This window comes from Eucyclogobius newberryi, unplaced genomic scaffold (genome assembly GCF_026437365.1).
Source record: "Eucyclogobius newberryi isolate DKJ021-1_F unplaced genomic scaffold, fEucNew1.0.hap1 SCAF_16, whole genome shotgun sequence".
Lineage (NCBI taxonomy): Eukaryota > Metazoa > Chordata > Actinopteri > Gobiiformes > Gobiidae > Eucyclogobius > Eucyclogobius newberryi.
The window spans coordinates 25359378-25647735 of record NW_027315790.1 but is presented as its reverse complement, the minus strand read 5'-3'; the positions used below and the strand labels follow the sequence as shown (position 1 = coordinate 25647735).

At 40.0% G+C, this 288358-nt stretch overlaps 12 protein-coding genes and 1 pseudogene across 14 annotated transcripts; 5 read left to right on the top strand and 8 right to left on the bottom strand.

The window, feature by feature from the left end:
* Nucleotides 1–1446: 1446 nt before the first annotated feature.
* Nucleotides 1447–6500, top strand: LOC140362077 (uncharacterized). Its single transcript, XM_072448109.1, has 6 exons — nucleotides 1447–1637; nucleotides 2491–2744; nucleotides 4281–4387; nucleotides 4947–5155; nucleotides 5347–5424; nucleotides 5658–6500. Exons 1-6 carry the CDS (start codon nucleotides 1531–1533, stop codon nucleotides 6169–6171), a joined length of 1269 nt encoding a protein of 422 aa, XP_072304210.1. The 5' UTR covers nucleotides 1447–1530; the 3' UTR covers nucleotides 6172–6500.
* A 625-nt stretch (nucleotides 6501–7125) lies between these two features.
* msto1 (misato mitochondrial distribution and morphology regulator 1) lies at nucleotides 7126–15288 on the bottom strand. 3 transcript variants are annotated; one of them, XM_072448105.1, is made up of 14 exons: nucleotides 15038–15288; nucleotides 14071–14200; nucleotides 13907–13976; nucleotides 13751–13826; nucleotides 13613–13667; nucleotides 12574–12733; nucleotides 12241–12355; nucleotides 11745–11879; nucleotides 11285–11437; nucleotides 11071–11202; nucleotides 9416–9600; nucleotides 8814–8918; nucleotides 8628–8740; nucleotides 7126–7772 (listed from the first exon to the last, which is right to left on the bottom strand). In XM_072448105.1, exons 1-14 carry the CDS (start codon nucleotides 15119–15121, stop codon nucleotides 7513–7515), a joined length of 1773 nt encoding a protein of 590 aa, XP_072304206.1. In that variant the 5' UTR covers nucleotides 15122–15288; the 3' UTR covers nucleotides 7126–7512. The 3 variants fall into 3 exon arrangements, with proteins under 3 accessions (XP_072304206.1, XP_072304207.1, XP_072304208.1); XM_072448106.1 differs by having other exon boundaries at nucleotides 12574–12730; XM_072448107.1 differs by having other exon boundaries at nucleotides 12574–12727.
* Nucleotides 15289–22814: 7526 nt separating this feature from the next.
* Nucleotides 22815–33476, top strand: LOC140361520 (T-cell differentiation antigen CD6-like). The gene is made up of 13 exons (XM_072447232.1): nucleotides 22815–22923; nucleotides 23542–23631; nucleotides 25699–25772; nucleotides 26454–26661; nucleotides 27462–27773; nucleotides 28561–28875; nucleotides 29699–29770; nucleotides 29842–29979; nucleotides 30957–31073; nucleotides 31240–31332; nucleotides 32541–32615; nucleotides 33090–33248; nucleotides 33325–33476. The coding sequence occupies exons 1-13, from the start codon at nucleotides 22872–22874 to the stop codon at nucleotides 33459–33461; spliced, it is 1842 nt and encodes a 613-aa protein (XP_072303333.1). The 5' UTR covers nucleotides 22815–22871; the 3' UTR covers nucleotides 33462–33476.
* Nucleotides 33477–64866: 31390 nt separating this feature from the next.
* Nucleotides 64867–67904, bottom strand: gdf6b (growth differentiation factor 6b). The gene is made up of 2 exons (XM_072447178.1): nucleotides 67389–67904; nucleotides 64867–65816 (listed from the first exon to the last, which is right to left on the bottom strand). The coding sequence occupies exons 1-2, from the start codon at nucleotides 67837–67839 to the stop codon at nucleotides 64927–64929; spliced, it is 1341 nt and encodes a 446-aa protein (XP_072303279.1). The 5' UTR covers nucleotides 67840–67904; the 3' UTR covers nucleotides 64867–64926.
* A 1750-nt stretch (nucleotides 67905–69654) lies between these two features.
* LOC140362075 (fibrocystin-L-like) lies at nucleotides 69655–136847 on the bottom strand. The gene is made up of 77 exons (XM_072448104.1): nucleotides 136675–136847; nucleotides 118402–118479; nucleotides 118163–118307; nucleotides 117667–117775; nucleotides 117539–117596; nucleotides 117362–117458; nucleotides 116703–116756; nucleotides 116562–116635; nucleotides 116427–116469; nucleotides 116152–116222; nucleotides 115962–116075; nucleotides 114445–114537; nucleotides 112902–113167; nucleotides 112175–112263; nucleotides 111950–112109; nucleotides 110534–110648; nucleotides 110313–110456; nucleotides 110068–110222; nucleotides 109602–109715; nucleotides 109402–109539; nucleotides 109194–109318; nucleotides 108960–109114; nucleotides 108734–108894; nucleotides 108302–108434; nucleotides 107803–107957; nucleotides 107576–107698; nucleotides 107187–107292; nucleotides 106208–106315; nucleotides 105967–106131; nucleotides 105554–105675; nucleotides 105330–105462; nucleotides 104087–104279; nucleotides 103706–103848; nucleotides 103335–103436; nucleotides 100933–101115; nucleotides 99609–99782; nucleotides 98916–99133; nucleotides 97146–98118; nucleotides 96041–96289; nucleotides 95638–95787; nucleotides 94701–94875; nucleotides 93947–94103; nucleotides 93346–93502; nucleotides 92995–93204; nucleotides 92548–92677; nucleotides 91602–91843; nucleotides 90905–91041; nucleotides 87730–88759; nucleotides 86942–87133; nucleotides 85955–86106; nucleotides 85396–85555; nucleotides 85060–85231; nucleotides 84382–84470; nucleotides 84143–84300; nucleotides 83542–83671; nucleotides 83261–83379; nucleotides 80924–81053; nucleotides 80661–80834; nucleotides 80460–80563; nucleotides 79474–79594; nucleotides 79272–79393; nucleotides 78838–78928; nucleotides 78582–78730; nucleotides 78354–78476; nucleotides 78140–78251; nucleotides 77369–77485; nucleotides 77129–77294; nucleotides 76274–76506; nucleotides 75809–75973; nucleotides 75399–75556; nucleotides 72819–72954; nucleotides 71870–72214; nucleotides 71449–71600; nucleotides 71012–71158; nucleotides 70343–70496; nucleotides 70115–70216; nucleotides 69655–69785 (listed from the first exon to the last, which is right to left on the bottom strand). Exons 1-77 carry the CDS (start codon nucleotides 136739–136741, stop codon nucleotides 69664–69666), a joined length of 12588 nt encoding a protein of 4195 aa, XP_072304205.1. The 5' UTR covers nucleotides 136742–136847; the 3' UTR covers nucleotides 69655–69663.
* On the bottom strand, nucleotides 120793–123197 carry LOC140362073 (transcription and mRNA export factor ENY2-2-like). The gene is made up of 6 exons (XM_072448103.1): nucleotides 123115–123197; nucleotides 122957–123031; nucleotides 122765–122835; nucleotides 122460–122534; nucleotides 121965–122061; nucleotides 120793–120850 (listed from the first exon to the last, which is right to left on the bottom strand). The coding sequence occupies exons 1-5, from the start codon at nucleotides 123177–123179 to the stop codon at nucleotides 121985–121987; spliced, it is 363 nt and encodes a 120-aa protein (XP_072304204.1). The 5' UTR covers nucleotides 123180–123197; the 3' UTR covers nucleotides 120793–120850; nucleotides 121965–121984.
* On the bottom strand, nucleotides 125001–136530 carry LOC140362294 (fibrocystin-L-like). The gene is made up of 27 exons (XM_072448405.1): nucleotides 136509–136530; nucleotides 136274–136415; nucleotides 135773–135860; nucleotides 135649–135706; nucleotides 135492–135588; nucleotides 134865–134918; nucleotides 134725–134798; nucleotides 134593–134635; nucleotides 134340–134410; nucleotides 134150–134263; nucleotides 132715–132807; nucleotides 131407–131672; nucleotides 130745–130833; nucleotides 130520–130679; nucleotides 128590–128704; nucleotides 128369–128512; nucleotides 128130–128284; nucleotides 127612–127725; nucleotides 127398–127535; nucleotides 127179–127303; nucleotides 126945–127099; nucleotides 126723–126883; nucleotides 126292–126424; nucleotides 125794–125948; nucleotides 125597–125719; nucleotides 125273–125336; nucleotides 125001–125101 (listed from the first exon to the last, which is right to left on the bottom strand). Exons 1-27 carry the CDS (start codon nucleotides 136528–136530, stop codon nucleotides 125001–125003), a joined length of 3054 nt encoding a protein of 1017 aa, XP_072304506.1.
* Nucleotides 136848–152708: 15861 nt separating the features above from the next.
* Nucleotides 152709–209499, bottom strand: LOC140361519 (fibrocystin-L-like). Its single transcript, XM_072447231.1, has 73 exons — nucleotides 209440–209499; nucleotides 209206–209336; nucleotides 208726–208816; nucleotides 208599–208656; nucleotides 208425–208518; nucleotides 207175–207245; nucleotides 206985–207098; nucleotides 204156–204248; nucleotides 201002–201267; nucleotides 200361–200449; nucleotides 200136–200295; nucleotides 199367–199481; nucleotides 199146–199289; nucleotides 198902–199056; nucleotides 198384–198497; nucleotides 197541–197678; nucleotides 197322–197446; nucleotides 197087–197241; nucleotides 196857–197017; nucleotides 196418–196550; nucleotides 194810–194964; nucleotides 194613–194735; nucleotides 194242–194347; nucleotides 193409–193516; nucleotides 193168–193332; nucleotides 192696–192817; nucleotides 192472–192604; nucleotides 191631–191823; nucleotides 191228–191370; nucleotides 190785–190886; nucleotides 188921–189103; nucleotides 187686–187859; nucleotides 187002–187207; nucleotides 185181–186153; nucleotides 184416–184664; nucleotides 184000–184149; nucleotides 182696–182870; nucleotides 182007–182163; nucleotides 178005–178188; nucleotides 177654–177860; nucleotides 177344–177473; nucleotides 176648–176889; nucleotides 175987–176123; nucleotides 174704–175733; nucleotides 173926–174117; nucleotides 173284–173435; nucleotides 171602–171761; nucleotides 171278–171449; nucleotides 169879–169967; nucleotides 169667–169797; nucleotides 169188–169317; nucleotides 168907–169025; nucleotides 168311–168440; nucleotides 168048–168221; nucleotides 167847–167950; nucleotides 166024–166144; nucleotides 165825–165943; nucleotides 163401–163491; nucleotides 163124–163272; nucleotides 162888–163010; nucleotides 162673–162784; nucleotides 162093–162209; nucleotides 161853–162018; nucleotides 161001–161233; nucleotides 160536–160700; nucleotides 160126–160283; nucleotides 159520–159655; nucleotides 158365–158700; nucleotides 155135–155286; nucleotides 153958–154104; nucleotides 153304–153457; nucleotides 153082–153177; nucleotides 152709–152788 (listed from the first exon to the last, which is right to left on the bottom strand). The coding sequence occupies exons 1-73, from the start codon at nucleotides 209497–209499 to the stop codon at nucleotides 152709–152711; spliced, it is 12222 nt and encodes a 4073-aa protein (XP_072303332.1).
* Nucleotides 209500–211552: 2053 nt separating this feature from the next.
* LOC140361518 (uncharacterized) lies at nucleotides 211553–213370 on the top strand. Its single transcript, XM_072447230.1, has 3 exons — nucleotides 211553–211586; nucleotides 212102–212243; nucleotides 212803–213370. The coding sequence occupies exons 1-3, from the start codon at nucleotides 211553–211555 to the stop codon at nucleotides 213368–213370; spliced, it is 744 nt and encodes a 247-aa protein (XP_072303331.1).
* A 3646-nt stretch (nucleotides 213371–217016) lies between these two features.
* Nucleotides 217017–218737, bottom strand: LOC140361466 (transcription and mRNA export factor ENY2-2). The gene is made up of 5 exons (XM_072447177.1): nucleotides 218686–218737; nucleotides 218528–218602; nucleotides 218336–218406; nucleotides 218019–218093; nucleotides 217017–217263 (listed from the first exon to the last, which is right to left on the bottom strand). Exons 2-5 carry the CDS (start codon nucleotides 218593–218595, stop codon nucleotides 217187–217189), a joined length of 291 nt encoding a protein of 96 aa, XP_072303278.1. The 5' UTR covers nucleotides 218596–218602; nucleotides 218686–218737; the 3' UTR covers nucleotides 217017–217186.
* A 222-nt stretch (nucleotides 218738–218959) lies between these two features.
* On the top strand, nucleotides 218960–267298 carry nudcd1 (NudC domain containing 1). The gene is made up of 10 exons (XM_072448102.1): nucleotides 218960–219162; nucleotides 219789–219943; nucleotides 227481–227666; nucleotides 230587–230770; nucleotides 234329–234517; nucleotides 243247–243454; nucleotides 251151–251295; nucleotides 252199–252324; nucleotides 263561–263720; nucleotides 266603–267298. The coding sequence occupies exons 1-10, from the start codon at nucleotides 219048–219050 to the stop codon at nucleotides 266890–266892; spliced, it is 1758 nt and encodes a 585-aa protein (XP_072304203.1). The 5' UTR covers nucleotides 218960–219047; the 3' UTR covers nucleotides 266893–267298.
* LOC140362293 (polycomb protein eed pseudogene) lies at nucleotides 264367–265300 on the top strand (annotated as a pseudogene).
* A 10807-nt stretch (nucleotides 267299–278105) lies between the features above and the next one.
* On the bottom strand, nucleotides 278106–281422 carry trhrb (thyrotropin-releasing hormone receptor b). The gene is made up of 2 exons (XM_072448101.1): nucleotides 280622–281422; nucleotides 278106–278795 (listed from the first exon to the last, which is right to left on the bottom strand). Exons 1-2 carry the CDS (start codon nucleotides 281420–281422, stop codon nucleotides 278358–278360), a joined length of 1239 nt encoding a protein of 412 aa, XP_072304202.1. The 3' UTR covers nucleotides 278106–278357.
* Nucleotides 281423–288358: the final 6936 nt, after the last annotated feature.

The following is a 288358-nucleotide window of genomic DNA, read 5'->3' as shown; positions in this document are numbered from 1 at the left end:
CATCTGAGCTCCTGGACTGTCTTCATCTCTGTCGGTGTAAGGATCAGTGGGTTCCTCTCTGTCTGACTTGTGTTTGGGAAAGAGTAGACTTGTGATGCAGCTACGCGTCTGTCAGGGATTCGAACATAGTTGTGATCCTTCTCTGCATCCACCTGAGCTCCTGGACCTTATTCGTCTCTGTCAGTGTCAGAGGAGGGATTACTGAGTTCCTCTGTGCCTGACTTGTATTTGGGCAACGATAGACTTGAGTTTGGTGCAGCCGAGTGCGTCTTTCTGTTCTGAACGTGGCTGCTGCCGTTGCCATCTTCATCCGCCTTCATCTGAGCTCCTGAACTGTACGATCCATCGCAGTCTGTGTCAGAAGAGAGGGCCGTGGTTTCCTCTGTGTCTGACTTTAATTTGGAGAAGACTGGACGTAAAGAGTTGGAGCTGTGCGTGTCCCTGATTGTTGACATCTTCACCTGAGCTCCTGGACAGTCTCCATCGTAGTCAGCGGAGTGATCAGTGGGTTCCTCTGTGTCTGTGTCTCAATGTGAGCTGATATCCAATCCACATGTTTCCTCTCTGTGCCCAGTTGAAGCGGTGAGGATGGCTCTTCTGTCTTCACACAGACGGTGGACTCTAGGAGGAACATCTGCAGATGCTCTTCCTCCTCTTGTTTGATGGTCAGTTTCTCAGGCTCCTCTTCTTTAATCCGCGGAGTGATTTTCTGGTCCAGACTCGGGCCAGGACTCTGAGCCTCTCGGGTTCAGAGCAGAGTCCAGAAGAAGTTCGCGCTTCTTCAGTTTCTCCGCTTAAGAGCGAGACAGTTCTTCCTCGTGCTCGGCAAATATTCTTTCAAATATCTTATCTGCAGCCGCACTCAGCCGCTCATTCACCAACGCTCTCAACATTTGGCTTTTTGACATTTTTGCTTCTAAGTGACCGCCACCAGATCAATGTGATAACCACGCGGGCTCTCCAGAACCACGCCCCCTTTACCCACGCCCGTTTCTTTTTAGCGACTTGATCGATTAATCGTAACTTGTTGGATTCGTGGATCGATTCCATGCTTGCTGGCCCAAAAGTAAATATATTTATAATCGTAATCATTGCCATGACTCTAAACACAGACTGTTATTAATAATTTCTGATTTATGTAATTTATTCATAGATATTCTCCATCTAGAAGCGTACAGTCACCATATTTTAATCTTTATTTGGTTGCAATATACAACAGATATAATCGTTGGACTAGTCAAGTAACTGAAAAATAACATAAACATAGTGACCACATTTTAACATGATTTTGTGATATTCAAATTCAGTAATCCACATTGCTATGATATTCTGCTATCTCTATTTTAATGTAGTATCACATTTAGCACACCCCTGGTCCTGTTTTGAGGGGCTGGTGTTGCTTGTTTAGAGCTGTTTTCAAACGCTTTACCGCTTCCCTTCTTTTTCCTCTGCAAATCTGGCAACCCTGTCTGCAGCCGTGTTTTAACAGCGGAGCTGCCGTGTGTTTCTGTCCGCACCGAAAAAAGCATCATGTCCCGGGTTTACGTGGGCAGGCTGAGCTACAGGGCCAGGGAGAAGGACGTGGAAAGGTTTTTCAAAGGTTATGGGAAGATTCTGGAAGTTGATTTGAAAAATGGGTAAGATACGGTTGTTTTTCCTCAAGCGGAGGCTCATCAGGCCTAGCGGCTAATGCTAATAATGCTAACAATGTTAGCTTTGCTAACTAACGCCTCAGCTACAGATTTTGAAATGGTTCCAGGCTTATGTGTGACGTTGCAGTTATGTTTTCTTAATGTCTCAGTGGGTGCTCAGGTAATATGCAAGGTGATGCTTAAAATATAACTATTGATCCCTCTGAGCGTCCATTGTGCAGCATGGTCGTGTAGCGTTAGCAGCTAACAAGACGTGGCAATGCCAGGAATGATTGAAAGCGTTTAGGTTTTGAGTGTCTCTGAAATTGAAAAATTGCGATGTATCTGCAAAGGGGATTGGATTTATTTTTCTTACTAATCTTTTATTTATTTATATTGCATTGATTGTAAAGTGCAGTACACACATTTGACAATCATCAGAGAAATTAACATAAACGTCACAACTTAATTATCAATTCACTGGCTGTTAACATGCACACACAAACATATGATTTGATTTCTGGAGTAGGTGATTGAAATATGTAAACGATTATATTTGATGTGAGTAATCTGATTTCCTTTTGACTGTTCACACTTGTGCATATTTGGACAAGGAGAATTATGCAACAATGTGCAAACTAAAGTGGAAAAGCCATAGAGGAAATGGAAAATGTTAAACATTAAAAAAGTGTATGCTTTGTCTTCCAAATGAAACTGTTATTCTTAAAATCCACGAATTAACATGGTTGTTTTTGACATCAGATTTCTGTCCAGCATATACACACAGATATCAGATCTAAATGTGTTACGTCTAAATGGACAGACAGTAATTCCTCTAATTCCCTTCTTTGTGTTTTAGCTACGGTTTTGTTGAGTTTGATGACCCCCGGGATGCGGATGATGCTGTGTACGACCTGAACGGGAAGGAGCTGTGTGGGGAGCGGGTTATAGTGGAGCACACCAAAGGCCCTCGCCGTGACGGAGGCGGCGGCGGTGGAGGAGGAGGCGGTGGAGGTGGCGGCGGCGGAGAAAGAGGAGGCGGCGGAGGGGGTTACGGGGGTGGAGGAGGCGGTGGAGGCGGTGGAGGTAGAGGTGGAGAAGGCGGACGCAGCAGTAAGTATTTGGGACACGTTTTGCCTCTTATGATATGTAATATGAATTTGAAGCTACATTTTCTCAAGGGACTTTGGTGGCAATTGTGAAGGCAACTTGGTTATTACGTACCCAAAAAATAAACCACATTGAAATCACCTTTGTACTTATATTCAATCAACTTTCAAGGTAACTACTCTAGAGATCGGGATTGAAGGCCAACATGGGATCGTTATTGAGAAAAACGTGTTTTCGGCAGCAGTGCAGAACTTCCATAAATGTACATTAGCTAAAACTAATGTAAGTAAACAAAAGCACAGTGTAAATTTATTATCATTTTAGGATATCAGTTGGTTTATCATTAGACTTATTCCGATGTGTGGTGAGCTCTATTGCGTTAGAGATGGGAGACTTAAAAATATATTGTCTATACAAGAGCAAATATGCAGTGCGAAATTCCAAACTGTACTTTTGGTGTTCATTTTACTGTCTGTTTACATTTTTGTGATGCTTGATTCTAGAATATTGTCTGGTTATTGTCATTGGGATAAACTAAGATTGTTCGTTTGCACCGCCTGCCACTGTTTACTATATTTAACTCCTTCCCTTCAGTGGGTGGTCAGTACTTTGAGAGGAACGCAACAGGTGTTGTGCCCGTTAATGGTTTTAGAAGTTGGGAATATATATGTTGTGAGGCCGCCTTTCGAGAACAGAATGTACCGTGCTGTTCCTTACACATTACAATCCTATGTTTTGCTGATCCAAATTGGCATTTCGTCAGTCAAATAAGTTGCCTGCACCAGAGTCACCATTGAACCTGTAAAGATGTGGTGTTGAATATTCAGAATTGCATTTAAATTGGGGATGTGGCTTACTAAGAAAACTGTGTAACAAAATGTAAAGTAACACTGCTAAATATATAATGTAATGTAATGTTGCTGTAAATATTTATAAATGATTGTGAATTTTAAGGCTAAAGATTTAACAAAGCACCTCAATGTTTTAATTGAAAGAGTCCTTGGCTGACTGCCTGCCCCAATTGCTGGCCATGGTGTCCCCCCTTTCCAAGAGTGTGGTTTGACCATTGTGGGCCCCTGGGCAGAGCCAAAAAAGCCAGAGCCATTGTGAATGAAGACCGCTTTGCCACTAGGCCAGGCCGGGTGGTGAGGATGCCAAGGGGTTAGGATCAGACGTGGGTTCAGCCTGAAGCACTACATGTTTTGTAATAGTTAATCATATTTAAATGTAGTTATTGTAATTTTAGTTCAACGTAAGTACTTCCTCAATCAGTTATGCTTTGTTTTCTTTGTTATTCTTTTTTAAATTAGTTATAAATCTAGTCATACGCTAGACACAAAACCAGCTAATAACATTTAGGTACATAATCACTTTTTTATATATATATATATAATTTTTCCCCTTGTTTGTAACTTTTTTTCAAAATGATATTGTAGAACATAATAGTATTGAGTTGAACATGTAGCATTAGTTCAGCATTAATATTCCAAGTGTTGCTTTCCTGTCCTTATTTGCTGTGTGCTTTCCTTCCATTAAAAGGTGGATATGGCCGCTGGGGCAGAGACAGGTATGGACCTCCGATCAGGACGGATTATCGACTCATTGTGGAAAATCTTTCGAGCCGCTGCAGTTGGCAGGACCTCAAGGTGAGAAGTTGTATTTTAAATGTGTGTTTGGCGAGAGGCAGTAAATGGCTCCATTGGCGGCTGAAATATGGACAAGCATTAAGGAAAAATGAATTCAACAATTTGACACTAGAGAAAATGGTTGAGGCCAATAGCTTTTTCATTTTGCGTCCCATTAGGTGTGCCGTCTTCAAAATATATTTTTTTCTTAATTGGATTTACTTTATTTGAGAAAAACACAAATCAGATCGAGCTCTAGGCCATTAGTTAAGTTGATGAATGGGTTGTTGGAGTTCATATTTAATTGGATTATAAATAATTATTTTGACCAGAGCAGAAGGTAGACTTGGCGTGAGTTAGATTAATATTTGGTAGTGAATTGAGAGTTAAATCTGACGTTTTACAGTTAAATACTATATATTAGGACACGTAATACTAATACAGTGTACTTTGGGTCAGCTATGTGGTCTGATCATCGCGATAGCCCTGTTAGTTTATTTAATCTATGCACAGGGCATGTCCTGGTCAACTACAGCCTTAAAAGTGCTGAGCTATTCTAACCCCATTGTCTGTTCTTCAGGACTACATGCGGCAGGCCGGAGAAGTGACCTATGCTGACACGCACAAGGGCCGCAAGAACGAGGGCGTGATCGAGTTCAGGCTTTACGCCGACATGAAGAGGGCCCTGGAGAAACTGGACGGGACCGAAGTGAACGGCCGAAAGATCCGCCTCATCGAAGACCGTCCCGGGGCGAGACGGCGCCGCTCGTACTCTCGCAGCCGCTCCAGGTTAGAGATACAGATTTATGACGTTGCTGAGGTGGCATCACTACCTGGCTCATGTTGAGAATATAGATGCAATCTCGGTGCAGTCCTTTTGTATTACCGGTACTCTTACTTAAAACATTGCATAGTAATAAATGAGCCCAGTATTATCTTGAAAGTCTTTGAGTTGATGAGTGAAGTTAACTTTTGTTCAGGTCTCGTTCCAGGAGCCGCAGGTCCCGCAAAAGCAGAAGCCGCAGCATGAGCAGCAGCCGCAGCCGCTCTCGATCCAGGTAAATAAATCATGTCACCAATACTTAAGACACTAAAGCTATAAGCCTTTTGGAGCGGTCGATACAACTTTAACAACCAATTTTGCATAATGTGGTTATTAAATGGCTAAGTAGCTTTATAACTGAATCCAGGCCGGTCACAAAATCGCACATTTTGAGTCGCTGCAGAAAATGTCACGATAAACAATAATGCCATGCCAATGATGCGATAATAATGTTGTTAATCCTTGTAGGGCGGGATCTCACTCACGGAGCCGCTCTCGTAGCAACAAAAAGACGAAAGCTAAAGGAAAGAAGGAGGACGAGGATCGCGATCTGAAGGAGCTGAGCCGGAGCCACAGCCCCAAGCCCAAGAAGATCAAAAAAGAGATCAAGGAGGCCAAGAAGGGCAAGAGGGACGTCTCCAGGTCCAGATCCCGGTCCCGATCCAAATCCCGATCCAAGTCCCGATCCAAGTCCAGGTCTAAATCTGGACCCAAAGATCGCTCCAGAAAGTCCGTGTCTAAGGACGGGGGTGACGGAGGCCGAATGTCCCGCTCTAGATCACACTCTCCGGTAGAGTCCAGAGCCAAGTCCAGGTCTAAATCTCGCTCCAAGTCTCGCTCTAAATCCCGCTCTAAGTCTCGTTCCAAATCCCGTTCTCCGACTCCTGCAAACGGCAACAAGCGCTCGGTCTCTCATTCTCCCTCTCGCTCAGTGTCACGGTCTAAGTCCAGGTCTCTGTCCAGGTCTCGTTCCCGCTCTTAGACCCAATTTGGGACCTGTGCCCTGGTGCACCCTCGTCCCGAAGCCCGCCCCTCGTTTTTTTTGATAAATAGTCGTAGATAATTTCATGTCTTTTATGCACCTGCCATAACTCAACAACATTGACTGTATTTTTACATTGTCAGTCTTCATAGTTTTTGTATAGAAAGTGCAATCTCTGTTTTATAAGTTAAACTATTGTGTTTTAGCCTTTTTTATGTGACATGGAAGTTTCATTAATCAAATTGATGGGAACAAATTCAGTTTCTCCCCCCTATCTGTGAAAGTCCTTGTAACATTTAGTTTGATATTAAAATGCCTGTTGAGGATTTGTGCCTGACTTGTTATTTTCCATATTATACACTGCAAAGATACAAATGGATTATGGACGTAAGAAGCGGTGTTTGATTAAACTGTAGCGTGAGTAACATTCCAGACAAAGCGATAAACTTCCACTGAGACAAGCAGCAAAGTGCACCTTTCAGTCAGAACATAACCCAAAATGACCGTAAGCAGTACTAGTAAAAACTAATACAAATCGACAGATAAAAGGACACTAAATGTTTGAGAACGCAAGTCTGAATAAAGGCCTGGTGGCTCAGTCTAATGTGCACATTTAATTTATTCCTTTATCAAACAGTTTATGGAACTCAATTGAACTTTGCTTCATCTGAATAGCCCTGATTTAAAGTAAAATTACTCCGCTATTTTGTGTTCACTTACTGTGTAGATTTGTCACGCTTTATGGCATTCAATTTAACCTTTTGGTAAATCTTTTTGCATTAACAGGAGGTTACACAAAAAATTAGACGGTACAATGATAGAAAAACTCATTTAATGAGATCAAAAAGTAGAAGAAACATTACTAGCGCTAATGTGGCAAAAGCTCTCATGAGGAGTCATGTAATTCAACAGAACATTAGCGTAACTGACACCAACAACAGAAGGGTCATTGTTGCCATTCGAAAGCAAAAGTGTTAACAGTTTCTAATTTGCTTGGTCGTTTGGACATACTTCTTTCTGACCAATGGAACGGTTTCATTGCTTCTTTTTCTGACTTTCTGTTCGTAAATTCAACAATTTTGTAAAGCCTTGTGAGGCAACTACAAACATTGAACTGAATTTAAACATGCTACCTCAAGAAGTGTAAAGTTCTTCACTGTTTTACTGGATTTCATGCCTTTTTAAGCTTAGTCCAGTTCAATTGCATAATGTAAGGAACCATTTTTACATTGAACTAAGAGATCTATTACAGTAACTTGATTGTCCCTCGAGGTCAAACCAGATGCACACTTTGAGCCGCAGTTTGCAGTTCTCATCTCAAAAGCCTGACTTAAAACCACCTCAATCGTCGTCGTCATCCTCGGATGAAGAGCGTGCGGTCCCTCCGCTGTCGTCGCGGTACAGGTGGGACATGAGCTTCAGCTGCTCCAGGGCCTCGTGGTAGTCGCCCTCCTCCAGGCCCTGCGTGAGGAAACTCGGGGCTGCGCGCCGAATGTCGAAGGAGCTGACGGCGCGGTGCAGGTCCGAGAGCCAGAAGCCCTGAGCCGGACTGGACTGGAGCGACGTGAGGACCGGAGCGGACGACACACATGGGACGGCGGCTGAGGAGGGGTTTGGAATGAAGACTTTATTCAAGAGGAACAAATACTTTATTAAGAGTCATTCGGGCTTATTAAATGCATAATTAAAGGGGTTGAGGTATTAATTAAGCAGTTACTGAGCTAGAATCATTTTTAGAATATTGGTTCATTATGAGTCAAGTCTTTGTTTACGCCTTATTCATTTTGATGTGGTTCATTTATTCATCTGCACAGACTGAGACACAATGTAAACTTAAATGAAATAATTAAAATTAGATGTTGGGACTATTCCTCGGTCGATGTTAAAATCAGAAAGGCGAGTCCCAGATAAAATAGTACTTTTTACAAAACAGAGGTCAAAGGTCTGGCTTTAAATCTATGTATGGTAAATAAATAATTAGGTTTACCAGGGCAATTTGCCAAGATCAAAGATAATTTATGTAATAGGACTGACATTTTGAATTTTTTTCTCTTTCTACTATAGACAAAAGTCAAGAAAAAGTATTTAGTTACAGAATATTGAATACCAGCATTAAAATGTACTTTGAGCAGATGCGAGTAATCTAATAGAATACGTTAGACTGAGTATTGTATCCTGAATACTATATATTACACATTTACATTATATTATAGAGTAATATACACAGTTTGTGATGCATTTATTTATCCCTGTTTAAAGTACATCATACATTTGCTCACCACACTAATACTTCGCAGTTCAAACCTAAATTGTGTGATCAAATGCAGAGATATATTCCTTTTGATTTAAGAAAGTATAACTATTCTGACCCACCACCGAATGAAAGCACCATTACCAGAACACAAAATGTCTACTCTGAATATGTGGTTTAGTTTGAGTGAATAAAAATAGCTTACATCCTGCCGGAGGAGTCCGACTTTGTAAAAATCCATTCGTATCGAGCGTCGGGTCGAACATCTGAGGAAATGGAGCGGTGAGTTTACTGGGAGTGGACACCAGCTGCAGAGCACTGGGGAGAGAATACAGAGGAACGGTTTAGACTGTTGTGTTGCCATAGCTGTGTGTTCATTGTAGATACTCACAGAGGAGAATCGTGGTAGAAGGAGCTGAGGTACGAGCCCAGGACGTCTTCTCCTCTGTGAAGGGAGTGCAGAGGTGAGGGAGGCGGCGTCCCAGCAGCATGAGAACTGTGAGAGAGAGAACACAATGTTAGGATTAATACGCAGCTAATTCAACAGACAATAATAATCAATATTTCTATGACAATTATTCAGATTAATTGTGACCAGTCGACTATTGAAATTGTGATTTGGATTATATAGACTCTAAAAACATGCCAAGAACTTTTTATAATAAAGACGGCTATAATTAATAACAAACGATGATTTTTAAATGTTCTCTATCAGTCACTATATTTCAAACTTAAATTTTAGTTGATAATGTATTTAAAAGTCTAAATATACAATAGAAATAATCCCTCAATAAAGAGTTTTCCATTAAATAATCAATCCCAAATTTGGATCAAAGTGAGGAGTTGCCACAGGTGTTTGTTTTCTCAAACCTTTGCACCATTATGATATTACAGTAGTTTAATTTAATTTACAATTTTACACCATTACATTTTTTTTTTAACGCAAATCACTTTGCAAAGAGTAAAGTCTAGGACAAATGGAGATGCCCCGACCTGACGAGTCTCTGTCCCTCAAAACCCCTCAGCGTCGTCCATTGTCCAAAGCACCGGCCGTCTCCAAGCTCCGAACACGATGACAGAGGTTTCCACGGCAACGCACTGGAGAAGGGGCTCAGGGCATCGGGCAGAGAGTCGCCGTGCATCATGGGAAATGGGACCGCACCGTAGGCAGAGACCACCTGAAGATCAGCACAAAAGGACTTGGTTGTGTGGGGAGATTAAAAGGGGAAAACCCACCCAGACGCAAGGAAAACTTGCAAACTCCACCAAAAAACAAAAATACTGTGGATAAGTGGTAGGATCAGTTTACCTATTTATTATTTAAAGTTGTAACTATTTAAACATGTGTCACAACTGAACAAATGCTGATGAGATGTGCATATTGAATCCCAATAAAGGCTTTAAAATGTTAATTAACTGTAATTTCAGTCATTACTGGTCCTACTATTGTGAAAGAGGCCTGCAAAAAGTAGCTCAGGATAAAGTCTGTCAACTTTTCTAAAAACGAAGCCCAAAGTCTCCATGAGGAAGCAAACCTGGTAACCGTTTTATTATACTTTGATATTGCTCTAATGCTGTCACCGACCCACTACTACACAGGGATGGGGGGAGGAAATGTAAAAAAAACAAAAAACAATAATGCTTTAACTGTTGAAGTATCACGAAAAGTCTGAGGAATAAAGTCTGGCGGTAATGCAACAATTGGATGCCAACCGCCATAAAACAACAACAACAACATATGATGCACAATCCACAATGAAACCATGTTATAATCCACTTATAACATGGTTCCACAAACAAGCGCAAGCGCCAATTGGTGGATATAAAACCCATTTGCTGTAAATGTTCTGTTTTGAGGGATCAGTAATCTCAGTTTTAGTTGAAGCCAGTCGCTTTTAACAGTAGCTCATTTGTTTACCTGTTGCTATGGTGATGGCCACAGTGTAGTGATATAGAATGTGATTAACTGCTGCCAGAACAACCAGTGCAGTTATTAAAAAACAACGCACTGCAGTTAGCTTCAGACTTCTCAATGACCATGGTATAATATAATAATAATAATAATAATAATAATAATAACGGTTTAATCTGTGAATCTAAAATATTCATGAAAAGATGTGACTGATCTAAGGACAGTTAGCCAATTTGTTAACATCTAGTTTGCCAGAAGATAATTTGTCTAGAATACCTGCTGTAATATACTGGTACTCAGTAAATCGTTTTATGCAAACAATATATACAGTTTTCCAGGATAAAATATATTCTATGGAATAAAAACACTATAACCACAAGTTTTATTTTGTATAGCACCAGGGCTTAAATATGGTTGTCACTCAGTTTCTGTACAGCACTTATCTCTATAAATAATACTAAACTCTATAAATAAACTGGATTGGATCATTTGCTGGAACACATTTTATTTCTCTAGTTTTTTGAGGGTTTGACCCTTTGGTCAGACCTGACAAATCTAACGAACGAATGAATGAATGAATGAATAAATAAATAAATAAATAAATAAATAAATAAATAAATAAATAAATAAATAAATAAATGTGTTGTATTAGTTCATCACACCAGTCCCATAGTCATCATTTACATTATTATGCACAAACTACTAACCCTTACCCCCAATACAACCGATCGTTTACCTTTCTCCCTGAAACAGCCAGCGTGTCCGACACCTGCCACATGTGGACGCTGTTGTTCCTGACTCTGTACGGCACAGTGAGGGCATCCAGGGCTAAGGCCAGGACTGCGCTGGAGTGATACCACAAAGACGGCTGCAAGACGGAGACAAATCAAGTCCATTTAAGATCAAAACACTACTGAATTACTCTATTTAAGACAAAATACTCTACTTACATCGTAGTTCAGGTGGGGAAAGGAGACAGGCGCGGTGGGCCTTAATCCCAGTCCACCTCGCAGCGTCATGGGGCAAAACAACGAGCTGTTACTGGACAAGTGCACTGTGCCTAAAGTGCAGTTCAACAGGTGGTAGATGTCCTTCATTGTGGTCTACAAGAACAGGGATAATGGATTCATAATTTTATTATTTCTTACCAGGAAGAGACGATGAAATGACACAACAAAATGCTTTAGAAAATAACAAAGGAGAGGTAGTAAACCAAGACTAGAGCCAAAGTATTTCTACATCAGGGCTAAACTGGGCTCAAAACAGAACCAAATCAAGTGTTATCTTTAATCATGATGCGAAAACAGTTACTCAGTACTTAGGTCATATGTTTTACTTCATACTATTTCAGTCATTCAGGTAATTACATGCTTGAGTATAGTTTTTGGCTTCGGCACAGCGGTGACTTACTGAGTTTGGGTGATTGACAGGCGCCAGTCCCCACGTCAGGACGCCCTTCCCACTGTAGGAGTCATGGAGCATCTCTGTGACCTTTGAACCCAGGCCTGAAAACCCATTGGCCAAATCACAAAACACCTGGAAACCCTGCAGGACAAACCAGAACAGAAATTGCATTGAAATAATGTATTCCCTCGAACATAATTATTCATGTTCGAGGGAATATATATTTCAGATTTGGACTTCAAAGATCAAACAACAAAGAAAACAAATCATGACAACTAGACTAGTCCCTCCATTTAATATGAATAAAAGCTTTGCCTATAAGCATCCTATTTAAATGTTACCGATGTAAATGTTACAGAAATTCATTATAATTCTTTCTACTGCATAATTTATCCTATGTAATATGGCATTTAAACGTGGATAAAGAATGACTCTATGCTACAATTTATTATACTCTCCAAATTGTAAAACTATACAAATCAAGGCTCATAAACAAAATCACCTGCAGATTATCACACTCTTCGACAAAGAAGTGCAGTCTGTCCTCCAGGTCCTCGAGCACCGAGCCATCCAGCAGAGTCGTTCCTTGACCAAACGCCTCCAAACGATGGGCATCTCTGCGAAATCAAAACTACTTTTTAATCTTAAAAATCAACATTTATGTTTTTTTTATGTAGAAAGAAAAAACATAGCAGTAAATACATAATGCTGGCATAAGAAAGATACATAGGAGAGGACAGAGAAAACATTTACACCCCAATTCAATCCAAAAAAGAAGCATTCTTTGCATGGCTGTTTTTTTAATCGATCACGATGCTGATGCAGTTGAACTCACCCATCGTGGTTGTACTGGTGAATCACAGAGATAGTTCGTGGATGAAGGTGAATCCGGAGGAAATCGGACCAGACCTTGACGCTGCCCTCGAGTCTGTAACCTTTCTGAAGTCGGGAGAGTTGACTGTTCACTGTGTCCACACTCAAAGCTGCTGCTGCTGCTGGAGGAAGACAGGCAGAGAATAAGTCTACCTCCCCGTAGCAAGAAGAATTCAAATTTGTGTAAGTTCCATAAATGCCGTGGTTAAGTCAAGTTTTATCTAGACTCAAATCGGTTTTATGTTTTAGTGACCTGGAGCGGGTGATCCATGCTTTTATCTCTACACGTCTTGACTTCTGTAATGCACTGTACACTGGGATCAGCCAATCTAATCTGTCACACTTACAGTTAGTTAAAAATTCCGCAGCACGTCTTTAAACTGGCACACGTCGTAGAGAACATATTACCCCCATTTTATCCTCACTGCACTGGTTCCTGATTCATTGAGTTGATTTTAAAATGTAATTGTTTGTTTTTAAAGCGCTTCACGGACTGGCCCCCGCGTACATTTCAGACCTCATTGTTCCCTACACTCCTGTGCGCGAGGTCTGAGAGCCAGTCCCAACTTCCCAAACGAGACTAAAAAGCCGAGGCGACCGGGCCTTTTCTGTAGTTAGCCCCAAACTTTGGAACACTCTTCCTCTCCACATAAAGACTGAACACACTTTAATTCACTGGCATTTAGCCCGGCATGAGAATTGTGTGGTCTTCGCACGGTCTTTTATTATTTTATATATTTTATGTTGTTTTTAATTAGTTTTATATATTGTATGTTGTTTTTAATTCGTTTTATATATTCTATGTTGTTTTTAATCAGTTTTTATTTGGTTTGTACGTATTTATTGATTTGTATGTATTTATTGATTTGTATGTATTTATTTATTTTTTAACGTTTTACTTGTGCTTGTTTTGTACTCTGTGCAGCACTTTGGAGACTTTGTGTTGGTAAAAATGTGCAATACAAATAAAGTTAAATTAGATTGGATAAACATTTTCCTACCAGAGCACTGAGGTCGAGAAGTGGAAAATTCTGCTTTGGCTAAAATGTCCCCGTTCTGCAAATGAAACAAATTAGGTTTTGTTATTTTGTTATGTAATCAATGTGGCTAAATTCTTGTGTCACCTGAAAGATACTTACCTCTAACTTGTCCAGATCCTTGAGAAAAGAGTTCTTTTGTGGAGGACTTTCCTTGTGCATCATGAGAGCTCCATCCCTGAAAATAAAAAAATGTGTTGGGAGAGCTTTGTGCCATAGGCACTTTTAAATAAATCTTCTTAAAAATTCCCTACTCACCATGTGACTGCCGATACGTCTTTACCGGGGTCATATAGATTTCCCTCCTGACGCAAAGACCGAAGACTCCCTTTTGAAATTAACATAATGACAAACATAAAATATATCTGTAAGTTAGGATTGTTCTTTACGCAAGCACAGATGTTCACTCGGACTGGCCTTACCTTTGAGGTCCATTGCGATGAGACGTGGGGTGTAGGTGACGTGGCCCCCAGCGGTCTGTCCTTCTCGAAATACGACATCACTTTGAATCTCGCCCAGTGGATCGTCAGCGTCATAGGACAGAGAGGCATCCTGTGAAAAGGACAATGAAATGCGCATATAATCACATTATGACTGTATTGTGACCTGAATAATCAAAATGATCGATTAACCCATAATCATCTTGACAGCCCTAAATGAAAAAAGATTAAATTAGGATGTGACTGAAAATTTTAGAAGGCAAAAGTAAACTTAATTGATATAAACAGCCAAATAAAAAGCATGATACATTTGGGTTTACTTTTGTGCAGTACAGAGTGAACTGATACACTTAATCCTGCTTCTAAACTTATCACGCTTATTTTGTTTAGTTGATATGATTATATTGTTACCTGAATAATCAAGGTTATCAATTAACTGAATAATCTTGACATCCCTAATTGGTATTGTGTTTATATTTACCATAATCCAAATTATTAGGCAAGGCAAGCTTATTAGTGGAGCACAGAATAAGAAAAGATGCACTTAAACAACACAACCAAATAACACATAAATGATCATTATAAGATTGACTTTAAAAGAGAAGAGTTCAGATAAAATCCTTTCAGTAAAACTGAAATGTTTTAGGCTAGATTTGAAAAATGTATGCATGTATGAGAAAATAAATTATATTATTCACTAAAAGACTACTTCCACTAAATCAATGCCAAATAAAATCAGTAGCATTAGAACTAAGTAGACAGTACTTGATAAACAATAACATGACTATATTTTGCATCTGACACATGCTGTTATCAATTTGTTTGCATTGAATGTAAAATAGATGAAGCAAATGACCATGCCACACTTTTGATTTGATTAAATTATATACTTTAAACAGCTTGCAATAGCCACTTTACGTTAGCTTTAGCTGCTCTACATCACACAAACCTGTAAATTCCACCAGTGAGTCCCGACAAAGTTTGAATAATGTCCTAACTGCAGCGTGATCACTTCTCCGCATAGTCCGCTCATCGTGGATTAACAAGAATCACATACAATAACAAAAACGATGTTATAAAAGCGTTTTCTTCCTTCAAAAAGCATGATGAGGGGCATTTTGGAGAATGACAACAACAATGGCGAACAAACCGATGTGGTTAAATATGGATGTTCTCATTGGTTAGAGTCAGAGTAAGGAGGAAGCTGATTGGCTGAAGGAGTAACAGGGCTGTAGTTTGGTGCCGCAGCCGCACGTGTTTGGTCCATGAAGCCATCCGGTTTCGTCCACGGATGTTGGATTTGGTACTAGTAGGTATTTTGTGTTAGACATTTCACTAATCCTGTAGTTTAGACAAGAATCATACAGTATCAGAGCGAGCAGATATTATTATTATGTATTAACTGAAAAAAGGCAAGTAATAAACATAAGAGCCTGGGGTTTTCACAAGTAAAGTAAATACAAATAAAATAAATTCAGGAAATACCTTCACGTTTTGTACAATGATAACAATGATAATAATTAATAGTGCCCTATTCTTGTGGATTCAAGCGGCCGTTATGAGTTATGATGAGAATGAGAATGCTCAGTCAGACAAGAGGAGCTTGGACTAGAGGTGCTGCTCCTCCTTGTCGAGAGGAGCCTGTTGAGGTGGCTCGGGCATCTAATCTGAATGCCTCCTGGTCCTGGATGCCTCCCTGGTGTGGCGTTACCCGATAATATAATAGATCCATGGGCGTTACAGGCATGTCCCCCCCACGTGGAGCTCCCGGGGGAAGACTGTGATAAAATGTGAATATATGAGTATATTTCTGTGATGTATTTTATCTGCATAATAGTGATATTTTATCTGCATCATTAGTCTAAGAGAAGAACGGGTGTGTGACAGCATTTGTTTGTGAAGGGGTCGTAAAGATGGGCCAAAGGATGTTTACCCTAGGGGGGGTGATAACCCAGAGGAGTCTGGGTAATGTTTACCCAAGGCTTGATCTCTACGGAAAAATACCAAGTGCCTTGATGTGAGGCTGACCAATGAGAAATGTGACCCGCCTATTCCAGAATATCTAATAAAACCAACCAGCATGGGAAAAAACAGTGTGAGACGCGGGGGTGAGACGCAGGAGGGTCAGCCAGGCTCCTTACAACGGCCTGGCTGACACAGTCCCCGCGTTTTCTCCCATGCATGCCACACAAATGTCTGATGTTTCTGTGTCGTTTCATATTCTAAGTTGAACTGTGTTCTCAATGTGTTAAGGAATAGCATCGGGTGTATGTCTAATTCCATGACATTTTCTGGTCCTATCGAGCCGGACGACAAGCAGCCCCTTCGCGGAGATTGACGGGTGAATCGGTGAAGTCTGTGCACAGCTGAAAGAAGTCCACTTTTCCCGTGGCCGCCCATCGCACCTCAGTCTCCGCGAGGAGAGCGCGTCGTTTCGAAGCAGCAGGAGAACACAGGCGACAAAGAAGGTCAGACAAAAACTTTGTGTGTGAAAAAGAGTTAGCCATAAAACGTTTTATGCATTAGTTTGATATTTACTGGAAAAATATTGTAGACTTATGGACGAGATAAGTTTCTCACATAAGCAAGGCAGTTAGGTATTACTGAGGAAATACCCAGTTTCATATTACTGAGGAAATACGCAGTTTAGGTATTACTGAGGAAATACCCAGTTTAGGTATTACTGAGGAAATACCCAGTTTAATATTACTGAGGAAATATGTGTGAATGTAAGCGCTGCGCACGAGCGAAGTAAGTAAGAGAGAAGTGTGAATGTGTGAATGAGGATTAATAAGTGATTAACTAACACTAAGTGAGAATCACAATTAATCATACAAGGGTCACAAGGCGTTATTCTGAGAGATCTAAAATTTGCAGTCACGGGTGAATCTTAAACACCACGTTTATGTCCGGAGGAATCTAATAAGGAATTTTCTCTAGAAGCTTGACATTAACCGTGACTGTAAAGCAAGTAGCATTTCTCTCAGACGACCGAGACCAAATAATGCCAGAATTATCACCCCAAACTGTAAAAAGACAAAGGAAAAGTCATAAGAGGATTTTGGAGGGAGACTTCCAGCATGCTCAGATGACGTGGCAGAGGGGGAGATAAGGGGGGTCAACAAGGCAGGAGAATTGGGGGAAAGCAGCTCAGAGGACGCTCTGAACTGATGAAATAAGAAAAACTAAACTCAGCTGGTTTTAAATTTTAGTATTTCAACAAATTTAGGGTTTTGTTTGATTGACAACAATCAATTATAAATATTTTATTAAACTTGATAAGAGATGAAGATGAATTCAGATTTTTATAGATGGCCAATATTTTGGGGAATGTGATCACAGACAAGACAGGATACTTCCTGTCCCCGACATAGAATACAAAAGTTGTGTTTTTACGGTATCGTGTTTTTTGTGTGCACCAAACAAAGCCACGTTTTGTTTTGTTTTATTTTTGGACTTGACAAAATTATCTTTTGGACTTATTATGTAACCATAATGCATGACTAGATGAAATTACAGGACGAAAAGACAGAAGTGTTTTTAAATTTAGAATCAAATGCAGGCACAGGCCTGGGAAGTGATAATATGGGTAAATGGGTGACTACTGATGTTTTTGGACATAGGAGTAGAATGAGTAGTAAGTCAAGTGATAGTAAAAGTTATATCAGTAACTTATTTATTTGTATTATCATGAGGAAACCTCGTATTGCATGTAGACGTAAGTGAGGGAATAAGTTAAATAGTGACGTCCAATGCCCTCCCAGGAAAGACATGAATGGGTCATTAACTAGGGCAATTGACGCAGAAGTGGGGGGACATGGGACATACATGTGTTTATTAACTAAAGACAACAGGAAACAAGTCATAAAGATAGCCAGAGATAACAGGGGCTATTGACTGGCAAAGAATCTGGAGGACTCAGGATGGAGCAGATGTCCGTTAACTTTACGGATCACAGGGACACCAAGAGGTTACACCTCAGGGGGGGTTGATTGATGGGTAATAGGAAAAGTTAAAATTAACAGGGAAAGAATTTGACATTCTAAAGTAAATACCTGAAGGATTGTGGAGATTCAATCAAGAATTGAATAGATTTAAATAAGACAATATCATCTAAATTTAGACGTTATAGAAGTTATGAAAACCAGTGATAACAGGACTTAAACATTATAGGACTCAGGACGGAGGCAAGAGATGATTAGACTGATAAAATGATGTGCCTTATAACCAAGGGGAAGGTTTAGGATCGTTTTGATTGTTATACACATATAGACTTGCTAGAACAAACTAATACACAATGTTTGTAAAGCACCACATGAGCAGGTGTGAGAGATTGAGTTTGAATCTCACCTGAAGCACATATAAAAGATTAGCACATATTACATTAGATGTGTGACTTTATGCAGGCCACACAAACAGAGGAGATGTGAAATTATTAATTATGTGAAGAATTCTAAGTTGTGAACTGACCCTTATGGCCAGCTCAACGGGGGAATTATTGAGATAATTATTATTGTTTGATGTATTTGAATCACACACACACACACACATACATACACACACACACACACACACACACACATACATACGCGCGCACACGTGGAGACCAAACATTTAGAGTTTGAGACATTTAGAGTTTGAGACATTTAGAGTTTGAAACTTTTAGAGTTTGAAACATTTAGAGTTTGAAACATTTGGAGTTTGAAACAAATGGTGGTAAAACAGATAGGTTAGGGCAGTGTCGGATAACAGACACATAGACGGATTACAGACACACAGGGTGGGGGCCCAGCGCCGTGGAAGGGGGGGCTCAGCCAGGGATGTGACCACTGAACTGTGAAAGGTCAAGAGGTGACATTGCGGAGTGTAAGACAGACGCAATTCCATCTCTTCCTTGATTACATCCTGGATTAGTGAACGTTGTAAACTATGTGGATTATTGAATTTTGTTTAAATGTAGAATTGTGTAGAAGTTTGAGAAATGGGCAAAGCCATTTATCAAATGGAGGGATATACGTGTAAACAAATATTCCGAATCAATAATTACAAAAAAAAAATTCAAAAAAAAAATTGTAAAGAAAACTGTTTGTAATACACTGAATTGTCGAAAAGACTTTGTTTATCACCACAGCAGAACGTGTTGGAGATGTGGTGTTTACAGAGACGGAGCCAAGTGGACAGCCAGTGGACGGAGCCACACCGTGTCGTCCTCACACCGACCATTGGAGGGACGAGAACATGGGTGCTCTCATGGGAAAGTGAGAGAAATGTCTGGACAACACAGCGGCAGATCCATAACATCGCAGACGCAGGACTTCGTTTGTATGAGTTTTGTCCAGAGTCTACGGTAGAGTACGATACTCTGCTACAATGGACGGGAGACAGATTCTACAGTACGCAAAGTACTATACTCTGCTATGCTGAACGAGAGCCAGAGGCTACGGTGCGCAGAGTACCATACTCTGCGAAAAAGAATCAACAGTTATCATCATCACAGCGATGACGGTAATATGGGTGCTGAACACCTGTATTATACAATCGGGACAATCAGGACAATCGATCAACATACACAGACATGGAATAGAGGGAAGAAAATAAGTGATCAACTTGAAGAAAGGTTATGAAATGTGTAATGTATAATGTACAATTGACATGACAGTAGCTGAAGAAACACAATGGCATATTACACCACAGCCACAGTTGTTTGCACTAACTAAGAGAGTTTTTTTTATCTGCTACAACATAACTACATGTAATGTTAATGAGATTATGAATTGAGATGGGAAATGTACCAGTTCATATGTGTCATAGGTGTGACCGAAGCGAGCAGCGGGAGGAGGTCTCTTAAGGAACCAAGCGAGGACGTATGGTGGTGTGGGGACACTTGTGGGACGTTGTGCCTATGTCTCTTTTGTGATCAGCATCACCCAGAACCATACCGCAGGGTCAAGGTCGAGAGGTTAGTGGACAGTCTGGTCCCAGTAGCACCTGATACTACGTATTTGATTCTATTGGGGTGTCCAGAGAGGTCCCTGACGAGTCAAAGTGACTGACCAGAGAGCAGTGGGTTTAAGGGCTTTCCGCTTGTACTTCTATATTTCCCATCACACCGCACCAAATTATAGACAAGATAAATTGTCTGTTTGTCAAATTACAGAGATTAACCAATCTGACTCAAAATTTAGGACAGTAATGCTGTAGAAATGTTGTGGGCCGAGAGAAAAGAAGTGTGTTCAATGTTTGAGAAATGTGCATAATTTTTTAAGTGTAAAAGTGTCATTTTAACACCAATATGAAAGACATGTTGAAAACTGAAAAGAATAATATGTTTGGCATATGAGACAGTAGACTAATGCTTTGATAAACAGGAGGGAAATGTGATAAAATGTGAATATATGAGTATATTTCTGTGATGTATTTTATCTGCATAATAGTGATATTTTATCTGCATCATTAGTCTAAGAGAAGAACGGGTGTGTGACAGCATTTGTTTGTGAAGGGGTCGTAAAGATGGGCCAAAGGATGTTTACCCTAGGGGGGTGATAACCCAGAGGAGTCTGGGTAATGTTTACCCAAGGCTTGATCTCTACGGAAAAATACCAAGTGCCTTGATGTGAGGCTGACCAATGAGAAATGTGACCCGCCTATTCCAGAATATCTAATAAAACCAACCAGCATGGGAAAAAACAGAGTGAGACGCGGGGGTGAGACGCAGGAGGGTCAGCCAGGCTCCTTACAACGGCCTGGCTGACACAGTCCCCGCGTTTTCTCCCATGCATGCCACACAAATGTCTGATGTTTCTGTGTCGTTTCATATTCTAAGTTGAACTGTGTTCTCAATGTGTTAAGGAATAGCATCGGGTGTATGTCTAATTCCATGACAAAGACCGAGGACACGCTGGAGGGGCTATAATGATAACCTTCCTCTTTTCCTAAAAATGTGAACTACAAGGACATTTTTTTTGAAACAGAAAAGATTTATTGCCATTGTCATTGAACACAGTTTGCAAACATTGCAACTTGCAACAATAATAATAACAACAGCAATGTCTATAAAGTCAAATATGGCGTTCATAAATTAAGAATTTACTAATAAAAAAATAAAGCATGAAGAAAGAGGAAAAGCTTCCTGCCTGAGGGGAGTGGCCTCCTGCCTGAGGGGAGTGGCTCAAATAGTCCGTGTCCAGGGTGAGAAGGGTCGGCTGCGAAAGGTTGATCCGACCTGCACGTCCTAGAGCCCTGGAGACGTACAGGTCTGCAGCCGATCACCTTCTCAGCAGAGCGCACAATGTGCTGTAGTCTCTAAATGGAAATGCTTTATTGAAATAATAAAAGTCCTTCTTTTAAAATGTCAAACCAGTTCTAGTTCCCCTTAAGTACTTCCATGCCTCCAGGTGTAACACTGGTATTGTCACCTACATTTTGATGGAAGTGTGGCTTTTATTGTGCTACTGAAAACCCAAGCAGGCCTAATGGAAGTAAAAGCCAAAATAGTCTAGAGTCAAACTCTTTTGGTGGAATTGCAGTAAATATTTATTTACAGACCAATCTTCAGGTAGACTATATACTTCTAATTTAAAAAAATCGAAATCGCATCAGTGCACGTACATCCTTTTAAATGAGTAAATTAATCTGTACCATTTTATAATAACTACTATGTGCCAACTGCTCACTATACTTTGTGGAGGTGGAATCTCCACCAGGCCTGATGAGAGTCCTTTTGAACAAAATCATCAAACTAAAAAAACACATTATTTTATTTTGTTGTCTTTTATTTTATTGGCTTATCAGAGTGGTATGTATTCATTCATTCATTTTCTACCGCTTGTTCCCTTTCGGGGTCGTAGGTGACTGGAGCCTATCCCAGTGACTTTGGGCCTTAGGCGGGGTACATCCTGGACAGTGGCCCACTCGTCTCAGGGCCAACACAGAGACATAGACATTACAGACATTCACTCTCACATTCATTCACTAGGGCCAATTTTAGAGTTGTCAATTATGCCTAACACGTGCATGTCTTTGGACGGTGGGAGGAAGCCGGAGTACCCGGAGAGAACCCGCGGTAACACGGTAATACAGACTCCACCCAGAGAGATCATGTGATGTTAATCTCGGTCTGCTTCATGAATACCCTCTTAAAACAAATAGACAAGTACAAAGTATATTCGTCCAAGAAATTACTCAAGTAAGTGTATAAAAGTGTTAGAGGAAACTATTATTCAATCTGGGTGTAGCCTCTGATTTATAATTTCAAGTTGATGTAATTGCAGTGACAAAACTATAAATAAAGCACACAATCTGGTATTTTCAAAGGATATATCCAAAAATTAGAGAATCATATCTAAAGGAAATGTAGAAAAATATTCAGTTGTTGTCTTGTTTTTGAAAAAAAGTCTTGTTTTAAAAAAATAAGACGTTTCGACTTTCTGTTTCAAAGGGCCTTGAGGTTCAATGTTAGTGAGACGTTTAGTAAGAGAAACTTGTTTAACAGCAAAAAATATCTGACCATTTGTAGTTTCAGGTTGTGTTGAAACAAAGCTCAAATTAAAGTATACATTGAGTAACAGAGCTTCAGACTGAACAGACATCACGTGAAAAGTATGAATATATATTGTTTGGACTGACTTTAAAATATATTCCGGATCCGTGACAGGCAGCATACTTCCACTGAGCCACTCATTATCAGTGTCAAAGCCTTGAATTTCACTTCCTGTTGAGAGCTGTCAACAAAAGAACCTACAGCCACTTTCTGCTCAGACTGTTTTTACTCGGTCCAAGCCATCATGAAGTTTGTTAAAGGGATTTTACTTCTTCACCTCAGCTCTATCTGTCAAGGTAATGAGCCAGAACATTTAGGCTATACTTATATTTACACTATTATGCTTTTTATTTATAATATTTTGAATGATATCCTTATATTTTTGTCACTTGCCTGCACTGCGCTAACATTGAAGTAGCCTATATATAGTATTTACTAATTAAAATTTGTTATTCAAAATTAATATTTGCACAGGTTTCAGAGTAATATAAATTTTGCGTCATAGCAATTTCAAAAAATAAAAAACAAAACAAAAGCTATTATTTGAATTTACTAAAACCTTGGCAATATTCATTTATTTGATTTACATTTTTCTTTCATACAATGTTTATTTTTAAGTTTTCTATAGCTATAAACTAATGTTGGTTTGGATCATTCTTATTATTAGGTTATTATTATTATATTATTAACACTTTTACTCACAGAAAACTCACTGGAAATAAATATTAGTGTATGTAATTATATAGAATATACATTTAATGTCTATCGTTACAAACCTTTCTTGGGTTCACACATGGTCAAGTATTTGTCTCTACGTTAAACCAAATCACTCTCAAGTGTTTAGCACTTTGATTGCATAACTTTAAGTGGTTTGTAGTTTTGTATGAAATTTGTTTTGTTTCTGTTTCTTTCAGCTTTGTTTAATTCAACGACACAAGTTCCTCTAACAAGCTCTTCAGTGTCACCAGATGAAAGCTTTACACAACTGGAAGATGACTTAAATGGTAAATTTGACATTTAGTTTAAAAGAGTTTTGAAAATTTCCCAAAATAAAACACAAAGATGTTCTAGACTTGCCAGGGAAATCCAACCTCACCGTTGTATCAGCGATATCATTTATGGTTGATGAGTTGGACTGCAAAAACATTTACTCTGATTTAAATTCAGAATTTCAATCTTAATTAGTGTAATTTTGACTATATTTACGTGATTGCCCATATGTAGCGTGAAATGGGGATGAGAGAGGGAAGGACATGCAGAAAATGCTCTCTGACACCGCAGCTTGCTGACACGGAGCACATGTGTGTTATCCACTTAGCCAAAGAGTAGCACACATATCAGAAGACTGACATGTTTGTGGAAGTTTAAACTACAAGAGTAGCAGATGTTAAATAATATATGTTTTATTGTTTGCAGATGTCTGCACTGCCTCCATAGTTTGTGAGGCTGTTGCACTGTCAGATTACAGATTTATTGTCCTGGTTTACGGTTCCTATCATAAAAACAAGTCTTCTCTGTCATCATAAATAAACAAAAAGGAAATACTGTTTTGCCCTCAGAAAATGGTGCCATTATTTGACCAAAATGACGTGATTGTAGTCAGTTGAAAGGACCTCAAGATTCATGGAGCAAATCCCAAAAAAATAATGTGAAAGTTCAACATTTGTGGATTTTCTGTTTGGATATTTCTTATTAGCAGTGAATTAGAGTTTAATGTACGCCCATCCAAAATGATTGGCTGAATTGTAGCTATTATTTTGAAACTGGTCAGAAATGACATGAAACCAGTTCAAAAATCTTCTGCTACTGTTAGTATTCTGAACTGCACTCATGTGCCAGATATTCCTCTCTATAGTTACGTCTCTTTCACTGCAGGAAATGAATCGACTTTGTCAGGAAACAGCAGGTGCAAAAGACCCTGAAAAGTTTTGCCCCTCGTGCTTCTGCTGCTTCTGCAAATGAACCCGCTCTGTGCAAATGTGTTGTCAGACCACAAAAACAAGCAAAAATAGAGCTGCTAGAAGCCTAAAATATTACAATTAAGATTATTTGGGTCATAAATTAAATCACGATGATTTCAAACTGCTTCTAAATTAACCTGTAATAAGTTAAATCCTTATATAATTTAGTTTACAATTCAAGAGCCACTAGAGATGATTAGACTAGGTTCTGCAGGGTAATGAGTGCAAACAATGTAATTCTGAGCAAAAGTTAGATACATTTTCAATTAAAATAGTTTTACAAAGTATACATCTAAAATGTATTGTTTTAATAATATTTAATACTATAATAAATCTACATGTATGTCCCCAATATTAGACGTTGAAATTAAAAGTATTGGATTTTGGATTCTATATTTGAGAGAAGACTGAAATTCTAAATTATAAGAAAAAATACTGTTGAGAAATCCCTCTATTATTCTTTGACCCAAATTCTCTCCTACGCAACAACAAAAATCCCTGAAATCATAAAATGTACATAACATGCTAACCCACTGTAAAAATTCCCAGTTTATCTTTAAATTTATTTATAAATGTTTCCTATTACCAGTAGTCTAAATGTTTTTGTGACTTGTGCGCTTTGCCTCAGGTCACCCTTGAAAAGAGGTCTCGATCTCAATGTGTTCTTATCTGGTTAATAAAATAAATAAATAAAATAAATAATACAGTGGGCCCCAAAATCGGGTCCGCAACCCAGTCAGTTGAAACACATTAATGAAAGATTATTTAATCATCATTTCTTAGCAATTAAATGCAACATCAAATTAAGTTTTGCCCTCGGCATGCTAATATTCATTTGGACAGAGGAAAAAAATATAAAGATTTTCCTGAAATTTCAGTTTTAATACATTTAAGCAAGTTTTGATCAAATGAGCAAGTACAGAGCAAGTACGGGAAGTACTAATCTTTACGTAAGTAAAAGAACGCATTTTGGACAAAGTATACTTTTTATATTTTGGAAAAATTGCATTCAAAAAACAGTAGGCAAGGATATGTGAATATGTGGTCCTTATAAGATAGAGGTATATATTTACTGTTTTGAATGATTATCGTGTTATTTTTTTCCTTTAGATAACCCATTTGTTGAGTATATTTCTGGAAAATGCCACTGGACTCTGAAGATGCCTGAAAACTCCTTGAAAAAGGTTGTTTACCAACAGCTCACTGATTTCTTCTTAATAAACAACTCATTTGATGTTTCCAGTCAGGTTTTAGACCTCATCACAGCTCTGAGACTGCTCTTGGCATCCATCTAAACACAGACACGGGCAAAGTCTCAGTCTTAATTCTGTTAGAGCTGAGTCTCATACAGAGACTAAAGGACTGGGTGGGCATCACTGCCACTACCCTAAATTGGTTGAGGTCCTATCTGGAAGACAGGAAGTACTTTGTTGAAATTGGTAACTGTCTCTCCATGGCCTAGCACCAAAGCACATCTTGGATATGTTAGTGCCATATGAACCATCTCGGACTCTGAGGACCTCAGGGACAGGCCTCCTGCTGGTGCCCAGAGTCAGGACTAAACATGGGGAATCTGCGTTTCAGTTTTATGCAGCTAAAATCTAGAACATTCTTCCTGAAGATATGAGACAGGTTCTACTCTGATAATGTTCAAATCTAAGCTAAAAACTGTTTTGTTTGGCTCTGCATGTGACTGAAAGGATTGTCTTAACCCGTTTCTCTTTTATGTCTTAAAATGTCTTGTGATTTCTGTCATGTCTTTATGATTTGAATACATTTTTTTCCTGTTGTGTAAAGCACTTTGAATTGCCTTGTCTGCGAATTATGCTCCACAAATAATAACCTGCCTTGCCTTGTCTTTGGAGGATGTAGCTGTTGATGCAGAGTTGGTGGACAGACTGGCTCTGCAGATCTGCCAGGAGCTCGGCTGTGGAGAAGTTTACGACGTGAAGAAAATAAAACATCCCACAAACTCCAGCTGCTTCTCTGACTGTCACTATAAAACAGGAAATCTCCAAAACTGTTCCCTTCGAGAGGCCCAGGACTGTGTGGTGATCTCTGAAGCTGAGTGTGGTATGGTACTGCTTTAGTATTTTACATTTTATCTATTGAGTTGTATGGGTGTTAGTTCAATATTTGGTGAATACATTTTACACACAATGTTGCTTCTTTCTGTGTTTATTACTTGTGAATATTACTTTTTCTCTCAATTTTGACCCAGATGAAGCTGAAGTAAAAGGTTCTGGAGAACATTTTAACTGGTGTAATTACTCGACATTCTTTCTGGGCTTTGTAAACCAGCTGGATTCCCGATTCCAGTTTATAGGTTTATACAGTTTATCTTGCACCAAAAATAAATATGTAGATTAGTTGTAATTTCTTGTATTCAGGATATTTATCATAATTTCTATCTACTTAATGGACGTGGATTAGTTTTAGAGATGTTTAACCTATTTTCAACACATTACTCCTCATTTCAAGACCAAATTATTTGGCAGTGGTGTTATACATTTCAACTAATCTCATTGGCAAGTTTATTTTTAATGATCTTAAAAAAAATAGCAGAAATATTTTACGTTCCAAAAGCAATTATCTAATACTGTTTAAGACACAACCACTCAAATTATGATAAATATTCTGACCACAAGACTCTTAACTAAAACAAGATTTGTACTTTTGCTTTTGCTCTTTTAATAAATGGACAAATTAGAATGTGGCAAAAATGGAATGTCTAATGATTCATTTCTTATGTTACTTAGATTAATTTCTTATGTGACTTGGAATATTTCTTCAGTTCAAGACATTTTAGGTTTTCATCACCTTGCAGACCATGGCTACTTCTTCAGTAATTCTCTTCTCCTTTTCCACCTCAGGGGCCCGCATGGTGCGTTTGTCCGGGGGCTGGGATCGCTGTGCCGGGCGGGTGGAGCTGTGGAGAGGGGGGCATTGGGGCTCCGTGTGTGACGACGAGTTCGACCTGGCAGAGGCGGAGGTGGTGTGCCGTCAGATGGGCTGCGGTTACGCCCTGAATGTGAGCGGACAGGGCGGGCTGTTCCCCCCTGGCAGAGGGCCGGTGCTCCTGGACAATCTGAACTGCACCGGGACCGAGCCAAACCTGTGGGACTGTCCCGCCACAGAGGAGACGGACTGTGGGCACAAGGAGGATGCAGGGGTCGTGTGCTCAGGTATTAGAAACAATATGTTGACACTGGATTGATCCCAGTTTAGTCCTGATGTAGGCCTGGTTTGGTCCTGTTCTTGTCCTAGGGGCTGTTTACATCTCACATTCACCTCATCAAAGTTGGAACTAAACCTGGGCTAGATCAGGAGGAGTAACAAAGACTAAAACCAAGTCTACACAGGACTTGATTTGGTCCTGTAGCCTATTTAGGACCAAATAACTAAGAATAAACATGTGTTTGATTAAACACCTTTAAACTTCCTCTAGTTCAGGTTTTGTGTCTCGTACTAGTTTAATTTAAATGTGGTGTGCCTGTAAGTGTGAATTAAGGACTATACGTAAATAAGAAACAACAAATAAGCGCTTGCATGTGTGTTCCCCATGCTATCTTCGGGTCTGGATGACCCACAGGCGTGTGTAGTACAACACCTCCACAACATGAAAAGTGCCCAGTGCCAACACAGGGTTCATCTCTAAATACAAGAGAAGAGTGGGTCAGCCTTCCTCTGTGCCCTTCACACATGTTTGCCCTGGGTGTGGGCGCTGTGGTGGGGCGCGGATACTTTTTTATTTCCCAAGGGGGGGCGTGTCAGAAAAAGTTTGAGAAGCTCTGCCATAGGGCATCAACTGCTCTGAAGGGTGGCACTGGGAGACGCCTGTGGGTCATCGAGACCAGAGGATGGCACAAGGGCCATATAAATGAATACTCCTTTATTTTGTATCAATTGCTGTTGAGATTTCAACATTTAGCTAAACTGATTTCTTGATTTGCACTGTTCCCACTTGGTCAGAGATGAGAGATGTGCGTCTGTCTGGAGGGCTGGACCGCTGCTCGGGGAAAGTGGAGATCCATCGTAACGGGACCTGGGGAACAGTGTGTGACAACTGCTGGAACATAGACATCGCCTCCATGATTTGCTCCATGCTTCAGTGCAGCCCTTTTGCCCAAAGCTTCACCCAGTTCAAGCCACCTCTGAGCCACAATCCTGGGCCGCTGTACTACTACCACTGCCCCCTCAGCTCGACTGGACTGTGGGACTGCTCAGAGTTAGTCAACAATGCAATACTCTGCAAATCTTCCCATGCGGCTGGGATCATATGCAACGGTAAAGCAAAGGGCTCGGGCTGGGCGGTGTAGACAAAAACATAAAGTGTACATGTTTATGGATTTTCTTACTGCTCATACACAGGATTACACTACAAATAATCTTCAACATAAGCATTCCATTTGACTTTAAAACCATTTATCTGACATAGAGCCCCTACAATGGAAAAAATAGATGGATACCTCTGTATTACACTTTTGGCAGCATCAAAAAAGGTATCACTAAAAGGTGGAGGACTGAGCCAGCTGTCATGGATAAGACAGAACATATGTCAGGCATTTTTATAATTATAATTCATATCAGCTACTTGTGTTTTATTTTCTTGTTTTTATTTTGCGTTTACATTTTTTATTCTTTTGAAATAAAGAAAATATAAATAGCTGCAAAAACAGTCTTTGAATTAGAAGCTTCTATCCTTAAGTCGTTTTAAATCAAACCTGCACTTTACAATGAACACAATGTAAAATAAAGATCTACCGATGTGATATTTTGTTATTAAATACCAATCTAAAATGAGCCAGTAAATACATCTTGGCACGTTGCATAAAAATAATAAGTGTCACTATAAAATTATACTATAAAACAATGTAAAAGGGAAAATGTGTATACCTTTGTTTAGAAGATTCTTTTATGTAATCTATTTGCATTTTTTGATTTTAGAATTTTCATGAGAATTTAAAGTTGGATGTCATGAATACCAACTACACTATGTAATGCAGGCAATATATTGATCATTATATTAAACTTGTAGCCGTGTGTTTTAAACTCAGCAGGTCATAAATGTATTGAGTTTGAGTGACGTGATGATGACTTTATACTTCAGGTTCCCTCGGCTTTCGACACGCGACCACGGCCAAACCAAGTGTGAGCGCTGACACAACTGAGACGGTTACAGGTAAATCATAATGACAAATATGAGTTAAACCTTATTGACCTATGAACGTTACTCTTGTATATTGTCTGTAGAAGTGAGCACGCTGAATCCGGCCGACTCCTCGCTTCTGCCGTCTCTGCCGCTGCTCACTCTCGTCTCTGTGTCCACGCTGCTGTTGGTTTTCCTCATCGTGACCACGGTGCTGTGCTGCCACTACAAGAGCAAGCACGGTATTCGGGAATAACTTCATTAATTTGACCTTTTCACACATCACTTCAGAACACAGAGACACATTTTTAGAATGAATTGCATTTGTCGTGTTAGGATTTAAAAATGTGGATGGAATCTGGCAGAGATGCGCTTTTAAAGGTGCACTTTTCTGGTGCTTGTCTCCATGGAGATGTTACTTTGCATAACATGTTCCAGAGTGTGGCATTAAACTCATGAGCTTACTGTGAGCTGCTTGTCTTTTCATGGACAGAAGCAGCTCACAGTTAGAATACACTTTGATGATGATGATGATAACAATAATAACAACTACTACTATTACTACTACTACCACTACTACTACTACTACTACTACTAATAATAATGGATAATTTCATGCCAAACTGTGGAACATTCCAGCCAAAGCAATGGCATCTCCATGGTGACAAGCATGTGGCGGATCCCCACATGTGACTTTGACAATGACACACATCTTTCTTCATGGTCAAATTGTATAACGTCGTTTCTTAGGATTGTAGTCTGTTCCACGTTTTATTTCATTGATAACTTATTTGCTTTGTCTATTTGTCAGTTACCTGTTAACCACCTGTATTGAACTTATTTTAGATTATACAATATAATACACTACTTAAACCTAATCATTTCAAGAATACTCAGGTAGTTGTAGTATTTGAGTTTATTTATTTCTTTTTTCATTCATTTCATTTCATCTTTCTTAAAGACAAGTCAACTCAAACAAAAAATTGCATTTTAAGAATACTGTAAATATAGTTACAATTATATTTACAGTGAAAAAAAAGGTCAAACTCAATGAGACGATCTTAGGACAAACGTTCAGTACATTTGTAGCAACTGTATTTTCACATGGCTTAATAACTTACAATAAGATGGAATAATACAGATGTACCATAGCTTACATGTTTAAATATTTGTCCAACAGAGAAGTAATATATTTGTCATTTAAACATCATCTCCACAGCTTTGTTGATTCAGCAGTCGCTCGTGAGTCATTCCAGTAAAACAAAACAACGACGCAACAGCTACGAGGACTCTGTGAACCTCACCAAAGTCTCCTCTCAACCTGCACAGGCCCACGGTGAATAACTTTGTCTATTACGTTTTTTTGTAACACCGACAAACATAAACCTATTGATTTATGTACGTTGGAGTTGTTACTTTCTGTTAACGTTCGAACGTCCTTTATGTGCCTTTAAACGTTGCAGCTTTAGTGATCTGATAAAGTGTTTTTTGTGTGTCTCAAGTCTCCACAAGACCTCTTTGGATGCAGCTTAGTAATGTTGACAGCACTTCAGTACAAACAGACTCATTTCAACCATCTTTTTCCACATTTCACAGTGAGCCATGTTCATTTATTCATTCCCTTTTCATTATTCATCACATATTTAAGTAAAATATGAAAAATAAGGTTCAACTTTGTCAACTGGACAAAGTTTTTGAAGCTTTTCAGTTGTGACACATTTGTCTTTTGACAGAATTGACTCGTGGACAAAGATGAGTCACCCTCAGATGAAAAGCAACCGTCTTATGTAAAATCGTCTGTAAACCCTGTAGTTTAAACCTTTACAAACATGTTTTTTGTAGTGCTGTACTTATGTCAAATATTTAAGTATTTGTCAGGGCTGCATCAAATCACAATTTTGATATTCGCAATTAGCAAAAGGCTGCAATTTTTATGAACCATCATTTTCATTCTGCATAAAAGCTGCTAACCTTATTGTTTGAATCTATGCAAATATGTTCCTTAATACATAATTTGTCAGTTCGTAGTATTTTTTCTGGACAGATTTAAAACGTGTATTTTGAACAGAATCCAATTATCACAACACAAATCGTAACGTTTGACAGAAAAATTGCAATCAGATATTTTTGCCAAATGGTTCAGCTCCAGTATCTGTACTGGTCATTTTTACATGCGAAGCCTTTTACTTTTACTACAATTGAGAATACGTGTCAGTACTTTCTGCTCCACTACATTGTTGAAGTGGACGGAGAAGTAAAGCACTTTACTGTAGGATTTGAGAGCACCTGAAGTAACCATGGGGACATTCTGATTAAAGATTTTGAGTCAAATGTTTTGAAGTAAAAACAACTGCATTAATAAAGTCATCGATTCACCCGCCTCCTGAAGATCAGCATATTTCTTTATCAAGCTCATGACATTTGACGCTCTAATAATTGTCAAAATCTGTGCAAAATACTTTTATGTTTATACTCTGAAAGTGCATTTTCAACTAATACTTCAAAACCTTTACTTAAGTAGATTTATTTTTGTGACACTTGTACTTTTACTCGAGCAACATTGTCTCTTTCCTTCTTCCACTGCTGTTCTTTCATCAGTTTAGCTCTTACTTTCTCAAGCCCCAGTTAAATGCTGAAATCATTGTACAAATGACTCTCGATCTTGTTCTGAATCTCAGAAATGCATCGCTCCTCTCCGTTGCAGTGCATTGTGGTCGTAGTTTGCAGCGTTTTGCAAATTGCTGCTCCTGTCCTGGTTTTGCAGTGTGCACGACGGGTTTGAGTTCATTCATTTTCTTTGCAGATTCTCAGAGGCACCGAGCTGACAGGAATCCTTTGATGAGGCCCCCGGGTGCAGACGCCCTCCATGTAGAAATAGGTGCGGCAAAATGTCACCAAAAACGCCAAATGTGGAGTCAAAAATAGAAAATTATGTTTGTATTTCAAATCTAAATATTTGTAAAAACTTCCTCGAATGTTTGGTACAGAATTTGATCCCAGAAAAGTTTGAGTCTCATGTTTAAAGATACTTTTAAACCATAAAAACTGAAAAGATATATACGATTTATGTGTAATTTTCCAGCAATGCAATAACATCTCCATGGCGAAAAAGTTACATGGCGCACTTTTGATATCTTAGGCAAGTTTATAGACCACAATTCTTACACAAAACGATTCAAAGTGCTTTACATAACAGGAGAATCTGCCTTAAAATCTCAATACAAACAGATAAAAACATAAATAATCATTCTAAATTCAAGAGTGCAGATAAAATCCTTTCAGTCATTGCAATGTCTGTTAGAATTCTCACTCATTTGATGTATTTCTTGAGTATTTCTTACATATTTCACAGAGTCTGAACCTGCACATGGAGCGCTGGGGGCGTTTTTGAGCTGTAACAGAGCAAACCCACCGCCAAAGTCAAAAATTGCCAACGACTCCTTTGACACGTCCAGCACCTCGTCCGAAGAATCCTACAAGAACATAACCTGCCGCAGCGAAGAACAGCCCTGTCAGTCACTGTTTTTGCACTTTTAAATGTGACAATAAGATGATCCATACGTTACAAATGTTTCATGTGTTTCCAGATAATGTGGAGGATGAGGAGGACGAGGAGGACGAGGAGCCGTTGTACAGCCCAGTGAGTCCAGAGACAGACACTTCCAGTGGGGACGACTACGACGATGTGGACGGCCCCGGAGATCCAGCAACACCAGGACTGTGATCCAGCAACACCAGGGCTGTGATCCAGCAACACCAGGACTGTGATCACACCAGGACTGTGATCCAGCAACACCAGGACTGTGATCCAGCAACACCAGGACTGTGATCCAGCAACACCAGGACTGTGATCCAGCAACACCAGGACTGTGATCCAGCAACACCAGGACTGTGATCACACCAGGACTGTGATCCAGCAACACCAGGACTGTGATCCAGCAACACCAGGACTGTGATCCAGCAACACCAGGACTGTGATCACACCAGGACTGTGATCCAGCAACACCAGGACTGTGATCCAGCAACACCAGGACTGTGATCCAGCAAAACCAGGACAAAACAAAGACTCTGATCCGGCAAAACCAGGACTGTGATCCGGCAACACCAGGACTGTGATCCAGCAACACCAGGACTGTGATCCAGCAACACCAGGACTGTGATCCAGCAACACCAGGACTGTGATCCAGCAACACCAGGACTGTGATCCAGCAACACCAGGACTGTGATCACACCAGGACTGTGATCCAGCAACACCAGGACTGTGATCCAGCAACACTAGGACTGTGATCCAGCAACACCAGGACTGTGATCCAGCAAAACCAGGACAAAACAAAGACTCTGATCCGGCAAAACCAGGACTGTGATCCGGCAAAACCAGGACAAAACCAAGACTCTGATCCGGTAAAACCAGGACTCTGATCCAGCAAAATCAGGACAAAGCTAAGACTCTGATCCGGTAAAACCAGGACTCTGATGGAGAATGAAACTCAGCCTGACCCTGACACTGTGGATAGAAATAAGTAATGAGATTTAATGATGAATGTATACTTTTCTACAACATGAGTTATTGTTTCTGTTTATTCATGCAACATTCACTTTTTGTTTTTGACTAAACAATATTTCTGTGTTTTAAAACTGCAAATGACAGCAAATGACAGCAAATGACTGCAATGACTCTCACCACAAGGGGACACTCCAAGCTTTTAATGGTCAAAGAAGCCATTTCAATGCCACCTTCAACTGTGGGTTTGAAGTGACTTAATTGAAAATATTCCTTTATCTGTAAAACTGCATGTAATACATGCACATTTATGTATAATAGCATATATATATATATATATATATATATATATATATATATATATATATATATATATACATTTTTACATGATACAGTTTTATGGCAAAAAAATAAATGATTCTTATTTTGTCGTTCCATCAGTTGTCGACAACAAAAACATTTGAAAGTTTATCATTTTTCACCTATGTTTTAACTTTCACTCCACATTAAACAGACTTTTCAGGAGTTTTTTTTTTTCTTTTTCTTTTTTTTGACGGACGCTTAAACAGAATTCCAACTTTGCTCTCGGTAAAAGTGCAAAAGATGATGCATTTTACACAGATGAGCTGCAGAACCAGGAAAGTATTTAACTAAAGGAGGATAAAAAGAGGCGAGGAGCTTAGCAGAGATAAAAACTGTCTCACTGAATCATATATTTCCCCCAGATTCAGTCCAGAGCTCTGTATCGAGATAAACATGAGAATTAACAGCAGATCTCCTTATGAAACTCAATCTCTTTCACATGTTGAGCTCACTGGCCTGTACAGACTCCCCTTTAAAAAACACACTGCAAAAATAAACATCTCCATCTCTTGATTCAAATATTTATTTTTACCTAGGTGAGTTTTAACTTTAACTTAAGAGAATGCATTCATTTCAACTCTAATTTCTTTCTCAGCCAATTATCAGTTATAAGAGCACGTATTATGAAAAATCGATTGATGAACTTTTTACCAGATAATACCGGTTTGCCATCATACCCATCTTACTCATAGTTGTATTTTTAATTTCATAATTTAACCTTTATTTAACCATAAAAGTCCCATTGAAATGACTAAAAGTATCAAATCAGCAGCACAGTCAGAACATCAACAGACCTTAACAAAATCATAAGAATAATTGACACATTTCCAAACCTTTCAGCATTATTTTAAACTGACCTGCTGGAATCCTTTTGATTGATTCTGTTTTCACCTACCCCATATCTCCGCCCCCTGTACTGAGTTGTAATTATTTGAAAAACTAAGACTCTGGGTCAAACATGTAGAGTAGAAAAATAAATAAAAATCACATTGCCATTTTTCAACATTGAAACCAGGTAAATAATGAAAAGCCACTGCTACAGTAACAGTTGTTTTAGATCAATATTGTGGTGTACAATGAACAAAATGTAAAATTATTTTAAAAAAAGAAAAAAAAGAAAGAGGAGAACTAATAATCATAATCATAATCTGTGATATGTCTTCTTTAACTTTAAAAAGACGTGAAAATAGTGCTTTTAGTTTAAACGTGGGAATATTTTTATATTTGTGTGCTGCATGTTTGGCCCGGCTTACCCTTGAGAAAAAAAGTTTTATCTGGTTTTATAAAGCTTAATTAATGAATAAATAAATAGAGACAGGCCATTTTATTTGCATTATATTATCTGTACCTGTATATAATCATTTGTGACCATTCAGTTTGCGTTTTCGATTGTGAATAATCTTTTAGCCCTGTATTCAACATGAATGGGGGAGAATGTGTTTTGGGGATTAGAAGATCAACAGTGTTTATACTTCGTTCATTAAATCGGTTACACACAGAAAGATTACTGCAGCCTAAGTCCGTAAGTCGCTTAAAGTCTCCCGCTAACAAAGGACTGGCCCGAGTTTAAACTTTTGAACTTTTCCAGACGTGTTCAGGGGCTCCGGAGAACTCGGTGCCAATTTGTAGAGCTTACGTCAAACTGTTCACTTTATTGGCAAAAACGTCGCCTACGAAATGAAGTGAAGTTTGTTAAATGACTGTTTCTGTCGCTAAAGCAATATAAACCTGGCATTTACACTTATAACAAAAGCAATGTAAACCTAGAATTTACACTTATAACTGTAACTTATGTCCGTCATCCACTGTCTGTCCAACACAAACTAAATAAATGATAATGAGGATAACAAAGACTTTCTAATGAGATGCTATTTAAAATGGTAATTAAGTTGGTGAAGTGGGAGATTAATTGAAACATTTTAATATTGTGTGTATCATTTGATAAAACTATTAAAAATTTAATCTCCCAAACAATTCTATAAAGGAGAATGTTTGCCTTTTAGTGGTGAATTTTACAGTTAATTCACATTTTGCCTAATACTTCATACCTAATTTTAAGACATTTACCGGCATGTTTAACACATTCCTTATGCATAGTTAAAATATTGCCTAAAATATTGTCTAAATATCGTCCAAATACTCCAAACTAACCTGTAAAATTGACCTTTTTGACCTTTTTTGAAGCCCCACTGCTTAACTTTTCAGTAAAAAACATACATGTCTTTGCTTTGTCTGTAAAGTCCCACAGAATGGCTTTAAACTGATTTATCTCCGTGGTAAACATTTCAAAGTCTGGGTTCACCTTTCTATTCTCGTTGAAGAAATGACATGTGATGCTGCTTTAAGTGGAAGTTGCACATTGTTGTGGCAGATTATTGGTTTGTCTGATTGATCAAAGCTTCTTCAAACCCGTTGCTTAGTTGGAAGAGACGTGCTGGAGTCAGTGATGGTGCTGGTAACTCTTGTGTCATTAGCTCGTTTTCTGCTCTGAGCCGCTGCAGGGTTTGGTTTGGGTTCAGTGAAGCGTCTGGATGGAGGTCAGAGCTCTGTGGGACGCTGTAACACACTGTACAGCTCAATGCAGTTTATCTGTTTCACTCATGTGCGTTTATGATCGTGTCAGTTCTAATGCTGCGAATGCCTGACAGACACTGAGAGAAGTTCAGCTCATTTCAGTTCTGACTTGGGTTGGTCCTGTTTAGTTTAGGTGTAGTTTTGGGTGTAGTCCTGGTTTAGTCCTGTTTAGCCCTGGTTTAGTCCTGGTTTAGTCCTGGTTTAGTCCTGGTTTAGTCCTGTTTAGCCCTAGTTTAGTCCTGATTTAGTCCTGGTTTAGTCCTGGTTTAGTCCTTGTTTAGCCCTGGTTTAGTTCTGGTTAAGCAATGGTTTAGTCCTGGTTTAGCCCTGGTTTAGTCCTGGTTTAGCCCTAGTTAAGTCCTGGTTTAGTCCTATTTAGTCCTGGTTTAGTCCTGGTTTAGCCCTGGTTTAGCCCTGGTTAAGTCCTGGTTTAGCCCTGGTTTTGTCCTGGTTTAGCCCTAGTTTAGTCCTGGTTTAGCCCTAGTTTAGTCCTGGTTTAGCCCTGGTTTAGTTCTGGTTTAGGCTGAGTTAAGTGTTGGTTTAGTCCTGGTTTAGTCCTGGTTTAGGCCTGGTTTAGTTCTGGTTTAGCCCTGGTTTAGGCCTGGTTTTGTCCTGGTTTAGGCCTGGTTTAGGCCTGGTTTAGGCCTGGTTTAGGTGCTGGTTTTAGCATGAATATTTTGTCTTGCCCAGAACGGTTTGGAAAAATACTGAATTGCAATTTTCAAGTAATGCAATTGGAAATAGAATTACGGTTTATTTTTTACAATCAAGATTAACGTCACACATAAAGAAAGCTCATAAATGATAAGAAGTTTTGCATTCGTCGTAATAATTTGATCCTTTGTAATTATTTGCGCCTTCTTAAACCTTTCCAGGGGGAGGAATTAGACATTTGTATAATTTAAAATATCAGTGGCATTAATGGATTTAAACTTGTCTTGAACTGCTGTAAAACCATAAAAATGCTAAACCGGTTTGGGAGCCGATCCAAACTAAAAGCGTTAGAGTGAAGTTTGTTGAAGGGCCAATAATCCTGGCCAACTCTTTTCAGGGGCTGTAAATCGGGTCATGTTCCTTTCACTAAACGTGACCACAGCCGGGAGGAGATGGATGGGAACACACATAGATACATATAAATATCTACAGTACATGTCATACTAGTACCACATCCTTCAACATGTCTTCTATAAACTGTTGTCGGATTCTCTTGTTATGGTTATGTTCACCTCAAATTACGCATGAACAATTTATTTTATATTTCTCATACATTTTGCATATGACATGACATGATTATAAAAAATATGTGACCTGCTCATTTTGGATCATCGCCATTAAAATATGGGTCAAATACAGAGAGCTCAAGGTCCCATGTAATCTTAAATGTGTTCTCTCTTTTGCAACATCCAATCAATGTAATAGCTTGAATTATCTAAAAGAAACAAAAAGTTTAACGGGTACATGTTATGATGAAGAAGAAAATTGTTTAAATAATAGTCAAATAAGAATACTGTTACTTCAGATGTTATTACTCAAGTATTTGTGGAAACTATAAGGAGTAAGAGCAATTGAATGACTGTGTGGACGTAATATATGATTTATATTTTAAGTTAATGTAATTGGAACGGCTTAATATTGTCAATATGTTTAAGCAAAAGTTGGATTATGTTTTTGGAAATATTATTACTGAAGTAGGAGTAAAACTACACAATTTACAGTCTCAAAAAAGCATGAAAAAATACTTACTTAATCAACAATAAACACATCAATTGCTAAGAATGATTCAGTCTTGATGAAGTAGTTAATGTGTGAATTGAAACTTTGTTTATGCTTTATAAAGATGTAGTTATTAGAAAGTGGTGCCAAATATGCTGCTTGAGAAATACTGACATATGTACAATTGTATTAAAAGTTATTGAGCTTGAGTAAACACAAACACATAAACCAGCATTACTCGTGAACACGCACCACACACAGTCCCATCACACAAATGCATCCGACACTCAGCCCAATTACCCGCTTTAAACGTGCTCAGTGGAGCTCGCCGGCCCTAAAAATACTTCCCTCGGAGAGAGAATGGGACGGCGTGGCGGAGTTAACGCTGCGTTTACGACAGAAAACACTGTCTGGTGGTTAATGTAAGTCGTCTGGTGCAGAGGTCGAGAGGGCAGCGGCTAACAAGACCCCAAACTATTTCACTGCGGACATTTTCTGCATTTCTGGGCGCAGGACAAATTTGTGGACACTTTTCCTTGTTGGGCAGCAAACATACGCAATTCCAGTGTAGGCCGGTATGTTCAACGGTTTCTGTGGTGTAAAACTAAAGTTACAGACACTCTCGGTACAAAGCAGTTCTAAAAATATACTATTCTTTTCCAGACAATGTGAAATAACACTTGATTTGAACACTTTTCCTCCAGGTTAAGTTCACTGCTTGAATGACATTTTTGAATTTATAACATTTAACTTGTTTCATGATTAGGGCTGTAACAGTTAATTGGAAAAATCAAGACAATTCAACTATAACAATTATTGTATTTTGATAATTGTACTTGATAACTGGACTATACAGACCAAAAAGAAGAAAAAAAAGAAACACTTTTTTATGAAAAACAAAACAATATTATTAAATCAAAAATGTCAAAAACAAAATGTTTATAATAATACACTTTATTGGTAAATATTCTGTATTTAGAAGCATTCAGTCACCTTATTTCAACCTTTATTTTGTTAAAATGTATTCAAAACGTCTCAATGTCCAACAGAAATAATAGTTTATTTGACTAATGAAAAAATTAATTGCTTACTATTCGACTAACAAAATGATTGTTCTAAGATAATTTGGCTTGAAAAATAATGGACTGGACCAACATTATAACTGGCTTATGGAAAATGGACAAACGGACACTGGACAAAATGGGACTTTGTGTTCCTTATTCTATTTTTTTACATATTTTGTTTCTCTCAGGTTTTAAAATTCCTTTAATGAAAAGAATATATTAAAAGTGAAAAAAATCATGTGTGTGTAAACATTAAAGGAGCATTATGTAACTTTTCGTGTGCACCACCTGCTTGTCTCCATTATTACTTCGCCTTGAGAGCTCCACCGTTTTGCACTAAACATACAATTACAGATGTCATTATTGCTTTAAACATACATTTATTGTGAGTGGGCTCGCCTCTCCACAGATCTGACCTGTCACTTGGCCTGGTGGCCTCTCCTGCTTGTCTCCATGGAGATGGATACGTTTAAGGCCATGCTGTGAACAATTAGGGCAAAGCAAAAATATCTCCATGGAGACCAGGTGATGGCTCAAACAGTTACACAGTGCAGCTTCTATGATTCTGTTTTAGTGTGTGGCTCTGATGTATTCCAATGTTCACACAGTTATGTTCGTTGTTGTTTATCCTTAGTTTTGCTTAACATGATTTCATCCTTAAAAAAATGTGGTCTTGTTTTAGCTATTATTTTATTTGATCAATGATTTAAGCTGTGAATGCAATAAAATGCCAACAATATTTTCCTCTTGCCATTTTTGCACGTTTCCCGAGACATTTGTTTATCTCATTCATAAAGATATAAAAGCCATTATCATTGACATACAGCTAAACAAAGAGTGAGTGAAAAGCAGCAGAACGAAGGGCACTCTTACCTTTTCTGCCCCTTGTTCAAATTTGCGGACACTTTCCTCGTTGGCTTTGACCACACAGACCTCGGGACAGACACCATCATCGCTCTGTTTGAATGGGAGATTGGGCGTCATAAAACTGTTTCCAAGCCGGTTTTGGACGCTCAAAATGAAACAAAGTAAGTTCACAGCTGCTCTTACATATTTGACATTCTTGACAAACGTTGGTCCAGAAAGTAAAAAGTTTTAAAAATGGGACGTGAACATAAAGCTTATATGTGGGGAAACACAGTGTAGGTTTTAAGCTAGCAATTGGCACACTATTAAAACTAAAAACAACAAAAAAAAACACCTGTATTTGAATGAATGCAAAGTAAGGTCAGTTTAATGCCATACTGTGGAACATTACAGGCAAAGAAATGGGCGACTCACTACCTGAAAATTACAAAGTTGTACCTGACATGATCATTCATAACATTCTTTACATCTCAAATCAAATGTAGTCACTGTAAAAGTCAAACTGAATCAGAGTATTGAATTGAATTGAATTGAATCTGATTGAATTAGATTAAATTTCACTGAATCCACTTTCATCCATAGATTTCTTTGGAGCATTGTAAATTCAAAGGCTGTTTTCTTTTATCTTGTATGAACATAACGCTCAGCCCACAAAGTATTACCTACAAACACCAAACTTTACAATATTGGACTTGTTGACTGAACAAAATGACTTGATGTCTAATTCTTGGCCTGATAAGTCTGAAAAATTAGCCTAAACTTTAATTGTTGGGTCAATCTCCAGTCAGATCTAGTTAACTCAAAAACTAAATATTTTGTCACTAATATTCCAACAAAATAAACAAAATAAAAATTGTACCTGGTTCTGTCCAAATATGTGCAATTTGGTCAGTTTTTACACATAAAATGCCTTCATTCTGTACAAAAACTTGACATGACAGAAAACTTGTAATACATTTGTTTCTTACATTTATGTGAATGGACTGCAGGAGAAGTTTCAAATTGATATCTTTAAGTTTAAGATTTTTTTCCTATTCATTTTTTCCTAGCAAATGTGTTTTTGTTATTTTTATTTTTCTATCAAAATGTGCACAGAATGAAAAGAATCAAACAAAGTCATATGTGAAGAAAGAAACAAGTCACATCTAATGATTCATCTCCAACTGACTCTCTCTGTCAGTTTAATCAAGATTCATTCATCTCTATAATATTCAATGATCAGTTTGGGTCTGTTTTAATAGTGAAATCCACAGCTAATATAATCTATTTAAAATTGTTAGTGGTAATTATAAAAGTAAGTCTTGTTCATTTTCAGAAAAGTAATTTTCATTGAAAGCTGTTTTTATTTGTCTATAATAAGACACAATCTACTTGAATACAAATTGTGATCAATGACTGTGAGGCAAGAAAATACTGGTTAATTCACTTTAATTAAAAAAACTTATCTTCGAAATAATATCTCAACTAAAAGTAAAATGCATTTGGTAAAAAAAAAAAAAAAAAAGAGTAATTTATCTGACAGGCATTTTTTCAATTTTTTCTTTTTTTCACTTCCAAAAAGAGCCCCAAAAAATATGATTTATATTGTATTTTTTCTTTATTTCTTAACCAAAACCTTACACACTGAACACAAACTCCATCTTTAAATCATCACGAGAAAATAAAACTGTCTTGACTTTTCTAAATGCTTAGTATTTTCTACCCCAGCGAAAAAACAGAACAGGAAGTCCATGGTTCATAAACATGCATTTCACACATTCGTTTGTTTCTGGGCGAAATCCTGGCCCAGACTGTGGACCACCAGCCGCCGCTGCAGTTCAGGGGGATTTTCCCAGTAATTCCTCTGAGTGAGAGTTTATTTTCTTTATTCAACTTACGGGTTTATGTGATTTAAAAGCCTGTTAAGCGTTTCTGTGAATGTACTGTACGCAGACGTGTTCAGCTGCGTTTGGGACAGAAAGGATGGATTAAAACAGGCATAAATGTACAGTTTACCACGAGGATACAATGAACTCTGTGAGCAGGTGCAAAAGCAGAGTGTTTTTCATGTTAGAATCTGACACAAGAAATGTCCAACTCACTTAAAAGTATTAATGACGTTAAGGTTAAACTACACAATCCACTAAAACATGGTGAAAACAATTATATTTCAGATTTTACTAAACATTTTTGCCCATTTGTCCCCAGTTTGACCATTTTTGTATATAATTGTACTTCCTGGTTGGACATGGGCAGTAAATATGACAGAAGTAGAGATAATTTCACAACTGTTACCTAGCAACCATACTGAAAACAAGAGCCAAAACCCATTTAAATACACAATAGTTATGATTTGATAAACAATAATACCATGTAACACCTTTAGTTTGTCGAATAATAGTTTAAAATGTCAGAAAAGTCTCAGTTAAGTGTAAATTGTCTGTGTCCATGGCACGACGCACATTGATGACATCACAGAGGGATTCAGCTCTACTTCCTGTCATTTTTAACTCTTATTTTATCAAAATTTCTTCACAAACTGCAACTTACCTGGTTGATATTGTTGAGTCCTTGGGCAAGACACTGTATGAGAAATAAAGATCTTACATTTTTATGAGTTCAAATGGTTTCGAACGTCCATGGAAAGCCTCTGGAGAGAGTAAAAAAGTATTTAGTCAAAGTATTTATTGATCAACTCATCTCTGCCTGATATTGACAAAAAACGTTGTTTCAGGATTGTGCTAAAATGTGTCTGTAAATGTCTTATACTTGTCGCGCAAAAACGTGAATGGAACATAAAATGAACCATGAAAGTGAAAAAATTATCGATTCATATCATTCTTTGAGATAACACTATGTTTCTGTCTCTTTCCATTCATCATCTCTTTCTCCTCTCTCCTCTCTCCCTTCTCCCTCGCTCCCCTCTCTCCCTCTCTGACCTCTTCCTCTCTGACCTCTCCCTTCTCTCCCTCTCTCCCTTCCCCCTTCTCTCCTTCTCTTCTCTCTCCCTCCCTTCCCCCTTCTCTCCCTCCCTCCCTCCCTCCCTCCCTCCCTCCCTCTCTCTCTCCCCCTTCTCTCCCTTCCGCTCTCCCTCCCCCTTCTCTCCTGCTCTCCTTCTCTCTCCCTCCCCCTTCTCTCCTTCTCTCCCCCTCTCCCTCCCCCTTCTCTCCTCCTTCTCTCCTTCTCTCTCCCTCCCCCTTCTCTCCTCCTTCTTTCCTTCTCTCCCCCTCTCCCTCTTTCTCATCCCCCTTCTCTCCTTCTCTTTCCCTCCCCCTTCTCTCCCTCTCCCCCTCCCTCTCTCTCTCCTTCTCTCCCTCCCCCTTCTCTCCCTCCCTCTCTCCCTCCCCCTTCTCTCTTCCTTCTCTCCCTCTCTCCCTCCCTCCCTCCCTCCCTCTCTACCTACCCTTCTCTCCCTCTCTCCCTACCCTTCTCTCCCTCTCTCCCAACCTCCCTCCCTCCCCCTTCTCTCCCCCTTCTCTCCCTCTCTCCCTCTCTCTCTCTCCCTCCTTCTACACTTTTATCTGAGGCTGTGTCAGCGCTCGCCGCTTCAGCTTATCCTCAGATTCTCCACATTCCTCCTTGAGTCCGAGGCACAAGTTGCGGCGCTCGTCCGTTTAAAATGACTGACGTTATTTGCTTCCATTAGGCACTACTCTGTAATTGACCCTTGACCCCACGGCGACCCGTTGAAACGACTCTAAACCGGAGCTAAGCCTCATGGGAAAAGCCTCGGTTTGGACTTAGGCTCCACAAGCAATCAACACCTTAAGGTGAAGGAGGGAGCCCGGGTCAGCAGCGCCCGGCTCTGATGTGGACGCCACTTTGTTCTGATCCAGTCGACTGCAACAATCTGCAAAAACAAGCTCCCAAAGGTCACAAACAACACAGAGTCCAGAGGTGCTCCACTCTTTACATCAAAAACACCTTCAATATTACAATAATCTTAACTATAGCTGGACAATAAAAGTGTTCTTCAAACGTTCAGTTGATGCTTTTTAGGCACAATCGCCGCACATATTATAAATGTTTCTGTTTGCAATTTGTTGGGTTCAAACACAATTTTTGAAAAGAACAAAAGGACAAAAATATATATATATATATATATATATATATATATATATATATATATATATATATATATATATATATATATTCTGATACCAATTTCAATATCACAAGGCTAGTTTATTTATAGAGCACAATTCATCCACAAAGCGCTTTACAAAACAGGAAAATATGCATTAAGATGACAATACAAAAAGATAAAAACATAGGTAATCCTAAGTTACTATAAAATAAGAGAGTTAAGACGACACAATTTTCATACAACACAAAATAATCTCAGGTTCTTTAACATTATAACACAGTCTTTATACTAAATACTCACTTCAGACTTTAAGTTGCAAATGTATGTAAAGAAAATAAATCTGTACAGGGATCAAGTCAATTATGTCTCACATTATAATAGAAAAAGATTATATGACGACTAACAAAGATGCAAACGGACTGAATGTGTTTTGTAGACAAAAAGAAAGTCTAACAACAGCTGCAAGTTATGAAGCTTTTAATATTAACAAACCAACGATCCATCAGGAAATGATCACAGTGAAAAGTATCGTAAATCTGATACTAACTGACACTAAAATATGGTATCAAAAGTAGACACTCATTTGAGCACATAATAGTTAATAAAACCACATTAACGGGCCAGAATGTGATCTTTGCTGAACAGTTTTAGAATGAGCTTGAGCTTCATCGAATCGTTTTATCGTTTTAAGACAGAGCTTTTTGTTTATTCATTTATCATTGTGGTATCGAAATTGGTATCGACAGTATCAACACCTACAGTAATCATTATATAACAGACATCAGTTTTAATGTACACGCAAATCAACACGATATGACAATTCTTTATGAATGGAAATTTTAAAAACGAGCTGGATTTTTTTGAAAACATACACCTTAAACCTGGTCAAGACTGGACAGATTTATTTATTTTATTTATTTTATTTATTTTATTTATTTTATTTATTTTATTTATTTTATTTATTTTATTTATTTTATTTATTTTATTTATTTTATTTATTTTATTTATTTTAATTATCAATCTATTTATTTATCTATCTATTTATTTATCTATTTATTTATTTATCTATCTATTTATTTATCAATCTATTTATTTATCAATCTATTTATTTATCAATCTATTTATTTATCTATCTATCTATCTATCTATCTATTTATTTATTTATTTATTTATTTATCTATTTATCCATCTATCTATCTGGCAGGGACAATGCAATCATACATAGTTACAAATCAAAGCTTGTAGCCGATGTGATGCATACAAAGTTTATAGCCAGTGCTAATTTTCAATATTATATTCTGCGTTTCTGTAGAATAAACCCACGATACGACAGCCTGGTGTAAATAAATAACAGTGACAAACCTGTAAATACAGATAAGATGGAGAGGCATAAATGGGCAGGTGGACAAACAGTGATAAGAGGAGCTTTCCTGACTGAGAAAACCTGTTGAATGAACGACGTCTTTATCAGAGCGTGAAGCTGATTTATGATCTCTGTGGGAGGTCCGAATGTAGCGCTCGAATGTAACGACCGGAGGAATCCAAGGCCATCTTTACTTCTTAACGGTAGTACTCCCGTTGGCAGCGATGTAATGATGCAGGGGAAGTTGCCCTCTGTATCATACCAACCTCTCAGAAGCAGTGGGTGACAACGGAGCAAAGGATTATGGGGGAAACCGGGGCATCCAGAGGAAACCCGCCCAGACCAGAGGCGAACACAACACTTAGAAAAACCTGGGATTCTCTGTGAGGCAAAAATACGTACTAGCAGGCCAAACACAGTATTTATGTTTTATTTTCAAAGACATTTTTTAATTGAATGTTACTACTTGACTTTGTTGTTTGTTTCTGCACGTGCTGAATCAGAAGAATTGAAGTCGATCTGAGTAATACTTATAATCTGCCGACTGAATCAGACTGTCGCTGTTTGAATGTGCGATAAACCCCGGGCTCTGTCACAGTCAGCTCCTCTGTCCGCGACACGAGCAGATTTCCTCGTGAAGTTCCTCGTTTCCTCAAAGTTTCTCCCGTAATCAGAAACAGACTCATGTTGAACTGAGACAGGAAGCAGAAACATGCAGATTTATGTCATTCATTCAAGGCAGAACGTACACCAAAGTCTTGCTTCATCTGAGCTTTTATTTTGAACATGAACAGTCAGTATTTGTTAAACTACATCGAGCATATTCATAACACTACTAACAACACTATTAAGGCTAAGGAATGGCTCTATTATTTCTAGTAGTATTTGAATAATAATACAGCTGATTATGGAGGAAAAACACAGCATAAGTTTGTATTTCAAACATTTTCAGGGTCACAACAGTAAGTCTCTGTGTTACCGTAACTGTTCACTGAAAGATCATATCAAAGCTCATGAATATATTGTATGTATGTAGAAATGTATGTAGAAATGAATTAACCCATGTTGGCTATTTCCATTCCTGTAGACAACAGCGCACACTAAAAACCAGTGCTGTTTTAACTCGTTAGAAAACATAACCAAGTGTAGAAGTGTTTAAAGTATTGATTTAGCAACCTGCGCCAACATTTGTCTAAATCCTTTTGACCACGTAATAAACATTTCATAAATATAACATGAATAAAATAAAATGAAAATAATGCATCAATTACTTTTGATTTTCATAGCTGAAAATTGACCAGTATTACTCGTTTGTGATTATGAGGAACATATAAACAACACCCGTTTGTCTGTGTAAGCCACTAAATTAATGTTTTTAGTTCGCCGTTGCATTAAAATGAATGTGATGAACACGTCACTGCTGCAGGATCGAAACTTTAAACACACGGGTTCGTCTCGTGTGTGTGTGTGTGTGTGTGTGGACTTTTCCTTCTCTTCAGTGGAAAACATGAGTGTGTTGCCCCCCTTCTGGTCCCAGGACCCCCCCACAGGCCTCTTTTCCCCTTTGTTTAATTCAGTCCATCAACACTTCCTCCTTGGCCTGTTAGTGTCAGCCTGCATTTCCTCTGCCGACTCACACGCCACGTTCAGCTCGGGCTAAAGTTTCCCCCGAACGGTAAAGGGCTTCAAAGTCAATCACTGCAGCTCTGAGTCTGATCGAGCCCAAAACCTCACCCTCCTCCTTCTTTCTCTCTCTTTCTCTCTCTTTTTCTGCCATTTTTCTCTCCGCAAACCAATTTTATATCCACATATTAGAGGTCGTAAGTTTTGATGTAAAGAGGAACTGCTCGATTATATTTAAATCCTAATTGACATCATGATTATTGAAATTATTATTTGATGAGAAAGAAAATGTAAGAAGAACGAACAGATGAAATGAAAGGATTTGTAGACGTACAATGAGAAAAGTACAATCCGGGAGCAACGTTTCTACTCAAAGAAACAACAATGCACTTTGAACGCACTTCAGAGTTCAGGTCAAGGATCTAAATGACAGGAATCATCTTAATTGTCGTTGAAATTTTATTCATTTTGTCACTCGTCTCCATGGCGATGTCATTGCTTTGCCTGGAATGTTCCACAGTATGACATTAAACATATCTACCATTAGAGAGATGAGCAGGAGGTGCCACAGAGAAAGATACAGGTCAGGTCTGTGGAGAGGTGAAAAGAAACATGTTTTTCCAGGTATTTTTGAGCAATAAAAATGTTATGGATGATATAGATGTGATTAATGCCATACTGTGGGACATACAGTATATTTGTGTGGAAACAAGCACCTTTAAACCTGCAGGATTCATTCATGGTTTGGTGTTCTATTTTGGTCATTTTGCATTTATCATTATCCTGTGTTTCTATTAATTACGTTTAATCAATACTGAAACCCAGTTAAATACTGATGAGAGTAATAATAAATAAATCTCGTGTCGCAAGATTTTTCAAAATAAAATGTTTACAGTTGGCTCGGACAAAAGAGAAACGTTGGTTCAAAAGAGCAGAGCTATTATGACAGAAAAAGTGAAAAATGAAATAACTTAAATATTGCAAGACCAACTATGTCAACAGAACAGACCATGTGTCTATTATAAATTGTGTAACATCCCATTCCTGATAAATTATATATTTATATCATTATAATAAATTATGACATAATTCTATAGGTCTTCAGGGTTTGCTGAATTTAAGTTGCAAGTGAGCAGAAAAAGGTTTGGCACCTCATCTTAGCTTTTGGAGTTTGATCCGTGGCTGAATGTCTCTCCCCTTTCTTTACCCTCATTTCATTGCTTATCGTCTATGCCTCTCGACCAAAATGTGAAGATTAATGATTTTGTACATGGTCCCTGACAAATAAAGACTAAACTAAATCAAAACAACAACAAAAATAACACTGTAAATATTCTCTATCTGGGAGTGATCACATTTTTTCTTACATTAATCTGGTTAAAAATGCATTAAAACCTGAATTTACAATAGAAATGATCAAGTAACTATATTGACAAAACTAATAATAATCGCTGAACCCTAAAATAATGGTTGGTTGCAGAGCTAATAATGTGTAAACTTATTGTAGCCCAAAGCTTGTCACATTTTCCCCTCCGCTCTTGTAAATATCACATGTGCGTCCTGAGCCAGAACACATCTCCTCTTTGCGCTGCTTTGATACTTGAGCTCGTCGCAGCGCTCACACTTTTAATTCAGCGTTTGTGTTTGTGTAACTGTTTCCACTTTGGCCCCGCGCCGGTGACACCGCGCTGCTCTGACCACACGGCTAATATAAATGCAGCGAAAACCTCATTATGACGCTTCAGTTTAGGCCCCGCTCTGATCCGGGGGCCGCGCCGTCCAGGAAACTGCTAATGTTCGACGACACAGACACGGCTTCACACGGGACACTGTTGAAATCTATTATCGCTCAGAGACGCATGATTACAGATGTTATTTGTGCTGTTGCTTCTGATTAAGATGAGCTGCATTTTGGGGGGATTTTTGAGGCTTTAAAAAGAGTTTGAGTTTTGAACTTTAACTCAACAACAAAGTTTCCGGTTTGACTCTCTTTGTGTGGAGCACAGACTTAAAGAGCCCGTACAATTTATTTTGCTCCACTGCAGCAGGTCTTAGGGTTAAAATGAGACCGTTGTGTGCTGCATGCGTCTCTGAAAACCAGTTAGCATATGCCAGTTGTTGTCAGCGTGAGCACAAAGCAGTAAAAAGCGCTTACAAACTCATCATAATAAGGCTGTTCAGAACATACGTGAGAAAGTGAGGAATACTATACGTTTGGACTGCTGCAAGTTTTACATCAAGACATGAACATATTTGTTTTAATTAACTTAAATTATGGTGTTAAGAAGTATATTTTAACATCACAATAATATTGCAATGGCGTAATTGACCGCTGGACTTGTCAAAAACTAACATGGCTAAAGTAGCACAGGAAACATGGATGACTTCTATTGACTCAATAAATGATCACTATAATCACTATAATGACGTTAAATGATTAATAGTTTTGAATCATAATTTTTGGGGCTCAATATTTATTGTGTGGGAAAAACATTGGATTTCTTTTTCTTCTTGTTCAACAATATTTGAGCTTTTGAGGGTTGAACGAGTAACGTCTATGACTAATGGATGCGCAGTGTTTCATTCTGCTATTTATTCACTGCAGCGTTCTAGGAGAAAAAGTGATGAAAGTGAGGCCAGAACCGCTTGTGGCCCCCTTCGGACCCCTCAAACAGGCCGGTGCGGCTCACTCACGGCAGTGGAGACACTTTTGGACATTCCAGACCCACTCCAAAGTGAGCCGATGGAAACGTGGCTAAGGTCTGTGGAGAAGAGAACCAGTCTGGAGCCCAGCTTACAACATGTACAGCACTCTGCTCTCCCAAAACAAACCTAAAGTGGATGTTACCTATTATGTATTCTACCTAATGTCAAATCCAACTTGAACTGCGGTGATTTTATGTCAATCAAAACTCCTATGACGCATTCAAGTTACATGCTTGACCTTGTCCTGCTTCGATTGTCCCGATAAAGACAATCTGATTCCAGTCCGGCCCCCTGTGGCTCGCCTCTGATCTCCGAGCCTAAATGCTGTCGCTAATGGCCTGCCGTACGTCGCCTGTCAAGCCCCTTTTGATGTGAACGTCCCGTGATGATCTGTGCGCGGTAAAAACCTTGGACCAGGCATTTTTAATTACCCAAAAGGGGGTGAGCCCGGCCCCGTATGGTTCCTATTTGTACTCGCAGACGGACTGTAAACCAACCCGAGCAGCCTTGTCACACAATACCAAAGAGAGAGAGTCATTATCATTTTGTGAGCGACATTTTCTGTTTTTAGTTTGCAAACCGCCTGCCTCTTTTCCTTTGAGTATCTCTGTGCAGGATTGGTTTCAACTTCTTTTCTTTTTTTGTACTTATTCAAACCTTATGCCTCAATATTTTTACACGGAGGTCGACACAGTGAAAAGAAGTGCTTGGATCACGCTGATGATTTATTGAGATCAAAATTTGGTTTGTTCTAAATAGCCTTGGAGTTTGTTCCTGGTGACCCTCCAGGGCCTCTGTAGCCTGTCGTCTAGCATCTGTTTGAACGCAGGAGGGTCTGTTAGGCTCACACAGAAAATAAAAGTCTACGTTTGAACCTTTAGAGGGTCGCTTGTCACTCGGGCTGCAGCGGTGGAAGAAAGAGTTTTGAAAGTACAGAAACATGAGCAGAAAAATACTAACCAAAGTAAAAGTGTAATTAACATAATAAAAATCTGCTTAAGAAAAAGTTTTAGAGTCAAATTTAAAGCATTTCACAGAATTTGAGACCTGTTCAAGCATTAAATTGGGTGATTTGGTCAAATAATTGTGCTGATATTTGGTCAAGGTCAATTTGAAAACATTTATTAATTTTTCTACTGAATTTTAAGTGTACTTTTCTTTGCTCAAAGTTGGGATTGGAACTCATTGCTGGATGTCATTAGGAATGTGCTGAACAATAATCCGTTTGAAAACTATGTAAACTATGTACTCACTATAAAATGACTTAAATAAAGATACCTAAAATGTTTTGCAGTACCCTCAAAAGTCCACATTTTACACCTGAAATATATGTACCCAGATGTCTGCCTTATTTCTCAGTCCTTTTGTTCCCTCAAAAGTCTGGCTGGTAGGGCTGTACTCAGCAGAATATTGATACTGCAAAAGGCTGTACTGTGAGTGACTTCTTGGCAAAGTACGTATGGATACAGGGAAACCATTCTAATCATATTTAAAGCTGGGGCACCTGATTTTCACACTGCAAATCCACAAGTACATTTTCTAACCTGTGTAACGCCTTATCACTCACAAAGCCTTCAGAAAATAGTTAATAATCAAAAGCATTCATTTTCAGGCTTTAAAACAGCTTACACAGCTCTTGCTTCTGGGTGACAGGACATGAAATACATTGTCATCAGATGCAGACAGCGCACAGTGGTCTCATTTTGTCACAAAGTGCTGCGTTAAAAACTAAATTAACAAATTTACTGAAAAACAGTTGTGAACCTCAGCATTAATTACCGGTTGACTTCTGTGTTAAAGCTCATGCTGCAGAGCTGACGATGTGAGTTATTCATTAATCAGTTGTGTTCTGATATTAAAGGCATGGTGGACGCAGAATTAAAATGCATTTTGCTGTTCATTATAAGAAAAACATAAATATGGTGAACTTCTAAGACCTCATGTACGTATTGTCAAGTGCGGTTCCTGGTGAACGGGCCGTGCGTTTCTCTAATTGGTTGATCTTCCTGTCAATCACGCCCGACGGAGCTCTCAAGACCCGGTCCAGGACGTGTAGTCTTTGTAAACAATAGGAAAAGGGCCAGACTGGGCTTCTTCTGCAGAGGGTAACAACATGCAGCCATCGCGATTGCAGTTTGCAGTGTGATTCTTGGCTTCTGAAAATGGGCCGGTGCCATAACAAACAAAAAACAAGCTGAATTCATTTTATTTGGTCATGCTTTTATTCAGATTTTAAACGTTTTCTCCGAACCTTGACAATATCAACGTTGCTGCTTGGATACAGTACAATTTCAGCGCGTCGCACTAGGCAGGTAATGTGTAAAGTGAAGGGATTTAGACTTATTTGCATCATTTGCGCGAGCTACATTTTCTGCTTTTCGTTTGCAAACAGCCCTGCTCCCCCTCTACTCCTTTAAGTATCTTTGGACATAAAAACGACATGTCAAGTGCACACGCTACAGTCCGTATCTGGGCCCAAACCAGGTCCAGGTGCGGTCCGGATTTTGGGAGGGATTGCAAACATCTGTGAGCGGTGCGTGTCCTCATCATTCAGATCCCCGTGTGACAGTAAAAGGCCGTTTAAAGAAGGGGAAAACCGACTCAAAAGTAACTCTGGCTTAGCTGGGGTTTGTTGTGCTGCCAGGGCCCTGATGGATGAGTCTCCGAGGCAGGACCGGGTCTGAGTCTGGTCTAGTCCTGGTCGGGATCCTTGCGTTCTCGCTGTGGGGCCAAAACGCTGCCGGCCATAGCAACACGAGGGGATACATAGTGAATATTTTATCTGCCGTTTTGGTTACTCCCTTTTACGACAGGGGTTACACTGGATGCCCTTCCTATTGCAGCCTGTCCAACTAAACTCTGGACATTATATTGAGTTTTGTCTGTTTGGTTGTATAATTGCGGGTGGACCTGATTTTAAAACCACGAAAAGAGGAATTATACATTTGAATCCATCTACTCATGACTCTCTTTATTAATATTCACATTAGGGAGAACGCGCAGTCAGTCCTGGCGTTGCTAACGGCTCTAACTTCCAGGTTTATGACAGATGAAATCCTTTATTATGTGATGACAGCGCACAGTGGTCTCATTTTGTCACAGAGTGCTGCTTTTACAATCAACTTCCAGGGAGAAAAAACACATTTGACCTTCCACAAGAATAAAGTCCTGTACCCAGCTTTAAAGAAGCACTTTGTGCTGGAGTGTCCGCCCAATTGCTTGTCTCCATGGTGATGTCATTGCTTTATTTATTTACTAACCTTTATTTAACCAGGTAAGAACCGATTGCTATTCATGTCCTACATCAAACTACATCTTCATTTATTGAATTACAAATGTTCTTATTGCTTAAACATAATAACATATTGCTTAAGAAATGTGCTTTCTTACTGTGCGTTCTCACCCCTCCACAGATCTGACCTGTAGACGGAGAAAGAGTAGTTTAATGCCATACAGTGCCACACAAAATTTGGAATCGCTGCACAGTAAGTAAGAAAGTCACACTGGTAGATTTTTTTTACGTACAGTATACTTTGGTTGATTTTGTTCCATCTTTTATTTTATTAAATCACTTTTCGTTGTACTAAAGTAATCTGTCTCCCACAGTCTGAATCACTACAATTAATACAACTTATTAGATGAAAACAGCTGCATTATGATAAAACCAAGGAATGACTCAACAAATTATAGAAAACTGTGGGCATTTGGTTACACTGAACATGATTACAAACACAAATACAGCCTCTCTTGATCCTTTTCTCTAGTGTTTAATCATTGTTTCATATATTTTTACTCTGAATTGGTCATTATTTGCACACTTTGATCCAATGAGCACCTCTGTTCTGTCCCTTAAACATGTCAAAAGCCCTGGGATGAGGCTAATCCCGCAGAGATGAATATGTATATCTGTAAAAGAAAAGAACACTATCCACATGTAGCTTTCACAGACTATAAAACGCTGTCCATTATGACATGTTGTGGCCGTGAATATAAAATGTGAATCCAGGCATCTGTCCTTTTATGACGCTTTTGCCTGAAGCGAGAAAGAACTAAAAAGATCAAGAAAATGATGTGAGGATCCAGTTCAAAGTCTTTTTTTGTACTTATTCAAACAGTATGCCTCAAATGCCTCGATGTGTAAAAGACACAGGGACAGTCGTGGGAGCAAATGTGAAGACCTCATGTTTGATCATACGTCGTTTTGCATCTGAAATATGAGATGAAAAGTGCGAAAATGAAGCGCTAGAATCTAACAAAAGTAAATAAATAATTAGGCTGATTCATAATGTCTCTTGAAATGATTTATCGGGTGCAGAACAGGAGCGAACTGTATAACTATTGACAGAGCTACTTACTGCATTTAATACTTTTGTAGCCTTATGTTGCGTTACAGTTAAGTCTACTTTTATTCTCCTGCTGTTCCTGAACTTTGCGTTGCAACCGAGGAATTTCTTCACGTAGCACAAAATACGCTTTTCTTATCATGCAGAAGAAAAAAGAAGTTTAGAAAATGTATGTTGAAATGGAACAGTTGTGAGTCATAAATACTTACTATTAAACTTATCTAGCTTTTAAAACTATGACCCAACTGCTCTTTTTACAGTACATTTCACTACTATCATTACATATTTTCTAATAATATTTAGTCTTTAAATTTGACACGTTGTACACTACAGTAAACTTCGCCTAATTGTAAATAGTCCTTATGAGGCCCAGACAAGAGCGGGACAGGTCAATATTTGTGCATGTATCTCTATTTGACTCTATAGTAAAATACACATTTGTTAGCTTAAGGTGAGTTTGTTTTCTTTGACAACAGCACTGGAATTTTTCGACTCTGATTTTGTCCGTCCTCAAAGAAATGCAAAATAGGCAAATGTCCTGATCAAAACCCTGGTTCAAGAGCTGCCGAGTATCTCCAGATCTTGAATCAGGATCTTGCTCAAGAAAACAAATAACCCCCTGAGCTTTTTAGTCTGTACACGTGACAACATTTGCTGAGAAGGTCCTTATTGCCAGGAGAGATACTGCGGTAATGAATGGCAACGAGTCGGACGTTTCGCTTTCGGAGTTTGATCTTTGTCATTGAACGTAAGTAACAATACATCTTAAAGTTTAGAGCTTAGATTGCACCAGAAATCTGCTCTCTCCAAACATCTGATTCAGCTTCTTAACTTCTAATTGAATCAAAACGCATCTATTGTTCTTTTTTTAGTTTGATGCACGGTACAAAGAACATTGAGAAAACTCATGCAGATACAGGGAGAACTTGTAAACTTCAAAGTCCAGGAATCAAACCCAACAGACAAAAACACATTTCTAGGTGACTTTTGACTCGTTAAGATCTATTAGTTTGGTAGACCTAGATTATTATACTTCTTGGAGTAACCTTCTGCTACTATACTTTTACTTGAGTAATATTTTAGTTTAAAGCAACAGTCTCTTTTTTTAAAGGAATATTAGAGGATTTTTAGCCGATTTGAGAACTCAAGCTACTTTTAGTCCCTTTTTGAAAAGTGAGGGAAGCACGCTACAGCCTCACTGCTACACCTGCGTCTGTTTATTAGCAGAACGGATTGCATTGCATCTCTCGTCTCAGCAGATTTCCGTCTTCTGAGCTCGAACACAGTCTTTCTCTGTCGTCCTTTTGTCCTGTACACTGGAGGATCTCGCTAAACACACACCGGCATATCAACCACGCATGCGCAGCCAGGGAAACGTGCTGCTCTCCTGGGGACGAGCCAGAACGAGGCTGCAGGTGTGCAGTTGGTGCGTCCTATGATTGACATGTGGAAGAACTACTCAGGTGTCAACGCCACGAGGAAATGAGACTCAGAGTTGGCAAAAAAATATTATTATTACTATTATTCCTAGTTTTGGTTCCACTTCCTACTGTGATGAAACCTTCAAGTGACAAAAGCTTTATGTTTAAAGATGATTTAGTTTTTCTAATTGTTTTGTCTATTCTTTGAAAACACCAGATTTTGCGCTTTATTTAATAAATGTTTTATCTTTCCAATTAAATCAACTTGGTCCAGATAGTTACTCTTACTTGAGTATTAGTTTCCCCCAACTTTACCGTTACTTGAGTAAATTCCTGGACCTCTGCTTTGTACTTTTACTTACTTTAACTTGAGTACAATTTTTCTTTTGAATACATAACTTATTACTTCAAGACACATTATTTTTGTTAATACGTTAATATCCTTTACCCTTTTGGCAAATGGGTCCTTTTTTACTTTAAGCCCAATTGTCAGAAAGGCCAGTGAAATATTCTACTTGAAATAAGCAATTAAATCTCATCTTATCAAAACTACTCAAATCCAGGTTCAAATTCTGAATTCAGCCAGATATTATTTTTCTGCAGTGAACAACAATCTACCTCAAAACCAGCTTCTGACAATGCTTCAAACAGGAGTCACAGCTCTTTTTAAAAACAAAATATCGACAAACTAACTTTTCCTTACATCGTCTATGTTTGAGATGTACTTTGTTCATTGCACTGAGCATTTCATAAATCTAAATGGACGTTTATTGTTTGTACTCCGGTCTCACACGCGCTGCAGCGACAGGGCGAGTATTTGCCTGACTCCTTTCTGCTGTAATAAGTGACAGTAAAAGTCCTCGGATCTTGTTTTTCTGTGAAGTTAAATGCTTCACACATGTTCACACAATGACATCCAGAAGGGTTTGTAATCACGACTCAAATATTTAGTCCAAACTGAGCCAGAGTTTTTTAAGCCCGACTTGGACGAACAGTAAAGTGACTGAGGAAGCGGTAATGGTCTTCACACTGATGAAACCAAACGGTCCATAAGTCTGTGGAGATTTAGGAGACTATAAAGACACAAGCAGGATCAGATGTGATAAATGTATTGAGTAAAACACTTTATTGTCCAGTGGCTTTCATCTTTTAAGCACGACTCAAGTTCTTGTACGCAGACGTTTGTGTTTTGGGGATGTTCAAGTCCTGGTTAAGTTCAATTTAGAATCTATTCAAAACAAGTAATAGATCGACGCTTAGTCCGGGTTTAATGTATGTAACTTTTCTAGTTGAGGGTCCGCCACCTTTTTCAGAGCTACAACACTTAAGGAACTAATGGTAACGGTATTTTCATTTTGTATTTGTTATCTGGCCCAAACAGACCGTAAAATACCCGATACATTTTTACAATAATGAACTTTATTCATAAACATTCTTTATCTCAAAGCCTTAATCACCATGTAGACTCTTAAAATGCTCGTTAGTTGCGGCCCTATAGTGAAGATGTTCCACAGTAGAGCTTTAAATGTCTGCATCTCCATGGAGGCAAGCACCAGGCTACATTACAGGTCTGATCTGTGGAGAGGTGAGTTGTGCACTGCTAGTTTGCACTGTTGTTCTGCTCTTGCTGTATATTTACATTGTACTCAAGCCCATCTTTTTACCCTTAAACATACTTTAAGTTGTTTGCTCTTATTCAAGCATAGCATGTATTTATTTACTATTATCATTATTCATTGTTTTATTTTGCTTATTTTCTTTTTGTTTTGTTCCCTGACAATGGCGATACGACGTTTATGATTCTGTATTATTACCTAGAGAGAATACATTTAGATTATTTATTGAGTTTCAGTTTTTGTCATTTGAACGCTTCATTCAGTTGATGATTTTGTGGAAGTGACTCTTTCCTGTGTCTCCGGAGTTCACTTGGCCCCTCCTGGACACAAAGGAGTGACACTTTTGTCCTGAGGTATATTACTCACCTCAAGCTGCCATGACACACAATCTGATAACTCTACCTGACAAATCCTCCCGTTCAAGTGCATTGAGACTTTGGGTTAAGCTTTTCTATTATTATTTATCTTCTCAAAGTGCTTGAATTGCCCCTAAGAGATAAATACAATTATATTGATCAATTTATATTATTGTTATTTTGTTATAATGTCAAAAAGCGGTTATGTTATTGAATATCATGAAGGTAGGGCATGTAGCTAGATGGATAGATAGATGGATAGAAATATTGATAGATGGATAGAAATATTCCTCCAAACGTTTCTATTCGTGTTTCGAACGTAGACTGGAGCATAAATGAGCCTCAGAACAGGCCCGTCCCTCCTCCAGACATCATTAAATTGTGGAGCAGGAATGCGTCCCTTTCAGCCTGATTTAAACAGTATTCAGCCCGGTTTACCAATCGTCCTCGCCAGGAATTTGTCACCGGAAGGCCATGATTTTCATTTGACTGGTTCCTCTGTGGATTTACACTCAGTCTTTGTTGCTCCCTGTAAATATTTCCCTCGTCTCACTTTAAATCTGCCACAGGACTGTCCCGTTTGGGTCCGTCCACCCCCCCCCGCGCCCCTATACTCTCCCTGCATTCCTGCCTTTTCACTCCTCACCGTGGCATCTGCTTTAAAACCCCGCCCCTTTTTTATATCTGGCCTTCTTGTTGTTGTTCCGCTGCATTCCTCTCGGCAGCGGAGGGCTTTGATTGCGGGACGTAGTTTAATGTCCACAGTTACAGAAGACAATAGGGCACTTGACTTTTGACCCCGAGGAGGAAAAGGCCTGGCTCAAAATTGTGTCTCGACCCTCCAGAGCCATTGTGCTGAGACCTGGTGGTGCTGGCTCCGCCCTCTGCCCCCTCGGCCCACCCACAGAAACATGGCTGCCCTCCTAACTCTTGTCTGCTGACCCCAAGTTCACCCCGAGTCAACAACAGGATTCTTTCTTATCAGTTTTACACACACTGCACAACATGGGGTTAAATTAGGCTCCATCAGCTGTGAAAATGAAGCTTAATGTAACTGTGTTAAAACACACGCAGCACATTGTGGACAATAACAAGAACAACATAGAATAACATACATTCTCTTCTTTTCTTTGTCACAAACAACCTAAACTCACTTCGACTTTCTGAGGACACATAAAGTTCAACAGTCCCCTGGTTTTGAGCTTTTAACCAAGTAATAATATTGCTCCCACATTAAAAATACCTGGAGTTGTGATTAGCTTAATTAACGCTTGTTTCATTCATCCTGTTTCCTGAATTTTCCCTGTATAAATCACAGGTTAAAATCCAGACTTCTCCCGTGCAGTTTTTAAGTCCATAAACCATCACCAAGTAAGAGGTCCAATCTGTAGAGAGGCGACCTCGCTCGTATGAAAATGTTTTTCAAGGTATTTTCTAGCAATAAAAACACCAGTAATTGATCATTTAAGAAACTGAAATGCCCTACAATGGAACATTCCAGGCAACGCAATAACTACAAAATAACCAAGCAGGTGGTGAAACCCCACCAGAAACGTTGCATAGTATACCTTTAAGCCAAGTGGAAATTAAACGGTGATGAAGTAGCTTTTGACTGCGGCAACAATGACCCGCCCAGTGTGCAACAAGGGAAGGATTTCAAATAATAATCACTAGCTCTAGACCAGCTCCTGACAGTTTACCTGTGGTATTAAAGATGGGTCAAATGCAGAGGACAATAAAGTGCCTTAACCTTAATATTAAGAGTCACCAAAGAATTTCCCATTGATTACACACTATTCTCACAAGATGTTCAACCTGATCTTTTCTACTGTGACTAGACCCTAACTCGCTCTATTACAACTGAATCTGCCCTCCTCTGTATTATATAATGTCCTGCAAATGTGATCAGCTGAAACCCAACCAGGGGCATTATAGGACAAAGCCACTACACATACATTATTTTCAATTCACTAATATGGTCATTGTTAACTTCTTACATGGTCATTGTACACAAAGGTCGTACAATGAGATTACGTACATAGCAAATATGATCTCAAATCTGATTCTCAACTCAATAGCAATGCTAAAGAAAGCGATTATATTCTATTCAAATTATTATAATTACTTTTATCATCATCATAAAACACTCTTTTTAGACAAAAGTGTGTACATTTTCTTTAATATCAATACTTAAAGTCACCAAAAACTACCCAAAGTTACCAACTTCTTCTCATGTTTTTGTGAGTTTGTAAGTAACTTATAATGTGCTGTTGTGGGTTTGGAAACAAGATTCCTTCTCTGTCAAAGGTGAGTCAAGCGTGTTAGAAAAGTGTAACTAACCTCTTATGTAACACTGCACTTTTGTTAAAGCTAAATGTTGCACTTCATTGACAACAGCTGGATCCAGTTTTAGACAGATTTGGGCAAAACTCCCTCTCACACTCAACATAGAGGTGTAAATTACACAACATCAATGCATCCGCGACCATCAGTCTGGAAAGTTGTAAATAAATATACCGTACATTTATAATTATTATTTTTTCTATTTTTATTAACGTTTAACGTAACACAAAAAACTATTCTTTTCCCATTATTTTAAGACAGTGCTCTTTTGCAACTGGTTTACTATAAGACACTCCCTAAATTGTGCAACTTTGCCATGGAAACAAGCAGGAGGAGGCTCTTCCTGGCCAAGTATGAGTCAGGTTTGTGGAGATGCAAGCCCGCTCACAATCAGGACACATGTTTTGTGGCTTGTGCTGTTTTTCAATGTAATAAAAACATGCTTTTATTTCAGTCTTTTTAAGTTTAGTTCATAGTTTGATTTAAAGGTGCATCATGTAACTTTTCTGGTAACTGTTGATCTACTTGGAATGTTCCAGGGTACGGCATTAAACACAGAACTTTGTCAATTACAGGTGCTTTTATTGGACTAAAATGTCTCGAAAAACATGTATTCTTTCAGTGAGCAGGCTCGCCTCGCCACAGATCTGACCTGTAATGTGACCTGGCGCCATCCTGACTGCTGGTCTCCATGGAGATAGACGAGTTCGATGCCATATTGCGGAGCATCCCTGGCAGATCCTCCACCAGAAAAGTGAGAGCACCTTAAAGTAAATATAAAGTAAACACAAACAAAACAGACAATCAGGGCAATTTTAAAAGAAAGAAGACATTTTATTTGTTACTCTACATATAAGAATACGTTAATTTGGTTAAGACTGATTAATTTGCTGTAAAAAGGTTGCACAGTCGGTATAATATATTATCTTACATTTCAGAAACACACAATGAACAAAAAGCCTATTGACTAAATCGTATCCACTCGACATTATTTCCTTATTTCTATGTACAACAGCCCGACGTTTCACAGTCCAAATCGCCACAGATGTGAGGCCCACGCGGACGTCGGGGGCGGACAATAAAATGCAATAACTTATCGAACGTCATAAATTATAATCTTCAAATATGTACACACGTCGTATTCAGTGCTTCTTATGGAGGAGGAGGATGAGTCCCTGAGTCTTGGAGGAAAAGGCACAATATGTCGCTTGAAATGCATTTGACAGGTTTAAACAACACGTTTCACACAGATATTGATAAGACTCTTGCTTAGTTTTCCCTGCTTTGACAATTTTATGTGAGGTTTATCATTTTACTTGGCAACCACACTGCTAAAAGCCAAAACACTTCAATTTCGGACACTAACTAACTGTGATTTTACAAATAAAACAACAAGATAATAACTAACAGAAAAATGTGTCCTTTGATTTAAATGTTGTTGAACTTTTATTGATAAATGACTGTTTCATTGTTTGAATTTCTAACTTTCTGTTGGTTGAATTTGTTATGATTTTGGATACATTAAAGTTGAAGTTGAAATTGATGTCGTCCTTGTATTTTGGATGAAGGGATTTCTTTTCACCTTTTTTCGTAAATATTTTCTTCACAAACTGGCACTTAACTCATGTAAATTCAAATAGCTCATGGTCAGGTTGGGAACAGAAATAAAACAGTTTCTTAGCTACGCAGCAAGAGTAACTATGAGCCTCTTCTTCCTCCGTCTTTCCCTGTCCCCTACAATCATTAAAGGTTGAATGGACGATTTTTTTGGCCCAAATTTTAGTCTTATTTCCTCGTGGCGTGGACGGCCGATTAGTCCTGTAACGTATCAATCATGAAACGCACCTACCGCTCACCTGCAGCCGCGTCTGGCTCGTCTCCATGAGCAGCACGTTTCTGCGTGTTTAAGCGCATTGATCTATCATAATATAGTTCCCTCAGTGTACGGGACAAAATGAAGACGGAGAAAGACAGTTCGAGCTGACGCAGAAGAAGACTGAACTCTATGGGAGACGAGAGATGTGACCCGTTGCGCTAATAAACAAACGCACGTGTTGTATCGGTCCGCACGGGGGAGTGGCATGCGCACTTCCGCCTGAGTTCTCAAATCGCCGAAAAAACGTCCATCGCGCCTTTTATATTATATGTCACGTGCGTCTGAAGCTGAAGCTGAAGCTGAAGCTGCCCCATCTCTCGACTCAGTGCACTGCCCCTCATCTGCCTGGATGAACTCTCCTAAGGGGTTTTACTTCCTGCAGAGAAGGAGGGTCTAAGGATGAGCTGCTGGGACAATTATCCATTTGCTAAATTCTGGGAACGATGTTTAATCAGCTTTTGATGGTTTCATTGTTTGATTCTCTAACCTTCTGTTGATTGAATACACTATTCTGGAATGTCACCGAGGCAACTGCTTTTATGACTTTTGTTTCAAAAATAGATTCAATTGAATTAAAAACGTAAAACTATATGAAACATATTCATCACAGGTGCTATCAAACCCGATGAAGAAATATAAAAACTTGAAAGCCTGTCATATGCACTTTAAGCATTATTGGTTACATATGTATAGTGGGAACACATTTAAAAGAGGAATTATAAAGACAATACTGTTTAAAAACATTAAAAACATACATATATCGTCAGGCATCTCCATGTCAAGACCCTGGAATCTGGCCCACTGCTCTTGACGGTGTTGAATGACAGGTCAAATACTGAGCACATATTTTACCCATAAAGACATTAACATTCTGTTGTTTGACTCATTATCTAGAAATCTATAGTTTTTTAGTACCACAATAGAACTGACATATTTCTTCTGTTCATGTGTAACATTTTAAGACCCCACATATCTAAACTTTTATTGTTTAAAGGCGCATTATGTAACTTTTCTAGTAGAGGGTACGCAAACGTAACCATGGAGAAGTTGTTGCTTTTCCTGGAATGTTACACAATGTGGCGTTAAATGTATTTTTTTCTGTCTGTCAAGGTGTTTTCTGAACAATAAAAGCACCTGTAATTTCATAAATGCAATACAGTGTAATGTCAAACTGTGGAAAATTAAAAGCAGTAGCCTCTCCATAGATGTGACTTGGTACAATTTTGACCTTTATTAAAACTGAACGTAATTGTCTGCGCCAAAAAGTCTAGTTTGTTAATGTTGTTCACTTACAATGGCAATAACACTTGTTTTGTTCCGTTTTGATTTCTGTTCATTCCAGCACTAACATCTCCATGGAGACAAGAAGGTGACAGACCAGAAAAGTTACACAGTGCACCTTTAGGTTTGGATGTGTAAAGTAAAGCAGTTCACAAGGCAAAGAAAGAAAGTCAGCGGTCAACTCGAACTGTTGATTTACCAGATTAATTCATGCATTTTGGTAAGTTTTTTTTTAAATTTAATACCATAGTTTTTGCATGCCTTTTTCATGCATCACAGTTTCTATTTTGCTGTTGCTACTCATTGTTTTACGTTATACGTCACATCGCTGAAGCAAATTCCTAGTTTGTGAACTGCCAATGGCAATACAACTTTTTTGATTTCTGAAAATAAATTTGATCAGTAAATCCTTAATTGTTCATGCATTTTAGAGACCAAACTGTTCCTGTAGCTCTGCCTTTTGTTCACACTGGAAAAAATGCACTCTTAAATCAGATAGTGTGTCAGATAAGTGAATAAGTGCTCGAATGAAGTAGCATTTATCTTGATTTTAGTGTACCAGTAATTTGACTTCCAATGGAACAAGCACAAAATGACTTGTTTACTCACTTGAAATCAATTTAAGGTGAGACACTACAGGAAAAAACTCATTTTGCCCCCCAACTTTTAGTTTTTTTGGTCCTTTTGCTGTCTCAATAACACTGTCTCATCTACACGTAAAGCTGTTTTATTGTTTCATCTAATCAACTTAAGCTGTTTTCTCCAAATGCACATAGAGACATAAAGACACGTAGGATTTTGACAAATTATACGGAAGGATTTGTTTTTATATCTAATTCCAAGCCTGATTTATAAAAGTTTTAACAAAATGGCAAAAAAAACCTGAAATGCCTAATTTTTATACGAAAACATGTTGAAAACTTGTAATCAATTTTTTCTGCTAATAAACTACACAAGAAGTTTAAAATGAATATCTTTAAAGATGAGATTTTTTCCTATTCACCTGCAGTGCCTCGCCTTAAGATAACTGACTTAATTCAAGCACTTATTCAGTCATGATCTTATTGGATTTTTTCACCAGTGCAGTATTTTCCCACACTTTTGCACACGTCTCTATCTGCAGCCACACGACTCCACCACCATGTCTTCATATTGTTTGTAGACCACGTTGTTCCCGGAGTCTATGTACAGAATGCTGATAGGACTCAGCCTGTAGGGGGCGCAGCAGCTCGGGGGCATGTTACTGGGATTCATCGAGTTCATGAGCGTCTGTATAATCGCGTGATTGGTCGGCTCCAGGTGCGACCGCAGCGGGAAATCGCACACGCCTTCGCAGTGGAACGCCTCGTAATCCAGCGGCGCGATGATCCAGTCGTCCCAGCCCAGGTCACGGAAATTCACGTGCAGCGGTTTCTTGCTGCACCGCGATTTCGACTTCTTGCCGTGGCGCTTCCCGTGGCGCGTTTTCGAGTTCGCCGTCCGCCTCTTCCGGCTCAGTTTGGCGCTCCGTTCCTTGGCTTTGCGGATCGCTCCCATCAACGCCCGTCCCTCCTTCCTCTCGCTGAACAAAGTCTGCCGTTTTTTCGATCTCGTGAAGACGACCAAGATGGCCTTCTTCTGTTGCGGCTTTCCCTGGCGGTGCAAGCCCAAGATGTTCAAATCGACTTCCTTTTCAGAGTTATCCAAGATGGCCGTTAGCTCCAAGCAAAAAACCTTTCCAGGGCTTGAGCTTTGCCAGTCTCGAAAAACCTCCCACACGTCAAGAACCTCCCATTTCGGTCGATGTCCTGAATCCTGAAGGTCTAAGGTTTTGGAGTAAAGTAGCTGCTGGTCAAGACAGGAATATAACTGGATTTCAACTGGATCGGACTCTGAAATTCTTGAATTCCCATTGGTTTTGGTGAAAATTCGAAGTTCTGCTCCCAACACCTCGGCTTTGTCCGGAACGGTCGACACGTCGAACACGTAGCGCTGTCTTCTGAGTGGGGAGAGAGGAAGATCATCTGTGGAAAAGATTACGCATTAAAAACAGTTTAAACGAATCCTCGCGGGACAGAATTGAGCGGGTCCAAAGATGAGACACCGTCCGGGAAAGATCGTTTTATTGTCTGGACTTCAAGTGTGAAAAATAACTGTCGAAATCAATTTGCAAAATCGCGTGGAACTAAAACTGGATTAATGTTTGCAGAGGACGTCTGCACTAAATCAAATCAACAAAGGGAAAATCCATGTAATCGATCATGTGTGAATGCTTATTGCAGTAATAAAAACACATTTGTCCAAGTTGTAAAAACTTAAGGGCAATTTGGGAGACTTACATTTGAGCTTCTTGCTGATTTATGTATGTTATTACACTCTCCATATTACAATTACAGGCTGTTTTCATTTAATTATGTCTAGCAACACAAATCTTACAATTGGCACAAGTACAGAATGAAACTTTTCACATTTTTAATTCATTATTATTTCTAAATATTCAAATATCAAATCACAAATCTGTCACAGAATAAAACAAATAAGACGCATGATAATCAATCCTGGGGCAGTTGTAATCAAGACACAAAAATGACTGATTTGGAATATTTGAAAGGGCAAAGCAAAATTTAGAAGAAAGTCCAGTTTTCAACGGGGAAAAGGACTTTTAGTTATAGACGTCCGGTTGTCCAAACAGTGAACGGCCCGTGAGAGAGAAAGACTCATTTTACATATCAGCCAACGTTGTAAAAAAATATATGCATGAGTTGTAAAACATAACTCTGTAGACTCTATTTTTACAATTTAGATTTGTCTCTAGAATATTAGACTTAGTAAAATGTTGCCTTTATAGAAACGATAGCCACATTATTGAATTTGTCTTCTTCTTGGGCCTAATACACAGGCTCTCGAACTTTTTCAGTCGAGACCCCCAAACACAAAGGCAGATGACCCGCACAGTAGTAAAGTATAACCTTTTGTCTGACGTTTGATTCTATTTTCAGGATAGTTCAAGATAAATTAATTTGTTTGGACAACAGATAGGAATCTACTTTCACCACAGCATTTAAACTGTGTCCATGCTTAATTGATTAAGACTATCACATACATTTTACATTCTTCCCCATTTTCACCTCCACTGTTTGAGACCTTGCCAAATTAATACATCACCATTTTAATTCAAAGCACTAATGCATATTGACCAAACTTTCAGAAATCTTGTGCTTCATACAGTGACAGTGATGTTTTCCACAGGACATATAAATAAACATAATTTATACGCCTAGTCAGATTACAACAATCCTCAATTTAATATGGAGATATGGTGAACTATATGGACCAACAGCTCGTGACACAAAAAGCTGTTATATTTTCACATAAAGCAGACATTTGGTGGTATAAGGCCTTAGATTGAATTACTTTATGAAGCTTTGGAAGAAACAAATCACATCCAAGTCTCTTATTATGAAATACAATGCAATTGCATATATAGACCAATAACATGTTCGGTTATGTGTAAAGTATTGTGCGTAAAGTGTTGCGCGTAAAGTATTGTGCGTAAAGTGTTGTGCGTAAAGTGTTGTGCGTAAAGTGTGTCATACCTTGCCCCATGTCCACGAAACTCGCGATGGTGTTTGCCGCCTTTGACGCGCGGAAAAAGCTCGCGTTTAGTCCCAGTTTCTCCGCGGTCGAAAAGGTCTTGTAGATGGACAGCATGTAATCATGAGGCTCCACCAGATCCGTCGCCTTGTTGTTTGAACCCGAAGGTGCGTAAAAGTCTTTAAAATACTTCGACGCGTCTTGGCCGTCAAAAATACTCGCCACTTTGGTCGTCTTTGGCGCGGACTGTGGAGGGAAAATTGACAGGGTTTGGACGCAAATATTGTCCCGTAAAAGCAGAAGAGCCCCGCAGAGAAGAGCCAGGTGGTGGAGATCCATCCTCCGTGCGGGTGAACTCTGCATCCCACCCGCAACAAGTGGCAGAAGCTCCGCAAAGAACAGCACAGGAGGCGCAAAGTTAAAAAGCCCCCACACCGTGCACGCCCACCACATTGTGCGATTATCGCCACGGTTTAATGGCCTTCACAAATTAAGGTTGTAAAACTAATTGTTCCCCTGTCAGCGCCGATGACAGATGTCCGCGCTGCAAAGATGCGCAGTGTGGATTTGCGCAAACACCACTGCACTAATGAGGAGACATAAAACGTGACCTCAAACTGGTGCTGTGTCCGCGCACTGTCTGGGTTTAATGTCAGCCAGAGCCAACTTTCCCATGTTTGTAATGTCGATGAGAGCATAATCTACAGTGGAGTTTGGCGCCATCGTGTGGATATAAACAGTCATTACATGTTTCAATCAGACATTCAGGACCATGGAGAGGGACAGTGGTAACACACGTGCACTTATATATATATATATATATATATATATATATATATATATATATATATATATATATATATATATATATATATATATATATATATATATATATATATATATATATATATATATACATACATACACACACACACACACACACACCGGAGTGCACGGTGGCAAAGGCGGTTAATGCTCTTGCCTCCCAAGAAGGAGATCATGGGTTCGATTCCCAGACCAACATCACATGATCTCTCTGGGTGGAGTCTGCATGTCCTCCCTGTGTTACTGTGGGTTCCGGGTTCTCCGGCTTGCTCCCACCGTCCAAAGACATGCATGTGTTAGGTAAAATTGGTGACTCTAAATTGGCCCTAGTGAATGAATGTGAGTGTGAACTGTCTGTGTTGGCCCTGCGACAAGTTGGCCACTGTCCAGGGTGTACCCCGCCTAAGGCCCGAAGTCACTGGGATAGGCTCCAGTCACCCGCGACCCCCAAAGGGACCAAGCGGTAGAAAATGGATATATATATACACACATATATGTATGATTTGGGATAAGAAAATATCAACAATGTTATTGTTTTTTTTTTTGGCCGTGGCTGGAGAGCCATGGCGCGGTCAAATGGCCGTGCAGTTTCAGGGACTGCTGCATTTCCTTTATAACCTCATAGCTACCCCTACCCTTACCCTTAACCCTAACCCTTACCCTAACCTTAACCCTAAACTTAACCCTAATCTTAACCCGAGCCCTAACCTTAACCCGGCGCTAAAACGCGGTCAAATAGCGCAGTAGTTTCAGGAGCCGCGGCGCTCGGCCGGCACAAAAATAACATGGCGCCGCGGCTCTGTAGACACTCCCTTTTTTTTTTACAGTATCAGATAAATTGTAGTAATTGAGTAATACCGGTTTATGCAATACTACAGGTAATGTATATAATGTATGTCGTGTAAGTGAAGTTGTTAATCCTCACTCAAAGACACCAGAGTACACAATAAAATAGACTTTATTTAGTATACATTTTACAGACAACCAGAAGTTCTTCATGTATTTAGTTTACAATGATAAAATATTGCAACAAGTTAACCCCTGATATAGTTAAATGGCACTGTTTTTGGTTTATACTTCAATTAATTTGGTCAATAAAGACTTGACATAAACTTCATATATCTAATTAACTTTTACACAGATATGCACATGTCAAATAAAACGAACCCACCAAACCAATCTCAATAGAAGAGAATTAGATGCATATTGCCAGTTAATTGTTCATTCATTGTTTATATTGCACTTTCCAGGATCAATAAAATGGGAAGAAATAATAACAAAAAAATTATTCAAGTAAAAGTCTGTTGCATTTATAGACAAAAAGTCTGTTACATTTATAGAATTTAAAGTTAAACTTCATAGAAATAGTCAGGTTTGTGATATATGTAAGATTCCTTCACCAAAAGCTCTTATGGCATTTGTAGTTTTTAACCACATTCTGTCGTTTCAGTGTCAGAAGACAGTGAGCGTCTCAGAGCAGTAAGCCACAGCATAGATGACACTGACCGCACACAGGCTGGAGGGGCCCAGGGTCGAGCTGGAGCCAAAAATGCTGCCGTCTGTGGTGGTCTCCCCTGTGAGAATGACACAAAGTCACATTTTGGAACAACACAACTGAAATCCTTTAGACATCATGCTGTCTCTTATCTTATTTAGGTATCATTGTTTACTTATTTGAAATTATAACCATTTACACTTCATTTTATGCTTAGCTTAGTCAATGTGTTTACGGAAATTTTAAAGCATTAACCAGACTATATCCCTCTTTTCAGCACTGTAAAGGGAGAGTTAAAATCTGCTTCAATTGTAGTTCTACTTGATCAGTCCTAGAATGCAGTAATACCCTCGTCTCGTTTCCCACCTGTGCTTCCAGAGTCTGTGGTGGTAGACGAGGTGCTGTTGCCGCTGGTGGTCGGCGGGTCGGTTGTGGGCAGAGCTTGAACCGAGAAGGAGCGAGACTGAGCGCCCCAGTCCTTCAGCGTGAACACCATGGTCAAGTTCTCTCCTGCAACAAACCCAACAATAAGATAAAACCAATATACATCAATAATGTGTAGGAATATAATCAGTGATATAAAAAAGTCTGCACCTGGATCAAACCAATCACATAAACATATAAAAACAGTTGTACCGCTGTTGGAAAGGCCGAGGTTCGTGAAGTTGGCCCAGCAGGTCTTGAACTTGATGGTGGCGTTTCCTAGGAGACCGTTCACTGCGTTTCCTTTGGAGTCCTTTAAACTGGCAGTGACTGTGAGGGTCGTCACTCCTACGGAAACGCAGTCGCCCTGGCAACCACAAGATGTACAAGGTTATAAATACTGGAAAATACTTTATCTTATTTAGATGTAAAAATGAAAAAGCTTTAAAAAAAAGTAAAGTCAAGATAATAAAGATTATTACAAAATTACTATATGATTTGAATCATTTATATGATTTGATTTTTGTGTTTTCAAAAGGAAAATTCAATTCAATGTATATTTGTCACGCCCAAAATCACAAAATAAATGAATTAATTAAAATCCATAAATAAATGTATAACCAGTGAACATCCACATTAAAGTGGAGTTAAACTTGCATATTATAAATATAATAATAATAACATAATATTGAGCAGGACCTTTATAAAACAGTTATAGGGCAGTTGATGTGCAGATCGATACCACAGTAACGATACATGATCACTGACTTCTGTTATATTTGTATTTATCTGCACATATGATGTACAGTAGAGTCATTACTTGGTATGAATCCCTTCTATCGCACATCACTAATGACAAAGTCTTGTTGATGTGGGGCTTACGTTTTGGTCGACGGCCTTCAGACTGGGCTGCTGGGACAGAGGGCCCACATAAACCCCTGACACTGGCTCCTCCATCAGCAGCAGCTGCGACACACTGGACACAAAACTCACTGAGGTCTCCTCCCTCGTCTCTTCCTCTGTCGCCACCTGCAGGAAAAACATGGAAATGTGTGTATTTAGGATCAATAAACAGTTTAATAAGAATGATTCAGGTGTACTTAATTAGGAGTTAGGGTATTACTAATGTTACTAAGCCTGAATAATCTCTCTTTGTACTTTAATAAGGCTAATTAAGGTGTTACCCAAATTTCCTTCATGGACCCTGAATCTTAAAAATATGACAGAGCTTTCTTTCACATGTGTCTTTGCAAAGAGATGGATACAAATGATGATCAATATGTCAACAAAGAATCTAAAAATATGATCTGGTTGCGTACCTCGTTCCAGTCGGGGTCGGAGGCGGGGGGCGGTGGAGGGATGATGCCCATCGACGTCACGTTAAACCCAATGGACTGACTCAGGTTCCCGGAGACTGCGGCCTGGCCCAGATCGTTAGCGATGTTCTTCAGTACCGCAAAGTCCTCTTCATCTGAAAAGTGGACACAAGTATCACATGTGGAAGAGACTGGATTAGACCTGATCCTTTAGGACAGAGAAAGTGAAAGTGACAGAAAGAACTGCTCATTCGCTTGAGGCATTTTTTCATTTAGTTTTTTGGACAGTTTGCTGCCTCAACATTGTCCAATCTGCACATAAAGATCTCTGTATTTGTATGTATTTGCTGACAGAGAAATCATCGAAATACCCACCCCAGACCTGTCGTCCAGCTTAAACTGAACTCTTCCGTTTCTCTCTTACCGTTGGTATCGTCGGTGACCTCCTGCACCGGGGGCTTCTTGATCTCCACCTCCACCGTGAGTCCGGACGACCTCTTCCTCCTGCGCGCTCCTCCGTCGGCGCGGACAATCTTTGTGACCCGGATCATGTTGGCCGGCACTTTCAGGAACAGGGCCAGGTTGTTGACCAAGTTGTCGCCGAAGAACTCTTCCTCGGTCATGGCGGGCAGGTTGAAGGCGAGCACCAGCACCGGGGAAGACCTGATCTCCACGGGCTGGGAACCCCTCACAAGCACTTTGAGCATCTTGTAGTCCTGGTCGAAGAAGTTGGATCCGGCAGAAGCGTTCATCTGAGGGACGTATTGACCTAAAACGTGATGAAGAAGCGATTGGAGGTGGGTGATGTCGACGAAAATGTATACCTCAGTAAGTTTTTTCACGATCTCGATAACGATATTTTCACAAAGCGTAAGGAATGTGCTAAAATGTGCGTGTAGATGTCATATATATATGAGATATTATATATACATAAAATATCTGATCTAAACAAACACTTTCCTACTAAGTCAAATAAACCAAGTCTGACCTGGTCTTCCAAGAAATTAAGTGGGATACAAAATAAAACTACTTCATCTTGACGCCAGCGAAACTCTAAGATGTACTCAGCCGCAAGTGAGTATTTTGGTGATTTTCAGGAGATTGGAGTTTGTCTTAGTCGAATAATTATTTTAATAAGAATTGAAGTATTTACGAGTTAAGAGTGTGACTGGACAGTGACTGTTTAATCTGCAGTACATAGTTTTAATAATTCTGAGAGCTTTTGCCAATACCACAACACACTCCCTTTTGTCAATGAATCAAAGGAAAGGGCAATTCTTCAGGTGACCAAGAATGCCTTTAGTGAAGAGTGAAGGCTGAAGCTGACACTGAATGAGGCGTTTTAGATGCGTTTTGGATTGTTTTATCCGTACCTTGTGTCATTGGCTTCAACAGGGTGTAGTCCGTGTTGTCCTTGTTCCATTCTGCGTTGGTCGGAGCGATGAGTTTGTTGTTGACATAAACGTCTAAACGTTGAGGCTTGGAGTAGAACACGGACACCAACACACTCTGTAACGCGAAACATGAATAAGTGACACGTCCAAAATGAAAGCACACCTATTTTGCATTATCCATCCATCCATCTTCTTCTGCTTATCCGGGGCCGGGTTGCGGGGGCAGCAGTCTAAGCAGGGACTCCCATACCTCCTCCTCCCCAGACACTTCATCCAACTCCACAAGGGGGGATCCCGAGGCGTTCCCAGGACAGCCGAGAGACATAGTCCCTCCAGCGTGTCCTGGGTCATCCCCGGGGCCTCTTCCCGGTGGGACATGCCCGGAACACCTCTCCAGGAAGGCGCCCAGGAGGCATCCGGAACAGATGCCCGAGCCACCTCAGCTGGCTCCTCTCGACGTGGCGGAGCAGCGGCTCTACTCCGAGCTCCCCCCGTGTGGCCGAGCTCCTCACCCTATTTCTAAGGGAGCGCTCAGCCACAGGGCGGAGGAAACTCATTTCGACCGCTTGTATCTGCGATCTTGTCCTTTCAGTCATTACCCAAAGCTCATGACCATAAGTGAGGGTAGGAACGTAGACCGACCGGTAAATCGAGAGCTTTGCCTTTCGACTCAGCGCCTTCTTCACCACAACGGTCCGATGTAGCGACTGCATCACTGCAGCCGCTGCACCGATCCGCCTGTCAATCTCACGCTCCATCCTTCCCTCAGTCGTGAACAAGACCCTGAGATACTTGAACTCCTCCACTTGGGGCAAGGACTCCCCACCCACCTGAAGAGGGCAAGCCACCTTTTTCCGGTCGAGAACCATGGCCTCGGATTTTGAGGTGCTGATTCTCATGCCAGCCGATTCACACTCGGCTGCAAACCGTCCCAGTGCATGTTGCAGGTCCGGGTTTGATGGAGCCATCAGGACAACATCGTCTGCAAACAGCAGAGATGGAATCCTGTGGTCCCCAAACCGGACACCCTCCGACCCCTGACTGCGCCTAGAAATTCTGTCCATAAAACTATGAACAGAACCGGTGACAAAGGGCAGCCCTGGCGGAGTCCAACATGCACTGGGAACAGGTCTGACTTACTGCCGGCAATGCGAACACAGCTCCTGCATACAGGGACCGGACAGCCCTGAGCAAAGGGCCCGGACCCCGTACTCCCGGTGCACTTCCCAAAGGACACTCCGAGGGACACGGACGAAAGCCTTCTCCAGATCCACAAAGCACATGTGGACTGGTTGGGCAAACTCCCATGAACCCTCGAGCACCCGATGGAGAGTATAGAGCTGGTCCAGTGTTCCACGTTCGGGACGAAAACCACTCTGCTCCTCCTGAATCCGAGGTTCAACTATCGGTCGGATTCTCCTCTCCAGTACCCTGGAATAGACCTCACCGGGGAGGCAGAGGGACCACCACCCCGGTCTGCCAGTCCAGAGGCACGGTCCCTGACCGCCACGCAATGTTGCAGAGATGTTGATGATCTCCGGCCTAGGGTGTCCTGGTGCTGTTGGACTGATGGACACCCTTGTGCTTGAACATGGTGTTCATTATGGAAAATCCGTGACTAGCACAGAAAAAACTGAACACCACTTGGGTTCAGATCAGGGAAGCCGTTCTTCCCGATCACCCCTCTCCAGGTGTCACTGTCATTGCCCACGTGGGCGTTTAAGTCCCCCACGCCTTCGGGTGGGGAACAGGTCTCGTCCACTGGGGTGAACTCCAACACATGGTGGCTGAGCTGAGGGGCTATAAGCAAGCCCACACCAGCCCGCCGCCGCCTCTCCCCGCGGGCAACACCAGAGAAGTGGAGCGTCCAGCCCCTCTCGAGGAGATGGGTTCCAGAGCTCGACCTCCCGCACAAGCTCTAGCTTATGTGTCCGGAGATCTGGTCGTCGAGGCCCCTGCCGTCGACTGCCGCCCAGATCACTCTGCACCTGCCCCTTATGGACCCTCCTGTGGGTGGATGAGGCCCCGGTGACGCCAATCCGGGCGACATAACTGGCCTTGTTGTTATATCCATCAAAATGGGCTTCTGAACCGCTCTTTGTCCGACCCGTCACCTAGGACCTGTTTGCCTTGGGAGACCCTACCAGGGGCTTAAAGCCCCAACAACATAGCTGCTTATTGGACTTTAAAGATGCTCTTGAGTGTCTTTACTTTGGCATTGCATGTTTTAGAACTTCGAATAATGCCTAAGTATAGAAGACACACATCAATTTCCAGCAGTGGGAATGAACCTTGAAATTAAAATAAATCAGCTTCTAGTCTCAGCACAGTTGCAATTGATGCAAAGTGATGGTAGAAATGATTTAGATTTATGAATTTAAAACTACTCTGGCTTTTAAAGAATTTGGAGGAAATAAACTCTTTTATGAGGCTCAGAACACAATTCCAGATGAAGAAGCAATGTGTTAAAACATGGTTAAAAGCTCAAAAAAAAGTAAATTTAGCATAATGTGTGTGTTTCTAATTAAACTGGATTATTTGCTGTAATGTGGCACTGACTTCAACGGAGGCAGCGTTGATCATCATGAGGCGGAGTTTCTGTGGACTGACGCTGCTGAAGAAGACGTCGAAGGCGTGGCCTGTGGCAACGATGCCGTGGAACAGGGACAGTCTCTTCTGACAGGTGTAACCCGCACACCAGCCGTGATCCTGAGGGCCTAAAGAGAAACAAGAGTCACATTGGTCAAAGTTTAGAGTGGATTAGACGGTTCCTTTAGCTTTGGTTTGTAACATGCAGTTTTAGAATGGACTATTTCAGATAAAAGAAATCATTAATCATTAAAATTTGTGAAGAACTCAGAACACAAGTTGAGTAGATAAAATTAAATACTTTATACTCTACTCAAAATCATAACAAAAACAACACATTTATTACAATATGAACATAATTTGAGCACAAAGAGCTGCACCGTTGATGAGGTCTAAGTATCCGTCTCCGAGCAGAGCGACCGGGGAAAGGCGCCTGGTCTCTGTGTCGGCGTCCAAACTCTCTATGGCCAGAAGTCTGTAGTTCAGACCTTTGCAGTTATAACTCTGCCACGATTCCATGTACGTGCAATCCTTCCTGATCACACCTGCCACGACACAACAGAGAACAGGGTCCACTTTACTTCTGTACTCCACTGTACATCGGTGAACTGTAATACATCTAAATAACTGACATCCACAATGTTCAATAAAACATAATCGATATCTATATTAAGATACTGTATATATCACTGAAATTTATAGTATAATCCAATGAGCCTGATAAAATATACAAAACCTTGTACCTCTGCAAATAATCAACTTTTTTTTATTTTTTTTTTCAAATGACCATCTCAACATACTTAATCATCAGTGACTTTGTTTGAATAAAAACATGACTATCAAACCTTTGTTGGGTGCGACCTGATTCACAGGGATGCGGCTGCCGTTGGGGTGAGTGAGCAGGATTTTGGGGATCCTGTAGTCGCCCAGGCCTCTTCTGGCATCTCCGCCCCATGCGAATTCAGACTGAGGCACCACCGCCCCGACTGCTCCCAGGAACGAGCCGTCCTCGTCCCGCAGCAGTGTCTTTTTTTTGGCGTCGCACTCCATGTCCACGCAGTCCGACGGGTTCACTTTACTGAGGAACAGAAACACGAGGCAAGTTTTACTCCCCACAAAGTAATAAGGCAGTATATAGGCTAGGAAAAGTTTTTTTTACATTGTCCCCTCTGTGTGTCTAATGTGTTTATGTGTTAACTTATGACGTGTGATTATTTACCAATCACAATCATCACCACTGATTTAACCATTGATTTGAGGGGATCTGAGCGTTGTGATAATCATGAAAAGAATAATTGTGACCATTTAATCAGCAAAATTAGGTATTTTTCGTTCAATAAACAGTCCAAACAATATACCTAAATGTAAATAACTTGTTTTTCACATGGCTGTTATTGTCGTATTTAACTTTGTTTTGTCTTTTAGAAAGTTCAGTTTGGTAAAGCCGATCACAAACTTGAGGAACAGTAACAAATAAAAAGAGTCAAAAGAGCATTTTAGATGAAAGTAAGCAACAAAACTGGAGGTTTGTTGAAAGACATGTAAGTAAGTGTGGTATACATTAAGCCCATTCATTTTTTATTGTATTATTATGATATTGTATGAATATATGTATTGTTTTGACTGAAGAGGTAAAGCCACACGCACCATGACAGATGAAGACGGTGAATATAACCATTAGCTGACATATTGACATTTACCCGAGGCTGGCTCTGTGGATGAAGACCTTGTTGTCCTCAGAACTGTCCACGATCTTGATCTTGGACACTTGGACCGGGTGCTGCAGGTCCTCGTTCATGGTGTTTGTGATGAACATGTAGTTTTCCTCCCCAGAACACACGGCTTTGAATCCGACAAACGTGGTGTCTGGAAGGAACGGACTGGTGACGTTTGGAGCAACGCAAAAACAACAAATCAACCTAAACAAAATGTAAACTCACCAGTGACGGTCATTAACCCTTTGATGGCGTTGTAGTTCATGTTGTTGGGGAATGGTTTTTCTGGAGCATTATTGTGTCCAGAGTTAAAACTGGGCCAGCACAAACCGGACCTCCCGCCTGAACACAAATGAGATTATAATAGGTCACTTTTGCATATACCGTATTTTCTGGACTATAAGTCGCACCGTTTTTCATAGTTTTGGCCAGGGTTAAACTCATACTTATATTTATACTTATATACTTATACTCCGGAGCGACTTACATGTGATATTATTTTTTATTTTCACAGTTGCAAGCTTATTTCATACTCCAGTGCTTATCAACTTATATAAGTTTTTTCTTCTTCTCTATTATGTATTTTTTGGCTTGTGCAACTTATTCTCTGGTGCGACTTATAGTCCGGAAAATACGGTAATTGTTTCAAGATTAATTCAGAGGAAAAATAATATCCAATCTATTTAAACGGCTTGTTATCTGTAAATTTTCCAGATGTATTGGGTCAAATCTTTTCTATTTCTGATGGAATTACAAGAGCCATGATGATCAAATAAAGTAAGCAAATTATGTCAGAGAAAAAACATTTTGACGTTTGGTTTTATTTCTTTACTTTAATTTGCGGGCCTTGCCATCAAATTAGAAAATTAAAATATCATCAAATTTCTATACTGGGCCATCTGTATTTGCGAGCGCAGTGCGACCTCTAGTTTGACCAAGTAATTTCCCTTGTGTGAAGATGAACTGTCAGTCTAAATGAGAGAAATGGCCTTGTACCTGTGGGCGGTCTTCCAATGCGGTGGGTTTCAGAGTTTATTATATTATAGTCTCCACTGGGAACCGTCTCTGAACAGTTAAAGTTTGGACTGCTCCCAACGATCAGTGACGACTGAGGGGGGGGAAAGGGACATACATTTTAAACATTTGACTGGATTGTATCTATTTTTCATTTTATTTTTGCAGAAAAGATCAAAATGAAAAGTCTTCTCACCTCGATTGTAACTTTTTTATCCTCAAAACGGTGAGTCAGAGAGGGAGGCGCATAGATGAGAGGCAGCAGACCCAAACCGTTGTCCACCAAAGTTACATTAGTGATATACATGCTCTGAGTCACCTATAGAAGAAAAAAAATTCTGTCATTTTACTGTTTTATTTGCACACCAAAATTGAGCATTTGACTCTGAACTAAAGTGAGATAACTAAAGCAACACAATGTCACCTGGAAGCAGATGGCAAAGTCGTAGCTTTTCCAAATAAAAAAGTCCCTTATGAGAGAGCAGTCGGGGAGGCCATCTTGGTTCAAATACACTCCGTAGAGACCGCCGTGAGCCTCGTTCTGACGCCACATCTCGCTTTCGTTGGGAGTTCCTGCGCGACAATTCAGAGCAAAGGAAACGTTACACTTATTTCATTAAACATCACATTAATACTTATACACATTAATATTAATACTAAAACAAACAAAAAAGCGGTACCTGGACATGGCTCTCCATTGATGCGATAAGCAACTCTCTCAAAACCTGCCACGATGTTGTTCTGCAGGACCACGTCTGTTCCCTTGTTCACCTGAAACCACAACAAACATCTCTTACAATGCGCTTATGCCATTTTCAATGTGTTTAAACTTACACTGGATTTCTATGAGCAAAACATGGCTTAACTTTTTATATTTGAGCATTTCAAGTACGAGGTTAGCCAAACAAACAATTCAACTGAAAGATTAAACTTCAACATGAATTTGACATGCAGTTTGCATTAAAAACATATTTTTAATCAAAACACAGGAAAAGTGAGTGAAAATGTTTGAAGGAATAAAAACATCTATGAGTGTCCAAAAAGCACTATATAAATCAACTGCAGTATTATGCTTAGTATGATTATTACTAATATTGCCATTATTATTACAGACCTCTATGGCGGCGTTCCACTCAAAGTTGAAGGTCTCCTCTCGGTCCTGGTACGATCCAGGCCAAAGCGTCATCATCACCAGGTTTCTCCTCACTGTGACGTTGTGGCCCCAAATCCTGATTCCTGAAAAAAATGTATAAAATCATCAGTGTATAAAAGTAAACTTTACCCGTCTGTTTTCTACTTTTGGCAACAGCGTGTACCTTCTCCCACAGTGTGGTGGATCACATTGTCCTCAATGAAGAGTCCCTCTGTGTTAAACACGCCGATGGCCGGAGAAAAGCCGTCGTGGAAAGAGCAGCCCTGAAGATAGGTGTCCTCCACCTGTGAACATCAGTATTAACAGAAACATATACGTGTCCTCCACCTGTGAACATCAGCATTAACAGAAACATATACGTGTCCTCCACCTGTGAACATCAGTATTAACAGAAACATATACGTGTCCTCCACCTGTGAACATCAGTATTAACAGAAACGTATACGTGTCCTCCACCTGTGAACATCAGTATTAACAGAAACATATACGTGTCCTCCACCTGTGAACATCAGTATTAACAGAAACGTATACGTGTCCTCCACCTGTGAACATCAGTATTAACAGAAACATATACGTGTCCTCCACCTGTGAACATCAGTATTAACAGAAACATATACGTGTCCTCCACCTGTGAACATCAGTATTAACAGAAACGTATACGTGTCCTCCACCTGTGAACATCAGTATTAACAGAAACATATACGTGTCCTCCACCTGTGAACATCAGTATTAACAGAAACATATATGTGTTCTCCACCTGTAAACATCATTAACAGAAACATATATGTGTATTTTTAACATACAGTAAGCTCCCTGACATAATTGAATGTACAAAAGGGCTGTAAGGACTAATATATATATACTATAAAAAATAATTGTATTTGTATTTTGATCATTTTAATTGTTATCTGGACTGTAGAGACATTTATATTTAACAAAGGCAGTGACATTTTTAAATCAAAATGTCAATTCTGTCAATTTCATCCGTAATTTATTTAACACTTAATTTATACATATTCTCTATCTAAAGGCCTTCAGTTACTATATTTCAACATTTATTTGTTCATTTTTGCATCTAAAATAATAGAAAAACATAATTGCTGACTAGTCGACTGCTAAAATAATTGTCAGTGTCAAGTCTTTTTGTACCTCTTCCAAATCGAGGAAAGCCACAGAGTATCGAGGGTCATAGTCATCGGTCCAGCCTTCTTGACCAGTGCGATGAAACTCCACATTTTTTATCTGAGCTTTGCCTTTTGGAGATAAATACATTATTATTTTAGTCAAAAGCCACAACAGCACAACAGAAAAGTAGATATTAAAGTCCACGTAAATTGTAAAAGCGTGCACCTTTATAGTCTATTCCCCCAAAGGAGAAGGTGCCCACCAGCACTCTGGCCCCAAACGACTCTTTGGTCATGTCTGGATACTCTTCACCTATGATCTTAATATTTCTGGTCAGAAGAGCCACGTCAGCGGCCAGCGTGTAGCGGTACGCTGTCCCAGGGACCGTGTAGGTTTCACCTGCAGGAAAACGCGTCACATTTCAAAACGTCTACTCATTTAAGTCAAGTCTTTCTTTGTGCAAATTTGTTGTTAAATGTGACCCTGACCGATGTGCGTGTGAGTCAGAGGTTTATCCAGAGTCAGAACCAGCCCGTCCTGGGACACCGCAGAGATGACGCCTTTCTCTGTCTCCCAGACGTCGTAGCTGCTGGTGGAGATCGCTACTTCATCACCGACCTGCGCAAACACAAACAAAATCATCAGCTTTATAATTTTTTATGCAAATTACTTTCTTTATGTAGTTTTATTTATTGACAAAATTTTGCAATAGGTCTCAAACGGGGCTGCAACAATTAATCAGAACAATTGACCCTTGACCATTTATATAGTAATTGATGAAATCTGGACGATACTGACACTAAATAAACAACATAATAAATACTTAATTTAAAAACAAGAATCCAGTTTTTGTGATTTTTATCAATAAAGACATTTTATTTATTAAGAAGCTTTCACACATCATATTTATTTTTACCTTGAGGCCAGGCTCAGTGTACGGGACAAAATTAGGACGGAGTGTTCGGGCTGACTCATAAGAGACGGAAATCTACGGGAGACGAGAGATGCGATGCGATCCGTCGCGCTAATAAACAAACGCATGTGTGTGTTGTATCAGTCCGCAGGGGGGAGTGCTCACGCGCACTTCCGCCTGTTCTCAAATCGCCGAAAAATCGTCCATTGCGCCTTTAATATAATGATTCAAGGAAATACAGCGACAGGCAGGAAAAATATAAATGTCAATTTAACAGCGTCCACTTTGGAGGAGTCCAGAGACTGTCATCGCTGCTGCTACAGGTGATTTCCATGACATTGCGGTCACATATTTGTCGGGCAGGTGTCTGTTTAGTATATCTCCAACTGTATCATCCCGATCACCACGCATATGTTTTCAAGACGATATGGTCTCCACCAGATAGTCCGGTTATGCGAAACCACACTGGCCCACGGAGCGCCATGCTGGCCAATGTGGTGTTGCCACTTTAAATACCCATCACAGTGTCTCCCAGGATTTCAGAAGGGCGTAGTGGGATTTAAAAAAAAAGGGCAAACCTCCCTCCTTAAAAGACAAGCACACAAACAAATAAAGAATAATATAACTTTATCAACAACAATGTATTTATTTACATGCTATATTTGTGGTGGGTAGTGCGACAAGTCCATAAAAGGTATTTATATTTCAATTATTGATAAGTGCTGTGAATTTGGTGACCCTACATCCAATAATAAAAAAGTTATTGAAGATTTATATCCATAATTAATCATATTTCATCATAAAAACATCTAGTATGCTTCTGATGGGTAAATAAAGGTTGTAGTAGATCAACCATGTAGTATATCAACCATTATTGATAAGTGGTGTAAATTCGGTGACCCTACATCAAATATTTAAAAAGCTATTCAAGATCAATTTTCATATTACATCAATTCCATAAATAAAACACAAATAAAGCTTCATATGGAAAAATAAAGGTTGCTGTGGTGTCCATCATGGTGTATTTATTGTGTTATTCAAATTGTATAGTTCTATTTGATGTTCCATCCCAGCCAAAAAACGTTTCCATTTTTGGTTTTGCTATTTGATGACGGTCCCTAAGCACTCGTCTCGACTCCGGCTGTACATTTGATGACGGTCCCCAAGTACTCATCTCGGCTCCGTCTGCACATTCGGAAAAGTGTATAAATTGCTGCGCCCAAAATACTTGGCAGCTTGGCAGTGTAAATATGAGTATTTTTGGCAGTGTATGATCTGTAAAGACTTGAATATGATTAACTTTATCAAACAATCAGCCGCTATGCACAGCTGATGCATTAAGGGCAGCGTCGCGGCTTTTGATTGATTCAGGATAAGGGCGTATCGGCCCACTACTTTAAATAGGGCTGGGGGAAACACTGCATCATACGTTGCGCATACGCGCATAGCGTCAGTACAATGCTTTCCAAAATAAATGATTACTGCAGGATTTTGGCAAAAAATGGTTTCACGCGCTCTTATCTTTTGACTTAATACTGCTTTTTATATTTCATTTAATGCTATTTTGCATTGTCGAAAGTACTTTATAAACATTTTTTGACAAAAATTAATTGTATTTATAAATTAGAAATGAATCATCAAAGTGCGGCGGATCCGTAAACCAAGTAATAAAATAACCGCGGCCGAATCTGGTGACAAATATTTTAAAAATATATTTCGCAAAATAAATAATTGTTTCATTGGTGGATTTATCAACAAAAATAATCTACTATAGATACATAATCCTCATTTGAAGCTCTTTTCACAAATTATACACTGGACACAGACATTTATAGATAGAAGGCGTGTCAGGTTCATGCGTGGATCAAAATGCAACTAAATTGTCAAAATGATTTAAAAGAAAGGAGCTAACCTGCCAGTCCACAGCCGTGGCGAGAGTCAGAGTCTTGGTTCCGGCTGCAGACAAGGCGGACAGTTTGGTGTGGTAAACATTGGGTGCTTTTCCGTAGAGATCCAGAATCCCGAACACACCTGAAGACAAACATCAGTTATGCTTTTTGATTAACTAAACACATATGAAACAAAACACAGCTCCGAGCATGTTTGGATCAAGCTTGTAACACGATTAAAAGCTCCAACACAAGTTAAAATGAATATAAAACATTGAGAGAGAGAGATGTATAAAATGTTTACCCAGGGCTTTGGATCCGAGGTTGGGTCCATTGGGTAGAGGCCAGTCTGGAGTGCGGTGGTTTCCTCTCAGTTTGATGTGCAGCTCTCCTTGAAACGGAGACTCGGGTGAACCAGCGAGCAACCAACCTCCCTGAAAAAAGAAATATACAATAAAATATAATGTGCTATTCATTTACTTTTTTTTATCTTAGTTTTAGTCTCAAGTGTGACTGGATCAGAGATCTCTGGGTTAAACAACATGACACTTACTCATGATTATACGTCTCACAGAAAGGTTTTCAGGGTGTTTGTCTTCATAAAAGTGATCATCTATTGTTCATGGGTTTCAACATTTTCAAAAGTTATTCAGTATTTCCATGGCAACAGGGCTCGTTTTTAATAACCTTGAAACCCAGGTATAGCTACGGCATTGTATTTGACATTTTTTAATAGCAAAAATGTCAATTCTATCAAATTTTGACAGAATTAATGAACTTTTCGAGTTAAATGAATCTCTTTGGATTAGAACGAATGAACATGTTTGTTTTGTTTGTTCTGTGTCAATAATCCTTCATGTTTAGTCTTAATAAACAATCATTTGAGATCCCTTGATTGAACAGACCTCAATCAAAATGTGAATGGCGTCGATGACCACGGGGCTGGAAATGGACCGCCTCCTTCTGCTGCTGGTTGTGTTCAGGTCGTCAGGAATCTCCAGTACTCCGTTCACAGTGAGTTTGTTCAGAGCAGGAGTGCTGGTGTCCAGAACCACCCACTGACCTGAGGAGGAAGAGTAAGAATTGAACGTACAGTAAATATGGATTTAAATGTCATTTGTATATATTATGCAGTGAGTGTTACCTGCCGGGATGACCACTTCAGCGCCCTCTCCTGGTACAGTGTTGTTATTCTCAGGAGACTTGCTCCAAAAAGAGGCATCAGACCAACGACTGGACAAAATAATTATGTTGTATTTTATACATAAAGTATGTACTTATTTTAATTCAGATCATATTTTATTGTGACATGTTACGAGCCACATCGGAGATATGTTTAGTTGTTACTTTTAATAAACATCAAAACAATTAAATCTAGCCTTGGGTAAGATGAATTGAATTCGGAATTTCAATCTGGATTTGAGGAGCATTTATTAATATACATTTAATTGCTTATTTGACATGGAATATTTAACTGGTTTCAAGACCTTTTGTTTTAAATTATACAATAATTTAGCTTAAAGTACAGTTAAAATATATATAACATTTGCCCATAAGGTAAGGGTTATTTTCTTAACCTCATGGGAAATAATTTGGCGTGAAGTAAGAAATAATGTACTCAAAAAAGTCAGAAACACAAAAGTAAAGTAATGTAGATTAATCAACCAAATATATCCTAAGTGTTCAAAACATCTGAAATTAAGATTAATATCCTGAAATCAAGAATCTTTAACTCACTCAGAATTTTGATTTGATTATAAAGAATATACTGCTGTCCTTTTTAACCCTGCCTAAAAAAAAGGGGAAAAAAATCAAATCTTACGTGAAGTTGTCGGGCCTCTTCTCTGGCAGCGGGGGCAGCGTGGCTGGAGGAGGAGGAGTGGGCTCAATGCAATTTGGGTAAAAGCATCTGTAAACCTTTAACTTGACATCAACATCAGAGAGAGACGGGTCTGCGCTGGCTTTGGACACAGGGTTACTCGTCTTACCAGACACTGAAAGAAAGAAAGAAAGAAAGAAAGAAAGAAAAAAAGTAAAACAAAGTAAACAGGTGAAATTCAAGAATAATGCCACCATTGAAACTATAATTGTCAGTGCTAAAGTTTTACACCTTTAACCAAAACCCTTTTCAGTAGAAGAGTAACGCATCTATACAAACCTAAGTAGTAGAGTGTGTTGTCGCTCTTGTCAAAGTACCAGTCTCCGTGTTCATTTTTACTGAAGCTCAGAGGCGTCGCGGAGCCGTTTCTCTCGTCCACGATCTGGAACCTGTCTGGACTCTGGGTGAAGTTGTGTGCCATGATCACAAACTGGTCCGGCTGTAATTCAAAGTCACATTTTACACATTTATAATATCTTTATAGAGGGCGTTCTTAGTTTGTTTGTATTGTTAATACATTGAACACCAATATCAATATATAATATTAATAATTATTAACCCAAATACTATACTTATTGTATACATTTTCAAATATTTTGAGGAATATACTATAAATATCCGTGGCAAATTCAATGCAATTATTTTATCTTAAATATATTTATCTCGAATATGTCTATTTTTGCTATTATTACTTTCAATATTTCAAAGATTATTTTGTAAATGAAAAACAGACTGACTGAACAAAATCTAATGTGTCAAAAAATATTATCTTTTTTACATATTCGTTCTAGTTGACTATATGTGACAAGTGTAGTGTAGACTTGATATTTTTGCGCACCTGGAATCCGTAGTAGGTGGAGCTGTAGGAGATGTTTGTGATTTGTTCTCCATCGATGAAGCTCCACATAAAAGTGTCCTTTGAAGGTAACAAGGCCATCCAGCCCAGTTTGTGGGTCATTCTTTTCTTCATATAGGGGACCACGCTGCTGCCTGTGGGACACGTTTGGAAATATTGAACGACTATTTGACAAGAACTTCAGTTGAATATTGTTGTCCCTGCATCTTGTCACCTTGTCACTGTCAAACACTCACTATCTGTCTTGGTTTTCAGAAAAGTTTAAAGTTTTGCAGCCAAAAAAGCTAACCTCAGTCTGCGACAATAAGCTCGGAGTAAAGAGCATTTGTAGCTGAATGGTACTTCGGGCAGAACAAGGACAGTAAACACAAACGTTGGGAGCAGCGTAACTTTTCGTGCATTTGGGAGAAGTCAGATGGCGCCGTTTTCCTACAAATGCAGCAGACACGGAAATTACACCAAGACCTGCGTAAATCTGCTGCAAAATTACTGCGAGCATCATCATGTCACTCTGAGGAAAGATGCAGATCAGAGGTGTGTGAAGGTCAAAAAATAAATAAAAATACTTTGTATATGAGTTTTATAATTTGGACATAACTGGGGGGATGGTTAATTTAATGTGGTGATTTGATAGTAACAATATCAAAATAAATCAGGTTTAAAATATTTAATGTTGTCAAAATCCTGTATAATTTGATCAAACTTAAATCCAAAAGATAATTAAACGTTTTATTGTTACTCTACAAACATTGTTAACCTCTGTACTTTACAATTTGCTTATTAACCTTGCAATCTTTTCTAAATTTGGTTCAATATCACAAGTATCCTATTGAAACATACATTTCTAAGCGCCGCAGTCCTATGTAATGATCATTTCTGTTTTTTTACCTGTTTCTATTGTGATTTTAATGCATCATTTTCTGTTCTTTAGTTTGTGTATGATGTTCTTTGGTTGGATTACGTGCATACCATGTTTGTTGGCCATGAGCACGTCGTGTCCTGCCAGAGAAGTGGGCGATGGGTTGTTAAATGCCAGACGATGGAAGTTCACAGTGTCGTCGCAAACGGATCCGTTGAATGCAGCGCTCCACTCTTTGCTCTGAGTGCAGTGGGCGGGGTCCAGGAGGCCGCTGGTTGGTACCACTTTGTAATTTCTATTTCCTGAAAGACATAATAAAGATAAAAGGATGCAAGATAAGTTATTTGATTTTTTTTTTTTTTATGTGAATATGTCTTTTATGAAATCTCAAATCTTTCAAATCCATAGTTTTCTAACTTCCCCACACAAAATCGCAGCTGCAATAATGACTTTTGTATTATTATTAGTTATTTTTTTCTTCTTACATTTTATATAAACCAATGCCTCACTTCCAGGCGTAATAAGGATATGGAAGTGATTACTAAAGGTACACTCTAAGACTTTTCTGGTGGGAGGTCTGCTATATCCTTGTCTCCATGGAGATGTTATTGCTTTGCCAGGAATATTCCACAGCATGGCTATAAATATATCCTTGCTAGCATTTTCAAACTGTCTTTATTGCTCAAAAATGCATTGAAAAACATGCATTCTTCTTGTGAGCAAAGTCCGCAGATCTGACCTGTAACTTGGCTTGGTCGTGTAGCATGCTTGTTTAATGAAATACTGTGGAACATTCAAGGCAAAACAATACCATCAGCAGGTGGTGGACACTCCAATAAAGTTACAAAGTGCACCTTGAAGTATTAATTATATATTTCCCAATGTTTTGCAGCTTTACCTGTGAGACTTCCATCCATGTCCACCAGCTGCACTTCATGCTCCCACCTGAATCCAGCTTTATTTGGGGTATTGAAGTACGTTATGCCTGAACACCGCACAGCCCAGCCTCCGCAATTGTCCAGGCAGGTCCCGTCTATTCTGGCCACTCCAAACGCTGCACACGAATCACGATCAAAGTTCATGAATTTGGTATTGATGACGCTGAGTCCGTCGTCCAGAGGCGCGATGATTCCTCTGCCCGTGCAGTATTCTGGTCCCAGGCCCAGTTCGTCCACATGTCCCACAATTTTACTGTTTGACACCACAGCGCCGCCTTCTGGGCTGAAAGAGTTCACAGAGTTTGGCAGGATGCGCTTGCTCTCGGTTCCCGCTTTCTCGTTGTTGACCATGACAAAACCGTCGAAATGCACAGCGCCAACGTTGACCCACTCGGCGCCCTTCTCGCAGTTCCAAGTGGTGAGCGATTTGAAGATTGCTGGTTCTGGACTCCTCGAATTGCAATTTCCATTCTTCATCGGGAAGTAGTCTTGGAAGATCCACAAGCCAAACCAGCCTTGAGAGTGGACCGTGTTGTTCTCAAACACGCCAAGAGGAACTTTCTTTTGACAGATATTCGGGTCGTAGGACGGGCCGTCTGGGTGCGTGTGCATTCGGTACCAGAAACCAAAATGAGTACCTCCGGCCGCTGTGTTGTGGCGAATGATGTTGTTTGGATTGGTGACCCAATAAGCGGCGGGAGTGACGTCGTCGTTCAAGAGGCTAGTGCTCTGTTTGACAAACACGGCTAAATTGTACTGCAAGATATTCTCGGTTTCGATGCCGTCTTCGATGAAAAGGGCACCTCCCATGACGTTGTAGACGACGTTGTGCTCCACCAGTAAACGGTGAGTGTTGTGGATGGTCACGGCTCGGTTGAACGTGTGGTGAATCGAGCAGCCCCTCACGTAGGACTTGTAATCGATGTTTCCCATCAAATGCCAGTGGATGGGGTAACGGCCAAGTCTGAAGGCCTGGCCGGCGTTGTAGATCTTTGGGGGAAATTAAAATATATAATTAGAGTAAAGCTAAATCTAGGAAGAACCAATAAACGTCTACATTCTAGACTAATCAGAGAATCAGAATCAGATTTATTATTTTCTAGATTAGTGTGGTATACGTGTGAATTTCATACTAATGTGTCTGATAATTGTTATTTTGATTTATTTCATTGTTGGGAAAAATCCACCGGAACTATGCATTCAGAATATAATTAAAGGTCCCATAACATGCAAAATCGACTTTTCAGAGATTTTAACCTTCTTACATTGCTTTTTGTGCTTCATATATGTACCCAGAGTGTTTTTTTGATTGATTCCCGCAGTGTTTAGCTATATTACAGACTATCTCCTTTCCTCTAATCTCCAAACTGACAGGGGTGTTCACAGGACCGCGTCATAATCACAGGCACGCGTCATCATCCCCCCTCCCACCTCTTCACCCCCCTCCCGCCTCCTGCCTGCCGCCTCCTTCCCCCTTCCCCCCGGCTCCGCGCTGCTGCAGGCTTTGTCTCCCAATACAAGCCCCGGAGTTTTTCTGCTTCGATTTACGACGAAACACGGCTCAAAGAGGCCCAAAACTTCATTAATGATCTCGCACTCTTTACTATTATCACAATGGTGAAGGTTTATGTGGCACTTGATGCAGCAACCGGGAAAATAAACGGAGAGAAGTTCTATCCGATACCGAAAAACAAGGAAATAAGAGCGTGTATAAGACATAAGACTTATATATATATATATATATATATATATATATATATATATATATATATATAGATCTATAGATATATCTGTTCTGCGTACGTTAGGCTCAAAGTAGTGTTGATCTGAAGTTCTATCGTTTCTCACTCACTCGCACGGCAGGAGCGGCGCAGCGCGGAGCAGACAGCTGTGGGGCTACGTCACGGGTGGGTGGGGCACAAACGCGCTCTGAGACTACGTCACGGGTGGGCGGGGCACACACGCGCTCTGAGACTACGTCACGGGTTGGGCGGGGGAGCCAGATCGCTCTTCGCAAGGGTGGGGGCGAATATCAAACCAAGCCGTCTGCATTTCCGGGTTGGTGAGGGGGTCCAAGGTCTGGGTGATATTTCTTAACTATTATGTTATGGGTGTTGCACAACCCTTATTATTATCAATTATACACTTAGGATAGACTACGAAACGTGAAAAAAAGCATGTTATGGCACCTTTAAGAGAAACTTTCAGGTATTCTTTCATTTGATGGTGTTCTAAAATCAAATACTACATGGGGGTATCATGTAATTTAGGCTCCCAACTGCATAGTATTTGTGAGATAAAAAGAAAATATTGCTCGTGTGTGTGATTTTTCCTTCTCTATTAGTGATTAAATAAATGCAGAACAAGCGGTTCAACTTCAGTACTCTATCCCAACACAGTTTACAAATACAGAAGAATTTGTTTATTTCATTTACTTGATGTTGTGTCCTTGATAAACAAATCCTCAACATGTGACAGGAAACGGCCTCCAAATTTAAGTTTAGATCATATAATTTTTAAACTAGCAGGAGCCCAAACAGCAGATGCTACCTTATGTTTATTCTGGTCACAGTTATATACCCTTTATACTAATAACGGTGAAACCATTCGTAATTCACAAAAAGCAAAAGGGAAGTGCTCAATTGTCACAAACTAAGACTTAGAATTCATGAATCGTCTGAGAGTTATACATTTAAACTTATTTTTTAAAGTGAGTGGGACGTGATTTAAGTTAATCTGTGCAACTGTTCCAGAGATATTCAAAATGTCATAGTATTTGTTCTAAATTTGTTTTGTATAAACATCTCTGTTCCTCTGTGTTTGTATTGTCTTATTTTGAAAATGTTCTGTAATGGTGTTGACAGACTTAACATGACGTTCAGTGCATTTAGCTCGGCTAAATAATATAATTCAGTGTTTGAAGGTTTACAAATAGTACATTGGTTGGTTGATTAAAACTTGTGGAAAATATGATTGCTCTAATTGTCTCTTGGAACTATACGATACAACTTTGGAATCAGATTTGATGAATACAACCACAGATTTAAATAAACAATTACTGCTACTAATGATACTATTCAAGAAGTAGTTTAAATCATTTCAGAGGATATGAAATATGAAATAAAAAATACTTACCTCAACATTTTCAAATCTGCCTATTGCCAGATTCTTATTAGGTTCAGCAGCGTGGAACATTATGCAACCACCAAACTGATCACTGCCAGTTTCTTCTCCAAAACGGCCTTGGAAACAGGTTTGTGTGGAAAATTCACCTATAAAAACAGAAAAGGTAAAAGTTCAAACATTTGCACTTCAGTCCTTTTGGACAAATCTAATGACGGATTTTTGTTTGTCTGTATTGTGTTTCCTATTCAAACTCCTTAGTTTTTCCACTAGACCTGCTTGATTATGGTTATAATTATTGTAATTATTTCCCAAAAATTCTTGTCCAAAAATAAACTTCAAAGTATACTTATTAAATTTTAATGGATACACTTGTTTCTAAAGCCAATGTAGATTAAGTGACTTCACTCCAGGTTTTAAGTGAGTTAAGAGAAGTTAATCTGTTGTATTTTTGATTACAATACTTTTTAGTTATGATTATTAATGTAATAGCTCTAATTTAAAAAATGCCAGCAGGCAGAGGGCGCTAGGACAGCATCTGCTAGTATTTTCAGCTTTGGAGAGTAAATATAAATCAGTACTTAATTTTGGGCAAATTAAAAGTGTGTTTGGTGATGATAAAACATGGTTAAAAGCAACAACAAAAAATAAAATTGGTAAATAAATGAATACAAACTAAATAAAGATAGAAATAGATTATAGCTTGTACCTGTGTTGAAACCCTCAGGACATGCTTCGATCTTGTCTGCCCACTCCATCTGTGTGGACCCTCGGACTCGGATGTTTCGGGTGAGCAGTCCCACCTCTGCGCGGCCCTCAAATGTGGTCCCGTCGGGCAGCGTGACCTGGACCCCGAGATGACTGTAGTCCAGGGGCTCGGTCAGAGTCAGGGTCTTACCGTCCTGAGACACCGAGGCAATAGTCCGCACCTCGTTCTCTTTCTGGCTGTGTCTGAAATGTGATTGATTGGGGATAACACACAGTTCTGAGGCATAGGTTCATAAACTGTTTTGACAATGTATGTTTTTAGACTGTACTTGACCCTTAACATTTTGAACATTGTTTAATCTGTTTATCACTGTTGCCCCTTGAGGCAACTACTGTTGTGATTTCGGGCATTACAAAAATAAATTGAAATTAAAATATGGATTCACTGAGTAGCCTTTACGACAGTACGACACCCATGAACAGAAATATTTCTCAATAGTAAATGCTTTTGTTATTTTTGTTTTTTGCTTTGTTAAAAGATATATTGACATTTGTGGATGTAATGTGTTTCCCCATTTTCCCCCTCAAGGCCTGAGCTTAATGCAGTTTTAGTTCTCATTACACAGGATACATCTTTCAGGATTCAGTTACTTTACAGGATTAAGTTTAAGATTAAGATTAAGGTCTGATATAATCCTGACATTGTCCTTAAGGCAGTTTCAGCCAAAGTTATGAATCTTTGACAATATCATTTAAAAAACTGCATCTGCATCTGCATCTGATGATGCATTGAAAAGGGAAACAGATGGTATGAAGCTAAAAACAATGGTGTATGCAGCTACTATACTATACTATAATATACAAATATATTCAGTTTACTGTAAGTTGTACCAGTGAATAACATTGTATTATTATATACGTCTTAACATGACATTTCTAAGTTGTACCGATGTCCAGTGGAAGCGATGACGATTTCGTCATCCTTTTTCCAGGTCACTGCGTCCATCAGCTTCAGTGTACTGGAGCCATTGTTGACGGTCTCGGCCAAACGGGTCCAGGGGACAGGAATAGGGATACCTGGACAAACAGGTTGTGGTGAATACAGTGCCTCGAGGTGGAGGAGCTGATGTGCAGTGATTATGACCCACTCCCAGCCCAAAGGACATCAGCTCCACTGTTGCACCACAAACAAACACGGACACGCACAATACAAATTCAGGGTGTAACGCATCTGTGTCAAACTGCATTCCTGCAACAAAATCTTCCTGATACATTTTATTGATTTATTATCTAGAAACCTGAACTTGAGATTGGTCCTGAATTGAACTCAATGTGTTAATTTACTTCCTTTAATCTTCCTGACAATGTTATTCTATTAAAGTGGTTTTTTTTACCATGCATGTCGAGTGTTCCCTCTCGGACCCCCAAGGTCTTGGCTCCGTACACTGGGATTTCGGGGGAGCGCAAGTTTCCATGGAGAGTGATGGTGGCTTTGTGCTGAAACGGCTGCTCCTCCGTCCCGATCTGAAGCGCCCCTCCCTCTGTGATCAAGATGTTCTCAGCCTGAAGCTCAATGTCCGCTTCATCAAACACCAGAGTCCCTCCTGAAGACAATAAAACATATAATGGTTTAACATAAGCCACAAATGTACTGTAGATGTCTCTGTAATAAAGGAGATATTAATTTGATAAACATCAATAGATATAACTGATAGATGTAAAAGAGAATAGTGTCTTTGTTTCACCTTGAATAAGCAGCATCTTCAGCACCGGAGTGCTGATGTCCAGCAAGATCATCTGGTTTTTCGAGATGACTGCGAAAGTGCCTTTCTCTGGAGGAGGCAAACCGCCCCAGGTGAACCTGGACGACCACACGTCGATATAGAAGAAGTCTGCGTTATCCTGCAGAAAAAGAAGAGGACAATATTATAATAATTTAATACATATATTTATACTGAAATCACAAATACTGATTGTGAAAATGCTCATTAATACTATTTTTTTTGTAAAATAAAGAAATAAATAGAGCTATTTACTAGCATTAACAATTCACAAAACACTTTAGATAAAAATAAAACAAACTCATATTATAATATAGGATAAATAAAACAATGGCTTTACCATAACATAACTGATATTAAGAAAGTAAACAATTACAGCATTTGTTTCCCTATCAAAGTGAAAACAATGATTTGAGTACAAAGTAAGAAAATAATCAAAGACTATAAAGTTTTATGCTTTTTGCTAGAAAACTATCTGCTCTAGATTATGTGATAACTTATGATATTGTGCAATTTCTCAGGAATATTGTGAGATTAACAGAATAATAAGTTTTGCAGATCTTACCAATGGGGCCATTCCCTGGTCTTTGACGTTGACGTGGACCTTGGTTTTCTGGGACTGTGGCTGTGCGTTGGTGACACAGAGAATGTGTGTGGTGTTTGTGGACTGGACGTTACACACAACTCTGGCGATGGTCACATTGACTTCATTCATATTTGTACTGTACAGAAAATACAGGAGAAAAAGTTGTTTGAATAGACAGAGGAAAAGCAACAGTCTGAGCTCAAACACCCTCATGTAAAGCCATTTTGTACCGATTGTATTTGTATTAGAAAAAACTTTCAGTCTTAAATGTATTAACATAAAGTGCAACATTGCTTGTATTTCACACTTTTTTTTAAATATAAATTTGTATTATACTTTTAATCATTCTGTGTGGATGGAAATTTATTATGGTAAATTAATTTACAATAATGATAAAAATAATCTTGGTATATTGGTAAATGTCTATTCAATTAAAACAGACAATAACTGACATGACTTATTCAGACAAAAAGCAACATATATATATTTTTATACGTAATTGTATAGTTAGCCATTTGAATCTAATCTAATCTAATCTTGATGTATAATAAAGTACACTTCCATCCACACAATAAGAATGAAATGCCATACATTTTATCAACACAGATCAAAGTGTGTCTGAGGTCATAAATCGCTGTTGACAAAAGGGATTGTGTCTTGGAAACCGAGCGCTTAATTCACGTCCAGTGTCCCATAAACAGGGCGTGGTTGTCTCATTGTGTCTTCACTGCACCTGAAACCGGAGCCAATGATGGTGAGCAGGACGCCCCCGGCCGTCCCCCCGCGTCGGGGCGAGACATCGGCGATCGCAGGGGTCAGCGCGGACTTGTACGTGTAACCGTCGGCGAGGGTGAGGGTTTTAGTTGGGTTTGAGACGGACACCACGCAGCGGATCTCGGACCCAGTGGCTACGAGACATAGTAACACGCCATAAATGTCAAGATACTGTTTCGACACACATTCCGGTCAATTGAGCTAACGGCAAAACAGCATTCCTCAAATACAGACTTTTCCATCCTGATGTGCAGATTAAAGGCTATTCTTAACTGTCGGTGTAATCCCTCATTCGTCCAGGCGTGTTCCATGGTAGAAAAAGCTTCAGTTGTAGTCATCTGGACTCAGTTTGAGTCCAGATGACTACAACTGAAGCTGTTCTTAACTGTCGCAAACCTGTAAATGTCATCTCTCAAACAAACAGAAGACGTTTCAATTTACAGCCGTTTTGATTTCGAAAACAGTGTCCAGAAAACTACCTTTAAACATGTTCTACCATATTTGACTTATACGTTATTAATTAATTCCAAAATGTTAAATAAGTTATTTCCAGCTCTAAACTCACCTATTTTGAAAAACATATGCCACGCCGTCATATTGACCAGACACACGTTTAAAAGGTTTGACTGGATCTCTATTTCTGCACATTTTCAAATAGTATTCTTTTGCTACATTGGATTGTAATTGATATTGCCCTATGCTGACCTTGGGCATCTTGAGTAGCACCTTAGACTTAAATGTACTATTACTGTAAAAGTTTATCCCAGTAACAAACAATCATTCAATGAAACATTTAGAATCCCTTATCACTTAGCAACATTGAGTTTCACGTTTAAAAGTATAACCATTACATACATAGCATAATTATCCAAATCTAAAAGAGTAAGTTTGTTCACCATTATTGTGCGGAGAGTAACAGGACAGTTTGGAGGAAGTTGAAGATTCTCTGTCCACTTTACAGTCGTGGCCACAGATCTGGACCTCAGCGCTTTCTGGGTCAAATCCTGAACCCTGAATGGAGAGCAGGGCACCACCACCAAAACTACCTGAAAACAACATTTAAAATGTTTAAATGACCACTGAAAAGCTTGACTACAAAATTCTGAGAGCCATTTTGATAGAAATTAGTAAAAAGGTGTAGAAACGAAACGTTTTTACTTTGTCGTCTTTTATGTATTTTACTTGTATTTTACTTTCTAATTGAATCTAGAAAAAACATTAGTAAAAATAATTTGCCTTTAGCGTACATGTTATTAAAAGTTTAATTCTACTTAGGAGGAAATGAGCTTCTTTACTTACCTTCGCTGGGCTGGACACTACTCAGAGTCAGTTCGTAGTTGAAGGTGACGGCGGATCGGGCGTGACCTTTGCCCTGGTGCTGAAGCATGATGGGATGCGGCCCTCCGGGGTTGTTCCCGACAGTGCACTGGACCTGAGTCTCGGTGACAGAGGAGACGGAGCAGGGAACGTGGTTTAGACTGACGGACACGAGCTGCTGGTCTGAGCCAAAGCCTGAACCAGTCAACGTGATGAGAGTGCCACTCGGGCCTGAGGAACAAACAGGAACCAAACACATGAGAATCACACATTGTACATTGTATTTGAATGACAATAAGACTGTACAAAAAAGCCTCTCATTTTAATAAGTTTGGGTTGAATATGAAGAAACCAGTAGCAACAAATTCTACCCTTAATTGTCATGATTTGATAACAACTATTCACATTGGCATATTTAAGAAGAGTAATTTTAGTTTTTTTCCACACTCATGAAATTATTACACATTTTGAATGGATTTCTTGTTCATCACATTAAATTGTTCAAAATCATTTCAAAACACCCAGCCAACCTTTAAGTACTTTCACTGCATAATTGAATTTAATTTATTTTTACTAGCTGTTGGTGTGTTTTGTTTTAAGATATATATAAACTATTTATATGCTTCACTTAGAGCCAGGGTCTCACAAAGACAAAGAGGATTCTAATAGCCCATTAAAATTCTGAATAGGCTAGCTCGGTAGATACAAGGGGGGAGTTTCTGTTGAAATAAACAACTCTTTCTACTTCAGGAAGGCTCCGCCCAATGGGCTGGACTTACCACAGAAGAGTATAAATATCGGAGTTCCCGACCTAAATTCTGTTATTGACAATGACTCTTGGATGAGAGTCGAAACGTCTATTTTTTTCTAACTGAGTCCAGATGACTACAACTGAAGCTTTTTCTACTATTCACTTAAATTTACTATTTGTTTTTCCAATTTTAAAAGGACAATTCTCTGCCAATTTGTACTTTAATTTGATTCTAGAGATATGCATTAAATAATGAACCATTAATTTAATGACATGAATACTCTCTTTTTTGACAGTGGGTGTAGCTGTATATTCAAAACAATCATGTTCATTTACCGGTGTCGGGGCTGACAGAGCTGACGACTGGAGTGTAGGTTGAAGAATAGTTGAACGTCAGCACTGGATACGTCATAGAAAACACCAAGATCTCGACCTGCGCGGCGCTCTCGTCGTTCGGGGGCGACAGACAGCGCACTTCACTCGGTATCGTGCTTTGAATGACGCACGGTTTACTGCCGATAGTCACGTTGGTATTGCCCGCCGCAAAACCATTTCCCGTGAAGACCAGCGGGGTTCCTCCTTCTAAACTGCCCACCTCTGGAGACAGGGACGCCTTCGCTTCACTCGTCAATGAGAACTGGCGATGTGCGAGACCTTTGCTTCTTATGATCACTTTTACTCTATGTGCTGCAGCCGGCAATGCGCCCACTGCTATTGTGATGTTGTCATCCTCCACAGCAAGGACTTTTGCCTCCTCAGCACCAACGGTAACATAGACGTCTTCAGTTTTGTCACCAAATCCAACGCCTAAAATCTCAACATTGCTCGGTCCGCTTACGGTGTAAGTCGAAAGCTTACTGACAGAAGGAGTGATGGCAGTGGAATATTCAAAAGAGCAATTTGAAGTACAAGTACTGCGAATTTGTCCGTCTTGGTAAACGACTTCCCCAGAGTTGACCTGTGATTCTGAAGTATCGCAGGTGATGTGGGTGTAATTCACAGACACGACATTACAGCTTCTACCGGCTGCGGTAACGGCCCCGTCTGAGAAGCCCGAACCGTGAAGCGCGAGGCGAGTGAAGCCGTTGGTGCTGCCGACGTGAGGCCAGACCTTGTCGACGACGGGGAGGAGGACAAAGCGGCGCTGCATCTCCTCCTTCACCGTGACGATGGCGCTGCCCAGGTTGTCGACCCGCAGGGCGAGCGGATGGGCGATGCCGATGGGGAGTTCACTGTCTGCTCCGAGCCGGCAGAAGAGGTCTGTGTTTGAGCTGTTGATCACATGACAAGGCTCGTCTCCCACGGTCACCTAAAACACACACATTATTTTTATTTTAAGTAATAGATTTGTTTTTATGTCAAACTGTTTTAGTCTATGGGCTAACATACTGTATAGCATGGTTTTGCATATAGGTGATATCTGGAGGACTTTTGCCCATTTAAAAGATATAATAGTTTGTCTTAATTGCTATGGCAACGGTAGATGCTATTTGGAGGACATTTCACCATTCAAAAGATGTATTTGTGAATGAAATTGGCAATTGCATTGAAAAAGCAGCAAATTTTTTACTATTTTAAAGAATTGAAGGACTTGAGTACATAATATTTGTCTTGTGTGGAGTACATATCAATTATGCCAAAGAAGATATAATAGTTCTATTTCAAGCTAAATTATTTGGAAAACAATAATATTGTCATATATGCTGTTTTTTGGACACATATCGGTTTATCTACAAAAATACAAAAAAAGAGAAAAAACTCGATATTGGCAAACATTGGCAATAGATTGTATATTGAAACGTATCTGTCGACATACTTAGTAGACACTCACTAAAGTTATTGTCACTAGAGTTCTAGGTCCAAGTAAGTTGAAACCAAGTATATTTTGTAAATATAATGGTGTAATTTTGCACAAATTTACCCAAAGAGCCAATTGCAATAATACATTTCTCCAACTATGTCAACAAAGTGTAAAGATTTCAACTAATTGATTAAATAGGACACGGGGACTTCCCATCGTATCGCTCGCATTCCCATAGCGATAACACTAGTTAAGGTGAGTGTTTGCTGTGGACCAGGGGCCTGTAGATATGGGTCATTCTTCACCTTGATGGCGCAGGAGACGTTGCCGGAGACGTTGCCGAAGCCGTTGCCCGTGACGTGGATGGCCTGGTGGTACGTGCCCTGGTTTGGGGAGATGGACTGCACTGTGGGCGTGGAGCAGGGCGCCGCTGTGAAGGAGACTCCGGAGGACGACTGGTTAGTCTCAGGGCACAGAGGGGAGGCCACACAGTCCTGGGACGACCTGCGATCGCGAGAGGAACCTAGAAGAGCGGAGAGTGAAAACAAATGTCTTTATACAAATTTGTTTAGTTTTTACTTTGGCCTAATCTAGATGAAACCTAAACGTCTGTTTATTATTGATTAAAAAAAAATATATATATGTATCTGTAATGTATCCTGTTACGCTAACTTTGACTAAAATCTAATACTATAGACTTGAAGTACGACCATAAGTGTTCATATACTTATGCAGACTTCTTTTTGGTCATGTTCTAGTCCTGGTTAAGCCCTGGTCTAGTCTTGATTTAGTTCCAGGTTTAGTCCCTCTCTTACTCTTAATTTTTTAAGTTTTTTTTTTGTTTTTGAATAAAGAAAACAAAAGCACACTGATTCCCCCATTCATATTTTTATATCTGTGTGGACATAGTTTGTCTGAGTTAAACTATATATAAAGACAACAAGACATCATAAAGCATGTTGATAATTACACTATCTGACAATATGAAGATAAATTACCAGCTGGCACATGTTTAGCTTCAATTCCTGCCATTTTAAGGACCAGTCTGCTGTTCTTCTGAGGACGAGGAAGGACTTTCACTGTTCCCTGCAGAAACCTTGACTTCCCGGGGTCCACCAAACCACTACTGTAGTAATAGACACCGGGCACAGAGAAAACATAGGAGAAGTGGCCTGAGGAGGGAAGAGGAGACACAGAGAGACAATGAGTAAAAGATAACATGTGAGCCGTTTTTGGGCTGTCCATCATGTATGCAGAGAATAAGCGACAAAAAGACACTGACAAGGAAATCCCTGTCAGTATTTTGACCATTTTGTATCAGTGTCAAAAACAATACTATTTTCAAATTTTATTTTTTAATCAATGCAGTTTCAGGCAAGTTAACAAATCAACACGAGCTTTTGTTTATTTCACACCTTAACAGCTTGTCTTCATAGGATCTGGTACATTTTTGTTGAGAATGCATCTTCTTACCATTTGCAGAAAAAAACATTTGTTCAGTGGTCTCTAATGATATCAGATTGCATTCACAGATTGCATTTCATAGGGATGTATAATTACCATTGCTGCCATTGCAGTTAATTCAAACTAATAGATTATATTAATCATCCTAAAAATGTCACCTATATTCAGGAAGCTGGAACCCATGAAAATTGTAAAGTTGAAATGGAGGATATTTGAGGATTTAATTATGAATTAGCTTTAATATTGAAGATATTTAAACTTGATTGATGATTAATACCGCTGTAATAACTGGCTCAACAAACATAAAACAACGAAAAACTAGTGCTGAGAAATGTCTTCTTAGTCAACAAGACCTGTCTTTTCACGATAAGCAAAATATCAATCAATTGATATAAAACTATAAGCATGGAATCTTGTAATCTAAAAAACCTTGCCTTGGATCCAGAATATGATATTCTATACAGTCTAGTCACGCCCTTTGTCGCCGATCATTGGTCATCTATGATTTGGCATTTTATGCTTAGCTCATTGATTCTGCAGAAATAAGTCCCTGTGATATTTGGTTCCTTTCTTTTTTCCTTGTAACAAGCCATGTTTGTTTTGATAGAGCTAATCCACCCGCCAATCACACCCATCTGACCTGAGATAAATCTGTATAAAAATACAAATCATCATTCTGGATTTTCCAGGCAACTTCTTCCCTACCCGTGTGTCCTGAAGAGGACACTGCATCCATGTTACAATACTTGCCCTGGTTCTTGAAGAGCACCTGTCCACAATGTTTGACATACCTCTGATGTACTATGCCTTATGTATCATGGTGCTTGGTAAATACTCAATTCAAACTCCTCATTTTACCATTTGCAGTAGCTGCGCCGCTGTTGAATGGTCCTCCTTCGTATGCCTGACCGCTCGGTGTGGGGACACTAAAGACTCTGTACTTGACCCGGAGGAAAGTCGGAGTGGTCCAACGCCAAACAACTTTATCTCCCTCATGGATCGTCAGCGAGGCCGGTTTCCAAGCATAGCCCTCTCCAAACTCTGTTAAAGAACACACATTGTTTTTAAGATAAGATAAGATATTCCTTTATTGTCCCACATGGGGAAATTTCATTGGTGCAACGCAGGTAGATACAGAGGTAGATACAGAAGAAAAGAACAGATCACTTATAGGAAGTCTGAAAAACACTTTCAGTAGAAGATCTCCTATAAATAAATAAAAACTCCCATAGACAAATAAATAAATAAATAAATACCATTGCATGTGATCACGACAGTAATTGCACATGAATATGTGTCACGACAGCACATAGATTGCACATGAATTTCACAGTAATTGCACAGTAATTGCACATGAATTCCAACAGCAATTGCACATATGACAGAATTGCCCATCAGTATTAGGTTAGGTCAGTATTGCGAGTGTTCAGTACTAACAGTTTTTGTTATAAAGTCTGACAGCAGCAGGAAGGAAAGACCTACGGAACCTTTCCTTCACACAGCGAGGGTGGATCAGTCTCTCACTGAAGCTGCTCTCCAGAGCGGAGAGAGTGTCCTGCAGGGGGTGGCACTCATGGTCCAGCATAGATGTGAATCTAGCCAGGACCCTCCTGTCCCCCACCTCCTGCACCGAGTCCAGAGCACAGCCCAGGACGGAGCTGGACTTCTTGATGACTCTGTCCAGCCTCTTCCTCTCCCTCTCTGTGATGCTGCTGCTCCAGCAGGCCACACCATACAGGAGGGCTGATGCCACCACAGAGTCGTAGAAGGTCTTCAGGAGTGGCCCTGTCACTCCAAAAGACTTGAGTCTCCTCAGGAGGTAGAGCCGACTCTGGCTCTTCCTGTACAGTGCGTCTGTGTTATGAGTCCAGTCCAGTTGGTGGTTCAGATGAACACCCAGGTACTTGTATGAGTCCACTCTCTCAATGTCCCGTCCCTGGATGTTCACTGGCGAGGGGGCAGTGGGGTGGCGTCTGCGGAAATCCACCACCATCTCCTTGGTCTTCCCCGCGTTGATGAGGAGGTGGTTCCGCTGACACCAGTCCACAAAGTCCTGCGCCAGTCCTCTGTACTCCTCGTCATCGTCGTCCGTGATGAGTCCGATGATGGCAGAGTCGTCAGAGAACTTCTGCAGGACACAGCTGTCCGTGTCATGTCTGAAGTCTGCAGTGTAAAGGGTGAAGAGAAAGGGCGCGAGGACAGTGCCCTGGGGCGCCCCCACACTGCAGGTCCGAGTGTCAGACACACAGTTCCGGGCTCTCACAAACTGGGGTCGGTCTGTGAGGTAGTCCAGGATCCACTCTGCCAGGTCATACTCCACACCAGCCGTCTCCAGCTTGTCCCTCAGGAGCAGCGGCTGGATGGTGTTGAAGGCGCTGGAAAGATCGAAGAACAGAATCCTCACAGAGCTGCCAGGCTTTTCCAGGTGAGAGAGAGAGAGCGGTGCAGCAGGGAGATGACAGCGTCCTCCACTCCGATGCCAGACCGATATGCAAACTGCAGCGGGTCCATGGCTGAGCTCACGGTGGAGCGGAGGTGGTCCAGGACCAGCCGCTCCAGTGTCTTCATCAGGTGGGACGTGAGAGCCACTGGCCTGAAGCTGTTGAGGTCTTTGGGGCGCGGTGTCTTAGGCACAGGTACCAGACAGGAGGTCTTCCAGACCTGTGGTACCACCCTCAGCTTCAGGCTCATGTTGAAGACATGCTCCATAAACATTTTTGATAAACATTTTTCATAAACATCATGAAGACATGCTCCATAAACATGCTCCATTTTGCCAAGAAACATGCAGAATTGTGTACTGCTTGTAATATTATGGCATAGTTAATAAGATAAAAAAGCAAAAATAATAAAAGTATGTACATTTTAATGGAATTGTAAAATTGTGGATGATTCAAAAATCTCAGGAAGAGGTTTTGGCTCTGCTAGAATGATCTCTCTTTTGCCACAATAAACAAAAGAAGTCACATTTAGCCTGAAAAGAGGATTAACTAAACAATGTACATCTTGCATTACTTTTGCATAACTAGTCTTAACATGTCAACAAAAACCTGCTTGAAATACTGCTAATTTTAGAAAACCCAGACCTGAACCAGTTTCTTTGTGTCTGTTTTAGGTGGTGTCAGATTTGAGCTACAGGTGACAGCCACAATGCTCATAGTGGTTATCTGTAAGTTAATCCTTTTTCTCTTTTGTGTTCGATTTAACGTGAGGACATTCAATTTGACATTTGAACAAAAGGAGAGAAATGTAAAACGCACTCTGGTGGATCCCTTGGTTCGTCACCGTGGTGGTGTTTTGGCTCGATTGTAAAACACACTCCAGTTTGTCGTCGGCGATGGTCGTCACTTCACACTCGACTCCTGTCACAGAACACAGGGTGAAGTCATGCATGAAACAGAAGTTACATCACCACAGGGCGAGCACAGTATACAAAATATACATCTGAGAAGTGGGGAAATAGCATTGAGGCAAACATGGCGTCATTGAATCTTTACAGAACAAACACAGTTCATGCATCTAACTTTTCTTAAACAAATGTGTAGTAAAAGTAAATTTTTTATGGATATGTTTATCCATTCAGTTTATTTGCAATTTCTGATTTGATTCTTCAGACATGAAAACGACTTACCAATGGAAACTTCGATGTCGGAGGTGTTTTGGCCGAACCCAGCGCCCGTAACAGTGAGTTTAGTTCCTCCCATCAAAGAGCCGACCAGCGGGGAGACGCTATGGACCTCCAGGATGTATTCAATGCTGGCGTTCTCACCATTACTTTAAGAAAAAAAATTATGTATCTATAATCAATGCCAAACAAGCTTTATTTTATGATACGTTGATAAATAGGATGTTTAAATGCTTTCAAATACAAAACTAATATCCACTGGTATTCCAAGACATTGGTTGAGCCAAAATCCTGGTTGGGATGTAAATTCAAATTATTCATACTCATACTTTGTTTGCGTGAGACGTATTTGTGTATATGAAACAGTAGAAATGCCTTCAGCTGTACCTCATCCGTGCATTCCCGTTGTTCTGGACCTGAACGTTGATGTGGTGCAGGCGCGGGGGAAGCACAGGCAGGAGGCAGGTGATGTTCGTCTGCGTCCACGTCAGCACAACACAAGCCTCTCCACCGACCAACACCGCGCTGCCGTCGTCACGCGCTCCCAGGTTTGATCCTTCAATAGTGAGAACCCTGCGTCCTGTAGAAAAACAAAAACATGAATAAGACGTGTTCGGTTGAAGAATAATCTGTCAATCAAGTGTCAAAATAATTAACGCCTATGTCTAATCCTAGTTCAGTGAGCACCGTTCCGGTTTGGTTGTCTGACAGCTTTTCTATTGTTGGAAGCAAGTTAAAAGCCCATGTTTTCTCAGCAGAAAGGATTCCCACAGAAAACCAGCAGGTCAACAGGTTAAACAAAAGAATACACAGCTAATGAGGTATTTGGTAATGATCCTTGACACTCTTAATTATATAAATATGTCAGTGTCATGTCAAACAATGGCTAAAGGTGACAATGATAACTAAAAAAAACATAGTATTATATATAACAATAGCAAATGTGTCAAAATGCAGACAGGAAGAATTCTGACTAGTTATGTAGACTATTATCACAGTGGAATGGAAAATGTGAGCGTTACGTGAACAAAGACTGTAGGTCAGCTTTGAAATATTTAAGTGCAGAAAAACAACAAAATCTTGATACTTGCTGAGCCTAAATTTAGCTGTTCTCAGCCCCCAAATAATATTAATTATACTCGGTAGACAAACCTAGCTGGCAAAAAATACCCCAAAATACTATTAAATATATACGCACACATTTACATGGGATAGACAGGCATAAACATTTAGAATGATATTTATGATAATGCAATTGAGTTTAGTTTGGCTGCAACTAATGATTATTTCAGTAATTGTTGTCTTGTCAGCAATTATTTGTATTGTACATATGAGACTTTTAAATATATGATCGAACAAATAGTGACTCAAGGCTTCAGGATAAAGAATAAATCTGAAATAGTGACATAAAGTTAATTTTGCATGAGTATTGTGCAGTAACGATTATGATGATCAAATGGTTATGATTATTCTGGGCTCATAGTGTGTCTTAAGATATATAACAAAACTAATTTCAGTATTAAGACAGTTGAGCCCATCTTAATATGAAATGAAAACAACATGCTCTTGAAATCTGGTTTTAAAATGCTTAAAAATGTTTGAATAAAGAATATAAAGTGTCTCCACTCACCGCTGACAGAGGTGGTTTTGGGGCTGATGGATGAGATTTGTGCCGTCAGATTGTTATCGTACGAGAACGAGTCCGACGCGGTCTCAGAGATGTCTCCCACGCTCACGGACACGGCTGCGGATCCGGCGACTCCCTGCGACAACGCGTGAATAAATGAACAAATACTGCTGTGTTGTTGAAATTATGATACATTTTATAGATTATATAGAGTGATATTGACTTACTGGAGGCGTCTTGCATTTCAGTTCAGTTTCAGAGGCATCTACGACCACGCAAGGGTTGTTTCCGACGGTTACAGTGGCGTTCAAGCCGAATCCAAAGCCTTTGATCGTCAGCGGAGTTCCTCCTGGAAGAAAAATGGAGTAGGTTAAGAGCATTGCAGTTTAGTGAGAATGACGCTCTGTTAAAAGTAAGTGATTAATAAATGATTAACAATAATCCTGGACTGATACAGGTCTAAAGGATGATTTATAATTGTACCAGGACTAAACCACGTGGACTAAATCAACAAGGACGACCAGAGAACAGATTAAACCAGATCTTAACCGAAGCTGCTATCAATTTATATTAAATAAGTCTTAAAATGTTCGATAAATGGTTAAATCTTGAATTTTATGTTCTTTATGTGTAAATTTACCAGCCAAACTTCCAGACACTGGGGAGAAGGATGAGATGATGAGTTGATAGGTGAAGTAGAGAATGTTGTCTCCAGAGTGTTTTGCGTTTCCGAGCGAGGGGAAAGTCACCGTCACGGGGAAAGTACCAGCAACGGATCGGCTGAGACTGCAAACCTGACTGACAGCTGCGCAAACACATTACACATTCAGTTTACTTTTATTTCTATACATTTATGCAAAATAAAGTTGCTATTCACGTACATGTGGTCGTTGTAACGTTGCACTTTGCGTCCCCAACCGTGATTACAGCATTTTCATTTGCAAATCCAGTTCCAGTGACAGTCAAGAGAGTCCCAAGGCTGACGGATCCTGGAAAAGAGTTGTTTGTGAGACCATTAAATGACAACACAATTTGTACAAGTAAAAAAGAAGGACAACATACATACATACACACACACACACACACACACACACACACACACACACACACACACACATATATATACACATATACATATACATATATATATATATATATACGTATATGTATATATATATATATATATATACATATATATATGTATGTATATATATATATATATATACGTATATATATATATATATATATATATATATATATATATATATATATATCTATACATATATATATATATATATATATATATATATATATATATCTATACATATATATATATATATATATATATATATATATATATATATATATATATATATATATATATATATATATATATATATATATATATATATATATATATATATATATATATATATATATATATATATATATATATATATATATATATATATATATATATATATATATATATATATATATATATATATATACATACATACATACATACATACATACATACATATATATATATATATATATATATATATATATATATATATATATATACATACATATATATATGTATATATATATATATATATATACATATAACAAATAAGAAGGAAATAACATGGTTTATACGCACATGACAATTATTTTTGTAATGGAAGACTTCTTTCCCCCTTTTTTCCCCTCATTTGTGCATATTACAATTATATCATCAAACATCCCAGGTACATCTTGATTAGTAGGCGCAAATATATAAGCGTTATTAGATGGTTTTGCCATAAAACGTTGGCTCAAATGGCGCTATGGTTTCCGTGTTTACAGAAGGCAGACCTTGTGATGGGCTGATTCCGGTCAGGACGGGGGTCTTCTCCGGGGACCATTCGAAGCTGCAGTCTCCAGAGCACCAGGACGGGATGTTGTTGATGAAAACCTGGGCCTGGAAAAACCGAGCGTGAGAAAAAAATATTAAAACCGTCAAAATGCGGCTGATTGTTGGAGGACGGCAATTATCTCTTCAAGTTAATCCTGTCTCAGTAAACAAAATACCAGACGTCTATTTCTGTCTCGCCGCAAAATATCAAAAAGCAATTTAGCAACACGCAACATTTAAATCTGTACAAAAGCATAAGATAAAATCACATCAGATAAAGACGGGCTTTCATCATTGGAAAAGTAAACGCTTGTGATGAGTTCAAACTGGGCAGAGCAGGTGTTTCTACCTGTGGCTTGGCCTCCATCACACGGAAATGATCTCCCATTATTCTAGGATGCAACATTCCTCCCTCTTTGTTCTCCTGTGAGAAGAAATGGACGTTTGGGCCAACGATGTTCGAGCTGTCGATCTGCAAACAAAAATAAATGTAATTGAATAAAAAGGTTTATAATTGGCAATATATGAATTCACTGTAATCGCATTATGGGAGGCTAAACACAACATATAATTTACTTTTATTTCTGGCTGGTTTCCTGGTTTTGAGACCCACTCGACTCTCCATTTGGGCTTGCGACATGTTCCGACATATTCGACTTCCACTTCACCCATCTCCGAAATCCCCTCAAGAGCGTATTTCAAGTCCTCTTCGTTAATATCAATAGAGAGACCTAAAATGAAACCAATATCCTTGTTATTTAAGCTTGATATTAATTATAACATACACATATATTCATCGGTGTAAGTAACATATTGTACAGATATGGGTTATATATTAAGTTACATAAAAGAAAAACAAGAAATATTTCTTAAATCATCAATAATCAAGCAGATTACACTTTACTTTGCATGGTACTAGGATGAAGTAACTAAACGTCATTACAGCCGTTCTTCTAACCAAAAGAGCACAAACATGGTAAATGATCAGAAAATGTTTGCTGTATTCTTGGTAAAATGGAAACAAGGCTGCACATTTATTTATTGTTATTAAAATAACAAAAATCTCCATCTGTACCTTCGACGCGGTCCTCGTAAATCTCCACATCGAAGGTTCCGTTCAGGGGGGGCGTGGCTTTGTGCGTGCGGGTCACCGTGACGACGGCTGCTCCTTCTGTGAAATTGCCCATGTCCTCATCATCCTTCGACTTCTGTAAGAGCACAATGCAGACAAAATATATATATACATTTGAAAAAGCTTGACATTAATACCAATTTTTATTCCACAATGAAAAAAATAAAAACAATAACACCATTTTTACTTACCAAATATAGAGACAGAAGTCCAGGTTTTAGAGTTTAGGCAGCTAGTTTAAGATAAGGAATCCTACTATTTTGTATTCACACAAGAGGAACTTGACTCATTAATCACTTTTCCAACACCAAAGTGACTGAATTGAGCTGTCATTTATTATAAATACATTTAAAGCGATGCCAGAGTTTCCGTTACCTGCATAAATCCCACTTCGATCATGGGAAAGCCAAAAGCGCAGTCCATTGTCTTGGCGCTGATCTGGTACGACAAGGCGGAACCATCTTTGCTGACGGAGATCGACTCGAAGGCACGACCGGAGCTCTCGAAGGGCGGCGGCCTCCTCTTCATCGCAACGGCTGAATAAAAATAACTTTTAACATGTTTGCTCATTCGACGAGACAATGGCGCCATTGCGGTTTACCATTCTCGTCGTATGTGGTGGGCGACCTTCCAATGTGAACGGCATCGATATAAAAATCACCGTCCGAGCCCACACTCAGATGGGTCATTTGGTAGAGACTTCCGGCAAATTCTCCTTGCAAAGAGCTGAGCAGGTTGATGCATTTGTAGCACCAACTGCAAACGATGGACACAATATGACAATAAGAGACAATATGTGGCAAAATGTAATACGGTAATACAAAATGTCACAGACTTGGGGCCTTTGTGGAAAAGGACAGAGATGCTGGTCGTCCCTGAAACGGTTCGGCCCTCGGAGTTGCGGTAAGTGAACGACAGCGTGACCTTGTCGTTCAAATGCCCCTTGTAAGCGAAGCACAGCTGGGAATGAAGGTTACACACGATGAAATAAACTGTCCTTCGTAACAACCATGCCATCGAAATAAACTGTAGAAGTATTTTACCCAAGGAAATTTGTTGAGCAGTATTGGTCCATATTCTTTGCCTGACCCTTGGGGGTAAGTGTTTTTGAAAATGGTTTTGGAGTTCATCATTGACCATAAACCGCAGAAGGCCACATTTTTGACAGGTGTGCCATCAAACTAATGCAAAGAATAGTAATGCATTGTATAGATAGCGTGTGTTTGTTATATTTGGACTTTACCTTAGAGTTGTCATCGTCTTCAAACTCTTTAAAATATTTCACATCGGAGCCCTCAAAAGTCAAAATCTCTGCTGGGCATTTGGCCGTGAACAACTCCTCCAGAGCGGACTGCATCTGTAAATAATCAATGTGAGCGTTTAGCCTCGGAGTTGTGTCTCGCCAGATCGGTATTTGCAGACATTTGATAAAGGTGTGTTTCTCGTAAAGTCGTAATATTGTATAAAGCCTATACTGTCAAAATGCATGTTGTGTAGTTGTTTTATGGTTTATCTTGGTAATTATTGAGCCCACGTGACAAAAACTGGCACAAATTCTCTGTCAGCAACTACTAAAGAACTAACACAACTCAACTTTTGTATATTTTCCATTATATCCTTATATTCTTTCCAAATGTGTGAATTGCAAACAAAGAACTAAAGGCAGCAGCTCTCCTTCAGAAAATGTTAAAGTTTAGTTTGTTGCAGACCTCTTCCTCAGTTGCATTGTATGCGATGGGGCTGGTGGGTACATTCTCCCATGTGAGTGTAAACGTCTCCATGTTGCTTTGTCCTTTAGTGACCTCCACAACTGTGATATTGATGTCAGCGCCAAAGTTGTTGAAGGTCAGGGGAGCAAAATCACCTGGAAATAAAATAGATGCTGTGTAAGTTTGGTGAGACTAAAGTGGTCTGAATTTAAAAAATACATAAAAAAATAGGCTTCTTCTGTTACCTCTGTCTGAGTTGAACGTAATGGTAAAATGGGTGCTGCCACCGTCTTCCGCTTTAGACACTTTCACTGTATCAGGTTTGATTGACCAAAGATCATTCAGAGCGGCCTCCACCACAGACGCAGAAGCGCTGACAGCCAAAGGAGCTGAAGATCGGGTGGAAACAATGCATAAAAAAGATAAATAATATGCTTTTATTTGACAGATATTGCAGTGTTTATACCAGTCAGCGCAGGCCCGTATCCCAGGCTGAAGAGGTCATTCCCACCGCTGACAATAGTAACCTTCTGGACCTCTTTAACGGCAACCTTACTGGTCCACGCCTCAAACGCCACCACCTACACGTAACAAAACAGAGGTTAAACTGTGCTTTTCCAATTAAATATCTCTCTAAGTGAATGTAATCTACTCTGAAGTGGTAAAGATGCCTTTTTACAGAAGATTTCATCCAGTCAGGAAGCAAATTAGCTCAACAACTATTAAACCCTAAAGATCTCTCTATGATTTGGTGTGTTTTCACCAAAGTCAGATAATGCCCTTGGTTCAGTCGTATTTTGCATTGCATTTTACAGCTGCAACATTTAAAGTGCGCATGATTACTTAGTGAGATAATACCCTAAATCATAAATATACAGGGGTCTCGCTACGTACATTTTTCTAACATGATAAATCAAAATGCAAAATGGCACGCCATCCGTTTTGACAAGGGGGAAAATAAACCGGCCCTAAAACCCGACGCGAGCCAGCGCAGAAAAAATAAGGGAAAAACTTGCGGCTAAGCACTACTCGGAAAAAGGCTCAAAACAAACCACCGCAACAATGAAAAATAAAAATAAAAAAAATCCTAAAGACTGGATCAAATAAAGATATTCACTAAACTCTGCTCACCTTTGAAGTATCTGACTATGATCTTCTATGATCCTGACTATGATGCTGCCTGTGTCCAATGGATGAAAAGGCCAAGAAGAGTTGATGTGACTAAATTATTATATTACTGCCTTCATCCAGTAGCTAAAACTGTACCAATGTACATTACATACCGAAATTGTGAATACAATTGTGTATTATGATGGAGAGCTCACTGGTAAAACATTTAAATGACTATGTCGTTATGTTTATTTATCATTTCCATGATTCCATTAAGTTTTGGGAAGCCAATATTCAAATTTCTTGATGTTGAATAGGCCTATACACCATGTAATAGTATGTTTAGGGTGCATGTACCTTTGGAAATAATGAAAGTACATTAAAACATCCATGGAGAAAAATGCGACCCCATATGAGGAATATTTACCATCCCTTAAAAAAATTCTGGGGAGAGCACTGATATAAATGATCGAAATTTATTTAAGCCGCTTGTGAAGACATTTAGAAAAATATGTTGTTGGAAGTAGAGCTAGCTAAAACATAGTGAGGAAGACTCAGAAATGAATTTATACATTTCCCCAACTTTTTAAACATTAATTCAAAACATTGTTCTCATATATTTTTATTTGTCAAATCATAATTTTAGTTTGTGTTGTTTACAACATGATTGCTAGGTAATGGATACAATTTGTAATATTTTTTGCAATCTTAAATATTCATCTTAACTGCGTTTTAGTAAAATGACTTAATGATGCAATCTGAAGTGACTGACCTGAGTCTCATCATGAACATCGTACTCTGCAATAAGTATCTGGACTTCGTTTTGAGCGTTGGACGTCTGTTTTTCTGTGTACGAGCTCTTCTCTGAGAACATGGCCAGCGTGACAGAAGCTTTGCCCCAGAATTCTTGCTGAATAATTTCAATGTAGTACCTGAGAAATGTAACATTGTATGAATAATATTTGTTATAATGTATATATGGGGTTTTTGAACTAACGGTTTTCCTTCCTCCAGAAATAGATCTTTGGATTGCTGTGAAGTCCTTGAAAAAGCCTTTGTATAACTTGTCTGGAAAGCAAGTTTCTCCTGCAAATAAAAGACAGATTTTAATAGATTTAGAGATCAAATATAAACTCACTTTAATCAGGAGATCACTACAAAAAGGAGTGGAATATAGTTTATACTTTGTAATAAAATAAATGATTTAACAGTTTTTCTAGACTGGCAGTTATTCAGTCACAGAAATGTGTTAAAACAGGTTTTTAAATGTAAACGTTGAGGTTTAATTATCAGACAGATGTAATATGCCAGAAAAAAAAAAAAACACAAAATACCACCTTTTGCCCTTATTTCAATGTTTACAAAATAACCTTTCAACTTTTTAATTTTAATCAGAATTTTGCAGCATTTTTCACTCTAAACTATAAACTTGATATTATTATGATTCATATATGATTATTGTGATTTGATACGATTCATTTTGCAAATCTTCAAAATAACATTCATGATATTACCTAAATTCCGATAACTCCGATGGTAGTAAATTATGAGTGATGTAAAAAAAAATAATGATTTAGATTAGAAGTCATTTTAACTAATCACAAATCCCAATTTTGCATTATTGTCTTAATATTTAATTTCCTGGTCAGCTGGCGGTGAGTAAATAGTCAAATGAGAGAAAGTATTCGAGTCCTTCTCTTGAGTCTTTATTGTCTTGGTTGTACCTTGTGCTCTGGTCGGCTGGAGTTGCTCATGTACAGCTCACAGCGGTCGTCACACTGCAGGTGCAGGATGAACTTCCCTGTGGATGGAGGAACTAGGAACCCCCTGGTCCTGGTTGTGAAGTAATCGTGTTCATCTGCGAACAGATGAGGTGTGGAGTCTATCCACTGAGTCCAGTATCCTTTGGCGTTCTCGTTGTATGTCCAGATCTCTTCAAGGGTTCCTGGTCTGGTATCGTTCCAAATCTCCATCTTCAGACCTCTGCCGCCTGAGTGTGATGATCATTTAAACAAGAAATTAGTTTGCCTATAATTTAAAAATGTCAAAACACTTTTGTCAAGGTTTCTCAGGCTTTTCACAACACATCCAATTGAGAAAATATTTGAGACCCAAATAACAATCGGAAAAGAGCATTAAACTTCTAGATTAAACATGGGCTAAATTTGAATGATCAAGTTCTAAACCCGGATCAAACCAACTTTGACCAAAAACAGAACAAAATCAGGACTTATGAGTTTATTTGTAGAGCACATTTCATACACAAGGCAATTCAAAGCGCTTCACACAGCAGGAAAAAAAGCATTCAAATAACAAAGAAATGACAGAAACAGAAATACAATAAAAGTAACTTATCAAAAAATAAAAATAAAAAACACCTAGCCAAATCCAAATTTATCTGACCACATTGGCAGGCATTCCAGACACTCCTTCCCATATTTATTTGACATTGCAGCATGACAGGTGTCTCCGGGATGGACACATCACTTTTAGATTGATTTATTCCCATATCTGCGCGCTTTCTGCAAACTGCACACGTTTGAATAGAAGTTGTCTGGATATAAAATTTTAGAGGCTATAATGTTGATTTTTTAAAAAAAATTACAGTTAAAAAAAAATTCCAGTTTTGTGACCTGCTATATATTTTTTTCTCAGTATCAATACTTACTATACTTTTAATTCTACCTTTAGTATAGATTAATACTATAATACTATAATACTTGACTCAGGGGAAGTACCTGCATTCATTTTCAGAACTGCTGGTCTTGCCTGTGACTTCAATTAGTGTGATCTTCTATTCAACACCAAAGCGTAAATAGTGATTACACCAGATTCTTTTGATGCTTTGACGTGCTTCCTGTCTAACCTTTTGTACACGGATTAAACTCTGGACGACATGCCGTGTTACAGAGTCGAGACTATTATCTTGTCACAACGTGAAATCCATCAAAGCAATGGTTCTTTACGCTCTGTGACAAGGTGATCTACTGCTTTGTTGTACAAAGTTCAAAGATGTGATGTGTGCTAAGATAAACGCAGCGCAGATGTATTTATTTTTCAGCGTGACGATTTACTGGGAGTTTTCTTACTTTGACCACAGTGTTAAAATGTGCCACCAACTATGAGACGGAGACAGGACACGTATTATTATCACACTGATTGATAAGTCTAGATCATCTTAATAACATTTTCCCAACACAAACTATTTCAGGTCAAGTTTTGTTCTCATTTTGAGCTAAACAATTAAAGAAAATGTGTTTTTCTCACCAACTCCGAACTCTGCAAATTCATTTGGTTTCCACTCGGATGTTTTGCACAATATTTTGTCATCTGCAACATCCAGGACTTCACAAGGCAGACCTGTGCAAACAAACAGACTAAATAAGCATAATAAATAAAATAAACACTTAATGATTAACTAAACATTTGTACACATGTTATTTTAGTATTGAATACTATCACAAAGAGACAAATCATTGCCTAACACAAGTAATAACAGGCAATTATTTTTCATTTAAAAATGATTGCACTCGATTCCACGCTGTAAAAACAAGTAAGCAAACAAGAAAAACCTTGCAGCAGTTATCAGTAAAAGTACTAATCTGTTTTAAAGGTGGACTGTGTAACTTTTCTAGTGGGGGTCTCCCACCGTCTTGTCTCCATGGAAATGTAGTTTTGCTGGTAATGTTCTACAATATGGCATTAAACCTTTTTATCTTGCATTTATTCAATTGCAGCTCAAAAAATAAAACACTAAACAATTACATATCCATAGAGACAAGCAGGTGGCAGAGCATCATCAGAAAAAGTTACATAGTGCACCTTTAACTTTAAAAAAGGCCTTTCTATTGCATTCATTCACACCATAACAAACAAACAAACATTGCTTTAACTTGAAACACTCATGATCTGATTCCACCTTATCTGTTCTTAGAAATGTATTGCACCAGTTCAACAATGTGATTATGTCAATGTCATTGTTTACGCTCTGTCACTATTAAGACATTTTTTTGTGCGAGGTAAAACAACACGAGAGGATGTTCTTTTGTTTAAACGTGCTAAGTACAAAATGTCCTGACAGAGATAATGTTGCGTGACTTTCGACAGCCGAACAATCCACTGTGGACAATGATGCACCAGTCTGTGAGAGGTTGCTATGTTACAAAGTGTTGGTACAAATGGACAAAAACATATCAAAAAATGAATAACACAAAAACGACATGCCGAAGGCCTTTACTATTGACATTATATAGCTCGAAATCACTGTTCTAGGATGTGACTAATTATTTGAAAGTGGACAATGAGGAAAATGTAACAATGTAATAATGAAGTATTTAAAAGCCCACCTAACTATAATTTAAGTCTAGTCACATGTTTAAGGTAAATGTACACCAAACAACAGGTTTAGTGAGTTCAAGACCCTTAATAACAGTAACTGTGATGACAGATGTAGATTAGATGATGAGTAATTAAACTATTTTGATGTATTAAGTTAAACTGCAGCTCTGGCCAATTAGACCTGGCAAAGCAGTTTCATGAAGTGTTTTTGCAGGTTTAGAGAGGAGCAGATGCAGCCGTGAAACAACCGTGTCCTGGGACAATTAAAACTTTACTCATTAACTCCAAGAATTTAAAACATCACATGGCTAGAATTATTCTCAGTTACTTTCCACCCCTGAGTGCATGACCCACGCCAACTCCAACTGTAAAGCAAATCTGTCAACAGGGAGATACAGCTCCCTCAACCTGACAAACAAAGAATACGGAATTTAACAATTCCTCACCTCCAACGACAACCCGAGCAGGATAGTCGGTCTGGTCACCCAAGTGTCGCCCGTGGATGGTCAGTGTGGTGCCTCCTTTGATGCTGCCCTGGGATGGGGAGACTCCTGTCACCTCTGAATGATACAACAAATAATGATAATCTCATACTTCATGTAGAAAGTAAAACAGCAGTTTTGTACAGGCACATACCAGCAAACGTCTGAAACATCCCCAACTTATTCAAGGAGGAAACCTGGTACAAGTGTGACTCCGGCGTACTCCTAAAAAGAGCAGTTTGTGAGTGGGACATCTCAAAGGAACCTTTTAAAGTAATTCAGAAATGTAATATTATTGCAACAACTGTTATTCTCAGGATTTATTTGTATCCTATTTGCTGCTTTTATTCCAGAACAAGCTTTTCTAGTGTATCTAAGTCTAAACAAATCTACAAATTTGAGTTGGTAACACTTTACAAAATGCTTTACCTTCCATAATAACCATCCGTAATGAAACTCAGGTTATGGTGTCCTGTTTTACAAAGAAATAATAAAATAGTGAAGACTTAAACAACAAAGTCTTCACTGACGACTTCTTAAGATGTGTGACATAAACAATCTTACCAATGTATGATCCCGTCATTTTGCAGCTCATGTGCCCCCACCAAGAGTTTTCACTGTCCAACTCCAAACGATACCTTCAAATATATATTACCATTAAATATTTATTTATTCATTCTTTATTGACATTTCAGAAACACTTACAGTTCATCTGAATCTGGTTTAAGCAGCTCACACGGCATTCCTCCGATGTAGGCTCTGGAAAGATAAATCAATTTTAAAAAAAATTATATTTGGGCATTTCTAACGTTATAAGCATTATCATGGAATTATAATGAATACTAGGAATGGAAACGTAATGCTAAACAGAAATTGTGATCTTATTTTGGTGAAATTGTCATATCGTTTCAAGCTCAAACAAAGACACACAGAAAGTAGCTATTAAGATATTACGTGTACATTAATTTTAATCCAATCTAAATGCGTTCAGTGCTCTACAAATGTGATACTATTTTGCATAGTACTAGATACTATAGATAGATACTATTTTGTTAAGTTTCCCATTGATTTCAAGATTACGGTGGTCCTCTCCATAGTCTAATTTTAGCCCCCCAGAGTCTAAAAACAATCTGGTATTGGCACAACAAATCACACTTCGACTTGTAGCCTGAAAATAAATGTATAGAACTAACTATATTGAATCTGTAATAAGTACTTTTCTATCTTCAGAAGCAATAAGAGACAAGTTATTCTTCATAAATTGTATTAAATACAGTAAATATGGATTGCACGTGCCACCACAGTCTCACTTTGCATTCAGGACTTTCACACAGAAATTGATCAAACATAAATGATAATTTTACCTGAGAATTCTGCTGTCGATACCAGTATTTGTGTTTGTCCGGTTGCTACTTCCAAAAGCATCAGTGAAGATCATGCCTCTGATGGTCAGTAAACTCCCTTGAGAAATGCAAGTGTTTGTTAGATATATACACAAAGGATTATATTGTTTAGTTTTGTGTATAAGAGTTAGCACTTACCTGGCAAACCGCTCAGAAGGTCCAGAGTTCTTATAAGTGGACTGTGAGGCCATTGAACCTGAAGAAAAGCAGCAAGAAAATAAGACATGAAAGAAGTATGTGATCGGTACAATTGTAAATGCACTTACCGAGAAAAGGCAATCGGAGTACCACCATCGGCCATTACAGATGTTACTGTCAGGAATGGGAACGCCGTCCACTGTGACTTTGACATAGTAAGTTGCATAAGGCATTGCTCTGAAACGAACAGGACAAATCCTTTTATCAGCACACAATTCTGAGTTAGGTCTTTTAAAACAGAATCAGAAACTAGCAACACTAGAAATTTGTTACAAATTGTTCAAAGATCAACATTTCAAAAAGATAAAGACGTTCCACTAGACTTACTGAATATTTGTAAACGTGTGTAAATGTGTGGTTTACGTCATTTGGACCGTCAAGCATAGATAAGTAAAAGCTTTGTGCATGTGTTGTGGCCCAAAGACAACATCAGAGCCTGTAGTGTGAGAGAAACCGAGCTTCTCCTTCTAAACTTATATTTGATTTACAATTAAACTACAGCCCTTTTAATAAAGCATGGAGACAGTATTCTTCATTGCTAAATTACAGATGTGAAATACATACCTGGTGTAACACATGATCTGGTCTCCGTGTGTTGAGTCTCTCTCCACGTCACACACAAACGACATTGTGTCTGACACCAGAGTCACACGGTTTCCAAAGTCACTGTTGCCCGGGTTCAGCTGAAACTGGGATCCCTGAGCAAAACCTACAGATGCAAAAATGATCATAAGTCATTCCTTGGGTTTGTGAATGGAAACATAAGTTAAGGATTTTACTAATAATAATTAGTAATTGTATACCTTCGCCTGAAATGGTGAGCCTTGTGGCTCCACCAAGACTTCCCTTGGATGGACTGACATTAGAGATTTTTTGTGGATCTGAAAAAATGCACAATGTATTTTATTGCAACTTGAAATTTTACTATAGTTGGTTTCCATCTTAGTTTTAACTCGACTTACTGCAGGGGATTAAAAGTGCAAAGAACAGGGTCATGAAAGAAAGCCGATTTTTGGACGCAGGCTGCATCCTGTAGGTGTCGGGATCCCCCACTGTCCCACCTAGTCACTGTTAACTGGTGAAGAAATGGTGTTATGTTTCAGGGAGACGCAGGGGAAATATGAGCGATCAGGAAAAATGGCATTCAATAGGTCCAAGTAAATAGGTACATTTGGATAAATGTGCGCACATCAAACGTGACAGACGTGTTTTGAACATCAGAAAAATGCCCAGCGCCAACAAGGGGTTAATCTCTAATGAGAGAGCAACTTAGTCATAGTGGAAATAGAAATATTTTCCCATTTATTGTTAAAAGTATTATACAGTGCAGGTCGGCCCAATTAATAACATATACTAAATTTGGTTTTATTCATGTCAAAACGCCTATGACAAGCTTGGGTCTTTTACAGACCCAATACTACAGATGGAAAATTGCCTTTTGGCCAATTCTGGCACATTTACAGAAATGTTAATTGATATTTATTGTCCCTGTAATAAATAAATTAATACAATATAATACAATACATACATTTTAAAAAGAAGAGACATTTACAGCCAATTCTTGTAACAGTATGTGAGCATCTGAGCAGAGTTCAGATATTAGAGAAAGAAATTTGACAAGGTTTATGTTTTAAAAGGCAATTTTTCAAATTTGTTTTTACAGACAAAATCATATCAAATAGAAAATTGTCATTGATCAGTTGAGGAAAAAAGTTTGCACAGCCCCAGAGTGGTATGATCAAGCTATTTCCTAATGACAATTTCACAAACAAACTATTAGGCAAATATTTTGGGCATTGCTCAATTAAGCTGCTACACCAACACTTTGGCTGAAGAGTATGTGAAGTAGTAGTAGGAGTAGTTTACCTGTTAGAGCTGGTCTGTGAAGTTTTCCAGTCACTCTGCCTCCAACACGAGGCAGGTGCACTGCTTTTATGCATCTTAACAGTTGGGGCGGTTCCTATTCCCTGCGTCACCTTTCCTCTGCCTCACCTCTCCTGTCTCACTTGCCTCACCTTTTCTGTCTCACCTCTCCCTCCCCTGTCTCATATATTTCACCAGTATCCCCCGTCCCCTGTGTCACCTGATCTCTGTCTTACCTGTCTCACCTGTCCTCAGTCTCCCCTGCCCCACCTGTCTCCCCTGCCTGTTCCACAAGTTAATTATATATATTATTATTAGTCAAGGTCGTCTACTACGGTCTAAATTACTACTAGACACTACATATGTATATATGTACAACTGCAAATGTGTGTACATATTAAGCATATTTTGTATTCATTTTATTTTTTATCTGATAGCTTATTGTTATGACTTATTCATTGTTCATTATTTTATTGTTTTGTGTTGCATTAAACACCGAAACACGTTTCTATGTTTTAGAATTTTGTTCATTGACAATGACAATAAACCTGATCTGATTCTGATTCAATAAGCAACGGGAAATCTCTCTCCACAGTACTTCTTGCCATCTAAAGCTACAGACCTGATATGAGATGTATTGTGCATATTTTATGAACTGTTACATATGTGTTTGGGGCGTGTGGTGATAAGTTTAAGTTGTGACTTCGTCAGTGTTTGTTTTGCTCTTAGTGCTTGTTGCATTTTCACAATTATGGTGCAATTAAAAAACATACAAAAATACAACTGGAATACAGGCCACTTCAAGAGTATTGAGATAAATGTTTTTCAGCAAACTCTAAAAAGATTAACTAATTTAACAAATACAAAATGTTCCATCAAATTATAAATATATATGTATAACAAATTAAGTAATTAAACGGTAATACCACATAATTTAGTGTCTTTTCACCTGACAAATAAATGGTATTCTGTAAGTACATGAGAATATCTGTGTTGTCCCAAGTAATAGTGACAGCATTTCACAAATTTGACACTTCATCAAGTGTTAACCTATAATTAGATATAAAAATAAATGCAGCGTTGACATACTGTTTCGACTCCATTGTAAAAAATAAAGAATAGTCCTGAAGTAAAGAATGCAGCAGCCATTATTAAGCTTGACAAAAGCAGGTTCAGTTGAAGATAATAATCCTCCAAAATATTTGAGTGTTAAACGATAGATGAGATAAGCGTGAGACAAAATAGGTCACCAAAAATAGTCATGATTTTATTCAATCCTCAACTGCAGCATCGCAAACTCAAGTTATTATGAAAACACACAATAAAAATAACACTTCATAGATCAACAATGGGACTGTAATTGTGACTTTAAAAATGAATAGAAAATGTCTACACCAGAGGCGGCGCCAGACATTCTAAACATCTGGGGTTTGGCCCAAAAAGAAAGGGAGGGCGTTCATTCAGGCCAATATGATGTGGTTTTAGTGCCCTCAATAATGTATTTTCTGTACATAGAGTAACCCTCCAAAGGAAAAAAAAGACCATGGCTTTTTTACCTTCAGAGAGAGCTTCTTCCTCCAAAAATGTTGGAGGGAGCAGAGGTGGTAGCATTTAGTTACTTTTATTTTTCATTAGTGTTCTGATTTAAAAACAAACAATGACAAAACCAACATGAAAAACACTTTGCTCCCGACGAGGCTCGCACTCACGACCCTGAAATCCAGAGTCTCATGCTCTACTGACTGAGTTAGCCAGACTTCACTGTTTAATTGTGTTGACACAAAATTTACATTTTTGGAGTTTGACGTGACAGGCTCTTACTTTATAACTGATAAATGATTTGAACATCTGTGCTTTTTGCACTGCTCCTTCTGATATGATTTTGTTTAATTTTTGTAGAAAGTAAAAGTCTTACCTTTTGCAGACACTTGCCTCAATGAGCTGTTTGTGCTGTAGTTTCTCTGCTTTAACTTTGTAGATGAATAAAACCTTTGAGCCACTGCTACAACCACAATGAATTAATCTTTTGAACGATCATGTGCTGTTGTTGTTTATTATACATTAGATAAACTTTTCAGCACATGTTCTGAATGCCGCTCTGCACAAATGACACGTTTCACGTTTGAAAAATTGAAATATGAAAAGAGCAATATGAATAAAGTGAAGTCACTGCAGGATTCAAACTCAAGTCCTCTGCACCTGCTGAGCTAAACTCTTGAGGTGTGAATGATACTTTTTTTAAGGCTTTTGGAAAAGGCCGTGGCTACCCTAAATAGCCCAGCAGTTTCAGGAGCCGCGGCACGGCCATATAGCCACATGGCTAACTCTAACCATAACCCTGACCCTAACCCGGCGTGGTCTAACTCGGCGCGGTCAAATAGCCCAGCAGTTTCAGGAGCCGCGGCACAAAATAGCCTAGCAGTTTCGGCCTCACGGCGCGGCTCTGTAGACACTCCCTTTGGAAAAACATCCGGGGCTCATGATCCAAAGCCAGACGGTCTACACAGAAACTTCTTCTTGTCTTCACAATGTGGCGTGTTGAGCCAAAAACGCTCTGATTCTCTGAAGGAGTTCTTTCTTCACACTGTCGGGAACCAGTGCTGTGGGGAAAAAGGACCAGAAAGTCATCACTCACATGACCATATCATTAACCGAAGGAAATACTCAAGTATTCCCAAGGGACTTCTTTGATACAAGCATAATCAAAGACACGTTTCACATTTCTGTACAGACGCCCGATTTAAGGTTTGGGGAATATATGTGATTAGGAGTATTGCAATTGTAATTCAATACAAAATAAAAATCACTGTGAAGCCTCATTGCTTCACTGAGTCAGTCAAAGCCAGGGCAGCTGTGGCTACAGGAGTAACTTACCAGTACCAAGTATGGAATGAATTAATATTGAACAACATTAAACATATGAAAACAAGCAATACAACATTATTATTGACCACATCTTTCTTGTACAGACCTATATAATAATTGTGAGGATTATTACCTCTGCCTTTTGGTGTGACTTCTGTTACCAAATCTTCCACTGTGACATGCTCCAGTCCTTTTTCTCTGATCACATCTGAGCAGAACATAAACAAGTTAAATTGGACAAAATCAAACAAATTTATATGGCAAGATCATTAAAATATTGTCACTGTTGTTTTGAAGATATGCACATTTTCATTAGAGTATATAATTTATCATTTAAAAAAGTACGGTATTATGTAAGTAATATCGTCTGAGTATAAGTTCAGTAATAACAGAATAACTTTTCTCAATATTTTCCCAAATCTTATGCTCAACATTTACCTTTACAGTGCGCTTTCAGCTGATCCTTCCACCCACACTCCACCAGCTTCGCCCTGAGCAACTCTTTCAACCTGGACAACATTTAAAAAGGTTTCACTGCATGTCCATGTTATATTTTGCGTATTTTCACATTATTGTTGTGTAAGGAATGAGCTGTGATTGATTTGCCGCAAAAGAAGAGGGACCACTCACCGGTCCCGCTCCCCCATTTCTATCAACTTGTGGTTAATGGCAGCCCTCATCTGTGAGTCTTTGCTCATTATCTGTCTGCAAACACAAGGAGACGGATACAGTGACATAGAGAAACAATAATTTAATCAGAATACCAAATATAACAAAGGAAACGTTACCTTTGTGGAAGCGGATCAGCTGGGGAGCATTCGGTCCCTTTAGTAAATAGATTCCGCGTTCTCATAAACTAAGAAGCGAAGGTTCCGCGTGTAAGATTAATGTTGACAAATCCGTAATAAAATAATTAGACACAAAATTATGACAAACATATTCATTCCGTTGAGCAAAATGTATCTTTTTACGACGGTTTTCATTGCAGGTCGGTAAGATACTACGTTTCCCATGGTCACCCGCTGCTCTTCGGTCCGCCGTAAAATGTTTCCGTGTTGAACTTCAACATGGAAGCGTGTATCTTAGGCCATGTCCACGAAACTCGCGATGGTGTTTGCCGCCTTTGACGCGCGGAAAAAGCTCGCGTTTAGTCCCAGTTTCTCCGCGGTCGAAAAGGTCTTGTAGATGGACAGCATGTAATCATGAGGCTCCACCAGATCCGTCGCCTTGTTGTTTGAACCCGAAGGTGCATAAAATACTTTAAAATACTTCGACGCGTCTTGGCCGTCAAAAATACTCGCCACTTTGGTCGTCTTTGGCGCGGACTGTGGAGGGAAAATTGACAGGGTTTGGACGCAAATATTGTCCCGTAAAAGCAGAAGAGCCCCGCAGAGAAGAGCCAGGTGGTGGAGATCCATCCTCCGTGCGGGTGAACTCTGCATCCCACCCGCAACAAGTGGCAGAAGCTCCGCAAAGAACAGCACAGGAGGCGCAAAGTTAAAAAGCCCCCACACCGTGCACGCCCACCACATTGTGCGATTATCGCCACGGTTTAATGGCCTTCACAAATTAAGGTTGTAAAACTAATTGTTCCCCTGTCAGCGCCGATGACAGATGTCCGCGCTGCAAAGATGCGCAGTGTGGATTTGCGCAAACACCACTGCACTAATGAGGAGACATAAAACGTGACCTCAAACTGGTGCTGTGTCCACGCACTGTCTGGGTTTAATGTCAGCCAGAGCCAACTTTCCCATGTTTGTAATGTCGATGAGAGCATAATCTACAGTGGAGTTTGGCGCCATCGTGTGGATATCAACAGTCATTACATGTTTCAATCAGACATTCAGGACCATGGAGAGGGACAGTGGTAACACACGTGCACTTAGAGCAGACTTTTGAAGAAAAGTCTGCATATATATACATGTATATATACATATACATAATATATATAATAAAAGGCGGCCAAATAGCGCAGCAGTTTCAGGAGCCGGGGCGTGCGGCCGGCACAAAAATAACATGGCAGTTTCGGCCGCGCGCCGCAGCTCTGTAGACACTCCCTTTTTTTTTACAGTATCAGATAAATTGTAGTAATTGAATAATACCGGTTTATGCAATACTACAGGTAATGTATATAATGTATGTCGCGTAAGTGAAGTTGTTAATTCTCACTCAAAGTAAGACACCAGAGTACACAATAAAATACTTTATTTAGTATACATTTTGCAGACAACCAGAAGTTCTTCATGTATTTAGTTTACAATGATAAAATATTGCAACAAGTTAACCCCTGATATAGTTAAATGGCACTGTTTTTGGTTTATACTTCAATTCATTTGGTCAATAAAGACTTGACATAAACTTCATATATCTAATTAACTTTTACACAGATATGCACATGTCAAATAAAACGAACCCACCAAACCAATCTCAATAGAAGAGAATTAGATGCATATTGCCAGTTAATTGTTCATTCATTGTTTATATTGCACTTTCCAGGATCAATAAAATGGAAAGAAATAATAACCAAAAAATCCTTCAAGTAAAAGTCTGTTGCATTTATAGAATTTATAGTTAAACTTCATAGAAATAGTCAGGTTTGTGATATATGTAAGATTCCTTCACCAAAAGCTCTTATGGCATTTGTAGTTTTTAACCACATTCTGTCGTTTCAGTGTCAGAAGACAGTGAGCGTCTCAGAGCAGTAAGCCACAGCGTAGATGACACTGACCGCAGACAGGCTGGAGGGGCCCAGGGTCGAGCCAGAATTGCTGCCGTCTGTGAGAATGACACATATTCACATTTTAGAACAACACAACTGAAATCCTTTAGACACCATGCCGTCTAATCATACTTAAGTATCATTGTTTACTTTTATTTGGAATTATAACCATTTACCCTTCATTTTATGCTTCGTTTAGTCAATGTGTTTAAAAAAAACGTTCAGACCTTTTAGACTGAAGCTGCAGTCTCCAGAGCACCAGGATGGGATGTTGTTGATGAAAACCTGGACCTGGAAAAACCAAGCGTGAGGAAAAAAAAACCTTCATCACATCGCGATGTGATGAAGGATGATGGGTGCGCGGCCGTCAAAATGTGGCTGATTGTTGTCGTTAAGTTAATATTGTCTCAGTAAAGAAAATACCAGACAACTATTTGTCTCACCACAAAATATCAAAAAGCAATTTAGCAACACGCAACATTTAAATACAAAAGCATAAGATTAAATCACATGAGAGATGAGTTCAAACTGGGCAGAGCAGGTGTTTCTACCTGTGGCTTGGCCTCCATCACACGGAAATGATCTCCCATTATTCTAGGATGCAACATTCCTCCCTCTTTGTTCTCCTGTGAGAAGAAATGGACGTTTGGGCCAACTATGTTCGAGCTGTCGATCTGCAAACAAAAATATAAATATATGAATTCACTGTTATCGCATTATGGGAGGCTAAACACATCATATCATTTACTTTTATCTCTGGCTGGTTTCCTGGTTTTGAGACCCACTCGACTCTCCACTGTGGCTTGCGACATGTTCCGACATATTTGACTTCCACTTCACCCATCTCCGAAATCCTCTGAAGATCGCGTTCCAAGTCCTCTTCGTTGATATCAATAGAGAGACCTAAAATTAAAGCAATAGCCTTGTTATTTAAACTCCATCTTACAACAAACACATATATTCATCGGTGTAAGAAACACAATGTGCACATTTGAGTTATGTTACATTAAAGAAAAACAAGAAATATTTATTAAATCATCAATAATCAAGCAGATTACACTTTGCATGGTACTAGGATGAAGTAAGTAAACTATAGTAATAGGTAATTATGGTCATTACAGTGTTATTTCTAACCAAAAGCAGCAAAAAACATGGTAAATGATCAGAATGATGTATTCTTGGTAAAATGGAAACAAGGCTGCACATTTAATTATTGTTATTAAAATAATAAAATCTCCATCTGTACCTTTGACGTGGTCCTCGTAAATCTCCACATCGAAGGTTCCGTTCAGGGGGGGCGTGGCTTTGTGCGTGCGGGTCACCGTGACGACGGCTGCTCCTTCTGTGAACTTGCCCATGTCCTCATCATCTTTCGACTTCTGAAAGAGCACAATGCAGACAAAATATATATATACATATGAAAAAGCTTGACATTAATACCAATTTTTATTCCACAATGAAAAAAATAAAAACAATAACACCATTTTTACTTACCAAATATACAGACAGAAGTCCAGGTTTTAGAGTTTAGGCAGCTAGTTTAAGATTAGGAATCCTACTATTTTGTATTCACACAAGAGGAACTTGACTCATTAATCACTTTTCCAACACCAAAGTGACTGAATTGAGCTGTCATTTAAATAAATGCATTTAAAGTGATGCCAGAGTTTCCGTTACCTGCATAAATCCCACTTCGATCATGGGAAAGCCAAAAGTGCAGTCCATTGTCTTGGCGCTGATCTGGTACGACAAGGCGGAACCATCTTTGCTGACGGAGATCGACTCGAAGGCACGACCGGAGCTCTCAAAGGGCGACGGCATCCTCTTCATCGCAACGGCTGAATAAAAATACATTTTACACCACATGTTTGCTCATTCGACGAGACAATTGCGGTTTACCATTCTCGTCGTTCGTTGTGGGCAACCTTCCAATGTGAACGGCATCGATATAAAAATCACCGTCCGAGCCCACACTCAGATGGGTCATTTGGTAGAGACTTCCGGCAAATTCTCCTTGCAAAGAGCTGAGCAGGTTGATGCATTTGTAGCTCCAACTGCAAACGATAGACAGAATACGACAATAAGAGACAATATGTGGCAAAATGTAATACGTTAATACAAAATGATACAGACGTGGGGCCTTTGTGGAAAAGGACAGAGATGCTGGTCGTCCCTGAAACGGTCTGGCGCTGGAAGTTGCGGTAAGTGAACGACAGCGTGACCTCGTCGTTCAAAAGCCCCTTGTAAGCGAAGCACAGCTGGGAATGAAGGTTACACACGATGAAATAAACTGTCTACCATAAAAACCATGTCACCGAAATAACAACAAAATAAACTGTAGAAGTATTTTACCCAAGGAAATGTGTTGAGCGGTATTGGTCCATATTCTTTGCCTGACCCTTGGAGGTAGGTGTCTTTGAAAATGGTTTTGGAGTTCTTCACTGACCATAAGCCGCAGAACGCCACATTTTTGACAGGTTTTCCATCAAACTAATGCAAAAAAAAAATTATGTATTGTTGTATAATTATAAATGTGTAGCGTCAGTCTGTAATGTTTGGGCTTTACCGTAGAGTTGTCATCGTCTTCAAAGTCTTTAAAATATTTCACATCGGGGCCCACAGAAGTCACAATCTCTGCCGGGCATTTGGGCGTGAACAACTCCTCCAGAGCGGACTGCATCTGTAAATAATCAATGTGAGCGTTTAGCCGCAGAGTTGTGTCTTGCAAACATTTAATAAAAAGCGGGTTTCTCGTAGCGACGTAATATTGTATAAACCATAGTTTAAAATTTGTCTGAGAATTCATTGGTAGAATTTGAGGTCAAACTTTCAAAATGGATGTTGTTTTGTTGTTTTATGGTTTATCTTGGTAATTATTGAGCCTTTCCACGTGACAAAAACTGGCACAAATTCTGTCAGCAACAGAAGTAAATTTATCATCCGACACTATTACCACAACTCAACCTTTGTATATTTTCCATTCGCTTATATTCTTTCCAAATGTGTGAATTGCTAACAAAGACCTAAAGGCAGCGGCTCTCCTTCTGAAAATGTTAAATAACTTGATTTTAATTTGTTGCAGACCTCTTCCTCAGTTGCATTGTATGCGATGGGCCTGGTGGGTACGTTCTCCCATGTGAGTGTAAACGTCTCCATGTTGCTTTGTCCTTTAGTGGCCTCCACAACTGTGATATTGATGTCAGCGCCAAAGTCGTTGAAGGTCAGGGGAGCAAAATCGCCTGGAAATAAAATAGATGCTGTGTAAGTTTGGTGAGACTAAAGTGGTCTGAATTTTTAAAAAAAACATTAAAATCTTCAGTTACCTCTGTCTGAGTTGAACGTAATGGTAAAATGGGTGCTGCCGCCGTCTTCCGCTTTAGACACTTTCACTGTATCAGGTTTGATTGACCAAAGATCATTCAGAGCGGCCTCCACCACAGACGCAGAAGCGCTGACAGCCAAAGGAGCTGAAGATCGGGTGGAAACAATGCATCAAAAAGATAAATAATATGCTTTCATTTGACAGATATTGCAGTGTTTATACCAGTCAGCGCAGGCCCGTATCCCAGGCTGAAGAGGTCATTCCCACCGCTGACAATAGTAACCTTCTGGACCTCTTTAACGGCAACCTTACTGGTCCACGCCTCAAACGCCACCACCTACACGTAACAAAACAGGTTAAACTGTGCTTTTCCAATTAAATATCTCTCTAAGTGAATGTAATCTACTCTGAAGTGGTAAAGATGCATTTTTACAGATTTCATCCAGTCAGGAAGTGAATTAGCTCAAAATCTATTGTGCAATAAATCCTAAAGATCTCTATGATTTAGTGTGTCTTCACCAAAGTCAGATAATGCCCTTGGTTCAGTCGTATTTTGCATTGCAGTTTACAGCTGCAACATTTAAAGTGCACATGATTACTTAGTGAGATAATACCTGTCATAAATATAAATGATCGATTTACACAAATCAAGTAGCTGCTTTTATTATTTAATTATGAAAAATATGTAAATGACAGGAAGTCGAGCTAGCTAAAACATATTGAGGGAGACATTTTTGCAACTTTTTAAACATGAATTAGGCCCGAGCGCCACAAGCTGGCGAGAGGCCTATTAATCTCGTAAGGCCGTGCGAAGCACGGCTGCGAAAGTGCGCACGTAGTGCGCACGAAATCGAGAGCGAAGCGCTCGCCCACTTCCAAACACTCACTAACGCACTCCTTCACTGAAGCACGCCCCGTGCATACTAATTAGTAGTAGGAAAATGGAACATTACCGTTGTAAACGGGCGAAGCCCGTGCAAAAGTGCGCACTAAACGAGCACTTTACATACACTCTCTAAAAAATATTATTACGGCAACGCCGTCCGCCCAACCAAATGTCGGCCATATTGCTTCAAAAATGGCTAAACATGACTTCGGAGTTTTTCCAAACGTCGTACTTTTACGAACTCCTCCCAGGGCGTTGGCCCTAAAAAGCTGAAATTTGGTGAAAATGCTACTGAGGAGTGGGACATCAAAAGTTATCCAAATTACATTGATACCTGTCACGGTCTCTGTGCGGCGAAGCCGCAAACTGTAGCAAGAATTTCAGAAATCTCCCAAATTTTACATTTCTGCCGTTTGCGCAGATAAAGTCCGAATTGCGTCAAATTAGAATCAGTTGTTAAACTCTTTGCCCTAAACCTACTTGAAGTGAAATAAATTAATTTGGAGCCACAGCGCCCCCTACAGATTTTATATGGAGGTTAAATGTTTAGTTTTGCGAAATTATATGAAATTTGACACACAACTCAATTTTAGAATCCCCATCAAAAAAGTCAATGAGACCCATGTCATAATTGTTATGGCGTTGCCGTAACGATGACCGAAACCTTCCATGTTATTCCAATGGGGAAATCGCCAGAACATGTTCACACTTTAGACTTTCACAAACTCCTCCCAGGGCGTCAGCCCTATTAACCTGAAATTTGGTGAGACTCATCTTCAGGGGTGGACCATCAAAAGTTATCCACATTTTTATTCAAAGATTCACGGTGTCTGTGCGGCAAAGCCGCACATTTTGCCAAGAATTCAAAATAAAATTGCTTTTTGATGGTAAAACAAAGGGGAGAAGATGTGACAGCGTCACAGATTCAGCAGTAGGCGTAATAAAAGGACAATTGGGGCGCGTTAGCGCCCCCTCCTCTTGCGGCGTGGCGGCGGCGTAGCGAGGGCCGATCATTGCCGCTTGCGGCTATATTTCAACATTGTTCTGATATATTTCTATTTGTCAAATAATAATTTCTGTTTTTGTTTATTGCTAGGTTACAGTTTCCTAGTGTCATGGTTTACAATCAGGAAGTAAAACTAATCAAACTAATTCAAATTAATCTAAAAATGGCCAAACTGAGATATAATTTGTAATATTTTTCAAATATTCATCTTAACTGCGTTTTAGTAAAATGACTTAATGATGCAATCTGAAGTGACTGACCTGAGTCTCATCATGAACATCGTACTCTGCAATAAGTATCTGGACTTCGTTTTGAGCGTTGGACGTCTGTTTTTCTGTGTACGAGCTCTTCTCTGAGAACATGGCCAGCGTGACAGAAGCTTTGCCCCGGGATTCTTGCTGAATAATTTCAATGTAGTACCTGAGAAATGTAACATTGTATGAATAATACTTGTTATAATGTATATATGGAGTTTTTGAACTTACGGTTTTCCTTCCTCCAGAAATAGATCTTTAGATTGCTGTGAAGTCCTTGAAAAAGCCTTTGCATTACTTGTCTGGAAAGCAAGTTTCTCCTGCAAATAAAAGACAGATTTTTATAGTTTTAGAGATAAAAAAAAACTATTTTTAATCAGAAACACTACAAAAAGGAGTGGAATAAAGTTTATACTGGGTAATAAAAGTGATGAGATAAGACTGGTCATTATTCAGTCACAGAAATGTGTTGAAACATTTTTATGTTCAGGTTTAATTATCAGTCAAATGTAATGTCACAAAAAAAAAATCACCTTTTGCCCTTATTTCAACGCTTACAACAAACATTTTCCACAGCATTTTGGAACAATTTTCACTATAAACCTAATATTGTTATGATTTATGTATGATTATAGTGATTTGATACGATTCATTTTTCAAATCTTCAAAACAACATTCATGATATTATCTAAATTCTGATATTTGCCCGTAATAAATTAAGAGTGATTAGATTAGAAGTAATTTTAACTAATCACAAATCACAATTTTGCATTATTGAACTGATTGTCTTAATATTTAATTTCCTGGTCAGCTGGCGGTGAGTAAATAGTTACTACTCAAATGAGAGAAAGTATTCGAGTCCTTCTCTTGAGTCTTTATTGTCTTGGTTGTACCTTGTGCTCTGGTCGGCTGGAGTTGCTCATGTACAGCTCACAGCGGTCGTCACACTGCAGGTGCAGGATGAACTTCCCTGTGGATGGAGGAACTAGGAACCCCCTGGTCCTGGTTGTGAAGTAATCGTGTTCATCTGCGAACAGATGAGGTGTGGAGTCTATCCACTGAGTCCAGTATCCTGTCGCGTTCTCGTTGTATGTCCAGATCTCTTCAAGGGTTCCTGGTCTGGTATCGTTCCAAATCTCCATCTTCAGACCTCTGCCGCCTGAGTGTGATGATCATTTAAACAAGAAATTAGTTTGCCTATAATTTAAAAATGTCAAAACAATTTTGTCATTGTTTCTCAGGCTTTTCACAACACATCCAATTGAGAAAATATTTGAGACCCAAATAACAAAGAAAGAAAGAAAGCATTAAACATCAGACAACAAAGAAAAGAGCATTAAACATCTAGATTAAACATGGGCTAAACTTGAATGATCAAGTTCTAAACAAGCATCAAACCAACTTTAACCAAAAACAGAACAAAATCAGGATTTATGAGTTTGAATAAAAGTTATCATGATATAAAATTTTAGAAGCTATAATGTTAATTTCAACTACAATTAATGGTAGAAAAAGTCAAGTTCTGTCACCTGCTTATATCATTTTTCACAGTGTCAATGCGTACTATACTTTTAATTCTACCTTTAGTATAGATTAATAGTATAATACTATAATACTTGACTCAGGGGAAGTACCTACATTTATTTTCAGAACTGCGGTCTTACCTGTGACTTCAATTAGCGTGATTTTCCATTAACACCAAAGCGTAAATAGTGATTACACCAGATTCTTTTGATGCTTTGACGTGCTTCCTGTCTAACCTTTTGTACACGGATTAAACTCTGGACGACATGCCGTGTTACAGAGTCGAGACTATTATCTTGTCACAACGTGAAGTCTATCAAAGCAATGGTTCTTTACGCTCTGTGACAAGGTGATCGCACAAGACCGACTGCTTTGTTGTACAAAGTACAAAGATGTGATGTGTGCTAAGCGTGGCGATTTACTGAGTTTTCTTACTTTGACCACAGTGTTAAAATGTACCACCAACTATGAGACGGAGACAAGACACATATTATGATCACACTGATTGATAAGTCGTAATTTCATTATCCCACTTTCTTCATCTCACACAACTAGATCATCATAATGACACAACTAGATCATCATAATAGCACAACATTTTCCCAACACAAACTATTTCAGGTCAAGTTTTGTTCTCATTTTGAGCTAAACAATTAAAGAAAATGTGTTTTTCTCACCAACTCCGAACTCTGCAAATTCATTTGGTTTCCACTCGGATGTTTTGCACAATATTTTGTCATCTGCAACATGCAGGACTTCACAAGGCAGACCTGTGCAAAAAAAACAGACTAAATAAGCATAATAACATTTGTACACATGTTATTTTAGTATTGAATACTGTATAGGGAATAGGGAAAATCATTGTCTAACACAAGTAATAACAGGTCATTAGTTTTCATTAAAAACATGATTGCATTGATTCCACGCTGTAAAAACAAGCTAAGAAAAACCTTGCAGCAGTTATCAGTAAAAGTACTAATCTGTTTTAAAGGTGGACTGTGTAACTTTTCTGGTGGGGGTCTCCCACCGTCTTGTTTCCATGGAAATGTAGTTTTGCTGGTAATGTTCTACAATATTGCATTTATCAATTGCAGCTTAAAAAATAAAACAAAAACAAAACACTAAACAATTACATCTCCATAGAGATAAGCAGGTGGCAGAGCCTCCATCAGAAAAGTTACATAGTGCACCTTTAACTTTAAAAAAGGCCTTTCTATTGCATTCATTCACACCATAACAAACAAACAAACATTGCTTTAACTTGAAACACTCATGATCTGATTCCACCTTATCTGTTCTTAGAAATGTATTGCACCAGTTCAACAATGTGATTATGTCAATGTCATTGTTTACGCTCTGTCACTATTAAGACATTTTTGTGTGCGAGGTAAAACAACACGAGAGGATGTTCTTTTGTTTAAACGTGCTAAGTACAAAATGTTTCAACAGCCGAACAATCCACTGTGGACAATGATGCACGAGTCTGTGTTCCAAAGTGTTGGTACAAAAGGACAAAAATATGTCAAAAAATGAATAACACAAAAACAACATGCCGAAGGCCTTTACTATTGACATTATATAGCTCGAAATCACTGTTCTAAGATGTGACTAATTATTTGAAAGTGGACAATGAGGAAAATGTAACAATGTAATAATGAAGTATTTAAAAGCCCACCTAACTATAATTTAAGTCTAGTCACATGTTTAAGGTAAATGTACACCAAACAACAGGTTTAGTGAGTTCAAGACCCTTAATAACAGTAACTGTCTCTGGTGATGACAGATGTAGATTAGATGATGAGTAATTAAACTATTTTGCTGTATTAACTTAAACTGCAGCTCTGGCCAATTAGACCTGGCAAAGCAGTTTCATGAAGTGTTTTTGCAGGTTTAGAGAGGAGCAGATGCAGCCGTGAGACAACCGTGTCCTGGGACAATTAAAACTTTACTCAATTAATCAAATCACTTCAAAAAAGTACAATTACTTAAAAGAATCTACTCAATGACAGCAGCGAGAGTATCCAAATCCAACTGTAAAGCAAATCTGTCAACAGGGAGATACAGCTCCCTCAACCTGACAAACACAGAATACGAAATTTAACAATTCCTCACCTCCAACGACAACCCGAGCAGGATAGTCGGTCTGGTCACCCAAGTGTCGCCCGTGGATGGTCAGTGTGGTGCCTCCTTTGATGCTGCCCTGGGATGGGGAGACTCCTGTCACCTCTGAATGATACAACAAATAATGATAATCTCATACTTCATGTAGAAAGTAAAATGGCAGTTTTATACAGGCACATACCAGCAAACGTCTGAAACATCCCCAACTTATTCAAGGAGGAAACCTGGTACAAGTGTGACTCCGGCGTACTCCTAAAAAGAGCAGTTTGTGAGTGGGACATCTCAAAGGAACCTTTTAAAGTAATTCAGAAATGTAATATTATTGCAACAACTGTTATTCTCAGGATTTATTTGTATCCTATTTGCTGCTTTTATTCCAGAACAAGCTTTTCTAGTGTATCTAAGTCTAAAAATTTGAGTGAAAAATGCTTTACCTTCCATAACCACCATCCGTAATGAAACTCAGGTTATGGTGTCCTGTTTTACAAGGAAATAATAAAATAGTGAAGACTTAAACAACAAAGTCACTGACGACTTCTTAAGATGTGTGACATAAACAATCTTACCAATGTATGATCCCGTCATTTTGCAGCTCATGTGCCCCCACCAAGATCCGCCATACTTCAACTCCAAACGATACCTTCAAATATATATTACCATTAGTATTGATTTATTAATTCTTTATTGACATTTCAGAAACACTTACGGTTCATCTGAATCTGGTTTAAGTAGCTCACACGGCATTCCTCCGATGTAGGCTCTGGAAAGATAAATAAATAGATAAAATAATTATATCTGGGCACTTCTGAAGTTATAAGCATTATCACAGAATTATAATGAATACTAGGATTGGAAACGTGATGCTAAACACAAATTGTGATCTGATTTAGGTGAAATTGTCATATTGTTTTAAGCTCAAACAAAGACACAGAAATTAGCTATTAAGATATTACATGAATATGAATTATGATCAAATCTTAATGTGTTCAGTGCTCTAAAAATGTGATATTCATTTGCATTTTGTTCAGCATTCTCAGAGTTGCCCATTAATTTCAAGATTACGGTGGTCCTCTCCAGTCTAATTTGAGCCCCCCAGAGTCTAAAAACAATCTGGTATTGGTACAACAAATCATACTTCGACTTGTGGCCTGAAAATAAATGTATAGAACTAACTATATTGAATCTGTAATAAGTACTTTTCTATCTTCAGAAGCAATAAGTTATTCTTCATAAATTGTATAAAAGTAAATATGGATTGCACGTGCCACCACAGTCTCACTTTGCATTCAGGAGTTTCACACTGAAATTGATCAAACATAATTGACAATTTTACCTGACAATTCTGGTGTCGAAATTAGGGTTTGAGTTGTTCCTGTTGCTACTTGCCAATGCATCAGTGAAGATCCTTCCATGGATAGTCAGTAAACTCCCTTGAGAAGTGCAAGTGTTTGTTATAAATATAAAAAGGGATTATGTAGTCGAGCACGTACCTGGCAAACCGCTCAGAAGGTCCAGAGATCTTATAGTTGGAGTGCGATACTCACGAGCCTGAAGAAAAACAGCAAGAAAATAAGACATAAAAGTATGTGATCAGTACAATGTAAATGCACTTACCTCGTAACATTCCTTACAGATGTCACTGTTAGGAATGGGAACGCCGTCCACTGTGACTTTGACATCATACGTTCCATCAGGCATCGCTCTGAAACGAACAGGACAAATCCTTTTATCAGCACACAATTCTGATTTGGGTCTTTTAAAACAGAATCATAAACAAGCAACACTAGATATTTGTCTCAAATTTGTTCATAGATCAACATTTCAAAAATACAAAGACGTTTTATGAGACTTGTACTACATTGTGTTCATTTGTAAACCAATATAAACTTATTGAATATTTGTAAATGTGTGGTTTACGTCATTTGGACCGTCGAGCATAGATAAGTAAAAGCTTCGTGCATGTGTTGTCGCCCAAAGACAACATCAGAGCCTGTAGTGTGAGAGAATTCAAGCTTCTCTTTCTAAACTATTTGATTTACAATTAAACTACAGCCCTTTTAATAAAGCATGGAGGCAGTATTCTTCATTGCTAAATTACAGATGTGAAATACATACCTGGTGTAACACATGATCTGGTTTCCGTGTGTTGAGTCTCTCTCCACGTCACACACAAACGACATTGTGTCTGACACCAGAGTCACACGGTTTCCATCACCGTTGCCCGGTTTCAGCTGAAACTGGGATGCCTGAGCAAAACCTGCAGATGCAAAATGATCATAAGTCACTCCTTGGGTTTGTGAATGGAAACATATGTTTAGGATTTTACTAATGATAATTAGTAATTGTATACCTTCGCCTGAAATGGTGAGCATTGTGGCTCCACAAATACTTCCTTTGGATGGACTGACATTAGAGATTTTTACTGCATCTGGGGAAAAAAGCGTTTCAAACTGTAATTTAATGCAACTTGAAATTTTACTATAGTTGGTTTCCATCTTAGTTTTAACTCGACTTACTGCAGGGGATTAAAAGTGCAAAGAACAGGGTCATGAAAGAAAGTCGATTTTTGGACGCAGGCTGCATCCTGTAGGTGTCGGGATCCCCCACTGTCCCACCTAGTCACTGTTAACTGGAGAAGAAATGGTGTTATGTTTCAGGGAGACGCAGGGGAAATATGAGCGATCAGGAAAAATGGCCCTCTCCTTGAACCGACACCTTAACGTGGTGGAGGGGTTTGAGTGCCCGAATGATCCCGGGAGCTATGTTGTCGGGGGCTTCATGCCCCTGGTAGGGTCTCCCAAGGCAAACAGGTCCAAGGTGACGGGTCAGACAAAGATCGGTTCAGAAGCCCTCTATGATGACAACACGAACAAGGCAGTTTACGTCGCCCGGATCGGCGTCACCGGGGCCCCATCCTGGAGCCAGGCCTGGGATGGGTGCTCCATGGCGAGCGCCTGGTGGCCGGGTCTTACCCCACGGGGCCCGGCCGGGCACAGCCCGAAAGAGCGACGTGGGGCCGCCCTCCCATGGGCCCACCACCCGCAGGAGGATCCATAAGGGGCCGGTGCAGAGAGATCTGAGCGGCAGTCGACGGCAGGGGCCTCGGCGACCAGATCTCCAGACACAGAGACTAACTCTGGGGACATGGAATGTCACCTCGCTGGGGGGGAAAGAGCCTGAGCTTGTGCGGCAGGTTGAGCGATACCAACTAGATATAGTCGGCCTCACCTCCACGCACAGTTTGGGCTCTGGAACCCATCTCCTCGAGAGGGGCTGGACGCTCCACTTCTCTGGTGTTGCCCGCGGGGAGAGGCGGCGGGCTGGTGTGGGCTTGCTGATAGCCCCTCAGCTCAGCCGCCACGTGTTGGAGTTCACCCCGGTGGACGAGAGGGTCGCGTCCCTCCGCCTTCGGGTGGGGGACAGGTTTCTCACTGTTGTGGCGGCCTACGGGCCGAACAGCAGTGCAGAGTACCCGGCCTTCTTGGAGTCCTTGGGAGGGGTACTAGACAGTGCACCGACCGGGGACTCCGTTGTTCTACTGGGGGACTTCAACGCCCACGTGGGCAATGACAGTGACACCTGGAGAGGGGTGATTGGGAAGAACGGCTTCCCTGAACTGAACCCGAGCGGTGTTCAGTTATTGGACTTCTGTGCTAGCCACGGATTGTCCATAACGAACACCATGTTCAAGCACAAGGGTGTCCATCAGTGCACATGGCACCAGGACACCCTAGGCCGGAGGTCAATGATCGACTTTGTTGTCGTGTCATCAGACCTCCGGCCGCGTGTCTTGGACATTCGGGTGAAGAGAGGGGCAGAGTTGTCAACCGATCACCACCTGGTGGTGAGTTGGATCCGCTGGCGGAGGAGGAAGCCGGACAGACTTGGCAGACCCAAGCGCATTGTGAGGGTCTGTTGGGAACGTCTAGTGGAGCCCTCTGTCAGTAGGGTATTCAACTCGCACCTCCGGGAGAGCTTCTCCCAAGTCCCGGGGGAGGCTGGGGACATTGAGTCCGAGTGGACCATGTTCTCCGCCTCCATTGTTGATGTGGCTGCTCGGAGTTGTGGTCGCAAGGTCTCCGGTGCCTGTCGTGGCGGCAACCCCCGAACCCGGTGGTGGGGTCCGGGGCCCTTTGCTCAGGGCTGTCCGGTCCCTGTATGACCGGAGCAGGAGCTGTGTTCGCATTGCCGGCAGTAAGTCAGACCTGTTCCCAGTGCATGTTGGACTCCGCCAGGGCTGCCCTTTGTCACCGGTTCTGTTCATAGTTTTATGGACAGAATTTCTAGGCGTAGTCAGGGGTCGGAGGGTGTCCGGTTTGGGGACCACAGGATCTCATCTCTGCTGTTTGCAGACGATGTTGTCCTGATGGCTCCATCAAACCCGGACCTGCAACATGCACTGGGACGGTTTGCAGCCAAGTGTGAAGCGGCTGGGATGAGAATAAGCACCTCCAAATCCGAGGCCATGGTTCTCGACCGGAAAAAGGTGGCTTGCCCTCTTCAGGTGGGTGGGGAGTCCCTGCCCCAAGTGGAGGAGTTCAAGTATCTCGGGGTCTTGTTCACGAGTGAGGGAAGGATGGAGCGTGAGATCGACAGGTGGATCGGTGCAGCGGCTGCAGTGATGCAGTCGCTGCATCGGACCGTTGTGGTGAAGAGGGAGCTGAGCCGAAAGGCAAAGCTCTCAATTTACCGGTCGGTCTACGTTCCTACCCTCACCTATGGTCATGAGCTTTGGGTAGTGACCGAAAGAACAAGATCGCGGATACAAGCGGTCGAAATGAGTTTCCTCCACCGTGTGGCTGGGCGCTCCCTTAGAGATAAGGTGAGGAGCTCGGCCACACAGGGGGAGCTCGGAGTAGAGCCGCTGCTCCTCCACGTCGAGAGGAGCCAGCTGAGGTGGCTCGGGCATCTGTTCCGGATGCCTCCTGGGCGCCTCCCTCGGGAGGTGTTTCAGGCATGTCCCACCGGGAAGAGGCCCCGGGGAAGACCCAGGACACGCTGGAGAGACTATGTCTCTCGGCTGGCCTGGGAACGCCTCGGGATCCCCCCGGAGGAGTTAGAGGAAGTGTCTCGGGAGAAGGAAGTCTGGAAGTCCCTGCTCAGACTGCTGCCCCCGCGACCCGGCCCCGGATAAAGCGGCAGAAGATGGATGGATGGATGGAGGAAAAATGGCATTCAATAGGTCCAAGTAAATAGGTACATTTGGATAAATGTGCGCACATCAAACGTGACAGACGTGTTTTGAACATCAGAAAAATGCCCAGCGCCAACAAGGGGTTAATCTCTAATGAGAGAGAGCAGTCAATACTACAGATGAAAAATAGCCTTTTGGCCAATTCTGGCACATTTTCAGAATGTTGTATTAATATGCACTGTCCCTGTAATAAATAAATACATTAATACAATACATACATTTTAACTGAGACATCTACAGCTGATTCTTGTAAAAGTATGTGAGCATCTGAGGAGTGGTCAGTGTCTCTCCTCTGTCCCGCCGCACACGCTTCTCCACACGAATCTCAAGCTCAAGAAGAGTGCACACGCTTTTTCGCTCGCTCCGCTTGCTATCGCTGCTTTCCTCATTTATTTTGCTTTTTAATCAGTTTTTGTCTTCCAAACATTTTTGCTTTAGACTTTTTCAAGTAAACCAAGGATTTTCAGAACATTTTTCCAGTTTTAACGACATATCTGACGCCAGCGACATGTCCGGGAGAAGAAGTGAGAAAGACTGTGAACGCTGTCGGAAATATCAACAAGAAATTAATGAGCTGAAAACACGGATATTTGTTTTGGAATCTGAAAAAGTTCTTCACGATACCATTCCTGTGTCAACCGACGGTAAGAAGAGCACACTTTTTACAAGAAAAACTGCTACTTTCAACCTAAACCGCAGTGACTCTGTGTCGTTTCCAAAACTGTCTAAAAACCAGAAAGACCAGGCTGTTTCTTGGAACAAACTTGGAGCAAAGCCTAAACGATACAAAGATAAGGTGAAGTCACCTAAAATACAGCTCACCAACAGATTTTTACCACTTTCAGAGATGGAATTAAATGAAAAAAGGAAAGATGACGTGGCTAAAATACAGCGAGAAGGATCTGTGCCAGGAGCCAAGGTCATTGTTTTAGTTGGGGACGGCGCGATAAGTCACGTGACGCATGAAAAGATAAACACACATTCTTTTCCAAGCGCCACTGTTTCTGAGATAACGTCACTCCTTCCAAATATTATGGCTAAGCATGGAGGAGCTAAACAGCTGATTGTGCACGTGGGTGCAGTGGACATGCGGCGGGAACAGACTGAAGTTTTGAAAAAAGACTTCTTGAAGTTATTCGACGTGCTTGATAAAATGGAAATCAAAACATTCATAAGTGGACCTCTTCCAAACATCGACAGGAGGATAAACAAGTTTAGCCGGCTTCTTCAGCTGAACACATGGCTGTCCAAAGAGTGTCCCCCGAGAGGACTACACTACATTGAGAACTTCTATCTATTCTGGAAACGAGAGGACCTGTTTAAGAGAAATGGCCCCCACCTATGCAGAGGTGGAGTGAGGGTGCTGACAGAGAACCTGCTCCACGCTCTGAGGCATTGGACTGGGCCTGGACAGGGTCCTGAGCAGATAGTTAGAGAAGAGAGGAATGAGAGAAGAATTCCTGCTCCATCAGCCAGAGACCGAGCCAATGTTTCAACATCAAAAGCACCACAACCTCAGCCTCCACCAAAGGATTCATCAGCAGCTGCTCCACCACCACCAGCAAAGGATTCAGCTCCAGCTGCTCCACATTCACCTCCACCGCCTCCAGCAAAGGAACAATCTTCAAAGGCCTTGGACCCATCTGTGACAAGCCCAACAACATCCCTGTCATCGCCCCTGCCTTCACACCAGCCCTGGGTTCCCCCTGCAACATCTACTCCCACTAAAGATTCTTCATTCTCCTTCTCATCTCCACTCTCACCCATGGGCCTTCCCAGCCATTTTGAAAGTCTGATCAAATCAGGCATTAAGATGGCTCCACTCACGCCCAATATAGCAAGGGCTATGTCAATACTTATCAACTCTTCCCTGCACAAGCCGACTACACCAACAAAAGCCCCACCACCCATCCCCCCTTGTCTCTCACCTGGTATCTCCCATAGCTAGGATGCACTGGGTCTCAGCGTTGCCGGGACTTATTGTCACATTAAAAATCAAACCAACCCGGGGCCCTATGTAAAAAGAGCCCCCCCTAGTGCTATTTCTGTAGTCACATCATCACAGAGATGGAAAAACAAAATGCGAGTCAGGCCCAATCTGAGAAATGTGATTCATATTCCCTGTGAAAAGATAAAGCCCAGTCTCACTGAAACTAGTCTGAAACTTGCTGTGCTAAATGTCAGATCCTTATGTAACAAATCTCTCTTAATTAATAATTTTATTTCTTCTTATAATCTTGAAACATGGCTTGACAAAAACACAGGAAATGTAGTTCTGATAGAATCTGCTCCACCCAACTTTAAGTTTGAATCTGAAACACGAGAAAACAAAAAAGGGGGTGGAGTCTGTGCTGTCTTTAGAGATGAAATAATTACCCGCAGGTTGTCTTTTGGGGTGTTTTCATCATTTGAGTATGTATCCTTTAAAATGGAGCTAAAACGGTCTCCATCCATTCTCTTCATTGTTTTATACAAGCCTCCCCAGCACTGCCAAAGTTTTATTGATGATTTTACTGAGATGCTTTCAGTCATATGCACAGACTTTGATGGTTTGGTCATTACAGGTGATTTCAATGTGCATGTTGATAATATTTGTGACAGAAACGCTAAAGAGCTTGATGCTGTCCTTGAAACCTTCAGTCTTACTCAGCATGTGAGAGGCCCCACCCACAGCAAAGGACACACTCTAGATCTCATAATTACAAAGGAGGTAAATATTTCAAATGTTAACGTGATCGATGTTGCTCTGTCTGATCATTTCTGTGTCTTCTTTGACCTGTCTGTTTCTCCCAAACCTCCGGTTGGTCCTGCAGTTGTTCAGAGGAGACACATAAGTGATGGCACAGGTGCACTGTTTATGGAAATGATAAACTTCGAAAATGTCTCATGTTCTAATGTAAATGATTTGTTGAACTCTGTTACATCTAGTGTTTTGAATGTTCTGGACACCATCGCCCCTATAAAGGCTAAAATGGTTAAAAATAAGCAGAAGGCGCCGTGGAGAAATGATGATTCGGTCAGGGCACAGAAAAGGGAGTGCCGCAGGGCCGAACGGAAATGGCGCAAGTCAAAGCTCCAGGTTCAAAAAGAGATTTACAAAGAAAAGCTGAATATGTACAACCTAATCTTATGTAGAACTAGGGAAAGATATTTTTCTGAAATAATTGGAAGCTGCAGTAACAACTCGCGTGTCCTGTTTGCCACAGTAAACAGATTAACAAACCCTCCAGCTCAGCTGCCGTTAGAACTCATTTCCACATCCAAGTGTAATGAGTTTGCATTATTCTTTAATGACAAAGTTCAGGGCATTAAAAATGCTATAAATCCCACAATGCAAAAAATTACCCTAGAACCACCAAGACACTTAGAGCTGACTCACTTTGCACCAGTAACTGACAAAACTGTCCATGAGATCATCACCAGTCTGAGTTCATCTACATGCTGCCTTGATGTGTTACCCACCAAATTTCTAAAGTCTGTGCTGAACAGTTTGTTAGCACCACTCACTCACATAGTTAACATGTCGCTTCAATCTGGAACATTCCCAATGTCTTTGAAAACTGCGGTCATAAAGCCTCTCCTAAAGAAGAGCAGTCTTGATGCCGCAGTACTGAGTCATTACCGGCCCATCTCTAATCTGCCATTTTGGGGCAAAGTCCTTGAAAAGGTTGTTTACCAACAGCTCACAGATTTCCTCTTAATAAACAACTCATTTGATGTTTTTCAGTCAGGTTTTAGACCTCATCACAGCACTGAGACTGCTCTTGTCAAGGTGACAAATGACATCCGCCTGAACACTGACACGGGCAAAGCCTCAGTCTTAATTCTGTTAGATCTGAGTGCTGCTTTTGACACTGTCGATCATGGGATCCTCTTACAGAGACTAGAGGACTGGGTGGGCATCACTGGCACTGCCCTAAACTGGTTAAGGTCCTATCTGGAAGACAGGAAGTACTTTGTTGAAATTGGTAGCTGTGTCTCAGACCACATGACCCTGACCTGTGGAGTGCCCCAAGGGTCAGTCCTGGGTCCCCTTCTGTTCAACCTCTACATGCTGCCGTTGGGTCAGTTGATACGCAGTGAAAATGTGTCCTATCACAATCATGCAGACGACACTCAGATCTATGTTTCACTATCGGCAGGTGACTATGGACCAGTAGATTCACTCTGTCACTGCATCCAACAGATCAGTTTGTGGATGCAAAACAACTTTCTCCAGCTGAACTCAGACAAGACTGAAATAATCGTTTTTGGCCCACAGAAACAAAGAGAAAGTGTTAGCGGTCACCTCCAGAGTCTCGCTCTAAAACCTACAAACCAAATTAGAAATCTGGGGGTAATAATGGACTCAGACTTGAACTTTAATAGCCACGTCAAATCAATAACATCAGCAGCTTTTTACCATCTAAAAAACATTGCCAAAATCAAAAATATACTGTCAAAACCAGATTTAGAGAGACTTATCCACGCGTTTGTCTCCAGTAGATTAGACTACTGTAACGGCCTGCTCACTGGTCTCTCCAAACGAGCTGTAAAACAGCTGCAGTACATCCAGAACGCTGCTGCTCGGGTCCTGACTAGAACCAGGAAGTACCATCACATTAGTCCTGTTCTCAGGTCTCTGCACTGGCTCCTGTGGCTCAGAGAATAGACTTTAAAGCAGCTCTGCTTGTGTACAAGTCTCTCCATGGCCTAGCACCAAAGTACATCTTGGATATGTTAGTGCCATATGAACCATCTCGGACTCTGAGGACCTCAGGGACCGGCCTCCTGCTGGTGCCAGAGTCAGGACAAAACATGGGGAATCTGCGTTTCAGTTTTATGCAGCTAAAATCTGGAACAGTCTTCCTGAAGATGTGAGACAGGCTTCTACTCTGACAATGTTCAAATCTAAGCTAAAAACTGTTTTGTTTAGCTGCGCATATGACTGAAAGGATTTTTTCTTTGCACTCTTCTCTTTTGTTTGTGATTTTATTAGTTTAGAAAATCAGTTGGATTGATAATTTTTAATTTAGTTAATTTTATTGTAGTTAATTTTTATCTTTGCACTCTTCTCTTTTGTTTGTGATTTTATTAGTTTAGAAAATCAGTTGGATTGATAATTTTTAATTTAGTTAATTTTATTGTATTTCTGTAATTTCTTTGTGATTTGAATGCATTTTTCCTGCTGTGAAGCACTTTGAATTGCCTTGTGTATGAAATGTGCTCTACAAATAAACTTGCCTTGCCTTGCCTTCTGTAGTAGTAGTAGTAGTAGTTGTTGTTGTTGTTGTAGTTGTAGTAGTTGTAGTTGTTGTAGTTGTTGTAGTTGTAGTTGTTGTTGTTACTTTTAATGATGGTTGGCGGCATTTACCGCACCTACTGTAGTTGTAGTATTCAAAGTATGTGTTTTGCGCTATATCATATTTCAAGTGTTCCCTTGCACTCGTCTCTCTCCCATTTGAGACTCTAACAGTTGAACTTGCTCTGCTTCCACTCATGTGACGATATCAAGCAGATGCATAAAGTAAGTGTGCATTCGATTCCATTCCGCTTTAATGGTCTGTGTGTGACGGTCGTGGACCCTCGTGGTAAAAGTGACGAAAAATCACGCGAGTGCGTCTTCTTTGAAACGCTGTGTTTTACCGCAGCAGCCAATTCTGCGCTGTTCCAGAGGCTGACTTGTGAGTACTTGGCACATTTTGATTTAGGCTTAGTCATAGTGGAAATATAAATATTTTCCCAAGATTTTAAGTATACAAATATTATACAGGCTGTGCAGTTAATAACATTATATACTAAATTAGGTTTTATTCATGACAAAACGCCTATGACAAGCTTGGGTCTTTTACAGACCCAATACTACAGATGAAAAATAGCCTTTTGGCCAATTCTTGAGGAGTCAAAGTAACAAAAATTCAATTGCACGTTGTGTGGTGTAAAACCGCAATCATTGAAAGTAAATGTGTTAATAATGTTGTTGTGAATCGTTTGACTTGGTTAATTCTGATGTACTAATCATGTAATCGCAATCAAATGTAATCGTTTTTATCATTTAATATTCGCGTCTACACCATTCAACAGTCCGGAGCTTTCGCGTCTGATCCTGTGAATTTTTGTTACTTCCGGTTGCTCGAATACGGCAGGGGCAGATTTACGACAATTCCCGCTGTAGTCCAAAACCATGGATGTATTTTATATATATATATATATATATATATATATATATATATATATATATATATATATATATATATATATATATATATATATATATATATATATATATATATATATATATATACACACATACACACACACACACACACACACACACACATACACACACACACACACACTTTCTGGACTTGAAATTACAATGGTGATTGTTTTTATTTAATTGAATCATTGTGGAGTAAAACATTAATATATACTACCCTTAAGATAAAATATATTTAAATACACTTTGTAATAGGTGTAGTAATTGTAGTATGCAAAGATGTTTTATGTCTAAACTTGTGTTGTGGCTTTGGTTTTAACATGTTTTTTTTCTTTCTCTTGGTTCAGTCTGGTGACTAATGTCCTGACCCGCCGTTGGACTGGGAGATCCGGACTGGGAGATCCGGACTGGGAGATCTGGACTGGGAGATGCCTTCAACAGCAACGCACCCGTTTCAAACGAAGATTGTGTGGATCTGTGTCAGGGAACAAGGACTATGACTTGAATGATGAGATTATACAGCCAAAGGAAGATGAACCGTATGAACACGTTAGTCACCAGTATTGTGTAGTTGAATAAATGGAAGCTTGGGAAAATGTGTAGCTTCTTGTGTTTGGTGTGGTATGTCACTCTAAAGACACAAAGAGCGTGTTACCCCTAAATGGACAAATTAGTAACATTGGCTAAAGGTACATTTTTGTTCCCTGGGGTACAATCTTCTCTCATATGGTACAAAATGTACGTGCTCGGTGGAGGAGCTTAAAGGTTGGCTGCAGGTGTCTGGGCCTGTGCAATGGGCCATGTGCAGAGTATAGGCTGCAGAGAGAGGGGCTTTCACACCAGGACTTAAATATTATCTTTATCTCTTTAATTATTTCTGTTTTGGTAGTTTATAATTTTGCATGATTTAATGTATAGGAGCCAAATTTGTAATAGTTTTGTTTATTGTTACATGTAATTGTACTCTTCTGACAAAGTCGTTAGCATTGGGGAATATGAAAGCTGAGAATAAGACCAGCCTGACCGAGGATATATCAGATTAAAAAAAGTATTCAACATCAAAAGAGGGTACACAAGTTTAATACATGCTGCTGCAATGTACCCTTTCTCACCCCTCTAGACCCAGACAGGGAGAATTTAAACACTTTCACTCCCAAAGAACAACTTTAGAACTTCTAGTCCATGGTCGTCCTCTTTGTGTATAGATGTTGCTGTCTAGTCCTCAGCTCACATTTCGCCCTCTAGGTTCAGGTTCAGGTCCACTTAACCTTATATATATATATTATATATATATATATATATATATATTAGATAATTAATGTAAGCAGTAAACACAAATCATAATCCATTGACAAATACCTCACCATCACTGACATGCGTCCACCCTTGCTGGAGTGCGGAGTGCATTTGGAGACCTTTTCATCTCTGAAGAGAGTGGATGGCTCTTCCAAGCTGCAGAAAACCCAAAGCAATAATGCTCCAGCAATAATACATTATATGTATGTGCATAGGATCGGATACCTATCCTATGCCTGTCCTTATTTTATAAAGCAAATAAGGACAGGCTATTATCAGATCACTCCGAGTAAGATAAATATCCGAGTTCTAAGACTAGATCCACAGATTGAGAATGACTCTTGGATGAGAGTCCAAACGTCTTGTTTTTCTAAAACAGTCCAGATGATAACTGAAATCTTTTTCTACAATGGAACACTCCTGGACGAATGAGGGATTACACTGATTTATTCTTTAAATGATAGTATTTATAATGTCATATCCATTTTTTGCTTTTCTGTTTGTTATTAGTAAAATCACAACTGGATTTGAACATGTTTACTTCATATCTGGGGACGCAGATAAAGAAATGTTTAAAATATAAAATATGGTATGAAGGATTTTCTTTTAAGGTAGAACATAAACTATCCGTGTCCCCCACATGTTCATATCCAATACTGATTTTACACAAACTAGACATTTTTTATGGTTTTATATTTTATTTGCGATAAACCACAAAACACTGAATAATAACACTAAAATAGTGAGCCATGATAGATTTTGGTAAATACATATACAAAATGTACAGTTTAGCACTATGTGTATAATATAATTAAATCGACGTATGAAAATAAAATTGCCTTAATGAGCAAATATTCTGATATATTGTAAAAGTAAAGAAGCAGCACTATGTATATAATATAATTAAATTTATGTATAGAAATACAATTGTATTAATGAGCAAATATTCTGATATATTGTAAAAGTAAAGAAGCAGCACACCAGCATTAGACCATGAGCTGGAATTTATTTTTAATAGATCCATGAGTGAAAACGGCTTGATTTTATGATGTCGCAGTGGCAGCTGCTCTCTGCTCTCTCCTCGTCTTGTGCTCCGGTCATTTACTTTTTTCCGGTTAAAAATCCTTTTAATATTTCGCTTTATCTCACACTGGGCTCTGCGCTGCTCTAGTAACTCTCTCTGATTGGTCAGCACAATCACATGGTACGCAAACCTGACGCAAACCTACATAACTTCCAGGCTTGGCTGCTTGGGGCTTGCACGAAACTTACGATGGTGTTTGCCGCCTTTGACGTGCGGAAAAAGCTCGCATCTTGTAGATGGACAGCATGTAGTCGTGAGGCTCCACCAGATCTGTTGCCTTGTTGTTTGAACCCGAAGGTGCATAAAACTCTTTAAAATACATCAACGCATCTTGGCCGTCAAAAATATTTGCCACTTTGCTTGTTTTTGCCGCAGACTGTGGAGGGAAAATCGAAAATATTGTCCCGTAAAAGCAGAAGAGCCCCGCAGAGAAGAGCCAAGTGGTGGAGATTCATCCTCCGTGGGGGTGAACTCTGCATTCCACGCCGCAAAGAGCAGCACAGGAGGCGCAAAGTTAAAAAGCCCACACCGCTTAACGCCACGGTTTAATGGCCTTCACAAATTAAGGTTGTAAAACTAATTGTTCCCCTGTCAGCGCCGATGACAGATGTCCGCGCTGCAAAGATGCGCAGTGTGGATTTGCGCAAACACCACTGCACTAATGAGGAGACATAAAACGTGACCTCAAACTGGTGCTATGTCCGCGCACTGTCTGGGTTTAATGTCAGCCAGAGCCAACTTTCCCATGTTTGTAATGTCGATGAGAGCATAATCTACAGTGGAGTTTGGCGCCATCGTGTGGATATAAACAGTCATTACATTTTTCAATCAGACATTCAGGACCATGGAGAGGGACAGTGGTAACACACGTGCACTTTTGGTTCCAGAACAGGCTTTTAAAAAACAAACACACATATATAAATATATACACACACACACACACACACATATATATATATATATATATATATATATATATATATATATATATATATATATATATATATATATATATACATGTTTTACTCAGGTTTTCTGTCTCTGCTCCTCCTCGTTTCCCCCCCTCCCTTCTTGTTCTCCTCTCTGGTTACTGCCCCCGTCTCTCAGCTCATCACAGGCTTTCCACACCTGTGAGTGGGTTCACAGCTGTATCTGCTTGTTAATCACTGGGTGTGGCGTATTAGATGTGTTTTCTCTGCCTCAGGGCGAGATTGTCTGCGTTACCCGGTCGGCCCCAGCTATCGAGCGCTTAGCGAGGTTTTGATATGTTGATTATTGTTTTTGGACCCTGACTGTGTATTTTGCCTACTCCTCGTGATTCCTGTTTGCCGTCGTCGACCCTGGACCGTCCTGAGATTACCCTTTCGGCTATCCTCTGACAATGCCATTTTTGCCTATGTACCGAACCTGGAACAGACCTGACTACGCTTTTGTTTGCCCCTGACATCGCAGTTGCTGGCGCTGCCCAACACTGGAAGGATGTTTGTTTTTGGTCACTCTTAACCAAGCCTTTGTATTTTTCTGTTCTGTGCCATTAAAGACCGTTCATTCTTCGCCTGTTTCCAGCCTGTAATTGGCTCCGTTCTGCCATTCACTGGTAATGTATTAGAGTAAGTCAAGTTGTTAATTGTCACTCAAAGACACCAGAGTACACCATAAAACATGCTTTATTTAGTATACATTTTACAGACAACCAGAAGCCATCATGTATTTAGTTTACAATGATAAAATATTGCAACAAGTAAAGCCCTGATATAGTTAAATGGCAGATTTTGGTTTGAACTTTAAAGATGGGCTGCAAAGTTAATTATAATTGTGCTATCACACCTTTTTACATTTTAAGTATAACCCTTTTATAGGGGTGTATTCTTCAAAAATCAAGGATTCTTTTTAATAGCTCCCAAGTCAGGTAACCTAGAAAGTCAACGCCAAGTGACTTACGGTCAGGCCAGTTGGGAAAAGAAATATAAAACCTAGTTTCAGCTACGCTGCCCTAGGAGCAACTATGCTGGGGGAAGTATGGCAGCTTGAGCACTATCCTCTGCTTCTGACTACCTATTCTATCAAACAATATTTAATATTTAATTCCATTTGCAATCTGTTCAATGTCTTTTCTTTTTCTCTGGGTCCAGAAGAGCATCTGGGTCCACAAGTCATCGATGCGCATCTGACTTGTGGACCCAGATGCTCCTCTCCTGGTGAAGAGGTCTCTACCCCATATGGACGTCCATCTGCAAGAACTGGTCCTCCTGAACTGGTTCTCCTGAGTGGGTCCAGCTCCAATGTCTACCTCTGTCAGTGAGTCAGATCCCCCCCTTCACTCTGGAACTCCAGGTTTCTACTTTTTACCAAGGAGGTTTTTTGTAGATTTTCCTAGCAGAGAAGGAGGGTCTAAGGACAGAGGACTCTGGAACATCGCCCCTCGTCCCCACGGACATTGTTTAATCCATTTTAAACAATGTTTGTTTTAATTTAACAGGCAACTGTTGTTGTGATTTTGGGTAAATACATTGAATTGCATTGAATTATAGTAGTGCACACCTTTTTACTTTTCCAATCTAATCCTTTGTAAATTTGTAAGGAATAGTTTGTTAGAAATCTAACATTTTTTTCAATAGCTCCTGTCAGGTAACTTGGAAAGTCAACGACAGCGGCTGACGACGACTTTCAAGTCATCGTCGGCCGTTAGTGTCCAAGTCTTAAAATATTTAGATACTATGGATAAAAAAATAAACTATTTTTGAAAAGAATTATGCTCTTTTTCTGCTGCTGTCTTTTTGCCTTCAAATAACCTGGAAGTGTGACGTCACTCCGGGACACAGCTAGCAATCACGGAGGATATTTACACTGAAGTGGACAGCAATAGCGACCAAAATACGAGTGAATCCTCGTCAAGGATACCAGATAAGAATGTTGTTGTTTTATGGCGGTTGGCATCCGAGTGTTGCATTACCGCCAGACTTTATTCCTTAGACTGTTGTTGCTGCTGCCACCGTTTTATGGCAGTCGACAGCCGAGTGTTGCACCACCGCCAGACCCCACTCCCCAGACTTTGCCGCGGTCCCAAAAGTTGCTCCTCCAGTGCCCCGACCTCCAGCGCTCCGACAAAGCCCAAGAGTCCATGAGATGCCTCCGTCATTGTATCCTACAGAAGTTTCTCCCCTCCTCAGACCCCGCCGCAGTCCCCAGAAATTCCCATTCCATTGCTTTGGAAGCACAAAGCCCATGAGGTCACGGGACGTCCCTGCCGCTCCACAAAGCCCACGAGGTCATGGATGAGACAAGAATGAGATGGAGACTGGACAATCGACAGACTTTCTGAATGGTGCGTGTTAAACTGGAATAATTCCCATGAAATTATGTGAAATACAATGACAAGGTTCCTTACTGTGTTAGTTCGAAACTGCAAATTACTTGTCAAACTGACCTGAAAACGAGGCTCGAAAACGTGCCGGTGGCTCTATTCAATTTCACTTCAAATCCATTCAACTTCCTGGTATAATTATTACAACCAGTAATATGCATAAAGTGAGCACTCTTGCCGTAAACGACAACAAAACGCCATCATGCACACGGCGTCAGTAAGACAGCCGCACACGGCGCCTATGAAAGCAGACAACTGCCTTGATGTGAAAATACCTTGCAACTTTTTTGAATTTCCAAGTCGATATTTTACGAGCCTTTTCTTATCTTGCTATGCTACAGACATTTCACGGAAGACAATTTCCTGTCTGTCCCACAATGGCAAAATTCCAATATTGCAACATTAGAATTTCGCCATTGTGGGACAACACATGTTGCAACACAAAGTAGGAACAGAAGTAAATAATGGAGGCGTTGCAACAAGCAGCCAGCTCTCACCAGCGCTGGAAGTTACAGTATGGTTAGCATTGAACCAGACTTGCCATACACCGCCGATTTGGGATTCCAAAACAGTCTCTTGGTAACTTGCGGTTAGCGACAAGGTGTCATCACCATTCTGGAGCCCAGACACTACATTTCCTGTGTCGCAAAATGGTGATGACCGTACTAAGAAACGTGCGGTTAGAGACAGGGACTGCACGTCTCTTAGTACGGACAAATCGTGTCCAAAGACATTCTCTAGCCTTGGGCCACTCAGAGCGCTTCCCTCTTGAGAGCAGTGCATTGCTACACATCTCCGTTGCATTGCAGATAACGGCAAGATTCGTCGTATACAACACAAAATTCTGCTCGGTTTAGCGCATGTCAGACGAGAACAGTGTACTTCCATCTACTGCAATCTCCCGGTGTAACGTCACTGATTTTGCGACCGCATTCGGTTACCAAGGCGGTTGCTACGGCACGTTCTCAGGTTTGGCGGAATTAACTTTTTTTTGTCATTGGTTAAAAATAACCATTGTGAAAAAATTAAAGCTATATTCCACTTATTAACCGACATTGCGGCCCATCTTTAAAATTAAAACTTTTTCTGTAAACAGATATGCATTACATGTAAAATAAAACGAACCTACCAAACAAATCTCAATAGCAGAGAATAAGATGCATATTGCCAGTTAACTGTTCATTAATTGTTTATATTAAAAAAAAAAAAAAAATAATAATTTAGAAACAACAGCAAAAATCCTTCAAGTAACCCTTTTACTTGAAAGATTCAAGTAAAGGATTTCATTCTATGAATGTAACAAATTCTATGTTACATTCATAGAAACAGTCAGGTTTGTGATATATGTAAGATTCCTTCACCAAAAGCTGTCATGGCGTTTGTAGTTTTTAACCACATTCTGTCGTTTCAGTGTCAGAAGACAGTGAGCAGAGAGCAATAAGCCAAAGCGTAGATGACACTGACCACACACAGGCTGGAGCCAGAATTGCAGTCTGTGAGAATGACACAAAGTCACATTTTAGAATAACACAACTGAAATCCTTTAGACATCATGCTGTCTAATCGTATTTAGGTATCATTTTTTACTTTTATTTGGAATTACAACCATTTACCCTTCATTTTATGCTTAGTTTAGTCAATGTGTGTACGAAAACTTTAAAGCGTTAACCAGACTATGTCCAACTTTTCAGCACTGTAAAGGGAGTTAAACATCTGCTTCAATTGTAGTTCTACTTGATCAGTCCTAGAATGCAGTAATAGACTCTTCAGTTGTCTCGTTCCTCACCTGAGCCTGTGGTGGTCGTGGGCAGAGCTTGAACCGAGAAGGAGCGAGACTGAGCGCCCCAGTCCTTCAGCGTGAACACCATGGTCAAGTCCTCTCCTGCAAAAAACACAACATTAAGATAAAACCAATATACATCAATAATGTGTAGGAATATAATCAGTGATATAAAAAAGTCTGCACCTGGATCAAACCAATCACATAAACATATAAAAACAGTTGTACCGCTGTTGGAAAGGCCGAGGTTCGTGAAGTTGGCCCAGCAGGTCTTGAACTTGATGGTGGCGTTTCCTAGGAGACCGTTCACTGCGTTTCCTTTGGAGTCCTTTAAACTGGCGGTGACTTTGAGGGTCGTCACTCCTACGGAAACGCAGTCGCCCTGGCAACCACAAGATGTACAAGGTTATAAATACTGGAAAATACTTCATCTTATTTAGATGTAAAAATAAAAAAAAATCTTAAAGAAAGATTAAAGAAAGATTATTGCAAAATGACTGTATATTTAAATCAAGATTTTTGTGTTTTCAAAAGGAAAATTCAATTCAATGTATATTTATCACACCCAAAATCACAACAGCAGTCGCCTCGAATGAAAACAATTAAATTAAATTAAAATCCACTGATTCATTTATGACCAGTGAACATCCACATTAAAGTGGAGTTAAACTTACATATAATAAATATAATAATATAGTATTAAGCAGGACTGTTATGGGACACTTGATGTGCAGATCGATACCAAAGTAACGATACATGATCACTGACTTCTGTTATATTTGTATTTATCTGCACATATGATGTACAGTAGAGTCATTACTTGGTATGAATCCCTTCTATCGCACATCACTAATGACAAAGTCTTGTTGATGTGGGGCTTACGTTTTGGTCGACGGCCTTCAGACTGGGCTGCTGGGACAGAGGGCCCACATAAACCCCTGACACTGGCTCCACCATCAGCAGCAGCTGCGACACACTGGACACAAAATTCGGTAAGGTCTCCTCTCTCGTCTCTTCCTCTGTCGCCACCTGCAGGAAAAACATGGAAATGTGTTTATTTGGATCAATGAGGCAGGAAATTAAAGGCGCAATGGACGATTTTTCGGCGATTTGAGAACACAGGAACACAGTGCGCATGCCACTCCCCTGTGCGGACTGATACAACACACACGTGCGTTTGTTTATTAGCGCGACGGATCGCATCGCATCTCTCGTCTCCCGTAGATTTCCGTCTTCTTCTGAGTCAGCTCGAACAGTCCATCGTCTTTATTTTGTCCCGTACACTGAGGGAACTATATTATGATAGATCAATGCGCTTAGACACGCGGAAACGTGGGGACGAGCCACACGCGGTTGCAGGTGAGCGGTAGGTGCGTTTTATGATTGATACGTGACAAAACAAAATCGGCAGTCCACGCCACGAGGAAATAAGACTCAGATTTGGGCCAAAAAAAATTGTCCATTCAACCTTTAAGTGAAAGAGTTAATTATATCATCCATTCAATGCTATTTAACGAATGGATGAAACAATATTTTCAAGATAGACATAATAAACAGATACCAAATTATTTGTGGGTTTCAGCTTTCTCTTATATGTAACATTTTAGGACTTCTTCACAATTCAAAAGAAGCAACATTTTGTTTTTAAAATGTTAATTGCTATGGTAATGGTCCTAATGAAGGTTTTCAGAGAGTCTCTTGTGAGGACATGCAACAGGAAGAAATGTGGATTGATTATTATGAAAGAAAGTTTGGTAACACAAAGACTTAACACTTACTCATGACAAAGATTCATCATGAACAACCAGTTTAATAATGATTCAGGCATACTTAATTAGGAGTTAGGGTATTACCAATGTTACTAAGCCTGAATCTTAAAAATTATGAAATCTCTCTTCGTGCTTTATTAAGGCTAATTACGTGTTACCTAAATTTCCTTTATGGAGCTGACTCTTAAAAATATGACAGAGCTTTCTTTCACATGTGTCTTTGCAAAGAGATGGATACAAATGATGATCGATCGTCAACAAAGAATCTAAAATATGATCTGGTTGCGTACCTCGTTCCAGTCGGGGTCGGAGGCGGGGGGCGGTGGAGGGATGATGTCCATCGACGCCACGTTATACCCAATGGACTTACTCAGGTCCCCGGAGACTGCGGCCTGGCCCAGATTGTCAGAGATGTTTCTCAGCATCACAAAGTCCTCTTCATCTGAAAAGTGGACACAAGTATCACATGTTGAAGAGGCTGGATTAGACCTGATCCTTTAGGACAGTGAAAGTGAAAGTGAAGAAAGAACTGCTCATTCTCAAATTCACAGGCAAGTTAGAGACTCTACATGTAATTTTTCATTTCGCTTTTTGGACAGTTTGCACTCTCAATTGTAGGATATGCAGATGTCCTCCCCCTGTTGCCATGGTGACAGGAATGCGGGCTAAAGGTGTTATCAGCTGTCCGTGTGGAGTTTTACGGCCCTCGAGGGCAGAAAACGTAATAGCGACAACAGAGACGCTCTGAACTTTGAAAATAACTTTTCATCAAATGACTCCTTTTGGATTACAGAGAGTAACGATCTCTCCAAGACAAACGCTAAAATGCTGAAAGACTATGCGGCTTTAGTGGTTTTAATAGACAATCATTAGATCATCATGTTTTACATGTCATTTTAACTGTTTCATAACTTGTTGTGTGGCAATTTTACCTGACGTGTAACTCTTGTGGCTAAAGCCAGAACTCGTCCCTTTATCAGCTCTGACCCCAGCGTGCATGCTGATTGGCTGAAGCCACGGCGCCAAAACCCGCGCGGGGAAAGACAAAGGAAAGAGCAGAGTTACAGCAGTTCCATCAGAGCTCCAGAGAGAGTTCCATCCGAGTTTCCTTGGAAGCTCGACCCTCCATTCAGGGTCCCAGCAGCAAAGTCCATGACACCGGGCCTTGGGAGCAGGCCTCGGGCCTAGCTAGCGTGAGCAATGCTACGCTACGGAACAAAGACTTTTCCAAGAGAAGCTAATATTCCCTCCCGGAACTAAGAAACCTGTCCAGTTTTTTTAAAACGTGATTGATACTGCATCGTGCAAAATCAAGCAAGGACCTTTTGCAACTTTTCAAGTCCATAGCCTTTTAGACCAGCCACATCGGTGGAGCAGATGGCCTTTTCATTTGGAACGCCTCAGAGCCAAGGAGAACGCAGATTGCAGAACCTGATCCAGTCCTTTGGCCAGACAACGTCAGAGCTGGCCAGAGCAGCCCTGCTCTGGCCAGCGTGTGGACTGAGCTGCAGCGTGACCCTTGAGTGAAGTCTGGAGGCGACACGAACGACACGCAGGCCCTTGGACTAGCTGACGCTATTTGGTCAGTATTCTCAAACAGTTATTTTCATGGGAGTTTTCTCGCCAAGTTGGCTCAGGCATCATTTTGGTTGTTTTGTTATTTATTTGTTTATTTATTAAAGTTAATATTTACCGGTGTAAGTCATCATGTGACCACGGGCGTAAATAGAGACCGGGAAAGAGATAGAGAGAGATAAGCCGTGAAACAGAATGGTAAAAGAAAAGACTGGCTAGAGGAAAGAAAAAGACAAACGTCTGCCAGAAAACCACTTAACTACCAATGGTCACATGTTGGCGAACACGATAAATCTACTTATGTTTGTTTATCTCATACTGTTTTGTAATTCATTATTGCTGATGCATTTTCTGTTTTTGTTTAGTTTTCACGGTGTCATGGTGTCAAAGTGTCAAAGTTTCAAATCTACAATTAAACCTGACTGGACACAAACATCAGCGTGATGTCCTTTTTTAGACCGAGAAAAACCACGGTAGTTACATGGCGCCGCGGCTCTGTAAACACTCCCTTTATCAAATCACATTTTTCTTACATCGGGAAGATCATCACCCCTTAAAGTAGCTCCTAAATTAGACTTTTTTATGGTTTGTACGAAAGTTGTTGTTTTTACATTTAATTCTAAGCCAGATTCATGAAAGTTTTAGCTCCAGAAACAAGGTCCGTTTACTCAAATACAAAATCCCCTGTAATTATTTTGTATTCACGTATTGTACATCCACGTCTGCTTTTGTGACTGAATAATATAGTGGCGGCTGGTGGTGCAAAATATAGGGGGGGCTATTTGTCCAAAATTTAATATTTTCCTTTGACTGTATAAATATTTTAAATACACATTTCCAACTGAATGAATTAAGTAAACACATTTTATTTCTACTTTTGGTATTGATAACTTAGAATAAATAAATAATAAAGACTTAGAGCAGACCTGGTCAGTTATGGCCCCAGGGCCAGATGTGACATTGTAAGGAGAGGTCGTCTGACGCCGACACTGGCAGCCTGTCACGGGTTCGTTCGCCACTTTCAAAGTTCCAACTACTGGTGGATATGCCTATTAGCAAGTGATCCATTTGGTCAACGAGACTCCAGAGTACAGCTGGACACTTACAAGCAATGGTGCTTTGTAAAACCTTTTGGGACGAGTGGATCTACAGCTAATCGAACAAACGCGCAGGGCAACAGTGCGGACCACAGTGTGGGGCCGCAACAGAGCAGTCATAAGTAAACTTTTTTTAAAAGTTGTCTGCTAATGGCTCTTTTCCTGTGGTTGGACTAGTATAGATGTAGAGAACTATTTTATTCAATATCTGCATGCCAATAAAGCTACTTCAATGTGAAGAACTCACTTCTGAGAAAAGAAAACTGTCTGCAAAACCTGTGCAAAGATTTTAAAATATATATATATTTTTTAAAAGAAAATCCGTCCTACCTACCTGGATTTTTTTTTCAGTGTTACAGGCAACACACAATTTATTTTATTTGGCCTTATTCGGAGTCTCCTGATTCGGGTCCCGTCTCCCGATTAACCCGATTAACCCGATCAGGAGACTTGATCTCCCGATTTGAAGATATTTCAATTGAAAAATAAAAAATCTACCTTTTCTACACCGTTATCCTTAATTTTGGTAGCGAAGGCGAGCGTGGGAAACGCCTGACATGGACGCCGCTATGTTTGTTGTGATCGCGCTATGAACTGTACTACTACTACTACTGTATTTATGAAATCACCATGGCCGACGTGAGTGATGCCGAAACTGGCGTCAATATTAACAAACCGTCGAAAAAAAGGAAATAAAGGACTTTTTATCTCTTAATTCTGTTCTGAATGTTAGAAAATCTCCCTCTTAGGGGGGCAATCTCCCGCTTTTTAATGTGTTGTCTCCCTCCTGGGATGATAGATAAGTTGGGAAGTCTAATTTAAACTGAACTCTTCTGTTTCTCTCTTACCGTTGGTATCGTCGGTGGTCTCCTGCACCGGGGGCTTCTTGATCTCCACCTCCACCCTGAGCATGGACGACCTCTTCCTCCTGCGCGCTCCTCCTCCAACATTAGTGATCCGGATCATGTGGAGCGGCACATTCAGGAGCTTGGCGAGGTTGTTGATCAGGTTCGGCCCGAAGAACTCTTTCACGGTCATGGCGGGCAGGTTGAAGGCGAGCACCAGCACCGGGGAAGACCTGATCTCCACGGGCTGGGAACCCCTCACAAGCACTTTGAGCATCTTGTCCTCCCGGTCGAAGAAGTTGGATCCCATAGGAGCGTTCATCTGAGGGACGTATTGACCTAAAACGTGATGCGGAAGGACAAGAAGCGATTGGAGGTGGGTGATTGACGAAAATGAATATCTCTGTATGTTTTTTCACGATCTCAAGGATTTTCAGGCGACATTTTCACAAAGCGTAAGGAATGTGCTAAAATGTGCTTGTAGATGTCTCTGTTCGTTTGAAGTATCACATAAAACGCAAATGGACCATAAAATAAACCCTTGTTTAGGAAAGTACTCCAGATGTTTCTGCTCTTTTCGAAGCCATTGTCAATAGACAATATACTCGTCATTCTAGTTTCAAATATTTTCCAACTAAGTCAAATAAACCTAGTGATTGGTCTTCCAAGAAATTAAGTCGGACCCAAAATAAAACCACTTCATCTTGACGCCGGCGAAACTCTAAGATGTATTCGGCTGCGAGTGAACATTTTGCTCTCATAGAGTTAGAAGCTGGAAAAATGGGTAAAAATTTGAGTGATTTTGAGGAGAAAGCTGCCGGGCTGGAGTTTGTCTTAGTTGACTAATTATTTTTTTAGGGATAGAAGTATTTACGAGTTAAGAGTGAGTGAGGGATCTGGAATTTAGGTTTATGGACAGTTTAATCTGCAGCGTCACTATCAAGATACTGGTTACTAGAATTCGTCATAGTTTTAATAATTCTAAGCGCTTTTGCAAGTACCACAACACACCAATGAATCAAAGGACAGGACAATTCTTCAGGTGACCAAGAAGGCCTTTAGTCGACTACAGAGCTGAATGTGCCACGTGGAGAGTGAAGGCTGAAGCTGACACTGAATGATGCGTTTCAGATGTGTTTTGGATTCTTTTATCTGTACCTTGTGTCATTGGCTTCAACAGGGTGTAGTCCGTGTTGTCGTCGTTCCATTCTACGTTGGTCGGAGCGATGAGTTTTTTGTTGACATAAACGTCTAAACGCTGAAGCTTGGAGTAGAACACGGACACCAACACACTCTGTAACGCGAAACATGAATAAGTGACACGTCTAAAATGAAAGGACACGTTTGACGCATTATTTGTATTCCTATTGGCCTTTAAACATGCTCTTGAGTGTCTTTACATTGGCATTGCATGTTTTAGAACTTAAATGAATGCCTATTATAGAAAAGTATGGAAAACACACATCAATTTCCAGCAGTGGGAATGAATAATAAAATAGCGATTCAGCTTTTAGTCTCAGCAGTTGCAATTGATGCAAAGTGATGGTAGAAATGATCAGAACGAGTCTGGAGATTTATGAATTTAAAACTGCACGGCTTTTAACCTTTGAAGAATTTGGAGGAAATTGAAACTAACTCTTTTATGGGGCTCAGAACACAATTCCAGATGAAGAAACAATGTGTTAAAACATGGTTAAAAGCTAAAAAAAAAAAAAAAAAAGCAAATTCAGCGTAGTATTTTTTAATGGTTAATGTGGCACTGACTTCAGCGGAGGCAGCGTTGATCATCATGAGGCGGAGTTTCTGTGGACTGACGCTGCTGAAGAAGACGTCGAAGGCGTGGCCTGTGGCAACGATGCCGTGGAACAGGGACAGTCTCTTCTGACAGGTGTAACCCGCACACCAGCCGTGATCCTGAGGGCCTAAAGAGAAACAAGAGTCACATTGGTCAAAGTTTAGAGTGGATTAGACGGTTCCTTTAGCTTTGGTTTGTAACATGCAGTTTTAGAATGGACTATTTCAGATAAAAGAAATCATTAATCATTAAAATTTGTGAAGAACTCAGAACACAAGTTGAGTAGATAAAATTAAATACTTTATACTCTACTCAAAATCATAACAAAAACAACACATTTATTACAATATGAACATAATTTGAGCACAAAGAGCTGCACCGTTGATGAGGTCTAAGTATCCGTCTCCGAGCAGAGCGACCGGGGAAAGGCGCCTGGTCTCTGTGTCGGCGTCCAAACTCTCTATGGCCAGAAGTCTGTAGTTCAGACCTTTGCAGTTATAACTCTGCCACGATTCCATGTACGTGCAATCCTTCCTGATCACACCTGCCACGACACAACAGAGAACAGGGTCCACTTTACTTCTGTACTCCACTGTACATCGGTGAACTGTAATACATCTAAATAACTGACATCCACAATGTTCAATAAAACATAATCGATATCTATATTAAGATACTGTATATATCACTGACATTTATAGTATAATCCAATGAGCCTGATAAAATATACAAAACCTTGTACCTCTGCAAATAATCAACTTTTTTTTTTTTTTTTTTTCAAATGACCATCTCAACATACTTAATCATCAGTGACTTTGTTTGAATAAAAACATGACTATCAAACCTTTGTTGGGTGCGACCTGATTCACAGGGATGCGGCTGCCGTTGGGGTGAGTGAGCAGGATTTTGGGGATCCTGTAGTCGCCCAGGCCTCTTCTGGCATCTCCGCCCCATGCGAATTCAGACTGAGGCACCACCGCCCCGACTGCTCCCAGGAATGAGCCGTCCTCGTCCCGCAGCAGTGTCTTTTTTTTGGCGTCGCACTCCATGTCCACGCAGTCCGACGGGTTCACTTTACTGAGGAACAGAAACACGAGGCAAGTTTTACTCCCCACAAAGTAATAAGGCAGTATATAGGCTAGGAAACGTTTTTTTACATTGTCCCCTCTGTGTGTCTAATGTGTTTATGTGTTAACTTATGACGTGTGATTATTTACCAATCACAATCATCACCACTGATTTAACCATTGATTCAAGGGGATCTGAGCGTTGTGAGTAAAAATTATTAAGTTCATTGATAATCGTGATTTTTCAGGTCACAAAATAATCAAAAGAACCAAAAATAATAATAATTGTGACCATTTTAGAAGCAAAATTGGGTATTTTTTGTTCAATCAATAGTTTCACAGACTTATCATGAATAATCATGTTTTTGTATCACAATAATTGTATCATTAAAATAAGCCTGGAGGATTAGTCAAAAGAGCAGTTTTTAGATGAGAGTAAGCAACAAAACTGGAGGTTTGTTGAAAGACATGTAAGTAAGTGTGGTATACATTAAGCCCATTCATTTTTTATTGTATTATTATGATATTGTATGAATATATGTATTGTTTTGACTGAAGAGGTAAAGCCACACGCACCATGACAGATGAAGACGGTGAATATAACCATTAGCTGACATATTGACATTTACCCGAGGCTGGCTCTGTGGATGAAGACCTTGTTGTCCTCAGAACTGTCCACGATCTTGATCTTGGACACTTGGACCGGGTGCTGCAGGTCCTCGTTCATGGTGTTTGTGATGAACATGTAGTTTTCCTCCCCAGAACACACGGCTTTGAATCCGACAAACGTGGTGTCTGGAAGGAACGGACTGGTGACGTTTGGAGCAACGCAAAAACAACAAATCAACCTAAACAAAATGTAAACTCACCAGTGACGGTCATTAACCCTTTGATGGCGTTGTAGTTCATGTTGTTGGGGAATGGTTTTTCTGGAGCATTATTGTGTCCAGAGTTAAAACTGGGCCAGCACAAACCGGACCTCCCGCCTGAACACAAATGAGATTATAATGTCATGTTTGCTTATAATTGTTTCAAGATTAACTCAAGGAAAAATAATACCTAATCCATTTAAACTGCTGCACTGCATCTTAAATCTACTGATATGTGAATTTACTATTGTAACTAGGGATGTCGGAGGTTTTTAGAGATTGTTATCTGTAAATTTTCCAGATATATTCGGTCAAACTTTTTCTATCTCTAATGGATACTAGAGCAATTATGCATAAGTTTACACGATTATCCAAAAAGTTAAGCAAATTATGTCAGAGAAAAAATATTTTGTGGTTTTGTTTTATTTAATTACTTTAATTTGCGGGCCTTGCCATAGATTTAGAAAGTTAAAATATCAGCAAATTTCTATTTTGGGCCATGTGTAGTGTAACCATGACCAAGTAATTTCCCTTGTGTGAAGATGAACTGTCAGTCTAAATGAGAGAAATGGCCTTGTACCTGTGGGCGGTCTTCCAATGCGGTGGGTTTCAGAGTTTATTATATTATAGTCTCCACTGGGAACCGTCTCTGAACAGTTAAAGTTTGGACTGCTCCCAACGATCAGTGACGACTGAGGGGGGGAAAAGGGACATACATTTTTAAACATTTGACTGGATTGTATCTATTTTTCATTTTATTTTTGCAGAAAAGATTAAAATGAAAAGTCTTCTCACCTCGACTGTAACTTTTTTATCCTCAAAACGGTGAGTCAGAGAGGGAGGCGCATAGATGAGAGGCAGCAGACCCAAACCGTTGTCCACCAAAGTTACATTAGTGATATACATGCTCTGAGTCACCTATAGAAGAAAAACATTTCATAATTTCTGTCATTTTACTGTTTTATTTGCACACCAAAATTGAGCATTTGACTCTGAACTAAAGTGAGATAACTAAAGCAACACAATGTCACCTGGAAGCAGATGGCAAAGTCGTAGCTTTTCCAAATAAAAAAGTCCCTGATGAGAGAGCAGTCGGGGAGGCCATCTTGGTTCAAATACACTCCGTAGAGACCGCCGTGAGCCTCGTTCTGACGCCACATCTCGCTTTCGTTGGGAGTTCCTGCGCGACAATTCAGAGCAAAGGAAACGTCACACTTATTTCATTAAACATCACATTAATACTTATACACATCACATTAATACTTATACACATTAATATTAATACTAAAACAAACAAAAAAGCGGTACCTGGACATGGCTCTCCATTGATGCGATAAGCAACTCTCTCAAAACCTGCCACAATGTTGTTCTGCAGGACCACGTCTGTTCCCTTGTTCACCTGAAACCACAACAAACATCTCTTACAATGCGCTTATGCCATTTTCAATGTGTTTAAACTTACACTGGATTTCTATGAGCAAAACATGGCTTAACTTTTTATATTTGGGCATTTCAAGTACGAGGTTAGCCAAACAAACAATTCAACAGAGAGATTAAAATTTCAACATGAATTTCAGACGTAGTTTGCATTAAAAACTTTTTTTTAATCAAAACACATGAATGCATCGGAGGGTATTTTTGGCAAAAAATGTAAAACAGATGCTCATCAAGGACTAAAGGACAAGGCTCAATGGCAAACAGTGAAAATTACTGTAAAACATACGTACGGCCAAAGTTAAGAACAGGGTGGAGGCACTAAAGGGGTGATAAAGTAAAAGGCCTTTATTTGTTACATATTACAAGCATATTCAGGTCTTTTTCACTGTTTTCTTGTCTATTAGAATTTAATAAACAAGAAAATGTTGTCGAAAATGTTATTGTTATAGTGGCAGAATAGAATGAATGAATACAGTAATGCAAAGTGAAGAGTCTTTGAGTGTCCAAAAAGCACTATATAAATCAAATGCAGTGTCATGCTTAGTATGATGAGTATGATTATTACTATTATTGCATTATTAGGCCCGAGCGCCACAAGCTGGCGAGAGGCCTATTAGTTCCGTAAGGCCGTGCAAAGCACGGCTGCAAAAACGAAATCGAGCGTGAAGCGCTCGTCCACTTCCAAACACTCACTAACGCACTCCTCCACTCATGCACGCCCCATGCATACTAATTAGTAGTAGAAAAAGGGAACATTACCGTTGTAAACGGGCAAAGCCCGTGCAAAAGTAAACGAGTGCTTTACATGGGGATGACGACCCATATAAAGCTCTCATTTGCGCTAAGTAGCTCACGAATACGTTCCCCATCTCTTGCATGTTCTTTGCATATAAGCATGTAATTTAACATTATTACTGTATAGAGGGCCAAAAACACAAAGTGGGCGGAGCCCACTCAAATTTAACAAAAGTACCCATCAGTGACCAGGGACCCACACCATGAGGTAGGAAGTGCGAGCGCTTTCCGAAAATGTATAGTTTATGATATTTGACAAATGGGAAACATTGTTTTCGCATTGGAATATTCTTCTTCTTTCTTTCTTTCTCTTTCTTTCTTTCTTTCTTTCTTCTCAGGACCAACCCCCCTATTTTTCACCCAGTGAACATTGAGGAAAAGTCACAAAAAATTGCACACCTCAAAAAATCGTGCCTCTCTACATTCTGGCTATCTCCCTTTTCTAAAATTAAAGAAATTGGCGCGTCAGCGCCCCCAAATGTACCAAAAATGCATTGAGAGATAGGAAATGACCCAAAAAAATCTGATCGTAGAATCATGAAATTTGGCACAGAGGTAAATGGTGACAAGAAAAGTAAAAAATACTATTACGGCAACGCCGTCAGCCCAAACAAATGTCGGCCATATTGGTTCAAAACAGGCTAAGCATGACTCAGGAGTTTTTCCAAACGTTGTACTTTTACGAACAACAACTACAAACTCCCAGGGCGTTGGCTCTAAAAAGCTGAAATTTGGTGAAAATGGTACTGAGGTGGGACATCAAAAGTTATTAAAATTACATTGATCCCTGCCACGGTCTCTCTGCGGCGAAGCCGCAAACTGTAGCTAGAATTTGAGAAATCTCCCAAATTTAAAATTTGCTGCCGTTTGCGCAGATAACGTCCGAATTGCGTCAAATTAGAATGAGTTGTTAAACTTTTTGCCCTAAACCTACTTGAAGTGAAATTAATTAATTTGGCGCCACAGCGCCCCCTACAGATTTTATATGGAGGTTAAATGTTTAGTTTTGCGAAATTAAATGAAATTTGACACACAACTCAATTTTGGCATCCCCATCAAAAAAGTCAATGAGACCCATGTCATAATTGTTACGACTTTGCCAACAATGACCGAAACCTCCCATATTATTCCAATGGGGAAATTGCCAGTACATGCTTATACTTTATACTTTCACGAACTCCTCTTAGGGCGTTAGCCCTATTAACCTGAAATTTGGTGAGACTCATTTTCAGGGGTAAAAGTTATACACATTTTTATTCAAAGAGTCGTGGTCTCTGTGCGGCAAAGCCGCACATTTTGCCAAGAATTCAAAATAAAATTGTTTTTTGAATGGTAAAACAAAGCGTGGAAGATGTGACAGCGTCACAGATTCAGCAGTAGATGTAATAAAAGGACAATAGGGGCGCGTTAGCGCCCCCTCCTCTTGCGGCGTGGCGGCGGTGTGGCGAATGCCGATCATTGCCGCTTGCGGCTATATTTATTACTACTACTACTACAGACCTCTATGGCGGCGTTCCACTCAAAGTTGGTCTCCTCTCGGTCCTGGTACGATCCAGGCCAAAGCGTCATCATCACCAGGTTTCTCCTCACTGTGATGTCGTAGCCCCAAATCCTGATTCCTGAAATAAATGTATAAAATCATCAGTGTATAAAAGTAAACGTTACCTTTCTGTTTTCTACTGTCGGCAACAGCGTGTACCTTCTCCCACAGTGTGGTGGATCACATTGTCCTCAATGAAGAGTCCCTCTGTGTTAAACACGCCGATGGCCGGAGAAAAGCCATCGTGGAAAGAGCAGCCCTGAAGATAGGTGTCCTCCACCTGTGAACATCAGTATTAACAGAAACATATACGTGTCCTCCACCTGTGAACATCAGTATTAACAGAAACGTATACGTGTCCTCCACCTGTGAACATCAGTATTAACAGAAACATATACGTGTCCTCCACCTGTGAACATCAGTATTAACAGAAACATATACGTGTCCTCCACCTGTAAACATCATTAACAGAAACATATATGTGTATTTTTAACATATAGTAAGGCAAGGCAAGTTTATTTGTATAGCACATTTCATACACAAGGCAATTCAAAGTGCTTCACACAGCAGGAAAAATGCATTCAAATCACAAAGAAATTACAGAAACAGAAATACAATAAAATTAACTAAATAAAAAATTATCAATCCAACTGATTTTCTAAACTAATAAAATCACAAACAAAAGAGAAGAGTGCAAAGAAAAAATCGTTTCAGTCATATGCGCAGCTAAACAAATCTGTTTTTAGCTTAGATTTGAACATTGTCAGAGTAGAAGCCTGTCTCACATCTTCAGGAAGACTGTTCCAGATTTTAGCTGCATAAAACTGAAACGCAGATTCCCCATGTTTAGTCCTGACTCTGGGCACCAGCAGGAGGCCGGTCCATGTTTAGTCCTGACTCTGGGCACCAGCAGGAGGCCGGTCCCTGAGGTCCTCAGAGTCCGAGATGGTTCATATGGCACTAACATATCCAAGATGTACTTTGGTGCTAGGCCATGGAGAGACTTGTACACAAGCAGAGCTGCTTTAAAGTCTATTCTCTGAGCCACAGGGAGCCAGTGCAGAGACCTGAGAACAGGACTAATGTGATCATACTTCCTGGTTCTGGTCAGGACCCGAGCAGCAGCGTTCTGGATGTACTGCAGCTGTTTTACAACTCGTTTGGAGAGACCAGTGAGCAGGCCGTTACAGTAGTCTAATCTACTGGAGACAAACGCATGGATAAGCCTCTCTAAATCTGGTTTTGACACTATTTTTGATTTTGGCTATGTTTTTTAGATGGTAAAAAGCAGCTGATGTTATTGATTTGACGTGGCTATTAAAGTTCAAGTCTGAGTCCATTATTACCCCCAGATTTCTAATTTGGTTTGTAGGTTTTAGAGCGAGACTCTGGAGGTGACCGCTAAAACTTTCTCTTTGTTTCTGTGGGCCAAAAACGATTATTTCAGTCTTGTCTGAGTTCAGCTGGAGAAAGTTGTTTTGCATCCACACACTGATCTGTTGGATGCAGTGACAGAGTGAATCTACTGGTCCATAGTCACCTGCCGATAGTGAAACATAGATCTGAGTGTCGTCTGCATGATTGTGATAGGACACATTTTCACTGCGTATCAACTGACCTAACGGCAGCATGTAGAGGTTGAACAGTATAGTAAGCTCCCTGACATAATTGAATGTACAAAAGGGCTGTAAGGACCAATATATATACTATAAAAAATAATTGTATTTGTATTTTGATAATTTTAATTGTCATCTGGACTGTAGAGACATTTATATTTAACATTTTTTAAATCAAAATGTCAATTCTGTCAATTTCACCCGTAATTTATTTAACACTTAATTTATACATATTCTCTATCTAAAGGCCTTCAGTTACTATATTTCAACATTTATTTGTTCATTTTTGCATCTAAAATAATAGAAAAACATAATTGCTGACTAGTCGACTGCTAAAATAATTGTCAGTGTCAAGTCTTTTTGTACCTCTTCCAAATCGAGGAAAGCCACAGAGTATCGAGGGTCATAGTCGTCGGTCCAGCCTTCTTGACCAGTGCGATGAAACTCCACATTTTTTATCTGAGCTTTGCCTTTTGGAGATAAATACATTATTATTTTAGTCAAAAGCCACAACAGCACAACAGAAAAGTAGATATTAAAGTCCACGTAAATTGTAAAAGCGTGCACCTTTATAGTCTATTCCCCCAAAGGAGAAGGTGCCCACCAGCACTCTGGCCCCAAACGACTCTTTGGTCATGTCTGGATACTCTTCACCTATGATCTTAATATTTCTGGTCAGAAGAGCCACGTCAGCGGCCAGCGTGTAGCGGTACGCTGTCCCAGGGACCGTGTAGGTTTCACCTGCAGGAAAACGCATCACATTTCAAAACGTCTACTCATTTAAGTCAAGTCTTTCTTTGTGCAAATTTGTTGTTAAATGTGACACTGACCGATGTGCGTGTGAGTCAGAGGTTTATCCAGAGTCAGAACCAGCCCGTCCTGGGACACCGCAGAGATGACGCCTTTCTCTGTCTCCCAGACGTCGTAGCTGCTGGTGGAGATCGCTACTTCATCACCGACCTGCGCAAACACAAACAAAATCATCAGCTTTATAATTAAATGATCCAATTACTTTATTTATGTAGTTTTCTTTATTGTCTAAACTTTGCATCAAGTCTCAAACGGGGCTGCAACAATTAATCAGATCAATCGACCCTTAACCATTTATATAATAACTGAAATCTGGCCAATACTGACACTAAATAAACAACATAATAAATACTTTTTGTGATTTTTATCAGTAAAGAAATTATTATTTTTTCTAAGAAGCTTTCACGCAGCATATTTATTTTTACCTTAATCTGGAGACAAATATTTATAAAATCTTCCTTCACATGGTATGTATCTACTACAAAAATAATTCTTTTCACAAATTATACACTGGACACAGACATTTATAGATAAAAGGCGTGTCAGGTTCATGCGTGGATCAAAATGCAACACTTTGAACTAAATTGTCAAAATGATTTAAAAGAAAGGAGCTAACCTGCCAGTCCACAGCCGTGGCGAGAGTCAGAGTCTTGGTTCCGGCTGCAGACGAGGCGGACAGTTTGGTGTGGTAAACATTGGGTGCTTTTCCGTAGAGATCCAGAATCCCGAACACACCTGAAAACAAACATCAGTTATGCTTTTTGATTAACTAAACACATATGAAACAAAACACAGCTCCGAGCATGTTTGGATCAAGCTTGTAACACGATTAAAAGCTCCAACACAAGTTAAAATGAATATAAAACATTGAGAGAGAGAGATGTATAAAATGTTTACCCAGGGCTTTGGATCCGAGGTTGGGTCCATTGGGCAGAGGCCAGTCTGGAGTGCGGTGGTTTCCTCTCAGTTTGATGTGCAGCTCTCCTTGAAACGGAGACTCGGGTGAACCAGCGAGCAACCAACCTCCCTCAAAAAAGAAATGAAATATAATGTACTATTCATTTACTTTTTATCAAGTGTGACTGGACAAGAGATCTCTGCGTTAATCAATATGACACTTACTCGTGATTATACGTCTCACAGAAAGTTGTACAAATTTAGTTGAAATCTCATTTAAACAAATACGATTAATAGAAAAAATGTCAATTTGATTACATTTTGACAGAATGAATGAACTTTTCAAGGGGTAGAGTTAAATTAATATCTTTGGATTAGAACGAATGAAAGTGTTTGTTTTGTTTGTTCTGTCTTTTAATAACTAATCTAACTAATTTTAATCCTAACATAATCATTTGAGATCCCTTGACTGAACAGACCTTAATCAAAATGTGAATGGCGTCGATGACCACAGGGCGGGGTGTGTTCAGGTCGTCAGGAATCTCCAGTACTCCGTTCACAGTGAGTTTGTTCAGAGCAGGAGTGCTGGTGTCCAGAACCACCCACTGACCTGAGGAGGAAGAGTAAGAATTGAACGTACAGTAAATATGGATTTAAATGTCATTTGTAGAGATTATGCAGTGAGTGTTACCTGCCGGGATGACCACTTCAGCGCCCTCTCCTGGTACAGTGTATTTATTCTCAGGAGACTTGCTCCAAAAATAGGCATCAGACCAACGACTGGACAAAATAAATATTATATAGATCCATATTGATCCATATTGTATTTTACATAAAGTATGTACTTATTTTAATTCAGATCATATTTTATTGTGACATGTTACGAGCCACATCTGAGATATGTTTAGTTGTTACTTTTAATACACAGCAAAACTATTATATCTAGCCTTGGTTCAAATTAATTTTATTCAGAATTTTAATCTGGATTTAAGTAGCATTTATTAGTATATATTTCATTCCTCTTTGACATAGAGTATTTAAATGGTTTCAAGGCTTTTAGTTTCCAATTAAACAATCATTTAGCTTAAAGTACAGTTAAAAATATATATAACATTTGCCAATAGGGTAAGGGACATTTTTTTAACCTCATGGGAAATAATTTGGCTTGAAGTAAGAAATAATGTATTCAAAAAAGTCAGAAACATTTTTAAACAAGTAAAGTAATGTAGATTAATCAAACAAATATCCCAACTGTTCAAAACATCTGAAATCAAGATTAAAGGTGCCATAACATGCTTTTTTTCACGTTTCGTAGTCTATCCTAAGTGTATAATTGATAATAATAAGGGTTGTGCAACACCCTTAACATAATAGTTTAGAAATATCACCCAGACCTTGGACCCCCTCACCAACCCGGAAATGCAAACGGCTTGGTTTGATATTCGCCCCCACCTTTGCGATCTGGCTCCCCCGCCCAACCCGTGACGTAGTCTCAGAGCGCGTGTGTGCCCCGCCCACCCGTGACGTAGTGTGTCCCCCACAGCTGTCTGCTCCGCGATGCGCAGCTCCACTTTCCAACACCCTTAACATAATAGTTTAGAAATATCACCCAGACCTTGGACCCCCTCACCAACCCGGAAATGCAAACGGCTTGGTTTGATATTCGCCCCCACCCTTGCGAAGAGCGATCTGGCTCCCCCGCCCAACCCGTGAGGGGGGGATGATGACGCGTATCTGTGGGTATGACGCGGTCTTGTAGACACCCCCCGTCAGTTTGGAGATTCGAGGAAAGGAGATAGTCTGTAATATAGCTAAACATTGCGGGAATCAATCAAAAAACACTCTGGGTACATATATGAAGCACAAATAGCAATGTAAGAAGGTTAAAAGCTCTGAAAAGTCGATTTTGCATGTTATGGGACCTTTAATATCCTAAAATCAAGAATGTTTAACTCATCTAGAAATTCTTATTTTTTTGCTGTGAATGATTTAAATGGTTTCAAGGCTTTTAGTTATATACTGCTGTAAAGAATATACTGCTGTCCTTTTTAACCCTGCCTAAAAAAAAGAAAAGATCAATCAAATCTTACATGAAGTTGTCGGGCCTCTTCTCTGGCAGCGGGGGCAGCGTGGCTGGAGGAGGAGGAGTGGGCTCAATGCAATTTGGGTAAAAGCATCTGTAAACCTTTAACTTGACATCAACATCAGAGAGAGACGGGTCTGCGCTGGCTTTGGACACAGGGTTACTCGTCTTACCAGACACTGAAAGAAAGAAAGAAAGAAAAAAAGTAAAACAAAGTAAACAGGTGAAATTCAAGAATAATGCCACCATTGAAACTATAATTGTCAGTGCTAAAGTTTTACACCTTTAACCAAAACCCTTTTCAGTAGAAGAGTAATGCATCTATACAAACCTAAGTAGTAGAGTGTGTTGTCGCTCTTGTCAAAGTACCAGTCTCCGTGTTCATTTTTACTGAAGCTCAGAGGCGTCGCGGAGCCGTTTCTCTCGTCCACGATTTGGAACCTGTCTGGACTCTGAGATAAGCTGTGGGCCATGATCACAAACTGATCCGGCTGTAATTCACAAAGTCACATTTTATACATGCATAATATCTTTGTGGAGGGCGTTCTTAGTTTGTTTGTATGGTTAATACATTGAACAGTAATTATTAACCCAAATACTACACTTATTGGATACATTAACTTATTTAAAACATTTTGAGGGATTACCACATATCAGTTCTGTTTTAGTTAGTTTAGGTAAATTGAATGCAATTATTTTATTTTATCTATTTATCTTGAATTTATCTATTTTTACTGTTATTACTTTTAATATCCATCCATCCATTTTCTTCTGCTTATCCGGGGCCGGGTCGCGGGGGCAGCAGTCTAAGCAAGGACACCCAGACTTCCCCTCCCCAGACACTTCCTCTAACTCCTCCGGGGGGATCCCGAGGCGTTCCCAGGCCAGCCGAGAGACATAGTCCCTCCAGCGTGTCCTGGGTCTTCCCCGGGGCCTCTTCCCGGTGGGACATGCCCGGAACACCTCCCCAGGGAGGCGCCCAGGAGACATCCGGAACAGATGCCCGAGCCACCTCAGCTGGCTCCTCTCGACGTGGAGTAGCAGCAGGCCCCACTTGGGGCAAGGACACCCCACCCACCTGGAGAGGGCAAGCCACCTTTTTCCAGTCGAGAACCATGGCCTCGGATTTTGAGGTGCTGATTCTCATGCCAGCCGATTCACACTCGGCTGCAAACCGTCCCAGTGCATGTTGCAGGTCCGGGTTTGATGGAGCCATCAGGACAACATCGTCTGCAAACAGCAGAGATGGAATCCTGTGGTCCCCAAACCGGACACCCTCCGACCCCTGACTGCGCCTAGAAATTCTGTCCATAAAACTATTAACAGGACCGTTGACAAAGGGCAGCCCTGGCGGAGTCCAACATGCACTGGGAACAGGTCTGACTTACTGCCGGCAATGCGAACACAGCTCCTGCTCGGGTCATACAGGGACAGGACAGCCCTGAGCAAAGGGCCCCGGACCCCGTACTCCCGGTGCACCCCCCAAAGGACACCCTGAGGGAAGCCTTCTCCAGATCCACAAAGCACATGTGGACTGGTTGGGCAAACTCCCATGAACCCTCGAGCACCGATGGAGGGTATAGAGCTGGTCCAGTGTTCCACGACCGGGACGAAAACCCTCACGAAAAAGCTCCTCCTGAATCCGAGGTTCAACTATCGGTCGGATTCTCCTCTCCAGTACCTTGGAATAGACCTTACCGGGGAGGCAGAGGAGTGTGATCCCTCTGTAGTTGGAACACACCCTCCGGTCCCCCTTCTTGAACAGAGGGACCACCACCCCGGTCTGCCAGTCCAGAGGCACTGTCCCCGACCGCCACGCGATGTTTCAGAGACGTACTTTTAATATTTCAAAGATTATTTTGCAAATGAAAAACAAACAGTCTGACAGAACATGTGTGTCAATAAATCATAAACCTTAACAATTTTTATCATTTTTACCTTAGTCATAATTATTCATATGTTCTAGTTGACTATATGTCACAAGTGTAGTGTAGACTTGATATTTTTGCGCACCTTGAATCCGTAGTAGGTGGAGCTGTAGGAGATGTTTGTGATTTGTTCTCCATCGATGAAGCTCCACATAAAAGTGTCCTTTGAAGGTAACAAAGCCATCCAGCCCAGTTTGTGGGTCATTCTTTTCTTCATATAGGGGACCACGCTGCTGCCTGTGGGACACGTTTGGAAATATTGAACAACCATTTGACAAGAACTTAGGCACTAATTGAGTTATTTAAAACTTTGTCCCAGTATCTTGACAAAAAAAAGTTTGTACATGGGTTTTATAATTTGAAAATAACTGGGGGGGGGGGGGAAATGGTTCAATTAATGTGGTGATTTAATAGTAGCAATATCAAAAATAAATCAGGTTTAAAATATCTATATTGTCTACATAATTTGATCAAACTTAAATTCCAAAGATAATTTAACTTTTTTTGGTTAACATTGTTAACCTTGGTGCTTTACGATTAGCTTATTAACCATAGGATCAGTATCAGAAGTATCGTGTATTTTTAAGCGTCGCAGTCCTATGTAATGATCGTTTATTTTGTTTACCTGTTTCTATTGGAATTTCAATGCATCATTTTCTGCTCTTTAGTTTGTGCATGAAACATTCCTATTTATATTACATGTTCTTTGGTTGGATTACGTGTATACCATGTTTGTTGGCCATGAGCACGTCGTGTCCTGCCAGAGAAGTGGGCGATGGGTTGTTAAATGCCAGACGATGGAAGTTCACAGTGTCGTCGCAAACGGATCCGTTGAATGCAGCGCTCCACTCTTTGCTCTGAGTGCAGTGGGCGGGGTCCAGGAGGCCGCTGGTTGGTACCACTTTGTAATTTATATTTCCTGAAAGACATAGTAGAGATAAAAGGCGCAAGATAAGTTATTTATTTATTATTTTTTAAACATGAATACATTGTTTACGAAATTTCAAATCCATAGTTTTCTAACTTCCCCACACAAAATTACAGCTGCAATAATGTCTTTTGTATTATTATTATTAGTTATTTTTTTCTTTTACATTTTATATAAACCAATTCCTCACTTCCAGACGCAATAAGGATAATAAAGTGATTATTAAAGGTACACTCTAAGACTTTTCTGGTGAGAGGTCTGCTATATCCTTGTCTCCATGGAGATGTTATTGCTTTGCCAGGAATATTCCACAGCATGGCTATAAATATATTGAGCTAGCATTGTCTTTATTGATCAAAATATATATTGAAAAACATGCATTCTTCTTGTGAGCAAAATCCGCAGATCTGACCTGTAACTTGGCTTGGTCGTGTAGCATGCTTGTTTAATGAAATACTGTGGAACATTCAAGGCAAAGCAATAACATCTACATGAAGAAAATCAGGTGGTGGACACTCATTTACAAAGTGCACCTTGAAGTATTAAGTATATATTTCCCAATGTTCTGCAGCTTTACCTGTGAGACTTCCATCCATGTCCACCAGCTGCACTTCATGCTCCCACCTGAATCCAGCTTTATTTGGGGTATTGAAGTACGTTATGCCTGAACACCGCACAGCCCAGCCTCCGCACTTGACTATGCACGTCCCGTCTATTCTGGCCACTCCAAACGCTGCACACGAATCACGATCAAAGTTCATGAATTTGGTATTGATGACGCTGAGTCCGTCGTCCAGAGGCGCGATGATTCCTCTGCCCGTGCAGTATTCTGGTCCCAGGCCCAGTTCGTCCACATGTCCCACAATTTTACTGTTTGACACCACAGCGCCGCCTTCTGGGCTGAAAGAGTTCACAGAGTTTGGCAGGATGCGCTTGCTCTCGGTTCCCGCTTTCTCGTTGTTGACCATGACAAAACCGTCGAAATGCACAGCGCCAACGTTGACCCACTCGGCGCCCTTCTCGCAGTTCCAAGTGGTGAGCGATTTGAAGATTGCTGGTTCTGGACTCCTCGAATTGCAATTTCCATTCTTCATCGGGAAGTAGTCTTGGAAGATCCACAAGCCAAACCAGCCTTGAGAGTGGACCGTGTTGTTCTCAAACACGCCAAGAGGAACTTTCTTTTGACAGATATTCGGGTCGTAGGACGGGCCGTCTGGGTGCGTGTGCATTCGGTACCAGAAACCAAAATGAGTACCTCCGGCCGCTGTGTTGTGGCGAATGATGTTGTTTGGATTGGTGACCCAATAAGCGGCGGGAGTGACGTCGTCGTTCAAGAGGCTAGTGCTCTGTTTGACAAACACGGCTAAATTGTACTGCAAGATATTCTCGGTTTCGATGCCGTCTTCGATGAAAAGGGCACCTCCCATGACGTTGTAGACGACGTTGTGCTCCACCAGTAAACGGTGAGTGTTGTGGATGGTCACGGCTCGGTTGAACGTGTGGTGAATCGAGCAGCCCCTCACGTAGGACTTGTAATCGATGTTTCCCATCAAATGCCAGTGGATGGGGTAACGGCCAAGTCTGAAGGCCTGGCCGGCGTTGTAGATCTTTGGGGAAAACAAAAAGATAAAATTACAGTCAAGTTAAATCAAGGAAGAACCAATACACTTCTACATTCTAGATTAATCAGAGAATCTATACAACTCTGGAATCAGATCTGGGACAAGACTAATTAAAAATACTAATTAAGAAGTAATTTAAATCATTTCAGAGAATAAAATAATGTTAAAGAAAACACGTGATAAAAACATATTTAGACACAGTATTTTGAATAATGAAAGCAAAATTAAAAATACTTACCTCAACATATTCAATTCTGCCTATTGCCAGATTCTTATTAGGTTCAGGAGCGTGCAACATTATACAAGCACCAAACTGAAGACTGCCAGTTTCTTCTCCAAAACGGCCTTGGAAACAGGTTTGTGTGGAAAATTCACCTATAAAAACGTAAAGGTAAAAGTTCAAACATTTGCACTTCAGTTCTTTTGGGGAAATCTAAGGATTTTTGTCTGTCTGTTTGAACTCCTTAGTATTTCCTCTAGACCTGATTGATCATGGTTATGACTATTGTAATTATTTCCCAAAGATTCTTGTCCAAAAAAAAACTTCAAAGTGTAGACTTATATTTTAGTAGATACACTTGTTTCACAATATTTTTTTAGTCAAAAAGAACAATAAATTAAGTTATGATCATTAATTAATTAATGTGATAGCTCTAATTTTAAAAATGCCAGCAGAGGGCGCTAGGGCAGCATCTGCTAGTGTTTTCATCTTTGGAGAGTAAATAGAAATTACAGAATTTTGGGCAAATTAAAGTGTGTTTGGTGAGGATAAAACATGATAAAAAGCAACAACAAAAGTGAATGCGGAAAAGACGCAATTTAATAAAATTTACCAAATACAATTGGTAAATACAATAATACAAACTAAATAAAGATAGAAATAGATAATAGACTGTTACCTGAGTTGAAACCCTCAGGACATGCTTCGATCTTGTCTGCCCACTCCATCTGTGTGGACCCTCGGACTCGGATGTTTCGGGTGAGCAGTCCCACCTCTGCGCGGCCCTCAAATGTGGTCCCGTCGGGCAGCGTGACCTGGACCCCGAGATGACTGTAGTCCAGGGGCTCGGTCAGAGTCAGGGTCTTACCGTCCTGGGACACCGAGGCAATAGTCCGCATCTCGTTCTCTTTCTGGCTATGTCTGAAATGTGATTGATTGGGGGATAACACACAGATCTGAGGCATAGGTTCATAAACTGTTTTGACAATGTATATTTTTAGACTGTACTTAATATTTCCTCATTTCCCCCCTTGAGGCCTGATCTCAATGGAGTTTTAGCTCTCATAACACTGGATATATCGTTCAGGATTCAGTTACTTTACAGGATTAAGTTGGTCTGATATAATCCTGACATTGTCCTCAGGCAGTTTCAGCCAAAGTTGTGAATCTTTGACAATATAATTTAAAAAACCAGCAGATGGCGCTGGACTTCGTCTGATGATGCATTGAAAGGGAAACAGATGGTATGAAGCTAAAAGCAATGGCGTACACAGCTACGGTATAAAAATCTAATTTGTTTACGCTACTGTAAATCGTACTAGGGAATAACATTGTAATGATATATACGTCTTAATATGAAATTTCTAAGTTGTACCGATGTCCAGTGGAAGCGATGACGATTTCGTCATCCTTTTTCCAGGTCACTGCGTCCATCAGCTTCAGTGTACTGGAGCCAATGTTGGCGGTCTCGGCCAAACGGGTCCAGGGGACAGGAATGGGGATACCTGGACAAACAGGTTGTGGTGAAGTGCCTTGAGGTGGAGGAGCTGATTAGTGCAGTGATTAGATAAGATTGATTATGGCCCACTCCCAGCCATAAGGACATTTATTTTTAATCTAAAAAACTGAATCTTCTTGACAACGTTATAAGTGTTTTAGTTGATTAAAATGACATGTGTTTGTACCATGCATGTCGAGTGTTCCCTCTCGGACCCCCAAGGTCTTGGCTCCGTACATTGGGATTTCGGGGGAGCGCGGCATTCCATGGAGAGTGATGGTGGCTTTGTGCTGAAACGGCTGCTCCTCCGTCCCGATCTGAAGCGCCCCTCCCTCTGTGATCAAGATGTTCTCAGCCTGAAGCTCAATGTCCGCTTCATCAAACACCAGAGTCCCTTTTGAAGACAATACAACATATAATGGTTTAACATAAGCCACAAATGTACTGTAGATGTCTCTGTAATAAAGGAGGTATTAATTTTATAAACATCAATAGATATAACTGATAGATGTAAAAGAGAATAGTGTCTTTGTTTCACCTTGAATGAGCAGCATCTTCAGCACCGGAGTGCTGATGTCCAGCAAGATCGTCTGGTTTTTGGCGATGACTACGAAAGTGCCTTTCTCTGGAGGAAGATCTTCTTTCTTTGGAGGAAGATTCGGGTCTTTTTGCCAGGTGAAACTGGACGACCACACGTCGATATAGAAGAAGTCTGCTTTTTCCTGCAGAAAAAGAAGAGAATGATATAATAATAATATTTAGTTTCAGCATATTTTTATACTGAAATCACAAATACTGATCCTGAAAATGAGAATAAAAAGAAAAGAAAAAAAAAGATCAAAATAAAACAAACTCATATTGTACAATAGGATACATAAAACAGCTGGAGAAACAATGGCTTTAACATTGTATAACCTACGACGGAGTATAAGAGCCAACCCAAAAAAATAATAATGTGACGCACTACGAGAATAAAGTAATTCATTCATGAGATTATTCTTCTTATTTAACGAGAATACTCTTGTTAATTAAGGAGAATAATCTAATGAATTAATGACTTTATTCTCGTTCAATAACGAGAATATACTCATAATTTAAAGAGAATAAAGGCCAATACGAATTTCACGTTCAGCACCACTGCCAGGACGTAAATGGCGCTTGACTTGGATGGGTTAAAAGTTGGACCGTGGCTGCAGAGCGGTCAAATGGCCCAGCAGTTTCAGGAGGCGCGGCACGGCCATTTAGCCTCATGGCTAACCCTAACCTTAACCCTAACCTTAACCCTAACCTTAACCCTAACCTTAACCCTAACCTTAACCCTAACCTTAACCCTAACCTTAACCCTAACCCGGCGTGGTTTAAAACGGCGCGGTCAAATAGCGCAGCAGTTTCGGGAGCCGCGGCACAAAATAACATAGCAGTTTCGGCTCTGTAGACACTCCCTAAAAGTTAATACAAAAGCAGGTCATGGACACTGGGCAGGACACTGACCACGCTCAGAGCCACAGCCGCAGCAGGTGAGGGAGTCTCGGACAATTTTCACCAATAATCTGCTCCCTCGACTTCTGCCTCCTTATCCTTCTAAACTTTATACAAAGTCACTGTTCATATGAGTTTTTTGTGTGCATAGGTTTTACATCAGAGCACTACGGGCTTGTGGAGCTGCAGTGCCTCACAGTTAGATATATGTTTAAAATGACATACTCCGATCCTGGTTGCACGTGTGTTGGCGCTGCGCTCATGCCATGATGTATGGATGATGGCTTGTGCGTAAAACATGTCGCTTTTTGACTGGGCCAAACACAATCCAGGCGTCAGTAAAACACACGGAACACAAAACAGCGGTTTGCTGAGTTTGTCCAAGGGATGACAAAAAGACTAGAATCGGTGCATAAAACGGTGCACACAATGAGCAGGTAAGAACAGCGATTGTGCCCACGTAGAAAATCCACTTAGAGGAGCAGAGAATGTGTGAATATAACACTGAGGCTGCTCCTCCTGTCTGCGGGCGGCTGTGGCACGGAGCACGGCTGGTGTTTGAGACAATGGTGCACTAAGGGTACACCATGGAGAACGTAAAGGGTTTATCCAATAGTTTGTGACAGAAAAGGTGCTGCTAAACGGCAGTGTCTTTTCTTGTAATCAACACACACATAATTGTAGGTTTGGACAATTTTCATCTGCTGCGGGCGGACAGAACGAGAGACTGCGGGAAGAAAAGAGGTGGAGGTCTGGCGGTGTATGTGAACACGAGCTGGTCCAAACCCGAACACTGCACAGTGAGCAGCTATGTAACAAGGATATTGAACTATTGGCTATTGGCATGAGGCCATATTATCTGCCCCGGGAGTTCTCACATGTGATTTTGATCGCAGTCTATGTGGCCCCGTCTGCCAATGCTGAAAATGCTTGTGAAGCACTGCTCTCCTGCACTTGTAGGCTGCAAACACAGCATCCACAGACTCTCTTCCTCATCTCTGGTGACTTTAACCACGCTTCTCCCTCTTCTGTTCTACCAACATACACCCAGTATGTTACCTGCCCCACCAGAGAGAATAGAACATTGGACTTGTTTTTTGCCAACACCAAGGAGGCTTATTCCTCTTCCCCCCTCCCTCCCCTGGGCAGCTCGGACCACAACCTTGTACATCTGAGGCCTGTGTATGAACCCATCGTGCGCAGGCAGCCTGTGGTGTCCCGTGAGGTGAGGATGTGGTCTGCTGAGAGCGAGGAGGCTCTGAGGGACTGCTTCAGCACCACTGTCTGGACTGAGCTTTATGACCCACATGGGGAGGACATCAACACCATCACAGAGTGCATCACGGACTACATCAACTTCTGTTTTGAGAACATTGTTCCCTCCCGGACGGTGCGGTGTTTTCCAAACAACAAGCCATGGATTAACCGTGAACTGAAGGCTCTGCTGAAGGAGAAGAAGAGAGCCTTCAGGTCAGGGAACAAGGAGGAGCTGAGGACTGTGCAGAAGGAGCTGAGGAGGAAGATCAGGCAGGCTGAGGCCGGCTACAAGAGGAGGATGGAGGAGCAGCTGCAGCAAAAGAACATTCAGGGAGTGTGGAGGAGCCTGAAAACCATCTCGGGCTTCAAAATCCCCCCTGCCCAGACAGAGGGGGATCTACAGTGGGTGAATGATTTAAATGCTCACTTCTTGAGGTTTGATCGGTCACCCGCCCCTCCCCCTGCACAGCTGCATGCTCCCTCTTCCACAGCTGGACAATGCCCTGCATCTGTTCCTCTTCGCTTATCTGCCCCGGACCATCAGCTCCCCACTTCGCCTGGACTCACCCATCCCCCCAGCACACGGTCCCCCTGCCAACCACTGACTGTCACAGCAGCACAGGTGGTGGATTTCCGCAGACGCCACCCCACTGCCCCCTCGCCAGTGAACATCCAGGGACGGGACATTGAGAGAGTGGACTCATACAAGTACCTGGGTGTTCATCTGAACCACAAACTGGACTGGACTCATAACACAGACGCACTGTACAGGAAGAGCCAGAGTCGGCTCTACCTCCTGAGGAGACTCAGGTCTTTTGGAGTGACAGGGCCACTCCTGAAGACCTTCTACGACTCTGTGGTGGCATCAGCCCTCCTGTGCGGTGTGGCCTGCTGGAGCAGCAGCATCACAGAGAGGGAGAGGAAGAGGCTGGACAGAGTCATCAAGAAGTCCAGCTCCTTCCTGGGCTGTGCTCTGGACTCGGTGCAGGAGGTGGGGGACAGGAGGGTCCTGGCTAGATTCACATCTATGTTGGACCATGAGTGCCACCCCCTGCAGGACACTCTCTCCGCTCTGGAGAGCAGCTTCAGTGAGAGACTGATCCACCCTCGCTGTGTGAAGGAAAGGTTCCGTAGGTCTTTCCTTCCTGCTGCTGTCAGACTTTATAACAAAAACTGTTAGTACTGAACACTCGCAATACTGACCTAACCTAATACTGATGTGCAATTCTGTCATATGTGCAATTGCTGTTGGAATTCATGTGCAATTCATGTGCAATTACTGTGAAATTCATGTGCAATCTATGTGCTGTCGTGACACATATTCATGTGCAATTACTGTCGTGATCGAGCAATGGTATTTATGTATTTATTTATTTATTTATTTATTTGTCTATGGGAGTTTTTATTTATTTATAGGAGATCTTCTACTGAAAGTGTTTTTCAGACTTCCTATAAGTGATCTGTTCTTTTCTTCTGTATCTACCTCTGTATCTACCTGCGTTGCACCAATGAAATTTCCCCATGTGGGACAATAAAGGAATATCTTATCTTATCTTATAAGACATCGTCACTTTGAATCAGAATATTAACACCGGCCCCTAAACTACGACTTTATTCTCGCTAAATTCTCAGTTTATTCTCGTTAATTTATGACTTTTTTATGCTTTATTCTGCAGATACAAAATTATCTGCCCTAAATCATGTGATAACATGATATTGTCCAAGTTCACAGCAATATTATGAGATTAACACAATAACAACATCCGCATTTTGTTACATATTGACCGGTCCGAGCAGATCTTACCAATGGGGCCATTCCCTGGTCTTTGATGTTGACGTGGACCTTGGTTTTCTGGGACTGTGGCTGTGCGGTGGTGACACAGAGGATGTGTGTTGGGTTTGTGGACTGGACGTTACACACAACTCCGGCGATGGTCACATTGACTTCATTCATATTCGTACTGTACAGAAAAAACAGGAGAAAAAAAGTTGTTTGAACATTCCGAGCTCAAACGCCCTCATGTAAAGCCATTTTGTACTGATTCACTTGTATATGTATTAGAAAAAACTTCCAGTCTTAAATGCATAAACATAAAGTGCAACATTGCTTGTAATTCACACTTTTTTTCATATATAAATTTGTATTATACTTTTGTGTGGATGGAAATGTATTGATGATGCTGTGATTTACAATAATGATAAAAATAATCTTGGTATATTGATAAATGTCTATACAATTAAAACAGACAATAACTGACGTGACTTATTCTAACAGAAGGCAACATATATATATATATATCTTTTACAATAAAGTACACTTCCATCCACACAATAAAAATGAAATGCCATACATTTTATCAACACAGATCAAAGTGTGTCTGAGGTCATAAATCGCTGTTGACAAAAGGGATTGTGTTTTGGAAACCGAGCGCTTAAATCACGTCCAGTGTCCCATAAACAGGGCGTGGTTGTCTCATTGTGTCTTCACCGCACCTGAAACCGGAGCCAGTGATGGTGAGCAGGACGCCCCCGGCTGTCCGCCCGCGTCGGGGCGAGACATCGGTGATCGCAGGGGTCAGCGCGGACTTGTACGTGTAGCCGTCGGCGAGGGTGAGGGTTTGAGTCGGGTTTGAGACGAACACCACGCAGCGGATCTCGGACCCAGTGGCTACGAGACATAGTAACACGCCATAAATGTCAAGATACTGTTTCGACACACATTCCGGTCAATTGAGCTAACGGCAAAACAGCATTCCTCAAATACTGACTTTTCCATGAGTGTTTTAGACCAGTTTGTCTATTCACACTATTTATTCCTCTAAGCAGCAGAAAACCTTAAAACACATTCTTAGACTTTACTTCAAAACCAGGAAGATTTACACCATAATTATCTCAGTAATCTGCACAACACTGAAGCTGATGCGCAGATTACAGGGTATTTTTAACTGTCGCAAACCTGTAAATGTCATCTCTCAAACAAACAGAAGACGTTTCAATTTACAGCCGTTTTGATTTCGAAAGCAGTGTCCAGAAAACTACCTTTAAAAGATGTTCTACCATATTTGATTTACACGTTATTAATTAATTCCAAAATGTTAATTTTGGAATTAACATTTTGTGTGTCTGGTCATATTGACCAGACACATTTTAACAGGTTTGACTGGATCTCTATTTTTGCACATGTTCAATTGTATTCTTTTCTACATTGGATGGTTATATATTATTTTAATATATTTTTCCCTATGTTGACCTTGAGCATCTTGAGTGACACTTTACAATTAAATCACTTAGCAACATTGAGTTTCACATTTAAAAGTATAACCATTACATACGTAGCATAACAACTTCTAATTAGATAAAGTGAATAAAAGTACTGTGTGTAAGAGTACTACATGTGTGTAAGTAGTACTGGTTAAGATAAAGTCAGATTTAATTGATAACAAATTACATTAAAGCCGCGCTAGCGGCGATGATGGCTCTCGCTTTCCCGCGCGACCCCCTTCCCACCCGTCCATGTTTTCTGCTGCGTTTTGCGGCATACCAACGACGCTCAGTAATTCAGTGATTCAAATAGTTGTTTGTCTTGACAAATTGCAAGATTGTGCTGAACGCAGACCTGAGCAGGCAGGAAGGGAGAGAGAGCCTCGCTGACACTAACGCTAATAAGCGTTAGTGTTAGCATTAGCAATTTACTTTTGGAAATACTGAAAAAAGTACAAGATGTACAAATGTCAAAAGCAACAGCAGCAATAAGACGGTGGAAGCGATCGTAAAGAGGTATAACTTGTTGAAATCACCATTATTGTGCGGAGAGTAACAGGACAGTTTGGAGGAAGTTGAAGATTCTCTGTCCACTTTACAGTCGTGGCCACAGATCTGGACCTCAGCGCTTTCTGGGTCAAATCCTGAACCTTGAATGGAGAGCAGGGCACCACCACCAAAACTACCTGAAAACAACATTTAAAATGTTTAAATGACCACTGAAGCTTGACTAATAGAAATTAGTAAAAAGATGTAGAAAAGAAACGTTTTCACTTTGTCATGTGAATGTCTTTTTATGTATTTTACTTGAAATAATTCAATTATTATTGAATTATTTTTTCTAATTGAAAAAATAATTCAATAATAATTTGCCTTTAAAATAATTTGCCTTTAGCGTACATGTTATTAAAAGTTTAATTCTACTTAGGAGGAAATGAGCTTCTTTACTTACCTTCGCTGGGCTGGACACTACTCAGAGTCAGTTCGTAGTTGAAGGTGACGGCGGATCGGGCGTGACCTTTGCCCTGGTGCTGAAGCATGATGGGATGCGGCCCTCCGGGGTTGTTCCCGACAGTGCACTGGACCTGAGTCTCGGTGACAGAGGAGACGGAGCAGGGAACGTGGTTTAGACTGACGGACACGAGCTGCTGGTCCGAGCCAAAGCCTGAACCAGTCAACGTGATGAGAGTGCCACTCGGGCCTGAGGAACAAACAGGAACCAAACACATGAGAATCACACATTGTACATTGTATTTGAATGACAATAAGACTGTACAAAAAAGCCTCTCATTTTAACAAGTTTGGGTTGAATATGAGGAAACCAGTAGCAACAAATTCTACCCTTAATTATCATGATTTGAACAACTATTCACATTGGCATATTTTAAGAAGAACATTTTTACATTAAATTGCGATTATCTCGAAACACCCAGCCAACTTTTAAGTACTATCACTGCATATTTTAATTTAAAATGACTGTATTACAGTTTTCATTTTGACTCACTGTTGGTTTGTTTGTTTCAAGACATTCACAAACTAGTTTATAAATTCTTTACTTAAATTTACTATTTCCCATTTTAAAGGACAATTCTCGGCCAATTTGTACTTTAATTTGAACCTAGAGATGAGATTTCTTAACCATTAATTTAATGACATGAATACTCTCTTTTTTGACAGTGGGTGTAGCTGTATATTCAAAACAATCATGTTCATTTACCGGTGTCGGGGCTGACAGAGCTGACGACTGGAGTGTAGGTTGAAGAATAGTTGAACGTCAGCACTGGATACGTCATAGAAAACACCAAGATCTCGACCTGCGCGGCGCTCTCGTCGTTCGGAGGCGACAGACAGCGCACTTCACTCGGTATCGTGCTTTGAATGACGCACGGTTTACTGCCGATAGTCACGTTGGTATTGCCCGGCGCAAAACCATTTCCCGTGAAGACCAGCGGGGTTCCTCCTTCTAAACTGCCCACCTCTGGAGACAGGGACGCCTTCGCTTCACTCGTCAATGAGAACTGGCAATGTGCAAGACCTTTGCTTCTTATGATCACTTTTACTCTATGTGCTGCAGCCGGCAATGCGCCCACTGCTATTGTGATGTTGTCATCCTCCACAGCAAGGACTTTTGCCTCCTCAGCACCAACGGTAACATAGACGTCTTCAGTTTTGTCACCAAATCCAACGCCTAAAATCTCAACATTGCTCGGTCCGCTTACGGTGTAAGTCGAAAGCTTACTGACAGAAGGAGTGATGGCAGTGGAATATTCAAAAGAGCAATTTGAAGTACAAGTACTGCGAATTTGTCCGTCTTGGTAAACGACTTCCCCAGAGTTGACCTGTGATTCTGAAGTATCGCAGGTGATGTGGGTGTAATTCACAGACACGACATTACAGCTTCTACCGGCTGCGGTAACGGCCCCGTCTGAGAAGCCCGAACCGTGAAGCGCGAGGCGAGTGAAGCCGTTGGTGCTGCCGACGTGAGGCCAGACCTTGTCGACGACGGGGAGGAGGACAAAGCGGCGCTGCATCTCCTCCTTCACCGTGACGATGGCGCTGCCCAGGTTGTCGACCCGCAGGGCGAGCGGATGGGCGATGCCGATGGGGAGTTCACTGTCTGCTCCGAGCCGGCAGAAGAGGTCTGTGTTTGAGCTGTTGATCACATGACAAGGCTCGTCTCCCACGGTCACCTAAAACACACACATTATTTTTATTTTAAGTAATAGATTTGTTTTTATGTCAAACTGTTTTAGTCTATGGGCTAACATACTGTATAGCATGGTTTTGCATATAGGTGATATCTGGAGGACTTTTGCCCATTTAAAAGATATAATAGTTTGTCTTAATTGCTATGGAAACGGTAGGTGCTATTTGGAGGACATTACACCATTCAAGAGATGTACATCTTTTGATGTATTTAAATACATCAAAAGATGTATTTGTGAATTGGAAATTGCAATGAAAAAGGTCTTGAGTACATAATATTTGTCTTGTGTGGAATACATATTAATTATTCCAAAGATCTAATTATTGATTCTATTTCAAGCAAAATTATTTGGAAAACAATAATGATATTGTCTTATATAGTGTTTTTGGACACTATATCAGTTTATATACAAAAATAGACAAAAAACTCTCAATACTGGAAAAGTATTGAGCGAATTGGCAAATAGATTGTATATTGAAATGTATCTGTCGACCTTAAAGACATATTAGACACTCACTAAGTTATAATCCTACTGGTGAAAATAAATTGCGTAACATTTCAGAGTTCTAGGTCCAAGTAAGTTGAAACCAAATATATTTTGTAAATATAATGGTGTAATTTTGCACAAATTTACCCAAAGAGCCAATGGCAATAATACTTTTCTTCAACTATGTCAACAAAGTGTAAAGATTTCAACTAATTGTGACTAAAAATGATTAAATAGGACACAGGGACTTCCCATCGTATCGCTCGCGTTCCCATAGCGATAACACTAGTTAAGGTGAGTGTTTGCTGTGGACCAGGGGCCTGTAGATATGGGTCATTCTTCACCTTGATGGCGCAGGAGACGTTGCCGAAGCCGTTGCCCGTGACGTGGATGGCCTGGTGGTACGTGCCCTGGTTTGGGGAGATGGACTGCACTGTGGGCGTGGAGCAGGGCGCCGCTGTGAAGGAGACTCCGGAGGACGACTGGTTAGTCTCAGGGCACAGAGGGGAGGCCACACAGTCCTGGGACGACCTGCGATCGCGAGAGGAACCTAGAAGAGCGGAGAGTGAAAACAAATGTCTTTATACAAATTTGTTTAGTTTTTACTTTGGCCTAATCTAGATGAAACCTAACGTCTGTTTATTATTGATTAAAAAAAAAAAAATGTATCTGTAATGTATCCTGTTACGCTAACTTTGACTAAAATCTAATACTATAGACTTGAAGTACGACCATAAGTGTTCATATACTTATGCAGACTTCTTTTTGGTCATGTTCTAGTCCTGGTTAAGCCCTGGTCTAGTCTTGATTTAGTTCCAGGTTTAGTCCCTCTCTTACTCTTAATTTGTGTATCCATTTAGTTTTTTTTTCATGTTTTTGAATAAAGAAAATAAAAGCACACTGATTCACCCATTCATATTTTCATATCTGTGTGGACATAGTTTGTTTGAGTTAAACTATATATAAAGACAATAAGACATCATAAAGCATGTTGATAATTACAATCTGACAATATGATTATAAATTACCAGCTGGCACATGTTTAGCTTCAATTCCTGCCATTTTAAGGACCAGTCTGCTGTTCTTCTGAGGACGAGAAAGGACTTCCACTGTTCCCTGCAGAAACCTTAAGTTCCCGGGGTCCACAAAACCACTACTGTAGTAATAGACACCGGGCACAGAGAAAACATAGGAGAAGCTGCCTGAGGAGGGAAGAGGAGACACAGAGACACAGAGACAATGAGTGCTTTAGACATGTGAGCTGTTTTTTGGGCTGTCCATCAGGCAGCCGATAATGACATGCAATTAAATCCCTTTAAGCATATTGACCATTTTGTATCAGTGTCAATTTTATTATTATTTTTTTTTTAATCAATGCAATTTCAGGCAAGTTTACCACTCAGGCAATCTTTTGTTTATTCCACACCCGAACAATTTGTCTTAGTAGGATCTAGAACATTTTTGTCCAGAATGCATCTTCTTCCCTCTTTGTTTTTTGCCATTGCAATTAACTCAAACTATTAGATTTTTTTCATCATCCTCAAAATGTCACCTATAAACAGGAAGCTGGAACCCATGAACATTTTAGTTGAAATGGAGGACATTTAAGAATTGAATTGTGCATTTCCTTTAATATTGAAGATATTTAAACTTGAATTATAATTACTGACGCTGTAATAACTGGCTCTATCAACAAAAAACTAAAAAAAAAAAAAAAAACTGGTGCAGAGAAATTTCTTCTTTAAGCAAAATATCAATCAATTAATGTAAAACTATAAGCATGGAATATTGGAATATTGGAATCTAAAAATGCCTGGGCTCCAGAATATGCAATTCTATACAGTCTAGTCACGACGCCCTTCGTCGCCGCTCATTGGTCATCTATAATTTGGAACAAAATCTAACTTCTAACAGGATTTATGCTTAGCTCATTGATTCTACAGAAATCTGTGTTTTTCAGTCCCTGTGATATTTGGTTACTTTCGTTTTTCCTTCCTATTTGTTTTGATAGAGATGGACCATGCGTGTCTCTGAATGGCTAATCCACCCGTCAATCACGCCCATTTGAACAAATCATCATTCTGGATTTTCCAGGTAACTTCTTCCCTACCCGTGTGTCCTGAAGAGGACACTGCATCCATGTTACAATACTTGCCCTGGTTCTTGAAGAGCACCTGTCCACAATGTTTGACATACCTCTGATGTACTATGCCTTATGTATCATGGTGCTTGGTAAATACTCAATTCAAACTCCTCATTTTACCATTTGCAGTAGCTGCGCCGCTGTTGAATGGTCCTCCTTTGTCCGTGTGACTGCTCGCTGTGGGGACACTAAAGACTCTGTACTTGACCTGGAGGAAAGTCAGAGTGATCCAATGCCAAACGACTTCATCTCCCTCATGGATCTTCAGCGAGGCTGGTTTCCAAGCATAGCCCTCTCCAAACTCTGTTAAAGAACAAACATTGTTTTTGCCAAGAAACATGCAGAATTGTGTTAGTACTATTATGGCATATAAAAACCAATATATGTATTTACTAGTCAATAAAACTGACCTTAGAACTAGAACATGATTAAATAAAGTAAAAATAATAAATGTATGTACATTTGAATGGAATTGTAGGTAAGAGGTTTTGGCTCTTTGCTAGAATGATCTCTCTTTTACCACAATAAACAAAAGAAGTCACCAGTGTTGGGAAAGTTCACTTTCTACATGAACTAGTTCAGTTCATAGTCCACACATTTTAAAATGAACTAGTTCAGTTCATAGTCCATACATTTTAAAATTAACTAGTTCAGTTCATAGTTCATATTTCAAAAAATTGAACTAAGTTCACAGCTCCAAAGGCGGTTAGCGCTCTTGCCTCCCATGAAGGAGCTCATGGGTTCGATTCCCGGACCAGACCAACATCACATGATCTCTGGGTGGAGTCTGCATGTCCTCCGTGGGTTCTCTGGCTTCCTCCCACCGTCCAAAGACACGCATGTCTTAGGAAAAATTGGTGACTCTAAATTGGCCCTAGTGAATGAATGTGAGAGTGAATGGTTGTCTGTAATGTCCATGTCTCTGTGTTAACCCTGCAGCAAGTTGGCCACTGTCCAGGGTGTGCCCTGCCTAAGGCCCGAAGTCACTGGGATAGGCTCCAGTCACCCGCGACCCCGAAAGGGAACAAGCGGTAGAAAATGGATGGATGGAAGTTAAAAAAAACAGCTCCAAAAAATAGTTCAGTTACTTTTTTAAATATGCTTTTTAAATATGCTATGTTTTAAAATTATTTCCACTTAACATAAATTATTTTATTAGTTTAATGCTGAATCTAACTATGTGTCAGATTTCATCTTCATATCCAATTTTGAATCCTTACCCAGGATTTACATTCACATTGAAGGGACAAACTTCCCCAGAGGCAAAGTGCACAGAAATGCAGATTGTTCCCATCCTCACCGACCTTATCATAAAACTCACGTAAATGGTCGTAGCAGGGCGACTCCTGCTGTTCTGTTGCTGTCGTGTCCATGCTGCTTTTTGTTTTGATGCGTATGCGCAGTGCGGTGCGACACGCGAAATCTCTGCGCTATCGGCCTCTACAACTTCAGAGCTCTCACACTTGCCAGGCTCTGGTCGGGCTACTTAACGGTGGTTTTTTTGCCTGGAAGTCTCTAAAAATCTGACACCTTATTGAACAAAATTAAAAAGAACAAACTTGCCGTTCACAGATACCAGAATGAACGCGTTCACATTATCGTTCGTCTGCAGTAAGATAGTGAGTTCAGTTCACGTTCACCAAAATTATGAACGCGTTCATGAACGAAAGGCACAACACTGGAAGTTAAATTTGGCCTGAAAAGAGGATTAACTAAACAATGTAAATCTTGCATTACTTTTGCATAACCCTAGTTTTAACAAGTCAACAAAAAACTGCTTGAAATACTGCTGATTTTAGAAAACCCAGACCTGAACCAGTTTCTTTGTGTCTGTTTTAGGTGGTGTCAGATTTGAGCTACAGGTGACAGCCACAATGCTCATAGTGGTTATCTGTAAGTTAATCCTTTTTCTCTTTTGTGTTCGATTTAATGTGAGTACATCCGATTTGCCTTTTGAACAAAAGGAGAGAAATGTAAAACGCACCCTTGTGGATCCCTTTGTTCGTCACCGTGGTGGTGTTTTGGCTCGATTGTAAAACACACTCCAGTTTGTCGTCGGCGATGGTCGTCACTTCACACTCGACTCCTGTCACAGAACACAGGGTGAAGTCATGAAACATGAAACAGAAGTTACATCACCACAGGGCGAGCACAGTATACAAAATATACATCTGAGAAGTGGTAAGTTTTAGCTGAAAAATATGAAAAAATTGTTTATCCACTTGCAATTTCTGACTAGACACCGACAAAACTTATTCCAATATTCTGGCTAGTGCCGAGGAGAGCTCAAAAGACTGTGCATTTCTGACTAGACACCGACAAAACTTATTCCAATATTCTGGCTAGTGCCGAGGAGAGCTCAAAAGACTGTGCACAATGTCACTTCAGCACCACTTTGATTCTCACTCCGGACATGAAACAACTTACCAATGGAAACTTCGATGTCGGAGGCGTTTTGGCCGAACCCAGCGCCCGTAACAGTGAGTTTAGTTCCTCCCATCAAAGAGCCGACCAGCGGGGAGACGCTATGGACCTCCAGGATGTATTCAATGCTGGCGTTCTCACCATCGCTTTAAGAAAAAAGATGAATGTGCTTTAAAGTATCTATAACCAATGGGAAACAATGGCAAACAAGCTTTATCTTATGATACGTTGATAGATAGGATGTTTAAATGCTTTCAAGTATAAATAGAACAAAACTAATATCCACTGGTATTCTAAGACACTGGTTGATTTGGTAAATTCAAACGGCTCACACTATAAAAAACAAATTTTGTTTGCGTGAGACGTATTTGTTTAAATGAAACAGTAGAAATGCCTTCAGCTGTACCTCATCCGTGCATTCCCGTTGTTCTGGACCTGAACGTTGATGTGGTGCAGGCGCGGGGGAAGCACAGGCAGGAGGCAGGTGATGTTCGTCTGCGTCCACGTCAGCACAACACAAGCCTCTCCACCGACCAACACCGCGCTGCCATCGTCACGCGCTCCCAGGTTTGATCCTTCAATAGTGAGAACCCTGTGTCCTGTAGAAAAACAAAAACATGAATAAGACGTGTTCGGTTGAAGAATAATCTGTCAATCAAGTGTCAAAATAATTAACGCCTATGTCTAATCCTAGTTCAGTGAGCACCGTTCCGGTTTGGTTGTCTGACAGCTTTTCTATTGTTGGAAGTTAAAAGCCCATGTTTTCTCAGCAGAAAGGATTCCCACAGAAAACCAGCAGGTCAACAGGTTAAACAAAAGAATACACAGCTATTGAGGTATTTGGTAATGCTCTTTGACACTCTTAATTATATAAATATGTCAATGTCATGTCAACTTTTGACATAAGCAAAGGTGTCAAAATGCAGACTGTAAGAGTTTGACTAGACTACTACACAGTGGAATGGAAAATGTGAGCGTTACGTGAACAAAGTCAGTCAGCTTTGAAATATTTGAGTGCAGAAAAACAAAAAAATCTTGAAATTCATGCAATTACTGAACCTAAATTTAGCGGTTTAGCTGATGATTATTCTGGGCTCATAGTGTGTCTTAAGATATATAACAAAAAATATTCAGTATTAAGACAGTTGAGCCCATCTTAATATGAAATGAAAACAACATGCTCTTGAAATTTGGTTTTAAAATGCTTAAAAATGTTTGAATAAAGAATATAAAGTGTCTCCACTCACCGCTGACAGAGGTGATTTTGGGGCTGATGGATGAGATTTGTGCCGTCAGATTGTTATCGTACGAGAACGAGTCCGACGCGGTCTCAGAGATGTCTCCCACGCTCACGGACACGGCTGCGGATCCGGCGACTCCCTGCGACAACGCGTGAATAAATGAACAAATACTGCTGTGTTGTTGAAATTATGATACATTTTATAGATTATATAGAGTGATATTGACTTACTGGAGGCGTCTTGCATTTCAGTTCAGTTTCAGAGGCATCTACGACCACGCAAGGGTTGTTTCCGACGGTTACAGTGGCGTTCAAGCCGAATCCAAAGCCTTTGATCGTCAGCGGAGTTCCTCCTGGAAGAAACATGGAGTAGGTTAAGAGCATTGCAGTTTAGTAAGGACAGGTTTGATATGACGCTCTTTTAAAACTAAGTGATTAATAAAAGACAAACACAAATCCTGGACTAATAAAGGATGATTTATAATTGTACCAGGACTAAAGCAAGTGGACTAAATCGACAAGGACGACCAGAGAACAGATTAAACCAGATCTTAACCATAACTGTGTAAACATTGTCACTGTTATCAACAAAGCTGCTATCAATTTATATTAAATAAAAACAGTAGTTAGACAGTGGACAGTAATTAAAATTCTCAATGAATGGTTAAATCTTGAATTTTATGTTCTTTATGTGTAAATTTACCAGCCAAACTCCCAGACACTGGGGAGAAGGATGAGATGATGAGTTGATAGGTGAAGTAGAGGATGTTGTCTCCAGAGTGTTTTGCGTTTCCGAGCGAGGGGAAAGTCACCGTCACGGGGAAAGTACCAGCAACGGACCGGCTGAGACTGCAAACCTGACTGACAGCTGCGCAAACACATTACACATACAGTTTACTTTTATTTCTATACATTTATGCAAAATAAAGTTACTATTCACGTACATGTGGTCGTTGTAACGTTGCACTTTGCGTCCCCAACCGTGATTACAGCATTTTCATTTGCAAATCCAGTTCCAGTGACAGTCAAGAGAGTCCCAAGGCTGACGGATCCTGGAAAAGAGACCATTAAATGACCACACACTTATCAATTTGTTCAAGAGAAAAAAAGAGGTAAAAAGTAAACAAAACATATCTTAAAGGCGTAATGGACAATTTTTCACTGATTTGAGAACTCAAGCGGAAGTGCACAGCATGCGCACTCGTCCGAGCGGACTGATACAACACACGTGCGTTTGTTTAATAGCGCGATGGATCGCATCGCATCTCTCGTCTCCCGTAGATTTCCGTCTCTTCTGAACCAGCTCGAACAGTCTTTCTCCGTCCTAATTTTGTCCCGTATACTGAGGGAAATATATTATGATAGATCAATGCGCTTAGACACGCGGAAACGTGCTCCTCACCTGGAGACGAGCAGACGCGGCTGCAGGTATATTATGATTGATACGTGGCAGGACTAATCGGCTGTCCACGCCACGAGGAAATGGGACTCAGATTTGGGCCAAAAAATCGTCCATTAGGCCTTTAACTGAACAAATATTTAGGAAATAACATGGCAACACAACACATGACAATTATTTTTGTAATGTAACACAATAGAAGCAATATTGACTTCTTTCCCCCTTTTTCCCCTCATTTGTGCATATTACAATTATATCATCAAACATCCCAGGTACATCTTGATTAGTAGGCGCAAATATATAAGCGTTATTAGATGGTTTTGCCATAAAAGGTTGGCTCAAATGGCGTTATGGTTTCCGTGTTTACAGAAGGCAGACCTTGTGATGGGCTGATTCCGGTCAGGACGGGGGTCTTCTCCGGGGACCATTCGAAGCTGCAGTCTCCAGAGCACCAGGACGGGATGTTGTTGATGAAAACCTGGGCCTGGAAAAAACGAGCATGAAAAAAAAAAAAAAACCTTCATCACATTGCGATCACGTTGGGTGCGTGGCCGTCAAAATGCAGCTGATTGTTGTGGGACGGCGATTATCTTCTCAAGTTAATCCTGTCTCAGTCAAGAAAATACCAGACGACTATTTCTGTCTCACCGCAAAATATCAAAAAGCAATTTAGCAACAGGCAACCACAAAAGCATAAGATTAAATCACATGAGAGATGAGTTCAAACTGGGCAGAGCAGGTGTTTCTACCTGTGGCTTGGCCTCCATCACACGGAAATGATCTCCCATTATTCTAGGATGCAACATTCCTCCCTCTTTGTTCTCCTGTGAGAAGAAATGGACGTTTGGGCCAACTATGTTCGAGCTGTCGATCTGCAAACAAAAATAGCAATATATGAATTCACTATAATCGCATTATGGGAGGCTAAACACATCATATAATTTACTTTTATCTCTGGCTGGTTTCCTGGTTTTGAGACCCACTCGACTCTCCACTGTGGCTTGCGACATGTTCCGACATATTTGACTTCCACTTCACCCATCTCCGAAATCCTCTGAAGATCGCGTTCCAAGTCCTCTTCGTTGATATCAATAGAGAGACCTAAAATGAAACAAATATCTTTGTTATTTAAACTCCATCTTAATTATAACATACACATATTCATCTGTGTAAGTAACACATTGATATGAGTTCTATATTAAGTTACATAAAAGAAAATAAGAAATATTTATTAAATCATCAATAATCAAGCAGATTACACTTTACTTTGGATGATTCAAGGATGAATAAGTAAAGTAACCGGTAATTATGGTCATTACAGAGTTCCTCTTACCAAAAGCAGCACAAACATGGTAAATGAGGCTACCCCAAATAAATTGTCTGTTTGCTGTAACCCGACCCACCATTTTTCAAGTGGGTGGGCAAGTAGGTAAATTCTTTTTTTTTTTTTTTACTTTGAAGGCAAAAAAAGATCCAAAATGAATTGTATGTTTGGTGTAACCCTACCATTTTTTTCAAGTGGGTAGGTAGAAAGGTAAATTATTTTTTATTTTTTTACTTTAAAGCATAAAACATTCCAAATTTGTATATAAAATTTAATGATAATTTGCCTATGAAATTAAGTTAATACTATCATTCATCAAAAGAGATTCTACCGTAAATGTACAAAACAAAAAATGAATAAGTCCACCCAATAAACTATTTTTGTAAAGGACAAATTATTTTATTTTTTTGGCCATTTTCATGTCGTAGAATCGTCGACGTCTTGGTCATCATATATGACAAATTCTGCATATATTTCAGACACTGTCAAATCCCGTTTTTTCTATTCTGCCAGTGACACGCAGTGACACGCAGTAACCGCCAGGGGTCAGGCTTCAACAGACAATGACTTGAACGTTCTCTGCTAGTGTTAAAGGTCCCATAACATGCAAAATCGACTTTTCAGAGCTTTTAACCTTCCACCATTGCTATTTGTGCTTCATATATGTACCCAGAGTGTTTTTTTGATTGATTCTCGCAGTTTTCAGCTATATTACAGACTATCTCCTTTCCTCGAATCTCCAAACTGACGGGCGGTGGGGCAAGACCGCGTCATAAGGGCAAGCACGCGTCACCATCCCCCGTCTGGGTGATATTTCTTAACTATTATGTTAAGGGTGTTGCACAACCCTTATTATTATCAATTATACACTTAGGATAGACAACGAAACGTGAAAAAAGCATGTTATGGCACCTTTAAGTTTCATTTTCATTTATTTTTCGGCTTCGTAATATTTTAGCGAGTTCCAGTGATACAAAATTATTCAACACGGCGCTTTTTGGTGAGTCGGCAAAATATAAGAAAAATAAAAGAATTTGGCATAATTTTGACAAAATGCTGATATTTTTTTTTTCAGTCGGCTATAATTTTGACGACTCGGTGGTGTTACGGCAAACAGACATATTATTTTGCTCTGCCTGATCAGAAAATGTTTGCTGTAATCTTGGTAAAATGGAAACAAGGCTGCACATTTAATTATTGTTATTAAAATAATAAAATCTCCATCTGTACCTTTGACGTGGTCCTCGTAAATCTCCACATCGAAGGTTCCGTTCAGGGGGGGCGTGGCTTTGTGCGTGCGGGTCACCGTGACGACGGCTGCTCCTTCTGTGAAATTGCCCATGTCCTCATCATCCTTCGACTTCTGTAAGAGCACAATGCAGACAAAATATATATATACATTTGAAAAAGCTTGACATTAAGACCAATTTTTATTCTACAATGAAAAAAATAAAAACAATAACACATTTTTTTAATTACCACAAATATACAGACAAAAGTCCAGGTTTTAGAGTTTAGGCAGCTAGTTTAAGATTAGGAATCCTACTTTATTTTGTATTCACATAAATTTGAGGAACTTGACTCATTAATCACTTTTCCAACACCAAAGTGACTGAATTGAGCTGTCATTTATTATAAATGCATTTAAAGCGATGACAGTTTCCGTTACCTGCATAAATCCCACTTCGATCATGGGAAAGCCAAAAGCGCAGTCCATTGTCTTGGCGCTGATCTGGTACGACATGGCTGAACTATTTTTGCTGACAGAGATCGACTCGAAGGCACGACCGGAGCTCTCGAAGGGCGGCGGCCTCCTCTTCATCGCAACGGCTGAATAAAAATACATTTTACACCACATGTTTGCTCATTCGACGGGACAAATGCGCCATTGCGGTTTACCATTCTCGTCGTATGTGGTGGGCGACCTTCCAATGTGAACGGCATCGATATAAAAATCACCGTCCGAGCCCACACTCAGATGGGTCATTTGGTAGAGACTTCCGGCAAATTCTCCTTGCAAAGAGCTGAGCAGGTTGATGCATTTGTAGCTCCAACTGCGAACGATAGACAGAATACGACAATAAGGGACAAATGTGTGGCAAAATGTAATACGGTAATACAAAATGATACAGACGTGGGGCCTTTTTGGAAAAGGACAGAGATGCTGGTCGTCCCTGAAACGGTCTGGCGCTGGAAGTTGCGGTAAGTGAACGACAGCGTGACCTCGCCGTTCAAAAGCCCCTTGTAAGCGAAGCACAGCTGGAAATGAAGGTTACACACGATTAAATAAACTGTCCTTCGTAACAACCATGTCACCAAAATAACAACAAAATAAACTGTAGAAGTATTTTACCCAAGGAAATGTCTTGAGCGGTATTGGTCCATATTCTTTGCCTGACCCTTGGAGGTAGGTGTCTTTGAAAATGGTTTTGGAGTTCTTCACTGACCATAAGCCGCAGAACGCCAAATTTTTGACAGGTTTTCCATCAAACTGATGCAAAGAGAGAAGAATAGTAATGTATTATTGAGTGTCAGCGACATAAGCAGACACTATATGTTCTTGTATTCGCATTTATTTTTCCATATCAGGATTTTGATGTGTTTCAACTCCTTAACACGTCCACCGATTTCAACAAGTTATACCTCTTTACGGTCACTTTCACCATCTTAGGGGGGCTATTGCTTTTGAAATTTGTACATCTTGTACTTTTATCAGTATTTGCAAAAGTAAATTGCTAATGCTACTACTAGAGCTAATTAGCGTTAGCATTAGCGTCTCTGTTGCTAGGTGACGGAGGTACAGGGAGGAGGGGGTGCAGCCGGGTCACCGAGGCTCTCGTTCAGCACGATCTTGCAATTTGTCAGGACAAACAACTATTTGAGTCGTAAACTACGCAATAATCAACTGTGAACTACTGAGCGTCGTTGGTATGCCGCAAAACGCAGCAGAAAACATGGACGGGCGGGAAGGGGGTCGCGCGAGAAGGCGTGAGCCATCATCGCCGTTAGCGCGGCTTTAATGTAATTTGTTATCAATTAAATCAATCGGACTTTTGATCTTATTATGTAGTACTCTTACACACATGTTGTACCTTTACGCAAGAATGCAGACACTCGCAATGGCTTCAGCCATTGCACATTATCTAGTTGTATAATTATAAATGTGAAGCGTCAGTCTGTAATGTTTGGGCTTTACCGTAGAGTTGTCATCGTCTTCAAAGTCTTTAAAATATTTCACATCGGGGCCCTCAGAAGTCACAATCTCTGCCGGGCATTTGGGCGTGAACAACTCCTCCAGAGCGGACTGCATCTGTAAATAATCAATGTGAGCGTTTAGCCGCAGAGTTGTGTCTTGCAAACATTTAATAAAAAGCGGGTTTCTCGTAGCGACGTAATATTGTATAAACCATAGTTTAAAATTTATCTGAGAATTCATTGGTAGAATTTGAGGTCAAACTTTCAAAATGGATGTTGTTTTGTTGTTTTATGGTTTATCTTGGTAATTATTGAGCCTTTCCACGTGACAAAAGTTGGCACAAATTCTGTCAGCAACAGAAGTAAATTTATCATCCGACACTATTACCACAACTCAACCTTTATATATTTTCCATTCGCTTATATTCTTTCCAAATGTGTGAATTGCTAACAAAGACCTAAAGGCAGCGGCTCTCCTTCTGAAAATGTTAAATAACTTGATTTTAATTTGTTGCAGACCTCTTCCTCAGTTGCATTGTATGCGATGGGCCTGGTGGGTACGTTCTCCCATGTGAGTGTAAACGTCTCCATGTTGCTTTGTCCTTTAGTGGCCTCCACAACTGTGATATTGATGTCAGCGCCAAAGTCGTTGAAGGTCAGGGGAGCAAAATCGCCTGGAAATAAAATAGATGCTGTGAAAGTTTGGTGAAACAAAAGTGATCTGAATTTTAAAAAAACATTAAAAATAGGCTTCTTCTGTTACCTCTGTCTGAGTTGAACGTAATGGTAAAATGGGTGCTGCCGCCGTCTTCCGCTTTAGACACTTTCACTGTATCAGGTTTGATTGACCAAAGATCATTCAGAGCGGCCTCCACCACAGACGCAGAAGCGCTGACAGCCAAAGGAGCTGAAGATCGGGTGGAAACAATGCATAAAAAAGATAAATAATATGCTTTTATTTGACAGATATTGCAGTGTTTATACCAGTCAGCGCAGGCCCGTATCCCAGGCTGAAGAGGTAATTCCCACCGCTGACAATAGTAACCTTCTGGACCTCTTTAACGGCAACCTTACTGGTCCACGCCTCAAACGCCACCACCTACACGTAACAAAACAGGTTAAACTGTGCTTTTCCAATTAAATATCTCTCTAAGTGAATGTAATCTACTCTGAAGTGGTAAAGATGCCTTTTTACAGATTTCATCCAGTCAGGAAGCAAATTAGCTAAAAAAAAACTATTGTGCAATAAATCCTAAAGATCTCTATGATTTAGTGTGTCTTCACCAAAGTCAGATAATGCCCTTGGTTCAGTCGTATTTTGGCATTGCATTTTACAGCTGCTACATTTAAAGTGCACATGATTACTTAGTGAGATAATACCTGTCATAAATATAAATGATCGATTTACACAAATCAAGTAGCTGCTTTTATTATTTAATTATGAAAAATATGTAAATGACAGGAAGTCGAGCTAGCTAAAACATATTGAGGGAGACATTTTTGCAACTTTTTAAACATTAATTCAACATTGTTCTCATATATTTCTATTTGTCAAATAATAATTTCTGTTTTTGTTTATTGCTAGGTTACAGTTTCCTAGTGTCATGGTTTACAATCAGGAAGTAAAACTAATCAAACTAATTCAAATGAATCTAAAAATGGCCAAACTGAGATATAATTTGTCATATTTCAAATATTCATCTTAACTGCGTTTTAGTAAAATGACTTAATGATGCAATCTGAAGTGACTGACCTGAGTCTCATCATGAACATCGTACTCTGCAATAAGTATCTGGACTTCGTTTTGAGCGTTGGACGTCTGTTTTTCTGTGTACGAGCTCTTCTCTGAGAACATGGCCAGCGTGACAGAAGCTTTGCCCCGGGATTCTTGCTGAAGAATTTCAATGTAGTACCTGAGAAATGTAACATTGTATGAATAATATTTGTTATAATGTATATATGGGGTTTTTGAACTTACGGTTTTCCTTCCTCCAGAAATAGATCTTTGGATTGCTGTGAAGTCCATGAAAAAGCCTTTGTATAACTTGTCTGGAAAGCAAGTTTCTCCTGCAAATAAAAGGCAGATTTTAATAGATTTAGAGATTAAATACAAACTAATTTTAATCAGAACACTACAAAAAGGAATGATGAGATAGGACTGGTCATTATTCAGTCAGAGAAATGTGTTGAAAATATTGTTTTAATGTATGTCGAGGTTTAATTATCAGTCAAATGTAAAGTAAAAAATCACCTTTTGCCCTTATTTCAATGCTTACAACAAACATTTTCCACAGCATTTTGGAACATTTTTCACTATAAACCTGATGTTATGATTTATGTATGATTATAGTGATTTGATACGATTCATTTTGCAAATCTTCAAAACAACATTCATGATATTATCTAAATTCTGATAATTATCCACCTCTAAGTGGTAATAAATTAAGAGTAATTAGATTAGAAGTCATTTTAACTAATCACAAATCTCAATTTTGCATTATTGAACTGATTGTCTTAATATTTAATTTCCTGGTCAGCTGGCGGTGAGTAAATAGTTACTACTCAAATGAGAGAAAGTATTCGAGTCCTTCTCTTGAGTCTTTATTGTCTTGGTTGTACCTTGTGCTCTGGTCGGCTGGAGTTGCTCATGTACAGCTCACAGCGGTCGTCACACTGCAGGTGCAGGATGAACTTCCCTGTGGACGGAGGAACTAGGAACCCCCTGGTCCTGGTTGTGAAGTAATCGTGTTCATCTGCGAACAGATGAGGTGTGGAGTCTATCCACTGAGTCCAGTATCCTGTCGCGTTCTCGTTGTATGTCCAGATCTCTTCAAGGGTTCCTGGACTGGTATCGTTCCAAATCTCCATCTTCAGACCTCTGCCGCCTGAGTGTGATGATCATTTAAACAAGAAATTAGTTAGCCTATAATTTAAAAATGTCAAAACACTTTGGTCAAGGTTTCCCAATGATCGCGGGCCGGCCCTTCACTACTTGCCTAGATTTGTATTTGGCCCTCGGAGGAAAATAATTGCCCACCCCTGATCTAGATTATACTTGGGCTGAACTTGAATGATCGAGTTCTAAACCAGGATCAAACCAACTTTGACCAAAAACAGAACAAAATCAGGACTTATGAGTTTTAATAAAAGTAAAACATTTTAGAGGCTATAATGTTAATTTCAACTAAAATTAATGGTAAGTTTTGTCACCTGTTTATATCATTTTTCTCAGAAGAAATACTTACTATACTTTTTATTCTACCTTTAGTATAGATTAATACCATAATGCTATAATAATTGACTCTGGGGAAGTACCTGCATTCATTTTCAGAACTGCTGGTCTTACCTATGACTTCAATTAGCGTGATCTTCTATTCAACACCAAAGCGTAACTGAAGATATATTTGTTATCTTAAGTTGGGGAGCAGGACCACGCCCTTCCTGCGGCTACACTATTTAAGCATCCAGATCATACACCTGTGTTCATGACGTCGTGCCCCTCCCTCTCACTCTTTTTAATTGTTCTATTTATTCTAATTTATCTCCTAGATGGGGAGCCTTCAACCTTCAGCCCTCATCGCATGAAGCCCCAAAACGGCATCAACTTTGGTACATTTGTGTTGTTCATGTTTCTCGCCTGCCAATAAACACTTTGCATCATAGCATTGTGGTCCTTGCTAGTGTAGGGGAATGGAGATGGACATTCCACGGCCAGATAACAGAAAATCTCTCTTTGAACATTGGGGGGTTTTCGTTCTCCCTCTCTCCCTCACCGCAGGGAGCCGCTGTGACTTTTGTGATAACAGACCTTCTCCCCAGTGACTTTCAGGAGGATGCCCCGATGAAAACCATGTTTTATGTGATTATGCCATGAATGTTCGTCTGAATCAACTCCATACACCACATGTTTCACCTTGTGTTACATATTTTTCCACTGTTTAAAGTTTATATTCCCAATGCTTTAACTCAAGTGCCCATCACAGGTGAAAGAAGATGTAAAATGTGTCTACCTCAAGAAATAATGTGCACAAACTGCCAAAAGTGTTTAACGTGTAAGTGTCAAAACAGGGTTCAATGTTTTTGCCATTATTATTTACGTTACTCCAGTTTTATTTTCTCGGCCAGGAAAAATGTTAAACAGGAAGTCTTCGCAGTAGCACCCGCCCCTTTTGCTCCCAGCATGCCCTGCGGGCAAGGTAACAAGAGGATGCCCCAAGCTAGAAACTCTTCTCTTCTCTTCTCATCCCCTTTGTGTTAAAGCCTTTGTCTTTTTCTCTTGGAAGCCGTCTCCACGGACGAGCCTTTCACTTTTTCCTTTGTCTCAACAAAAATCCGTCCGTCACGTGGTCGACAAGGCCATGCCAGCCCTGGACTCTGAATCCACCTGAAACCACCTGGAACCACCTGGAACTAAGCTCAAGCGCTAAACTGGACAGAGACTTTCTTTGCTACTTCGTTTCTCTTCTTTTTGAAGTAATCTACGCCGTTTACGTGGATCAGCGCTACGTTCTCATCTGAGTAAAGGCCGCGTAAGGAGCTAACACGCCGCTAAAGCGTTCTATCGCTAAGGAACTCTCGGATATCGCCTCCGTTGCCACCGGCGCCGAGGACCTCGCAGCACGCCGCTGCCTTCGCCGCCACACCGCTCCACGCGACGCCTCGCTCCACGGCCGCCGCCCGCTTCACGAACCTGGCTGCACGCCACTGCCTTCGCCGCCACACCGCTCCACGCGACGCCTCGCTACGGATCTCGTCCGCGAACAAGGACCAGCCGGACCGAGTCTCTACAAAATCGTAAGCCGAGTTCAGTGTGCGGTTCTTTGTGGCGTGATTTGGGTAGAGCTCAGCTGTTCCTCCTCCCTTTAGCTTCTCACTTTCCCTCTCTTGTTGATATAGATTAGCATAGACACGTTTGATTATCAAAGGCAAACCCTGGTTTAACATTATCTGCATGAAATTTGCTGTCAAATCTGATATAACATCACCTGTGATTTACCTGTACGCATTCCTGCTCCGGTGTTTTGATTGCCCTTTAGATAAATAAACTACACGAAAGAGTTATTGACTATTGTTTGTTTGATTAGACTGTGTGTAAGTCCCTGAATCGTGAAACACCCTTCAGACCTTTTTAACGAGCGCGATTAAGGACCGTATCTTAGCTCTTTGGGTTGTACCCTGGTGCCCCGTCTTGTCTTGTTTCTGCTAAGAAATCTTCCTTAATCATAAACTGAATACATGTAGTTTGAGACCCTACACTAGTGAACTAGTGATTACACCAGATTCTTTTGATGCTTTGACGTGCTTCCTGTCTAACCTTTTTTACACGGATTAAACTCTGGACGACATGCCGTGTTACAGAGTCGAGACTATTATCTTGTCACAACGTGAAGTCCATCAAAGCAATGGTTCTTTACGCTCTGTGACAAGGTGATCGCACAAGACCGACTGCTTTGTTGTACAAAGTACAAAGATGTGATGTGTGCTAAGATAAACGCAGCGCTGATGTATTTATTTTTCAGCGTGACGATTTACTGGGAGTTTTCTTACTTTGACCACAGTGTTAAAATGTACCACCAACTATGAGACGGAGACAAGACACATATTATGATCACACTGATTGATAAGTCGTTTTTTGTCACAAGGTTCATTATCCCACTTTCTTCATCTCACACAACTAGATCATCATAATAACATTTTCCCAACACAAACTTTTTCAGGTCAAGTTTTGTTCTCATTTTGAGCTAAACAATAAAAGAAAATGTGTTTTTCTCACCAACTCCGAACTCTGCAAATTCATTTGGTTTCCACTCGGATGTTTTGCACAAGATTTTGTCGTCTGCAACATGCAGGACTTCACAAGGCAGACCTGTGCAAACAAACAGACTAAATAAGCATAATAAATAAACATTTAATGATTAGGGTGAGCAAAATAATATGTGTGTTTGCCGTAACCCGACCGACCCGGCGTGAAACTAGCCAACTAAAAAATTTGTATCAGCATTTTGAAGAAAAAACGTCGAATTCTTTTATTTTTCAATTATTTCGCCACCGGACTTTCCTTGACCACCGTGTCGTATATTTATGTCACGTTTATTATCCGTACAGCAAAGATAACGCACTGCGCAAAACATGTGCGTGTTTTAATTACTCTGCCACATATGACATAACGTAACAGACCACGAGTTAGTGACGCCAATTTGCCTTAAACATGTCTTTGTTGTTGTTGTTGTTGTTGTTGTTTTATGGCGGTTGGCATCCAAGTTGTTGCATTACCGCCAGACTTTATTCCTCAGACTTTGTCGTAGTTGTTGTTGTTGTTGTTGTTTTATGGCGGTTGGCATCCAAGTGTTGCATTACCGCCAGACTTTATTCCTCAGACTTTGCCAGACTTTATCCTCAGACTCTGTCGTAGTCCGTAAAAGTACTCCTTCCATTGCTTTGGTGTTACAAAGCCCATGAGGTCATGATATGTCTTTGTGACTAGAATAGTTGTTGTTGTCTCAGAACTGGCTTTATTCCAGGGAGACTCTTCCTCATCTTCCTCTCCTTCTTTGACGTTCGGTGCTTCCACCGTACAGCTTTATTCTTCAGGCTTCATTCTATAGGCTTTAATATGTCCACTGATGTCGCCGCTTGGTAGCCGTGCGTCTACGAGACTGGGCGAGGACAGGAGACCACCTCCACCCCTAAACATGTCTTTGTTGTTGTTGTTGTTGTTGTTGTTGTTTTATGGCGGTTGGCATCCAAGTGTTGCATTACCGCCAGACTTTATTCCTCAGACTTTGTCGTAGTCCTCAGACTCTCGGCGCCACTACATTGTCCAGAGGACATGCCAGACTCTGTCAGGGTGTTTTACGCGATGCATTCTGGGATTGACACACGCCCAGTAGCGTCATCACAACAAACATGGCGGCGCCCGTGTCCCTCGCATGTTCCCCCCGCTCGCCTTCGCTACCAAAATAAAGGATAACGGCGTACAAAAGGTCGATTGAATAGTCTGCTGATCGGGTTGAGAGAGACGTTTTCCGTCATTGACTGTTGAAGCCTGACCCCTGGTGGTCACTCCGACTCAAAAAATGGCAAAATTTGCATCTTTTTTTTTTGCCTTCAAAGTAAAAAAAATAAGAATTTGCCTACCGACCGAGCCACTTGAAAAATGTTGACTCGGGTTACAGCAAACAGACAATTTATTTGGGTAGCCTTAACTAAACATTTGTAGACATGTTATTTTAGTATTGAAAACTATCACAAAGGGACAAATCATTGTCTAACACAAGTAATAACAGGCCATTAGTTTTCATTAAAAACATGATTGCATTGATTCCACGCTGTAAAAACAAGCTAAGAAAAACCTTGCAGCAGTTATCAGTAAAAGTACTAATCTGTTTTAAAGGTGGACTGTGTAACTTTTCTGGTGGGGGTCTCCCACCGTCTTGTTTCCATGGAAATGTAGTTTTGCTGGTAATGTTCTACAATATTGCATTTATCAATTGCAGCTTAAAAAATAAAACAAAAACAAAACACTAAACAATTACATCTCCATAGAGATAAGCAGGTGGCAGAGCCTCCATCAGAAAAGTTACATAGTGCACCTTTAACTTTAAAAAAGGCCTTTCTATTGCATTCATTCACACCATAACAAACAAACAAACATTGCTTTAACTTGAAACACTCATGATCTGATTCCACCTTATCTGTTCTTAGAAATGTATTGCACCAGTTCAACAATGTGATTATGTCAATGTCATTGTTTACGCTCTGTCACTATTAAGACATTTTTGTGTGCGAGGTAAAACAACACAAGAGGATGTTCTTTTGTTTAAACGTGCTAAGTACAAAATGTTTCGACAGCCGAACAATCCACTGTGGACAATGATGCACGAGTCTGTGTTCCAAAGTGTTGGTACAAAAGGACAAAAACATATCAAAAAATGAATAACACAAAAACAACATGCCGAAGGCCTTTACTATTGACATTATATAGCTCGAAAATCACTGTTCTAAGATGTGACTAATTATTTGAAAGTGGACAATGAGGAAAATGTAACAATGTAATAATGAAGTATTTAAAAGCCCACCTAACTATAATTTAAGTCTAGTCACATGTTTAAGGTAAATGTACACCAAACAACAGGTTTAGTGAGTTCAAGACCCTTAATAACAGTAACTGTCTCTGGTGATGACAGATGTAGATTAGATGATGAGTAATTAAACTATTTTGCTGTATTAACTTAAACTGCAGCTCTGGCCAATTAGACCTGGCAAAGCAGTTTCATGAAGTGTTTTTGCAGGTTTAGAGAGGAGCAGATGCAGCCGTGAAACAACCGTGTCCTGGGACAATTAAAACTTTACTCACTAACTCGAAAAAAAAATTCAATCGCATGGCTAGAATTATTCTCAATTGATCAAATCACTTCAAAAAAGTACAATTACTTAAAAGAATCTACTCAATGACAGCAGCGAGAGTATTTATTCTCAGTTACTTTCCACCCCTGAGTGCATGACCCACGCCAAATCCAACTGTTAAAGCAAATCTGTCAACAGGGAGATACAGCTCCCTCAACCTGACAAACAAAGAAAACAAAATTTAACAATTCTTCACCTCCAACGACAACCCGAGCAGGATAGTCGGTCTGGTCACCCAAGTGTCGCCCGTGGATGGTCAGTGTGGTGCCTCCTTTGATGCTGCCCTGGGATGGGGAGACTCCTGTCACCTCTGAATGATACAACAAATAATGATAATCTCATACTTCATGTAGAAAGTAAAATGGCAGTTTTATACAGGCACATACCAGCAAACGTCTGAAACATCCCCAACTTATTCAAGGAGGAAACCTGGTACAAGTGTGACAGCGTAATACTCCTAAAAAGAGCAGTTTGTGAGTGGGACATCTCAAAGGAACCTTTTAAAGTAAGATAAGATAAGATAAGATAAGATAATCCTTTATTGTCCCACATGGGGAAATTTCATTGGTGCAACGCAGGTAGATACAGAGGTAGATAATTCAGAAATGTAATATTATTGCAACAACTGTTATTCTCAGGTGTTATTTGTATCCTTGGTACTTTTATTCCAGAACAAGCTTTTCTAGAGTATCTAAGTCTAAACAAATCTACAAATTTGAGTTGGTAACACTTTACAAAATGCTTTACCTTCCATAATAACCATCCGTAATGAAACTCAGGTTATGGTGTCCTGTTTTACAAAGAAATAATAAAATAGTGAAGACTTAAACAAAAAAGTCTTTACTGACGACTTCTTAAGATGTGTGACATAAACAATCTTACCAATGTATGATCCCGTCATTTTGCAGCTCATGTACCCTGACGTACTCTTTTCATTGTTCAACTCCAAACGATACCTTCAAATATATATTACCATTAGTATTGATTTATTCATTCTTTATTGACATTTCAGAAACACTTACAGTTCATCTGAATCTGGTTTAAGCAGCTCACACGGCATTCCTCTGAGGAAGGCTCTGGAAAAATAAATAAATAGATAAAATAATTATATTTGGGCATTTCTAACGTTATAAGCATTATCACAGAATTATAATGAATACTAGGATTTGAAACGTGATGCTAAACACAAATTGTGATCTGATTTAGGTGAAATTGTCATATTGTTTTAAGCTCAAACAAAGACACAGAAATTAGCTATTAAGATATTACATGAATATGAATTATGATCAAATCTTAATGTGTTCAGTGCTCTAAAAATGTGATATTCATTTGCATTTTGTTCAGCATTTTCAGAGTTTCCCATTAATTTCAAGATTACGGTGGTCCTCTCCAGTCTAATTTGAGCCCCCCAGAGTCTAAAAACAATCTGGTATTGGTACAACAAATCATACTTCGACTTGTAGCCTGTAATAAGTACTTGTACTGTAATAAGTACTTTTCTATCTTCAGAAGCAATAAGTTATTCTTCATGAATTGTATTAAATACAGTAAATATGGATTGCACGTGCCACCACAGTCTCACTTTGCATACAGGAGTTTCACACTGAAATTGATCAAACATAAATGACAATTTTACCTGACAATTCTGCTGTCGACAGTGTTTGTGCTTGTCCTGTTGCTACTTCCAAAAGCATCAGTTATGATCATTCCTTCGATAGTCAGCAAACTCCCTTGAGAAGTGCAAGGGTTTGTTAAGTAAATATAAAAAGGATTATATAGTTTAGTTTTGTCTACAAGAGTTAGCATGTACCTGGCAAACCGCTCAGAAGGTCCAGAGATCTTATTTTTGGAGTGCGATACGTACAAGTCTGAAGAAAAACAGCAAGAAAATAAGACATAAAGGAAGTATGTGATCAGTACAATGTAAATGCACTTACCGAGAAAACACAATATTTACAAATGTTACTGTCAGGAATGATAACGCGGTCCACTGTGACTTTGACATCATACGTTCCATAAGGCATTGCTCTGAAACGAACAGGACAAATTCTTTTATCAGCACACAATTCTGATTTAGGACTTTTAAAACAGAATCAGAAACTAGCAACACTAGATATTTGTTTCGAATTTGTTCAAAGATCAACATTTCAAAAAAGATAAAGACGTTCCACTAGACTTATTGAATATTTGTAAACGTGTGTAAATGTGTGGTTTACGTCATTTGGACCGTCGAGCATAGATAAGTAAAAGCTTCGTGCATGTGTTGTGGCCCAAAGACAACATCAGAGCCTGTAGTGTGAGAGAAACCGAGCTTCTCCTTCTAAACTTATATTTGATTTACAATTAAACTACAGCCCTTTTAATAAAGCATGGAGACAGTATTCTTCATTGCTAAATTACAGATGTGAAATACATACCTGGTGTAACACATGATCTGGTTTCCGTGTGTTGAGTCTCTCTCCACGTCACACACAAACGACATTGTGTCTGACACCAGAGTCACATGGTTTCCATCACCGTTGCCCGGGTTCAGCTGAAACTGGGATGCCTGAGCAAAACCTGCAGATTCAAAATGATCATAAGTCATTCCTTGGTTTGTGAATGGAAACATATGTTTAGGATTTTACTAACAATAATTAGTAATTGTATACCTTCGCCTGAAATGGTGAGCCTTGTGGCTCCACCAAGACTTCCTTTGGATGGACTGACATTAGAGATTTTTAGTGCATCTGGGGGGAAAAGCGTTTCAAACTGTAATTTAATGCAACTTGAAATTTTACAAAATTTTCCATCTTAGTTTTAACTCGACTTACTGCAGGGGATTAAAAGTGCAAAGAACAGAGTCATGAAAGAAAGTCGATTTTTGGACGCAGGCTGCATCCTGTAGGTGTCGGGATCCCCCACTGTCCCACCTAGTCACTGTTAACTGGAGAAGAAATGGTGTTATGTTTCAGGGAGACGCAGGGGAAATATGAGCGATCAGGAAAAATGGCATTCAATAGGTCCAAGTAAATAGGTACATTTGGATAAATGTGCGCACATCAAACGTGACAGACGTGTTTTGAACATCAGAAAAATGCCCAGCGCCAACAAGGGGTTAATCTCTAATGAGAGAGAGCAGTCAATACTACAGATGAAAAATATCCTTTTGGCCAATTCTGGCACATTTTCAGAATGTTGTATTAACATGCACTGTCCCTGTAATAAATAAATAAATGAATACAATACATACATTTTAACTGAGACATCTACAGCTGATTCTTGTTAAAGTATGTGAGCATCTGAGGAGTGGTCAGTGTCTCTCCTCTGTCCCGCCGCACACGCTTCTGTAGTAGTAGTAGTTGTAGTTGTAGTTGTAGTTGTTGTTGTAGTTGTTGTTGTTGTTGTTGTTGTTACTTTTAATGATGGTTGGCGGCATTTACCGCACCTACTGTAGTTGTAGTATTCAAAGTATGTGTTTTGCGCTATATCATATTTCAAGTGTTCCCTTGCACTCGTCTCTCTCCCATTTGTTGTTGTTGTTGTTGTTGTTTTATGGCGGTTGGCATCCGAGTGTTGCATTACCGCCAGACTTTATTCCTCAGACGTTTCGTAGTCCTCAGACTCTGAGACTCTAACAGTTGAACTTGCTCTGCTTCCACTCATGTGACGATATCAAGCAGATGCATAAAGTAAGTGTGCATTCGATTCCATTCCGCTTTAATGGTCTGTGTGTGACGGTCGTGGACCCTCGTGGTAAAAGTGACGAAAAATCACGCGAGTGCGTCTTCTTTGAAACGCTGTGTTTTACCGCAGCAGCCAATTCTGCGCTGTTCCAGAGGCTGACTTGTGAGTACTTGGCACATTTTGATTTAGGCTTAGTCATAGTGGAAATATAAATATTTTCCCAAGTTTTTAAGTATACAAATATTATACAGGCTGTGCAGTTAATAACATTATATACTAAATTAGGTTTTATTCATGACAAAACGCCTATGACAAGCTTGGGTCTTTTACAGACCCAATACTACAGATGAAAAATAGCCTTTTGGCCAATTCTGGCACATTTACAGAAATGTTTATTAATATGCACTGTTCCTGTAATAAATACATGAATACAATACATTTTTGTTTTTTTACCGACAAAATGATTTAAAATAGTTAAAAAAGAAAATTGTCATTGATCAGATGACGAAAAGTTTGCACAGCCCCAGTTCGTCCCCTGTCTCACCTGTCCCATCCTCCCTGTCTCCCCTGCCCCCTGTCTCTTCTGTCTGTTCCACAAGATAATTATATTTATTACTTGGTGTAGGTCGACTACTACTGTCTAAATGACTATAAGCAACTATTGCATATTATGCATATTAACTGATAATAATACAGCAAACATTTGTACAAAAACTAACATTTGTTCTTATCGTGTCCCTTTTACATTTTACCAAGTCGTTCTCTGTGTAACGTGGAGTGGATTGTGGCTGGTCTCGTCCAGCAGGGCACAGGTGAGTGAGACTTTGGATCTGGATCGCTCTATAAAAGCTTGCCCAACACCCCGAGCCAACACAGAGGTGCCAAAGAGACGGGACAGGCCCACGCTGCACGGCAACAACACCCACTCCACGGTAACAACACCCACTCCACGGTAACAACACCCACTCCACGGTAACAACACCCACTCCACGGTAACAACACCCACTCCACGGTAACAACACCCACTCCACACTAAAACATCAGCAGGATTTGACTGAATTCAACAAGATGTGATTTTGTCTTTTTACAGATTCAAACATGAAATTCCTTGTGGCTCTTGCCCTTATTTCTGGTGAGTGTAAAACCTACAAACTGCATATATTGAAATACTACTTTTGTCTTTGTGGGTAGAGCTGTTCTTGTGATGTTACTAAATTAGACATCAAATCATTATATATTTATTGGAAAAAAAAGAGTAAATGAAGAGTTAATTTCACAAATAAATATCTCAGTTTAGAACATTTGTCATTATTATTTTCTTTTTAATTTAATGGTTATTAATTACAGAATAGTTATAGGGGTATTTTTGTTGCACAGAAATAGATCTGGCTTTTGAAAAACACCACTTGACAAATAAACTCTCCAGGTACAAACAAAAACAGATTTACTTTGTTGTATTAAATTAGTTGGATGAATTCAGATTTTACACTATGTAAAATAGCTAATTACAGTACTGCTTTTAAATAAATAAGATAAAAAGCATTTCAAACCAATAAATAACAAATAGATGTGTGTACAGTTGATCATTTACTACTCATAATAATAAATGTCATCTACTTTGATATGAAGTCTTTGTTCCTCGTACAGTCTGCAATGCCAACGTTGTAGAGTACAAGACCGACCTGGACCTGGTGAGGGACATGTTTTGGGAATATGCTGCCTGGATGGCGCCGTATACCGAGCAGTCGCTGAAACAGATCCAGAACTCGAAGCTGGGTCGGGAAGTCAAGTAAGAGAGGCTGAATGTGTGAATTGAACGGTCATTTGAGCGGTTTAGACTGGTTTTGTTCAGTTATTTGTCATTTTGTAGAGTCAGAAATGACAGAGAACTCGAATCGTTACCAAGAACCGTCATCGTATTAAACATCATGCAACTATTATATCTAGAACAGTTTTTTTTTAACAATCATTAGAATAAAATAGATATAGAACAATCAAAAGGCACAATAGAATTTCCAATGCCATCAGCTGTAATGTGATAGCATGTGATTATTCAGGTCACAACAGTAATCATAACTCAGACAAATGTGACAAAAAAAGTATTTTTAATTCTATCTATAGTCCAAACAATACTAAACTAAATGTAATTTACTTTATCTGGCTGTTTTTTGTCATTCAGAACGTTTTGTAAAGCTGGTCACAAACTTGAGGATGTTAGACAAAGAAATAGATATCACTGTTGTTTGGTCTCAGTGAATTTTTCCCCAATAATTGTAACTGAAATAATTCCCCAATAATTGTAATGGAAATTAGGAGCTCTCATATTGTATTTCCTGTATGTTTTCCAGCACTAAGCTTTCCCAACGCGCCGATATTGTGAACAAGTACAGCGATGCCCTGGAGAGCTATGAACCTGCTCTGTGCCACGAGCTGCTCATCCACATCACTGATGATGCCGAAGAACTCAAGTCTCAGCTGGAGTTCACTCTGTCCAAAGTCAGCGCCCACCTCCGGCCAAAAGTCGAGCAGCTCGTTGCCGACATCCAGACCAAGCTGGACGCGCTCGTGAGGGACGCAGATTTCCTCATCGAAGCCATGGTGGACCCCAAGACTCTCCAAACCGTCCTGATGCCGAAGTCCCAGGACCTAACGACCACCATGGCTAGTCTCCTGGCTCTGATAGGCAAAAGGTACGGCAAAAAGATAGAGTTGATGTCAAACGATATCACGGTCGAGTTGATGGAGATGGTGGATGATTACGGGCTCGAGTTGAGCAGCAGAATGAGGGAGGTGCTGCTGGAGACTCTGGTTACGTCCACTGAGGAGCTCAAGGCCAAACTGGAGGCCAACGCCCAGGACGTGAAGGCCCAGATCGCTGTGCTGTGGGAGGCTTTCACCCAGAAAACCACCAAGTAAAAACACAAACCACCACCCTGCTTTAGTCACACACAGCTGCTGTTTATTTCACCTGCACTCAGAGGATTCTAATAATAAACATGTCACTATGAAGTCCTGGTTTTCCTGTCTTTTGTACAAATAATTATTACATACATTTGATTGTAAAATACTAGGGTTTATAGGGTAAATTACAAACAAATAACAGTCAAAATAGAAAGGGCACGGTTATAATTTGCAAATTGTTGTTAACTGTTAATACTTTCTAGTTGTTTTTGTGGGTTAGGGTTTTGTGGCTTCATCTAACTTGGGTAGGCCAAAACCACCTTCTTCTTTTGGTAGTTGCAGGGTCTTTTTTACCATGCCATATAAATCTATAGATTATTATTATTATTTATTCCACTAATAAAAAGTTGCCTGGGGAAATTAGGAGAGTCTGGAATAGATCTGGGCAAAACATTCATTTTTCTTATTTATTTGTATTTCATGTTAAATGGAATAAGGTCTGTATTTTCAAGGTTTGTCTTTATAGAGGAAAAGGGGTGTAGTTTTTCTCTTGAACGATGGGCAAGTCTTTATGGAGAGAATCACCTAAATATTTAGGGGATTCTGTTTTCCATTTAAGATAAGATATTCCTTTATTGTCCCACATGGGGAAATTTCATTGGTGCAACGCAGGTAGAAACAGAGGTAGATACAGAAGAAAAGAACAGATCACTTATAGGAAGTTTGAAAACACTTTCAGTAGAAGATCTCCTTTAAACAAAAACTTCCATAGACAAAACCCAACAAGGGATGGAGGGGAAACAATAATAAAGATTTAAGGATAGGCCCTCCTAAAAGTCAGAGAGGTTTGCCACAAATCTTTTGCATATTAAATTTATAACCTCACATTGGCTCAACATTATCAAGGGAATGCATCACATTAGGTGTGAAATTTCTGGTTTGGTCAAAAACAATAAGACATCATCTATGTAGCAGAAAATCTTTTGTTCCCTCCTATAAATTTTTGCCTGACCAGCCATTCCCAACATGTTTTGCAAACAACTTCAACAACAATCAAAACTGTGTGTGGGTCTGGGGCTCGACCACTGTGTTTAAATTTCTAGGGCGGAGTTTAGAGAGAAGAGACAGAACCAATCACATCAACCCAGAAGTGACGCAAAAAACGCGACACGCTTAACCGGATATTACGTAGCCCATGTCAACAAGGCGTGTTCCGCGTTATCCATCCCCGAAAGCAGAAAATGTCTCCTGAATCACGATGACGCCCTGCGTATAACCGCATCTAACGCATGTTTATCATGGCAAGTAGAGTAGACTTTCCTGATTGTTCAAACTGAAGCGAGAGCAGAAGTAAAAACTCGGTCACGAGCCAGGTCCCCCATCTTGAATGTTTTGGAACGGTGGTGGAAAGCGCTACTTCCGTATCTCAGTGTGACGCGTTAAAACTCCGCCTGGGATTGGATAGGTAAATGGATTACCGACGACTTCATTGCCTCTGACTTTGATTCCAGACCCTGACGCATTCGACCAGAATGTGGGAGGGGCTTGCCAGTCAGGCAAATAAATTGTAACACCATGGATTTTTTCTGATTGTCTAATATGTTGGGCCAATGGTTCTTAGTACAGTGTAAACAGGAAGAGGGGCCAACCGAGCGCAGCCCTGCCTCACCCCTCTTTCCAGAGTCAGCGGGTCTGTCAAGTGACCGTTAACTTTAATTCTTGATGTTGGAGTGTCATAAAGAGCCACAATATTAAGATGACACCATATCCAAGTCTGTTTCAGTCCCAAATAACTGTCAAAAAGGTTACTGTAATTCACTTTGAAATCAACAAAGTGACGTTTGATAATCACTTTGGCTCTAATCTTTTTTTAACACCATACAGTTACTAATAATCATTAATCATAAAATAAACACAAGACACAAAGCATTTCATCATGTGCCACAGTGCGGGAAGTACTTGTGACCTTGAGTGAAGAATATCTGCAAAAAAATAAAGTTAGTTTCACGTTGGACGTTGGACATTTGCCTCCGCAACTAGAGCGTGAGCTTTGTCTGTATGTGTCCGGCCTGCAGTAGCTCGGTGCAGGGAGCTGCGCTGAAGTGCCCCTTGATGTGCCAGTTAGGGACCGTCTCTATAGTACGGATGCACAAGTGTTTGTTTAAAAATGTGTTATCTTAAAAAATATCAAACTACAACGGAGTACAGTATAAGGGTCAACCAAACAAATAAAAAATGCGGGGCACTACGAGAACAAAGTCATTAATTCATTAGATTATTCTCGTTAAATAACGAGAAAAATCTTGTTAATTAATTACTTTACTCTCATTAACAAGAATAATCTCATGATTTAAAGGCGCAATGCACAATTTTTCTGTGATTTGAGAACCCAGGCGGAAGTGCGCATGCGTACTCCCCCCGTGCGGACTGACACAACACACACGTGCTTTGTTTGTTAGAGCGATCCGGGCGCCATCGCATCGCATCTCTCATCTCCCGTAGATTTCTGTCTTCTTCTGAATCAGCTCGAACAGTCTTTCTCCGTCTTCATTTTGTCCCGTACACTGAGGGAACTATATTATAGTTATTATAGTTTTGATAGATCAATGCGCTTAGACACGCAGAAACGTGCTACTCTCCTGGGACGAGCCGCACGCGGCTGCAGGTGAGCAGTAGGTGCGTTTTATGATTGATTCATGGCAGGACTAATCGGCCGTCCACGCCACGAGGAAATGAGACTCAGATTTGGGCCAAAAAATCATCCATTCAACCTTTAAAGGGAATAAAGGCCGATACGCGTTTCACTTTCAGCACCATGTTACCCCTCAGTGTAGCATAATGGTACAGTCCAGTAACAGCGAGGTGATGCTGCAGCGCTGTTTTGTTTGTACTGTGTATAAAGCTATATGGGATGTTGTTGAACAACATCCGGCGTCACGCCCCCAGGGGACGAACAATAGACTCGAGCACTCCATGGAATGAACAGCTTAACAAGAATAAAATCTTTACTACACACATGTAGTACTTTTACACAAGAATGCAGACACTCGCACATTATCTAGTTCCGATCTAGTTATATTTATTATTTTGTTGACTACTACTGTCTTAATGACCATAAGCAATGGGATCTGATCTGAAATTTATTGTGCATATTTTTATGGACTGTTACATATGTGTTTGGGGCTTGTGGTGATAAGTTTATGTTGTGACTTCGTCAGTGTTTGTTTTGCGCTTAGTGCTTGTTGCATTTTCTCAATTATGGTGCAATTAAAAAACAAAAAAAATTACAACTGAAAAACAGGCCACTTCAAGAGTATTGAGATAAATGTGTTTCAACAATCAATAATTTAGTGTCGCTTCACCTGACAAAAAAATCATATGGTTTCTGGTATTTTGTAAGTACTTGAAATAATATCTGTGTTGTGCCAAGTAATAGTGACAGCATTTCACAATTTTAACACTTCATCAAGTGCTAACCTATAATTAAACATAAAAATAAATGCAGTGTTGACATACTGTTTCGACTAAAAAAAAGAATAGTCCTGAAAGTAAAGAATGCAGCAGCCATTATTAAGCTTTACAAAAGCAGGTTCAGTTGAGAGAGAATAATTCTCCAGAATATTTGAGGGTTAAAAGATACATGAGATAAGAGTGAGACAAAATAGGTCACCAAAAATAGGCATGATTTTATTCAATACTCAACTGCAACATTGCAAACTCAAGTTATTATGAAAACACACAATAAAAAAATAACACTTCATAGATCAACAGTGGGACTGTAATTGTGACTTTAAAAATGAATAGAAAATGTCTACACAGAAACTGCTGTCTTCACAATGTGGCGTGTTGAGCTAAAAACGCTCTGATTCTCTGAAGGAGTTCTTTCTTCACGCTGTCGGGAACCAATGCTGTGGGGGAAAAGGACCAGAAAATCATCACTGGCCCTCAGAGGCAACTGTTGTTGTGATTTTGGGCCTTACAAAAATAAATTGATTTGATGATGATGATCACTCACACGACCTTATGATTAAACGAAGGAAATACTCTGTATTCCCAAGGGACTTCTTTGATACAAGCATAATCAAAAGACACGTTTCACATTTCTGTACAAATGCCCGATTTAAGGTTTGGGGAATATATGTGATTAGGAGTATTGCAATTGTAATTCAATATAAAATAAAAATCACAGTGAAGCCTCCCTGGAGAAACAGGGAGTTAGTTCCTAGCAGAGCACATTATACTACCTAAATAACTGACTACTCGATAGCAAATTTGATCTTTGGCAATTGAACGTTTAAGACTTTTGTATATTTGGCATTTAATTAAAAATGTTACTACTTTACGGCAGCAGTGGCTCAGTGGCCAACTTGAGATTGGTAAACTTGAACCTCAGTCGGACCAGTTGGGATTGTTCTGTTCTGTGTATGAATGATGAATGTGGTGTGTGAGTGATTGGTGGCGGGAGGGGCCGATGGCATGGATTGGTTGCTTCACAGAGTCAGTCAAACCCAGGGCAGCTGTGGCTACAGCAGTAACTTACCAGTACCAAGTATTGACTGAATTAATATTGAACAAAATTAAAACATCTGAAAACAAGCTATACAACATTATTATTGACCACATCTTTCTTGTAGACCTATATAATAATTGTGAGGATTATTACCTCTGCCTTTTGGTGTGACTTCTGTTACCAAATCTTCCACTGTGACATGCTCCAGTCCCTTTTCTCTGATCACATCTGAGAAGAACATAAACAAGTTAAATTGGACGAAATCAAACAAATTTAAATTCACAATAAGTGTGGCCAGATCATTAAAATATTGTCACTGTTGTTTTGAAGATATGCACATTTTCATTAGACTATATAATTTATCATTTAAAAAACGTACGGTATTATGTAAGTAATATCGTCTGAGTATAAGTTCAGTAATAACAGAATAACTTCTCAATATTTTCCCAAATCTTATGCTCAACATTTACCTTTACAGTGCGCTTTCAGCTGATCCTTCCACCCACACTCCACCAGCTTCGCCCTGAGCAACTCTTTCAACCTGGACAACATTTAAAAAGGTTTCACTGCATGTCCATGTTATATTTTGCGTATTTTCACATTATTGTTGTGTAAGGAATGAGCTGTGATTGATTTGCCGCAAAAGAAGAGGGACCACTCACCGGTCCCGCTCCCCCATTTCTATCAACTTGTGGTTAATGGCAGCCCTCATCTGTGAGTCTTTGCTCATTATCTGTCTGCAAACACAAGGAGACGGATACAGTGACAGAGAGAAACAATAATTTAATCAGAATACTAAAAATAACAAATAAAACGTTACCTTAGTCGAAGCGGATCAGCTGGGGAGCACTCGGTCCGTTTAGTAAATAGATTCCCCCTTCGCATAAACTAAGACGCAAAGGTTCCGCGTGTAAAATTAATTTTGACAAATCCGAAGATAAAACAACCAAACACAAAATTATGACAGTAAATATTCATTCTGTCGAATAAAATGTATTTTATTACCTCGCTTTTTATCGTAACACTGTGAATTTGTGCAATGTCTTAAGATACTACGTTTCCCATGAGCACCCACTGCTCTTCGGTCCGCCGTGAAATGTTTCCGTGTTGAACTTGAGCAGGGAAGCGTGTACCACTCATGAGCATCTTCTTCAGTATTGTGTTCTTTTTACCATCAAAGCCATGGCGGCAGCAAACTACTCCTTGAAGGTGAACAGAGAGCTCCTGGACCCAAACTTTGAGAGTTACAGACTGTCGCTGGACGCCATCCCTTCGTACACCGTTGAGCTGGACGCGGGTGAGAAATTGTAGTTAGCATCGAGCTGAAGTTTAGCTACTAACTTACTACTACTTGTGGTGGTGCCAGCCCAAAACAGCGTTGATTTTGTGACAAGCAAGAATGAACTAATGAATGAAACACACGTTGAATTCCTCTCAACCTTGTTAAAATGCATCTATTTCTCATCCCCAATACATGAAGTATGGGTATCGTTGTGTGTGTTTATGGTTGTTTAGCATATGTTCACATTCATAACACAACTTGCACTATATGCTCATAATCGATACATTTAGAAGGGGCTAATGTTTTTCAGTATTTATCTATACACTTACAGTATACAGTAAAAAAAATGTAACTAGTGCATCAGTATATCGTTTATGCCAATCAAATTGTAGTAATTCAGATAAGATATAAATTGTCACTGCAGAGAAATTTAATGAAGCTCTTAATATGCAATAAATGGCAGACAACAAATCATACATGCAAAGTCAATTAAAAATAACAATAGATTAGGTACTGTTTACAAAAAGCACTTTAAGAAGTTGTTTTGAACGATATAAAAATTGTGGCTTCCCTCAATATTGTTATGGGATGTAACAGGTACAATTATTTAAACTGCATCTGAATGTTTTGTGTTCATGCAGCTGTGGAGGAGCTGAAGCTGAAGGACTCTCAGTACACACTGGAGCACATGCAGGCGTTTGGCATGTTCAATTACCTGCATTTGGACCCCTGGTACGAGGACAGCGTTCTGTTCGTGGACTGCGAAGGACGAGTGCTCAGTCTCACTGTCACTCTGGTAAAGACAACTGCATTAATCGGCTATTCTTAGGTTTCAGCGACAGTGTTTGGGGTGACATTTTGAGTGCTTTTGACTAGTCCTGACACCACGATTTAATTAATTAATTAATTAATTAATTATTAACTTATCGTTCAATAAGTAATGGCTAGAACAATATTTTTGGGGTTCAGTATAAATAATCTGTTTTTTCTTTTGTACAAGTGGGGGAATAAATACTGTAGTTATTCTTTATAGTACTATAAGACTTGAGCAGCTGAGGCTCGAGTATCATGACTAATATAAATACTAATAACTACTAAAGTGTTCTTTTATTGCAGCTCATGTTTATTTTAACGGATATTTATAAGCTTTCTTTTTTATTTTATTTCTGAATGAACAAAACAAGACACAAACATTTAAACATTATAAGTAGTTCTAAATTTATAGTCCAGTGTATTTGTCCCATTTGCTCCAAATTTCAACTTCCATTTTCAAATTTAACCCGGATGTAATTTTTCGAAAGTCAATTATAAAGTTGGTCCAGCAAGCACTTTTCTGAATACTTACCATATTATCCGCTGAGATTTGTCATATGAATATTTCATGCATTTTTTATTTTTTTTACCAACCTTTTTATCAATGTCTTTATAAATAGTTTTAGCACAGGTGCAGGCACAAAACCAAGAAGGAATTTTGTAATTTGTCCTTGTCAAAATACTCCTATTGTAACCTTGAGATTTATATAATTTCTATGCAACTCTCTATGCAATTCTCTGACACGCCAGTAGGTGGTGACCAAATACTTCAACAGCACTTAAGACTCTTCTTTCACCAGTGTATTCTTCAGGAAAAAGCCTCCTCTTGCAATATTTCAAATCTGTATGACGCACGAAGCAGTTCTTTATATTGTATTACCTTCATCCAACGAAACGTCTGAGGAATAAAGTCTGGCGGTAATGCAACACTCGGATGCCAACCGCCATAAAACAACAACAACAACAACAAAGTGTGTGTGTGTGTGTGTGCGTGTGTGTGTGTGTGTGCGTGTGCGTGCGCGTGCGCGTGTGCGTGCGCGTGCGTGCGTGCGTGTAGACCACCATCAAAAACAAAGATTGGCTGCTTTAATAATAACTTTTATTTATATAGCGCTTTTCAGTGACCCAAAGACGCTGAACATAATAAAAAGGGGGGGGGGGGGGGGGTATTTACAGACAGGGGGGGACAACACGTACAATACACATAACAGATAAAATGAACAAGACAGAAGAAGTAGAGAGAAAATGATGGGGATGTAACAGGGGGTAGAAGTGTAGACAGTGGGGTAGAGGAGGCTAGGGGTAGGGGAGGTCATAGGCTTGGGTGAAGAGGGATGTTTTTAGGCGGGATTTGAATGTTGTGAGTGAGGGAGAGTGGCGGACAGGTTGGGGGAGGGAGTTCCAGAGTCGGGGTGCTGTTCGGGAGAATGCTCTGTCGCCAAAAGTTTTGAGTCGGGATGTTGGTGCAGCCAGGGTGAGAGAGGAGGAGGATCGGAGAGCTCGGGTGGGGCGGTGGGGGATGAGGAGGTCAGACAGGTAGGGGGGGGGCTAGGTGGTGAAGAGCTTTGAAGGTGAGGAGGAGTATTTTAAAGTTTATGCGCTGCTTGATGGGGAGCCAATGGAGAGAGCGGAGAACGGGAGTGATGTGATCACGGGACCGGGTGTGGGTGAGGAGGCGGGCAGCGGAGTTTTGGACCATTTAGAGTCTGTGGAGGGAATGGGAGGAGATGCCAGTGAGGAGGGAGTTGCAGTAGTCGAGGCGGGAGGAGATGAAGGCATGGATGAGGGATTCAGCAGCGGGGAGGGTGAGGCAGTGTCGGATTTTGGCGATGCGGCGGAGGTGGAAGTATGAGGTCTTGACGATGTGGCTGACATGGGGAGTGAAGGAGAGGGTGGGGTCCATGATGATACCGAGATTGCGTACCAGGGTAGAGGGGGTGATGGTCGAGGTGTCGATGCTGAGTGAAAAGGGACCAGTTTTATTGAGAGTGGATTTGGTGCCAATGAGGAGGAGCTCTGTTTTGTCACTGTTCAGTTTGAGGAAGTTGAGAGTGAGCCATGATTTTATTGTAGAGATGCAGGTTTCGATGTGGCTAAGGGGAGGGTTTTGGGTGGATTTGGTGGTGAGGTATATCTGGGTGTCGTCAGCGTAGCAGTGAAAGTCCAGGTTGAGTTGGCGGAGGATGTGACCAAGGGGGAAGATGTAGCAGATGAAGAGGAGGGGGCCGAGGACTGAGCCCTGGGGGACCCCTGCGTTACTGGGGAGAGGGTGGATGAGTGACCGGAGAGGGAAATGAACTCTTGCCTGTTGGTGAGGTAGGATGTGAGCCAGTCAAGTGCAGAGCCCTCAACACCCAGTTGGCGCAGCCTTTGTAGGAGGATGGAATGGTTTATAGTGTCAAAGGCTGCGCTGAGGTCTAGTAGTAACAGGATGTTGAGGGCCCCGGAGTCTGCAGAGGTGAGGAGATCGTTGAGTACTTTGACCAGGGCTGTTTCAGTGCTGTGAAGTGGGCGGAAGCCAGATTGGAGGGGTTCATAGAGGTTGTTTGACTGGAGGTGGGTGTGAAGTTGGGCGGCGACGATGCGTTCCAGCGTTTTTGAGAGGAACGGCAGGTTGGAGATGGGGCGGTAGTTGGAGAGGTTGGCGGAGTCTAGGGTGGGTTTTTTGAGGATGGGGGTGATGGAGGCCAGTTTGTAGATGGAAGGAACATGGCCGAGGGATAAAGACTGGTTGAAGAGGGTGGTGAGATGGGGGATGAGAGCAGGGAGGCAGGCCTTGGTTAGAGTCGTTGGGAGGGGGTCGAGAGAGCAGGTGGTGGTTTTGGAAGCGGTGATGAGGTCTATCATATGAGAGGAGTTAACAGAGGAGAAGGTGGTGAGGGGAGGGAAGGGTGGGTGGTCAGGGAGAGGGGGGGGGCAGGGGTGGGGGTGGTGATGGAGTTAATGGAGACGGCAGTCATGGAGCTGTTGATTTTGGAAATTTTGTCATTGAAGGCAAGGAGGAAAGAGTTGCAGAGGTCAGGGGAGGAGGGTGGAGTGATGTCCGGTGGCTGGAGCAGCTTGTTGACGGTGGAGAACAGGGTGCGAGGGCTCCGGTGGGAGCTGTTGATGAGGGTGGAGAGGTGGGCAGATTTGGCGGCTTGGAGAGCGTCACGGAGATGTGTAATTTGAAAGCTTCGGCGTGGACGGTGAGGCGGATTCTTTTGAGGAGTCGTTCGAGTTGGCGGCCAGTCTGCTTCATGGTGCGGAGTTCAGGGGTGTACCAGGGGGCGGGGTTGATGTATGAGACGGAGGAGGTTTTCCAGGGGGCTAGGGAGTCAAGGGAGTCGGAGAGGGTGGTGTTGAGCATGACAGCATAGTCGTCGGAGGAAGAGGGGGGGGAGTCAGGGGGGAAAGCAGAGGATATGAGCTGGGAGAGCGTGAGGGGGTTGACTGACTTGATATTGCGGTAGGTGATGGTGCGTTTTTTGGGGTTGTGGGGCGAGGGTAGGGGGGCGGAGAAAAGGATGCAGAGATGATCAGAGAGTGGGAAGGGGAGGGGGTGGGGCTTAGATATAGGTAGGAGAGAGGAACAGACTAAGTCCAGAGTGTGGCCTTTGGTATGGGTGGGGAAGTCAATATGTTGGGTGAGATGGAAGCAGTCCAGGAGAGAGAGGAAGTCGGATGTCAGTGGGGCGTTGGGGCAGTCAATGTGGATGTTGAAGTCACCAGTGAGTAGGAGGCGGGCAGAGAGAGAGGATGCAATGGTGAGGAGTTCAGACAATTCAGTGAGGAAAGAGGGGTGGGGCTTTGGGGGACGATAGATTAGGATAGCGGTGATAGAGTTGGGGAGGGAGAAGGCGAGGTATTCAAATGATGAGATGGATGGAAGGTTGAGGTTCAGTTCAGTGATGGATGTAGATTTTTTATGAATAACAGCAAGACCTCCCCCACGCCCGGAGAGGCGGGGTTTGGCAGTGTAAGTGTAGTTGGAGGGAGTGGCTTGGTTGAGAGCATAGAAGTCCAGGGGGTGTTGCCATGTTTCACAGAGGAGAAGCAGATCAATGTTATTGTCCAGTAGCAGTTCAGATATAACAGGTGATTTGTTGGAGAGGGAGCGGCAGTTCAGCAGTGCAAGGGAGATGGATGGGGGCGCAGAGATGGATGGGGGCGCAGGGGTGGGGGGGCGGAGGTTGCTGAGGTTGGCAGTGCGGCAGGTGGGGATGACGGGGGGGGCGAAAACTAGTCCAGAGTGAGGGGATAGGTGAGCCGTCGTTGGAGTGTTGGTTATGGGAGAGACCAGAGCCCCTGTGGATGTAGCGGGGCCGGCGAAGGATCCCAGCTGAGCTAGCTGCAGAGGCAGCAGCAGCTGGGAGACGGTGGTTATGGTTGAGGAGGTGAAGGTCAGCAGCGGTGTAGGTGAGTAGGCGAGAAGTTGGTGGAGCGGTGGCCTGGAGGCGCGGGAGTGATAGTCCGAGGAGGAGATGGAACGTAGCAGCAGATGAGAGTAATCCAGTTAGTATGTTGGCGGTGGCTAGAGGCTGGTTAACTAGAAGCTGGTGGGCAGAGAGTTGTGAAAAAGCAGCAGTGGACCGGGTGTTGAAGCTGGTGGAGTGAGTGGCGTTGGTTGCCCCAGACCTTGTCTGCAAGGCAGGGAGGCCCCGCGATACCATGACGGACCTCAGCAGGTGTTAAGCCAGCTGTTAGCTGGCGGCTAGGGCAGTAGATAGTCCAGGAGTGAGGGAGGAGATGAGCGATGGACGGTGCAGTAATGTCCGATGAAGTTAAGGAACAGGGATGTAGACAGAAGACAACACAGAGACGCGGGAACAAAACAAAACAATGGAAACGACTAACAAAACAAAGACATTGGGACAGAAGCGGCAGTCCACATACCAGACGCCGGCGTTGCTCTATCAAGACGCATTTGAGTCCAGTTTTGTGACCAGATCGCCCCCGTCTGTGGAGCGGGGAAAGCAGAGAAACGGGGCTGTACCTTGGTTGTATGGGGCTGCTTTTCTCCGGGTGGAGCCGGTGCCCCGCTCTCCGTGTCTGCTCCTGTGGCGGGCTGGGGCCACACCTTCGCCCAGGTACAGACCTCCGGGGCGGCGGGTGCGGGAGCGCGGAGCCGGTGTTCGGGCGTGGAAACGCCGGTGCAGTGGAGGAGAAGCGGAGCCGCGTGCGGCTTGTGGCGGTGCGTGCCGCTCGTGGTGGAGCCGGTGATCGGACACGGAAACGCCGGTGCAGCGGAGGAGAAGCGGTGCCGCTCGCTCGTGGTGCGTGCGGCTCGTGGTGGTGCGTGCTTTCTAAAATTTTCACTCAAACCACTTTTAACTACGTACATATCCTGTTAATTATACCTAAAACATGCAGTGTGATGAGCTAAATGACCTTTTCTACGTAGACTCCTTTTATGTCCGGGATGATGATTACACATAATTACTGCTGCGGTTGTGTTTTTGCCCAGAGAGAAGCGAGGATCACAGCATTGCATCTTTTAGAAAAAAATGCTGCTTCACTCCTTCAGATGTGAGTGGTGTTAATTTACTCTTGTGCAGAAATGTGTTAGTTACTTCCTAATTACAGTCATCACGAGATAATTACCCTCTGCTGCTGAAGCTTTTGTATACGTTTGCAGGTAAGTGGCAGACTGTTCACTTCGAGCTCGGTTTGGGGCTTTAACTATGTGAAAGGAACTCTAACGGTGGTCGTGTGTTGTTGCGTTAGCCTTTGACATAAGGAGCAATGTCATGCGCCATGGCAACTACAGCGACAGGCTTTTCAATGGCCATTAGCTCTCGCCATCGGTAATAGATACCCTTGTCGAGGTATATCTGTCTATTAGTAATGCATCCGCGAGGTTTCTGAATGTGAATGTCAATTAGGTGGATGTGCAGTGTACCGCTGTTAATCTTTGTGCATACTTTGATGGAACAACTTTTTAATATTCTGCAAATCATTATTAATCTCGTATAGGAATTGAAATGATAAAAAAGACTGCCGGCTTCTGTTGTTGTTGGGTTGATTACACTAAAGTTTAACCACTTGATTCTCCATACCAATGAAAACCACAATAAAAAATTGCGCATGAGGCTGCGTGCACACTTGCACATTCACATTCACATTATTAAAGTTGAGAATAACCCAAAATAATTTACTAATAATTCACTTTCTACTTCTGAAAGTTCAAGCCCATTTAAAAAATCAAAACCTGCACAAACAACTATCAAGGTTAGAAACGACCAGTTTGTCGATTCGTTTCTGGGTAGTAAAAAAATAATTTACCTTTTTAGTACAGCAATTTTTGAACAAGAAATATATATATATATATATACCTTATTTTCCGGGCCATAACTTTTTTCATAGTTTTGCCGGGGTCCGGAGTATAAGCATAAGTATTAATGTGATATTATTTATTATTTTCACACTTGCAACCGCATTTCATTCTCCAGTGCAACTTAAATATGACTTATATATAACTCTATTATGCATTTTTTGCTGGTGTGACTTTTATAGTTCAGAAAATACGGTATACATAAATATATTGCAACATCAATGTATCATGTAATGGATGAATAAGTAGGACATCCTGCTACTTATGAAATGTATTTATTCCCCTTTTGTAAATGTTTTTTTTTCTCATTTTGAAGCCTAGACATCAAGACTTATTCCGGTCCCTTCCGTTATATCCATTAGCAGCATGATTTTATATTTATTACTGGATGAGCCAGTGGTTTATGAATGTGATTGAACATGTGTTGGAGCTGGTCACATGGATGTACAGCTTTCTCCTTCGTGCTTTTGAATGAACATCTTTTTTTCATTCAGCGTCGATGAGCCACAATACAACCATCAGACTTGTATGTAGCCGGGGTTTTTACGGTTGTGCTTTTGAAACTAATGAAAAGAAATGTAGAGCAACTATTTAAAGATGTACAATGTTGTCAAAGTTGAAGAATTATTAGTTTCAAGGAAAGCATTTCCACCCCTCAAAAGTCCATGTGCTTCAAGTACAAACTGTTTCCACCTTTGATAATTCAAGGTGAATTTAGCTCAATATTACCTTTTTATGAATGTATTTATTTCGCAATGTTCAGAAATAGTTTGACCAAATAGTTTTTATCCGGAGATTTATCAAAATAATTGAATAAATTGATTTTTATTAAGTTGATAAATAAGATGACATACAGCAACAATATCTGCATGGAGACAAACATTGCACAGTGCCCCCTTTAAATATAACGGTTTAATGAAGTTCTGTAATGATGAATCAACTCCTGTAATCATGACTAGTTGACTGTAAAAATAATTGTATTTTGATCATCTAGACTATTACACACTCCTAATTTTCTTATTGAATACACTGAATACATATACGGTATGTAAATATTCTCTTTCTACACGTCTTCTGTCACCATATATCAGCCTTTTAATTAAAAAGCTTCGAAATGTACACTAGAAATATTAGTTCGACAAGTCAACTGCTAGAATAATCCTTAGTGACAGCCCTAGTATAATGTAATGTCTTCTTTGTCTTTGAGGACACGGCGTTGGGGAAGCCTCGGGAGGTGTTCCTCATGAACCCAAATTCCAGTTCCTGTGAAGACCGCCTCTGTGCCTCTCTGAGCCTCACCTCTGCGACGTGGGCCGCGCTGTCGGACGGGACGGGTCATCTGCACCTGCTCCGCACCTCCAAGAGGGGAAACGGCTCACTCAACAAGTGGGAAGTGAGTGTCTTGTGAAAATTAAGATTTAATTTATCAACATTAATCAATTTCTGTACGGCAAAAACATTATAAAGTATTCGGAGTGTACAAAAACACGAGGTACTCTTTGGGATTTATCTAAATTGATGTGAGAGCATGGTGCGCACAAATCCTGATGCAGGTCTGAGGTGACGTACCATGGAAGACTGGAGCAGCGGACTCCGGTCCGGATGGGTTCTTCAGAGGCTGTTGGTGTGAGTCGTGATGTCCTAGCGCTGTGTCACAGCAGTCTGGGTCTGAGCTGATTCGGTCCCATTGTCCTCATGTTCTGGTTAACCAGATTCCCGTTCTGTCCTTTGTGCTCGAGGGCCGTGGCTGGTTCCAAGGTGGAGCAAAGCCCAGACACGGGCTGCGGATCCGCCGCTCGGTCCGACCTGAACCAGAGCTGCTCCGTTGGTTCTGGTCTGGGTTTGGTTCTAGTCCCACTGTAGCACCTTCATCACAATATCGCATAGTCCTTCATGTTGATCAATTGATTAAGCTGTAAAAACACAAATTAGGATATCTCTCTGGTTAGTTATTTATATAATTCATTTTTGTGTTTTCCAATGAGCCAGAATGATAATTCTTTGATGCACTTCTTTGTGATTTTATGTTCAGATAAACGCTGCTGTTTGCCATGCGGCACTTAAACATGCTCCTAAATTTCCACCGTAATGTTGATAGACATGGCCATTATGTTTTTTCAGGGACTTTATATTTAACCATACGTAGATCATCATTCTACCGTTTTGTTTATTATAAACCACATTATTGATCAAAAATGGCTTAGTAATAGAGACAGGTCCATTGACTCAAAACTGCAGATCTGATGTCACAGTGACATTTCACTAACAAGCAGCAGAATGTCAGTTACATGTTTGTATTTTTGAAAATTGGCTATGGCGTGCTGCCCGGTGGCCGAGTGGTTAAGTCGCAGCACACATATGCCAGGCTCCAAGTGCAGCCGGCCACAGAGTCGAGATTTCGGATCCTGACTTTGTCAATTTACCTTCTCTCTCACCCCCAATTCACACTGTCCTCTCCTGTCTAATAAAGCCTACGGACAAAAGAAATCTTTAAAAAAGTAAGGAAATTGGCTGCGTGACATTTTAGAATAAAACATGTGACACTTGGCGTCTTAATTTGCACTGGCGCACGTAATGTCATGATAACTATTTGAATCTGATTGGTTGAAGCAACAACGTGAACATGCCGAGAAATCACGTTTGCTCTACTGCTCTGACGACAACCTCTGGATGCTTTATTGTAACACTAAATTAAAAAACTTGGCTCGTACCAATAAGAAATTAAATGTTACTGTATTTTAATTAAATGTGACTGTATTTTATTTAAATGTTATTGTATTCTTAATAGTTTTGTCCTCGTTGAAGATGACGTAAACTCATGACATTTACATCAGCTCTGAACGATGAAATGAGACCAATTTAGATGAATTTTAATGTTGTGTGTGTAATGTTCACCGCCAAGAAGAAAAAGCCTCTGAGGCATAATGTCAGAGTCACTAAATGGTGCTGACAAATGTCCAAATGAGCTCAGTAATTGTGATGAAGACATAAAAGGATGCTCATAAAGAGGAGGCGCTTTGGGCGATATGACATTTTGAGGTTGTGAATGCCGTTTACATCTCATAATGTTGGAAAGATATCGATTGGTATAACAATTTAAAATATAACCGCCGCGACAATGACCATAACGAGAAGACGAGATGCCCGGCCACATCGAGCGTGCAGGAAATTTTTATCATGGAGAAAATCGGCAAGGAAAAAATTGGATGGATTATATTCAAGAACGCTCTGGACATCATCTAGTCACACATTGAACTGCTGCAAGACTTGAAGACTTGTTGTGGTATGCTTTTCTAGTTTTCTGCTTCTGTTTTTTGACTTGTTTGTTGTTATAGTGACCTTTTGTCTATTTTATTGTTTTTTTCTGTTTTTCTTACTCATTGCTTTTATTTACTTTTATTGTTCTGATTGATTTGATGTATTTCTGCTGACTTTCAGAGCTTTTCAAGACACTCAAAGATGCATCACAGAACAATAATAAAGCTATCAAAAGAACATTAAGCATCAATGCGCTGCACAAATATAGTTGGATTGCATTGTTAATGTTTAAGGTCTGATTCAGTACAATAAGCAGGAGATTTATATATGTTAATAATATTCATTTGTTCTGGAAACTGCGGTGAGAAAAATGATGTAGATTGAGAACATTTTACATCAGTCTTCATCTTCAGTTCAGTATTTCATTAGGTGTGTTTTTAAGCAGCGGAGATTGGCCTGTGATGTGTGAGCTGAACTCTTTGATACGGCGCTGTCTCCGGGCTCTTGTTCTTGTTAAGTGGCTCCCCCGGTGGACCGACTCGCTTGATGCAGTTCAGCCGCAGAGTTCAAGAGAAGAATCTGTAATGAAGACGCAAGTATGCAACTTTCTGCGGTGGGATTTGAAGCTCAAATCTCAATCGAGACAAATACTGGAAGATAATTTATTTGTTTGACCAATAACAGCCCAAACTTTAGGCCGATTCAATAAAACTATGCAATGAAGAGCGAAAACAATTTGAAACACAATTTGACACCAACAAAACCTTATTTTATAATGTTCTGGCAGAAAGTTAGACCACAAAATGGAACATTATTTCCCACAAAACAAGACCAAATACAAAACTGGAACTGCCGCTTCTCAGGAGGTGTAACTTGCTAGGGCTCAAACCGTTCGTGTGAAAAAAAAAGAACCTCACAAGATAATTTTCCACATGTGTGCACGCTCTTGTTTCAATTTGAACTGCGGCACGAGCTCTTGTCCCGTTCCCCAATCGGGACAAGAGCATTGAAGAAAAAACGCTGTTCTCCAACGTAGTTCATGTCTCTGTCCACAGCCGCTGTTCAGTGAATCCATCGGGGACCCGTTCGTGATCCTCCACAGTGTGTCTCACGTCGATGCCGGAGTCCACAGCATCGAGGTCCTGATCCTGAGAGTCCAGAAAGACCCCGAGGAGACCAAGGGCAGCGGGTTCTTCGTGGGTCTGGAGTGGATCACCGTCTCCAACGCTCATGAGAAAGGTAAAATGGACCAACTCACATTTCACATGGAGTATTTGCTTACGACTAATCAAGGTCGCTTTATTTTTACCACAATAACCAAAAAGCTTTTTTATTAGACGTTGTAATTTTCAACACAATGTTCAACAAGTTTCCATAAAAATCATTCTAAAACTGCTCTGGAAAGATCAAATTGTATCCTGTTTCTGTGATTTATTTCTCTACTGACAATTCTAATGTGTACATAGTTGCGATTCTAGTTTAGTATCAGATTTTTTATACTTTTAACAACCTTACTTTTAATGTATCTTTCTCTTCAGCTCTTGCAACAATACTACAAAGTCTTGTGATAATCCTCAAAGATCCTCCATGTTTTTAAAGTGTATGCATCTTCACCCTTTTAATGTACATGCAATACCAAGGTAAATGTACAAAATAACGTTACTCCCTCAGCATTGGCTTACTCAGAGCTGTATTTTGATTTTGATTCATATTTGAATAATCCTTTACTGTCCTGCTTTTTAAGGGCTCATTTGGGTTTGAGCACTTGATGTGATCATTACTTACTAAATACCAGAAATAACGCATGATACTGTATGTATTTTCCTCACACACTGTGGGGTGTGGCCAGAAATCATTCTATATTTGGACCAAAATGTTAAGCTCAAAAGTCACAAGAGAAAATATAACTGTTCAATCTGCTTCTGGTTCCTTCAACTATATCCGTTGGATGTCTTTTTTTCTATGAACATGGAAAAGGGAGATGGAAAATGCTCACAGTTTGCCGCTAATTTAGTGAACTATTTAGTGACTAATGAGCATTGGCTGAAGACACTGACAAGACGCTAATGATGTCTCAAGTGTTGTTAAGAGATGTCTTTTCTCCTGATTTTCCAGGACAAAGCCACACACTGTTTGCGCTAATTAGCCTCATCTTATTACAGTTTTCAAACTAATAATTTAAATGTCTACAGTCATTTGCTTCCTTTAATGATGTTTGAGTTACAATATAAGATAAGATAAGATAAGATAAGATAAGATAATCCAATCCTTTATTGTCCCACATGGGGAAATTTCATTGGTGCAACGCAGGTAGATACAGAGGTAGATACAGAAGAACAGATCACTTATAGGAAGTCTGATAAACACTTTCAGTAGAAGATCTCCTATAAATAAATAAAAACTCCCATAGACAAATAAATACATAAATACCATTGCATGTGATCCCGACAGTAATTGCACATGAATATGTGTCACGACAGCACATAGATTGCACATGAATTTCACAGTAATTGCACATGAATTCCAACAGCAATTGCACATACGACAGAATTGCACATCAGTATTAGGTTAGGTCAGTATTGCGACGGGATAACGTGACGATCTCCGGGTAAGACGACTGTTGTCCGCAGTTTCATGAGTTCCTCCTTTGTGTAAACGCGGTACGGCGCCGGCCGGGGGGCGGGGCCGGAGGACTCAGAGCCAAGACACATCGCAACGACACGACGAAAACACTCAATCCAGCCGAATAAAGTCAAAACAAGTTAATTTAAAGCGATTCCAGTGCGTGTCCCGATCGTTCGTGAAGTTCCTCTTTCATATAAACGTGTATATAAACGTGTACCGACGACACGCCGTACTTTAGCGCGGCCGGAGGGCGCGGGGGGGGGGCTGGTGGGCTCGCTCGGAGCTAGCTCACGTCACAACAACACAACGAACGCAACGAAAAACGCTCAAATCCAGCCGAAAAAAGTCAAAAACAGTTGAATTAAAAAACTATTCCAGCGCGTGTCCCTATCGTACAGTAAAATAGAAAAAATATACTAACTATATTTACAAAATATCACTGAACGCAATGAATGTTGGATAACTGATGTGAATAATGCATATGTAGCCCGTTATTAAAGGTAGCAAATTAGAATATAGAGTGTATTGTCGATATTAAAAAAATGCTGCAGTGTAATCCATCATCAGAATCATCATCATCAAACGTTTATTACAAATTTATAGTCTAGATCTAGAGTTAAAAGACACACAACCAACTTCATCATCTATTTAAGTGTTTATTTTTTCTGCAGTTTTGTGGTTAATTTTACATGTCCAGTCACAAATGTGCGTTTCTTGAACCTCAGCCATGACATTTTGCGGTCATGTTCTTCCACTTTTCAGAAGGATTTGTATGAAATCGTCTGAATATTTCCATGAGATGAGATCAGAAGTGCTTCCTTTCATCTCCTGACCACTACAATCAATGCAAAGAAGTCATAAAATGATTAAACATTACATCCATTTGGAGTAATTGTATTGTCTGAATGCTTTAAACCGATGTTTGATTCTGCCTTTGAGCTTTGATCTTTTAAATGCACCAGGTCACCGTCATCACAGTGTCTTCCAATAAAAGCTTGTCTTCTTCTCTAGTTTAAGTGAATTGGTTGCAATCCAGGAACGACATATAAGAACTATAGTTTTTACACTATGTTTTGCGGTAATTACATTCTGAGGTGTACACGGCGTGAAGAGTATGTCTTTGGAAATGTCTTTGAAGTTAACTGGGAAACGGACTCCAATGTTGTTTACCAGACCTTCATACTTCAAGGAAAATACTCTGATAGTATCACTTCAGGTGCACTGGGTTTTGGTGCCTTGAATGCCACTGAATGTCATTTATAATTACTATTGTAGATTTTCTCAGCGAGAAAGATCCTATGGCCAAATGGCAGTAAAGGCCATAATACATAACACTTGTTTAGCACGTTTCATGACACTCAAAGACGATTCACAGTTCAGGACAGACTCAACTCATTGTTTTTAGTAGAAATATCGGAAGTATAAGTACAAACATTGAACCTCATTATTAATTTGGGTTTGGGGACAGTTGAATTATGGCACCACTGTCTGAGGCCAATGTGAACAAATAATTTCACTTTTGTTTATTGATACTGGCAGAGAAGACTGAACTTTGAACTTTGTTATTACTGAGCCTTTCCACATGAAATAAAAAAGTGGCACAGAGATATAAACCATAAACCATAACACAAAGCTGCAACCTGACAGTTAAATAGCAAACTCTACCGTTCCAGTTTCCAGCTCAATTTTAAAGTAAACAAGTTCTAGACTGTTGTGGTGTGACATTAGTTAGAGGTGCACCTGGTAGAGGGTCCGCCTCCTGTTTGTCTCCATGGAGATTGCTTTCCCTGGAATCTTCCACATTATGTCATTAATCTTGTCCATCTCAATAGAGACAAGCAAGTTAGATCTGTGGAGAGGCGATGATATAGGATGAAAAATGCCCAAATTATTATTATAACTGTAACTGAATAAATGTAATGCCATACTGTGGAACCTTTTAGGCAAAGCAATAACATCTCCATGGATACAAGCAAGTGGCAGACATATAATGCACCTTTAGAATATAATCTACAATCTTAACAGAATGTACAATATAGAACGAGGGAAAGATGGAGACATGTGTTTATTTCGATGGTTGTAATCTTTATTCCTCTGAGTGTCTTCTGAATACAGCCATACAGTGAAATGACTTTGCCTCTTGAACCTTTCTCTTTCCTGTTTCGTGCTCAGGTCAGGAGAAGTCGTACGCACTGACGAGGCGGAGGTCGCTGTGTGGGAGGACGGTGCCTCACTACGCCGCTCTGGAGCCTCAGGGGAAAGGGCTGATGCTGGCCTCAGAGAAACCCTTCACCTTCACACACCTGGACGGACGGCCCATAGAGCGACCAAAGCCGGAGCCCATGGAGCTGGAGAAGACAGGTGGGTCACTGCAAAGGTTCATGGGTAATCTTCTGTGAACACTAGTGGGGAAAGAGGTCACAGTAGCTATTGTGAAGCAGCGTGTGTGAATAAAGGCGCTGTACCTGAGTTTTAGCGTCTTTAAAAACGTGAAAATCGGATCTAGTCAATTTTAAAGTGTACACATGTATCGCTCACTTACAAATGCCTTCTGAACATCCCTAATTATTCATTGCAAAGATTTCATAGGTGCTTTTCACACATTTTAGAGGCCAGAGAATAAAGCACTCTATAATTAGATACAAAGAATTCACTGTGGACTCATTTTCACCCAAAACAGATGTTACTTTATTTCAACCAAAACACTTCTAAAACTCTAAGTTATATTGTTATGAAAAACAATTAAAAATTAATTGAGATGTGAGAAAATTTCTCAATTTTTGCCAACTGTGCAAAAAAGCTGATAGTATGTTGTATTGTGTTTAATGTGTGGCTTCCCATACTTTTAAAGTGTAAGAACTTGTGCTTTATCATAGACTGGAGTTCAACCAAAAATTGCGCGTGAGGAGAACTAATTTATTTATGTACATCAAAAAGTGACATTTTTGTCCAGGTTTGTGTCCATGTTCATTTCTTCATCTGCTCGTACATGTGGCATATTCACATTCACTCTTATTTTCATGTGACTGGCCGTCTTTTACTTCTGCTGCTTGTTAAAGATTGAGGTAGAAACTGTTGGTGCTCAACAATCGCCATAGAAACACCGCAGTGGGCCGTTACCGCGGAGACTCGCAATGTTTCAAGGTCTCTTCTGTTCGTCTCTAGTTCTAAATAAAATTATTCAATGCAACATTTTATACCAGTAAGACCTTTGTAACCTCTAGACTTTGTGAATGGACTAGACTAATAAACAAGCGTGTAAATTACCAGTGTTATAATGTTATTCACAACTTTCTCAACCCAAAAATGTTTCCTCACTTTTAATGGCCTCAGAAAGTGTGAACAAAACCACTCTGTCACTTTCCCCCACATCTTTGACCTCGAACAGAACGGTTATTCTAAAGGGTGCAGTGTCTGGTAGGGGATTTGCAACCTGCTTGTCTCCATGGTGACGTTATTGCTTTGCCTTGAACTACTGTTCCACAGTATGGTATTTAATGCAAAAAATTCAGTCTATTAGCGTTTTTGTCAGTAAAGGTTTTTTTATTGCCATAAAACTTGGAAAAAGGTTACGGAATTAAGGAATTATTACAGTGTATGTTCTTTTATTTGTTAGTTTGCTCAAAATCTGACTTTTGTTTTTAATTTTCTGCCTGTGTGTAAATGTATCAAGTGAATGTGTGTGAAACGTGTTTGAATCTCATTATGTTTCTTGGGGTCTTTCACTCTCGAGCGTTTTAATTTCTGGGTCCTTTGTTGCTCATTTTGAATAGTCTTGATGAACGTCATTGATAAACATATTACTCCTGTGGTTTAAGTCTTCTCACCATAGAAACGCCATTGTTCGTCAACATAATAAACCTGTTTAGTGTAAAGTGTTTACATGTGGGCAAAACAGTTTGTGCGTGGCTTAGTGTACCGGTAGTGTATTCTTTTTAATTTGTCCGTGACTTTACATAGTTTTATGCGTACTTTTGTGATGTGTGTGTTACTGAGTGTAGTTGTAGTAGTGTATAAAAATAATACTAAAAACATGCTAAAATATATACACAAAATACACAAAAATAATTTTACAGTCACACTGTTTTACACATGTAACACTTGTTTCACACTTACAGATCAGTAAATACATGTGCACAAACCTCACCTCAAACAAACAAAGATTTCTGACATGAGCCCCATGTCTGATCCAAGTGTAGATAGTGCATTCAGGGTCTGCCTGAAGCTGGGAGATCGTAAAGTTTCTCAAAGATTAAACAGATTTAAATCATGCAATGTTATAGATAACATTAAATGAGAATACTAAGACAAACAAAATGCTGCTTGGTTTTCAATTCTTTGCTTGGCGTACTTAAAATGTCTCGATGTACTAATAGAAATAATAATTTGACAAGTTGACTAATGGAAAACATAATTGCTGACTAGTCGACTACTAAAATGATTTTTACCGAAGTTGCTGCAGTATTTTGAAGGCAGCAAATAGATCTTATTAAAATGAAACAAAATTGCAGTGTAACATCTGAAACGGGGGAATTAAGGGGTATTTCTGCACTGTTTTTGGTTTGAGGTTTTACTACACATTTTACTACAACCTAGTGACCATGATTACATTCAAAATTTTAACAAAACGTTTGCATTCTTTCACCCCAGTTTGAATCTATTGTTTATAATGTTACTTCCTGGTGTGACATGAGCAGCAGAAGTAACTTTAGAGTTAATTGCGCCTAGCAACCATACTATAAACAATGGCCAAAATCCATATAAATTACACTATAATTAGGATTTCACAAATAATGATACCTAATAACCTTTTGTCAAATTAATGTTTAAATTGTCCGAAAAATTTGTTGCGGGTAAATTGTTCCAGCATTTTGGATGGAATGTCACCTATTGATGATGATGATAGATATTCGTCGCAAGGACTATGTGACGAATATTTATCTCCCACCAAACCAAGTCATAATGCACTGTCATATGCACTTTAACCTCAAACACAAGCTTTACAGGTACATGTCTGATTGCCACGATATCGTCTTTGTTATTGTCCTAGCGCCTTCAATATCACCCACCCGCATCAGAGTTTGCCCTCTAACCCCAACATGTCTGTTTTTTATACAAGTGCAGCTGTTTTCTCCTTTTCTTTCTTTTCTATGTCAGTGTAGTTTATGGTCTGATGGGGCTCTTCATGAGAAATTGCAGCTCCGAGGATTGAGCTGTGGATTTTCTCTCTTCTTGTGCAATTGTAGTGGTAGTTCTTGAATGAATGGTTATATGAAGGTCTTAAGGCCTGACTGAACCAAACAACCCACTTTCATCTCCAGTTTATTACAACTTTGCAACCCTTACATCTTCTAAAACAAAAGCAGTGTTACAAAAGCGTTTTGTAATACTGAAACATTCAAACTAGAGTTACTGAATTTAAAATCTATAGGATGCATTAGATACAATTTTCAGTAAAACTGAAGGACATACATTTTGCTTGTTTTTCTCCAATTTGCGATTTTGGTGACAATTATAATGTTACTTCCTGGTTTGACATAAAATATGACATAGGTAGAGGTAATTCCACAACTTTTACTTGGCAACCAGACTGTAAACAAGCCAAAGTCCATTTAAATCATACAGAAGTTATGACTTGACAAAGAATTACAACTGATAACATGTTTTTTCTTAAAAGATTGTTTAAACTGTCATAAAAAGATCTCTGCATTTTTGTAATATTCCATTTTTAATTGTCAAATTTTCGTCACAACCTGCAACTTGACTGATGTAAAACTATGATGATTATTTACCACAGGGACTATCTCACCAAACAACATCAGAATTAGAAAAACATGAGAGCCTGTCTTGGCTTTTAAATGATTGAGGATATAATTATCACAGATAGTGCAGATTAAAGCCGCTGAGCCTCTGCACTACAATCGCCGCAACAGCTCCACATGTATATGTTGAGTTGTGCAATCAAACAATTTTTCATCAGAATCAAAGTCATTTCTAAATGTCAATGATACGCTCAGGTGTCAATAGAGAAATGTGGTTGAGTGCAGAGGAATAAACTGAACTGAACTCATTTCAATATTAGTATCTAGTTTCTATACTAATTTGATTGATTAGAATCTGATTACTTAAAATTAGAAGATCTAGAACTCAGAAATCTTAAACAACTATGTACCGTATGTTTTTGCTGCTTTTATAACATGCGAGTGCTTTGTGAAGCATCTGATTCTTCAATGTTTGATCAGCCGATGACTTGCGGATAAGGCCGAGTCGCAGCTTCGGTGATGTTGTACAGACTTGAATCTGATAAGAAAAACAAAAGAGCCACGTCGCAACAAGCCTTGATCCTATAAGCCGATTAAAAATAATATGAAAGTGGAAGTCTGTGTTTTTCTAATCTTGAACTACCTCTGACTGTTCTTCTGTGCAGTGTTTGTGGCACATTTGTCTGTGAGGGCTTCATTTTATTCAAGTTACAGCTGCCAATATTTCCTCTAGTGATTTAAAAACCTTGTTAATATTGCTATAAATATTTAATAGTGCTTGGAAATGTGAATCTTTTTTAATCTTTCCATTTTCCACATGATTTGATCTAATCACAATTTGAATAGATGTAATTGCCAATATACTATGCTAATAACCTCCTGCTAATCCTGTTGTATAGACCTCCATAAATAGTTGTGATATGCGCGTGATTATGCATCGTATAGTCATATTTCAGCCACGTCTCTAATGTTATTGTGCACTCTTCGTTTTAAAATGCAAACTGCAGATTCATTTACGATCTCAATACTTGTCAGATAAATGGAAATTAAATATTTTTCTGACATTTCAAGCTTCTAAAACTGTATACAATGAGCAAATTTTAAGGCAAATTAGTTTTCGATTACAGCAATATGATGCATCCCTCTTTGCCATGGTTTTTATGTATTTTGTCTTTTATATCAAAAAGCAAGATTTGTTGTAGCAATTTGTAGTTTATCTAAACAAATAAAAAATGTTTTAATATTAATTTCCTGGACTGTTCCAAACCACATGTTTTTACTGACAGAAGATAAGCTAATCATTGATAATTAGAAATGAGTAAATCTTGGTCTTGAAATGCACAGCCCTAAAAAGTGTGTTTTTATAGTTTTATGTTTTTGTTTGTTCCAAAAATGCTTGATGGGCATAATGCTAATCACTGCTGTTAAAGTGCTGGGCCACAAACTCTTCAACGGAAGTCATTGAGTGCTGCTGCTGAGCTGGAGGCACGAGAAGACTGTGAAGAATGACTGCAGAAGTGAGAACAGATTTCCGCCAAGAAAGAATAACACCGGAAATAATGCCTTAGGCTAATTCCAGACTCAAAGATCGAAATACTAAAATAAAAAGTATTGCTGGGTAATGCAGCCTTTTTTATCACACATTTACAGTGATCAACGCTGCTCCTTTTTCTCACAGGAGTGACAAAGTGATTAAAACAGTGGCGTATAGACTATTAACATTTGTAACAATATTCATATGTGGAATTCATCTCCTTAGTTATTGAAGTCTTTAATAATGATCTTAAAATATTGGGAGACAATAGCAGGAAAGAATTGGTAAAAATATATAGTATATGAAAGTGTTGAAAAAATGGCACCAATAAAATTTTAGAAGCCTTTATTATTTTATGTTTCTCAAAAATGTAAGTTGTCGTGAGCAGACAGACGGGGCCTACTCACCAGGATGAGTCGGCCTGGTGAGTGCCGCAGCGCGCTTACCTGTTTCAGCCCATTCTCCAGGAAGCACTCGGTTCCTCGATCTGGACTATAAATGTTAGCAATGAAGAGAGGCGGCGCCCCAAACCAAATAATGCTCACTTAATTATTAGTGATAGAAGTCTGTCACAGCTATATTATGGCATTTTTTAAGACAAACATGCAGATAAACTGTTGAGTTGAGATAAAAAATCCAAACATTTCTGAATATCTAATAATACCATAATATTGAATGAAACATGGTTATTTTTGAGCACATTGCAATTTCTGATGTATTTGTATCATAATCCTCACATGTACGAGTTGACGAGCTGAGCCGTGGTGAGGCTCGGGCACTGCTGTCTGTTTAGAGTGGGCAAACATCCTAATGGGCTGTGAGAGTGTGGGAATCCTGAAACTGTAAATCATGCAGCAAATACAGCAGAGAGAGATGGCAGCTCTTTAAGGAGCTCAAGGACCTCGGAGTAAATGTTTATTCACAGAAGTCCATATATTTCTCTTATGCAAAGCAAGTTGAAAAAGCCACTCTCACTTTTCGTCGCCGTTCTGGCTCGTATTCAAGAATTTGACGGCATATATTAATAACGGCGGAGGGCAACATCGCGACGCATGTTCCACATCTCCGTACTCGGGCTGCGTACTCCCGTTCTCCTCATGTCCGCACTTTTCTTGTCCTCTGCAAGAACGTACTTGCCGAGAACACGAGTACGTTCTTGCGTTCTTGAGAATTGAGAAAAGACCGCAATCTTCTACACCTCAGTTAAATAGTGATGCATTTGCTGATGCTTCTATAGGCTCAGACATAATGTACTTTAATTGAATCTATTGTTTTCTGCCTGGCATTATATAGTGTAAATCCATTATTGCTATTGACTATTTTACACGCAAGTCTATTATGTGTTTGTTTCTTCCTTAAATGAGCATTGTATTTATCCACCTGTATTGACTTTGTGTGATCTTCTACCTCATAAATCCACTCACTCTATTGTGTCTATTTACCAAAAGCCATAGGGAAATGGGCTGCATGTTTCCCCTGCGACTGGTGTTTCATGAGAACGAGCCTCTACGCAAGCCACGCAGGGAAATCAATCAAAACTGAACCGTGACGCGATTTTCCAGCTGTTTGTACATTTTAACTAATAACACCGCTCCATTGACGTTTTTGAAATAATACCTTGACAAAGCACGGTGGGGATGTATATTGATAGCCCGGCAAATGTAGACGTTAAATTGTTAAGATCAATAAAGTCACTTAGGAGGTGAGTAATGTCTCCGTTTCTTGCTTTTTAATGATCGTCGGCTTTTGTGGCGTTGATGGAAACCTTAAGCAGACTCTCAACTACGTCCACTTCAAATGTTCAGGAATGCTGTTAATTTATCGTGGAGGTGAACTTGACCTTGATGTTATAGAATGCATTCAATCTGAGAAATGTTTAGGTTTTACAAGCAAGGATGACAATACTGTTACTATAGAGTTATCTATTTTTAAACATTTGCTACTAATACTACTCCACCTTGTAGTGGTCACGATACTAACATTTCATAAAGATAAAGATAACCGTTTTTTTTTTTCCCACAAAGGGGAAATTTCAGTGTTGCAACGCAGAGTTCAAGAACAGCAATAACCTGCTAACCTGCAATAACAAACAAGATAAATACAGTGGTGTGAAAAAGTGCTTGTCCCCTTCCTAATTTCTTATTTTTGCATGTTTGTCACACTTAAATGTTTAGATCATCAAACGGATTTGCTGCTTCAGGACCTGGAAGACTTGCCATGGAACCATGAATTCTGCTTATTTTTACCAAAAAATGTCCGGCCATCTGTGTGTAACCTCAAGCTGAGGTGAACTTGGGTTCTGCAGCAGGATAATGATTTCTTTGATCTGAAACTTTTAACATGCAAAAAAAAAAGAAACAAGGAAGGGACTTTTTCACACCACTTTACCTTTATTTACAACTTTAAGTTAAAATAGTGTGAAAAAAGACTTAAATTAATACACTTTGCAGTAAGAGCAAAACACTTGAGACTCTTATAAGTGGCTATGACTGTGGTTGTGTACAGTGCAGCTAATGGACCGGATAAATAAATAGCCGTTTAAGTGTCTTAAGTATAATATGATATACAATAAGTGGCTATGATTATAGACGATGCAGCATATGGACAGAGTTAATGACGGGTGAAGTGAGTTTGCATCAGAGATGATTATATTACTGTATTGCACATCGCAAGAGTGGTTGACACATGTACAGGGCTGATATTCATTCAGAGTCTGACCGCAGCTGGAGTAAGACTTGCTAAATCTGTCCTTCACATCACAAAGGTGGATCAGTCTGTCACTGAAACGTCTCTCCAGAGCAGTTTAGCCTCTCTAAACTCCATTTAGCTGAATTGACGCAAAGTAATTAGCGTGATACTGATTTCAATACCAGAATATATAGAATGTAATTTTCAACACAATATTATTACATTGACTTAATGATAATTAATAAACTCAAACTTAAGACCTTTTTAAGACTTATTTAATGCTGTTTAGTATTTATCTTGGGCACACAATAACATGTATATATATGTATTTTGGGGTAAAATGGGTCATTTGAAACGGTCTGTGACTGTTTATTCTGAACATCAAATTCTGGTATCAAATGACAATATTTACTGGGTTGAAGTTGTTAAACATATGTTTAGATTAAATGGTTAAATCAAGTATCAGTAGGTACATTTTTACAGTATCAGCTCCCATATCGAAACCGGTAATGGTTATGGATGTCACAATATCAAATGTTAGAATTATTGTGACCAAAATCAACATGATTTAACAACGAACATGACTAAACAACATTTAAATATTTATTTATTTTATTCACAACAATTCCTCAATTTTATGACCAGTTTAATTAAATTTAAGTTGTGACAAAAACTGCCACTGTATTACTCTGGATTGACGGAAAAAAAGTTTGTTTGCTTCTGAAATTGTCACAATTATTATTTTTTACTTCTTACAATTTTGACCTGAATAATCACAATTATCGATTAACTGACACCCCTAATAACGGTATTGGTGCATCCCTAGTTTATTAAATGAAAAGCTTTATTGCACTGGGACTTTTTATTAGAATTTTGAAACAACTACTGCTCATTCTAGGACTACAGAAATGGACAGCACAACTGAAACCTACTCATTAAAACAATAACTTCTGCTTTTACAATTGCAACAATAACCATCATTTCCACTTCCGCACGTTCCTGTCTGCATATTCAACTCGTAATTCCTCCACCCTTATAGAAGATGTTTTATGTATGTGTTCTCCCATCTGCTCTTCTCTCAAACTTTGCATTTCATTTGAATTCAGATCCCATTTACGTGTGGCAGCAGTCGGCAGAAGACCTGACGGTGTGCGTGCGGCTGCCTCAGGGCGTGACCAAAGACGCGGTGCAGTTTCATCTGACTGCGCACAACCTGAGCGTCGGTGTCCAGGGCTTCTCACCTCTCCTGCAGGGCCAACTGTACGCCGCTGTGGACCCCGAGGCCAGCGCCTGGTTCATCAAAGACAACAAGAGGTTTGGGCTCAACGCTGTAGCGGTCCGACTCACACTGAAGACCCATTTCACATGTGCAGGGACGGAACAGAACGCTTACATACTGTTACCAACAAGTCCTTTTTCATAACGTGCAATCTCATACATGAGCAAGGATTTGTTCATCATTTGAATCCAATCTACTTATATTGCACATTTTCTAAACTGAAACATTTCCGACGTGCTGCACAGAAAACATTTAAAAAACAAACTAAAATATAACAAACAATTTATAATTGCTCTACCAGTGCACATGAAAATAATAATAAACTAAATGATAAAATCCCAAAACTAAACTAAATCTACTAAAACTATTGAATTGATACACTTAATTTAATATTAAATTTAAGTAATTTATTAATTTAGATGGTCTTGGAAAGGTCCAGATATTTTTTTAAAATTTAAATACTTTTTCAAATGAATGACACATTTTGATACTTGTTTTAGTATTGATTGGACAAATATTTTAATGGATCGTCCTTTTAATTTCAGTGATATACATTAGTCTATATTTTTCATCAAAAACATACCTGGCATTTAGCTTTATTCACGCTAGTTTGATGAATCCTGGTCTTCTCTCCTCCTAGCGTCAAAAACACTGAATCTTGTTAACTGACATTTTCTCGATCTTTCTTTTTTATGTTCCTAAATCATGGCCAGACTTGCTCTGTGCGTCCCTGCCATCATGATCAGTACAACTGCGTGCTTCATTGCATTTACCTGAGAACTTTCCAGTTGTTTTTATGAGCCTGTTGTTATTCCCTCTGCAGCCTGTAGATGGTGCCAAAACTATTTTAGAATTATTATTTTTCTAAAACATGAGATGCCAAACTAAAGATACACAAGAGCATGTTAAAAGGATAACCTTTCAAATACTGCATCGCATTTGTCCTTCAAAGTTCACTTGTTGGTTGAGATATGTGCACAGGCCGTTATATTTCCTCATTGTAGATCAAATTCACAACCACAAAAATATACTTGTATACTTTGTACAGCAAATGTCTTGGCATGGTATTTAAAGTACTGTTATGAAAATAACAGTACTTTATTTACATCAATGTAATTCACTGCACTGCAATGGCCTGAGTAATATAATGCCTTCAAGAAAACGCTATCAACTGGCAACAAAATGGCCCTGGTTATTAAAGCTTGGAATAACATGGAAACAAGGAATAGCAATATATCACAGCCTCAAACCGCAAAAGCAATATTTGTTTTGAAAATTGTATTTCTATGGTGTCAAATAAAAGGCTGTATATTTATCTGAAGTCTGTCCAAACCAGGACTGACAAGATGACACCAGCTTCAAAGTAGTTTGGAAATTAGTTTTTTCAGTCAAAGTAAATTGGATTTTTATACAGTCTTCTTATGGACTCATTTATGCCTCGAATCACTGCTGTTCACTCACTGCATCTCTTGTGCAAACAATACACATTCATTTGCTATGTGTCACCTCAGAGAAGAATTTGGCTAAACCCATTTCAGAGTTTTGTAAAGGATTTGCTTTGAGCTGGAGCGCGGAGTTCAGGTCACAAACGTGTCACCGAAATCATAACAAGGCCCTTCTGGAACCTGACGTTTTGTCCGGGATGTATCGAGACCAACTTCTACTGTCAGACAGAAGACGGAGAATGAAGAACGTTTGTTGAAAAGAGATTTGGACAAGGAAACTGTTCTCAGAAGTTTCTAAAAGAAGTTTGAAAAAGATTTGCTCACTCACTTATTCATCATTTATTGCTTTGCCCAATTCTACTACATGGCGTTAAACTGTTCTATCTCCATGGAGACAAGCACAAGCAGTTGACGCCACCAGAAGAGATTACTGGTCAGCTCTGTGGAGAGGCGAGTCCGTTCACAGTAACAACCTAGGTTGTTTTTTCTTCAATAAAAACACAACCTGTAAATCATGTGAAATAAATGTCATGCCATACTGTGGAACATTCTGGGCAAAGCAATAACATCGCCATGGAGACAAGCTGCTGGACCCTAAACCAGAAAATGTACATAAGGCACCTTTAACCTTGAAGTAAACTAAATTACTTCTCTCATTAAATGGCATGTTCTTTTACTCTATATTGTGTAGAGCAGCTGTTTGTTAACAAAGGAACACTGAATGATTAAATAGTAAATTTGTTTGAAGAAAGGTCGACAGGTCAAAACATAAAAAAGTATATGCGTTTTATCAGATACCGGCTATGTGTGGACATGACAAGTTTTCATCACTCATCATTCAAAATTGGGTGCTTTCCCTTTAATTCAATGTATACAATCACTTAATATAATATTCTGTTGCTGAACATGACAAGAAAATACATTTGTCACATATAAGACTAATACGATTCTTACATTTCGGTAATAATTCAGTAGTTTATACCATGCAAGCTGGCCTTCTGCCCCTTTGACTTACTTAAAACTCCTACTGCATTCACCCTTTTATTTACACAATATTTCATCTCCTAACACACTATGGAATTAGCCTTTTTCATTCCTTAATACAATACTTTATATTCATGCCACATTTCATAGAAACACATTTGTGGAATACAAAACAGCTTTTTATTCCCTGTGATTGGCCTTGTTAAGAAAAACACAACTTATAATGCACGGCTGGCCTCCAAAGAGGTTTCACAATCAAAACAAAATGCCACTTGTAAAACAGATTTAATGATGTGAATAAAGTTATGAAAGCTGACCAGGCAAGAATTTATTTAAACTTGGATCCACAATATAATGGCTAGTTACCTAAATGCAGTCGATCTTTTGTCAGTTTTAGCTTGTGGTTGAAAGCAGAGTTGAGATTTTTTAGGACAAAATGTGACTTTCTGTGTTGAATGGCCTTGATTAAAAGTCTGTCTCATTTATGTTAAAGTTAATATTGAACGTGATTTTTATTTGTTTTTAATGTGACAAAATCAAATTGAATCATACCTGGTGATTGATCAAGCGGGAAACAACACCCGCAACACTCACCAAATGCCGTAGTGTTGCATAATCGCTATTGGCCACAGTTTTAGAGATCACAATGTTATTTGGCAAAAAGTACTGATGCTTTTTAAAACAATGTAATATTAATGTCCAACCAAAATCAAGGTAATTTTATATAAATAATTTAAGGACTATAAAAGAGATGCTCATTACCCAGTAGAAATCATGCAATTCAAACCAATTTATTGTTATTGAATGGGAGAAAGTCCTCACAAAATTCTTCAAATCAGGAAGGAATAATTTGCCTAAAAACATGAATATTGGTTCTGTGCTTTTAAAAAGAGCAAAACAACAAAGTGTAACTTTATTTGAAATTAATCAATAAAACATGATGACATGACAACAGGATTGTTCACAGAAATGTCAAGAAATCAAAGGGCAACTCTTCAAACCGCTTTTTGTATGTTTCGTTAATGAATACTACTACTTTTGGCACGGTTGCTAATGGTAACAAAGGTCTACACTGTGCGAGGTGGCTTTGTCAATCTCTGAAAAAGACAGAAGTGTCAATCTCTGAAAGATCAGTATTGATTTTTATTGTAAAGCGCGTGCCCCCTTCATTAGGACACCATTAAACACCTTTTCAATGATCCGCCTGAAACAGAGAAGTGAGACGAGCTCTGGCCTTTGACACCATTACAGGTTTCCATTAGGGCAGATGTCAGCGCTTCATTTACACAGGCATTCTTAGTCACAGTCGGATAGTCCTTTGTTAACAAAAAAGTTGCTTATTTTTGCTAAAGCCTTTTGAGAAATATGGACTTTTTCCAGGTAAAACTCGCTTATTGTTTGAATTTACCATATTTTTCCATTTCAATGCTCTGACGGATGAGCAGCTGAGCTCCATCTCTCCACTGTGTGTTCTGAATGAATTGAGAAGCCCGTCTTTTGTGTGCGGTTCATATCTTTTCACCAGTGTCCAAAATAAAGCTGTGTTATAACATCCAGGAGGATCATAAAACATGAGCTAGTCTTCGACTGTATTTTAAGGACTTTATGAACAAAAAGTGATATTTTTAATGAAGAAGTGATGCTTTTTAATTTGGTCCCATTGAAAGATTATCAATAGGTACATGTATTAAATCCGAAGTTTTATCTGGACTTTAATTGATATTGGTCAGTACCTTTTCAAAAATATCCATCATAAAAATATATTCATATTTATACATTTATGTATATATGTTTTTTGATCAACTGAATTCTAAAACAATGAAATGCAGTATGTAGTGATTAAATATGTCTTCAACACAATCACAAAAGTAAATTTTATGGTTTATTATATTGGATACAATGATTGAATCTTTGTTTCCATCCATCCATTTTCTGCCGCTTTATCCAGGGCCGGGTCGCGGGGGCAGCAGTCTGAGCAGGGACTCCCAGACTTCCTCCTCCCCAGACACTTCCTCCAACTCCTCCGGGGGGATCCTGAAGCGTTCCCAGGACAGCCGAGAGACATAGTCTCTCCAGCGTGTCCTGGGTCTTCCCCGGGGCCTCTTCCCGGTGGGACATGCCTGAAACACCTCCCAAGGGAGGCGCCCAGGAGACATCCGGAACAGATGCCCGAGCCACCTCAGCTGGCTCCTCTTGACGTGGAGGAGCAGCGGCTCTACTCCGAGCTCCCCCCCTGTGGCCGAGCTCCTCACCTCCTCACCCAAACTGTGCGTGGAGGTGAGGCCGACTATATCTAGTTGATATCGCTCAACCTCCCGCACAAGCTCAAGCCCTTTTCCCCCCCAGCGAGGTGACATTCCATGTCCCCAGAGTTAGTCTCTGTGTCTGGAGATCTGGTCGCCGAGGCCCCTGCCGTCGACTGCCGCCCAGATCTCTTTGCACCGGCCCCTTATGGGCGAGGGCGGCCCCACGTCGCTCCTTCGGGCTGTGCCCGGCCGGGCCCCGTGGGGTAAGACCCAGCCACCAGGCGCTCTCCATCGAGCACCCATCCCAGGCCTGGCTCCAGGATGGGACCCTGGTGACGCCGATCCGGGCGACGTAAACGGCCTTGTGTTCATTTCAATTATTCTGATAATGAAATATATGTATAATGATTGATGTATAATTGGATTTAGCGTAATCGTGTCTAGCATCAATAAAAAACTTTCTGCAAAAATCAAGGTAGAGAAGGTCATTCTCTACCTTGATTTTTGCATAAATACAATATAGTGAAATCATTTATAAGCACAGCAAAATTAAAACAGACATCCACCCAGAAATTAATTATATAAATAGTTATAGATATTAATAAAAGGCTGATTTAAGACCCACTTTTATTCTCTGCCATTTAACACAGGGTAAGTTGTGTGATCCTCTGTTTTTATTTATTTATTTATTGCCATGTTATGCTTTGCTTTGATTATGTTTTACTGGTTTTATTGTATTAGGATTAGTGAGATCAAACGGAGCACGTATTATACCGTTTGCTGTTTTTTATTGTTTGTTATTTGTGTTTATAAAATGGGTAATAAATACAGTAGAATTGGATTTGAACTAAGAGTGTTTGATATTAAACTAGTAGTTGAATTAACTAAAAACATTGTCGAGTATAAATCCTCAGAAATAATTGGAAATGAATTTGTGCTCAGTTCTGTAAAATATGTTGCCCTTTACTTTTAACCCTATACTGTATCTATATATGTCCAAGAACAGTATGTGCCTCAAGTGAATTAGATCAGACTTCTACGGTACTTACTTTTATGTGCTGCATAATAAATAGCCTTCAAATACAGAAAGCGCAGTATGGACTTTTTTATCACGTTGCTTTGTGTGCATTTGGTTCAAGCATAAACATACTGTACATTGTGAAAGAAATCCTTTGCAACTAATGTGAGCTTCTGATTTGAGAACTGGAATCAGTTGCGCAGTTGCTCATATTATGTAAAATAATCACTTTGTAGTAATTTGTGAATTGTTGAGGCAGTAATAGATATTGCTTGTCAAATCAAATATCTGACTCATGGCCAATTATGAAAAAAATGAGCGCAGCTAATCAAATGTAGATATTCCCCTAACTTATGCTTATGCATGAGCAAGTTCTTAGTGTGCCCCGAGCATGTCCGGCCATATTGTTCATTAGGATCGTTTGTGCAGCGGACAGGAGGATAAAACATTGTATATTCTATAGTGTGATCCTGAGGTAGAACAGGCTGTAAAGCTACTTAAAAGTCTGAGTTATCACAGTAGAGTGAATGTAGAACTTTGTAGTAGTAGTAATCTTCAGAGAGCGAGAAAGAGAGATTTAGATTTATTTTCAATTAAATTAATTTATGTCATTAGATTGTTACATAACATTCCTTATATATATAAAAAAAATAAATAAAAAAAAAGTGGACTTCACCCTGTTTGAATACAGGATGATCTGGAACTGGACCTTTTAAGCAAGTCCAGAAGAAACAAGAAGTGTTCAAATGTAGCACGTGTTTCTCAAATGCAGAACACATTTCCTCGTAACTTTCAGAAACAATTTAACCAAGCATATAACTTCTTTCACCTCAGATTTACAAAGACATTTGTCTTATAAAATAAGCATTTACTTACCATTTTCTGCATTTCAGTATTAAAGGCGTAATGGACGATTTTTTTGGCCCGACTCTGAGTCTTATTTCCTCGTGGCGTGAACTGCCGATTAGTCCTGCCACGTATCAATCATAGAACGCACCTACCGCTCACCTGCAGCCTCGTGTGGCTCGTCCCCACGAGAGCAGCACGTTTCCGCGTGTCTAAGCGCATGGATCTATCATAATATAGTTCCCTCAGTGTACGGGACAAAATTAGGACAGAGAAAGACCGTTCGAGCTGACTCTGAAGAGACGGAAATCTACGGGAGACGAGAGATTCGATGCGATCCGTCGCGCTAATAAACAAACGCACGTGTGTGTTGTATCAGTCCGCATGCGCACTCCCCCGTGCGGAAAAATCGTCTATTACGCCTTTAAGTAAACCCATATTACATATCACAATTGCATAGTATAATAAAAGTCCATGTGAAAAAATAATGATTATCCATTTAAAGGTCCCATAACATGCAAAATCGACTTTTCAGAGCTTTTAACCTTCTTACATTGCTATTTGTGCTTCATATATGTACCCAGAGTGTTTTTTTGATTGATTCCCGCAGTGTTTAGCTATATTACAGACTATCTCCTTTCCTCGAATCTCCAAACTGATGGGGGGTGTTCACAGGACCGCGTCATAATCACAGGCACGCGTCATCATCTTCCGGGTTGGTGAGGGGGTCCAAGGTCTTGGTGATATTTCTTAACTATTAGATTAAGGGTGTTGCACAACCCTTATTATTATCAATTATACACAGGATCGACTATGAAACGTGAAAAAAAGCACGTTATGGCACCTTTAAGTGTACACATTTACTTCCACATATTACATAGCTCCATACAGTATTTCTAGTGGGTGGTGTTACACATCAACAAACAACCAGAAGGTGCTACACTGAGCTTATTACGAGTGGAAACATTACGTATATAAGCGTTACTCTCTGCTCTGGCACATTAAAGCTGTGAAATGTGATTATAAACTTGCATGAAGAATGAAGCGGTTATGGTCAATGCATTAGGAAAGATAAGAATGAGATTGAACCCAAGCAACCAGCTCCATCTTCTCACTCATCACTTGCTTTAAACGATTCTGATGTTGACATTTTGCCCATAACCTGTGCTCTTTGTTGGTTGTGTGGTCGCAGCCTGGAGGTGACGCTGCAGAAGCGCAGTGAGGGAGCGCTGTGGCCGGAGCTGGTGATGGGCGATCGAAGAGGAGAGCTGGTGATGAGCGATGAACAGACGGCTCAGATCCACGAGAGGCTCAAACACCTGACCTCAGAAGAACTGGTGAGAAGTGTTTCAATCAAAACAGTCACATCAGAGTGTCTTTGGATCACTTGAACTCATTTACACATTTACAGCTCAGAGTCTATATTATTACATGTTTTTCTTTTACCCAGAAGCAGTGGTGGAAAGTGATGTTCAAAAGTAAAATGTTTAGATACCTTTACTTTATCTAATTACATTTTACTGTGGATACTTTTACTTCACTACATTTGAGAGCAGGTGTTTGCACTTTCTACTCCTCCACATTTCTGAACTGGATTGAGAAGTAGAAGTATATTTTCTTATGGTTTAAGATCTGTTGAAATGGCTGAGGGCTTCATTGTTTTTAGCACGTTTATGGTGACATCTCGCAAAAGAATTTTGAGCAAAGAAAAATAGACTGTGGAAATGACATGGAAAATTGCTTCTTATGAACAATAATCAGGACAATTCTCTACAAAGATCACAATTACTAACTGTATACTTTGACTTTTTAATGTGTTACTTGGTTAATGTTTTTTTTTTTTCCCCCTCTTAATCTGCCGAGCCAAATCCTTCGAGACTACAGTAGAGTACGCTCTCAGCACATGCAGTTGTTTGTTTACTCAAGTGTTTACCCTTTGGACCTCTTTGTAGTTTGTAGATTAATATTTCCTCACATCTTCCTTCCTCTGGGCCCTCTCGGCGTTACCTCTGCGCCGTCACAATGGCCTCTCAGCTCCTTCATCCGCCCCATGGTATTTTTAGCCTTTGCGTCTTCATTAAAACCAGGTCCCACTTTAGACCCGGCTCTTTTACATGTTGATGAATGCAAATGAATTCCCCTGTGTGGCCTTTCTCTCTCTCTCTCTCTCTCTGTCTGTCTCTGTCTCTGTCTCTGTCTCTGTCTCTGTCTCTGTCTCTGTCTCTCTGTCGCCATGCCAGGTCGCGACTTCGGACTCGGACAAACCGCCCTGTAACTCTCAGGAGCTGGAGGACTGCGATGGCTTCCCCGATGACTGCTCCAGCCTGGTTCACTTCGACGGGGAGACGCTGAAGTCTACTCGAGTGGTGAGTCAGTCCACTCCCGTTCTCCCGCCGGAGCTGGTATTTACATTTAGCGCGGCGTTCAAGTTCAGCAAATGCAAGTACGGCAAATCCAAGCACTTCACCAGACGGACCTGAAGCCGCTCTGCTGACGCACGAGTGGATTGAAAACAATACTGTACTGTTTAATTCACTAAATTTACTAGCACAAATTACAAACTTGACTCTGATAAAAAAAAAAAAAAGGCCAGATTACAAAATAACATAATACTCAACCTTTTATAATAATAGTAGTTTCTTTAGAATTGCATGTGGTCTTATAATTGTTCTGATTTACCTGTAGATCAAAACTATTCAGGAAAGGCTGAACTTCCGATGTGTGTGGTTGTTTTTAGTGTTGATACTTCAAATTAAGGTCTAGTTTCGATACATTTTATGTGTGACGCTTTTTAAATTTCAAGGCACTCGAGGTCAGCGGTTACATTTCCATAACAACTAAAAAACAATATAGATTGAAGAGTTGGTCAAAGCAGTACCACAAACTTAAACTCGCTTAAACTTTATATAAGCAATGACAGAGGGTGTAAATAAACAAAATGTAGGAAAAATTGGCAAAAAACAAAAACAGAAAGTCACAAAGTACTGCACACATTTGGTACCGCTGTTGTAGTGATAAAATGAACACGTTTTATATATTTGCCATTATTATTTATGCACCTGAACAACAAAGGCAGTCAACATGTTTTCTCTGATTCTGGTTCGAGCTTATTCACGGGATTCAGAGTGAAGAAAATTCAATTTATTTTATCTTTTCAATGGCCAACTCTCCAAACGGCACTGTGCAACACGAAGCTGACTCCCATGAATGTGTTTTTGGTCTGGAAATAAAGCAAGGGAAAAGCTACACTGTGAGTACAAGGGCTCAGGCTTGTTCATATGTTCACACAGAGATAAAACAGAGACTCTCTTCTTTCTTTTTTTGAAACGTTTTAAACACGCTTCTCATCTCTACCTCTGCTCTCTGTGCCCTGTGTGTTTTTATGGATTCTTGTACAAATGCATTCACGACATAAAAGGCCACCTGCAGTTTCAGAGAGGCGCGGGTTGGTACAAAAAGGATCACGGGCGTTGTACTTTTACCTTGTTCTGCACAGTGGGTTGAGCGCATATCTCCGAACCAAACTCCATGTCTAATTGCGGATGCAGAAAGTTGGGGGGGAAATGGGGGGGAAATGGGAATAAAACAAGAAACTGATCCATAGAATAAAAGAACAGGGTGGTGGAAACGGTGGGATTATTTCGCCGACGATACGATAGGCAATCCATAAGAAATTAGCTAAAACGGGCCTGTAAATGTCTTTGTTGAGAGATTCAGGTGTTGCACAAAAGCGAATGGACTGAAAGTAAACGCATACATACTGAAATATCACTCTCTACCCTTGACCTTTGCTTTTATTTACTTTAATTTTATTTCCCTCCAACAAATGCAATATTACAACATTTTCGACATATCGCTCACTCCTGACACATAGAGGCAAAAAAAGAATACTATTAATTTTGACTCAAATTCAAAAGCTTATGACAAACTTGATGAGCACTATTTGTTCTATAGAATACAACAGAAGGTCTTGTCGCTTTGCCTCAAATTTTCCACTGTTAACATTAAGCGAAATCCTTTAACAGAAAAAATCTAATTTCTCAGAGTGAGTTTGGACGCCCCACCACAGATCTGACCCGTAACTTGACGTATTGGTCTCACTGACTCAACGAAAAGTTTAATGCCACACTGAGAAACATTCTAGGTTAAGCAGTGTCATCAGTTTGCAGACACTCGACCGCCAGAGACGGCATAAAAAAGCATTAAAGTTACTATTACTATGAAATCGCGAAAAGGTTTAACGAAGCTTCTAACGTGATATGCACTTTGATGAGTCTGCATTTCCAATTCCCTGTCTCTAAATGTCTGATATTTGTTTTGTTGAGATTGTTTGGAACACACCGAGCTTGTGAATCCCGCTCTTCACGATTGCAGTCTCGCGGGCGACGGATCAAAATGACCTTGACTGACGAATTGGTCGCGGCTGGAAATAACTTTAGCTTCCTAGGAAAAAGGTCAGCATGATTTTACAAACATGCATGAAATATGTCTTGAATAAAATGAATACAAAATCCCACAAAACCACACAAACGGAGAATACAAAAGTTAAAATGAATCCCGGCGTCTTTGCTTAGTCAGAGGCGGAGATGCATTTGAATAAGAGCTGCTGAGGATAGATGACCTTTTACTTGATTGATGAGAGGGAGATAAGCTCATTTCTGTCTGTAATCTGTGTTTAACAAAGGGAGCGCGCTTTTAATTTGTGAGAATGAGTCGTCTCTTCTGTCGAGGCTTTGGGTTTGTAGATCCTCTGGCTTTTTTTCAACAAATAAGTTCATCAGTAATCTTTTTTTTAATTCATATTGGAAAAGTCATGTTTTTGTCCAAGTCTTGATCGTTTTGCGGCCTTTAACCATGTTTTAATAGTTATGCCATGTTGTGCTTTTTCATTTGCTCTCAAAGCCATTGTTGTTTTATACATATGTGCTCTAGGCCGCCACCTGCAGGTCTCTGTGGGCACGTCGGCCTCGAATGTTCCACTAAATTGTGCCAGTCTTGCATTTACGCCGCCTTCAAGTGGCAGATACTACTTTCCGAGTGGAAGCTGCACATGAACACTGCGCACAGCCGTTTGCACTTGTCGGAGAAATGAGAATTCTCAAAGCGGCTCAAACGAGTTCACAGCAAACGAGATAGATTTTGTCTCAAGTGAAGGTTGAGCTTGATGAAACACTGTGAGTAACTTCTGAAATGGTTCCTGCACGAAATATTGCGTCATAAACCGATGCAGAGTGAGTTCTCGGCATCTTATCCATCATCTTTTTGGTAAACTTGCCAATGAACTTTGCTGCTCGTTGTCATAGCATTCTGTGGGAAGCATTAGCCCCTATGACGAGACCTGCTGGAGTCACATTTCGGTCGCACTTGTTGTTCTTGTGTAACATTTTTTTCCTCGTAAACATCTCTGATTACGCAATCTCTCTTCTGTTACAAGTAAACATTTTAGTCCAATTTTACAATTATTATGAAATATATCCTTTCGGGAACAAGCGGTAGAAAATGGATGGATGGATATCCTTTCAGAAAGAGTCAGCGCGATGGGAAAGAGCAGGAGCCCATTCATTTGGTGTCACACAGTTCAGATCCATTATGGCTGTTTCATGTCCACTAAATCATTTCTGTTTTCATGCCCCCGGAATTACTGCTCATCAATACGCAGTCACCCTTTGATTTTAATGAAAGGGTTATAATGGCTATTTTGTATAAGGTGCAGTGTTTTGCTCTGAACTAGGATGAATAAATGGACTTTAATGTCTCTGTGGATAACACTAGTGCTGCAGGACGTGTCTGTGGAAGGACTCTGTGTCTGTGCGCGTGTTTGTCCATGTGATACAAGACTTCACACTCAACTTCTTACTGTTTATATATTCGTGCCTCTTTTTTGTTATCTGAGAAACCCTCCCTCCTCATGGATGCATGAAATAGCATATTGATGTGTTATAGCTATTATGCCGGATGCCCTTACTGCCACAACACGGAAAGTGTTTCAAATGGTGTGATGAAAAAACAACACAATTAAACGATTATTCACAATTATTATTCCTCAAGTTTGTGACCAGCTTTGTGAAATCAAACTTTCTGAATGAAAAAAGTGAATGTGATAAAAGCAGCCAGATAAAAAAATATTTATATTTTGATTGAAGTAAAAAGTACTTCTAAAATGTTACAATGATTATGTTTTAGTTCTATATTGTGTACTGAATAAACATGATTATTGATTAACTGAAACGTCTTGACATCACAGCCCTCTTCATTTATCCAGTGGTGAACTTGGACAATATTATTTGGATATTAGTTGTCAAAAAGCTGCGCTCGGGTGAAAACGCTGGTAGAGGTGATGTCTTTGGGGACGGGAGGCCTCATTCTGCTGTGTTTGGGTGTCAGCAGACAGCATTTAACTGACCCTCCATCAAAATGTTGTTGTTGTAAACAGGAGATACGGTTGCTTCTATGAGAGTACAGTGCCGTTCGGTGTACAAAGGTGAAGTTACTATCAGCACCACACATTTCTGGGACAATTATGGATCGTTTGATGGAGCCCAAGTTCAAGAAAGTCAATTTGTGCTTGCAGATTTACTCATGAAAACCTTGCGCTTGCCCTGCTCAGCTTGCACGGATGCTAACGTGTGGCTATTCATGTGGTTATTTTCACTGTGGACCAGTTACAAGTGTCGAAATGCGCACAGACAAACAACAGAGAGCAGGCGCACAGATGTTCTGCTGGAGCTGCTGGTGTGGCCGTCCTCGCGTCCATGTGCGGCTGTAGTTTTGCGAGTTTAGTGTGCAGCGTATAATTATAATCGTTAGTTACAGCCCTTTGGACCAGCAAAGTTGTGGAGTGACTGAGTGGCTGATGTTTATGCTGCTGCAGGGGAACGCTCTCTGTAGAAATTTATATGGGTAAAATAAGTATTTAGTTTACACACTTTGGTGCTCGCAGTGGTGTAGTGGTTTAAGGTGTTGCATATATGTTGTAGTTGGCCAGCCTTGTAAGTTTGTTTTCTGGCCTTGACCATTTCCTGTATGTCTCCCTATTTCACGCTACAACTCCCTGTTAAAAAAATAAAAATACATATAAATAATAATATGATGCTTTTACATTTTGAACCTACCTGTAGTTCATTGTGCTTCAACACGCATGAAATAGCCTGTTCCGTATTCCTTATCTCCTCATTTTGAAGTTGCCCTTGGATTGAGTGTCAGAGTTTGGCATTTCCAGCTCAGACATCTGAAAACATCTGCTTTTGTGCCGCTCACATCCGGAGCCTCGGCGTATAAAAGAGAAATGTGTAATTTCCTTTCAGATGCTCAGTCCATCTCCTGCACTCTGTTTGTGAGGAAAAGGCCAGTGACAAATGCTGCTAATGGACTAAGGGAGGAAAAGACTAGAGCGAACACTGGTAATTCACTTTTGTGGGAGACGGGCTTCAATGTGTGAGGTGGAACTATTAGATAAACTGGTAACAGCATGAGATGAACAAATACAGATAGATTCCTCTAAAAAAAACAAATGATTTTGTATTTTATTTGTAAAGAGATGATCCATATTAGTAATGCTAGTTGTAAGTGTTGGATTTATAAAGATACTCAAAGCACTTAACATGTACATTTCATTACTTTCACCACCATTGAAGTTGAATTACTATAAAAAAAAGAAAAGAAAATGCCCCCGACTATGCATTCTTATATTATTCCTTGTCAATATGTGTAATTTTAGACCCGTCACTCTCTTCTTGGACTTTTGCCTGCCATATGTTTCCCCAGTTAATTATTCCAGTCTCGGTATAAAGCTGCTCGCACACCTTCATATTACAGCTGTCTGTGTGATAAAATAAAAGTTTAAAAAAGCGCCTAGAGAAGCTCGTATCAAAGTATGTGGACAGTCGGCCTAATCAGAAAATGAAAGAATTAACAGGCTTCAAAGACTGTGAAGAGCAGGCGGTTTATTTCACATTAAAAACAAATTTATAACCTGAGCTTTTTCAGACTTATGTGGGCTTTAAACTTTCAAATACAGCCTTGTAGCCATAAGAAGTAGTGGGCGATCTGCCAATCTAGAGAGCTTGTTATACTGTGAATAAGTGAATATTCTGTTTAATGCCGTCTACATCGCCCGCCTACTCTTCCTATTGGTCCATTTCTGCCATGGTCAATGTGACTGACAGGCAAATTTAGCCAGTCACAGTAAGGTGTGACCTCTTATGGCGATATATTTATTCATTTATTTGAATTGGGACAGTGCATATTAATCAATGTAAATATGCCGGAGTTAGCACAATATTTAAATGTCATCCGTTGTCCAAAGCAGGTGAAAACATTAAAGGAGACCTATTATGACCCATTGTGCAAAATTGAGCTTTTAACCATATTATTTGTTCCCTTTATTTGTCATTAAACCACTCATAGTTATATTTAGAGTGATTCAGTGAATACATCCTGCAGTCTGGGCCTGCCATAGTAGGATGAGTTGTAGTAGTTCGTCGATAGCCCTGGACTGCTGACTGAAGCAGTTGGAGCAGTAGTCGATGGCGCTGGCCTGAGGGGTGAAGCAGCGGTCACAGTAGAAACGGTAGCAGAGAAGAAGGGGAAGTGAGCTCATACTTAGAATTGATCAGGTCATATGACAGGGGCACAAGAGTTAGTACCGAACATATCAATGAGATTAATTACAGAGAGACTCTTTGGACTGGTAAAATGAAGTTAAATGTCATAAACACGGGCCAGGGTAAAGAATAATAGTCCAAAATGACAAAAGCGTCCCTGTTGATCTAAAATACTGGCAGATTAATTGGAAGAAAAGGAGTTTATATAAGAGAAAGTTATAGGTTTGGGGTTGTCTGGGTCTAGGTAAAACTCAGAATAACAATTATCCATGTGCAAGGGGAGTGCAGTACATGTCCTAAAACTTCTGGAGAAGCCTTGAATATTCATACATTTAGGTTTTGAAATGGGACACAATTTCTTTGTTGTTGCTTCTCTGGAGTTTTCTTCTAGACAATAAAAGTTCTTTTGGATTGAGTTTCGTCGTCCTTGAGTTTTGTTGTCTTTCGTTGTTATACAGAGATGATCACGCACATCAACTAGAAACATGCACAGTAAGTACAAATCTATAGTCCACACAGACTCAAACATACCACAAGCTGAGAGAACAGGTTTTATGACTCAGAGCAGAAATTACACCATAATGTGTTTTTAATGAAAACATATTTTGTTGTAGATATCCTCATGTGAAGATGTCTCTCTCAATGCTTCATGTCGGTCCAATTTAGTAAATATGTTAAATTCACAGGCGCCTCTTGATCTAAAACTACCAGTTGCCGGATTAATCCATTTTTAAAAATCCTTAATTGCAGCCCTAATGATTTAAGACACTGCATTGCCTTAACACCAGAAAAGTTACATTAACATTTTAAATAATTCAAAGAAAATTACATCTTAATTGGAATTAAAGTATGATAATTAGTCTAAATGTCTTGATTCACTGTCTAAGATTTAAAAAAAGATTCAGATATTTTTTCTCTTCTTGTAATTAACGTTTATTCAGTGCATGTTTTGATGTGGTATTTTCCAAAGCATTTTGTCTTCATGGTTGCTGGCCAATTACAAAGATTGCACAAAAACTAATCTTCTGAATGTTTTCGTTGGGTTCTTGTTTTTAAGGCTCGCATCCTGTGGCGCCATTGACTCGTCAGCAATTTGCATCATATTTTATGTCCAAACTTTGATTCATTCTTGTTTTGTTAGTGCAGAGAAATTAATAAACAAGATCAATGGACATTGGCTCTTAACTGTAATGAAAAATCCACTTCACTGGAGTCTGTGGAGAAATATTGTCTGGCAATTTGCACATATTAGCCATAATATTATGACCACACAGAAGTGTTGTAGTTCTCTGCGTAGTCTTTTCAGAGCAAATCATTCAGAATATAATAATAAGAATATTAATAATCTGCTCTTCACTGTGTCTTCACGTCGAGACCAAAATTCAATAGTTTACTATCACGTCACGGAATACGAAGCTTTACATTGAAATTGATGATGTGATTAGACGTCAGAGATTTTTTTTCTATACTTCTTTACTGGAATGTCTTTTTTTGTAAGTCTTTTTTGAGAAATACCTACCATACACAAAGTTTCTTGATTGAACCAAAAGCTTTTCAGATGTTGAACGTGTGTCTATGATATTGTACTTTTGTATCCACCCTAAATCTTCAAAATCATTTCTATCCGTAACGAGCTGACTGAAGCACACAACGCCGTACTGGATCCATCCATCGCTTTTTGTAGACTTATAACAGGAAGAGATGGTTATTATTCCAAGAACTGAAAGCTCTAAATCACCAAAAACTGATTCAACACTGACCTTTTGGACTTTACATGTGTTTACCTAACACCAGATTGACATGTGTAACACTCTGAATATCAATCAAAGACTCTCGCTGAAGGAGAGAGACTCAAATTTGAAGCTGACACAAATGTGGAACAAGCAGAAAATTCAAACTCTGGTTAAATCCATTTGAGGAAAAAAAGCAGTGACATCTTTTCCCTCCACAAATGCACAAAGCACCTCTATGTGCATGTCAAATATAAAATAAATGAATTAAATTTGATACATTTCGGGGGGACATTTAGTTTTTATTCATACATGTTTTGCTTTATTGCCACGCTCTTTAGAGATCGTATTTGAAACTCAGATGATTGCTTGAACCCTTTGCCCACTCGTCTCTCTCCATCCTTTCACTGCAGTTGTTATCTGGATTTCTGAATTAAGTCCAAGTGGAGTGTCAGTAAATGGGATCTGGAGTGTGGGGCGGCCTGTCGTCATTGTGTAGCCATCAGAAACACAGAAGAGAGAGAGAGGACAAGGAGCGTTTTGAGTGAAGAGCAGAAGTGAAGATTGGTGACTAGTTGAGAAATGTTCCCCCAGCTGCAGATGGAGATAATGTCCCCGTGTCAACAGCCAAACGGGGCTTTAGTTGACTTTAGTCACATGGGGGAAGTCGGGGGGCGAACATTTGCAAATACATCTCACAAACGTTTTTAGATGGTGTAAAAAGTGGCCTGTGATCAATACGAGCGTTCGTGGACTTGTTTTCCTTGTAGTTCTAACAGGTCTTTATGGTCCGACTGTTAAACCAAAGTGGAGGACACAATGTTACACCCTTCTTACCTGGAGGTCTCAAGCCCTCGCTCCTCCTCTCCTCTTCCTCCTCTTCCTCCTCTCCCTCTTCCTCTCTTCTTCCTCCTCTCCTCTTCCTCCTCTTCCTCCTCTTCCTCTCCTCTTCCTCCTCTCCCTCCTCCCCCTCCTCTTCCTCCTCTCGCTCCTCTTCCTCTTCTCCCTCCTCTTCTCCCTCCTCTTCCTCCTGCCCTCCTCTTCCTCCTCTTCCTCATCTCGCTCCTTTTCCTCCTCTCTCTTGTCTTTCTCCTCTTCCTTCCCCTCCTCCCCCTCCTCTCCCTCCTCTCGCTCCTCTCCCCCCTCTTGCTCCTCTTCCTCGTCTCGCTCCTCTCGCTCCTCTTCCTCGTCTCGCTCCTCTTCCTCCTCGCTCCTCTTCCTCCTCTCGCTCCTCTTCCTCCGCTCGCTCCTCTTCATCATCTCATGAACTCATGAATCTCATCTCATGAATATTCATGTGCAATTACTGTCGTGATCACATGCAATGGTATTTATTTATTTATTTGTCTATGGGAGTTTTTATTTATTTATAGGAGATCTTCTACTGAAAGTGTTTTTCAGACTTCCTATAAGTGATCTGTTCTTCTGTATCTACCTCTGTATCTACCTGCGTTGCACCAATGAAATTTCCCCATGTGGGACAATAAAGGAATATCTTATCTTATCTTATCTTATCTCCCTCCTCCCCACAGGCTCTATAAAAACAAGGAGCTGTGGGATCAGCAAACAATTTTGGGAAGAAATAACTTTAAGTGAGGTCAAACACACATCCATTCAGTTTTCCGGGGGCGTCTCTATTGAATAGACTATTATTATTTAGAATTAAAACTCTTGATGAGAGACAGAAGTGCATTTTTGATGTAACTCTTGCTTAAACAGACTGGGCCGAGTCGGGAACACTTCTTGGAGAAGGTGGAGTCGCAAAGCCTACGCATTAGATTTGTCTATGAGGGCAGACATTAGTGTTTCGAAAAACCCTCTGTCCGTTTCAAATACCGGTAATTAATTCTGCTAAATGTTTTTAAGGTACAATTAACACTAATAGACGGTTAAAAGATCAAATCGTCCATTGTAAAGTCAAACTTTAGTGACGGAGCTTCAGACTGAGCAGAGATTTCCTGAATTGTTATAGAATGTTAAATTATCTGATCTAAATCAGAACTTGACCACATTATATTTAAAGAAACAACTATGTTGAAAACGATCTTATACTATCTGACATGAAAGATTTTAACATCGACATTTAAAATCATTGGATTGCCCCGTACAAATGTTATTAAAATTTGAATAAACTTTTCCACATGATCTGTGCTTTTAATGGCTTAACTTGCTCCAGGAACAAAAAACAATTCCAAGGCAAATTATTCCAAGCAATATAAAGAAATGAACAACACTGTCGGTAACGAGTTGTATCTTATTTATTCTGTGATAGTTTAACTGCCTGAAAAAAGAAAAAAAAAACATACAACAACACAAATATGAGGGGGGGAAAGCTTTTTGGTCACGTCGCCCTGCCCTGATGAAACCGTGCCATTGTCTGCCTTTTCCCGTTATAGGTCTGTTGTCTGCACTTCAAAGTTTGTACCTGACACTGTCCAAGCTAAAAGAGGCTAAATTGTTTTCCAGCTGAAAAACAGAGGTGTTTTGTCAGAAGAAAAATAGCTTCTCTTGAATTGGTCCAAATTGCTGAGTATTTCAAAGGTTTGTGAAAACTAGTGGAGAGAGATTGATGTGAAGAGAGAAAATATGACATATATTAAATAAATAGAGGCTAATTTCTGAGTCGGGGAAAATATCGGTTTGTACAGAGGAGATTTATAATGTTTTAATACCTCATCGATCACAAACGTTTGCTGAGTTGGCGTCAAATTAATACTTTTATTCATTTCCTTCAGCCATACGCCAACAAGTTGTTGAAATATTTTTTTTTTTAATAAAGTAAACCTTCAGAATATTTTTTAATCTTGTAGTTTAGTAGTTTGTTGGTGGTGGTGGTGTGGGTGAAGAGGGGAGTGAAACTTTCAATGAATCGTGAAAGAAAATTGAAAATGGATGATGTTGTAATAGTTGTTTTGGAGGTATCAAAAATCATACAAGGTTGCCAAAAGGGATGATTAAAGAAATAAAACTATCTGTAATCTTTCAAACAAGGATATGAAGTGGTATTTCAACACTTGTGTGGTGGATTTGACAAGTCTTTCATGTTTTGTGTGATATTTCCACCTCAGCCACAACATTTGCACGTTCGATTGCAACATTGTCTAAACGTCATTGTTTGTATCACATTAACTTTATTTTATCATTCATAACATTGTATTATAGGATTTTACTATTACCATATTTGGTCCTTATGTCAACGGTGAATAACAATCAGATAAATCCTAACACTTGTTGCATAGTTTGTACATGAGCGGTTGTGTTTTGCCCAGGTGAATTTGGGGAGTCACCAGTACCTGTTCACGGTGCAGTCCGACCCGACCCAGATGCCCTGCCTCTGCCTCAGACACGACGTGGACGCTCTGGTGTGGCAGCCGCGACCCGAGCGACCCGAGCACATGTGGGAACACGTGGCCACCTTCAACGCACTCGGTAAATGTGTTTTAGTTTTCCCACGTTCTTTCTCTCATTAAAAACACGCCCGCAGTCGTTAGGTTTCATTCGGTTTCATTACACGAGCTGATCTCAGTTTTTGAGCAGTTTAAACAAGTTCATTCACCTTCACAACATTTGAATCTCGACTCTGCAAAACAAGTCCACAATGATTATTTAAAAACATGCCTTTTTTACCTAATATAATTCAATCAAAGTATTTGTAGTATTTCTTTTAATATTACCATGTGGTCTTGTTCTAGTTCTGATATTGATTTAGATTGTGATGTATTTATTTTCTCTTGGTAAAAATATAAAGCCTATAATACATTATAGTGTGGCAACAAGTTAAACGATTATAGAAATAGTTGTCAACTAATTATGTAATTGAATAATCGTCTAGACACAGAAACAGTCTAGACACAGAAAGATGTGTGTTTTTATTGAACACACCCATTTGTCTGAAAATATTCTCCTCCAGGATGTCCTCAAATGGATTCAGTTCAGCTTTAGCTGGGTAAAATTGAGTAAAAATAAATCATATTCCCTGGTCTGTCACGTTTTATACAACGAATTTGAAAGAATAAATACAGAGCCAAAATGAGAGAAAATAAGAACATGTCTGAGTCCCTCTCTTTAACAGGAAATGAAGTACAAAAAAAAAAGCAGTGATGAGAACAGTAACACCGACCGCTCAGTACACGAGACAATTCTGTCAGTGTGGAAAGTGGGACCAGCACAGAGCGCCCTGACACCCCTATGAACACATCCAACGCCTCCGGCAAAAACAGCTGGGGCAAGGGAAAGTGGATGTCTAAAACGTGCAGATACTCCTTCAAATTATGTCAACAGCCTGGGGGAGGATCATGGGCCTCTCTTTGGAGTCCAGTTTAATTGGAAGAGTACTCTGCAGAAACAGGGTTACTCTATATGAAAGTCACTCCAAGGAAAAATCCACCTGCTACAGGCTTCTGTAGATGCTGATGCGGATGAGAACTGCACGTGTACCTGGACCTATGACACCAGGCTGTGGCTGGCTCCAGGAGAATCTTTTGAGTCATCAACCACATCACCTGCACTGCATCAAGCATTATGTAGGTCATGGAAATGCCATTAATGAACTGAAGTTTCATCCAGGGACACTAACCTCCTGCTCGCTTCTGGAACATCCAGACCCATACTTTAGTGGCCATTTGGGGGTGTAAACAAAGGAACACAGGGATGAAGTGCTCAGTGCTGGTTTTGACCTCCTGGGTGAAAAGATCATGTCCTGTGGGATGGGCCACTTTCTGGCTGTTATGAGTACGACCCTTAAAAGACCAACAGACCTTTTGTCTCACAGAAAATCCATTTCCCAGACTTCTCCACGTGTGACATCCATAGAAACTGTGGACTGTGTGCGCTGGCTGCGAGACCTCATCCTCTCCCAAGTTGTGTGAAAACCGCATTTTGGAAACCAGGAAAGCTGGAGGATGACATAGACCACATTAAACCAGTCAAACGGGTCAAGCGTGACCGTTCTGGGCCGCTTTGATTACAGCCAATGTGCGTGTGCTTCTCCATGGACCTCCACGCTTTAGGAAACAGAATTGAGCACCTGTATGCTGTATGCACTACCGTGACGCTCCCAAAGTGCACATCAACCATCAGACCTAAACTACTTTTACGCGTTCCATTCATTTACATTTTTAAAAGTTATAACCTGAAAGCGTGACCCGAATGAATGCTTAATATAGGACCTTTAAATTGTTCTGTTACAGCTGTAGGTTAAACAAAAGGGAATCCACCGTCTCTTTTCCTCCAATACGATGAAAAGGCGAGTGCACAATGTTCTGTATTTAACCTGACTAGTTGCACCTTGGCTCCTGCCTCTGCTCTCGCCGCTAACAGCTCTGACATCTTCATTTCTCTCTTAACACAAAGCTTTTGGCCCTCCCGTTCCCCTGACGATCAGCCCGACAGGGCACATATTTCAAATGACACTTGGTAAATTACCTCCGACGCTCTTTTTGACACACATTTTGGTTCATTTTCTTTGACCCTTTAGCTGAATATTCTTTTTGTGGATGAAGAGGACTAAAACCGCGTTTGTCACGAGCCTGACCTAGCGGAAATGGAGGAGATTTCAGTGTTAATTAATCGTTTTACACTCGCATTATTACTATTAGATATTCCAATACTGATGTTTGACTTTAAGTATCAGTGCAGAGACTGAAAAAAGCATTCCATTCTTTAAAAATAAAATAAAATATGACTTGATCAATTCAAATGTGTTATGTTTCTGTCAGGGGTAATATATCCAAATATACGGTATGTATTATGAATTATATTTTAAAGCAAATTTATAGTTTAAAAAAAATGCTAGAAAAAGAAATTATAAATGTTTTTTAATCATGCTATAAACTTTCAAATAAGGGCATAAGTTGATATTTCTGTACTTTTATGATTCATTCGACAAACATTTTGCATTTGTCTAATTACACCTCCACCGTACATTTAAAGACTTCTGTTTGTGAACCACTGGTCTGCACTTAAACGTACTCAAAAGTACATCATCATTAGTCCGTGACCTTCACTGAGAACAGTTTGAAAATGTATTAAAATCACGCTCATCATTACCTGGAATACTCTATTTGCATACCGCTCAGTGCAATCTTATCGCAGCATATAAAACTGACTGATGTGTGCGTTTGTCCAATGTGTTTCCACTTGGCTGTGTTTTCAGACTCATGTACCTTTCTGAAGTGATTAAAAAAGTCTCAGCTGCGCCTCCTCCTCGCTTTAGCACGTTCCATGGACAGATTTAATCATTCAAAACTCCACTTGCCAGCTCTCTTTAATTAGCCTCATTAGCAAAATCTGAAATCGTCTCTCTCCCCAAGGCTACGTCCAGGCCTCCAAACGGGATAAGAAGTTCGCCACGTGCGCTCCCAACTTCTCCTACGCCTCCTTGTGCGAGTGCCTGCGCCGCGCCTTCATCTACAGACAGCCGGCGCCGGTGGAGACGGTGCTGTTCAACCGGCGGCAGGGGCGGCAGGTGGGGCAGGTGGCCAAGCAGCAGGTCTCCAGTCTGGACTCGGACCGGCCCATCCTGGGGTTCAGAGCCACCGACGAGAGACTGTTCATCCTCACCTCCAGCCACCTGCATGTGCTCAAGGTGAATAACGATTAGATGGTAAAGCTGCTCTGTTCTCGTCTCCCTGGTGATGTTACCGATATATATATTCCACCGTATGTCATTTCCTGTTGTGGATTAGGCAACATAAGTGCAACATGATTATCCTTAATAAGAGAAACGTGATGAAATTAAAATGTAGACGCTCTATAGTTTGAATTACAACCGCATTTCCTTCATGGTTATGTAATCCAGCATCAGATTCTGTCACTGGCCCAATTCTCCAACACATGCGGCTCATTTTTCCTGATACTTGTGTAAAATGTGCAGCAAAGTGAGACTTGAAATGAAAAATGTTGTATAATTTATCGCATACTGAATATTTTCTACTGAACCGAAGTAAACTTGTGACTCATAAAGGATCAAACTGATTTTGAGGTTTACATTGACGGGGGAAAAATGATTTTACTAAACAAATATCAGGTACAGCCACTTTTATGGACCAATGAACATAAATAAATCTATAAATCAATGTCACAAAAGCACAGACTGTCTTTGCTTTTTTTACAAGTCACCGATGATGTGTGTTTTCAGATTCAGCAAATACATTTCTCATTGTGATTAATTTATGTTTGATTGATCATTTAAGTCTACAACGCTTGAAATTAGATTCGTCCGATAAATATGTTCTGCAGTTTTTGCCACTGTTTCTTAACCGTTGCGAGATAGGGGCAAGTGTTGGGCTCGGGCTTGTGTCAATAGTTATCAAAAGATGCCTTCTGGAAATGTCTACAACACAAATTACCCCCGGTCTTCATCCTCCGAGATGTCAGCCGCAGACGAAACCTTTATTGAGAAACATTGCTTTCCATAAATCTCCATAAACGTGTTTGACACTTCAAACTTCACGTCCTGTCAAACCCGATCCAAAGTAACCCAAGGGAATAAACAAGAATAAGCAAATGGCCCAAAAAATCTGAGCTTCATTTAAATGACATTGCTGAAGAAAAATTACCTAAAAAATTACAGTAAACGTAGGGAATCCACAGAAAAAAAGACAGTTAAATTGTGCACTTTTCAACATAGCTGTAAATTGTTTATGTTTATGAATATTTAAGTGAGGTTTTCCGTGACGCTGTGTTTTTACATAAATGTCCTTCTCTCTTTTCATTTCATCGTTGTTCGTGGCCCGACGTGTGTTTTTCATAATTTTTAGACATAATTGAATTCCTGTGAAAGCATCAGCGCAGCGAATGCGTTACATTTCTTTGATCACCTTTCTTAATTATGAAATGCCAACTGCCTGCCCACGTTTAGTACTGGACTGAGCCGCTTTTGAAGGGTGGAAGTAGACATGGCTGGAAGTAGACATAAGCTGCTTCTTGAACTTGTTCCAGCCTTTTCGCCAACACTTTCACACATCGCCAGTATTGCTTTCTGCCAACTAACGTCACTCAGGGCAGTCGGCGCCAAACTGGAGCCATCAAACTGCTTTTCCGCGGCTTCACGCAGACTTACAATGAGCAGAGACCGTTATAGATGTAATAAAAGCGCGAAATCAACTCAAAACTGAATTCGTATTTATCGCAGCGCTACTGGCATTTGTATTGTTTGTGGTATGTTGTTGTAAATCATTGCAAAGGAGAGGACTCTTCTGATATTCATTTTTTTAGACACAAAATGGCCGCAGATGGACAGCTTTTTCAAATGACAAAACGTGGCTGGTCGCCCTACCAACGCGCTTCCACCTCAAAATGTAATACAGGGACGATCAGGCTTTCTTTTGTGATCGTGTCCTTTAGTCTGTAACATTACTTTATATTCAGCAATGTATGGATAAGGAAAACGTCTTGGGACTCGTGCGTCATAAAACCACCTTCTGTCAATAATGCAGCACTGAATATTTCTTCATATGTTGAATAGTTTACTCTGAAACACTGTTGCCCATCTGCTCCGTCTCTAGCGGGTAACGGTCCGTTTGGTGCGGGACGGTCGGCTGTGATTGGATTTCGGGGCGTGTTAAATTGAATGAATGTTTGTCATTAGCGTCTGTTGAGGAGCGAGCGAGAGACGGGGTACTGTCTCCATGGACCTGATCCGTGATGAAGAGTGAAAACACGCCGCACCTCGGAGAACAAACTGGATTAAAGACGGATTCCTGTTGATCTTCAGTAGTTTTGACAGTTTAAAACGATAGAAAGGCTCAAAGTGAACACTGTGCTATTGCAAACCACCTAAATAAGGAGGCAGAAAGAGCAGCTTAAAATTAAAATGTTACTTTAAATGTCATTAAATACTGTATTTTCTGGACTATAAATCGCATCACATTTTAAGGTGAAATGTCTGTTCTTGGTCTTGGATTTTATCAAATAATTTCCCAAAAAAATTTGACTTATAGTCCAGAAAATATGGTAGATAAATATGACTGTGAACACCAAAAGACTTCAAGGTAATCCCAAAGTTTATTTCAAATTTGACCATTTTAGCCCTTCTTTCTATGACTTTGTTGCCTAGTCATTTGCAATAGTTTAATTTACATTGTTCCTACAAGTTTCAAGTCCCATAATTTGGGAAATGAGGCTGTTAACAGTAAGTTTACACAATCAGACATTCACTCATTAAATATCGGCGCAAAATGGGGAAAAAAGGTGAGAAATTGTATTATGGACGCAGATATTTCTCTCTGTTTGAAATAGAATCTCAGGATAACATTTACCGCTTATTGCACAGCCACATTTTCTTTCATCAAGTGTAAGACTATCCAAAGCTGTATGTTGCTCGGTCCACTCAGAGTAATACAGCCTCAGTTTTAATTAAAATGACTCAATAATGTGAGATTGATTGTATTTCAGCGCTGGCATGTTTTATTGCAAATCGCCGTCTGTTTAACAAATGACAATGTTGACGAAGGAATCTGCAGTTTGAAATGAAAAAGTTAGATTCAAGAGCAAGGAAACAAAACAACCAGACAACCCAGCGATCATTCAGAACTAAATGTAGAACTTCTTTTATGTCAGACACATTATCGTTTAATGCTCTGTTTTGATGCTTTGTTTCTGCAAGCAATCTTTTGTCTCATTTCTCTTTGTTTTTTTCTTATTTTGCTTGTAAGCTGCCATGTAAGACATGAATGGACTATGTGTTTTTGTGTTTGGTTAATCCGTCAGTCAATCACTCCCATTGTTAATAGTGGAGACGGGATACAGATCCTGACCCAAACGGCTTCGTAAAGTATTGTACAAATGTGTGGTCTCTGATGCGTCCAAAAGTCTGGTAGATTTCCTCTATTTTGCGATAATTAAGCTGGAAAAGTGTGCGTTTGATTCCGTTTTACAATGGCTTTCTCCGGTTTCGTTGTCCAGATCACTTTCGTATGATGCTACGTCGGGAACCATCGTCTCTGATAAAACAATAGCTGTGTAATCACTGCGGGGCCCATGGAGACGTCTCGGCTCTGCAGGGGTGATGGAGCTTTTTACTGGATTGAATTACAGCAAACAGAGGGACTTTTCTCCTGGTCGTGGCAAATCGTCACAGCTCTGATTGCACATTATTTGGTAATGAACCCGGGTCCTCTGTGGGACAAACCATAAAAAACTAAACTATTTAGATATTATTATAGTTAAAATCCGAGGTTAAGCACAGCTGTATCAAGGTCGTGTGTGTTCAAGGGAGACAAAATGGAGTTTATTCACACAACAACTTTTTCATTTACTTCAAGGCCGTCGGTTCTAAAATGTTGTTTACTTTGTCATGGATTATGTTCATTACTTGAAGATAAAACTTTTCTGTTGGTAATTTCACTATTAATTGAGTGTTTAGTAGACTATAATAATGCAAGGTAAAAAGGAACACAAACTAGATTCTTTATTCACTTTCTTGTCTCCTTAGATAAGGAAATGCTTTGCCGGAATGTACCACAGTATGGCATTAAACATTATTTCTTGCATTTATTCAATTGCTGTTTTCAGCTCACCTTTTCACAGATCTGACATGTAACTGGGGGTGTCTCTATGGAGATTAGTTTAATGCTGTTTTGTGGAAAATTCCAAGCATCTTGCGCTGCCCGGTGGTGGAGCGGTTAAGGCAGTCCATGTTTAGTCCTAACTCTGGCTTTCCTACCTCATGGTGTGGGTCCCTGGTCACTGACGGGTACTTTCGTTAATTTTGAGTGGGCATCGCCCACTTTGTGTTTTTGGCCCTCTATACAGTAATAATGTTCAATTTTTGCATTACATGCTTATATGCACGGAACATGCAAGATATGGGGAACGTATTCGTGAGCTACTTAGCGCAAATGAGTGCTTTATATGGGGATGTGCTCGTTTAGTGCGTACTTTTGCACGGGCTTCGCCCGTTTACAACGGTAAAGTTCCATTTTCCTACTACTAATTAGTATGCACGGGGCGTGCGTGAGTGAAGGAGTGCGTTAGTGAGTGTTTGGAAGTGGGCGAGCGCTTCGCGCTCGATTTCATGCGCACTACGTGCGCACTTTCGCAGCCGTGCTTCGCACGGCCTTACGAGATTAATAGGCCTCTCGCCAGCTTGTGGCGCTCGGGCCTAATTAAAAGCTTTAAGGAATTGGGTTTATTCGTGCATATTATAAACATTTAAAGAAGTTTTCTAGTGTGCAGCATTAACTTGCGCTTCTCTCTTCTGGCGCTCGTCCTGCTGTTGTTGCAGAAGTAATTCTTCTGTTTTTGTTTCTGCCTCTGTCTCGTCAAACATCGGCACCATTATCTCACTGATCCGAACTGAGCTTGTCTATCATGGGGGAAATGAGGTGGAAAGTCTCCTCCAGTCTCCAGCTCCTGCCCCAATCTGAACCAATCATTCAAACATGTTTTTATTTTGACTGATGCAAATGCACAAATGTCTGTGATCCAGATCAGATGTGACAACAACACTTAAAGGTGCATTGTCTAAAAAATATCCCTTTAATCCCTTTAATCTCTGAAAATGTGATTGGGTTTTTTAAAACTACAATATACAATCCTCTGCTTTGTGACTCCCCCACCACGAATGAGCAAGTCCCACTTTTCCTGTCAGATGAGAGGAGCCTGGATTAGAGCTGCTGTTCCTCCGCAATGACACTGAGCCAGGTGTAGAGACTCATGGACGTCTCCTGGAGTTGTTCAGGTCATGTCCCACCTGGACATCTCCCGCCTTGGAGAAGACCACCAGTAATCTGTAATTCTCTTTTGCTCCAAGACGCACACTAAACATACTCTCGCACAAACATTCACCTACATTCGAGTCATACATGTTTATAATCTGTGCAGAGGATCATTTATGACTCAAAGTACTGCGCATACGGGCTTTAGTAGCTTATATTGATCCTCTATTTTGTCCACATGCTTTAGCTGTCATTCACGTCTTCATCTTTACCTCCCACTGAGCATCTCATAATTACAGCGTGCCGCAATATCACACGAACACGCGCACACACACATGCACACACACACACACACACACACAGCGATCAAAGACGTATCTCCTTTGTGTCGTCCTGTCGATTTCACATCAGCCTTCAATCAAAATGACTGACAAAGCCTTTGTTATTCATGAGAACGTTCGTAAAGTTATATCGTGCACTAATCCACCAGGACCAGCATTTTAAACTTTATTAACCACGGTGACATTTTACATTGGGGAACCAAACTACTGAACGTTTTTTCCCCCTCATGATTCATCACAAAAGTAAAAGCCAATTGTGAAGACTACACATTTGATGTTACTTGGTGTCTCCTGATACTGTTTGGGAGAATGGACTGGTGCGTGTGACAGTGGTTGAGATAAACAGCAGAAGGCTCCTCTTTGAACAAGGGATGACTCACTCTCATTGTTTACTTTAAAAACCTACAGCAAAACACTGCTCATCTGCTCCTTATTACCTTATTTACATCGTTAGAGAAAATGCTCGTATCACTTCTCTGGTTGAATAAAGGGCAATATTAATAAAACGATGTGTGCGTAAATGCAACTGCCTTCAAATCTCTCAACCATAACAGCTTGTTTTATTTGATTTGTCATTCAAGATGTCCAAATGTAGGCCTATATATACGTTTTGATTCTATTTTTCATCCTATGCAAATGAAAGAGTCTTTATGGATGGCTGTAGAGGTCCTTTTATTGAGAAAGATCTATAGACCTAAAATAGTGGGGGGTTTTGTCCCATAATGTCCTCTGCGGTGGCCCTGGTCTTGAATGCACTCTTGTGAGATCGGGACGGAATCGGGATGCATTGGAAAAATACACTGTCATCATCCGCCTTGGAGCGCTAATAGATTTTGAAGACACAGGTAGATATAGTTTAATGCCGGAATTTGTAACATGATGTTCATTCTTATTATTATGTCACAAACTGTTCAACCACATCTTCCTGTTTCAACTCATGTTGCTTAGTTATGCTTTTTTAACGATCTACATTAATTTATTTCAAGGCCCTTTACCAGATTTTGAACTAGGAGTGAGAAACGTGGTTTCGCTCCTTCCACTTAGTCTTTTCGCTGTAATGTTGCACCGGGATCGAGAAACGACTCCAGACAACGTAAACGGACGTAAATGGATGTTGTGAGGAGAGGCTGTTACTTTATGGTTCTCATCCAAGAGCAGACCTGCAGTACACGAGGGCACTTTTCTGATTGAGGGGAAGTGAGAGTACAATACGTTTTAATAAACAGTCCTGGGGCTGCGCTGTGATTGGCCAGCGCTCCTGACCAGCTGCGCGAGGGCTTATAATGGGACAAATGCAGGGGACACATTTTCTACTGTAAAGACAATAAAGTTCATGTAATTCCATTTCTTATATTTATTTTTATTCTGAGTTTTACACATTTATGTTGTTTTTTTTTGACTAAACTCACCACTTTTACTTTTTTGAATCATCCAGTAATTTCCTCTCTTGATTTTCATAACTTATTAGGCATTGTTTCAATTGCAATGTTTTAACATGAGATTATATTTTCCTTGGATTTCTATAGAATCCGTCAGTTAATCATGTACCGTATGTTGAAACACGGTGACGGTATAAAATGTAAAATGCTTAAATATTGTCGTCACTTCTGTCTGAGCTGTGGAGCCAGAGCAGATGTGCATATGTGTGTTTAATGATTTCAGATGTACTGTCCCCGGACCTAATGTCTGTAAATGGATGTATTTTATGATGCTTTATGACCCAATCAATATTTCTCTGCGTGATTAATTTCAAAATGTTCTGGCACCAACTTGACGTTGAAGTTTTAAGAAAAAACAAGCGGCACAGCTAGAAGGTTTTGTAGTACTGTAACGAAGCACTGATGACCAAGACTCAATAGCAGAGCGAATCCAATCTCGAGTAATACAAGCGGTGGTCAAATACAGAAATCAAATTATTCTCAAAGAAATGTTAGAGCTTTAGAAACACATGGTTACAAAGGCAAGGTTTGTTCATACAGAGAACAAAGAGGACTGATTAAAAAGCACGATGAAGAAAAAACAAGCTCAACTGTCCAAGGGGAAATATGACATGTACATCTCAAGCTTTATTTGAATACATGTTGACACAATTTGAGGGATTTGAAGTCTACTATTCCTTACTATCACTACTATTAATAATACTTTTACTGCTTTTACCATATGTGCCATACGTACCATATTACCACATGGTCTTACCAACTGGTAAAAGCCAGATCTCGGGAGCTAAAGGGCCTGGTTGGCCACTGGAACACCAGGTGCCACAATGGGGCAGTAGTGTGCACTGTCGTTGTGTCCTTGAGCAAGGCACGTCACCCACCTTGCCTCCAGTGTCCAGGTCTGCTGGAAAGATACGGTGTTTGTGAGAGTGAATGTGAGACGACGGATGGAAATGTACCCATGTATGTGTTTGACTATTACAGTATTACTACTATAACTATTACTTTTATCAAACGGGAGTATTTAGTGTGAAATGGGGACGAGAGAAGGGAGGACATGCAGCAAACTGTCCACTTGACCACCAGGCAGCACTATTACTATTACTACTATTATACTCCTAATACTACTGTTCCTATTACTGCTACTATTACATTCCTTCATACTACTACTGCTTCTATTGTAGTAAAAGTTGAGGAAAGCCACTAACCACAGCAGAAGACCTTTGATAACCTTATTGAGCCTTTTGCATCCGCAGTGTTAATTAAAAATAAATAATGTATCTGGGGTGAAATGAGACAGAGTTGTAATAATTGCTGTACGAGTGTGAAGTGTGCGAGGGTGAGATAATTGACTTCATCATTTCCTATTGTTTGTCAAGGTACAATAATTAGCAATTATAAAAGTTAACTGAGGATTTTCTTTTTGATAGCTGCTGGAACAAAAAATCAAGACCTCGCCAAACGGAGCATTTTTTTAAACTGACAGAGCATGTGTTATTTTTTTATTCATTCATTCATTTATTTCAAAGGTTTGGGTTTAATTAGTATAACGAGACAACAGACTTCTTCAGGCACAACTTTATTTAAACCATATTTGCACAAACATCAAAATATAAGAAAAATCAAGCAAGGCAAAGTGAGCAAGGAAAATAATTGCTGCATAATTAATTCACAGGATTTGGACTCGATACAGTATTTTCACATTGTTACATTGTATTTAAGATTCATTTTCAGCCATTACCAGTAAAACTCAAACGTTCTTACCTAAATTAAATGTTGTAATCTTTGAAAAATGGTTCAACAAGAACTCAAAAGTCGAACGTTAGTTGATGTTGTAAGTGTTTTGTGAAAGCTGTTTGTTTTATTTATAAAGTTTATTCTTAACATGTATGTAAAAGAAAATTAGCATTGCACTCCATGTTTATGCCCATTAAAGATAAAACCAATTATCAACCACAGTCAACCATGAGACATTTACAACAATAAAGCATTTACCCATGAAATAAAAGAGACAAATATGCTTCTCCTGGCCAGAACTAAGCTTCGTTTTCATCACAAATAGCAAAGACGTCTTAGGACTGGCCAGGCAGTGTAAACACGTGTATCAAAAGACATAGAAGCTCTTCCACTTCCACATGAAGGAGGGACAGAAATAGCGGCGCGTTACATTTACTCAACGTGAAGCAAAAGGTGAGCGAGATAGAAAAAAGGTGAATGCTGCAGAGGCACTGACCCTATGTACAGAAAATATAAAACATATAAACAGCTGTTATAGGCCGTAACTAGTGCTTTATTATGAATTATACCACGGTCACTGATGCTAACAATGCCGACTGTAGTAGTTCCGGAAACCGTTAAATCGCATTTCGTATGGCACTAGCTTCACGTAAAACACAAAAATGACTAAAATGTCCAGGTTTTTCAGATTCGCAGTCGCAGTTCAGTGGCCGTAGTATAAATGGCGCTAAACAACAGTATCCGTGCGTCGAGCAGTTTTAGCGCACTTTAGCGCTCTCTGCTGCGCGCTGTGGTGTCCCCGGGCTCCTAATTTAATACTTTAAAAATTATTTAATAATTTATACCACGGTCAGTAAGAATTATGTTTTCTTATATTTCATTTTGTTTAAATTTTTGAAATGTGTATAAACACGGAACAATCAGTTTATTGCTAACTGGCGTGGATTGTCTTTTTTTACCGCACAAGTAGATCCGGCAACAGTTATGTTATGTCCTTTTCCTCTGTATCTACCGGCGTTGCAACAATGAAATTTCCCCATGTGTGGACAATAAAGGATTATCTTATCTTAAATCACGTTCTATCTCATTCCTCGTGGACCTTAGCATTGCAACGGGTAAACAAATGCTAACTGCGCTAGCTAGGTGCATTAAACAACCGCGCGTTAAGCAGTTTTAATGCACAACGCGGACTCTTGGAACACCACGACGCGCATTCTGACTTATTCACTAAAGAATTGTTTTTACCAGATTGTACTGAACCCTAGTCTCCATTTATGTGTAATTAACGCACATTCAATGAGTAGCAGCTCAATCATTACAAATTCCACTTGTGTTATGTTCAACAAGTAACAATTCGGTTCATAGCGTCTGTTTGTAACACGTATAACAACTTTTATTCACCATGAAGTAGATTGTGATAAAGCAATAGTTACAACATATGTATTTTGTGGCTCATTAAAACATTATACAATCCATCTCGTTTTTTTTTTATACAAATTACACTGTCTGCGTTACTCATGTCTCCTGTGCCTTTCCCGCCTCCGGGTCGGTGGTTTTTATGAGCCGAGAGTCGTTTTCCGCCGCGGTCGTGACGGAGACAGAGGCGCAGAGTCCGTCTCGCTGCAGAGTCCTGTCCTTCTGCGGAAATGTACTGTTTTTCCCCCTGCGACAGTCCAACATTGAGTCACTTTAAAAGCAAAAGGCTGGAGTTCAATTATACAAGCTCCAAAGTGCAGCTCCACTTATCACAATTTCATTTCCTCCTATGGATCCATCTCGATTTTTGATTCGATTTTATTTTGTCTTTGTACAAACCAAATAAAAATCAAGAAAACCTAAACAATGCAGACATTTAACCGGTGTCATTTAACACAAAATCAATCCAATATATTTAGTTTCAAGTCAAAACTCTGCTCCAAAATACACTATTTTACTCTCGATATTTTTTTTTCTTTTCTTTTTAACCCCAAGCTGATCACTGACAATTAGAAACGACCGAATCTCAATCACAATGAAAATTCGGTTAATTGCACATGTCGCTGTTCAATCCCAGCTTCGACTTTGTGTCATTATGTCCCTGGGCAAGTTCATCAATCTTGTCTAACGAAGCGCGTTTGAGCGATTGATGGTGTGATGTGTCCGTTCTAATAGTTTCGGTCCCTATATTTTACTTGCAATTAAAAAGCTAATTGTTGTCTACCTATAGAATGTAAACGGTATTCAGTAGCTTGAATTAAAAGCTTTGACATCTCACGTTTTTACTTCCATTTGCGGCGCTCACCTTGATTATCAGCACTGAATGAATGATCCAGTGTACAGTCACGCTTAAATAAATAAATATCTCTATGTACAGCCAAGTCACTTAGAAACTAGATCTGGTTTGAAAGAGTAACTTCTCCTCAACCAATTTACACAGTACGTTGTCCTTTCTTTGTTAATAGTTCGTGTTTGGTGCAATAAAATATATATCAGCGTATCAACTCTTCCAAATAATCTCAATATTTGACAGTTCCCAGCCCAATTAAAAGTCACTCTGCAGGGCCCGTGTGAAGCAACTGCCGCGCCAGCAGTTGGTGGCTCAACGGGTGTAGAGAATTTATTTTCGGTTCAATCCGGCTTGTTAGGGGAAAAAACATGTTATTGTCCAGCTGTTATAGCCGCGTAAACCTGCACATTTTCCCAACGGTTAAGCAATCAAACAAAGCCAATCACATTCACAACAGCTAAAAGCCTATCAGCGCTTGTCCAATATTGTGTAAAGATCATTACTGTTCAGGTTTGTGTTTGCTTTTCCACGCCGTTGACTGTAATAGCGTTTGCATGATGTCAATGCCCTAAATGTCAACACTTTCTCAAACCATTAGCATTTCTATTTAAAACATGTGCTAAACCCTAATTTGACACCCGCGAGCTGTTGAAGTCGGCCCTACCGTAAGCACAAGTGTCTGGGTACATGATTTTCTGATCGCCCAGCAGTTCATCGTTCACCGTTAGCTCCTCCAGTTCAGTCGTGTAGTGATCCGCGCTTTCTACCATGGACGTGTCTTTGGCGGCGCTGTACGTCAGGGCGACGCTGTAGGCGGCCGGTTTGTCCGAGCCTTTACTGCCACAGCCGCAGATTTTGCGGAAGGCGGCGCGGAACTTCTGCGACATGGCGTTGTAGATGACCGGGTTGATGGCGCTGTTGAGGTAAATGCAAACGCGGCAGAAGAGCAGGAACCAGTTGTCCAAATATGGCTGGTCCAAGCAGGAGTTGACCACCACCAAAGTGCGGTAGGGCATCCACAGCATCGCAAACAGGATCACGACCACAGCCAGCATCTTGGTCACCTGCGGGAGCCGATAATAAACAAGTCAATTAAAATGCTTGAATGTATTATTTTGGAATAATTCAACATTGTATTTCTTAAATCTCAGTGATTGGTTTGCAAACTAATGTCACTCTGCGCAGTCAGTGCAGATATCAGGGCATTTAGCGCCATATTGGATCCGTCAAGCGGCTTAACATTGTGAATTTAAAATGGAGAGATCAAAATAAGCTCTAAAAGCTCAAAATGACCAAAAAACTTTAGATAATGTTTAGTACAGCCCACAACAAAAGTTTCAGACAGGTACAAGCCATGTTTCAGTTGTTGGAAAATTCCTATTTCCATAATGTATTATGTTTGACTTATACTAATAAACATTTACATTTCATGCTAGACTTTCTGAAAAGAACTGACAGAAATGGGTAGGACTACTCTGAATTTGAGCAGTTTATTCATGGTTTGTTTGTTTGTTTGTTTACTTTAGCAACTAGAACCAATATGGCCGCCACTGCAGGTGGGGACCTTATTCCGCCCCGCCCACTTTTTCAACTTTTCTCCACGGATTGGCACTTCCGTTATAATGGCACTTCCGGACAAGCGGGAACTCTGTTTAAATGGAGAACAAGGGGGAAATCACACAGCTAAAATATGCTATAAAGTCAAATAATTTGTGTAAAATGGGTGGCCTGAAAATAACTTTTTAGTCTGTGTAAAACTTATTTTCTCTGGAGTTCAGCAGCCTCATGTTAACTAATACAACCAGAAGAAGGAGTACGTGGAATGGCGTCGGCGGATGGGCTTCTGGAATAAGGTGAATAGGTCACATGTGTGGCATGAACCTGACATTCTCTTCTACACTGACCCCATGTGGACATGTTTGGCCTTTTTCCAAAAATGTATATCTTCTGATTATTTCTACAGTCATTTTAACTTTTTCATTTAAAGCTACATTATGTAATTTTTATGAAGGAGATTTCATCACCTCCATAGCTATGTTTTTGCATAGAATGCAGCACAGTCTGATGTTTCCATGGAGATAATATGTTTTCTGAAAGACCTATCACATGAGATGTTTATATGTTTGGTCTCATAGAGCTTCCACGCAGCCAGGCTCATACAAACACAAAAGTCTCATTGTTGAGAGAGCGATGACCTCTGTGAAGCACCTCAAGGTTGGACAAAGCAAACGTGACATGAAGGTGCTCTTATAGAAACACAACTGCAAACAAACAGACCGTGAGGGAGATGCAGGAATCAAAGGGCCATATTGTCACTGTCAGATCTGAGAGCCTTTGGAGAGATAAGTTTTGTCTCCTGTCTCCAATGGTTACGGCTGGATTTGATGATTGAATAAGACCAGAGCTGATGCAGGCAAAGTCCTTCAGAAATATAATATAGATTTTATATGGACATTAACTGCACCATGATCTTTACTATACTCTATGTTTAATGTTATGTTTTTTTCAGATATGTTATTTTCATGAATGGAAACACCCACCTTTCCTTTTGCCTCTCATTTTTAATCAGTGAATGCACCAAAACTAGATGAACTATGCAGTGTTCAATTATAAACTTAAACAATCCCACAGTGACAGAAATATGCACCATTGTCAATTCCAAACTCGCTATTATATATTTTAATGACACTCAAAACGGCACCAATAAAAAAAAAAGAAAAAGTTGATATAAATGGAAAATTGCGCGGTGTTTCATGGTTAATCGTGTTTACATTGACCGTAATACTGTTGCTAACGCGCGTGTTCCTCTCTAACTCCAGGCGCGCGTTACCGCAGTGCCCCGGCTTGGCACGGGCCGCAGTGCGCCGCGCGCTGGCCCGGTGCCACTCACCTGTCTGCGGGAGGTCGCGGTGGAGCTCGAGTGGCGCGAGTTCTTGCAGCTCGCGTTGTTGTTCGCCGCGTGGTTGTTGTTGTCCTGGCCGTTCTTCTTCTTCTTCTTCTTCTTCTTGTTGTCTTTGGGGTTCGAGGGCAGCGGGTTCAAGAACAGGATCCGGGCGATGAGTCCGTAAAGCACCGCGGAGAGAAGCAACGGCAACACGAAGAACACGCCGAAGTCAAAGAAGTAAATGGGCAGATAATACTTCCTGGAAACTCTGTAGCCGCACGTTTTGATGATGACATTGTCGTAAACGATCTCCTGGATGTCCGACAGGTAGAACCACATGACGCAGTAGAGGGACGTGAAGACCCACACGGACACGATGATCTTCTTGGCCCGGGAGAGCGTGCAGAGGAACTGGGCTTTGATGGGGTGGCAGATGGCGATGTATCTCTCGATCGTGAAGGCGGTGATGGAGCAGGAGGACGCGTTGATGCCGAGGTACTGGAAGTATGTGATGCAGAGGCAGCCGTAGTGTCCGAACACCCACGACGCGAAGATGCTGTCGGGGATGGCGGGCAAGCCGGCCGCGATGAGCACCATCAGGTCCGCCACCGCCAGGCTGACCAGGTAACAGTTCGTGGGCGTCCGCATGTGCTTCGTGGTCAACACCACCAGGATCACCATCACGTTCCCGATCACCCCCAGCGCGCAGATGGTGAAGAATAAAAAAGTACTGACCACTTTGTACTGGGTGCTGTTGTCAGTCCACGCGCCCGACGTCTGGTTCTCCTCTGCGCTCGAGTTCTCCATCTTTTACGCGCGCGGCGGTGATGTCTCAAACGAATCGGAACTAGTGCCGGGGTCCGGGGAGCCGCGCGCGCCTTGTGTCCATTGGAGACGGTCCCGGACAAGAGTCTCGGGGCGATGCGGCGGCGGCGGCGGCGGCGGCGGCGGCGGCGGCGGCGGCGGCGGCGGCGGCGGCGCCTGTTGCTCTGGCAGCGGTGACGCGCGTCAAAGTCAGAGTGGCCGGTGGACAGATGGCGCTTTGGTTATGAGCTCCGCGTTTGGCACCGCGCGCTCATTACGCATGCCCATCCTGACATTTCCGACTACGGATCCGCGTCAGTTCACCCGAATAGACCCCCCAGTTACAGAGTATGTCCGCGGTGGTCCTTCCTTTCATACATCTGTGAGGAGAATGAGGTCTCAGGTCTTTTGTGGCGCTCGCGCGTAACTCATGTCTGATGATGCTGTTCCCTTGGATGAGGCAGATAGACATATGACGCATGTTGTGATGTATATTTCCTGTTTTTAAAGAAATGGCCATGAAGTCTGAAGAAGATGTGGTTAATAACTAGGACGTCCGCTCCAACTAAACTGTCAGAGTCAGTATAGTTCATCATTTTGTCTCATTTGATTTATATTTATGACATTATCTCATGGCATCAGCACAAACACAGCAATTGGGCCTATGATATTAGTAATGCACAATTCAGGAGGACAGAAAGGAATTATGAAAACAGTTTTCCAACCATAAGAAAATATACAATTCACAATATTAAATTGCAATTAAATAATAAATAAAAGCGCAAATCATATGTTGTATATAAGTCATAAATGATTACATGTAAAATCGTATGTTATAACACTATCAGTCCATAAGATTCACTTACACGTCAAACATTTAGACTTCCCAGATGTTGAGAAATAATCCTTCATAAAACTAATTTTACTTCAACATTTACTTCTGGACTTTTCTGCCACACCTGGAGTAACGGTACATTTGTCTTCATCTTTCATCCAGACATGATTGCAGTGCTTACGTTTTGTACATATGGATGCATCATAAATGTATTGAGACTGTGTCAAGGGCCTTCAATGATTGATGAATGTTGCTCGCACATGAGTCCTGGGAACATTCAGCCTATATTTCACACTGAGAACATCATCAGCATCACTTTTGATTGAACACTGCAGACACTGACACAGCTGGGCCCATTCTGCTCTTGTCGTTGGTTTGATGAGCCAATCCGGTCCAGCTCCGAGCGGCCATCCATTCAGAACAAGAAACTGCAATAACAGTTTCAGAAGTTAAAGGTGCACTATGTAACTTTTCATGTGTGTCTGCCACCTACTTGTCTCCATGGAGATGTTATTGTTGTCTGCCTCCTCTCTCCTCTGGACCCTTTCAGTGTCGTGTGTGTGTGTATCTGTCTGTCTGTCTGTCTTTTGGCGCTGTTGTTGTGACATTATGGCATAAAATATATATATATATATATATATATATATATATATATATATATATATATATATTTGCATAAAACACTATGTTGTGAGTAGGCTCCTTCCTCCTCAGATCTGACCTGTAACTTGGAAATGGACCGGTTTATTCCCGTACTGTGGAAAATGTAAGGCAAAGCAGATCTTCATGGGGACAAGCAAGTGACATGCACCAGAAAAGTCGTCCATCATTGTCCCTGTCCCCAAGAAGCCCCAGATCACTGGACTTATGACTACAGACCTGTGGCGCTGACATCTGTAGTCATGAAGTCATTTGAACGCCTGGTCCTCCCCCACCTCAAGTCCTTTACCTCCCCCCTGCTGGACCCCCTGCAGTTCACCTACAGATCCAACAGGTCTGTGGACGACATCATCAATCTGGCACTCCACATCATCTTGCAGCATCTGGACTCCCTGGGAACCTATGTCAGAATCCTGTTTGTGGACTTCAGCTCTGCATTCAACACCATCCTCCCTGCTCTGATCCAGGACGAGCTCTCCCAACTCAACGTGTCTGATTCCACCTGTTAACTATGAACACTTTTGTGTTTAGTTGTCAAGCGAATTATTTCATCTCAAAGAACAACGAGCTTCTTGCTTTGTGTTGCCAAATCCTAGGAAAGTTTGCATTTAAACCACATCTTCCACATTCAGTATATGACTGCCAATGGCTTCCCACTTCCCTTGGAGTGCATTGCTGTTTTTAATCAATAATAATAATAATAATAATAATCATGGAACTTAGGTTATGCAACACCAAAAATTCCCTTACACATTATACATGAAGTGTGACTAGACCCAGAGGTTGAGAAAGAATCATTACCTGAATATTAGGATACCCTCATAATACTCATTATATTATATAATACTCATTATACTTTAGCATTCACTTTTGTGTTTCCTGCCACATGTGGAGTAACATTTCCTCCTTCATTATACGGTCACAAAAGATGTTGTCTTGGCACATAATCCAGAAGTGAATGTTAAAGTCTAGTATAATAATAAAGTATAATGAGTGATTCATAATATGCAGGAACCAATTGTTTCTCAACATCTGGTTGGTCGAAAAACAATAATATATGACGTGTATGTGAATTTCCTGAACTCTTTTGGTGTTTATACTACTTGATATGTAACACGATCATTGATTGAAAACAGCACATTACAATCTGACTTTGAGATGCCATTGGCTGTAATCTACTGCATGGAATCACATGCAGAGCACTTTTGGGTTAAATGCAAACTTGGGGAGAGTTGTCCAGGATCTGGCAACGCAAAGTGAGGAGTTTGTTGTGCTAATACAAGTCTGCGTTTAACTCAAAAGTGCTCTGAACACTGTCACATACAGTATACGACGGCTAATGGACCCAAATACAGATTACAGTTTTTAAATCAGTTGGAGAACATTTTACAGCTGTCACATTTAAATTGCGTTGTACCTCATCAACCATCAATACAAGCTTATGAGATATTTCTCCTTCCATACTGAGCCGCGCTTAGCAATACATTATCCGTTGTCTGTGAGAAATTGGACATGAAGCCTTGATGTCTCCAGTCCAGTGAGAGCAATGTGAGAAAACCAGTTTGTTTTCTCTGTGGAGGTGGGAACGCTCCTCCACACCAACTGTGCTCGACAAGAAGAGCTGAAGACCAAGCCAAATCTGCACTATTTCAGTCATTGTGTTTTCTGTGTCCATCCATAGGCTCCACGACAGGTGGGCCAGGACCATTATGTAACAAACACCATCCACACGGCTTTGATCACATCTCAGGATAGAAGTGTGAAGAGTTTCTTTGTTAATTAGCTGGTTTAGGGCAGAAAGTACATGTTTTCTTTACAGTGTAAATTACAAATATGCACTGGTATAAACTGAAGAAGTCAAGCTGAACCATAGTGCTTTCTATCCCCAAAATGCACTGTATATTTAAGGTGTCATCTGCTTTTCTCCATGCTATAGATACAGTATCCGAGGGAACCTCCTCTAATGCAGTTGTTCACCACCTTTTTCAGTAGCGACCCCCATAATAACAACTGTTGACGTTCACGATCCCAAACACAAAAAATAGACCACTCTCAAAGTGATAAAGTAGTAGTTCATTTTCAGTACATAGGCCTAGATAAATTAATGTGTCATGGCCAATAAACAGGAATCTATGTTTACCACTTACAGTTACATACATTTTCAATATTCCTCACATCATCTGGGGACCCCCGGAAATACGTTTGTGACTGACCACCTCCCAGACTAGACCACCTTTTCTGACACTTTGCCCACTGTATTTGTATCGTTTCATGCAAGTTCTGCAATAGAGCAATAAACTGTGGAGAAGTGACCCTTTTCTCCAGATATTTGTTCAAGAAAGTTTCATAGCTCCTTTAAATTAAAAACACCAGCAGTGCCAACATGAGATTATTAAAACATTTTTATTGTTTTTTGATTTGATTCTTGAATATATACACAAATCTTTCCCCTATCAATTAGCTCATAAAATGTTTTGTCATCTATACTTCCATGGTTCTCATCCATGGATCTATTAGAATATCGGGTTCTCAACTGTAAATCCCGGCACTTAAAAAATGTGTAATACTTTAACGCTACCTGCTGGACAAGTATAAGTACTACAACTCTGAGCATAAACACCAACGTGAGCTTTTCTCTGTTTTATTCATTAGTTTGCTTTGCTAATGATGCATATGGCTTCTGTAAAGGGAAAGACCATGAAATCTGTCCAAACATTTTACAGCAGTGTCCAATTAAAATATGCATGAATAAAAATACCCTCGGGACACATCAGTAACTAAGGATGTTCAGTTCAGTCGGGCATGAAATGTTTAATATTAAGAAACGTGTCTTGAAAGTGAGTGTTGTGGTGCCATATAATTACCTGGAGTAGAAGTTGAATTAGAAATTAAATCAGGAAGCATTTCATAGTTTCACATCTAATTTTAATTTAACGTTTAAAGTTTTGTCATCATAAGTTAAACATACAATATGAGTTTTAATTGTATAGTGGATACATTGAATTATGAATGCGCAACTCTTATGGTGGTTGAAAAAATAATCATAATACATCATATATAACTGTTTTATTACTTTCACTGCTATTATTGTGATTACTTAAACACAAGTATAATTTTCAATATTTGCACATACACTGTTAAAAAAGTAATCACATTTCCAAAATAAACAGCAGCAGTTGGAAAAATATAAAAATAAAAGTATTGCTACCATTAGTTCTTCTAACACTAGACATCATAAAACTGTTTAAAAATTATTTACCTTAACAGGACTATTTAAGTGCTTATTTAAGATAGTTATATAATAACAGGGATGCTCTAATAATCTGCTTTAGGACAACACAGATTTACCTCTGGAGTCATCAATATTTATCAAAAAAAACTCCAAATGGATTTAAAAACCCCACTAAACAATAAATATGAGGAAAGATGTGGATATTGATTCTTTTGTGATATTTAAAGTGCATTGCTATATTGCTGTATGAACCGTAAAAATAGTCAATTTCTCTGATTTACGTCGCCATTTTCCGCTGTTCCCTGTAAATCGAGCAGATATAACCCAGAATATATCAATTTTAAGTGCTCGCGAGACAAAAATATACGGCTTTTCTGTTTGTGGTCAGGACAATCTTGGACTCGTAACTGTACACAGGAGATACAGATAACTCAAAGTGACGAGCGCTTAAAGTGTTAACACTTTACCCAGGTCCAGATGGCTTCAGAGAACGCAGTAGGTCATTTTAAAAGTTATCAATCAATGTCAGTAAAGAGGAACTATAGATTTGAACCAGTGCAAAAGTCAAGGCTATTCTGGGTAAATCACCTCTGCCCCAAACATAATCAAATAGGCTGAAATATGGCAAACGTAATTCCATATACACTGACTGAATACAAATTAACTATATTATGTCACATTTTTACATTTAAATATCTTAATGTTAAATGGACAATATAAAAAATGATCTACTTTGAATTTATTTCATGTCAGCATGTCATTCCTTTCTTTTTTATATAATTGTTAATTAATTGATTTTTAATGAATAGAATTTTATAAGTCTTTTATTGACCAAACCACCAACCGTGATGAACACATTTATGCCTGTTTTCATTTGACATATTTTTCCTTCATTTGCAAACACACATCTCTGAATGAGCATTAGAGTCCACACTCGTCTTCAAATAAAAGTAGTCGGAAAATGTAAAAGTCCTTTCTTCTTGACATGATGATATATTGTGAAATATGAATGACAAGTAGTGAAAATGTGATCATTCTGTGACGCTGCTGCTCTGTACCATCAGTTCTTTATACATGTTTTGTTTTGAATGCAATGGTAAAACAACATATAATAATAATAACTCCCATAGTCTTTCCTCATTTCAAATTGCAAGTTGTGTCCATCTCCACTGTGAGGCGCTGTTAGGTGAAGATAAAACACCTAACTGATCATATTTTATCAGTATTAATAATAAATGATCTAATTAAATAATCATCCAAGCAATCTTTAGTTTTCCTTAAGGCTCTTATATATAAAAGAACTGAAAAGGAATTTCCAATTATAACAATCACAACAATTCGAGATAAACTTAATCAAATTACTCCCACTACTAGAACCGAGCAAGCAGAAACACTAGGTTCACTGCTGTGGATGAAGCAGAAATAACTTCAGCCATTATGTCCTCTAATATATCAACTTGTACCCCAATTATAGAGTAGAGTATATTCTTAATAAATAAATAATATTGATCCTGACCTGTTGGTAATCTAAATATCTATTTCAAATCTTCCCTTTGTCTCCAAAATCTTTGAAAGCGTTGTAGTTAATCTGCTTTGTCGCCACCTACATGACACAAATGTATTTAAAGTTTTCCAGTCAGGGTTCAGAGCCCACCACAGCACAGAAACTGCACTAGTTAAAGTCACAAAAGATTTGTTATTAGCTGCTGACAATTGTGGCTCTGTTGGACCTCAGCAAAGCGTTTGACACCATCGAAACGTGATGTAGAGCAAAGGGTCACAAACAACCCAACAATGAAATGAATCATTCGAAACTTTGCATTTGACATTATTTTGATGAGCCTCCACACCTTTAATAATACTTGAAACATTAATATGGTTGGTATAACATCAAAATGCTATTTTTTTCCCAATTTCACAGTAAAAAGTACTACTTTTTGTTGTTTGGACCAATTTAGCAGGAAACCGGCGGGCCAACAAAAATTGGTCTGAGGGCCGCATTTGGCCCCCGGGCCGTAGATTGGGCATGCCTGACATAGACAGACTTAGTGCTTGAGTGGAGGATCTACAAATCTAGATGACTCTGTAATTATCTGCTTCTTATTCCTGAAAGTTTTTTACAAGGCCCCAAACATCGACGAGACGCTTTATCTGAGCAGATAGTCACACGGGATCATGTCAGTGTTGCCTCCAGTTCTACTGTAAGAAACCT

Bases quoted from the DNA above. Each gene is read 5' to 3' on its own strand.
- LOC140362073 (XM_072448103.1), bottom strand. From the start codon at position 123,179: ATGAGAACGCGGAATCTATTTACTAAAGGGACCGAATGCTCCCCAGCT. The intron at 122,836-122,956 runs GTGAGTGGTCCC...AATGTTGTCCAG, and splicing joins GAAATGGGGGAGCGGGACCG to GTTGAAAGAGTTGCTCAGGG. The intron at 122,062-122,459 runs GTAATAATCCTC...TTTTCCCCACAG, and splicing joins AGTCACACCAAAAGGCAGAG to CACTGGTTCCCGACAGTGTG.
- msto1 (XM_072448105.1), bottom strand. From the start codon at position 15,121: ATGAGCGGACTATGCGGAGAAGTGATCACGCTGCAGTTAGGACATTAT. The intron at 13,827-13,906 runs GTGAGTAGGGAA...TTTTATTTTCAG, and splicing joins GACGTATCGGCAGTCACATG to GGATGGAGCTCTCATGATGC. The intron at 9,601-11,070 runs GTAAACGATCGG...GCTGATCTTCAG, and splicing joins TGGCTGTTTCAGGGAGAAAG to GTGGTCTCTGCCTACGGTGC.
- nudcd1 (XM_072448102.1), top strand. From the start codon at position 219,048: ATGGCGGCAGCAAACTACTCCTTGAAGGTGAACAGAGAGCTCCTGGAC. The intron at 227,667-230,586 runs GTGAGTGTCTTG...CTCTGTCCACAG, and splicing joins GCTCACTCAACAAGTGGGAA to CCGCTGTTCAGTGAATCCAT. The intron at 251,296-252,198 runs GTGAGAAGTGTT...TCGCCATGCCAG, and splicing joins ACCTGACCTCAGAAGAACTG to GTCGCGACTTCGGACTCGGA.
- LOC140361518 (XM_072447230.1), top strand. From the start codon at position 211,553: ATGAAATTCCTTGTGGCTCTTGCCCTTATTTCTG. The intron at 211,587-212,101 runs GTGAGTGTAAAA...TTCCTCGTACAG, and splicing joins GGCTCTTGCCCTTATTTCTG to TCTGCAATGCCAACGTTGTA. The intron at 212,244-212,802 runs GTAAGAGAGGCT...TATGTTTTCCAG, and splicing joins AAGCTGGGTCGGGAAGTCAA to CACTAAGCTTTCCCAACGCG.
- trhrb (XM_072448101.1), bottom strand. From the start codon at position 281,422: ATGGAGAACTCGAGCGCAGAGGAGAACCAGACGTCGGGCGCGTGGACT. The intron at 278,796-280,621 runs GTGAGTGGCACC...CGGCTCCCGCAG, and splicing joins CCGCGACCTCCCGCAGACAG to GTGACCAAGATGCTGGCTGT.
- LOC140361520 (XM_072447232.1), top strand. From the start codon at position 22,872: ATGAAGTTTGTTAAAGGGATTTTACTTCTTCACCTCAGCTCTATCTGT. The intron at 27,774-28,560 runs GTATTAGAAACA...CCACTTGGTCAG, and splicing joins TGCAGGGGTCGTGTGCTCAG to AGATGAGAGATGTGCGTCTG. The intron at 28,876-29,698 runs GTAAAGCAAAGG...TTTATACTTCAG, and splicing joins GGCTGGGATCATATGCAACG to GTTCCCTCGGCTTTCGACAC.
- LOC140362077 (XM_072448109.1), top strand. From the start codon at position 1,531: ATGTCCCGGGTTTACGTGGGCAGGCTGAGCTACAGGGCCAGGGAGAAG. The intron at 2,745-4,280 runs GTAAGTATTTGG...TTCCATTAAAAG, and splicing joins TGGAGAAGGCGGACGCAGCA to GTGGATATGGCCGCTGGGGC. The intron at 5,156-5,346 runs GTTAGAGATACA...ACTTTTGTTCAG, and splicing joins TACTCTCGCAGCCGCTCCAG to GTCTCGTTCCAGGAGCCGCA.
- LOC140362294 (XM_072448405.1), bottom strand. From the start codon at position 136,530: ATGCTCACCATTTCAGGCGAAG. The intron at 134,799-134,864 runs GTAAGTGTTTCT...ATATATTTGAAG, and splicing joins AAACCAGATTCAGATGAACC to GTATCGTTTGGAGTTGAAGT. The intron at 125,102-125,272 runs GTCTGAACGTTT...TCATTCTCACAG, and splicing joins CTGCAGCTTCAGTCTAAAAG to ACGGCAGCAATTCTGGCTCG.
- LOC140361519 (XM_072447231.1), bottom strand. From the start codon at position 209,499: ATGTCAGTCCATCCAAAGGAAGTCTTGGTGGAGCCACAAGGCTCACCA. The intron at 189,104-190,784 runs GTGCGTTTTACA...GTTCTTTAACAG, and splicing joins GAACAAAGGGATCCACAAGG to AGTTTGGAGAGGGCTATGCT. The intron at 178,189-182,006 runs GTAAGATCTGCT...CTTTTTCTGCAG, and splicing joins ACCAGGGAATGGCCCCATTG to GAAAAAGCAGACTTCTTCTA.
- LOC140362075 (XM_072448104.1), bottom strand. From the start codon at position 136,741: ATGCAGCCTGCGTCCAAAAATCGACTTTCTTTCATGACCCTGTTCTTT. The intron at 107,699-107,802 runs GTAAATTATATG...TTTTGTTTGCAG, and splicing joins GAAACCAGCCAGAAATAAAA to ATCGACAGCTCGAACATCGT. The intron at 105,463-105,553 runs GTAAGTCAATAT...GCGTTGTCGCAG, and splicing joins TGAAATGCAAGACGCCTCCA to GGAGTCGCCGGATCCGCAGC.
- gdf6b (XM_072447178.1), bottom strand. From the start codon at position 67,839: ATGTGGTGGGCGTGCACGGTGTGGGGGCTTTTTAACTTTGCGCCTCCT. The intron at 65,817-67,388 runs GTATGACACACT...TCTTTTCCACAG, and splicing joins TTTCGTGGACATGGGGCAAG to ATGATCTTCCTCTCTCCCCA.
- LOC140361466 (XM_072447177.1), bottom strand. From the start codon at position 218,595: ATGAGCAAAGACTCACAGATGAGGGCTGCCATTAACCACAAGTTGATA. The intron at 218,407-218,527 runs GTGAGTGGTCCC...AATGTTGTCCAG, and splicing joins GAAATGGGGGAGCGGGACCG to GTTGAAAGAGTTGCTCAGGG. The intron at 218,094-218,335 runs GTAAATGTTGAG...TGTTCTTCTCAG, and splicing joins GCTGAAAGCGCACTGTAAAG to ATGTGATCAGAGAAAAGGGA.